This window comes from Pleurodeles waltl, chromosome 3_1 (assembly GCF_031143425.1).
Source record: "Pleurodeles waltl isolate 20211129_DDA chromosome 3_1, aPleWal1.hap1.20221129, whole genome shotgun sequence".
In the NCBI taxonomy this organism is placed as follows: Eukaryota; Metazoa; Chordata; class Amphibia; order Caudata; family Salamandridae; genus Pleurodeles; species Pleurodeles waltl.
Genome location: NC_090440.1, coordinates 1,706,503,506 through 1,706,791,863, shown reverse-complemented (window position 1 = coordinate 1,706,791,863; position 288,358 = coordinate 1,706,503,506). Strand labels below are relative to the sequence as shown.

Here is a 288,358-nt window from a genome sequence, read left to right as displayed (position 1 = left end):
CCAGCAACAACACCACTGTTGGCGTACGCAACACACACGTAACAGCCCTATACATTAGGCCATGCACTACCAGTTACAATGCTAGTCACCAGGCCATGGGGTACAATGCCTAATGCCAATAGCATCACACCTGAAACCCACAGGACCCTGCCCAGTAGTAGATGCCCACTAGCATGTTTGGGGTTGGAGTGCATCTGAGCCTGCCCATCATGGAACCTACTCTGCCATGTTTGTCCTGGCCTAGGGACACCCACAGACCCACATCCCCCACCCAGATAACACCTTAATACGCGCAATTTCATGATTCTGAAACTGTACTCACCCCCTTGTGTCTGCCGTGATGCCTTCAAGGGCCCATCCAACTCCGGATAGGCCACTGCCAGAATGCGGAACATCAGGGGGGTCAGGGTACGACGGGCACCCCTTCCTCGTTGGGAGGTCATCCCCAGCTGGGCCTCCGCCATCTTCCTTGCCCAACGGCACAGGTCCTCCCACTGTTTGCAACAGTGGGTGCTCCGCCTGTCAAAGACCCCCAGGGTCTGCACCTCCTTGGTGATGGCACGCCAAACTTTTTCTGATGGGTGCTGACCTGCAGAAAAGGATACATAAGAAAAGGTATTAGTCATACCGTCTGGCCTGTTACACACATGGCCCACCATATCCCTCCCATCCCTTTACGCACAGACATTGCCCACCATACATGCAGCATTCTGCCCAGGATCCCTCAGCCACCCGCCTACACAAGGCTTACACACACAGCACTCTATACATTTATGCCCCATGCATCGTGCTCACAGTGTACTCACCTGTTGGTCTGGAGGACTATAAAGTAAATGGTACTGGGGTAGGACCCCATCCACTAGTTTCTCCAAGTCCTCGGAAGTGAAGGCAGGGGCCCTTTCCCCAGACACTCGAGCCATGGTCACTTCCAGACACAGGCCACAGCAGCACTTGCAGTGTAGGTCCGCTCCTGTTGAAGGTCAAGTTGCAAGTGAGTGAACAGATAGAAAATGGTGGTCACGTCATACCCCCGTGTCCAGACCCCTGGTGCACCTGGCGACAATGGAGGACAGGCACATTATCCTAACCTACAGACTTGATAGGGCCACAATCCAAGAGCTGTGTGCCCAATTGGAGCCAGACCTGATCTCAGCTATCTGCCACCCCACTGGTATCCCCCCTCTTGTGCAGGTCCTGTCAGTGCTCCATTTCTTGGTAAGTGGCTCCTTCCATGCGACAGAGACCATGGCAGCAGGGATGTCACAGCCTATGTTCTCAAATGTGCTGACCAGAGTGTTGCCAGCCCTGATGAAACACATGCGCAGCTACATCGTATTCCCCCAGGTTGGGTTGATGATGGAGGAAAGTCCAGGATAGAGTCCAGTCCATTGGTATCACAGGTGCATTGTCCAAGGGGGCATAGGAAGTGGAGCAATGGCAGGTGGAGGATTTGGCAACAGTGAAGGCTGACTTCTATGCACTGGGTCATATCCTCAACATCACTGGTGCTATTGATGGTACACATATTATCTTTGTCCCCCCCCAGAGAAATGAACAGGTGTTCAGAAACCGAAAGAGCTTTCACTCTCTGAATGTGCAGATAGTGTGCCTGGCACACCAGTACATCTCCCATGTCAATGCAAAGTATCCTGGGTCTATGAATGACACCTTTATCTTGAGGAATAGCGGCCTTCCATATGTGATGTCTCAACTCCAGAGGCACAGGGTGTGGCTAAAAGGTGAGCTCATGGTGTCCCCACCCAGTGTTTTGTGTTGGACATTGTACATGGCAGGCTGATTTTCCAAATTCTATGGCCACTTACTGTACCCTTTGGCATCTCTATTTTCAGATATCTGTGCCCCACTCGGACTCCAGGTGTGTTTACTGCTGCCCACTACAGGTCATACCTATGTATACATAACTGTACAGTTGAATTGCAATGTTTACAGCTTGTTAAACAAATACATATTTCAATCAATTGACAGACTCCATACTTCTATTTGTTCCAAGGGTGTTTATTTTTGTGATAATAAGTGGAGGGGATGGGTTGATGATGGAGGAAAGTCCAGGATAGAGTCCAGTCCATTGGTATCACAGGTGCATTGTCCAAGGGGGCATAGGCGGTGGAGCAATGGCAGTTCAAGGTGGACAGGGTAATCGAGTGGGACACAAGGGTAACATTCAGGGGACTCTTATTTCCTGGAGGGGGTCTTGGCAATGTTCTCTGGCTTCTGCCTGGATCGCAGGGACCTTTTGCGTGGTGGTTCTCCTTCTGCAGGGGGAGGGGTGCTAGTGGCCTGTTGTTCCCGTGGCGGGGCCTCCTGTCCACTAGCATCAGCGGAGGTGGAAGGCTGTTCATTGGTGTTAGCTAGTGTCAGGGGCCCGTTGGTGTGCCACTGCCTCCCTCATGGTGTTGGCCATGTCTGACAGCACCTCTGCAATGGTGACCAGGGTGGTGTGGATGTCCCTCAGGTCCTCCCTGATCCCCAGGTACTGTCCCTCCTGCAGCTGCTGGGTCTCCTGCAACTTGGCCAGTATCTGGTCCATGGTCGCCAAGGAATGGTGGTATGCTCCCAGGATGTTGGTGAGTGCCTCCTGGAGAGTTGGTTCCCTGGGCCTGTCCTCTCCCTGTCGCACAGCAGTCCTCCAAGCTTCCCTGTTGTCCTGTGCCTCTGTCCCCTGAACCATGTGCCCACTGCCACTGACCCCCAGATTCCTGATCGTCCTGTGTTTGTGGGGTGTCCTGGGGTCCCTGTAGTGGTGGACACACTGCTGATTGATGTTTCCTGGGGACAGAGGTATGGGGTGGCTGCTGTGGTGGTGTTTCCTGAGGGGAGAGGGTCTGTGGTGGTATGGGACTGTGCCTGGGTAACCGACTGTCGGGAGGTCCCTGATGGGCCAGGTTGGTCATCCTGATCCAGGTGTGCAGAGCTGCTGTCATCACTGTGGGCCTCTTTGGGGGAGGGTGGGACTGGATGTTGCTGGCACCTCTTCTCCGGTGACGTTGTGTGGGGGGTCCTGTGGGTATGTGAAAGCAGTGTTATTGTTACTGCGTGTGACATCTTGTGTATGGGTATGTTTCCCCCTATGGTTGTTATTACCAAGGCAGCTTAGGCTTGTGTGAGTTGTGATTTGGTTGGCTAAGTGATTGTCACTAGTGTGCATGCTGTGGTGATGGATGTCCATGCAGGGCTGTGAGTGGTGTCCATGCATTGGTGGTGCATGCAGTGCTGGTTACTGGGATGAGTGGGTTGTGATGGTGGGGTATATGTGAGGTGGTGGGGGGATGGGGGTGAGGGTAGGGGTGAGGGCATGTGATGGCATACAGGTAGGGGGGGTGAAAGTAGTAAAGATTTGACTTACCAGAGTCCAGTCCTCCTGCTACTCCTGCCAGGCCCTCAGGATGCATGATTGGAAATACTTGCTCCTTCCACGTTGTTAGTTGTGGGGGAGAAGGCGCGTCCACCACCAGTCCTCTGTACAGCTATCTGGTGTTGTGCAACCACAGAACGCACCTTCCCCGGTAGGTCGTTCCACCTCTTCCTGATGTCATCCCTTGTTCTGGGGTGGTGTCCCATGGCGTTGACCCTGTTCACGACTCTCCGCCATATCTCCATCTTCCTAGCAATGGACGTCTGCTGCACCTGTGCTCCAAATAGCTGTGGCTCTACCCAGATGATTTCCACCAGCATGACCCTTAGCACCTCCTCTGAGAACCTGGGGTGTCTTTGTGGTGCCATGGGTGTAGTGTGTGTGGTGTGTGTGGTGTGTGTGAAGATGTGTGGGGTGATGTGTTGGGGTGTGTGCTGTGTGGTGCGTGGATGGTGTATGCGTGATGGTGTTCTGTGGCTCTGGTTCTGTGGGTGCTCCTGGTGTGTCTCTCTCTCTCTCTCTCTGTTGTAAATTGTTTGTAGTGGTAAACGGTTGTGGGGAAGGTGGGTGTGTGTTTTATAGTGGTTTATGAGTGTGGGTGTGGTGTGTGTATGTGTGTCAGGTGTGTGTAGCTTGAATTGTCCAATGTGGTGTTTTTTTGTTAGTGTTTGTGCATTTCGAGCGCGGCAGTATGTACCGCCATTGGTTTACTGCGGTTGAATGTCCGCTGCAGTGATTCATGTGTCATAATGCTGTGGGTGTATTTCTGTTGGCGTAACGGTGTGGGTTTTGGTACTGTCAGTTTATCACTGACCTATGGTCTGGCGGACTTGTGTGTGTGTCTGTATAGTGGCGGATTTCTATGTGTGGGTCATAATACGCATAGCGGTATACTGCCGCGGTCGCGGTATGTTGGCGGCAGTCAGCATGGCGTTAAGCGACACTTACGGCCAATGTCATAATGAGGGCCTATGTCTTTTATTGTTCACTCCTAGAGGCTCAAGCTAGTGCAGAACACCGAAGCTTAGATGCTGACATGGGCTTTTCTCTGAAAACATAACTTAACAGGTGATACATGACCTTCTGCAATAAGTTAGAAGAGATCATTCTGATGTGCAGTCTTTCAGCTGTCACGTGACTACCTTATACCTATCTCTGGGAGGACAGATGGTCTTGGGTACATTTTAGAAGTCGGGTAGAACTCTCTCTTCAGAACTTCGTTCTGAGTCTCCTAATGCTCGAATCCTGTTGTTACCTGTTATCTATTCTTCCCCTGTTCATCGCTCTCTGGGGCCTTCTTCTTCACTGCTGGCATTTTAAGGTACTCTGATGTAACTCGAGTACTCTTTTACTCTACACATGAAGTAGAAATTATTTCCTGTGGCGTTTTAAGCTCTGTAATACATGTTCCTAAGCATTTTTAAACCGATTACCTGACCCAAGGGTATTGAATCGCTTTACAACAGAAACAGATTACGTTTCAAATTTGTTATGTCTTTCTAGGCAAAGGGAGGTTACCTGATTTGCCAAGAATCACAGGATGTTGAGTCGAAGCCAGGATCCGAACTTGGTTTCCCATATTCCAAAGTCAGAGGCTTTTGGCACAAGCCACCTTTCCTGCTCTAGCCCCACACCTTTTTACAAATTCTACCTTAAGAATTAGAAGTTTTCACGTTATTGTTTCTCTAAACGCACACGTGTGCTCAATTCCATAAATGGAAATTATCAAGCTAGATTTTTAAGTCTATCACATTGCAGACGCCCGATATGTGGAAACAAAAACACATTACATGTTCATGCATGCACAGTTAATGCACACAATAAATTCCATTATTGTAACAGATGAACCACCCCCTGTGTGCTGAGAAACTTACATAGTCATAAAAAAGAGAGGAGCGAGCCAGATGAACATATGCCAGCAAATTCCTGAAAAAGAAAAAAGATGTCAAAGCTTATAATGCTACAAAGAAATCAAAAACAGAACAACCACGGGCCCTGTGTATCTACTATCTTTTAATTTATAGCTGTAGGAACAATATTTTAAAGGCACTGGAGCCCAGCTAAGCCTTTTAATTTATTTAACAAAAGTTATAAAGTGATAACTATAACCAGCAAGACTGTCGGAGCATCCCACGTGAAGATTTATACTATCAAATATTAAAATGAATATATGAAAGAATGATATTACTTGTAAGTCAAGACGACACTTAAAGTGAAAAAATTACAATCAAAGTAGCCACAGTAGAATTAACATGTTGAAAACTATGAAGAAACACATAAAAAATAAAGGTCATTGTCTCTTTTCTAAGGGTAGCAGTGGGCGAGAGGTCGGGCACCGCGCTGGCAGAGGGCTCCTGATGTCTGGAGCTGCTCCAAAAAAAACATAAGGTGGAGTGTTTTTGATCTGGAAAGGGGAGTTTGAAGCATCAAGGAGGATTTGTTTTGGTGTGCAGGGACTCACCTAAGAATGCCCACTTTGTTTTGATAATTACCTTGACTGGGAGAGCCAAGATAAATGGCTATTGGCAGGGAGTATCGTTCTTTCATTATCTCTGAAATGAAATAGATCTTATGTGCAGGGCACCCTAAGAAAGACGGTTGTAGTAGACTCAATATCTTGCAGTGGGATCACGGATCCCCGCGGGGAGGCCACTGTATGACACTACCATAATCTGCCCTTGTCTCAAGAAGAGAGTGCCACACTGCAGAGGTCCTATTTCTATGTTTCTTCTCTATTTATTCTTCCTTAAGAGCTGAATTACTGATGACTCTGACCATGTGTCGGCATTCACTCATCAACGTTCTCCAATTCACTCTACCCACTCAGCACAAATCTCACTAATGCTTGTTGACAATCACTTGACCACTCCTCAGCACTCAACATTCTCCTCTATTCTGATCATACATGACACCCTCAATCACTCGGTACTCCAAAGCACACTATTCTCACTCTGAATCTCAAGGACTGCCCAGGAGTGAGTATACTGCTGGCATGCTAAATTATGAGTATGATGGTTCATTTCTTCGGTTTCTTTTACCATCCTACGCATATTCAGAGACCTCTGTTCTGAGTGGCCATTCCTCTATGCATGGACCACTTCCATTTCTTTCATCGTCTCTCTCGTTGGTTTCCAGACATACGTCTAAGCTTACAATTTACAAGCCTTGCACTTCCTCCCTTCCTTTACATGGTGACTGCATGATTGCCTGTCTACCTGCTCCGAAGGACCTATCATTCCCTTCACCCCAACCCTTCTAAAATTCCGCATTTCGACTTTCCTTAGCTTCTCTTCAGCCTCTTGCCACCTAAATCTATTTTTATTTTCATTTTTTCTTTCTCCACTCCTACACCTCAACTTTTTATTGCAACCGTGCAGAATGTGTTTTTCTGAACTCAGATTTCTGTGAAGGTCACAACATCGCAAATTCTTGAAGTTGCAAGGTTTATGGATTTTGCTTAGCTTTGCTAATTGACAAAGTTTCCTTAAAATAACATTTTCGTTTTGCTAATCCTATTTCTGCTGGAGAAATTGTCCACTAAAAGCAGTTCTTCCAAGGGTTTTATGCTGCAAACATTTTTTTTCTGGATTTTTTGCCTGGCTTTTTTCAAAAGCATTTACTGAAATATAAATCAACTTTTGGATCTTCATGAAGCTGAAGATTAAAAAAAAAAAAAAATTAACAAATGAGTAAAAGAGAAATTGCCCATCTTCACACTCCACTAAATGTTATTCTTCATAAAATGACTCCCTTTAACTTGTTTCTGACCACCAAAGATTTACACTGATCTTTTATTTTCTGTATTGACCAGCCATGGTTCCTCCATTTGCTAATTGACAATGTTTCCTTAAAATAACATTTTCGTCTTGCTAATCCTGTTTCTGCTGGAGAAATTGTCCACTAAAAGCAGTTCTTCCAAGGGTTTTATGCTGCAAACATTTTTTCAAAAGCATTTACTGAAATATAAATCAACTTTTGGATCTTCATGAAGTTGAAGATTTTCTATAAAAACAAAACTTTAACAAATGAGTAAAAGAGAAATTGCTCATCATCACACTCCACTAAATGTTATTCTTCATAAAATGACTCCCTTTAACTTGTTTCTGACCACCAAAGATTTACACTGATCTTTTATTTTCTGTATTGACCAGCCATGGTTCATCCATTAGGGTAGAGGAGTGTTGCCCCACTGCTGAAATCACAGTGAAGGTGAAAAATAAAATGGTTATAAAAATGAATTTATTACCATTTAATTTTTCATTGTTCCCAGCCTGAGCCGAGCGTCAGGCCAGGGTAGGGCAACTACTGCTGATTGACCGCAAGGGATGAGTGTTGCCCACTCCTGTTTAAAGTGTGGATGTCACTTGACCAGTTGTCTTGCAATGCCCAGCCTTACATGTGCACTTTAAACCTCTCCAATTGTCTTAGACAGCTGGGTAGAGAGCAGGCACAAGCCCACAGTTCCTGAGGGAGCACCGAGCCAGCCCGCTCTACCCAATCTTGCCACTTCTCATATGCTGCTTAACATTATCAGCAGCATGAGACCAGTGTCCAGATTGATACTGGGGAGTTAGCTCTGAAAGCACAAGCTCCCACTGACTGGAAGCACACCAAAGCTAGGTGGAGGTGAGCCAGTAGGCCAATCAATCAGTCGATTTCTAGAGTGCTGCTTGTCACTCGGGGATGTATACAGCGGCTGATGAGTCCAGTGGTTGAGTCGAAGAGCGAGAGCTTCAGTGATTTTTGGAACTCAAGTCCAGAGGTGTATGGGGAGACCATTCCACTGCATTGCTGCAATGTAGGAAAAGGACCGTCGTTGCCTCTACAGTGGCGAATATGGGGGGCGATAACGAGTGCAAAGGGGGCATAGCAGCATTGTCTAATGGGCTGGTGGAAGTTCAGGTGGTAGTTGATGAAGGTGGGAAGGGGTTTGTATGTGTATGTTAGTAGTTTGAACTGGCATCTCTTCTACATTTGGAGCCTGTGGAGTCTCTTGAGGCTAGGGGTGATGTGTGTTCATTGGGGGAGGTCAAAGATGAGTCTGTCAGGTGTGTTCTGTATGACCTGAAGTCTATGGAGGAGATGGACTGTGCTTCTGGAGTAGCCGGCGTTGCCGTAGTCCAGTCAGCTGTTAATAAGCGCTTGAGTGACAGTGTGCTTTGAGCTCTCTGGAAGCCATTTGAAGAGTGTGTGCAGCATGTATAGGATGAAGAACTAGGAGGATGACATGGCATTAACCTGGGACGTCATAGTTAGCTTGCAGTCCAGTATGATGCTGAGGTTTCTGGTGTGGTCGGACAGGCAGGGTGCTGGGCCCAGTTCCGCAGGCCAGCATGAGACGTCCCTAGGGTAGCAGTTGTTCCTGAAGATCAGTACCTCAGTTTTGTCCGAGTTGAGCTTTAGGCAGTTGTTCCTCATCCAGTTGGTGAAGCTAGTCATGGATTTGTGGAAGTTGGTCCTGGTGGCGTTGGAGTCCTCAAGGAGGGAGAGGATGAGCTCTGTGTCATCAGCTCAAGAGATGATGTTGAGCCCATCGGATCTGACAATGTCGGTCAGTGGGGACATGTAGGTGTTGAAGAGGGTGGGGCTAAGTGAGGAGCCTTGAAGGCATTGAAGAGAGAGGTGAGTTTGTGGCTGATCTTGGTGCATCATAGTTTGAAGATGTGGTGTGGGTACGTAAGTAATCATTTAATTTTTAATGTTATGATCATCACCCACAGACAGACACTGAAAAAAATCACACTGCCTTCAGTCTCAAATTCAGAGTTGTCAGTAGTGGTTAATTATAGACCCTGTTTATTATGAGCCATGATTGAGAACTTTGGCATTGACTCTAAAGGCATTGCTGATTTCCCACAGTACCTGTCAGTTGGTCATAATTATTACTTTTCTGCCCCTACATTTATGGATGTCACCAGCCGCCACTGGTATTGACATCTCTTCCTCTTGACGTGTCTACTTACTTTTACCCTCTGCTTCTGATTCCTTAAAGAATACAGCTTTTATTCAGTTTTTTTTTAACTACTGTTTGCTTCTGTACCACAGCCACTACCGCCTCCCTCTGATTTTTCCTGTCTTTTTCTGGTTTCTCTTTGATTCATTGTTTATAATTCTTCTCATGCTACACATTCCCTGTATCTATGATTGCATGGCTCTCTCCAATCCTTCTCTGCCATATCTACTCAGCTGTATAATTTATTTGTATCTAACCACACCCCATATACTCCATTCTTGTTCTCTATATCTGGAATATTCTTCCATCTGGCATTTGCTTTGCTTTAAGTATGCACTTTGTAAGTCTTGTCTAAAACCATTTCTCTTTGCTCATACCAGGCCTAAATATGATCCACCGTTAGTCACAAGGGAACAGAAAGTCCACACTTGAAAACAGGTAGACTTCACTGCCTGGGCGGTCGGCTGGTAAGCCAGCTGCGTGGTTAAATGCATTTCTTGGTGGGATTTTAGGTCAAAATGAGGTTCTATTCATCTTTTTTGTAGTTGCTATAATGATCATAAAGTCTGCAGAGCTGTTTTGTTTCGAAACAGGAAGAGCCTTGAAGCGCCAGATGACTTACTTTGTTAATGTGTTCTATATATTCTCAGTAGTTATTGTTATTATTATTATATGTAGTAGTAGCAGCAGTAGTAGTAGTATTGGTATTAGAAGTAGTATTGTTACTCTCATGTAAGTATTGTTGTTATTATCATTAGTAATATTATTATTAGTAGTAGTGGTATTAGTAGTAGTAGCATTGGTTTTATTGTTATCACATTAGTATTGGATAATAATAATAATAATGTTTTTGTATGTATTCACCTTAGTGTATTGTTTGTTGTCGTGTTGTTATTATCTTTGCTATCAAGCAGGCTAAAGAGCATCTCACCTGACGAGGTTATTATAATAGGTACAAAGACAAATTTGGAAGAACCCCTGACTGGTGCCTCACAAAGAACTGGAGCAACTCATTTTCTCCTCCCATGTAGCTGAGACTAATTGTTCTGAAGAGATATAAAGCAGTGCAGCAACCTCACCCAGAAGTCCTTTTAGTGATTTGATATCTCCAGGACTAGCACATGGTCATTGTTTTGGACAGCATAACCGGTGTAGAGCTGGTATTCCAGGCCAGTAAACTATCAGGGTCACAGATGCTATACTGGGCTGCATACTCTGTGCTGCATCTAGGACAGACTTCAGAATGCTAGGTATATAACAGTTATTTAGTATTTATTTTCATATGTGCTGAAATCGAATTCCCTCACATTTTCTAGGGTTATCCTCAAAGATGTCTAGGACAAAGTCATTCAAAGTGGGTTTCTATAAAACCAGCAGGATTTGGCCAATGTGTAAAATGTTAGGCACTGTAAAGGCGCTATCTTGAGCTATATTGAGCTATCTTGATAAGGTCCTAGTTTGGAATACCGAACCACAATATGGCATGGGCCAAATGCTCGGCAGGATGGATTTTGAAACATGCATCAGGCTTCATTCCTGTAACTTTTGCTGACGTTTTTATTTTTTCCAAAGTGCACACTGCACACCTTGCTTGCTTCTTGCAGCTCACCTGACACTGGAGGTGTTTTAAGCTCTCGGGGGCATTTTTTTCTGAGGCCTGAAAAATCTTTCAAACCTTGCCGGTATGGTGAAGCTTGTTGTGATCTCAGATTTCAGCAAAAACATTTCAATAGTTGCTATCATGTATCCACTACCCCTGTGGATAGTGGCAAGAAGGGGGGTGAGATGAAATTGCTTGGCTCAGGTGCTTGGGGCTCTTAGTTTACCATGAAAAGGTACTTACACACTTTTATGTGTACTTCATATGGAGTACGGCTAGACGTTCTCTTACATTCTGAATGATACTTAACTCATCCTAGTGGGGGTATATGTTTAGGCCCAAATTTAACAAGGTTTTGCGTCGTCCTTGCACCATGCAAGGGGATACAGGGTGATGTAAGACCAAGAATGAGATTTATCAAGCCACACAAGGCCCCTTTGCGTGGCCCTACTTGGCTTGGTAATTCTGTAGTAATGCAAGGCACTGCAAATCACTGCCTTGCGTTACTCTGTCCTGGGAAGGTGTTTGATGGGTGGAAAGTAGGTGTTCCCATGTATTCACCCATGGATTTTGGTGCATTCCCAGATTCACCAAGATCATTAAACATGGGAATGCGTCAAAATGCTACGCCTTCCCAGGAGAGGTACAACAAGTAGAAATATCTTTATTTCTGCTCATTGTTTTCTATTTCTTAGTGTGTTGCATTCTGAAGCACACTTAGCAAAAAAAGCCTCTAAGGATTGTTTTTGTGCAGGAATGTGTCCCTTCCTGCCCAAAAACAATCTTTCCTGCAACACAGGCACCCTTGCACCATGGTGCTCCGCCTACATGAGGAAAGGACAGGAATGTGCCATATCTTGATAGATATGGCTCATTCCTGCCCTCTCCCTTTTACGCAGCACAGCAAGTTTTCTTGCTGTATTGCTGTGCATGACAAAAATGATAAATCAAACCCTCAATTCTTTCGGACTCAGTGGTCTCGGCCCTTACACTTCCCTGGTGATCTGCCTGTAACCATTTCATCAGGTGCAGTGTGCTTCATTTCTCTTCGGCGGCAGGCCTAGTATGCTAAAATATTGTGCGTGGAGCTATAACTAAAATGGTTACACAAAATTATCATCTGAACGTGATAAAGCCATACCCCAGGTATAATGGGGTGTCCATGTTTGTAGCAATGGCTCATCCGAGGGCAAACTTGACACCATTACTGATTTTCTGGAGTAGTGTTGACTTCACTGTGGCAACTATGAAGCTGTGCAGCTTTCTAGCAGCTTTCTAGCACAGTTCACAGTCTTTATCAGGAGTTACTAAGGTGCTAATATATTTCAGGACACATTTTTTTATCAACTTATTAGCCCATTGAATTACACTGATATATTCAAAGAATGACTTGGTTAAGCATTTTCATGCTTCTGTGGCCTCTGCAGAAGAACTACCAGTGATCTCCAAATGGCGCTCTCTCCCGAGATATCAGTGTGCAATAGGAGTAACGTATTTACTATTCTTTTTCTATATCTACCACGAAACACCATGCTTCAGAATAATAGCACTGTTACGTCTGAAGTCCCTGGAGAGCAACCTGTATTCTGCTTTACCACATTCCTCCTTACTACTCTCACCAAAATTACCACACCTTACTCTTTTCTCTTACAAGGTAGTTGTAAGTATAGGTTCTCATGAGGTTTCAGGAGCAAAACCATACCCCAAAATTTAGACACCCCAAATATTTGAACACCCCAAAATGTATCTCATCCGGTTCTCTCACAGATTGAATTGCACACCAAGGCTCTCTCTAAACATCAATTATCAGAGTAAAAAGGTTCAAATAAGGGTGGCCAAGATGGCGGCCATATTGGACTGCTGAGCCAGTCAATATTCCTTGAAATATCCTGCCCATTCAGCAATTATAGCTCTTGAACGGTTACCAGAACCTGAGATGAAGGTCCAGGCTGCTGCCGGATTCTGCTTTTGGTACACAGACCACCTGTACTGAGAGGCTCACAGTTGGACGGTGACAGGACGGGCCTGGTGAGAGACCTTGATCACAGGGGACCGACACTCGTCTTTGGAAGCTGCGTGCTTGCCGCTGATGACAGGGCGCCTAGGCACATTGAAGGTGTCTGACTTCCAGAACCGCTGTTTGGATTCCTGTGCGTGAGCTTTGCTGTGCCTGAAGTAGGGCCCTCCCATGCCTCCCGGGCAGGAGCGAGGACTGAACTATGGGGTTGCTTCTCACCTGCTGCTGTGAGCACAGGCTGTCCTCCTTGGATTTCAGTGAGTCCTGAACTGCTGCGGCCTGCCTCCCACACCCCAGTATCTCCACCACAGCAATTGCTTTGCACATGCTCACAGTTGCTTGCTCCACAGCTGCACTGATTCACTGTTAATTGGATTGCACTTCTACTGGCCTAGCACACAGAAGGCCATCCCAGAAGGCACGCAGCACCATAGACTCAGCACCAATGACTTCTCTCACACCAATAGCGCTGGAGGCCCTCGCCAGCCTTGGGGAGATGGCACCCATCCAAAATACTCCTGGGGAGCTGTGCATCTTCTACGCACTGTGCATGGTACACAAACTTGATTATATGAGTTTTGCCCCTCGTGAGCCCTTCAATCAGGCCAACAAGGACCAACAGTAGCTTCAACTATGCAGAACAACATTCGATTGAGGCCTGCATGTTGCTGGATCCCCCGGCCTCTGCTCCAAGATATCACCAACCCAGGGGCTACTTAATGTCGCACAGGAGGTAAATAAACAGATAGTGATTTTGACAGTGTATCCCTCTTCATCTTGCGGTGGCGCACTTCCCTAACAATCAACACAGCATTGCTCTAGCCCTGGGCATCACTGTTGCAACACTGTGTTGCTCATTGCCATCTCTTGAGCCCCCACTCAACCATTCACATGGCGCATCCCCATGGCGGCCTATGCCTCTGTCCTGGAGGTGAGTGCACGGTGCAGGAGGAGAGGGCCTTGCTTGTTACAAGCACAGTTGCTTCATAGAGAATACCAGCACAGCGCGACTCGCTCATGTCCCCATTTCCTCACTGCCTATCATTATGCTCATTATACTCCTGTAGTCTTCGATGATCTCTAGAACCTCGACTGCCTACTAGTCACATTAGCGGTCCTTGATTAATCCTGCTGCCATGGTGAAACCAAAATCCACAGGAACAACAGACATGACTGCCTTATTGTCGTCACCCTCCCCCTCTTCCAGGGAGGGCTCAACCGGGCCCTGCAGCAACTAGAAACCACCCTCAAAGAGCACTTCACACAATTTGAAAAGATACTGCAGGCTATACTTGAGACTAAGACCTCGCTGGAATCTAGAATTGACACAATTTCCTTGGAAATCAATCTATTACATACTGATCACCGCAAACTAGTGGATCATGTGGATGATGCAGAATCGTCGCTAACCTCCCTTCGACCTACCTTATAGGAACTGAAAAGCCCGGGAGAAATCGCTTGGTGTCAAGGTGGCTACTTTACATTGCCACGAAGAAGACTCCAAAGGCAGATTACGATCCAACAACAACGTTCGTTTATTGGGATTTCCTGAGAAAGCTGAAGTCCCTTATACAGAACTCTTGGTGGAGGACTGGCTGATCCAGACAGTACTAGCTGGGAAGGTCTCAAAATATTTCCCCATAGAGAGGGCACATCGGATACTGAGCAGACAGCCACCACCTAGGGCTCAAGCGCGGCAGATCATTACCAGCTTCTCAATTTCTGAGATTGTGACTTGGTGATTCAAAATTTCCGAGTGCATGGTCCCATGAAATATGAGAATGCTCTGAACACTGCTTACACAGACTTCACAGCTGAAGTACAGCAACTCTGCAACTCCTACTATAAGGTGAAGCAGAAACTTCAGGAAGTTAATATCAAATATGTCCTCCTGTTTCCAGCAAAGTTGAGAGTTGTATCAGGGAGACACTGAAGGATGTCTGGACCTGGCTCCATGACAAGGGATTGGTGCTATAGATGACAGAATATACACCTGCAGAGGATTGGCTGATTCCTTACAAGAACTGATGCAAATGCAGACATGCTGGCAAAAACTACCCTACACGTGCTCAAGCAGCTGATAAGCGGGCTAGGGTGGTGCAGGAGGCTTCACAGATCAGTGTCAACTCTTTTGCTCCCTTTTCGAATGACCACCCATGAGACTTAAATTCGAAGGCAGTAGAATCCAATCTCTTGGCCGTAGGCCTATGGTGACTCCAAGATATGCCGACAACCTGTGATGGAGATGACCCTTTGCCACCCTGTCGGGCAAAAATGGTCATCATGTGAGGTACATTTGCCAAAGACCATGTAACTTAATATCGCCTTCATTCTTTGGAAGGGATGAGACCTTCAACAGGCCGAGGACATGAACTTACTGGTTCTCTATTCTCCATGCCCCACAAGACTTTCAAAGTAAACTCGTGTTATTGCTTGTTATGGCTCATATTTTATTGTTTTATTCCTGGGGTATTATGGCCGGGGACGGGTTTCTCAACCGACCGGAGAGGGTTTGCATGTTTTTTTCTTTTTGATTTTAAGAGTTACTGTTCTGTTTATGTACTGTTGCTGCACGCACTTTCACATGCTACGGGCACACATACATTAAGGTTTTCTCCTAGTCATGGACATAAGGGACAGACTTTACATTGTTCCTGTTCACCATTAAGCTATGGGACCATACCCTTCACTTCTCTGAGACCACCTTAGTTTATGACTGATTCATGAGATAGCAAGATACCAAAATATAATATTATCACATGGAATGTATATGGTATAGCTACACCTGTTAAACGTTTTCAGGTGCATGCATACCTCAAGCGTCAACATGTCCGCAATGCTATGATACAAGAATCCCATCTCATGAAGACAGAATTACTCAAACTACGCACAAAAAGGAGGGGCCAGGTTTACAGCACCACTTCCTCAGCATATTCCCAGAGGGTACTCATATGGATCGCCCCAAGGGTGTCCAATGAAGTGATTAGACACCTTACAGGTCTGGGGGGGGGTGGCTACGTAATCATGGAAAGCAAATTAGATAGATCCTCACTTACACTGGTGGGCCTTTGTGTCGTAATCATGGAAAGCAAATTAGATAGATCCTCACTTACACTGGTGGGCCTTTGTGTCCCGAACTCCAACCAGTCTGCTTTCTTTGTTACCCTCTCTCTAGCACTATTCACTGACCATCATACCCCCAGGCTTTGGGGAGGAAACTTCAATTGCGTGGTGGACACAGATTCGGACCGTTCCATACCCATGTTACACTCTGCTCCTTGTCTCAAAGCATTCCAACATCTTCAAGCATGGCTGGAGCGCCAACACCATCATGATATAATGCGCACGAACCACCCAACTGACCTGGAGTTCTCATTTTACTCACCAGTCCATAACTTTCATACACGGTTAAACTTAATACTTGGCACAGCGACATTGATCACATTCATCACCCGGACAAAATATCTAATCCACACCTTATCAGACCACTGCCCCTTACAGGTAGTGTTGCAGTGCGGTAGACACATTCTGACTGTTCCGATGTGGCGGCTATAGCCCGAAGCTTTACATGACCCTATTCAAAGCAGACTTGTCTAAATGTATAATTCATTATTTTACATAATAAAGGCTCTATCCTCATTGTCTTCTTTTGTATTCGCCATCGCTATGGAGCACCTGGCCTCTCAACTATGCCTTTGAGTGGAAGATTGGAGGAGCCGTGACCTTACAACCCATCACAAAGTATCACTATACGCTGACGATGTGTTGGTGTTCCTGCGAGAGGCAGAGTCATCCCTAACGGAATTGATGACTGACTTTGGCATCGAGTCAATCGAGTAAATCCTGTTTGTTCCCATTAGCGCACATATCTGAATATAACAGATATGTGGCACCCAGATTCTGACATCAGTTGTGCCACTACACATTTAAATGGGGTACATATTTACCACACTGAGAATGCCCTTCGGGAAGGGAATTTCAGAAACCCACTAACTACATTGAAGACTGTCAAAGTGCTCTGCAACATGATATATGAGGATTGGTCCCTGAGATGACTACGGCTTCTGACCACCACAAAATGGCTTCTGTCCGGCTTAGCAGATGTTTGACCCTCCCTGAGGATACTATCCTTCTCAAATATCCAACCGGGTTCCCGCACTACTTTCATTACTCCCTCATGAATGTTTTACGTGATTTGACAAATGTCCAGAGATTAACTGTGACTATCATTACGTACACCTGAAATGTGATTGTTTACCGCCCCTTAATATGCATTGTAATCCAGTACTGTTTAAGTGCAGACGTGTTGGTTTGATGTTATTTTACATGATTAATCTGTTGTATTATGTATTAACCTTAATAAAAAGAAATGGAAAAAAGTTCAAAGAAGTGATGGAGAGCACTCAGTAACTGAGTTCTAGACCAAAATAAAGTTAAATGGTTTTATTACAAAATTCAAAAACAAACAATACAGGGTCAATGCCATGAAGGCTTTCAAATGAAGTATTAAATAGAGTATGTAAAAGTCAAAAAATATTCTAAATCCCAAATGAGCAGCAAATTTAGAAGGAAGATGAACAGCTCCATAGCAGCACATAAACATCTAAACAATTCTCTGGCTCATCCCCAACATCAAGGGGTTCAATTCTTGCATAGAAGATTAGAAAAACTGCAAGATCGTGATGGGAGCAAAAGTATAATTTCTTTAGCAAATCAGAACATGAGAACAAAACATGTAATTACCCTAACACATAAACATCATCTCATTTATGAAAACATATTCAACACCCTCTAAACTAATCTCATGTGGAGATGTTCTAACTAATATGAAACATTTAAACAATATGAATAGGACTTCCAGTGAATGAATAGATTAGTGGTCGCAGCAGAAGAGAGCAGGAGAGACTTTGACAACATTACAGTTCATAGAGAACAGGGAAAAGTTAATTGAAAGCATGTAATCGCAATAGTGGAAATTAAGTACTGCATATCAGCTTGACTGCGCCTGTGGAACCGGCTTGAGAGACAGTGATGGCATCCATCTTGTTTAAAATGGTGTTTTACATGAAAATGTGTCATAATTAAAACTCATTAATAAAAATAGTTCTCTCATCATACGAAATTAGTTTCAACTGCAATTATGTGATTGTAGTCTTTTTATTTATTCATGTATAAAAGAAAATATTGATCATCATTATTAGCGTAGAGCACAAAATACAAATCCCACAAAACAACTTAATAAGCTCATGTTGCTTATTTAACCTATAACAACTATTATAGTACTTCATACTCAACGTCTGCCTTTTCTAAGTGCTTCAAATAACACACATTATCAGTACTCAATTTACCGACCTCAGAAGTATAAATGACTGAGTCTGCCTTGCCAAGATTCTAATTTGTGATCACCAAATTGTTAGCTATACAATTTCAACACATTGAGCTGCCCGCTGGCAATTATAACTCTTTATGCATCAATAAGGTGGCTTTGTGGAGTAGAGAGGGACTGAAAAGTGAGTCTAAGGAGAAAGAAAATGTAGAGATAAGGCACAGAGAATGAGACTTGTGTTTCAAGTGCTATACATGGTTGCACTTACAGTATAAGGTTGATACTGAAACGCCAGATGTACAAACACTGCTATGTATAAAAGGTGTGAAACATCATTGTGTGCGCTATTTACCCTACCTTTTTGCCACCTGATTTATTATATATGTTTGCAAGGGCCAACTAAGCTGTAACTCAGAGGTGGGAAAATCACTTAATACTCAAGGAAGACGCTCAGCTCTTGCTCAGCCTGAGGTGTTCTTGAACCCTTGAGCCAAAAACAAACAGAACCTTCCTGCATTCCTCTCAATAGACCCAATTCAGGCGGGAAACTCCAGATTTTTTAAGCAAAAAATGGCTTTATTTTGGCTGTCTTCCGCCTGAAGCTGCCTCTGCTTCCATCTTTAAAACCTCTCAGTTTCCTCTTCAAAAATGATGGCATGCATGTTCCTGTGGATTTTTCTGCCAATGTCCATCCTTCTGCCTCATTCCATTCCTCTTCCTCTTTCTCTTCAACTGTCCTGAGCAGAAGAAGAGTTGTCCACAGCTGTGCTGCAGTCATTTTGCAGATAGGCTGAAGGTGAAGACCCTTCAAGCACTGGGAACGTTCTGGGAGAGAGATATTACGCCAATGATTGTTCAATGTGTTATGAAAGCAAAAAAAACATTAACGTTAGGTGCCCTTTCGCAACATTACACTAGGAGCATTTTCATAGCACTCTACAGGTTCTTTATAGGCAGCCCGTTTAAACAATGTCTATAGCCCCAGAGGGTAATAACAAATGTTTTTAAAAACCCACAATTGGAGACCTCAGTGTGAAAGTCTGCCTGCAGCCAGCTCTGCACTTCACTTGCATCATGTGAAGACTGGCGCTCTCTCAACTCTAGCTCCTCAAAGATTTAAACAAAATGGGGCATATTTACAGTATTTTGGTGCAGGGCAGCACTGCAAGGCTTCTTGCTGCGCTGCCATGCATCATGGAAAAGGGCAGGAATGTGCCATATCTATAATATATGGTGCATTCCTGTATTCTTCCACTGTGCTGGCGCACAATTGGCTGACATGCGTCAATGCAGGTATACCTGCACCATGGTGCAAGGGTGTCTGCGTTATAGCAATGATTGTGTGCAGAAAGGTACACCTTCCTGAACAATAAAACAATCAATGGATGCATTTTCCTCCTTTTATGAGTGCTGCAGAATGCAGCAAACATAGAAAGAATGAAAAACGAGGAGGAATAAAGTTATTTTTCCCTGTTACGCCTCCCGCTGGGAGGCGTAGACTTTTGATGCATTCCCAGATATGCAAATCCTTCCAAATCTGGGAATACGTCATTAACATGTAAAATGTATTATTTTGTGGATTTAAATCACATACTAGACCCAAGAGGTGGTGGAGAGGTTTATATTATATTAGCAAAAAAATTAGGACAGCTATGTTTACTCCAGTTGAGGTGGATTGTATTGTTTGATTTGTACTACTGAAAATTGAAATGAAGTCGACATACAAGAATAATGACAACAGACTATCAAGGGACCAAATATCGAAAGGTAAGTGCATATAGAGAAGTATATATTTACTCTTCCTAACTCCACATAACATACCTTGAAGATATATGTACTGTGTAGATACATACATGTGTGGTTCGTTTTTAGAAAATCTAGACTTATTTGCCTGTCGATATATATTATTTCAATATTTTGTCCTCAATATTTAGTACCGTTGATATTCTGACTTCAATTTTTACTATGCACACCATATTCTCTCAAAGCTTACACAGGATTTTAGAGGATGAGCTTCAATCTCTATTGGCCAACATAAAGTCTGGGTCTTCTCTGGATCCTTGTCCTCCGCTTGTATTTAAGCCCCTTTATTCAGGAATTTCAGTACTGTTTAGAACCCCTCTCAATGAATCTTTATATCAAGGAGAAGTTTCTTTTTTCTAAGGCTAAAATAATTACTCCTCTCTTAAAGAAGACGGCTGCTGACACTGCTATTTGCTTCTGGGAAGTTGGAAAAGCATGTAACTCAGATTTTGGAAAATCGTCTGCAAAACCACAACTGCCTAGCTATTGCAGGCAGGTTTCAGACCCACCAAACATCACTGAGTCAGTTCTACTGTTCATATTATTTGACTTGTGAGCGGATTTAGACAGGGACTCTATCTGTGCGCTGATCCTATCAGTCTTTTCAGCAGCATGCAATACTGTCGATCAGAATTCTTTGATTGACTACCTGGAGGTCATAGAAATAAAGGACTTAGGACTAAATTGGTTTAGCTCGTTCCTGACTAACCAGACCTAGGCTGTTAAGCTGGATCTGTACTTGGGAAACACATTTGCTGTCAGTGGGGAGCCTCACAGATCCTCCCTCTCTCCTCATTTATTTAATGTGGAAGTGATCCTTCTTGCCAGGTTACTTGAAAAGAGAGGGATCAAAGCATACATGTGCACAGATGGTACACAGTTCATATTGGGTCCAGATAAACAACCATCAGTACACTTTGAATTCCAATAGGCTGTGCATTTAGTCTTGAACTAGAAGGAATGTCACAAACTGCAGATTAATGCAGAAAAGAAAACACTGGTGATCAATCACCGCAGTGATCTGTGGCTAGATGCCTAATGGCTGCCGGAAGTAGTGGCAACCACAATCCATGTATCTTTTTTGTTCTGATGACGATCTGATGATCCGTAGGAATTGAGACACAACCGGGGAAACAATGGAAGTGGAGATCTTTGGTGATTTATACCAGGTCATGTCTCATATATGCACTATTAAATCATAGGAAAAATGGTGCTACGATGACACAAGTCTTCAGATAGCCAGTGTGTTAAAGGAAGAAGGGAAAACATTGGTTCCCTGCCATGAGATTTCATGAAGCATCTCTTTTACTTACTTCCATTTGTTAAATACAGACATTACTAACGACTATGGTGAAATCTATTTTGCTTTCAGTAATTGCTTATATACTGACACTCTCAACAATTAAGGTGAAATCCGGGGTGCTATTTTAACTTGCATTGGCAGAGATGCATCCACACAAATCAAACATTTGTAAAAATGTTACAAAATCGTAAATCAGAAAATGGATTTCTTTCACACCGAGTTCAAGAGGCTCAGACTTATCTTTGACTCATTACCTAATACGAATGAAAAGTCAAATTATGTCATCACTATCCTTCCATTCTTTACCTAAACATCTCATAAATTGTCAAAATACTTAGCACATCGTTTAGACTGGATTCAGCGTTATTCGCATGCACCAAAAGGAGCACAATGCTGCGAAAAAAGTAATGGCAGCCACGATGCACAGCCAGCCAATTTTTAATGTGCACAAGGCTCCTGTTGTCTCCTACTGCAAACACAGACATGAAAGCTGCAGAGGGCAGTGGAGAACATGGCAACACCATGCCCTAAAGGAAACGCACAACTTGGCACCCACGATTGACCACAGAGGTTCCATCTTTCATCACTATTCACCCACTTTTCCATGTATGTATGTCCGCCCCACCTCTCCTGCCTTCCGCCTATCCTTTGGTGGTGGAAGCTCCCAGGGACCTGTCAAACAACAAGAACAAGCATTGGCAGAGCCAATAGATCTTGCCTTTACAAGATATATTGGCTTTGGAAATGTATTTTTCCATTTTGTACACCAGTGTGGCTGCTGTTCAGCATGGCTAAAAGTTAGTTGTGTGTAGTGTCAGAGTGGCGTGGGGAAGTAGTGTGTCATGGAGTGGATTTGTTAGAGTGTTGTAGAGTCATAGAGTGGAGGAGAAGAGTTCAGTGGTTCAGTGGCAGAGGGTGTCATAGAGTGGAGTGGATTGAGGTAGTAGGGTGGATTAGATTGGAGTAGAGTGGGTGGATTGGATTGGGGTAAAGTAGGGTAGATTAAGTGGAGTGGATTGGATTAGTGGGGGTGGAATGGATTGGAATGGTGTGGATTGAAACGGAATAAGGTTGATTGGATTTGGGTAGATTTGAGTGGGATGGATTAGATTGGAGTGGAATGGGTGGTTTGGAGTGGAGTGAAAGGGCTGGGGTAGGGTGGGATGGATTTGGATTGAGGTGGAGTGGGTGGGTTGGAGTGGGGTGGATTATACTGGACTGGAGTGGTGTGGATTGGAGTCAGGGGATTGGATTCACAGGATTGGAGTGAGGTGGATTAGACTGGAGTGTGGTTGACTGGATTGGAATAAGGTGAATTAGACTAGAGTGGGGTGGATTGGATTGCATTACAGTGGGGTGGATTGGATTGGTGTGGAGTGGGGTGGATGGATTTGATTGGAGTGGTGTGTTTTGAACTGGGTTGGGGTGGGGTGGATTGGATTGGGATAGAGTGGGGTGGATTGTAGTAGAGTGTGGTGAATTGGAATGGGTTTGGTGGATGGAAGTGAGTGGGGTGGCTTGGTGTGAGTAGAATGAATTTGAGTGGGGTGATATGGGGTGGAGTGGGATAGATTAGATTGGAGTGGGGTGGATTGAATGAGGTCAGGTGGATTGGAATGGGGTGTGGTAGTTGCAGTGGGATGGACTGGATTGGATTGGATTGGAACTGGATTGGATTGGAGTAGGGTGAGGTGGATTGGATTGGAGTGGAGTTTGTTGGATTGAATTGGGGTGGATTGTAGTCAGGTGAATTGTAGTGGGCTGGATTGTAGTGGGATGGGGTGGATGGATTCGATTAGAGTGGGGTGGACTGAACTGGGATCGGGTGGGGTGGATTGGGTTGGAGTGGATTGTAGCAGGGTGGATTGGAATACAATGCACTGGTGTGGGGTGTATTGGGGTAGATTGGATTGGATTGGAGTGAGGTGGGCTAGATGGATAGGATTGGAGTGCAGTGGACTGAACTGGGATGTGGTGGGGTGGATTAAATTGGGGTAGAGTGGGGTGGATTGGAGTAGAGTGGGGTGGACTGGAATGGGGTAGATTTGAATGGGGTGGATTGGAATTTTGTGAAGTGGATTGAAATGGGGAGGTGGATTGGGGTGAGGTGCACTGGATTTGATTGGAGTCGGGTGGGATGGGTGGATTGGAGTGGGGTGGATCAGATTGGGGTAGATCAGATTAGAGTGGAGTGGATTGGAGTTAGGTGGATTGGATTGAGTGGGGTGGGTTGGATTGAGTGGGGTGGATTAGGGTAGATGGGGTGGATTAGATTGAGAGTGGTGATTTGGAGTGGATTGGATTGGGGTGGGGTGGATTTGAGTGGGGTGGGGTAGAGTAGAGTGGAGTGGATAGTGCTGGATTGGACTGGAGTGGGATGGATTGAGTTGGGTTGGATTGGAATGGTTTGAAGTAGGTTGGGTTGGATTGGATTGGAGTGGGGGATTGGATTGGATTGCTGTGGGGTGGATTCATTGGAGAGGGGTGGACTGGAATTGGATAGATTAAGGTGGTTTAGCGTGGGGTGAATTAGACTGGAGTAGGGCGCATTAATGTGGACTGGAGTGGAATGGATTCAAGTGGATATTATTAGAGTGGGATGGATTGGGGTGGTGTGGTTGGATTGGATTGGAGTGATGTAAATTATGTAGTGGATGACTTGATTGGAGAGGGGTGGATTGTACTGGAGTGGGTTAGATTGGACTGGTGGTTTGGGGTGGGGTGAATTTGGATTGAGGTGAGGTGTACTGGATTGGAGTGTAGTAGATTGGACTGGGCTGGATTGAGGTGGATTGTATTGGTGTGGGATGGCCTGGATTGTAGTGGGATGGATTGTGGCAGTATGGAGTGGGGTGGATTGTACTGTGGTGAAACGGATTGGATTGGAGTGCGACAAATTGGAGTGGGGCAGATTGTTTTGGACTGGGGTGGGTTGTTTGAGATTGGAGTAGGGTCAGGTGGAGTGGGGCAGGGTGGTGTGGTTTTGGGCAATTAAGAATGGGGCAGATTGTTTTGGATTAAAGTTGAACAGTTTGGAGTGGGGCAGATTAGAGTGGATTGGAGGGGGGCGGTTGTGTTGGACTGAAGTGGGGCAGATTAGAGTGGGGCAAATTCTTTTCAATTGGAGTGGGGCAGATGTGAGTGGAGAAGATTGTTTTGGATTGGAGTGGGGTGGATTGGAGTGCGACATATTGTTTTGGATTGGAGTGTGGCAGACTGAGTGGGGAAGATTGGAGTGGGGTGGGTTGAGAGGATTGAAATGGGGTGGATTGGTGTATGGTGAGGTTGGGTGGATGAGGTGGATTGTAGTGGGGTGGACTGGTGTTGGGTGGATTGGGGTGTACTGCATCATTAACTGTTAAAGTATAATTTTAGATATTAAACAAAATAAAGAAACAATGTCGCTTTGCAATATTTAAAACAAGATAATCGCCATCTTTGGAAAACAGCGCCCAAAAGCAAAAACAAAGGAAAATATGACTGCAAAGTGAGAAAAGATGACTTGGCAAATAAAAAAAACGTTAGGTATAAAAAATAAAATTTAGCAATTTAGTTTGCCCTGCTGGGTACGTTTTTGCAGGGCACTAGAAGTTCATGACGGGAGTAGTGGATGGGTACTGGATAGGTTGAATCAATCAGTGCTTGCTCTCTGCTCCACACAGAGATACAGAAATAATGCTTGGCCCGCAGTAACAAATTACAAGGCTGTAAAGAAGAGTGCCATGCAAGCCTACAAATGGTAAGCCACAGGCAGGCTCCAAGTCCTTTACTGTACACAACAGTCTCCCAAAAGGCATACAGAATACCTGATTCTATGGAAAAAACAGAGGCTGAAAAGTATATTTTGCAAAATAGCAAATCGTTTCAAATTTCAGTCTTACGTTAGCATTTTCCAATATAAATGCAGACATATTTAATTTAAAAAATCTTCCAAATTCAGATTTGGTTAATAGACTGTTCTAATTACAGCCATGGCATATTTAGGAACAAAGAACTAATAACGGAGATAGGTAAGATTAGGTAGAGGTTGAAATGTTTGTAATGTGATATACATAACATTGAGAGTTTTGCAGTTAGTGTTTTGAAGACTATACTTTTGCTAAATATGGAGTTGCACACTCTCTTCAGTGACACCTTGACATAACCTAGGACCTCCTTGTCTATCACTAGATCTCATATTTCCAATCTCACAGAGAATAACAGTTATGCAGACCAACAAGGTAGCTCCCTGACCTGGTTCTCTCCTTTTTCCCTATGCCACCAAGACTTAAAAAAACCTATGGAATGGTCGACCTAACTGCCATGATCAGCATAGGTGGGGTATAGAAAATGTAAAGAAAATTATAATTATAATATAGGACCTGCAAACTAAATTATATCTACCAGCCAATTACAACCATAGTCTGTGTGTCTATCTCTCACATTTCTCTCCCCCATCACACTGGTAAAGTTTTCCTACCAAGACAGGAGCACCTCTCTGGTCACTCACGCACTACACCAAAACACTTCCTCATTAAGCTAAAAGTGTTTTAGTCCTAAATAAGAATGAAACAAATGTTATAATACAAAATAAAGGTGGGGGGGTAAGAGAAGCTGCTGCAAGATAGTGGTCGCATCTTTGGACTACTCCATGCCAGCGACCCACAATCCTTCAACATCCACCGCTCCCCAGACAGCAGCTACCCTACCGGAGGAGGCCCATGGAGAGGGTGTCGGTCGGCAGCCCTTGGGTTGGAAAACATCCTGGGGAGTGCATCAAACCCCTGCATCTGCCTGCGGGTGTGCGGCCTACATACTGGCCATCTAGAGACATGGAACAGGATAAAGTGACACAAAGGGGCAGGGAGCCTTGCAGTGCGTGCCTGAATAGGATTACGCTCACTCCCAGGGAGGCAAAGAAGGCACGGAAGATCACTCTTCTGGGGGTAACCCAGGAACCAGCAGCCAGCTACTGTGAGCAACCCTATCGGGACCCAGGAGGCATAATATGATGGCCTATGGCGCACACATATGGCGGGGACCGGTTGCTGACTTTACTCCCCAGGGGGGAGGCCCTTCCTACTTACTCTTTGAGCACTATGCATAGCGACATCTCAGCCAGTGAGGCATTCTTGCTCGTGTCGTGGGGCTGGGAGCTGCCAATAGGAATAGCACTCCTCCACAGGTTCCAAGGCCTGTCCCTGCAGGTAGAGACCGAGAAGTGACTCGGAGGAGCGTGGAAGACCCAAGCAGCACCAGAAGTGGCATGCAGATAGTGCCCATTATTTATGGGCCCAGCCTCCCCTCCCTTCTCCATGAACACTCCTGGAACAGAGGTGCAGGTTAAATTGGAATGTGCCACCTACCGCCCCATCGGCAAGCTTCCTGTGGCTTGATGCTCATATGAGGGAGAGTGCACCTTACTGGTGCCATAACAGAGCTGCTGAGTGACCCTAATGTGGTTGGTGAACTATGTAGTGCCTGGTTGTGCTGGGTAGAAGCTTAAACTGTGGGTCTGCCGTGGGGGTTGTTTGCTTGCCACTGTGTCCTCGCCACAGACTCCCTGGCGCCTTCATTATCTAAACATTTTTCTTCCCCTGGAGAGCTGTACCATTTCTTGCTCGAATTGACTCAGGGGAAAGCTGCAGCACCGTCACATCAGGAGCCCCTGTACCGATTGGGTACTGGCATTTGGGGCATTAGGGAGCCTTCTGTTGCTTCTTCTCCCCTTTTTGGCTAATCGTCCCCTGTGGAGGCCCACACAGAACCTGGACTTCTTGTGCCCCCCCCTCTTGCTGTATCTTAATTGGACTAGAGGGGCGAGGCGGGTCCTGATCATAGAAGCATGCTACATCTGACGGAAGGCCCCAGCCAAGTCTTTGATTAGCGTCTGCTGTGGCTGGCACTGCCCTCCACCATGTGGTGCATACCACCTCTGAACACCATGGGTCATACAGGATACTCCTTGGCTTAAGCTGGCTGATTGAACTTCCACCTGCCTGAGCTGCTTACACCGCCCGATACAAGGTTGTACCATGAAGTATGGGGGGCAGGAAGGTCCATAAGCAGCAACAGCCCATCAAAGCATGCTACCCTCCCTCTGAGGGACGAGTATCTTGACAGCACTGCTACTCCCACTCAGGCATTAACTGGACTGTTTGATGAGTTTGGCAGGTGGGGACGGGGTGAGGTGGAAGGTGGGCCCCACAGCTGGGAGGGAGATCAGATGCGGGGACCACTGACATGATTGACCAAGCGGCGGCGCTGGCTAACCCACTCCCAGCCCTAATGGATTAGAAACTCAATAATATTCTAGTAGACATCACTGAGACCAGGCAAGTCTATGCAATAGCATCAACGCAGTGGCCTTGGAGGTGGGACCGCTGTGTGATGACCAGAGAAAATTCACTGCCCATGTTTCAGATGCACAAAGTACATTAGACAAACTTTGGCCCTCAGTGTCTGACCTAGAAGGACAGCTGCACTCCCTCACGGCCAAGGTCCAAGAGCTGGAGAACAGGACAGAAGATGCTGAAGAACTGTCCATACTAATAATCATCAAATTGTGGGCTTCCCTGAGGGAGCAGAGAGCTCAGACCTGGTGCACTTCCTTAAAATGTGATTGGTGTAAACAGTAGCAACCAGGCAGCTATCAGACAACTACCTAGTGGAACATGCCCATTGAGTGCTGGTGAGGTGACTACCACCGGGGCACATCCCAGGATGGTGGTGGCCAGACTGGTGAACTTTAGGGACAAAGATACCATTTTATGTGCAGCTCGGACAGCGGAACCAATTCTCTATGAAAACATGTGAATAATTTAATTCCCAGACTACACAATTGCTGCGCCACAGGTCCTTCTTGGGAATGAAGAAGCAATTGAGACAAATTGACTTGACTTATTCATTACTGTTTCCAGTCAAGTTGACGGTTATTGCAAGTAAATTCAGCTATTTCTTCACTGAGATCAGAGGAAGCCTAGGATTGGGTGGAGCAGTGTCAATAAGAGTCTTCCACTCCATCTACACCAACGCCTCTATCCCAAGCGAGCAAGGTCAGAACCATAACACTGGGGAACCCGGAGTACGTCATGCCCCTGCTCCGGCACTGGCCTGAGTGGAACAGATCTAGGCACTGCCGACTGCAACCATCTTGTGGGCTGAGTAGCATTCCCCACCATCTTAGACCCTCGAGGACAAGCTCTCTGAGATGGATTCTAGTGCCTCAATGGGCAGCGTCACTTCAGTCATTCTCCCAGATATAACCCTTCAAACTGCGGATATCATTCTGTGAAGTGTTAACAGGTGAGACATATGGAGTCGTGGATGTAGGTTTTTGGATGCTGCCCCACGAATAGTGGAGAGCGGGTGACTGCCTACCTCCTGACTGAGATACTACTCTGTGGACCACCATTCTCCCAGCCATGAGTCTGTTTGCTGCTTGTTTGGGCAGTTAGAGCTTGATCGGCCACCCGGGGTTTGGAGTTGAGGGTTCTGTTTTTCTTATTTGAAAGACCGTACAGTGCACTGTGGACCAGCCTCAAGTGCTGCCTTTTCCACTCACTTACATGCCGGAGCATTGCTACAGAGGACTCCCCGCCCTCCTGCCCATCCCCTCTCTCCCACACAGACTACAATGACTAAACCACGTATACTGACATGGAATTGTCACCACATGGGACAGTGTGCAAGCATTAAGCAGTAAAACAATATATCAGAAGGCGAGATGCCGGATAGCTTTTCTCCAGGAAACCTACAATGCTGAGGGAGAGGATACGCATCTGCAGAAGCGCTGGTGAGCACCACATATTCTGGTTTCACTCTGGGGGCCCTTATATGAATCAGACCTGCAGCCCCTTTTCCATAACTGTAGAAATAGACCCTAATGGGTGATATGTCTTGGTGGAGGGACCTAGAATGGGGTGAACTACACCCTCTGATTCCCACGTGAGGATTGCATCCAGCCATACTGGAAGATTTGATATTTTGGGACACGACATGAGAGGCGCTCTCTCACTACCTGACAGAGAAGTGGGGCACAGCTACCTCTAGACTGGTGGAATGGGAGGTACTGAATGTCGTGCTTCGGGGCAGATGCATCTTTGCGGTTGTGGGCGCAAAGGTAGACTTACATAGGGACTTAGTCCAGACAGAAGCATCACTGGGGGCCTTAGAAGCAGCAGCGCATGTGGGCCATACTGTGCGGTTGGCTCTGAAAACAGCCTTGAAGCGTCACATCTAACTGATCAAACAACTGCACTGCCTAGACGAACAAGTTTCTTACCTTCGGTAACGCCTTTTCTGGTGGATACACTACCTAAAGAATTTTCCCCACACGCCAGCTTTCAACGGGATTTTTCTTCTAGCTCTGCATGTCGACGATGACGTCACAATTGCCCGACTCCCACGCAACGCCGTATGACGTCATCCAGGCAATAAGAGGTCCTCATCGACATGCAGACGTCAATTATCACCATTTTTTTTACATGCCTTTCAGGCAAACAGGAGAACATTGACATTATAGATGTGATATGAACGCATCAATCAAACTTATATACCAACATTTATTTCACTAATATGAAACATAACCAATAGAAATAAACAATACGAAATATGTGCATACATATATACATATATACACATGTTTTCCCTCTCATTTTTTCAAAAATATATATGCAGAAACAACTATATACAAATATACAAATCATTGCATCAGTATATACAGATGTACAATATACGGACATTCACCCAAGGAATTCGAGGTAAGACCAGTCAGGCAACGGGGAGGCGGGTGGCACCGTGAGGAATCCACAGGTAGCTAGTGTATCCACCAGAAAAGGCATTACCGAAGGTAAGTAACTTGTTCTTCTGATGGATACAACTACCTGTGGATTCCTCACCTAAAGAATAGAGTCCCAAAGCAGTACCGCCCCCGGAGGTGGGTGCCTGAATGGTCAAACCAAGAAATCCTGCAGCACTGAGCATGCAAAATGGCCATCCCTCCTAACTTCAGAGTCCAAACAATAATGCTTGGCAAACGTGTGGAGGGATGCCCAAGTTGCTGCCTTGCAGATGTCAACCACAGGAACACCTCTAGCTAAGGCCGAGGAAGCCGCCTTAGCCCTGGTGGAATGGGCACGTAGCCCCACAGGAGGTTCCTTCTTTGCCAAAGAATAACAGAACTTGATGCAAAGACTGACCCACCTGGAAAGCGTTCTCTTGTGGACAGCTTTGCCTCTCCTCTTCCCCACGTAACTGACAAAGAGCTGGTCGTCCTGTCTGAACTCCCTCGTCCTGTCTACGAAGAAGCTCAACGCTCTTCTTGGATCAAGTCGGTGGAGCCTCTCTTCCTCCTTGGATGGATGAGGTGGAGGATAGAAGGAAGAGAGAGTGATGGACTGCCCTAAATGAAAGGGTGTAACAACATTCGGAAGGAAAGCCGCCTTGGTCCTTAACACCACTTTGTCCCAGTAAAAGGAAGTATATGGGGGTTCTACACTAAGAGCCTGGAGCTCACTCACCCTTCTAGCGGATGTTATGGCAACCAGAAAAACAGTCTTCAAAACCAAAAGTCTCAATGGACAAGAATGCATTGGTTCAAACGGTGAACCCATAAAAAAGGCCAATACTAAGTTAAGATCCCACTGTGGCATAACAAATGGAGTGGGCGGAAACTTATTAGTGAGACCCTTAATGAACCTTAAAACAATAGGTGACTTAAACAAGGAGGGTTGGTCTGGAAGGCACAGAAAAGCCGACAGCACGGATAAATAACCCTTAACAGTGCCAACTGCACAACCCCTCTGTGCCAAGGATAAAGCAAACAACAGAATATCAGATAAGTGGGCACTCAATGCATCAATTTGATTCTCTCCACACCACCTCACAAATCTAGCCCACCTGCTTGCATAGATAGATTTGGTGGAGTGTCGCCTGGCCGATAAAATAACTTCCACCACCTCAGGCGGGAGAGAAAAGGAACTCAGATTGCCCCGTTCAATCTCCAGGCATGAATGTGCAGGCTCTAGAGGTGGGGGTGCAGAACCTGCCCCTGCGACTGCGAGAAGAGGTCTGCCCTGTGAGGGAGACGGAGCGGAGGGCACAGAGAGAGTTGAAGAAGGTCTGAATACCACACCCTTCTTGGCCAATCCGGAGCTATTAAGATGACTTCGGCCCGGTCTTGGCGGATCTTCCTCAGAACCCGAGGAATTGAGGGTTTGGGGGGAAACGCATAATGCAACTGACCCTTCCAGGACATCTGAAACGCGTCCCCTAAAGCTCCTTGCATTGGATACTGGAGGCTGCAGAATAACCGGCAGTGCACGTTCTCCCGAGTGGCAAACAGATCTATCTGTGGATATCCCCACCTCTGGAAGATGTAAAGGACCAGATCTGGATGAAGACGCCACTCGTGATCGGTCGAAATGCGTCGACTGAGATCGTCCACACGCATGTTCAAAACTCCGGCCAAATGATTTGCTACCAAGCAAATCCGATGGTCCTGAACCCAGGACCAGAGCCTAAGAGCTTCTCTGCAGAGAAGGTACGACCCCACTCCTCCCTGCTTGTTTATATACCACATTGCGGTAGTGTTGTCCGTCAGGACTTGAACCGACTGACCGCGAAGGGAGGAAGGCCTTGAGAGCCAGACGTATCGCCCGCAATTCCAACAATTCCAACAGATTGATGTGAAACCTCTGTTCCACTGGAGACCAACGACCTTTGACCTCCAGGTCCCCCAGATGAGCTCCCCACCCCAGGGTGGAAGCATCCGTTATAACTGTGGCCACTGGAGGAGGCAGCAAGAACTGCCTTCCTTGAGAAAGGTTGCCGACCGCAGCCCACCATCGAAGATCCACTGCAGCATCTCTGGAGATCCTTATTGATTCCTTGAGATCTCCTTTGTGTTGAAACCACTGCCTGCGGACGCACCACTGAAGAGCCCTCATGTGCCAGCATGCATAACTAACCAGCAGAATGCAAGAAGCAAACAAACCGAGCAGACGAAGGACCTTGAGGACTGGAACGACCGCTCCATTCTGAAACTTTGGGATCAATGCATGAATGTCCTGAATCCGCTGTGGCGGAGGAAAGGCCTGATTCAATGTTGTGTCCAGTACTGCCCCTATGAACAGGAGGCACTGAGAGGGCTCTAGGTGAGATTTGGGCACGTTCACCGAAAAGCCCAGATTGAACAACAATTGAGTTGTAGACTGCAGGTGATGCCGCAAGAGCTCCAGAGACTTGGCTTTGATCAACCAACTGTCCAGATAAGGAAATACCACTATCCCCCTTCTTCTGAACTCTGCTGCAACCACCGCCATCACCTTTGTGAAGACTCGAGGTGCCGAAGTAAGACCAAACGAAAGGACCGCAAACTGATAGTGTTGCGACCCCACCACAAACTTCCTGTGCGACTTGAGGATCCGGATATGGAAGTAAGCATCCTGCAAGTCGACAGACACCAACCAACCTCCTTTGTTCAATGCCAAAAGAACCTGTGACAGGGTCAGCATCTTGAACTTTTCTTGCTTGAGGAACTAATTCAAAATCCTCAGGTCCAGGATTGGCCTCAACGACCATCCTTTTTGGGGATCAGGAAGTATCTTGAATAGCAGCCCTGACCCCTCTCCTGCTCTGGAACCAACTCCACTGCACCTTTCGACAAAAGGATTAGCACTTCCTGTTGTAGTAACAGAAGATGGTCTTCCGAATAGAAGGATGGGCGGGGAGGGGTGGGAGGGGGAAACTCCCAAAAGAGAAGAGCATAACCTTTCCCCACAATGTCGGTGACCCAGGAGTCCGATGTTATTGACTCCCACATGTGAAGAAAGTGAGACAGTCTCCCCCCTACAGGAGATGCATGTAAAGGGAGTGATGGAGAACTAAGGCTGCTTTCCTTGCTGGAGGAAGAGGAAGAGGTAGAGTGCTGCTGGGCGGCCCCTATAGTGCGAACTCTACCCCTGCCCCTGAAAGATCTATAAGGGTGAGCTCCTGAGGATTGCTGTCCTGCTGCCTGGAGCCTGCCTCGAAAGGAAGAGCCACGCCCAAACCAACTAAACCTCCTAAATGATCTTAAGGAAGAGGAGGTGGCTGCTTGCAGACCCAAAGATCTTGCCGTGGCCCTACTCTCCTTGAACCGCTCCAAGGCAGAATCAGCCTTTGCTCCATATAGTTTGTACCCGTCAAAGGGCAGGTCAAGCAGTGTTGTTTGTACATCAGGAGAGAATCCTGAAGACCGTAGCCAGGCATGTCGTCTTGTCGCTATGGATGTGCCCATAGCCCTGGCTACAGAGTCCGAGGTGTCTAGCCCAGAAAGAATAACCTGGGCCGCCGCCGCCTGAGCGTCTGACAAAAGGTTCAGCACCTCTTGAGACAATCCAGAGTGCCCTTGGCCTCGTCCATAAGAGCATAAATATATCGTCCCAGAATACAAGGAGCATTTGTATATTTCAGGGCCATGCTACATGAAGAGAACGCCTTCTTAGCCGACTGGTCCATTCTCTTAGACTCCCTGTCTGCGGGAACACCTGGAAAAGATACCGGAGCAGAGCAAGAGGAACATGAAGCCTGCACAACCAAACTCTCCGGAGTCGGGTGTCTGGACAAGAACGCTGGATCACCTGGAGCCACTGGATACCTTCTTGCCACCAACCTGTTCACGGCAGTCGAAGTCACAGGCTACTTCCACACCTCCCTAATAGGGTCCATAAGCGCCTCATTAAATGGAAGAAGCAGCTTTGCCACAGCCGACGTTGGATGCAACACCTCAGTGAAGATGTTGGTCTTGACATCCGCAGCTGGAAGAGGAAGGTCCAAAAAGTCAGCTGCCTTCCGTACCAGAGCATGAAAAGAGGCATCCTCCTCAATATACTCCGTCGGAGAAGCCAAGTCCAACTCCGGGGAAGTGTCTAAACCACTTGCCGTGTCCAATCCTTGCAGGTCTCCTGTCGGCTCCACAATCTCTCCCTCCTCCAAGAGCTGCTTCTCATACTCCTGCTCCTCTAGCAGCCTCAGAGCCAACCTTCTGGAACAGAGCCTGGATTCAATCTCTGGCATCGATAAGGCGTCAGCTGACGCCAAAGACCTCGAACGGCGTCGACCATCGGAGTCATCCGACGCCGGATCCATCGGCGCCATAGGCTTCTTCAAGGTCGATTGGAGCTGTGGCGAACTCATCGGCGCCAGGGCGGTGGACATCGTCGGCGTCACGGGTCTTCTAGGCACCGCCTTTGGTATCAGCGCCGAGCCAGCACTTCCTGAAGGAAGAAAGGGCATAAAGGGCGTCGGTCTATAAGAAGCCGGAACACCCATGTCGAAGGCCAATGGACCTGACGGTCCCGCATGCCCACCTCCCGGCGCCATGGTGGCGAAGATGTTAAACAGTGCATTGAGGAATGCAGCCAGGTCTGTGCCCGACGCCGGGAACGCCAGACAACTTTGTGGAGCCAGTACATGAGGCAAAGCCGGCATCGGCTCAGGCATCTCCATCTGCTCCGGAGAAGCCCTCGGCTCCTGATGCGGATCAACTTCAAAGACCGACAGTGGCGACGTCGGTGAAGCAGGAGTCGTCGGAGGCGTAACAGTTGGACTGACCTCCCAAGTCGGTCGACGCCGAGCCAATGGCTACCTCGAACGGGAGCGGGCTTACATGACCGGCACCAAGATCCATGCCGGCGCCAGGAGTCTCGATGACACCGGTGAGATCTCGAGGACTTAGAAGGAGATTCATGAGGATGATGCTTCTCCTTCTTCTTGGACCTTGACAGGAACAGCTTGGCCTCCCACTCCTTTAGGGCCTTCGGATTCATGCGCTGACATGAACCACACGCCTCGACTTCATGGTCAGAACTGAGACACCACAAGCAATTTTCGTGTGGGTCCATGACCAACATCCAACCTCCGCACTCTCTACAGGGTTTAAAACCCGACTTCCTTGGCTGCGACATTGTTACACCTAAGTGAAACAGTAGCTCTCTGGTAGCCTCGAAGAAAAAAACGTTACTCGAAGGCACGGAAAAAAGGGAACTGAAGTCCGCACGTCGACGAGGTCCTCTTATTGCCTGGATGACGTCATACGTGTCGCGTGGGAGTCGGGCAATTGTGATGTCATCGTCGACATGCAGAGCTAGAAGAAAATGTCTGACAAAAGCTGGCGCGTGGGGAAAATTGTTTAGGTGAGGAATCCACAGGTAGTTGTATCCATCAGAATTCAGGGCCTATCAGGTTAAAAATTAATTCAAAGGTTGACAAATCTGGCCGCCTGTTAGCATGGCTCCTCAGGAGTGCGATGCCAGTCACTCCTATCATGATGTTTGAAACAGCTTGTTACCAGTCAAGCAGACACATGCAAGATCTACCACTCAGTTACAAACTCTTTATGATCCCCTTCTGTAGACCACCAGGCCCACACCCAAGATTTTCTTGGCAGGGTCACACTACCCATCATTGAACCCCTCAATAGGGAGTAGCTTACTGCAGCCATCACAATACAAGATATCTGAAAAGCCATTAGGGGTACAGCTACAAAAAAGACCCGCAAACAAACGGTCTGCCAGTTGAATTATATAAAGCCTGTGAGGACCTCCAAACTCCTAAACTGCTAGAGCTATATCATATCGCGCTGGAGGAAGGTAGGTTCCTGCTTTTACTCCATGAATCACTATTGGTCTCCCTCCCTAAGCCTGACAAAGACCCACTAGAGGTAATATCATTCCGCTCATTATCTATGTTTCAGATGGATTATAAGATCCTAAGCAAAACCGTTGTGGAGAGGCTCCTCAAACATCTTCCACAACTGGTACACCCAGTCCAGAATGGCTGCAACCCCAGTAGGTCAACCACACTTAACATCTGTAGGCGTCTCAAGGTGATGGAGTTGGCCCCTACTTCCTGGCCCTATGCAGCCTGCATAGTATTGGACCTCGAGAAGGCCTCTGATATGGTGGAGTGGGAATACATGTTTGCGACCCTGACACCCATAGTCATAACTGGCAGCCTCCAAAGACTCATCAGACTCTTTTATATGGAGCCCAGTGTCTGTGTGAAAAAACTAGCCAATGAATTTCTGGTGAGTAGAGTGACAAGACATCTTGCCCCCTTTCTCCACTTCTCTTCACCTTAGCGATGGAACCACTGGCACAGCGGCTTCGCCAAGAGAGTCCAACGTGGGGTATACCATTACGAGTAGAGACACATATTGTCTCCATGTATGGCGACTGTAGAAAGTAGCCACTTTTTGGCATGGTAACCCCGACTTTTTGCCTGCTGCCAGTGTGTTTTGAATGTGTTCACTGGGGTCCTGCTAACCAGGACCCCAGTGACTGTGCTCTCTCCTTCTAAATTTGGTTGCTTAGGAATTAGCACACCCCACAATTGGCAACCTGGTGCCCCCATATAAGTCCCTAGTATATGGTACTTAAGAACCCAGGGCATTGGGGGACCAGGGGTTCCCCAAGGGCTGCAGCAGGTATTTTGATACCCATGAGTGCCAATGCAAAATGTGTTTGGAGGCCTGCCAATGCAGCCTGTGTGAAAAGGTGCATGCACCCTTTCACTACAGGTCACTGCACCAGGTCACTGTAAGTCACCCCTATGGTAGGCCTACAGTAGGCCCTTCTAGTCCAGAGGGTAGGGTGCATGTACCTGTGTGTGTGGGCATCCCTGCATGAGCAGAGGTGACCCTACGAACTCCAGCTCCATTTCCCTGGACTTTGTAAGTGCAGTGAAGCCATTTTACCCATGTACTGGACACAGGTCATTTACCTGTCTCCAGCTACTTAATGGCAATCCAGAACCTGGGCATGTTTGGAATCAAACATGTCGGAATCATACCCCAATACCATTGCCAGTGTAAGTTGTATGATTCCATGCACTCTTGGGGCTCCTTTGAGGATCCCCAGCATTGCTCTTACCAGATGGTTTTCCGGGCAGCTCAAGCTGCTGCCACCCCTTAGACAGGTTTATCCTCTCCTGCTGCTTGACCAGCTCAAGCAGAGGAAGGCAGAACAAAAGATTTCCTTTGGGAGAGGGAGACAACACCCTCTCGCTTTGGATACAGGTGTTACATGGAGTGAGATGGGTAGCCTCCCTCAAGCCACCAGCATGCTTTGAAGGGAACATTTGGTGGCCTCCTTGCATAAACCAGTTTGCATCAGTCCAGTGACCCTGGATCCCTGCTCTGGTGCGAAACTGAACAATAGAAAGGGCAGTAAGCACTCCCCTGTCCATCACCGCCCCAGGAGTGGTACCCAGAGCTCATCCAGGTGGCCACTTGATTCTGCCACCTTGAATCCAAGGTGGGCAGAGGCTCCTGGGAGCATCTGAGTGGCCAGGCCAGGCAGGTGATGTCACAGCCCCCTCCTGATAGGGGGTCGCCCTGCTAGGGGACCAATCCCCCTTTCTGGGCTATTTAGGGTCTCCTTCCAGGGTGGGTCTTCAGATTTGACATGCAAGATTCCAGCAGGATTCCTCTGCATTGTTTACTTCATCTTCTGGCCACCGGGACTGCAACTTAACCCTCCAGAAACAGACAGTCTGCAACTCCAGCACCAACTCCGCTCTTCAATATTTTTTCTCCGGCTCCTTCCAGCAACTCCAATATTTCCCTAGCTATGCATCCTCTGAGGGTGACGAGTCTTCAGCCTGCACAAGAAGCAAGAAGGAATCTCCCTTAGAGTGAAGGAGTCACTCCCCTGCATCTGCAGGCACCGGCTGTGTGGATCCTCTCTCCTCCAGAACTGTGTGGATCTTGCATCACAGGTAGTAGTCTGAAGTGGTTCCCTTGGTCCTCTCTACCAGCTGTCTAACTTGGGAGATGATAAGCCCTTGCTTCCACTTGCAGAACAGTACCCCTGTGCACCATGACTCTTGCACCTACCAAGGCTTGTTTCTTCCTCCTCCAAGGGATCTTCAGGATCCATGTAGCCCCGGCCTCCAGGACTCCTCCCTGCAAAGCACAGTCTTCTGCCTGCTGCTCCAGCGAAGTGGGACTCCTCTCCATGTGTGCTGAGTGGGCCTTATTGCTACTCCTGTGCCTGCTGCTTGTGAGTTGCCTGTGGGGGCTGCATCCTCGTCTTCTGACTCTCCTTGTTGCTGAGGGTCAGCTGGGACTTCCCTTCTTGGGTTGAGTCCCCCTGGACCTTGCTGGTCCCCGGCAGCTCTGCAACTCTTCATCTGCAACTTTTGCATTTTGCCAAGGCTTGTTGGTGGTTTTCCAACACCACTGACTAACTGCAACTTTTCTTCCATCATGGGACATCACCTGCATCACTTCTGGAACTCTACTCCTGCTCCGGTGCTGCACAGCTGACTCCTTGTCTCCATTGTCGACCTATGATGATCTGGCAAGGTACGGAAGAAACTCTAGGTGCGTTTCTCATCTGGCTTAACCACCATACAGCTGACTTTAAATTCACTATGAACAAAGATAATACCAAAATCAATTTCCTTGACTTGTGGATCTGGAACAAAAACGGTAAACTAGCAGTCAGTTTATACAAAAAACCCACAGATCGCAATACTTTGCTACATTTTGCTAGCGGACATCCACGTACACTTAAACAAAATTTGCCGTATGGGCAGTTTCTAAGAATTAGAAGGAATTGTACGGAAAAAATAGACTATTTAAATAATGCAGAAGAACTGTCCAAGAAATTGATTGACAGAGGGTACCCCAAAAAATTGGTAAAAAATTCAGCCAAAAGGGCGTGGTTTACCCCAAGAGAAACACTACTGGTCCCAAAAGAAAAAACAAGAGATGTCCCTTTGACATGTGTCATTACATTTAGCCCTAAGGCCAATAAAATACGCTCCATTATTGAACGTAATTGGAAAATTATCAGTGAGTTGAATATAAACAAACCCCTTTTTTCATTCAAGAAGGCACGGAGTTTAAAGGATCAATGGGTACAGGCAGTACAGAAACAACCTGAAAGAAAAAAAGACCTGAGATCTATGTTACAGCTCCCAGTAATACAAGGACACTATAGGTGTGGCAAATGTATAGCATGCCAATTCACACAAGATACTAAAGAGGTGGAAATAAATGGCATAGTGCATGTACAAAATAAGTTCACTAATTGTAACACAAAAAATGTGATTTATTGCATTAAATGTCCCTGTGGGAAAGCTTACATTGGACAGACCTCACAACCCGTTAAGGCGCGGATCCTCCAACATCGGTCCAGGATCAAGTGCACAGTTAAAGGAGCACCACTAGTTGAGCATTTTCTGGAGCACAAGCATACAGCAGAAGATATCTGGTGGACAGTACTAGCGGCAGTGCAATCTAAATCGGATGGATCCACAATGACAAGGAAACTACTGAAATTGGAAGCAAGATTCATTGAGAGATTTCATACAGCTAAGACCGGACTAAATGATGATGATGAAATGTGGGCTCTAATTAAGCACTTCTCTTGACCTTACCTCAATGAGTTGACTGCAATTGACTCAAGCTTACTGGTAATACTAGATAGAGTGTCCTTACAGAAGATAATGTGCTCGATATACATGCGCACATTGATCGATCGATACCGCACCTCTTTATCAACATAGAACTCCCTTTTTAGGAAAAAAAAGTATGCTGTTGTTTCTCAGTATAATTATAATAGGAGTTGCTAACTGGGTGGATATACTAAGTATGTTATCATTGGCTAGATGGTGTTAGTTCTTGTGTATGAACAGAGAGCTTTAATATAATCAATGTATGGTTTAGTTTTATTTAAGATGATTGAAGTAGGTAAAAGACCACGGCACATTTACTAGAACAGAGATTCCAAGTTTAGACTTTGGAAACCGAAGGTACATTTAAGATGGCCGACGTCTGCGAGTAAGGAGGAGACATAATAGTTGTTTTTGATCTGTTAGCCAAGGTTGTTGTATAATTCCACTAATGGGTTTTAGGCCTAATGGTCTGTTATCTGTCAGTTGGATATAGAAACAAATATCATTTAGAGGGCAAATATGTAAAAACTAGCACCTTCAAAGATGGCCGCTTTACTTTTCCCTTTTACTGGTGTGCCGTAACTGACCCAAATAGGCATTTTTTTCAAGCTCGGTTTGCCTTATTTTAGTGAGACGTGAGTGCGCCACGGTAATTGACAAGTTGCTTAGCAACCGCACAATCAGGAAGAACACCACTTGCGGTTTAGCTGCATTAATGGAAGTAGACTCGTGTCTACTCAGCCCGCGGTAAGATCGTGTACATCTCCAGTGTGTATTATCGAACGCTAGCCTGAGTAAACAACGCGGTACAGCTTATGTTTCTTTTTCTTTTAGGCAATTGGGTTTATAACCGGTGCCATTTACATGTGCATAATAAGCCGATTTTCCGAAAAAAACACTAGAAGTCTGAAGTTAGTACTTTTCTCTTCTGCTTTACAATTCATGGATATCTCGCTGGTTGATAAAGAACCTGGAAAGCAATTAATAATAGATATATAAGGAAATACGGTTAGACACTTTGTGTCAGCTAGGTAAATAGTAACAATGATAGAAATTGTGCATTTCTTTGAGAGCTCTCACGGTATTGGTTAAGGAAAATAATGATATAATGGACTTTAAGCCACCTTTTTTATTCTGTGTAACACTGACATCACCCATTTTGACTGTTTGTTTTATGTGATTGGTATGGAATATTTAGTTAAAATAGTTTTTGGATTGTTCTTTTAGAGTTGACATTGCCCTTTCCAGTCCTGATGAGGCCTTAAACCAGAAGGCCGAAACGCGTTGACTTTCTTTCTAGCAAGTGTGTGGGCTTGTTAAACAATGGACTGTAATTCAAAGACTTGAAGTGCACTATATAACGTCTGTGAGAAAAGAAACACACAGCGTTCTGGACATTTAAGTGGACTCAAAGCCCATTACCTTAGCTAGTTCAAGTGGATCATAAGTGTATTGACACAACAGTGACCACTGATTAAAATTTGTAGGGCAGTATTCACTGTGTTGGTTTTTTGATTGTTAAACCCTAACTATTTGTCAGTAATGTGAAGTAATGTAACGTCTAATGTCTTTGTTGTAATTATGTGGGTACACATTTGGTGGGGTGTTTATTTACTTATGTATTGAACAATCATGACTTCCTTTTTTTCAAAGTACTAGAAGTAAATAAAAGAAAGAAATGAATCTAAGAGTAACAGAATCAAGTACTGTTCTTTAAACTTAGAATTATATTTGTCCCTTCCTGTCGTTTATATATATAATTTTTGACATTCCATTGTCGACCTGGTCCTGCATCTCAAGAGGGTGGGTAGTGGCTCCTGCCCCAACCAGACACTCAGCCTTGAACTAGAGTTGGTCCCTTCTTTTTCAGGTCCTCTTCTGTCAGGATCCACCTTTGGTTTCCTCCAGTCTTGCTTGGGTCTTGCACAGTCCTTTTCCAAAGTTTACCTTTGGGTTTGGGGGAAAACCATGTATTTACCTCTCATCTCCTGGTCGCTGGGGGGCACCCTAGTACTTACCTTTTGAGGTTCCTAGTTCCTCCAGCTCCCCTCTAAAGATTCCACTTCCTTGGGTGGGGGACTGCCATTTAACATTCCACTTACTTAGTATATAGTTTGGTCTCCCCCTAGGGCCTGCATTATTTTCTATTGTTTTGCTATTGCTTTCTATTTTAATCCCTGACTCTAATGTGTATGTAATAGTGTGTTTACTCACCTCCTAGTGGGGTATTGCCTATACAATATTTTAGTATTTGTGTTACCATAATGAAGGACCTTTATTTTTGTAAAAGAGTGTGGTTCTGTCATGTGTGTAAGTGATGTGTGTCTGTAGTGGTATTGCATAAGCCTTGCATGTCTCCTAGATAAGTCTTGGCTGCTCATCCACAGCTACCTCTAGAGAGCCCTGGCTTCCTAGACACTGTCTATACCTCACTAATAGGGGATGCCTGGCCCTGATAGAAGGTGATAACACCATAGGTGCTCACCACACACCAGACCAGTTTCCTAAACTGACGATGTTTTGATTTATGTTCGAGATATCTGAGAGGGCATATCGGACATCTAAGATATCCTAATGAGTTCCAGGGCCGCCTCAGGCATGGAAGTGAACTCGGCGACATCATGTCTGTTCTACCTGGATTGCCCGCCTCAGCACGTGTTGGTGGACTCGCATCTCCTCCGCCGAGAGCCCTGCTCCTTCCAGTATCTAGGTATCAACATTTACCACACCACAAAGGACCTCACAGATGCCAACCTTACTAGGGCCATCACCTCCTTTTGCTCCCAAAATGGCATTCTGGAGCATGGTTCACTCACAGTACAAGGGAGGGTATCCCTATCTAAAATGGTGATGCTCCCAAGCCTAATCTACTTCTTCCATAATCTTCCAGTGCACATACCTCAGAGTACTTTCGGCATCCTGCATGCTTTGCTAGGGAATTTTATCTGGAATAAAAGGAGGCACTGAGTTGCTTTACATAAACTACAGCAATTGGTTGACAGAGGGGGCGTTGAGGCCACCAATTTTGAACATTATTACTTAGTGGTGCAGCTACAATAGTCAACTTGCTGGCTAGTGTGGCAAATATGGAATGAGTTAGATCAACTCACCACAGACTGTGCATGACACGTGGTGTGTGAGGCCCTATTACCATTTGCTAGGATCTCTCAAGATGTCAACAATCTTGCTGCAGACAGCACACGCTAGCCTTCGCAGGAGCTTGAGACTACTGCCACCTATCCCACAATACCCACCCCCTGAAAGCAACATCAGCTCCACTGGGCCCTTCTGAGACTTCAATGGGAGAGAGGGTCTGATGGCATGGGAGGCTGCCACTGTCAGCACTCTTGGCGCTTTACTCCGACAAGGCACACACACCCTTTGAGCAGTTACAAGTCGATTGTGGCATACCGACAGGCCACTTCCTAACTCATGGACAACTGCTGGCCAAGATGGGCAACTATGGCCGATTGTCAACACGGAGCCGGAACGAAACTCACTGGTTCTCGCACTTCACACCATTGAGGGGAGTTGCTGATACATTCCCTGGCTCATGTGAGCCCTAGCCTGTACCTCACAGGACCGTCAACTGGCGACCCAGGGGAGTTGGGAGAGAGACAGAGAAGGAATGGGATAGGATCCTCTTATATCCGGGTAAGCAGATTTTCAGTACATCCAACACAACATACTACACAGAGCCTACCTCAGTCCAACAAAGTTACACAGGGTCTTTGGATCTGCTTCGAGTTGCTCTAGATGCTAGGCACAGAATGCACATATAGCCCATAGGTTCTGGAGGTGCCCGGCGGCAGGGACTCTGTGGCGGGAGTTCACAGATGCATTGTCGGAGATCATATACAGCGTAGTCCTAGGCCTGTTTAAATGCAAGAAAACAGGCGGCGCAACAAACCGCTTTATAGATTTGGCATTATTTATGACCAGTAGGTCCATATCCATGCACTGAAAAGCTATCATATTACCTGGATTAAATCACTAGTGCACAGCAACCCTTAAATGGGGTAAACCGATTCAGTGGCACTTAGGCGGGAGGAGGCTCGGGGACTGCACAGAGTTCCCATAGTAGCAGAATGGGACAATCTGCTGCACGAGTAACAAGAGTTTAGAGAGAATCTCCCCGACTAAACAAAACAAAGCGTTAAGGCCTCGATTACACTTTGGTCCCAAGGCCTATTGCTTCCTCCTCCTCACTTTGATCCCCAAACTTTGGATGCTGAACGGCAGTGAGCCCCCTATTTATGCTTAATGTTTTCTTTGTGTATAGCAGTGGTGTGTTCCAGAGAGGCCTTCCCAGGACACAACACGATTATTGCTTTCGTTTTCCGAATTATTGTCAACATAACTATTATGACCTAAAGTTTCACGTGTTCTTGTTAACACTTTGAACTAACTACTCCTGCCATGCCAGCAGTAACGTAATGCATTTCCTAGACTGGAATGGGATAAATGACTGTGTAGATAAACTCAGATGTGTATGCTTATCATGTGCCTATGTGCTGTCACTCAATACTAATTGGTTAAAAAAAAATAACACAAAATAAGGGCCTTCATTGCGAGTCGGACATCATTGAGTGCAATAATTATCATACCCAGGGCCAGTGGAATTATGCGGCAGTGGATGAGAAACTTATGAGGCATGGTGACTAAATTATGCAGCAAACAAAATGCAAATTATGTTGCATATTGTGGCACATCTTATGATAGTATTATTAAATTATTTTGTGATGTTTATTCATTAACGCTGTTTGGACAAACGTTTCACCTTCTTAATACCAATTTAACACCCAAACACAGCAATACGTATCAGAAAGCTGACTGGACAACCTTTGTGAAGGGACTTTCACTGCGCAGCAACATGTATTGCTGCGTTTATTTTAACTTTTGATCCGTCTGAGAAAATCAGTAGATTATTCAGAAGATGGTGGATTGTGTGGCAGGTGTGGCAAATCCATAATTATGCGAATAGGGCTGCAAACGCAAAATTGCATAATTCCACTGGCCCTACTCATACCTGAGAAATACTCACACCAAGGTATTTATCAGGTACAATAATTATCACCGACCCCAAGTTTTTTTAATTTTTTTATAGTGAATACTGCTTTTGGTGCACACTGCACAGAAATTTGAATGTTCCGGTATTTATTGGGCATTTTCTCTTGATAAATTTCGGCCAGGTTGACCTGCCGACCTCTAGCAGACAACTATCTCCTGATTAGTTTGTATAGAGTTGGCTAACAGGTGAGAATTTATCCTAAAGAGGGCCAGAGGCAGGACATTTTTTTACACAGTTGGAAAGGCCGCCCGTGTCATCTCAGACCAAGAGAGACTCGGACACATTTTTGTTGAACGAGTCCCGGAAGGGCTTCCAGGTTTGTAGTTGTTTTCTTTTTAATCCACACAAGCCCTCTGGCCTAAAAGGCTGGGAACACATGCTGTCATATTTCAGTTTCCAAGAATTCAGAAAGGAAATATTTCGTTATTTTTTGCAGTTTCTGCCTCCAATTGTTGTGAAATTGAGTTAACAGCGAACGCAGCCAGCCACGCGTCTGAGTCACGCTTGAGGTTTGGGGGGCGACGCCCTCTGACAGCCCTCCGATGAGATTTAGCATTCCTCCGTTTCCTCACGTGGCCATCGCTTCATCACATCGGGTTTAGTGTAATCTGGGAAGGGATATTTCTTCTGTCTTCTAAGCGGCAAATGAATGCCTGGCCCATACCACGTGGACTCAGTGAGGGAGGTTCGCCCTGTTGCTGATGTGGTGAACCTGTTCTGCTGGCAGTGTTGTTATTGTTGGAGCCTTGAGCTGTGGTTTGCTTTGCTGTAGCTGTGTGGAAGAGAAGCTTAAACTGCACAGCTTTTGCTGTATCTGCCCTATCTGTGAGAGAAACGCTTGCACGGCCGCTGTTTGTGCTGGGCCTGTTCTGTGCGGAAGACAAGCTCGAATTGCATTTCCTGCGCTGTACCTGTTTCTTGTGTGTGACAGAAGCTCGCGCTGCACCTGTCTGCGCTGGCTCGCTGGTGCACGTGAAAGGCAACCATTGCCTTTCCACAGCCCCTGTTGATGGTGTTCAGTATAAGTGAGGAAACCTTCCCAGAGCTGCTGCTCATGCTGTGCCCGTGCTGTCTATGAGCGAACCTTACCCTGAGGCTTGCCAGTGACGCCAGAATGATTCAACAGCAGAGACCATGCAGGTTTATTTTTAGTTTAAAGGCGTGTCAGAATGTTTCATACCTTTTAGGGGTCCCAGCGAAGTGGTCACGATAAACAATCGGAAGTCAGGCCAGTCCGTTCCGGAGACACTTATGGCTGAATTATGAGGCCAAAAGACAACCTTATGGAATGGCAGACCCACTGATGGAGCTATCATTGCCGTATTGTAGATAGGCGGTGCACACAAATAAGACATTTACAGTGTTTACCACTTAGCGTTCCCTGAGGAGAATTTGTTAAACCACTACCAAGACATGGAAGAAAGTCTAATGACACATTTGTCATTCCAGTCATCGTCAAGTCTCCCGAGAGCGGAGGGAGTCAGTGCTTTGCACACATAGATGGATTTCTAGCATGCGTTTAGGATGTGACTGGAGTGTGGAGCGAGGTACACCTTTCTAGCCGTTACTATGGGTAGAATATACTTTCACAGCAGGAGTGCTGACACCCTGTACCATATCACGAGCATTATAAGCATCGATCTCTTGGAGTGGAGGTGAGAAAGGAGGAATATTTGTCAGAGTCTACGGTATTGATGCTGGCCAGTGAGTTAGGTGCTTGCTGCTGACGTGGTATAACTGTGGATGATACATTTGAATACAGGCAATGCTAACTCAACCTTTCATTCTTATGATGTTGGTGTGCAATTAGTTCACATTAGAAAATTATACAATTAGTATAGCGACATAAGAAGCACAGGTGAACTATGAGGTGTTAAATAAATTGCTTCCTTTTTATTTTGTGCCTGTTTGTACAGACTGGGGTGGAAGACGTTCTCCACAATTGCCCTTCAGAGCGGTGTGGGCAATAAGAGTGAAATGCCCCTCAAAGTAAAGGAGCAGTTATGCATGCAGAGGGGTCCACTCCCCCCTTGACATCATCTCTGGTGGACAGCAGATGCATCCCTGGTTTGGGTCTGCCCTCCTGCGGTTATCTCTGAGCAGGGATGCACGTGGGAGAGGTATCACTGGAAAGTTGTACATTAGTCTGTCTTTTCAGTTTAATACCATCTCAGATGCTTACTATTGGCCAATTGTGTATCTTTTACATGCATTCAATACAATCAACTAATACAGATAAAAATGACTACATCTTATAAAGAAGACTTAATCCCAATTTAAACCTATGTTAGTGCTGGGATAAAATTTAAACTCAGTTAGAACCAAAGTGAAGGACAATAGATGTTTACTTCAGGGATGCTGAAGAAACATTTTAAATAGAGAAAATGCTCTGTTCCCTGTGTATCGATTAGACAATTGACTAAATCATTTACTGGTTTAAGTGTTCCCTGAAGGATAAGGTGCATTTGTCCAATTCTAAAAATAGTCAATCATTAACCTATTATTGAGATAATTAATTATTGAACTTTTTGTGCCCGAAGCAAGGCACAAGCTATTACCTGAAGGCTTTTCGAGTAAGATGAGAAATATGTGGTCAAAGTGTTTGAACAATATTGAATAATATGCACAAACAGATTACACATTTTGTGATATGTTATGTTTGATTTCTCAGAATATTAATATTAAGGTACTACTGAGGTTTGTAAGGTAAATTTCAGGCTGTTAGTGGTATGGCAGATTAACATAAAGCATATACAACAATAACTATTAATATGCATGATATTATAATGATCGGTGCACATAGACTTTAATATGAACACATTTTAGAAAAATAGTGAGTAATTAGCTAAACTATCCCCAATATTATTTATACAATTAGTCTCACTCATACTTTGATATCAAGGTAAGCAAATAATGGAATAATTATTCATGTATGAGGTACATCAGATCCACTTTACTAGAGACTATACTAGACGCTGTACAGAGACAAATGGGTCATCATTTTTACACAGTGGTTTCTTACACTACGATATTTCATAATGTTGTGTGATTTATTGTAAACTGTATAGTTAAGCATGTACATAGCACAATAATGATAAGTTATTTTAATCATTTCACGGCCCTGAAAAAGCGGGGTAGTCTGCAAACAACCTGTCAACTCAAAGAAGGTACTTCTATTAGAGCAGAGGGACGTTGCCCCCATGTATTTGTTGCACTCTTAGCCTTAGAGCTATTGTCTCAATATGTACAGATAAGGTGACTGAAGTACAGGATCACACAAAGTGCTCAAGTGAAAGACCCGGGATTCCATGCAAAAATAGTTAGAAATTATATTTTCCTACATGCTTTCTCAAATGTGCGCATAATGCAGCATTCGCAAACTCTTTATTAAAATATTTTCTCGGGTGGCGAACCCCCTAAAATCCCTCTGCGTTTCGGTCAGGTTTGCTCGCTTCGCTGTCTCGCAATGTAGCATCCCCAAATCTTATGCCCCACCACTTTTAAATGAAACTAGCCACCATTGCATCAGCTGCTAGCAGAATAATGTATTCTAGGTGTAAAATCTTTCCTGTTATGAAAGAATACAATTTCTGTTTTGGCTGTAAAATGTATCTTCGGTCACATTACTGAAACACCTGGGACACCAGCAGAGGAGCGAGGTGGCAGGAGGCGGTGGCAACGGGAAGAGGTAGGTTTTTTTTTTTTGCTTATTTTTTTGTCCCCCGCCCACCCCTCCTCTTGAGGTTGTAACGGCCACCACTGGAAATATTGTGAGTTTTGCCTGTATAATAAAAATTTGCCCTGGTTTAATATATGCCTCCCTCTCACTTCCTGTGGCCCAGCCCTGCCCCTCCCTGCACTGCTGGCTGAGCCAACAGCCGAAAGATAACACAATAAAGAAATATTGTTTTATTTTTCAGTTCCTCGCTTATCCAGGGGGAGCGCTCCTTCGCCATTGCAAAGAAGCCACCCCTGATTGTCTGCAGTGCTTGATTTTGTCCTGCACCTCTAGGATGAGACAACATGGTGAAATATTTCAGGTGTACCTTACAACAGGATGCAGATTTAACCAGAAGATGGGACAGGAGCCTGTAAGAGTCAAGGACCAGATGGGACAGTACTACACTGGCTGCAGCCACCAAATTGCAGATTGAGGCCTAGATTGTCCTCTGCCATCATATATGTGTGATTGTAATTGGAAAGGAGCTGTGAGAATGTGCATTCCACAGTTTGCAACTCTACACTTCTTAGGGGCAAGGGGCTGTTTAAATACAACAAAGAATGTAGGCTTGCCCAATTACTAGTAAACCATATAGGCCCTCATTACGACCCTGGCGGTCGGTGGTGCTTCAGCAGTAAGACCACAAACAGGCTGGAGGATTTTTTTTTTTAATTATCCGCCACTTCACCATTCCGACCGCCATGGCGGTGATGACCGCTGGGCTGGAGATTTCGGTCTCCAGCCCGGAGGCCGTCACTAGACCGCCAAAGGTATCAAGACCCTGCATACCGTCATGGATTTCGGGTGATTGGGAACCGCCATGAGATCCTTGGTGGTAGGCACTATCAGTGCCAGGGAATTCCTTCCCTGGCACGGATAGGGGTCTCCCCCACCCCCCCACCTCCCCCCACGAGTTCTCCCCACACCACCTGCCCCCCTGCCACCGCCCAAAGGTGGCACAACCCCCTCCCCACCCTCACCCCAACATGCACATACACACATATACACACCCCTACACGCACACCCCCCCAACATGCACATACATGCACCCCTACATGCACACATACATCACAACAACACATACCCGCACACATACAAACAGACATGCACACCGACCGACCCGCACACATTTCCCATACACACAGCACCCCCCGCATGCATACACGCACTCACAAACTCCCTCTACACACTCACACGAATACCCCCATGCACGCACACAACACACATCACTTCCCACCCCCTCCCCTAACAGACGATCAACTTACCTTGTCCGTTGGCCCTCCGGGAGGGGACGGGATCCATGGGGGCAGCTCCGCCACCAGCACACCGTCACCAGAACACCTCCACACCGAATCATGGGACGTGATTCTGTGGACGGTGTTCTGTTGACGTGGCGGTGGAGGTTGAGCAGCCTCCACTTTCCCGCCGACCGCCAGTATGGCTGCTGGCGGCTTTCCGTATGGAAAAGGACAGAGGGCTGCCAGCGGTCATAATACGCAGCGCGGAAGACCGCCACCACTTCAGCGTGGCGGTACCTCGGCGGTCTTGCGAAAAGACCGCTGAGGTCGTAATGAGGGCCATAGTGTCATGGTGGTTTAATCCCTCACTCCCATTCACCATTCCCTCCTCCATGATGTGCTTAGGTATAGGTGGGAAATCCTAAAGCAGAAAATCATTCCATTACTTAAAGCCATAACAACTCCTAACGCATATGCAAGACTCTATACAACATTTCATTAGGATATTCTTGGATTAAGGACTCAAACCTTGACATATGCACACATGAATAGCAGCATGCATGTTGCACTCCAGCAATTAAGCTCTCTCTTTTAATTCTAAAAGCTGATCCAAGCCTGGTGTCCTACTGGACATTTAGCTGCTCAACCTACTCACCTCGAACGCCTGTCAAGTGCTAAGCAAAACATAGACCATAACCTTGTAGAACTCTTATATTCTATAAAAATAAAAAACACCTCCTTCAATTAAGGGGTTAAATCCACTGGCAATGGATACAGCAGTGTGGGACCCACACCATCTCGATTATTACTCTCTCCACATCCAGTCTATTATTAATGGCCATTTCAGTGACACCATTGATCATCCTACATGCTCATTTCACAATCCTGTTAATTTAAGAATTATAGGCCACCGTTATTCTGTGATGTTTTACTCAACATTCCTTCATCAACTGAGTATCAATAGCAGTCACTAATTTCATAAGCACAGCTTCCCTCATAAACACTGCATAATACTTTCGTGGTACTTAATGGTGTTACTTGTCTTATAAATACTACATTGCGCCACCTAGTGTGTACACCAATCAATGACACCGCAAAGTGTTGTTATTCTTCAAGCACATCAGTGACCTTAAAAAATGTAAACATTTTGTCAACCTGGGAGCTCCGGTATCCTCACTGCCTTTAATCTAAGCTCCCTCCAATTCAAAGTTTTTCTTCTTCTTTTCACAAGGTGTCATCTGCCCATACATACCTGGCCACAGAAACCTTCCTTCACCTATTTCATTGTCATGAAACTGTTCGTATACCTCTAAAGGGCTATCCATAAAAACATCTTAAATTTATGCTGTGGGGGCACAAACTTGCTACCACGTATGGATACCCATTCTCCTCTTACTATCAATTCACCCATGACCTTAAAATACCACCTCACATGCACACAGTTTTATTTCCTAATTAGAGTTCAGATTAATCCAATGTATCAACTACAATCCATTCTTCCCTGGACACAGCACTACAACATCTCTGCTGTCCCAGATGGAAGCGAGGAAATGCAGCTGGCTTGCTTATTGTTCCAACCAGGAATGCATTCACTATATAGCAGTATCCTTGGAGTCTTGCAGCTCATCTAGCTTGACTTGCTCATCCGTACACAGTTCACAAAGCTTTCAAGACTTTGAGGAGAGGTTTGTGAACTGCCCTCAAGATGATGTTCAGGCCCATGCATTTGTTCTGAAGTACTCTAATACCTATACAGCTGTCAGAGCTTCTCTCTTGATAACTGAGTAATTCCTCTCAGAGATGAGAAAGGGTGAGAAGCAGAAGCGCCTGTCTTTTCCGCACCATCGTCTGCCTCCAGTGAAACAGCACCAATCACTTTAGCACTCACATCAACCTTCACAAAGGTCTTTTTCTTTCTATCAAACAATGTCAAAATAATAGCTTAATCGATCCCTCTCTCAATATCTATAAAAGCCTTTTTTCTGAGACTCTATCCATCCAAATGGATCTACACCCCTTACCTCCCTCCACCGCTCCCCAAGCAGCAAATCTCATAGAGGCTCTGTGTTAGGCATAGAACTCATTTAACACCAGTCAGAGGTGACAGTTTAATTGCATTCACTAAGTCTACCTTTGGTCTCAACTTGTCAGTGGAGATGGCTACCCCAAGGTCTATACCACCTTATCTAAATATTTACACTCCTCCTCTTAAAAAGTGTTTGCGCTCTACCCAATTTGTTACACAATTTAATTCAGCACATGATCATGCTCTACCAATGTTTTTCCAAACACCAAACTATAATCTTAATAAACAGTGCTTGGTATTGTGTTTTAAAAATATTTGCCATCATGCATTGGGACACACTTGCCACAGAGGCAAGACTGCAACGCAGATGCATGAACTAAACAGCAACGCTGCTGATTTTAAAGGCCATCTTTGTTTCTGGGTACTGTCTGATCTGATTTTACACATGCCTCGAATTCAGCATCAAGAAATACTTTCTTGCATTCAACAGTAGTATCATTCCATTACATTAAGAAGTGGGAAACTGCCAAAAACAATATTTTGATTTAGACAGCTCAAGGCAGCACAAAATCACAACTTCCCATTTGGTTTTTTTTTATTGCAAGAGATGATAAAAATGTCAACACCTCCACAGATTCTATGACTCCCTCCCTGACCATCGTCTTCAATATTCTTTATACTTCCTTCCTAGCCATCTCCGGTATCCTTCTCACTTTGAGCATAAATTGTTTTGCTACTATTTTCAGTGCTATTGTGTGCATGTGGCCCTTCAATGCCCCTACCTTTCCTTCAAATACTGGTTTGATGAATCTCAGAATTTCTTTAGTGTTTGTGGTTCACTATGATCTGGTTTTAGGGACTGAATATAATGTTCAGGTCAAACTGGTGTGTCCAACTTAAAAATGTTGAGCCCTCCATTTCCACAATTACTTTCCTCTCATTTTTCTCTTCCTCAACAAAAGGTCAGTCCACATATACCCTATCACCACCAATTGAGCACCCTTTGGTACCTACTGGGACTTATATCTAATTACATCCCGGCTCTCAATGTTTGTAACGTATCACGAGAAACCATGACATACATAGAACTGTTAAATCTACGTCTTGTTGCTGTTTATGAAAGTAGCTTTCAGTCTACACTTCTTCTGTTGCTTTTCATCAAATTCTTCCACACACAATGCGATCTGCACATTTTCCATCACTTTTGAAGTAAGACTGCTCCTTCCTTTCTCCCTGCTCATCTTGGCAAAATACCTACTTCTGCCACAGCTCCTGCAGTCTCTGTCAATGGTGTAGCAATACAGAGTGTGGACCGTGTAATTTCTTCCGCACATATTGCAGCTTTTCCCTTTACCCTTTTCTCCACTGTTTTATCATTTACTTGAGCTCTTCACACAGTGGAGGATTTCTTCCCCTCCACATTCACCTCACCAAACACCCTTCCTGTTACTGCTGCCCCACAATGAATTTTCCTATCCATTCTGTTCATTTTCTTTGTAAAGGTTTCAGGTTTTCACTGATTTTTGAAATGTCTACTACTTCTTTGGGAGTAGGATTTCTTGCAGGCCATAATTTCTCTTGAATCGTTTTGCTTGCACATTGCACTATCAACTGATCTTTTATCAATCCATCAGCCATTTTTACAAATTAACACTTGATGTCCAGTTCCTATAGGTGATGAATATATGCTTTGTTGGGTCTTTGCGCTTGAGTATACATTTTATGTTTCGTCATTACTATATTGACTGGCGTAGCAAATGTGGTCTCTAGTTTAGATGTTGCATCTTTATACAGATAAGCAATGTATTGTCCTTGTTTATCTACGTCTGCAGGGAGATATGTGAATGTGCACTGACCTTCTTTGTCCAATACATGTAATATTAATGCTTTCTTTCTGTTAGGGCTAAAGTCTAAACTATCATCTGGTATTACAATTAAATAATTCTCAAAGTTCACTAGTGATTACTCCCACTCTTTTTTATTAAATATTCATATTTTGTTTTATTTAAAGAAAATCTAAATCCAACAGTATCACTTTTCAAAAGACTACAACTATTTTGTTGTCAGGAGGGAGAAGATCACTTTAAGGTGAAAAAATGGTTTGAAATCTCAATTGTGATTAAACTGGATATTTAAAAATTCACCAATGGCCATAAACAAACAGAACAAAAAACTCAGAATTCATTTTCAAGCCGGGCTGCTCATCTGCGATTCTGAGAATGTCATAGCTAATGGAAGAATGAGATTTGTATATGCTCAACTACAGTTTCACTATTCTATACCTGAAAATAAATGGATTTGTGATAAATTAAAATCATTACAACAAACTTTTAAAATGCAAAATATGTTGTGAAAATAGTCATTTAGATGCAACTTTTAAAGTTACTGATTCAGTCTTAAAAACAAATTCACACGTCTATTTTAAAATAATTTGGTTCATTGAGGAGGGAGACATCAGGATTGAAACAGAATTTTTTAGTCATTACTAGAAAGAGCAATCAGTGCAGTCACACCCATATTGCACACAAACGCAATATCTCTGCCACTTGCACTAATCTGATATTCTCAAGAGATTTAGGAGATTTTATAGATACTTGATGTAAAGTGTTTTTCTGTTTGAGTGGCCAATCAGGGAATGAAATGTCAGCATATTGTAGTTAATCCAGTTCCGTTTCAATCAAATTAATGAATTTCAGAAATGTATTAATGAAAACCCTCTCCACACTATTGCAACCCTAAAAAACTGGTTTGTTACAGGTTCATATTCCCATTTCTTTAAATGTTGCGATAAACAGAGCTCTCAACTTCATATTAAGTGTTCAGAAGCAACAAACTTGTGAGTTATACTTTCTTGACAGTAGCTGCAAGCTAAGTTATTTCTCCTTTCTTTCCATTTTCATTCAATTTCCTTGGCATTAAAAAAAAAACGTAATAGGAGATAGATCATCCTTACTACCCATGAGATGGAAGCATGGTAGGTGGAAAATGGTTTGTTGCCTAATTTTCATTGACCAAGAAGGAATGGTCATGCCAACTAAATTTCTAAAGGTCTCTTGTATGTCAGTGTGTTAGAGATCACCTGCTTCTAAGGACAATACATTTTCAGATGTTTTAAGAACTTGGATATTGTTGTATGCCACAGTGTTTTGGCTTGGTATATTGGAATAGCAAACTCATGGCATAGGATGCCTATTAGAGTTTTTAGATCTGCTTGTTTCATGTTATACCACTACCTTACAGGTGCATCATTTGCTCTAAGTTCTCTACTAGTTAGGTCGAATTCTAGACAAATTTGTGCTTAGCATGTGGATAAAAAGAGGTTTGAAATGCTTTAAACAATTTTCTCCAAATTTAGCCATGAATTGGGCTTTTCTGGAAAAGCTTCCATGCCTTAATTTAAGATGATATGTATTTCATTTTTATTAGATGTAAAAGGGGCATGAGTGGTGGGCCATATTGTTTTTTAGATAATTTTAATAGACCCAACCTCAGCTTGCCGCCTTGCTCTTTAGTCCTGCCAAGTGGGCTCTATGATAGCTTCTTTAGTGTAGTTTATAAGTCAACAGACTGCAACAAGTGTCCTCCTAAGCTCCAGGTAGTAGATGTGTCTTCTTGGGAACCAAAGAACAATAGTTTGGTTTTTCCATAATTGATATCCAACTGATTGTTCTTGCAATAAATGAATAGCTTTCTTACAGTGTTTTATAACCCAAATCTGGCGTAGTCAAGAACAAACGTGTCATCTGAAAGTTGAATAATAAATGCTCAATGGTTCTTTAACTTAGGGTGGGAGCCCTTGCACTTTTCAAGGTCATCTCAATATCTGATACATATAATAAGCAAAGGAGCAAGAACACACCCTTGCTTTATCCCCTTGTTTATCAGTGTCTTGCTAGTGATACTGAAGCTTTGCCCCTGTTTAACTTGTATCCAGTTGGCAAAAAAAGACTTCTAATATCTTTCAATACTTTTTCTGTGAGATTACACTTTGATGGTTTTACCCAAAGTAGTTCTCTGCTGAAGGTATTGAATGCTTTTTTGAAGTCTATGCAGAAAGCATGGATTTGGCTAGTTGTTAAATTTGCTTTAGAAATTAATAGACTCAGTGCCTTGATATTATCTTGTGTACTGACATTTGATTGGATACTGGTCTGAAATCACAGCATTAATTTGTTTTCTTCAGGCCATTTTAAAAATCTTCTACAATAAGGGTTGTATAATGTTTAGATTGAGGTTCAAGAGTGTTATTAATCTGCAATTTGCCAGGTCTTGCTTACTTGCCTTCTAGTATAATAGATAAGCTGGGATCCTTGCCATGATGTAGGGACAAATCACTGAAGCAATTCTCAAGGAGGACTTTTATTGGCGCTGCCCAGAATTTGGGGTTGGATTTAAATTTGCATTCCATTTGGACTTGTTGCAGAGTCGCCTTTGCTCCTTTTTTTATTTGTAATATCTGCTCAACAGTTGCTCAATTGGCTCTCAATTGGTTGAGCTTAACCTGGTCATGCATGTTTGGAGCATTTGTGTGTGCACTTGTCTCTTCACAGAGTGGATTAACTCTCTTATCTACTCTAGATTTTGTTTTAGTTTCATTTTCAGTTATCCTTGGGTATATGAGGTGATTACAAAATGAATCCAACGCTCTACAGTAACACTATTGTTGGTTACAACTGGATTGTGGGCCCAAATGTTACTGACTATGACCAAAAGCCCATAGTATTCCTGGAAATGCAGTCCCTCTGCAATTCAACCCTTTGCTGTTCTCTTTGGATCTCTGGGCCTTCCAGATGCATTTTCGTATTGCTGTCTGAGTGCTCCTAATTCAGTGTGCACTGGGGTGATGTTGTTCAATCTCTTTAACTTTTCAACTTTGTTTATGAGATCCTGCTTCATGTTACAAAGCTCCAGTGAGTTCCAGTTATTTGTTCGCTTAAACTTTGGTACATGTGATTAAGGTTACTGGCTTTCAATAATTCCGTTTTTTAAGTTGCGCCTTTGGGTTTCCCACATCCCTGGCCGAAAGGGATCTTGGCTCCTGTCTTTTAAAGTTGAAGTGTCTCTATGGTCCCAAACTGACCTTATTACCAGGTTTTTCATTTCTTTTTCTGTGGTTAAAGACCTCTTGATTCTCTGCAATATATGAGCTTCATTTATTATCCCTAGTAGTTTGGAGCTGGGAATTAGGTCGGTGATTATAGTTTAGGACATTGTTTGTAGTAGGTGGTCGCTCTCCAACTGCTGCTGGATTTTAAAACTGGTGAAATTATTTACTAATTAGCTGGAAGTGATTGTATAACCCAGCACAACATATCTTGATTTAGCTATATGTCTGAAAGCTATTGGTGTGTCTTCTAATGTCTGACCATTGATTACCCTCAGGTCAAGAGCTGTTAAAGATTTTCTTAATTTTTTTCTCAAGGTGGTGCTTTTTATGGGGTATTGTTGGTTGACTTGAATATTCTAGATAAAGGCCCCCATTATGAGTCTGGTGGTTGCCAGACTCGCAGTGGAAGTCTGACCGCCGCCAAAGCCACTTGAGGGACAGGAAATGTTGGCAGTCCTAATCTGCCAGGGCAGCCCTGCATGTAGTGCCGCCCTGGGGATTACAACCCCCCTCTCCGCCAGCTTTTTGCACCGCCATGTAAAAGCTGGCGGAGAAGGGGTGCTGGGCACTGCCCATGGATTTGGCATGGGCAGTGCAGGGGCCCCATGAACAGCCCGTCGCGCTTTTCACTGTCTGCTCGGCAGACAGTGAAAAGCACGACGGGTGCTGTTGCACCCTACGCACCGCAACATTGCTGCAGCGGGGCAGCGGGAAACTCATGAAAGGGGCCTTGGGGAGGTCACCGTACTGGTGATGACTTGACCGCGGCCTTTTCCATCTGCCAAACTCGTAATGAGGGCCATTATTTGGTACCCAGTACAGTTCTTCTATGGATCCTCTGGACATTCTTGGCTGGAGGAAGGGTTGAAACTGAAGGCTTAGTGTTTGGGAGGGGATTATTCTGTGGATTTGTAAAGGCTCTGTTGTTGGATCAGTCTTGATTAATTTACTGTCAGCGGAAGTCCCCCCATGAATTCCATGTTGATCTTGGAAAGCCTAGCATATATTTATATCCATTTAAGTATGTTGTTATCTAGGTACTTAAACAGTCCTTGTACTGTGAGGATTTTTACCATTTAAAATGTTTCCTTGTTTGGAGGGAAAAAGGATATGAAAGAGATTGACTTTGATCTTAGGAGAGAAAACATTTCCTCTTGAGGAAATGCTTATCGTTTGACTTATGGGTCAGTGGCGCTTAAACGAAATGTCCAGCACCTTTCCCGGTGCCCCCAGGTGCTTTGCGACGCCATCACATCTCGGATCCGTGGTCGAGGTCTGGGTTTGGTTAAACGGAGCAGGCCTTCAATCATAGGACGTTTTTGAAGTCTGGGGCATAGTCTCCAAGGTGCTCTCAGGTCTCCCTCCTCAGGAGCCACCATGCCTCCCGGGCTCATTTTTTTCGCTCTCCCAATTTTCCAGGCCTGTCAGTAGCAATTATCACAGGCTGGGTGCGAGACCAGGGCTACGGCTCCCAGAGGCCTTTGCATGCAGAAGTGAAAGGCAGCCGTGTCCGCAGTAGCCCAGTAGAGGTGCGGCACAGTCTACAGCATTCATCCGCAGCCTGCCTGGGGCAGTGGCAGAGTTTGGCGACGGGCAGGATTGGATCCGGGTCAGAGGGGCAAGTGGCTTAAGAGCAGTAGATATGAGTCAAATAGGCTTTAAACAAATTTATACGGAGTTATGCTTAACATTTCCCCTGCAAACCTATTGAATCGCCTAAGTGCAACTCTTTATTATTGTTATTTATTTATTATTATTTTTGTACTTTTATATAGCGCAAACTTGACCCAGAGGGTAATAGAGAGCTGTATGCGAGAGCCAGATTCAATGTAAAAAAAAATGAAGCACGGTTCAATTAAGGTTTTTTCGAGAATCATAGGCTATTGAGCCGAGGCAGAGAGTTGAGCTTGGTTCTTCAGTTCTAGATTCGACAATTGTTAATGCACATCTCGTGCACTGGGAAGAGAGGAGGCGAGAAAAGAGACCTTCACAACATGGTTTCTGCATCACACCATCCTGTACGGCCTGTGCAGAGATTTTTCTTCAGTGGTGCCAGCTGTCTTCCTCTGCAATTTACACCAATGATTCCATATTTCTGTGATAACATGGGTAGTGGTAAGGAAAGTCCTGCGTCTAAATAACATCGCGGCACCTTGAGAAAATCGCAAAAAAACACTTAAAAGAGGGTCATTAATGGCCATTAAAAATGGTTCCTTTTGAAGCAGGATAGTTGAGGTAATGAGGTACTCCTCTGAGATACCAATATGTGCTGCTTCTGTTGTGCCTTAGGCTGACTTTCGCGTCTTTAAAGCATGTATCTATCTGTACTCATTTCAGAGCAGTATTTAATTCTCTCAACTATTCCACTTCAGGGCAGTTCTTATCGATTTATGGCCTTATTACACCCGTTTCGATGTTTTCTCTTATCTACCCATTCATCCTTTCTGCTCAAGGGTTAAGAACCGAATATGTCACTTTTGAACCCTGTACTGGGTACCTTGCCACCACAATGTTCATCCTTGTCACAGTCAGTATCTGCATTCAGGTGAGCCACACCCTCTACGACAGGCAGCTTTCTGATTTATTCTTATCCGTGCACTTTATCCTTGAGTTACTACAAAGCTCACATTGCATTCTGTTTTTATTCAACGTTAAAGGCAGGGCTTTTGATGCTTTCTTCTCCAGCAATGATCATAGATCTAAATGGTGCATGCTACCTGTGTTTAATTGCTAAATTACAACAGCATTTATTTCCTCATGTCCACTGGTCCCCCGCCTCTGTGTAGGTGTGCTTAGCCGGGCTGAAGACCATGCTGCTCAGGAGGTTCAGCATGGCATAATGGGAGGGCCTGGCATCAGGGGGCTGCCATCTCTGATCCTGTTCCTTCCTTTTGCTTTTGTTGACACGCTGACTTGCAGAAAGCAATTGGGGCATCACGCCCCGCTGTCACAGGAACTACATGATTTTGTAGCCATGTACTGCAAAGTGACCCTGCTTATATAATGGTGGTCGACCCACAAGGTGAGACTAGATGGTTTTAGGTTATTCCTGTATCAACGTTCCACAGATAACTTATCAGGGCTCATAATTATGCATAGTGCACCTTAAAATGTGTAATAGCAGCTACAAGATGAAGTTGATACTGGAGGATAGAGGTGCACTAGCCATTTATAGACAAACCTCAACAAGCAGCCCCTTATTTTAAAAAAAGAGAAGAAAATAGGGGTTGAGGAGTGTTTCAGATGTTTCTTTCCCTTTTCTGTCCACTTACGCCTCCTATAAGGATTTCTGATTAAAATGCCATCTCTGCAGCCAGTCGTAGGAGGAGAACAAGCTTCAGCTTCTATTTTGCATGCCGCATCCATCTTTAAGAACGTTGGAAGTGATTGTTTAGAGAAAGGACTCCCCTTTAACTTGCCTCCAGTGAGATTTCTCTGCAGGCCTCTCGTGAAGATTAGGTATGACAGAGAAGCCCGATATTGGCCTTGCTGTCCTTGATTCCTTCCGTGGTAGCTGTCCCATCTCTAGTCACTTCTCACTTTGACAGGGCTGTGATATCTTTGCCTGGTGGTCTGGCGGCTGGCAGGGTTGTCCACCAGAGCAATAGTTGACCCCTGTAAATTGACAGTGAGGTTAAGCAGTGTCTGTAACCATGGCGTGGCCACATTCACGCTTTAGTAGTCTCATTTCTTGTCCTGGTGTTCTTCTAAAATACTGTATCTTAGAGGATAGGATCTAATGAGTTTTTCATGCTGCAGTTTTAAGAGGATGCATTCCAGGTGCAGATGGCAACCCATTAGCTCTGATCAGCAAGTTGAGATCAGAGCTTTAAGGAAATCACTGTTAACTGTGTCTAAAGTGGCATCCTTTGCTTCTGGGTTGCTGTATTTTTTGTGTGTTTGTTTCTATTGCTACATTCACTAATTTCCTCCAGCAGTTGTCTAGGACTGGTCTTTGTGACAGGGCAGGTCTAGGAACCTTTTCACATACAAAAAGCAAAGGCTGGAAGCAGTTGTATGCTAAAAGCTCATAGCTGGGACCCTTATGTGAAACATCTTACAAAGCAGTCTTTACTGCCACATGTTGTTTGTTGCCAGTTTCTTTCGGATGTTTAATACTCAATGGGATAACCCTATGCTCATCAGAACCTGAGCTTCTAACAGTACAACATATTAATGGTTCTGTTGGAATAAATTAACCATCAATGTACAAAGGCAAACATGACACTTTGGGGTACACCTTGCAGGCGAGGGATTGGGAAAGAGAAGACGTGTTCAGTCTTTGCTGGCACTGCTTAGTAGGCTAGACAGAATGAGTACCAACTCAGTACCTTATTTTCATTACCCATACAGTTATCTAAAGTCTCACGCAGGGCATCATGATCAACATTTTCAGTCACTGCAGAGAAGACTAGGAGGAGCAGCAACCTGGAGATGCCTGAGTTAAGGAGCCAATGTGCATGATCATTTTTCGGGAGTAACACAGCCTCTAAGCTGTAGCCAGGGACGTAATCAGCTCCCTGCAGCCACTGAGGCACATGTCAACCCTAAACATTCCGGCCTATCTCCCTGCTCCCCTTCCCAGCAAAAGTAATTGAGAAGGCCATCAAAAGACAATTTACCCGCTTCCTAGAGGAGAACCGCACCCTGGACCCTTTCCAATCCAAATTCCGCAGAAACCACAGCACCGAAACCGCCCTCATCGCCGCCACTGACAACATCAGAACCATACTGGATGGCGGCCAAACCGCGGCCCTCATCCTTTTGGACCTCTCGGCCGCGTTCAACACCGTCTGCCACCACACCCTACGCTCACGCCTCAGCAATGCTGGAATCCGCGACAGAGCCCTGGGCTGGGTCACCTCCTTTCTCACCGGCAGAACCCAGAGAGTCTGCTTCCCTCCATTCCGCTCACCCAGCTGATCCTCTCCCTCCTCAAGGACTCCACAGAGACCTACCTCCACGAAGGAATGAAGGCCATCACATTCTGCAGTGCAGAATGGATGAAGAGCAACTGCCTCAAACTCAATTCTGACAAGACGGAAGTCCTCATCTTCGGCTCCACCACCTTCGCATGGGATGACTCCTGGTGGCCTGCCACTCTCAGAACCGCTCTGACTCCCACCGACCACGCACGCAACCTAGGATTCATCTTGGACCCCTCACTATCCATGACCCAGCAAGTCAACGCTATCTCCTCCCCCTGCTTTAACACCCTCCGCATGCTCCAAAAGATCTACAAATGGATACCCACCAAAACCAGAAGAACCGTCACCCAAGCCCTCGTACGCAGCAAGCTGGACTACGGCAATACCCTCTGTGCAGGAACCACGGGCAAACTCCAGAAGAGGCTGCAACGCATCTAGAACGCCTCCGCACGCCTCATCCTGGACATCCCCACCACTGCCACATCACAGACAACCTGAAAGCCTGGCTCTCAGTCAACAAGAGAATCACCTTCAAACTCCTCACCCACGTTCACAAAGCACTGCACAACACAGGACCAGAATACCTCAACAGACGACTCTCCTTCTACACCCCGACCTGGCATCTCCGCTCCGCCAACCTCGCCCTTGCAACTGCCCCACATGTCTGCAGAACTACAACCGGCGGTAGATCATTCTCACACCTCGCCGCCTAAACGTGGAACGTTGAAGCTGGGGTTTGAGAGTTCCTTCACAAGATTGAAGAGCTCCTTGTGGCTGTGTGCGTTGTTGTTGATTCGGTCTTTGAAGGCGGTTCTCTTGGTGGCTTGGATGAGTTGGTGGTGTCTGCGGATGGCGTTTTTGAAGGCTGTGTGGTTGTACAGAGTCTGATCTTGGCGCCGCTTTCTTTTGAGTCTTTCTCAGGTTTGCTTAGATTCGTGAAGGTCAGCGGTAAACCAGGAGGCCTTTCTGTTGGTGCGTCTGTTGGAGGGATTCTTGTTTGGGGCAAGGGTATTGACACAGGTGTCGGCTGGTGAAGATGCAGTTCCGGCAGGAGAAGGGTCCACGGGGGTCTGCAGTGAGGCTTGAAGGCAGGCGGGAGAGAGGCTGGTGTTGAGGGCACGGACAGTGGCGGAGTCGTAGTGAGGACATGCGTGGCAGTGGTGGGGGGGACGGGAGCAAGAGGTTCTGGCGCTGGGCACGGTCCAGGCGTGGATGGGTGCAGACGGGTTAGCTCTTGGTGCGCCAGCGGCGGGCCGCACAGCGGCCGTCATTAAGTAGGGAAGTGGGGGGAGGAGAGGACAGCTGGGAGGCAGGAGCGGGGGCGAAAAACGGTGTGAAAAAGGGGGCGGACTGCAAAAAAGGGGGCGGGGCCGCAGGGGCAGCAGCGGCAGCAGCGGCGGGAGTGCAGCGCGCGAGAGAGAGGAGGGGGCAGGCCGCAGGGGCAGCGGCTGCAGGGGAGAGATAGAGGGGGGAGAGTGAAAGTGAGAGAGAGACAGCGGAGTGAGAGAAAAACGAGGAAGAGTGTAGCACGAAGCAAAAGGAGCACAAAGGGACAGAAGTGAAGCAGAGCAGAGAGCAAAGCAGAGAAAGGAGGAGGAAAGGAGGAGAGAGGCATAAAGTAGCCTGGTAGGAAAGCAGACCACTCTCACTAGACACCAGGGATGAGGCGCAAGCAGAAGCCTGAGGGTGGAGGAGGGCCTTGAACACCTGACAGGGGTCAGGAGTTCAGAGGAGCCAGGGAAAGGGCTTTACTTGCAAGGTGGTGCGACAGGAGGCAGAGCAATGCACTGAACAGGTCAGTGATATTGGATGAGTTGTCAGTGAGTGAGATACTTATGAGAGTTTATATATTTATACCCAGAGTAGTTTGAGTTTGAAATTGTTTAGATTAACCCATGAGGGACACTTGGGGCAAAAATTTATGAAAAGAAGATTTAGAGAGAACTTTTGGTGGCCAGGAATGGATGGAGATGTGGAAGAATGTGCAGAAAAATGTAAAGAATGTAAGGAGAGTAAGAAAAGACTGAAAGTAGGAAACCAAAGAAAAGGGGTACCACACAGAACTATAACTGATGATGGGACGCAATTGGTATCTGAACAAATGAAGTGTTATTTGGAAAAATTTGGTGTCAAACGCTCACGCACTAGTCTTTACAACCCACAAGCCAATGGTATTGTTGAAAAGGCTAACCGTAAAGAGTGCTATTCAGATGGCAGTGACAAATGATATGAATGTTGAATCCACACTGTTGGACCTAGTATGGGCATACCATACAACCAAGGATGGGGTAACTGGGAAAGTACCTTTCGAGTTAACGACTGGAAGTTCAGTGGGGACTAAAATTTTCCCAGCATGGATGAGAACTTTATTGGGAGCTGGATTGGAAGCTAATACAGATGTCCAGGACAAGAGAAGTGGTACCAAAAACAAAATACAGGTTGGAGATTTGGTCAAAATAAAATCAGGCAGAATGTCAGGGAATTGGATGAAATTTCGGGGACCGTTCAAAGTAAAAGAGGGTCATCGTTATTTTCTAGTGTTAGAAAATGGGGAAAGGTGGAACTTGAGAAAGGTGGCATGGTATGGTAATGCAAACTCTGCAAACTCTGTAAGTGTGAAAGTGAAAAATGGGTTCAGTAGTTCAATGTTAATGGATGACAAAGCACTTTTACATAGTGATATCAGACGAGGAGGTTTAGTTGGGGAAGAAGTAGTGAGTGCAAACAGATGGATAGAAGAAATTGGCACTGGGAATAAAACTATGACACTGAGGAAAACACAGAGAAATCGCAAAGTCCCTGGGTACTTTAGGGATTTTGTGACGTAGTTGAAATTTGTAACTACTTAAAATTTGAGATTCTTTAGGTGATGTTATGACTTTGTGATATTATACAAGTTGGTGTATTTACTGAAATATATACAAAATTAATTCATTATCTAATTTCTGTTAATTGTAAGTAATATTGTATACTGTTTTTCTTTTCCTAATGTCTTTATTGGTTTTTTGTTTTGTTTTATTTATAAGAAAAGGAGATGTTTTATACCTTGAACAGTGATTTTTCCTTTAAGGTTGTCATGACAGAGAATGTCATGTAAAGTTCCAAGTGAAAATTCCACACAGAGTCGGTTTAGTTCAGCTGACTGGTGTGGAAGGACTACGAGGAGCTGTCCTCTTACAATAAAACTACTTTATGCCAAGACATGTCTAGAAAAGTATTTTCATCGATGCAACACCCACATACAAAAAAACAAAAACAAAGGGAATTTTTTAATTAAGCTCAGTCGAAGGGGATCACTCAGGGACACTTTCCAGTCCATTGTTTTTGCCCACTATGCCACTCTAGACAGAGACCAGCCAAACACAAATCAGCCCTGGTTCTGCTGCAGTAGGAAGAGTGCAGCCCAAAGTGTCAGACCAGATCCCCTACAGATAGGAATAAAAGCAAATCCAGCCTCTGCATACTTAGACCTTGTCAGTGAAGTATAACTTGGTTCTTATGGTATACTGAATATTGGACACTAGTCTAGGCATTTATGTTGCACTTAGGGTATCTATGTCAGCAAAAAACTAATTGATGGAAGGAATGCTTGAAATGATTTCAGATACTAGTCATTGCTCGGGCCGCATTTCAGTCCAGCATTCATCGCCCACTATGCCACTTTTATTCATAGTGCCTTGCCTTATGCAAATCAGCTTTGGTCCTGCTGTAATTAGAACAGTCCAACGACATCTGTCAACCTCTAAATTACCCCCTTTGTCTTTCCTATCTTATCAGAGAGACCTTACACTTATTTACCTGTTCTATTCAAACAGGTGACAAGTGTGTTGGAGATTAGACTGACCACTTATTTGTCTTTGTTAAGTCTGTGTACATTTATCAACGATATGGGCAATATGAAATATTGCTATGCAAAGCGGCAGCATGTCCCCTTTATTAGCAGCAAGTATCTAACGCTAACCCTGCCCCAGTTTGCAAGACTGTTTGTATTTTTTCTACATACATTACTTCAAATGACAATACAAGTGACAGAAAACAAAAACTCACTTTACAGGTGCACTTTGCTCTCATAAGAAAAGTTGCAAAGGACCTTGAAAAGAGATACAAAATATGTAAACTTCCAAAGGTTGATCTAGTCATTTGTAAATACTTGCTTGGTAGCGCCAAGCATAAAGGTGAGGCTAAGTACGTCAGAAGCGAGAGCGGAACAGTTCCTCAGATGCATCAGTTGTTTTTCACAGTCATGATGTCATACCATCATGAAAACATCAGAGAGGTCTCTGTGGACAATCCATGGATGTCCCCCTGCTCCCTCTGTCGGATAGGCAGCTACTCACTGTGTCATTTGGAGGACCACATGTGCTGCTGGTGCAGGCAGTCAGGTGGCTCCAGGTACCACATGTGCTACTGATGAACTTGGTAACGATTTTTGTTTGACCACTGAAAGCATTGAAGGGAGTGCGGTAATGTGAAAAGTGCTGGGGCTGGTGTTATTCCGCGCTCTAGGCCCTTTATGGTAGGTCATGCCGTGGTTGAATGTCCTACACCTTTGGTTAATAACAAAAGTTTGTGCAGTCCTATGTTTGTTTTTAAGTAATTAAATTATTGTTTGATTAATTAAAACCTTCACAATGACATCACAACACAGAAAATATTTCCAGTAAGAGGCATTAAAAGGAAGCACACAATAAGATAGACCTTCCATAATGCAATATCCAAACCGTTTCAGATGTTAGTGCAAATCCATTTCACAAAAAGTGCAATGTGTAATTCAAAAGTCCCAGTGGGATGCTGTGTTGTACTTCATGTACCGGTCTTTCAAAGCAGTTCATGCACTCATTGCATCTTCATTTTATACTTGAAAATGACATGACATATGGGCAGTACTTAATTTGTAAATAAAAACGTGCCAGTGCTCAAAGCCCTCCTCTTAAACACGAAGCTGCTGCAATTAAATGTGCGAACACGGAATACTGAGGCAGCGTAATCCCGAAGCCATCTCAGACCTCTTCAATCCATTTACAGCCACTCCTTGCCCCTTCAGATCACTCTTGCAGCTTTTTTCTTTCTCCCTTTGTGACGCTTTTTAGTTTTTCTCTTCCTCCGTCTTTTCCCATATGTGTCTTTTGCTCGCAGTAAAAGCTTGAGGCAGAAGCATAAGTGCCGGCCCTCAAAAATAAGTGCCGGTGCTCCCCACCGGAAACAACAAGCACAAATTACACACTGCATATGGGGCAAACAATATTTTCAAGTAAATACATTTCATTATAGGGGCAGATTCATAAAAATGATCAAAATACATTTCGGATTACAAGGGATTGTCATAATTGCAATGCAAATCATTGATGTAAATAGGAATGTCGAACCATTAAAACAGCGACAAGCTTTCACCAGAGGTTGAAACCAATATACACGTCACCAAACAGAATGCTTTTGTGTCAAATATTAATACTAGTGCAAATTTGCAATTAGTGCAGCTTGCCATACAAAGCATCACATTCCAGGATCCTAAGCTATTGTGATTTCATGGCCAGTCCTGTAGTTGTACCATGGTCCTTGTAATCATTAACGGACTATTGGGGCACCACAAAAGGATTCCAAAAAGTGCTGTTTTGTGGTTGGCACTCAACAGTGAGAAGGTAGAGCTCCTTGAGAAAGCCACATTGAAATATTTGCTCCACCGGATGATAAAATGTGTCTCTCTGACTCTCTCACCTCTCATAATAGGAAATGCCATCTTGAATCAGTGCCATTCTCTAAGGGCTTCTGACAGTGATCTTCATGATACGAGCCCAACAGCTGTGTGCATGATTAATAAAAGGGCCGGCCTTAGCGCTGGTGGCACCCGGTGTGACAATGTTTGTTGGCGTCCCCCTCAATTACCACCTCCACCACGGATTGTCTCACTGCCATCCTCTAACAGTGCCCCTCAAAACTCCGGTCTCTCTCCAGGCAGAACATTATTCATTAGAGTTGTCTTGACATTTTAATTGTTGCCTAAAAATTGCTATAGGCAAGGAACGCTGTAGCAGGTGCTTTTAAAAATCATAATATACTTGCAAACACAGCACCCCCACTCGTAGTCAGCACCCGGTGCGGTGGCACTGGTCGCACAGCCCTAGAGCCAGCCCAGATTAAAAATACCCTTAGTCTGCAGGGGACATAGTTGCATTAACTTCAGTGTGGATGTTGTCTCCAGTCAATATGAACACACACAATTTCAAGTGCCCTTAGAAGCTAACAGATGTGCCACCCATTGTTAGGTCTCATCTCACACAGCAAATGCGCTGCTTGTTATGAGACATTTTGTTACCTTACAGTGGGCTTTGAAGCTGCTCATTAATTACCATTGGTTGGCTTCATTGTCTCTCTCATTTACATACATATTATTCATCAGCTTCCATAGACTTTCCTTCCAAATTCTTTTCTTACTATTCTTATATTTCTCTCCTCTAGAACATGGATGCATTACTGTGTCCTTCCACTGTTCGCTTTTTCAGCTGCTACTTTTTTTCTTTTTGTTAATGGACTCTATGAGGGTGTGTGTGTTTTCCAGCTGTCTCCCTTGTGCACTTCACCCCGTCTTATTCGTAACCATTGCTCTCCTGCCCACTCTCCTTTGTCTTTGTGCTTCCCCAAACTGATCACTACCAGCCTCCATTGCCTGTCTGTTTCCCTCAGTCCATCCTGGCAACCCTTCACTGTCAGTTTCTCCCTTTGCTTCCCTAGCCCATCCCGCTCACCCCTCACTGTCCGTGTTCTTGCCCTCCCCCTTCTGCCTACCCTCAGTTAGGCATGTACTTGTCCCAATCCCTCCCACCCACAAACCGTTGTGCATGTGCTCCACCAAGCCCCTCCCACCCGCCCTCCATTGTCTTTGTGCTCCCTTTAGCCCCTACTGCTCACCCTCTGCTGTCCGTGTTCCTGCCCTAGCCCCTCTCACCTGTCCTCTGCCGCTACCCATGACCACCCCCCGCGTTCCCTCGTCCCCCAACTCGTTCCGTTTGTTTGGGGGAGTGGCTTGGGTGATGAGGCAACACAGAGAGTGGGCTAGACTGAAGGGTACAGGTAAATATCAAAGAAAAAAGAGCTACGATGCTTCCAGCGCTAAAGAGCTTCTTTAAAAAAATCATTAGCGCTGACTGCATCATAGCCCTTTTTCTCCTTAATTATTTTGAGCAATTCTACACAACAACCACACTACTGCAACACCCTCGGTCTGGAAGGAACAAAGATAACTCATTCTTTCTGGAGATGATGCCAACTAATATGCAGTAAAGTATGCCATCTGTAGAGTGCTCCTTACATCTAACGAAACATGAAAGTGCATTTGCAAGAGGGTGACAGTGCTCTAAGGGTCTGGTGTAGGGAAGAGTGTGGCATACTGGCGAGCTTTGTGTAGTTTTTTAGTTTTGTGAGTGATGAGGAGAAGTATGTTCCTAATGTGTGTATGCCCTGTGCTAGTGGCATGTACTGTAGCAAAAGGAATGAGAGAAAGAATGAGTTACCTTTCAAGACGCTATTGTATGGATGGGGAGAAGAGTAAATGCAGGGTGGTTTATGTGGGAAATGTTTTGTGTGTTTTCTGTGTATGACAGAAGATACTTTGTGTAGGCCAGGGAAAATGTAAATTATGTTGGCATAATTTTGGAAAGTTCTCCTTAGGCCTGCTCAATGAAAATCCCCAAATTACCCCATATTATATGATTATACTCCCGCTTAATGCAAAATTATAGCATGAGAACAATGTTAACACCAAGAACAACTGTTGTTCGCAAAAATTGTGTTTGTGTGCTTTTTTATCACATCGTGTTACCTTGCATCAATAAATGACACGTAGTTCTGTTTACTTGTCTATAACTTCACGAAATTGTGCATAATTACACGAACCCAAATTACGCACTTTCACCCCCTAATGTTGTGTCACTGCGAACATGTAGCTGTGCTTATGAGTGGATCAATCGAAGGAGAGGGGGAGATTGCTGCTCATGTGGTCTTCCATGTCTTCCTTGGGGAGTGAACTGGACCACATTAGGAAGGGTGTAAACTTGTTTAAGCTGCAGAGCTGTTCTTCAGCAGTGGTGCACGAATCAAATTCAGCCCTCTGCCAATGGATATTACAGTGGCGGGAGCATGCAACGGGTACATGCTGTTGTCGGGGTTCACCAAGTTCAGTCCTGAGATGCTAAGACTGCTGATGAGTCCGAGGACTTCGGAAGATGTATCTCTCCAGGTCCCAAACATTCGTCATAACCTAAACGAATTCAAGGAAGGGACTCAAAACGCATCTAATATTGCTAAAATCTATTTTTAACATGCTCTCTATACGCAAAATAAGCAGGACTTAACATATCAAATATTCCCAATGGCTGAGAAATGCACTGATAAAGGAGAGTCGGATTGCTACACTGTGCGCTCGCCAGATTCAGCACGCAGGCAGGAGAACTCGCATATACTCTCCCTATCCTCAGTCTAGAAGGTTCACTGATGCACTGCCCTCAGTCTGGAGAGCTAACATAAACACTCCCTGCCCTCAGTCCGGAGAACTGACAGATACACTCTCTGCCCTCAGTCTGGAGAACTGACAGATACACTCTCTGCCCTCAGTCTGGAGAACTGACAGATACACTCCCTTCCCTCAGTTTGGAAGGGTCACTGAAGCACTGCCCTCAGTCTGGAGAACTAACAGATACACTCCCTGCCCTCATTCTGGAGAATTGACAGATACACTCCCTGTCCTCAGTCTGGAATGCTCAAGGATACACCACCCTCAGTCTAGAGAACTGACAAATACACTCCCTTCCCTCAGTCTGGAAGGGTCACTGATACACTGCCCTCAGTCTGGAGAACTAACACATATACTTCCTGCCCTCAGTCTGGAGAACCGACAGATACATTCCCTGCCCTCAGTCTGGAAGGGTCTCTGATGCACTGCCCTCAGCCTGGAGACCTCAGATATGAGCTCCCTGCCCTCACACTGGAAGGGTCACTGATGCACTGCCCTCAGCCCGGAGAACTAACAGATACACTCCCTCCCCTCAGTCTGGAGAACTGACAGATACACTCCCTTCCCTCAGTCTGGAAGGGTCACTGATGCACTGCCCTCAGTCTGGAGAACTAGCAGATATGCTCCCTACCCTCAGTCTGGAGAACTAACAGATACACTCCTTGCCCTCAGTCTGGAGAACTGACAGGTACACCCCCTGCCCTCAGTCTGGAAGGGTCACTGATGCACTGCCCTCAGTATGGAGACCTCAGAGATGAGCTCCCTGCCCTCACTCTGGAAGGGTCACTGATGCACTGTTCTGAGTCTGGAAAACGAACAGGTACACTCCCTGCCCTCAGTCTGGAAGGGTCACTGATGCACTGCACTCAGCCTGGAGAACTAACAGATACACTCCCTGTCCTCAGTCTGGAAAACTAACAGATACAGTCCCTGCCCTCAGTCTGGAAGGGTTACTGATGCACTGCCCTCAGTCTGGAGACCTCAGAGATGAGCTCCCTGCCCTCACTCTTGAAGGGTCAATGATGCACTGCCCTCAATATGGAGAACTAACAGATACACTCCCTGCCCTCCGTCTGGAGAACAGACAGATACACTCCCTGCCCTCAGTCTAGAATGCTAAAGGATTCACAGCCCTCAGGCTAGAGAACTGACAGATACATTCCCTGCCCTCAGTCTGGAGAACTGACAGATACGCTCCCTAACATCAGTCTGGAAGAGTCACTGATACACAGCCCAAAGTCTGGAGAACTCCCAGATATGCTCCCCGTCCTTAGTCTGGAAGGGTCACTGATACACAGCCCTCAGTCTGGAGAACTCACAGATACACTCCCTTCCCTCAGTTTGGAAGGGTCACTGATGCACTGCCCTCAGTCGGTGGAACTCACAGATACACTCCCTGCCCTCAATATGAAAGGATCACTGATGCGCTGCCCTCAGTCTGGAGAAGTTAGAGATACACCCTTTCCCGCAGTCTGGAAGGGTCACTGGTGCACTGACCTTAGTCTGGAGAACTCACAGATACACTCCCTTCCCTCAGTCTAGAAGGGTCACTGATACACAGCCCTCAGTCTGGAGATCTCACAGATACGCTCCCCGACCTCAGTCTGGAAGGATCACTGATACACAGCCCTTAGTCCGGAGAACTCACAGATACAGTCCCCTCTTCCCTCAGTCTGGAAGGGTCACTGATGCACTGCCCTCAGTCTGGAGAGCTCACAGATACGCTACTTGCCCTCAGTCTGGAAGGGTCACTGATGCACTGCACTCAGTCTGAAGAAGTTACAGATACGCTCCCTTCCCTCAGTCTGGAAAGGTCACTGGTGCACTGACCTCAGTCTGGAGAATTCACAGATTTGCTCCCCATCCTCAGTCTGGAAGGGTCACTGATACACAGCCCTCAGTCCGGAGAACTCACAGATACACTCCCTTCCCTCAGCCTGGAATGGTCACTGGTTCACTGACCTCAGTCTCGGGAACTCACAGGTACGATCCCTACCCTCAGTCCTAAGAGGATCACTAATACCTTGTCCTCAGTCTGAAGAACTCACAGACATGCTCCCTACCCTCAGTCTTAAAAGGGTCACTGATGTACTGCCGTCAATCCAGAGAACTGACAGATACACTCCCTGCCATCAGTCTGGAAGGGTCAATGACAGGCGCGGCTTGCGGAGGGAAAAGAGGTGGGGCGGCGCGTGACGAGGAGGGTGGGAGGGACCCAAAGAAAATCAAATAAATTAAATAAAAGTAAAACTTATATTTTTTCCATGCCACTCCGCTCCATTCGCTCTCCTCTGTCATTGTAGGCACAGGCTCTGAACCTGGCAAGCGGCCAATCCTGATGCTGCTCAAAGCAGCAACGGGATTGGCTAGGAGCACCCAGCCAGGGTGCCCCCAGGCAGACTGGAAGCCTCTGCCTGGTCTCTCCAACCTGGCAACGCAGTGCCGGGTTGGAGCGACCATACTGCGCATGTATGTTTTGCCAGCCCAAGTCGGCCAGCCAAGCATACATGCACATTGAGGAGGAGTGCTCTGCAACCCCCTCCGTCCTTGTCATACCGTGGCCCCGCCCACTTTTATAGTAAAGACATAATGAACATAGTTTATTATATTTTTACTATGAAAGTTTTGAAGCTCCTGCTGCTGGCTGGGGTCGAAGCCGCCGTTGGTCAACGATGCACTGACCTCAGCCTAGAGAACTCATAGATACACTCCCTACTCTCAATCTGGAATACTCATGGGTACACTGCCCTCTGCCCAGAGAACTGACAGATACACTCTCTGTCCTCAGTCTGGAAGGGTCACTGATGCACTGCCCTCATTCTGGAGAACTAAGAATTCCTCTGCCTGCCCTCGGTCTGGAATGTTCACAGATATTACACCCCCGGTCTTCTCTGAAGCACTTTGGTACTGCCCTAGACATGTTTAATAAAATAAAATATACAATTAATACCCGTGTCTTTGTATGAGTCAGGCGGCCTGGCTAGACCGCGCAGAAATTCTGCACATTTTTGTAGGCCACAGACACCAATCCAAAGCGACCAAAAATCTCTAGAAAGAGCCACAGCATCAGTTTGATAATCAGACAATGCACTGAGGAGAGCAGTGCACGTGTCATTGATTATATATTTAAATCAGGACTAATCAAAAACGAGCTTCCCATTGTGTTAGTGTTCCGCTTATCTGAGTGCAAGTGGAAAAAGCCCCGCAGGACATGTTGCGAGGTCATGGAAATGCAGCACATGTGGACTCTTGTGGTTCTAATTTCCTCTCTTCAACAAGTATTGGTAAAGCCAATAGGTCTCACCTATGCAAGAGCTATCAGCTTTGTCAATGTGTTTTAGCCATGTTGTACACCAGTGTGGCTTCTGTTCAGCATGGCTAAAAGGTAGTGGCATAGTGAAGAGTGGCATGGAGTGTCATAGAGTGGAATGGTGAAGACTGTTGTAGAGTAGAGTGGCAGAGAGTTTCGTGTATCTGGAGTGGAATATTGTGGAGTCGAGTAGAGTGGCATACAATGGAATGGCATAGGGTAGAGTGGACTGGTGTAGAGTGAACAGGTGTAGAGTGCATTGGCGTAGAGTATTGCAAACTATAAAGGCATAGAGTGCAGCACCATTGAGTGCAGTGGCATTGAATTCTGTGGCGTACGATGCAGCATTGTAGAATGCAGTGACGTAGAGTGGTGCTTGGTAGAGTGCAGTGGTGCAGAGTGAAGTGGCACAAAGTGGAGTGGAGTGGAGTGAAGTGGCGCAGAGTAGAGTGGCACAGAATAGAATGATGTGGAGTAGAGTGGTACAGAGTGATATAGAGTGCAGGGGCATAGATTGCAGTGGCATAGAGTAGAGTGGCGTAGAGTGGTGCAGAGTGGTATGGCTTAGAGTTGATTGATAAAAGGGCAGTGGCGCAGAATAGAGTTGAGTGGCATAGAATGCAGTGGTGTAGAGTGCAGACTAGAGTATAGTGCCACAGAGTGCAGTAGTGTAGAGTGGAGTAGTGCCGAGAAGAGCGGCATGGAGTTCAGTGGTGGAAAGAGCAGTGTTGCAGAGAAGATTGTCAGAGTTCAGTGGTGTAGAGTGAAGTAGAGTGGTGTAGAGAGCAGTGGCATGGAGTACAGTGACAGAGTTGTGTGGAGTGCATTGGCATAGAGTGTATTGGTTAAGAGTAGAGTGGCATTGAGTGAAGTGGTGTAGATTGTTTCAGACTTGAGCGAAGTAGCGTAGAGTAGAATGGTGGATGGTAGAGTGCAGTTGCATAGTGTGACAGAGTGTAATGCCACAGAGTAAAGTGGCATAGAGTGCAGTGGTACAGAGTAGATCAGAGAGGCATACAATAGATTGGCGTACAGTGCAGGGGCATAGAGTTGAGTGTTACAGCGTACAGAGTACAGTGCATTGACATAGACTGTATTGGCAGAGAGTGCAGTAGCATAGAGTGCAGTGTTGCAGAGTGGTGACCGTAGCATAGAGTGGAGTTGAGCAGAATAGATTGGTGTGGACTAGACTGGAGTGCTGTAGAGTGTAATGGTGTAGAGTAGAGTGGTGAAGAGTGCTTTGGCGTAGAGTACAATGGTATAGGGTATAATAAAGAGGTGTAGTATGAAGTGACATAGAATATAGTGGCGTAGAGTGGAGTGGTGCAGAGTGCACGTTCATGGAGTAGTGTACAGTGGAATGGTGCAGAGTAGAGTGCAGTGACGTGGAGTGGTGCAAAGTACAGTGGAGTGGCGTGGAGTTGAATAGTCATGGTGTGGTAGTACAGTGCCATTAGAGACAATACATTTTCAGTTGAAATGACCCTTACATTTGCACAGACATACAGATTTATTAGCAAAACTATATAGTGGACAGGCAAAAGTGTGTGGAAATGGCATCACCTAATGTAATGATTTGTTTACATCTTATTAAAGTATTTGTTTCGCCCACACTTCAGAAATAACAATTACAATGTACTTCACTTGTGCTCCTAATTCTGAGATATTCTGAAATACTAACACACATTTAAATGTTGTCATGTGCTAGAAAAAAACTCTTTCCTGCCCCCAGTATCCAGAAAGATGGTCACATAAATCATCTCACATTGAAGTCAGAGGAAGAAAAGTGAATAAGCGCTCTAGGAAGACAGTGCCTGACATTTGATCTTGGTCTTTGAATGCACAGCACATGTGCCGCCAAACTCATAATGAGGCTTTAAGTCTACTCTGCCAACTAAGGAGGCTTGTTGTGGTGCCTACTGACCTCCAAAAGATGTCCAGAAGCCCTCTCACATGCTCAAGTACCAACGTTTTTTGGAGGGAAACCCACGAGGCATGAGCCCCTCTAAGGTAACACTTACAGTCTAATCGGAACCATAAGCCCACCTGATTCTCCATTTCTCCAGTTAACGATTCACACGCGTTTGTCCTGGAAATGTTTCTTTCAAATTAAGGTACTCCATTATTGCCAGTTTTGAATGTGTATGGTGGTTTGGAGGATCAGTGAGTGAGTGAAGGCGGGAAGGAGTCCAAAGGTAGATGCATGGGTGCATGAATAAATGCTTAACAGGTGAGTAAATAAATGAACAAACAAATAAATGGATAGGTAAATAAACGCATAGACCAATTTTGGGCTAAATGAGTAAGTGATTGCATTGACAAATGCATGATTGAATGTATTAGAGGATGAATGGATGAATAAAATGATAAGCTAGTCCATGGATGGCAAAGGGTGGGGTGCAGGAGGTGACTGCAACCTATTACGGGCAGGAAGATGTGCCCCTTTTACCAATAGCTCACTCATCCATTCCCTTCCTCTATTTTTATCAACCTACTTACCCAGCCACTCACCCATTCATCTAATCACTCACCAAAAATGCACACTCGCTAATCGATGAAGAAGTAAATTGATTTGATAAAAAGAAAAGCCAGACTGGTTGTAAGTGTCAGTGCTTGCTACACTGGTCGTCAGTCATAGCTCCTTTGGAAATTGGTCTCAGTTATTAATGTGAGTGTCACTTCCTCTGAGTTTCACTGGCAGCCATGTACTGATAGGTCTGCATGCTGCCACTTTCAGATTGTGGGGCACAGTTGGTCTTCCTTCCTTGGGTTGAGGAAGCCTCCTCCCGATATATACGCTCCACACATTGGCACACTTGCAAAGGACTTGGGGCTAGTGTACTGTATTGGATTCTCAAAGATCGTATCCTTCCGTCAGCTTCCAGAAGGTCCCAGATACATCCTACCGCAAATCGAAGCTTGGACATCACAGTGTCACAAACACCTCTGTGGCACTTGCTAGCACTCTGGATATGAGATTGATAGGACGTTCTTTAAAGGAAAGGTGTATAGCAGGCGCTCCCAGATCAAATGGGGTTGGGTGGGAAAGCTTGTGAAAAAGAGCTTGCTGTTGAGTTCCTGGTGTGCCGCACTGAGAACAGTGCACGGAGACCTTTAGAGCAGGGGTCTTCAGTCTGTGGGGCGCGACCCCTGGGGGGCTGTGGAGTCATGAGAAAGGGGTTGTACATTCCCCAGCCTTACTGTCAACACAAAAAGGATTTCTGAAAAATTGTTCTCGTACTTTTTGTAAAACACCCATATTGTAAATGCTTCAGCTGAAGTGTAATTCAGGGAGTGTCCTGCGCTGTGACACCAAAGCCGGACAGACAGATAAACAACTTCCTGACAGGGTCCCTGCTGCCTGAAAGAAATGCAAATGTGCACTGTTAGTCTGCAAATCTAAAAGGTAATCTTCAAATGAAAAGGATGCTTGGGAGCCAGTACTGGCTTTAATTAATTAATGCATTTTGTAGCAGTATATTTCATACTGTGTGTACAGCAAGTTTAAAATAATGACGTGCATATTCTCAGTGCTTTCTGTCACAGGGTGTGACCTCGTAGCACAAAAAATATACAAGTCACTATTTTCTACTGCACCACCCAAGATTTAAATGTGTGGCTCTCTGGTTACACACAGACCACTGAAGTGCATTAACTAATAGAGGTTTCATAATGTACTATCCTGCATTTCCCAATGAGTAACAACTGTTTTTTATTTTTTATTTTTAAGCTGTGTGTTATTTTATATTTAGCTACCCGACGGAGAAATACCTAAAAAACATACAGAATATTTTATTTTTGGCCACACCTTTAACCCCGCCCCCACGCTAACGGATGCCACCCCATTGCATGCAGCATCTCAAAACTTTTTTTAATGCACTTCAAGAGCTGGTTGGCCTAGCTGCCCACTCCTGTGCGGATGGTGGAAGGTTGACAAGAATTGGAGCACTGCACTGCACATAGCACTGATGCCTCATTGAATACAGTTCACTGATCACAAGATAGCTGGCACTGGTCACGCTGGCCTGGGGGCTCAGCTGCACTGGCTGCAGCAGTCTGACCACAGGTGAGACTCACTCAGCCCGGGTGGCAAGCGGCAGTTACGCTTTTTTTTCGCCCTGCTGCTTGTGCCTTCAGTTTGGTGCATGCCTCTTTGACAATGTGCAACCACTGACTTAATTTTGGGCTAAATTGAGCCCTGTATATGTGTTTTTTTTAATGTGAGGGCACCTCACCTTTAAGTCATGCAGACATGCACTGTCCTAATGTACTGTACTAGCTACTGCCACAGCTGCTCTCCCGCCCAGATAGTGCCTGCCTCATCATATGGCTGTACGCCTGCACCTAGGCTAGCTCTCACACTCAGGGAGCAGCAGAAAAAGAGAGCAGCGTGTCGCAGGTACACATATTATTAAGCCATATGGTGCATAGGGGCATAGCACAAGATGTTATACCACTGGGTCGGGAAGTGCAATCACATGGTTCTCCATGGTCAGACTCTCAAGGCGCTCCAGCCTCCCCCACCAGACATGATTGAAGCGAACAATAGCAGCAAACTAACATAACTAGGAGTCGCCCACAAAACGTTGGTTTACTAAATACTGGCTAACATTATTTCTCTAGTGTAAAAATAATTTGCTGTGGGAATTGGGGGCATTTACGGTTGTTGATGATGAGGAGTACCAGGTTCTAGAAAGTTTTGTCAGGAGGGGTCCTTACGCCTAACAAATGTTGATTGGGGGTTTCAGCATCAAAACGTTTGAAGACTTCTGCTCTAGAGCCATGAAGTACAACAGACACACTACCTAGGGGGGGTGCTATGTCTAATACCCAAACATAGTTCAGAATCCCTCTCCTCCATAGTAACCTCTGTAAGGAGCCTGAAAGAGATCTGCCAAGGAGGAGGGACACTAGACATGCAAAGCGCTATTAGAGAAACCCCTGCATGGCGTGAAATGCATCCTGGACGAGACAGCCTAGACATTTTCCCAAATATCCATCTACTGAAGAAGGCGTGGGCAGCTGTGGTCATGACTCTTTGGATCAATCCAAATTTACATTTATTGTTGGGTGAACCACTCCATTCAGTCTTAGTTTTTCTCACACTAGGTGGCTACCAAGAAGAGCTTTTTCTGTCACCAGTGTTAAAAGTAAAGGAGGGAACATAACCTTTCCCCATTACCTTGAGGTCAGAAGAGAGGATAGGCCCATACCCTCAGCCATCATCTTCCCAAATTTCTGCTGAACATGAATAAGGCCAGAGATGTGCCCCTAGGATCTTGCAGCCCTTCGTCTTAGTCCCCCAGTGCAAGTTCTCCATTGGTTCAGAAGTAATGGAATGCTCTGTTGCCTCCATCAGGAGATAACCAGCAAACCTGCTGAAGGCCTAATGCGAAGGGGGCACCCTTGAGCTAGTGTATCTCTCTCTACTGAAAGGTCGGTGCCCAGGATTCCACCAGTGAGTAGCTATTTTTGCTCGACAGCTGGGAGTTCTCTCTGGTGCCAAAGCAGGCAGCTCCTACCACTCTTTATTTTAATGGGTTTCCCATGCCCCTATGCTGTCAACTTGGTGAGCCTTCAGAGGCTCAGCAAATGCCAGGGAATCTCTTTTCTGTCACATGGCTCTATATGCCAATCATCAGCCTCTATGATGGGGTTTCTAATTTGGACTGTATTCTTGCCATTGCTACAGTCAACAGTTCTGCATTGTATCTAGAGGTGTTACAGGTCTATATAACTAGGAAAACAAAATTAGCCAATAACCTACAAATGACCAGTCACAGTAGACTTTTTCCCCTACCCTGGGGTGTGAAAGGCCTGTTGCTTTATGTTAAGTATGAAACACTGTGAATCAGTAATAGTGTTTATTGTAGCTGAGGTGCAATCTAGGCACAGCTTAACTTCCAGTGTCCAGTCTTCAACTGACACCAAACATCCTAACATAGTTGAATACAAACATTCCATGGATGCTTGCTAATCATACATTCCATGTAACTAAGCAACATTATACTTCATAACTACAATGGATTTGAAAACTGGTTCGAAACCGGGGATCATGGTATATTTTTTTTGTTGTTGGACGCTCCCAAATTGCCTTTGACACCAATTAAATGGCTTAGTGGATGAGCATACACTGGTGAGCAGAAACTTGGTACCGTAAGAAACTGACAGGCAAATTTGGACTGAAAGACAGTGAAGCACTCAATGAGGCAAGAGGACACAGTCACAAACTCTTAGACACATGCACCAAGACTTCAACACAAGACTCACAGAACCAAGCCAAAAGGAGTGCTGGCAATGGCTGCAAAATATAGCCTCCTTTGGGCACACACACAGGAAAATACCACAATACAGCAGACCACAGTCTCCATTCTGAACCATCTAACATTGCCAACAGGTAGTTGGAAAACCTTATGTTATCCAAAACCTACACGTCACTTATTTCAACACAACTCAATGCCATGTTACATAATGTAACATCATCAAACGTAACTTAATATAGCAGAACACAAAACACAATATCTGTCCTAACATGGTATACTTCCATATTATGGTGGGATGAACTAAGGGCCATGATTACAAGGCCCATGGCACAGGGCGGTGCAGCAAGTGCCTTGCTGCACCACCCTATACCACTGGGAAAGGGCCGAAATGCGCAGTATCTACAAGATACGATGCATTTCTGTCCTCTCCCCCGCGCTGGTGAACAAATTGCTGCCATGCGCCAACGCAAGCACCCTTGTCGCATGGTGCCTGCGTCCTGGGGATGATTGTTTTTGTGCAGGAATGGAAAGCTCCTGCACAAAGACAATCAATGGAGGTGATTTCCTCCTTCTCCTTCTATGTGTGCTTCAGAATGCAGCACACATAGAAAAAGGAAGAAAACTGGGAGAAATAAAGATATTTCTCCCCATTGCATCACTCTTAAACCACCCCTGGGGAGGCGTAGGTTTTTGATGCATTCCCAGGTTAACAAAACCTTGAAAATCTGGGAATGTGTCCACATCCATGGGTGTTGCATGGAAACACTCATGCAACACTCCTGGAAACGCCTCCCTGATGCAAAGTAAGGCAATGCAGCGACTTGCACTGCGTTGCCTCACTCCATATCTACAAGGCTATGTAAAGTCACGCAAAGTGGCTTTGCGTGGCCTTGTAGATCTGGGTGTGCAGCCTGCGCCGCCGAAGCATCACAAAAAGTGACGCAGTGGCGTCGCAGGCCACTTGTAAATATAAGCCTAAGAGTCCAGAAAAACTGTGGTCACTGGGCTATAGTAAGGGCACTGTTCCAAGCACTCTTTGCCAACATGTGTGCTGGTCTACTTGAGAGCAGGTTAAGAAGGAGCGAAGAGCGGGGATGGGAAAATGAGCATTTTAATAGAGGATCTCCTGGGATTTCATTTTAGCTGTCTGTGTACTGCTGGAACTGTGAGTGGTTCGGGAAAAGCTATGGGAAATTAAGTCACAGTGACCTCAATAAATTGGCCACATTTGTATAAGCTATGCAGATTAGCAAGGTGTTTTGTTTCTACATGGTTGTCAGCCGCAGAGCAAGTGGGTGTACAGCGAGTATTGGCCATACATTTGGGTTAGACTTCTAAGGTCTTTAAGGTCATGCTAGCAAAGGTGTAAAAGGAGGACCTTGCACTAAATTTAAATATATTAACTTTTCAGATATGCATGAACCTGAAGTAGGATGGAGATCAATACACCTCGGAGACGGATGCCTAGACAATGCACTATGTTTGCTGGAGATGCATCACCTTATCCTCTCTTGCAGTACTACTAAGTTTGACAAAAAACAATGCTTCTCCCCTCAGCTGGCCTGTGGACTTGGCAGTTAATCAAATAATTAATTAATTAATGCATTCTTATAAATTGCCCTTGGCCTGCGCATCCTAACTGTGTCTAAGATCAACCTCAATCAATCAATCAAACATTTGTAAAGCGTGCTACTCACCCGCTAGGGTCTCGAGGCGCTGAAAAGGGGGGGGGGGGAACTGCTACTGCTCGAATAACCAGGTCTTGAGGCGTTTTCTGAAGGTCAGGAGGTTCTGGTCTGTCGTAGGTGGGCGGGGAGGGTGTTCCAGGTCTTGGTGGCGAGATGGGAAAAGGATCTGCCGCCAGCTGTAGTTCGATGGATGCAAGAGACGGGGGCGAGGTCAAGGTTGGCAGAGCGGAGTTGGCAGGTGGGAGCGTGGAAGGTGAGTCACTCAATGAGGTAGGCAGGGCCCTGTTGTGAAGAGCTTTGTGGGCATGGATGAGGAGTTTGAAAGTGATCCTCTTGGTGACGGGAAGCCAGTGTAGGTCTCTGAGGTGGGCTGAGATGTGGTCGCGGTGTGGGATGTTGGGGATGAGGCGTGCGGAGGTGTTCTGTATACGTTGTAGTTTCTTCTGGAGCTTGGCTGTGGTTCCTGCAGACGGCGCGTTGCCGTAGTCCAGTCTGCTGCTGACGAGGGCGTGGGTGACAGTCCTTCTTGTTTCGATGGGGATCCATCTGAAGATCTTGAGAAGCATGCGGAGGGTGTTGAAGCAGGAAGATGAAACAGCGTTGACTTGATGGGTCATGGTGAGCGATGAGTCTAAGATGAAGCCTGGATTGCTTGCGTAGGGGCTGGGTGTAGTTGCAGTTACTTGGGTGCCTGGCCACCAGGAGTCATCCCATGCACAGCGGTTGGAGCCAAGGATAAGGATCTCTGTCTTGTCCGAGTTAAGTTTGAGGCAGCTCTTCTCCATCCAGTTGGTGATGGCATGTAGTCGTGGAGGTTGGTTTTGGCGTTGGTGGGGTCTTGATGAGTGAGAGGATCAGCTGGGTGTGGTCAGCGTAGGAGACGATGTTGAGGTTGTGGGATGGGACGATGTTGGCGAGCGGTGCCATGTAGATGTTAAAAAGAGTTGGCCCGAGAGAAGCCCTTGGGGAACGCCACAGATGGTCTTGGTGGCTTCTGACAGGAAGGGAGGGAGGCAGACTCTCTGAGTTCTGCAGGAGAGGAAGGATGTGATCCAGTCCAGGGCCCAGGGCTTTGTGGCAGATCCCGGCGGAGTAGAGGCGAGTGCACAGGGTGTGGTGGCAGACGGTGTCGAAAGCAGCCGAGAGGTCCAGGAGGATGAGGGCCACGGTTTCGCCTTTGTCGAGCATGGCCCTGATGTCGACGGTTACGGCGATGAGGGCGGTCTTGGTGCTGTGATTCCTACGGAATCCAGTGTGTTGTTGTCCTCCAGGAAGCAGGTCAGTTGGTCATTGACAATCTTCTCAATGGCCTTCGCCGGGAAGGGAAGGAGGGAGATGGGCCAGTAATTCTTGAGGTCTTCAGGGTCAGCTTTGGGTTTCTTTAGCAGGGCGTTGACTTCGGCGTGCTTCCAGCCCTCCGGGAAGGTGGTGGTCTTGAAGGAGCTGTTGATGATCATGCGGAGTCGGGGTGATGATGGGACTCGCTTTGTTGAATACATGGTGGGGGCAGGGGTCGGAGGGAGCAGCAATTCTGGGTCAAGGGGACTGAGGAAATCCTGGTTGTGTCAAGTCTTCCAGAGAAAGTGACAATCAGCAGAGGTGGCCTCGGCTACCAGGAACTGTAATTTTATGCTGAATGCACCACTGGTCCTTGCTGAGGCAGAGTCTGCACCGTCCTCAACTGCTGCTCAGAATCCTCTGTCATGAGGCTAGCTCTATCTCTGAGCCATCATCTTTGCCAAAATCCCCAAGTTGCTCTAGAAATAGATCCACTGATTTATTTGAGCCTGTGGCTGCCTGTGGCAGCCACCGCCATTCATTTTTGGGAACCAGCATTTATTTTTCCTCATTAGACATTTCCCGATAGCGAGAGAGGGAAAAACACACAAACGGGAAAGAAGGAAAAAGAGAAAGACGGCAAAACATCTCTAAGGGAGAATGCAGAAGAATACAAGAGTGGAATTAAGGGACAGGCAGTGGTTTAAAGATGCCTGTCATGGATTTAGGACTACGCAACCTTGGTATTGGCAATGGGATATCTAACCGCACCGGCTGGGCTTATGAGCAGTGCTTTGAACTCTAGCACCCATTATTTGAGAAGCACTGAGTAGATCTGCCTGTTTCTTACTTGTGGTAATTTCAACCTCATAGTCTAAGCATTCTTGTTTAATCCTTTGAGATGATTTGCTCTGTTTTTCTGTTACCCTAAATAGGGAAACGACTTAAACTACGCAGGCATAGCCACGTGTACTGGAAGGCCGCAAGCTGAACAACGCTTGCCTGAACCACGCATATGTCTTAACTACGCATATGCATGGTTAAGGCAGGCCTTATATGCATGGTTCAGGCAGCAGTCTAGCTGTGCGGATAGGGGGGCAAGCTGGAAGGAGCAGGAAGCAGATCGGTTGAGTGAAGTGGAGCTGTGTTTTTTTTTTAGGGATGGGGGAGTTTTGTTTGATTTTAAGGGTGCTTGGGGGGGAGTTAGGGCTCATGGTGGGGGGGGGTTGAGGTAGGATAAAGGGAAGGGGGGGTCAGAGTAGTATGGTGGATATAGGGCCGGGGAGGGTCGAGTATATTAAAGGGCAGGGAGCCTGGGGGGAGGTTTTTAAGGGTGCATGGGGGGTTTAGGGCTCAGTGCAGGGGAGGATGGGAGGGCAAGCAGGAAGGAGCAGGAAGAAGGATCGGTCAAGGTAAGTGGGGCTGGGGTTGTTTTAGGGGTGGGGATTTTTGTATTTATTTTAGGGCTGCATGGTGAAGTTTAGGGCTCGGGGGGGTCGGGTTGATTTAAGGGTAGGCGGGCCAGAGGGTCGGTAGTTTAGTGGATTTAGGCCTCAGGGCGGGCGAGGGGAGTTGGGTATTTGAGGAGGGGAGGTTTTTAGGGGTGGACGGGGGAGTCTTAGGGCAGGGTGAGGGTTGGGGTAGTTTGGAGAGGGTGTTCATGGAGGGTTTTAGGGCTCATGGCGGGGGTTGGGATAGATTTGCGGGTGGGGAGTGGGGGGTAGTTTTGTGGGTTTGAGCCTCAGGCCGGGAGGTGGGTAGTTTTACGGGCAGGGTTGGGGTGGATGGCTGGTGTGTTTAAGGGCTCAGGGCATGGGGGCAATTTAGATTTAAGGGTAGGGAGTCAGGGTAGTTTTGTGTGATTAGGCCTAGTTTTAAGAGTACAGGAGGTGGGGGGTCGGGTAGTTTTTTCAGGTTTAGGGCTCAGTAGTGTGGTAGTTTTAAGTACAGGGGTGCATTAGGGTGCAGGGCAGGTGGGGAATTTACCACATATATTACTTTACCATAAATTATTTTACAGCAAAATTTGTTGTAAAGGCATGCGTGGTAAAGCCATGCGTGGTAAAGATGCGGTCGTGGTTCTGACCACCTTGTAGGCATGCATTGTTTTTGCATGCGTGGTTGTGTCATAGAACCCCCTAAATAACCTAAGGGAGTGGTATGACCACATGTCTTTTTAAACGAAGAGCCAGATTTACAAGGCCCTAGGGCCTCCTTGCTCCACACTAGCTTCATATTTTGATGCTAAAGGGGCTCAAGGAGGCAATTTTCACCATGCCATATTCACAAAGCGGCGCAATGCATGCATTGCACCACTTAGCAATCCCTGGTGCCACATTATTCCTGTGTCAGGCATATTGTATGGAAGGGGGGTGTTCCGGCATTAGGAGGCCCACAAAAATCTACAAGATTTCACTGCGCCATTTTTGGCATCAGTTTTAATGCCTGCTCAAATCAGGCACTAAAGTGACATACCCATTTTAATCAATCGGCCTCCTTACACTTTGCTGCCCTAGGGTCAACATTTTTTACGCTAATGCAACACAGCATCACAATAGCATTAAAAATGTTGACGCTATTGGCCTAATATGAGCCACGGTTTGCCGAATTGTAAATACAGTGCACCCAGGGTGTCGTTAGGTGGGGCCGGGGCAATGCAAAATAACTGGCGCATCAGCAGCGATGTGCAATTTTCTTGTAAATATGTGCCGGAGTTTTTTAATTGTGGCATAGTGGTATTTTAGTGGTACCATAGTGCCACAATGGTAAAACAATTGTTTAGTACCATAGAGCTGGTCCTAGGACATAAGGCGACATTCCGGTTTGTTTTCCCTACCACCATCAAAGTGTAAGTCCATGCCCCAGTGAGAGCATGCCACACTCATACTTTTTTATGCAGATTGAAGCTGCCCTCCTGCGATTGGCTGCAATGAGAGGTTACACCCTAGAGACAAGTGGGAGCACCAATGACATGGTAGCGCCATGCGGCTCCTGATTACTGCTTTTTGGTATAGTGGCCTGAACCCTTTACTTCGTCTTCCTCTCTTCGTCCCCATCATTTCCCACGGAAGGAAGCAGCTCTTAATGTCTCAGCCGGAAGTGGCAGGTGTCCCCTGCTGTTCTGCAATGGCCCACACCAAGCTGTGAAGAGGCCACCCGGAGGCCTGCAAACTATGTCAGCCATTGCCAGCCTGCTCAGTTCAAGGGATGTGTAATTCCAGCTCATCTGATTCAACGTGGCTCCTTCGAAAGGCTCCAGTATAGTGGATGGTCCACCTGGGTCCAGTTTCGAGACAATGAAACGCCCTTAGTCCTCGGTTCAGTGCGAACTTTCCCTACCTTCATTTCAGGAAACCCCCAAAATCGAACGTTTCAAGCTGTTGTTCAAATACATGCACAACGCAACCAGTAAGCACTGAGCGATGTCACATTCAGGCCCTTCGTGTGACCCCTGCTAGAGTCAATTCCCTCGAGTCAAACATCTCTCTTTTATCCTGTTTTTGTTTCATTTTTTCATGAAGTGCACTGAAGTGACCTGAGCGAAGATTGTTACTTTGTAAAAGGTCTACACAGTAGGCAGAGTTCCTTTTCAAAATGTATAAAGTGTGCAGACAACCAGAAGTAAGTGGGCCTGATTGTTATGCGTTTATAGCTATAACAATAAATACACTTTTTATTAAAAGAAGTCCCAGTACCAAAACGATATTCGACATTTCCACAATACCCATAAAAAGCAACCTTTTGGTGTGTAGGCCACAGAGGAAGGCTACCCTAGAGCACAAGCTACACTGCTGGATATGCCTTTGTAGATTTCCAGCTGCACCATGCGATTTCTGTTTTTTATAGACCTCCGTGATACTGTGGCTTTAATTAGGGTAGCAGGAAATGAAAAGAGCTTTGATAAAGCGATGTAAGGACATGCATTAATAGGGATAGGGAGAGCGAGAAGGCGGCATCACGGGAAGGACCCAGGCGCTTTGGGATAAAGGCCCAACGCTCGTTGCTCGGCCTGACCTGGTCAGACAAAGACCCTCCGCCAAGCCCTGATCCGCGAACCCAGGGTCTGTCCTCAAGAAGTCCGGAAGTCTGAACTACCATGTAAATTGGACGTTGGTGCTCAGTGAAGCGGGAGAGAAACCTGAAAAAAGTCATTAAAAAGACTGTGTTCAATTGTAGCGTCGTCCATTTTCTACTTCCCGGAGGTCGACAGTTGCAAGAGGGAACCCGGTGATGTGGTGTAGGCCGTTGGAGCCTGAAGGCGTTCTTTGCCGTGGCGAAGGAGCTTTGAAGGGCTTTGTTGCTTCTGTTAGAATGACAGGACATCCCCTCCCACAGCCACTGTGGAGAATTGAAGGGTTTCCAGAGGTATTCCAGCTGTAATTCCAAAGCATTTCAATAGCGCTGAAATACCCACTGAAGGGCTTCCAGGAGCGGCAGGAAGATCAAAAGGTCCCCGCCACTAAGAACAGAACTCCAGCAGTTAGGACAAGGTCGGTGGTATTTTACTAGCCACCTAGCATGAAATCTGAATGTAATAAATGTAGGCAGATGTTTTCTACACACCGAGTTGCCTGACAAGTGAGCTTCTACACTAAGCCAGGATTTTGAGGCACACCTGTATTCACGAGTGTTGGTTATATGTGGCATTTCCAAAGCGCAAACCTGCGAAAAAGGCAGTACAGGGTGAAATACAAGCATAATGGCAGCGAGTGTCAGGAGAAGTAGCTGGTTTATGGACAGTTAAAGCTTTGTTCTTGTTGCACAATTCTCAGTTAAGCGACCAGTAGCCATTGAGGGAGAATGAGAACGAGGTTGATATGTGGTTTCTCATTTTCTTAAAACTGATTAACTTACATTGCCTCAGAGTTGTACTTGAAAGAATAAAGACATAAGTTTCTAAAAGTAAATTGGCCCACTCTTGAAAACTGTAATGCAAGGCTTTTTATGCGCCACACTGTTTTGGAAGTACCTCTGTGGGATACTTCTAAGAAGAGTTGTGCCAAGTGGTATGTTTGATAGCACATTGCGCAGTAAGATTGTGCAAAACAAAATACGATTTTAAGGCGTGGGTTATCCACCAAAGGAATTCTGAGGTGAGCAAACAGTGAACTTGAAGGCATATCAGTTTGTTAAGCCCAAAGGGGAAAGCAGATGGCGGTGGAACTGGAATGAATCTGTGTGTATGACTATGAGTGAGTGAGTGTGCTTGAACACTTCCCCCATCCTGCGTGTCTACATTCCATCTTATCTCACGTGAAATCCTCTGCAGCTGCTCTGTTCATCTCTCAAATCTTACAGTACAGTAGTAATGCCTCAACCACAAAGAAACCAGCCCACTTTGGCTGCAAAAACAATGCGCATTGACACCAAACCAGCACACACTGTATTTCAAGGAAAGCCCTATCATATTGTCAGATAAATCTTTGACTTGTGAGCAACAATGCTTCAAACACAATTTAACTGGAGATGGAAGAAAAAAGGTGTGGATGTAGGAAAACTTAAACTTGTGAAGTTTTGATGTAATTTTAGCAAATAATAGTTATGGTTTTAGCCAGTGTGTAATATCCAGTGGCGCTCGCCACTGGGTATTTGTGGTTAGGATCGTATTTCCACAGGAAATGCCCTTTTTGTGCAGCTAATTAATTAATCGTTTATCGTCTGATGAATCTCCAAAACAGTCCCAAAAAGTGCCACTTTCGAACCAGTCTGTGCATAAAAAGTTTTGGGGTGATCCGTCAAGCAGCGGCTGAGAAAAAGGGGAGGTTCCAAAACAGGTTTTTCCTATTCATTTTCATTAGGACCTTTAGACACAGCTACAGCCCAAACCACTGAATGCATATACACAACATTTGGCAGAAAGCTAGATATTGGTCCAGAAAGAGTGCTTTCTGTGCTTTGGTGTAAATCAGTTCAATAGTTTTGAAGAAATTATGCTTTAAAAAATTGTATATAGCAGACGGGGTAGGTTCCGTGGGCCGGACAGATCTTCAGCTTAGATCGGATTGGCTGCCACCACATCAATCAGGAAGGGGGGCAGCCATCTTAGGACTCGAGACTCAGTCCCCAGTCGTTAAAAAATGCACAAAATGCACAGAGGACAGGGTAGGGATACCCTGATCCCCTCAGCCTAGTGGTGGAGTCCCAGAGGGACCGTGCCTGTGGCCAAAAAGGTACTTTTGAAAAAAAAATGCTGTGAATTCACAGGGATCTGCAAATCCACAGTAACATTTAAAAAGAAAAAAAGCACAGCACACTCTTTCTATAAAACTCCTTCCCAGGGTTGTTCAGGGCCCAATGGGCGGGGTGAGGAGTATATATTAGCGGGAGGTGCATATGGCTCCCCTCCCCAGACCTACATGAGGCCTCGTGCTCCCCATCCCTAGGGGCGACATCTTAATAAGCCAGGAGAGGCCCTGTGGGCACTATTCCCTGGGGCCATGTGTTAAACAAAGGGGAGAGGAGCCATGTGGCCTCTCACACTGAGCATTACAATGGCCCTGGGACCAGCTCCGTGACAGTGTCCTTGGGTCCCTGTCTGTGGGACACTGTCTATATTCCTGCCTGTGGGCAGGAAAAGTGTAACTCTTCTCCACCGGGAGGGAGCATGAAGCTGCTCCCACCTGGTGGGAGAACAAAACATTTCCCAGCCCAGGCTTTCAGGCAGAGAAATTTATTAAATTGGTCCTGTCCCACAGGAGAAAAAGATAACCGCCCCTGCAGGGTTGGAACAATGCTGGCTCCCATTGCACCCACAATGGGTGCAAGCAGGTGGCAGCCAGTGGAGCTGTGGGAGCCCTGTGCCCCAGCATGCAGCCCTCAATGTGAGACCAGCTGTGGCATGCCGCAGGTGGGACTGGGCATGCCACTTTAAAAATACATACTACTGTCAGATCCTGCATAAGTGGAGAGCTGGCGGGGCTGTGGGACCCTGGAGCTCCTCCCACATCCCCCTAAAAGAATAGTGGCCGGAAGTGCTCCTGGTGGGCACTGGGGCTCCCAGGAAATTAAAAAACAGCCAGGTTCTGCCTGGCCTCAAAGGACCTCTTGCAGGGAGCGAAATGGGGCCATGGGGGCCCTGTAGTTCCCTCCTAGAGCCCCCTCCACACAGAAAAGCAGTGGGTGTCCTGGGTGGACCCGGGACAGAAAAAAAGAAAGTAGAAAAGCAAACAGTGAATAATAAATGAGCCGCGGTCACTCATTTATTATTCACTGCTTCTTCAAGGAGCACCCCATAATGCCCTAGGAAGGCTATTTCCATATATTTAGTTTTTGGTGGTGTCCCTAGAGGGGGCAGGAAACTCACCAACCTATTTTTTATATGTGTGGCACGGCTGCAGGGAGTTTTTCAGTCTCCCAGAAACACTAGAAAAAACATGTCTCCTTGGTCATTGAAACCATGACTCCAGGAGAATTTATCATATTCTTTTAAATAATTTCCCAGGCAGGAGCTTTTCCTCTACAGATGGGACTGCAGTACAACTTAGGAGATGGTTGTATGGTTGCATTTTATGTGGCCTGAAGATGTATAACATAAAATACAAGGCCTTTAATTGGTTATTTTTATAATCACAATTTTTGGAGGTGCAAAATGTTAAAAGATAGACTCAGAGACATGTTTATTTTATTTTTTCTTAAAGAAAAACTATAAATCTATGAATATTTATTTTCACATTTTTACCTCCATAAAAACTATGTAAAAGAATGAGTCACAGACATGTAATTGAATAAAACATTATTAAATATTTTTTGAGCAATCAATAATAATAAACACACATTGTGTGCATTATTGAATATACATTTGAATACAATTATTGGCATTTTTTGGAGAAAGATGATAGATCTGCTTTATATATAGGGTATTGGGTGCGCAGGGGGAAGTGGAGGTGGGAAAAGAAGGGATAAGGGGGAGAAGGGGCTTTGGCCCCTTGGTGTGGCTGCAGGGCAAGCCCTGGAGCCAAACCCTTGGCCATGTGCAGTGGGGTTGGATATACATATAGTAATAAAATATTACTTTAAGTAAAGAAAAACCTTAGAAAGTCACTGAAAAAACAAAGGTTAAAGTACCTTTAAAAAAAAAAAAAAATCCAGATACCCATATTATTTTAACCTTAGCGTCTCAAATGCTACTGAACGGATTTACACCAAAATCACAAAAAGAACAATCTGCAGACAAAGATCTAGCATCCTGCCAAATTTGGTGAAATTCTGTTCAGCAGTTTTTGCTGTAACCTGCCTTAAAGAAGCTATGGACAATCTATGGGGATTTTGCGTTTTGGGACCATTCTTTATATATATATCTATATCTGTATCAATATATCTATATCTATATTTCTCTCTCTCTCTCTCTCTCTCTCTCTCTCTCTCTCTCTATATATATATATATATATATATATATATATATATATATATATATATATTACAACAATACATCTACTTAATTTGCATTCATGATTAACTGAAATCATCCAACAAAAAAATTAAAAATGTGTCCCATTAAAGCACTGGATGGGCAAAGGTTAATTATGGCTAATTTACGACCTCCAGGCTTTTTACAGATGGAGTCTTACTATGAATGTCCTAAATCAAATACATGGATCCGTAACAACATAATTACTAATTCACCTCTTTCTGTTATGGCGATAAGACATTGATACCGCAAACAAAATTAAAAATATCTAAATGCATTGCAAGATATACTCAGAGACCTTACATACACATCAAAGAACAAGTTAAATTCAAGAACTAGCACATTCCTACAAACCATTATCATCAGTTTAAGTGATAAATTACGTTGCTATATAACATCTCAAGCTAACCTATGTGGTAGTTCACATAATATTAAGTATGTGATGTACCTATCTTAAGTGTACTGCAAGCTCTTCTTCATTGTTCAGGCCAAAGGGTACTTTTGTCTGTAAATCAATAATGTAGCGTGATACCAGGGTCAATATTTATACTTTTTTGTGCCGCATTTGCTTCATTTTTTGACACAGAAGCAGCACAAACAGAAAATATAACTGTATTTTCTAAGTTTGCACCACTTTTGCGCAAAAAAATGACGCAAATGCGGTGCAAAAAAAAGTATAAATATGGGCCCATGGGGTATGTGATCAATACAAAAAAACTTTAATGCGTTTCTTTAAGAATCATGATGGAGTTCAAAATGTTTCGCTACTGGATAGGTAGGATCCCGATCAGTAATTGCCTTAATGTGCCCAAAAATGGGCCTTTTGATAGGTTGTATTTTGCTCTCAATATACATTAATCCACAGGGGCAGGAGAGGCAATAAGCCGTAAAAGCAATATTGAAGTTCATAAACCCTCTGCAGTCCCGGGGACCGCCATGTCCCCAGTACAGAATATGTGTAAAGAAATACGTGGGGTCCGCCCGCACCCCCTGCAGCCCCAGGGACTGTCACCTCCCTGGAGCAGAATGTGCTTAAAGAAATGTGGGGGTCCGCCCAGCCTCCTTTAAGCCAGGGGACCACCACCTCCCTGGGACAGAATATTTATAAAGAAATGCAGGAGGCTGTCCGCACCCCCTGCAACCCTTGGGTCTGCCACCTACCTAGGGCAGAATATGTTTAAAGAAATGTGGAGGGCCACCCGCCCACCTGCAGCCCTGGGGGACCACCACCTCCCCAGCGCAGAATATGTTAAAAGAAATGTGGGAGGCACGCCTCTCCCCCACCCACATCCCCAGAGACCGTCACCTTCCCGGGGCGGAATATGTTTAAAGCAATACAATTTTTTTTATGCGGGCAGCAGTATTGCAGCATGACAGCGACACTCAGTGCATCCCATGTGTAATCCTGCTGTAGTATCATGGTACCACAGGGAGGTTGACTGTCCACAGAATATTGGGCACAGGGCTTGTCCACAGGCCAGGCCCCATGCAGCACAGAGAAAAAGAAAAAAAAACTAGAAATTCACTGAAAAAAACAAAGTTTAAAGTGACTTTATAGTTGGTGAAAATGTCAGTTAAAAACAAAGCGTTTTAAACTAACATAAACACTGACATTCACTGGTTATTGTCAACTGAAGTAACTATAAACTGTGCCCTCGCCAGGCACTGCTTCTGACCTTGTTTGTATCACTCATGACATGTTCTATGACATCATTAATAACATCAGTGACACATGTGAAATGGCCTCATTGATAACACCACTGTACACAAGAGTGTTTATTCATCAAACAAGGTACTGCCCCAGGCAATGAAATCTTTGACACATGGCCACATTCTCTTTGTAAAATAATGATGTATTCTTCAAAGGACGCTAGCCGGTCATGCATTAAAACATTTTGATGCACTCTTCTTGGTACCTTACTACATACTTGGTGTGTGCAGAGGAATCCTTGAACAAATCCCCTGCTACATGACGTTGTTTCTCTGATACATGAGAGGGTTAAGTTTCATAAGAGTGTCAAAGTCCTGAAGAAAATTATATTTATTTAATTAAAAATTATATAGGCTTGTATTTAGGAATTGATGGGGGGGGGTACCCTGTCACAAATTGGTGGGGCTTCAACTCCACCAAACCCGAGGCTGCCCCTGAAGTAGGCCACAAAGATTCCCAACAGAAGAGCCTCAACTGGCTTTTCTATTGAAAACTGTTGACCAAGCAGTCCATCTACCACAGGCCTGCTGGTCACAGTAACAGTTAGCCCAGAATGTGGGTGCTACCTGGGTTTCTTCCACTGTTTTTTCTGCCAGAGGACCACCAATTGTAGTTGTAAAGTGGTCCCAGATAAGAAAATAGAACAAGCACTAGCAAAGTCAATAGGTCTTACTTTGTAGGCACATTTACTGCGCCAATGCTTTCTATCAATGTTCTCCAAAGAAAAAAAATGATGTGATTATTCAACCTCTGATGCCTGTGGTTTCATTCCGTAGGTGTGTGAATACTTTATGACATATGCTCGTACATGCGTCATCATGCTTGTGCATGCCTACAGAATGACGTGAGTGTCTTTTTATTTTTTCATTGATTGATCCAAGGCGGTGGACACAACTTAGCTCTGGAAATTAAAATGTAGGTTATGTGCACAAAAGCTATTTATTGTAGTGGAGCACTACACAGCAAATTCCAGCTGTTAGACCCTCCAAAAACAGAACAAAAAATGTAAATGCCCATGGGGTGGAGGAGTGATGGAAGAGATGGAGGTAAGAGCAACAAGGGGTGTGGGTGAGAAAATAAAAATAAAATAAAGCTGGGTAGGGGAGGAGGGGAAAAGTAGCACACAAGGGACAGTGTAATACAAAGCACAGGAGAGAGTAGTAAACAAGAGAAAGCGAGCTGCACACAAGGGAGCAAACAACAGGTATTCGGTGGGGAAAAGGACATGAGTGAAAGAGCAAGAAAATATATGCACTCTCATGGAGTGCTTAATGAAAACGAATAAACGAGTTCCCTAAAAATGAGCAGTGGAAGGATACAAGTTAGCCAATCATAAGGAGGGTAAAGATGATAAATTTAGAGGAGGGACTAATACAAGAAAAGGAAGAGGAAGGAAAGCCATCAATAAGAAGCAAGAAAAAGGGAGTGACAATAAAGTCAAACAATGGAAGCAGTTTGTGAGCTCTAATCCCACTGTAAATTCTTGGTGTAGCCCACGAAAGGTCTCTTTAATTCAGATAGCTGTTGATGTCGTGTAAGTGAGACCTACAAATGTCCTTGATAGATGGAGAGAAAAATTAATTTGCATCAGAAACATTCTAGTTTTTTTCATGCTCAAGTAAACCCTCCTCCAAATCAATGCTGGAAAAACTATTGTGGTCAGTTATACATGAATCTTTAATGCCGCAGGCAGTCCTCGCCTGGAGTGAGACCTTATCTAAGTTTATATTTATTATAATTTTATGATTTAATTGTATGGTGATCATATCCTTGTTTTACCAATGGTATTTCACAATTTGCAAAGATCACACGTCTGTTAGAGAAAGAGTGAGAGAGAAGGTAGTACAGGAAAAAGCACCGGTCCACAATCCCAAGAGGTTGCAAAAGTTTGAAAAATCAATCAGTTTCTCCACATATGCTGTCTCTAGTGCTGTGTGATAACACCACAGAAAGTCTTTGAGGCCATATTGCACATGATTGTGGCCTTATTCCAAAAGTAACCTAAGCACACAAAGGTTAGCAGCCTTGCAGCCTTCTGCCAATCACACCTCCCCTGCCAAGTCCTCAAAATAGTCAATGAATGAGGAAGCACACAATAGAAGGTCAGTCTTGTCTGGGAAATAGGGGCCAGGAATGTTCTGCCCCCATCGTCACCTCCCCCCATTCATAGCTCATTGTGCGCCAGCGCTGAGGAGTGAAGTCTAATATTCCAGTTGACTGATTCCCAAGAATACCGATCCTGGGCTGGTGCGCTAGTCAAGTTCAAGGCTTCCAGAGCCGCTGGACCACTGCTTCCCTCTACATCCATCTAGCAGAAACAGCCGATCTGTGACTACAAAGGTGTGACTGATGGGTCAGGGGATGGACGACAGGGGATTCGGTCGAGGGCCCACTCGGATTGTCTCTTCCCATTCTTTCGAGGATTTTAGATTTTGCTACCTAGGTCACTTCTAATCCTTTCATTTAAATCCGTGCGCCTTCCGGATGACGCACTATGTCATTTCATCACTGTTTCATCATCATGGATAACCAAGACTCTTGGTCCTGTCATCCGAGACCGCCCTGGATATTGAATATCCGTGCGTGAATAAATAGGCCTTGCCACACGAAGTTCGTGCCAACCTAACGATACCACCTCCCATCTCTACTCTAAATTCAGAAATAGTAATAGAATATAAAAGACTCGATTTCCATTTCTCCTCTTCCTCCATTGCACGGGTTCCCTATTTCACTCTTGATCGTCAGAGTCTGTTCCAGACATGTGCGACTTCAAATTCCGTGTTGCCCTTACCAGCCCTTCTCGATAACATCTAATAACACACCTTCACTCCTCTTGTAAAGACACATCGTCCACCCACACTCTATTTTCCAGTTTTGCTATTCCAAAGCACCGTAAATTAAAAAAAACAGCCAGTGACTTGTCACTTTTTCTTTTTTTAACGTTTTGAATTTGTGGCATGGGTGAAGTCTGTGAGGGGTTGCCACAGGGAAGGCGACTGCTCCTCAACACTGCCCTTTGCCTCAGCACTTTCTGCAAAATCTTATTCTGTTCATGTGAGTATTATTATTATATATTTTGTAACCTGTCAGGTAGGATAACGTAGTCGCATGTCAATCTGCAGCACATCTGAAGTTGTTACAGACAGTTAACTATTCTTGCAGCACGACTCAGTTATATATATTGCCTCCCTCCCTGCAGTGGGTAGCTGTGTGGTAAAGTTACCTTAACAGATGTCTTGTCCCACTGCATGACTGTTCTTTGTTCTTGTGTTTGAATCTATAGAGCATTGCTTATTAAAGGTGTGCACAGAACTACAAGATGCAGTTCTGCAGATGTCTTGTAAGGTTCTTATTTTACTCTGGTCCCTATACTTGTATGCTCACAGTTTAGCTTTAACATCACCATTGTAAGTTTCAATAGCACGTCATCAATCTCTAACCTACAAAGGTCATTGTAGTTATGCATGTGGTAATGTAATTCCTCGTGTGTTGCTTCAGTGCACCTCCTAATATGAATTTCGTTCTACTTGGGCCACACTCACCAGAGCCTTATTAACCATTTAAGGAACAATCTCTGCTGCATGAGCACATCCTCACCGGCACATTGCCTCCTGTCCATAGGATGTGAAACCCGGAATCCAGTCACCTGTGTTGTGGTCACAGTCTCCCCAAGAAGATTCACTGAACCAGTGTCAATGCCTTTCAGACGTGTACCTTGGATTTAATAAATATTCCTCTCTAGCTGGTTTACCATCGCGTTGCACCTCTCATCTGCTATGACAGGGGTTGCGATCAATTGTAAATCTTGAGAATACCCTTTGTTTTGGGTTTGAAGCCGAACATACACTGCACATCACTTCTTTGATTTAGCTCCCACAATATTTCCATTTTGAAAGGGTTATGTACAGATAGGTGTTTTTGTTTTCCGCAACCTTTGCAGACTTAGAAGGAAAGCTTTGCATCTTTATGTAGTTTGCAAAAACAAATCTTTAACAAGTTATGTTGCAGAGAGTTGTGTTTAACACCTCAACAAGCACTGGCAATGCCAATAGGTCTGGCTTTATTGTGCTGCATTCTCCACTCACGCAAGCACTCCTCTCACCCTTCACACACATACAGGTAAATCACTCACAATGTACTCACACAGACAGCCTGCCAATCCTTCACTCACACAGGTAGGCAACTCATATTAAAACACCACTCACGGGGCACTACACTCACCCTGCACTCACATAGGCACACATCTCACCCTTAACTCGCACGGGCATACATCCCAATCTACACTCATACAGGATGAACCAAACTCCACTCAGACAGGATGAACCTGCACTCACACAGCCACTCACTGAACTCACATAGAACCTCTCCTCACCCAGGTGCCTTGCAGTTGCACGCTCACAACAATGACCTTGTACTCAGCGGTACTCCTCTCACCCTGAACTTAGACAGACAACTCTCAGCCAGCCCTTACACACACACCACTCACCCTGCACTCAGACACAACACTCACCCTACACTCACAGGTGACCTCTCACTCTGCACTCACAGACTCACCCCTCACCCTGCACTCACAAGACACCCTTCTCACACTGCACTCATAATGGACTATCACTCACCCTGCACTCTCACACAAGCACACCTCACAGCCTGCAGACACACACACACACACACACACACACCTCTAACCTACTGGCATGTTGCTCACTTACATGCTGTAGCTCTTCCTCGGAGTGTCCCGCTTGTTGGTTGCATGGCCAGCTGTAACTGCTGGCTGAGGGACTGTGTCCATGCCGGGCCTGGGTGGTTGGGCGAGCGAGCAGCTCTGGAGTAAGGGGGCATGCAGAGGTTCCGTCAGGGCAGGTGCAGATAGTAGCAGGTCCTGTTCATGCATTGCATGTTGGAGAGTTGAGATACTACTCTGTAGGAAAGGTGCAGAAATTGCCCTGTTTCATAAAGAATCACTATACATTGGTCCTTTCCTACAGCAGACCATTCACACCATCACAGGGACATTGCATATCAGTATTGAATTGCAGGAGTTGGGCATTCAGTGGGTGACTGTGTGCAGCATGCCCTCTCCCATCTATCACCCGACTGCTCGGGATCAAGGGTCAAATGCACAAATAGATCTTGAAGTCGCAAATTCTGTGATTCGTGGAATCATAGGATTTGTAATTCCAAAATCCTCTTTTCATACGCATTACCCTTTTTTTTGTAATTTGGACACATTTTTCTGAATAGCAAAAAGGAGTTAGACAGCCATACTAAATTGCAAATTAGAAGGAGTGCTTCTCCTTCTAAATTGCAAGTCGCTATGGTTTATATCACTGGCCTGCGATCACTACTCTCCCAGACGGTGGTGATAACTGATTTGTAAAGGGGAAAGGTCCCATTTGTGAATTTGGGTGGCAACGCCTAGGTGAGGAGGTAGGGGTCCAAGTTAACACTGACTCATCAAGAGATGTTTTCCAAAATGGAAAACTTTTTAAAAGTAGCCGTGGTCCTTTTAAAAAAACTTTTCAATTTTGGTATGCAATCACAGGAATGATGGTCTGCTGCCCCTTGCAGGCCACCGTTCCCCGTGATTGAAGCCAGTTATAGAGGGCTACCAGTTGTGACTTGACTACTGAACTTTAATTAGAAAGTTTGTTCTGAACCCCCTGTGATTTCCTGTTTTTCAAACTAACCTAACACATTAATACATAGGTTGGTTCGCAAAATGTGATTCAATTTGCAAAACGTCAATTTACATATTTAATAACCGCTTTTTTCAAATAGAATCTTGGAGTCTGATATACCGAGCAATGTTACAATCGCAAAGCTCAAATGTCAGCCATGCGACTGCAAAATAGCTTTGTTAATGAATGTATAAAACGCACATTGTGATCTACTATGCCAGTGATTCTGATGAATCGTAGAGGGTCTCAATTTGAGACCTACTTGATGCAGATTAATGAGGTAGGTTGAATTTTTCGACCCTATAAGAATCTGGATTTTGTGAACCAACTTATTAATACATAGGTTGGTTCACAAAATACCAATGCAGTCAGTAGAAGCCAGTGTGCACATTGCATCCACTTCTACCAAATCAATGTCAGTAGACTTCTAATAAGAATCGCAAATTGCAAATCGTTATTTGATGCAAATTACGATTTCTTAATAGGATTCCAAGTACATCAGGCGCTTAAAACCGCTGGCCCCAAGCGCTTTATTGCGGTAAATCAGCAGCTTCTGCTGTTGTGGCGAGGAGCAGTAAGGGAGCAGTGAGCGGCGCCTACTCTCTCTCTGATATGTGGCTATAAAACGAATTTTATTTTACATAATTTATACAGTTAAAAGCACATACCATTAAGCCACTGAGGTTTCATTTTTCTGAGGAGTAATCGAAAATGTAAAAAAATGAAAAAATGCTTAACCTCTCTGCTACGGAGAGCTAGCCTGGCCTGAGACAGTCACTGCCACAGAGATAATCTGTGCTGAAAGGAGACACTGCATGGAGACGTAGACCCCAATAAGTGGGCAAAGAGTGTGAGTCTTACAGCAAGCCGCCTAGCTCGCCTCTGCTTTTGGGGACATTTAACCACGCTTTGCCCCCAAAAGAAGAGAGTGAGTATTCAAACATACTCAAAGCGTCATGGCCAAATCATAAGAAGTAATAAGCATTTGCAGTGCAATATGTCTCGCATTTTCTCAAGTTAGAGCTATTGGCATTGTAAATTCATAACTGGACCTTTCTTCCCACATAAATTGTCAATCCTGCCTCATAATTTCATCTTTTCCTGCCATATAATTCCAGTGGCCCTAAATTTAACTAAAGCTCTTCCATTTACCTTCTTTCTCTGTCTTAAAACATATACAATTATCATATAAACCTTTATCAGAAATAAACTTTTGGCTTTAGAGTGTAATGCTCAAAACACCATAACAAAAATGTCATTTGGGACAGACTGGAGGGTGAAAGGAAAGAGGGAGTCGGGAGTAAAGATGGGGAGGACATGAGGAGTAGTGACAGTGTTACCATGCGCCCTGGAGTAAGAAAGGAAAATGATTGACTTGAATTTCGGTAGGAAAATAGAGCATTTATTAGATTTGAGTGAATTCCGTAGGTCTCTGGGTCCCGACCGTAGGAAAATAGAGCATTTATTAGATTTGAGTGAATTCTGTAGGTCTCTGGGTCCCGATGCTACTGTACTTATTGCTCCATTGATAACTAGGCCTCAGGAGGGAAAGCGGATTGGGCAGAAAAAGAGAAGCGAAAGGAATACAACAGACAAAAAGAATAAAGAGAAGGGGTCACAAAGAAATAAAAGAAAGAAGGGAAAGAAAGAACAAGAAAATGAAAATACAAATATGGTAAGAAATAGAGCAAACGTGTGAGACAAAAGAAAAAAAGGAAGGAAACTTTTGAACGAAAGATAAAGAGGAAAAAAAAAGAAAAGTGTGAAAAAAAGAGAAAAATTAACAGAGAAAAAAAGAGAGATGGTGAGAGAAACAAGCAGGGAAAGAACCAGGGCATGTATGTACTGACACACTTCCCATGGACACAGAATGGGAAAAACACTTTGACACCTGACAAGTAACTTGTGGCTTCCACATACAGACAGAAAAAGAGGGATTTCTAGTAAAGTGTAAATTGACAGATAAAGATAAGAAAAACACCAGAGGAAGAAAGGAAGAAAGAGCTAAAAAAAGTGAAAGGACGCATACTGTGTCAAAGGAAAGAGCAAATAAAAAGACAAAGAAAGAATGAGGGGAAGAGAAAAAAATAGCGAAAGAATGAATGCCTGGTGAAGAAAAAAGAGAGGAATGAAACAAGGAAAGAAATAACCAAGTTTTTGCGAGTTTGAAAGAGGAGGTAGGAAGAGAGAAATAAGAAAAGGGAGAGGAGTAGAAATAAACAGTTGAAAGAAAGAGTGAAACCGTTAACATGTGGATTTTAAGAGCTGGAAAGAGAAGTGGGGGAAAAAGAAAACTGAGAATAAACAGAGTAAAGGAAAGAACTGAGTGCGATAGATGAAACAGACCCTCCCAAATAAAGATGGCAGCAAAGAATAGATTTAAATGGCTCCCCTATATCCTCAAACAGAATTCAGAGTGTGGAACAGCAGGGGGCACTGCAGAAAAGCACCAGGTGCATTAGCAGGATTGAATGTGAACCAAAATATTGGGGCAATTCAGATCAGGATTTGGGGTATAGACAGAGCTGTGTTCCGGCCAGGTGCTGGAATAACAGAAAGGTAGCGAGGTGAGGAATGAGAAACGGAGTGCCGTGTAATTCCTGGTATTGGAATAATAGGGTGCTGCAAGTTAGGGTTGAGGTGAACAGACAGATTTGCACCTGAGCTGCAGTACTGGAATAGTAATGGGCACACCAGGTGAAAAGTGAGGTATTTTAATGGAGCTATGTGTGGAACCTAGTATTGGCGTGCCAGTGCTGCTGAGTGTTAGCCTGGAGGTGCCTTGGTGAAGCTCCGAGTGGGGCCCAACATGGGAGTAGCTTTGCCTCTGAACCAAAGAAGCGAGAGGGGTGTGTGTGTGAGCCTTAGTACTGAGAAGAAACATGCTCTGAATGTTAGAATGGATAGATTCTGGCAGAGCTGTGGTGGTTCCCATCAACAGTGGCGTTGGATGTTAGACTTGAGGTGCACTGGCTGAGCTGTGTTTTGCTCTTTTTGGTCCAGCATTGGCTTGGCATTGGGACTGAATATTAGAATTGAGCTGCTGTAACGGAACTGTATGTGAGTGGGGTCCCCGTATGGGAAAGTAAGTGACCTCTCTGGGATAGAACTGAGGTGCACTGATGGAGCTGCGCTCGAGGTCCCAGTTCTGGAACAGCAGAGTGTACTGACTGTAAGAACTGAGGTGCTCTGACAGACAGTGTGTGTAGGGCTCCGGCACTGGCACGGCTGAAGGGCTTGGAGTGTGTGAACTGAGGTGCACTGATGGAGCTGCACCCGGGGTCCCAGTACTGGAACAAAAATGTGTACTGACTAAGAAATGAAGTGCTCTGGCTGACAGCATGTGTTGGGTTCTGGCATGGCTGAGGGGCTTGGAGTGTGTGAACTGAGGTGCACTGATGATGCTGCAAGTGGGATCCCAGTATAGAGCAGAAATGGGCACTGTCTCTATAGATTGCAGAGCCCTGGTAGAGCTGGGTGCCTAGGCTATAAGCAATTACAAGCGATCCTCCACCCTGGGGACCACAGGCAGGCACACTTCGTAAAGAAAATCCAAGACAGGAAGGGCGGGAGCCAGGCAGCTGAGAGAGGGTGTAGAGAGCCTACAAAGGCCAAATGTGACCAAGATAACAGCCTGATATATAGCCTTAGTTACAACTAAGCTCAGAGCAAGAATGCTCTGAAAATTAAAAGGGAAGCTTCCCTGGACAGGAGCATGAAACTAAGTAAAGAAAAAGTCCCCTACAGACCAGATAAACAGGACAACGGGTAATTATACATTAGTTGGACCCTGCTCCCATACAGAAGAAGGAGGGACAAAGAGGCATGACTGGACACTAGCAAGCAAAGATTTTTAAATGACACTGAAACTAACAAATTAAATAGCTGGAAGCCCACAGAAGAAATATACTTAAAAGTATATAAAAGGTCCCACGCTTACGCTGGCCTAAAAAACAACTGGACCACACAGTGCCAGGAACTGGATGAGAAAATAAACTATTGGGATAATCCAATGGGGAGAGTGTAATTTCGCTTCGGAGTCTTCTATGTAACAGGTCTCTAACATGAATAAGTCATCCTCTTTCAATGCACCAACCATGTTAGTTGAGGAGTAACCCTTTGTAGCGAATAACACCACTGAACAGCGTCACCCGGCCTCTATGATACTTTGCTTCAATATGCACATCCTTAGGGTGTAATATAAACAGAGGCGTCACCGCTCGGGGTTACTCCTCGAACATAGTCAATTCAGAACCGGTGCCCTCCCTGCCTGCGCCAATGCTCCCCTGTGCAGCCTACAATGACGATGAGGATGGTTGTACACCTGCAGCCAGAGTGTACATGGCCCTTCCCGCAGCACTCAGTCAAGCTGCAGAGGTGGCCGGAGGAGTTCCAGGCAACCCGTCTCGGCAAGCTGAAGAGGGGCTCCGTGCCCAGCCACAGCGCCACCACCCATACCACTCTGGTCCAAGGACCCCCACAAGGATCAGCCCACATGTGTGCACACTGACTAGGATGCTGGATGAGTCAGAGCTTGCAGCAGCCCAGTAGTGGAGAAGCAGCAACTGAAGTGCTACCCGCTGGTCAAAGGGGTGCACTGCACCACGTGCCCAGCACCAAATCGGAGGGCCCTGTAGGAAGGTAAGCGCCACATGGCAGCCCAGGCTTGAACGTATCCCTACCCATTCATCAAGGCCTGGGGAGGTTTTGTTTCCTTCTCGTAGTCTCTGAAAGAGATTGTGCATCGGGGCTTCTTGCTGGGGTACGGTGCCAAGGCCTGAGAAAAAGAAGGAGAACAAACAAAGTGAAAGGAGAAACAATTCACCATAGAAAAAAAGTTAAAAAAGAAAGGACACAGAGAGCACAGAAGCACTAACACGCTATCTAAAAGAACAGTTTGGCAGTAAGCAGCAGCGAATAAGCAAAGCCAAAGTCGCATACCTTCGCATTGACCCTGCCATGTCTGTGAAATAGCAGTGTCAAGCACCAACACTGCTGACTATTCACTCGTCTGTCACAGCACTGTTGCCCTTCAGCGGACTGGCGTACCCAGCAACCGCTGAGCCATGCTGGAGACAGTAGGTCGGACACCTGCAAAATTCCTTCCGCACCACACAAGAAAAAGACAACACACTCAAGAGGTCACTTTTGCTCCAATTTGGTGGGGCAGAACTGAACGACCTATTTGAGATCATACCAGGGGATGGTGCAGACTTTGATGCTGCAGTGGTGGCTATAAACAAACATTTTGAACCACAGCTCAACCATGACTATGAATGTTTCAAACTGCACCAGACCAGGCAGCAGGAATATGAGTCAGAAGACATATCATATCCATGGCTCCAGAAGCTCGTAAGCATGTGCATGAACCATAACGAACCAGATGAGATTAGGACCTAGCTCATACAGGACTGCAAATCGGCAGCCCTCCAATGTTTAATCCTGGGCCATCCTGGAATCACCTTGGACCTAATACTGCTGCTAGCGAGGTAGCACAAGTTGGCTGACAACAGGGCCAATGAGATGGAGGTTGCCTGGCAAGGAAGACAGCTCAAACAAGCATGACCGCAGAATCAAAATGAGGAAGCAGATGGCATACAAAGATGCTCTGGCCGACCCTGCATGCCCGGCACCATCAGACGGATGTCTTGGCAACTGTGGCTTAAAGCACTGAGTACCAAACACTTGTCCTACCCAAGGCCAATCTTGGTCCAATTGTGGCCAGATGAGCCCTACTACGCCAAGATATGCCGAAGCAGTAGATAAGAGCCACCACAGCAAAGTGAAGTCCACCCTGCGACAGCTGATGATTAAAGAGGGTGGAACCGAAGAGTCACCTGTGAGTAGCAGCCAGACTTTGTACGCAGTCGGTGATGAGGACAAAAATTAGATATTCACCATCTCGTTTGCTGGGAGAAAGGGCAACTGTAAGAGTCAGACACAGAGATCAGCTATGCACAGTTGGAGCACAAGGTGCTAGCTATCTGTTGGCCCTGCTGCGACTCACACCTATACCTCCGTGGCAACAGTTCTGGGTCGTCACTGTCCACAAGCCCCTGGTCACTCTGTTCGCAAGAACATCCCGGCACACCCCACCTTGCATTCAGCGATGGTCTGTGCAGCTGCAACCTTATCAATTTAGGGTCAGATGTAGCAAAGGGTTTTAAACATTCTGTGTCACTGGGAAAATGCTTTGGTACATATGGCCCTTAATGTACTGTACTGCCCTGGGATCAACAATCCGGCTGTTGAATGGTGGTGCAGGATGTGTGTCTAAGAGCACCGTCGATCACAGAAATCAAGGAAGTGACACTGGCTGACCAGAGCCTCGTAAGGGCCCAAGAATCACTATGGAGGAAGCAAAGGCCTGCTACTCAGAGAAAGGCTATTTGTAATAACCTAGAGCCTAAAAGCCAGGTTAGAGACTGAGAGACTATGCAGGTACCAAGTAGGAGATGAATGTTTCATTTAAATAAACATTGGGAGGGATGTAGAGTGCTACCTGGCCTCTAGAATACTTTGTTTCAATATGGACATGCTAATGGGTGGGCGCAGCCCAAGGGCGTAAAATAAATGGAGAAGCAACTGGTCAGGGTCACTCCTCAGAACATAATTACTGAACTTATCTCTGTCCTCCCTTCCTGCGCGATACCCTATGCGGACCTGTGCACCAGCTGACAAATGCACAGCCTACAACTAAAATACAGGTTATCTCGTCATTAAGTTTGAACACAGTGGCCATGTTCTCTTGTAAACTAGAAGGAAAGGAGTAAACAATACCAATCAAATATTGTAGCCTCCGTAGGTAGCTCCTCTTGGGGCTTTTTTTCTGGTGATTCAAATGAAGTCTGTTTACAGCTGCATTGTCATGCCAGACCCAGATATGGTTCTGAAGAACTTGTACTTGCCAGATAACAGTGAGGCCCTGATTAAAATTGCGTTATTTTATGATTGCATATTGCCTGCCCTCTAATTACTGTTTGCATTGTTATCAGTGTTCAATTTGCACCCAATTCTGAATGGTAGATCTCAGGATAAAGGAGGATACAATACTATATTTGTATTACTTTGATCTGAGCTGCGCAAAATAGAAATGTGAATTATTGGTGCTTTGCATCAGGTTTTACCTGCCACAAATCTTTGGAGCAAGCACTCACATTTGGTGAGGTTTGCACCTAACTACTAATTTTCTTGCAGCCAAAATTACAATTCGGATCCCAGTTGCAATCAGGTCCTTTGGGTTTTTCTGCTCCACGATTCTTTTGCATGTAGGAAACCTCTGAAAATGTAAACTTGCAGAGTACAATTCTGAAGGAATGTAGCCTGAATCTCACTGTCCAGTTGATGTTATTCTTGGCTAGCTTCTATTAGCAGGAACATTATCTTGTTATGAGGGGCAAAAACTTCTAATTGGTGAGGCAAAGCAAACCTAAGAAACTTTGCAAATAATGAAAATCAGGAGCAAGGCATGCATTTTCTTAAACAGTGTGGCATGTGTTGTTTACATACTTTTTTTATTGCTTTGTGCCAAGGTGTCAAGCTTTGTTGTTTTTAAGATAAAATAGTTATACATATTTGTACAAAGAAATACACATATATAGATATATACATATCATCAAATTAAAATAGTTTACATACACAGGGATATGCAGTCCATTGATGTTTGAGTATGGTGGTTATGTAGGAAAGAGCCAACTCTTAAGTAGCCTTCTGAAGATAAGATAGTTATCTGTAGATCCTATATTTGGGGGTAATTAATTCAATAGTTTGCCTGCTTGAACAGAGAAAGATGTACCACTTATTGTAGTTTTTCTTGTATGGTGGGATTTTGAGGCGGGGTGCCAATCTTGAGCGGAGGTTTCTTTGTGAAATGTATTTGGTGATTTTTATTCCTGATGAAAAGTTATCCTGTTCCATGTATGGCTGTGTGGGTGATACAAAGCAGCTTGAAGGTGGATCCTCTGGCAATCAACAACTAATGTAGGGCCCTCAAGGCAGGGGAGATGTGGGCAATAGTCTGGCAGCAGAGTTCTGCATGTGTTGTAGTTTTTCATAGTAGATAGAGATGATCCATGGTAGAGGCCATAGGTGTAATCCAGTTTAGACAGTACAAGAGAGATAGTAGCCCGGATGTAATGTGGACATCCGAGGTAGGGGAAGATGCGTAGCAGAGTTTTCATGGTGCTGAAGCTTGCTCTTGCTAATTTGTCCACTTAGGCAAGCATTGTTAACTTCAAGTCCATGTTAACTACAAGTTTTCTAACTTCCTTAGATACTTTAGGAGGTGGTCCAAGATCGTCAGGCCAGGCGCAGAGTGGGTCATAATTTTTCCAATCACCACAAGTGAGTATTTCCGTTTTGGGAGCATTCAGTTTGAGGTGGCTCCATTTCATCCACTGATCAATGGCTCTGAGGCAACTGAATATTTGTGAGTTTCTAATGTCTTTGGGGCATTCTAATTAAAGGAGCTTTTATGTGTCATCTGCATATTTGTAGCATGCAATTTGAAATTCATTGATCATTGCTGGTAATGACTGCACGTAGATGTTGAAAAGCATGGGTGAAATGAATGAGCCTTGAGGGACCCTTGCTTTTGTGGAGTAGGGTTTGGATGAGAAAGGAGGAGTATGGAAGACATTTGTTTTGTTTTGAAGGTAAGATGTGATTCAGTAGAGAGCAGTCCCCTCTATGCAGGCTTCATAGAGTCTTTATACTAGGGTGTCAAGGTCAACTGTGTCAAAAGCAGCTGAAGGGTCCAAGAGAAGTAGTGCAGTAACTCCATTGCAGTCTACTGTATTTTTAAGATCATCCCAGATGGGGATTAGGGCAGATCTCAATATGGCAGCAACAATTTCTTTATATCTTCACCCTGATCGCAAGATCTGTGATATTAACTAATTGGAATTCCAGGGAAGTCCAGAAGTTCAAGTCAGTGGATCGCAAAAATGCCAAAGGTTAAATCATTTGAAAACCTCTACACATTGAGAACTGGGTCTATAAGGAGACTCTTAAAAATATGGAAATGCTGGGATGACTGAAGTGCACGTTCTGCTTTCCTTCTTTTGTTTTCCTTATTATTTTTCCTTTTTGGGTTGGGCTTATTATCTAATATGAAATATCAATGTTCGGACCTTAATTTTGATTATATTACAAATTAAATGTGTACTTATTGCTACATCTCAAAAATAAAAAATAAAAAATATATATTATTACAGTGTACCTGATGGTTGCCTTGTGGGAAGGCGTATGACCAACACAGTAGATCTGAGTTGGTTGTAGTGACAAGCCAATGATAAAAGTTATAGGCCTTACTTTTTATTTTGAACTGTTACTATGAAATCAATAGGTCTGACATATTTTAAAGTCAATAGGTATTTAAGGTTAGATTGTTCTCGCTCTGCATTAAGGCTTCAGATGGAATCTCATAAATTACCGTAGTAGAAAAGGAATTTGGTGCTGGTTACCCCCTCTGAAAAACAGTGGGTATAGAAGATTTCCGCTGTCAGAGTATTTTTTTGATACTCCTAGGAGAGATTGTATTTTATTTTGCCAACTGTAATTTTGTACACAATGGAAATTTATGACTGTGTGCCTTATGGTTGCCTTGTGGGAAAGATTAAGCTCAGTACAGGATTCCTCAGTGACAAGCCAGTGATATCAGGTAGAAGTTAGTTAAGAAAACAAATTCTGATGCCATAGGTCTGACAGGTACTGCTGCGTAGGCTGGGCGGGGCAAGGCTTTGCCGCTATTGGCAGGGGGAAGTCCCAGCAGCATCAAAGTAAGGTGCCATGACTTCAGGCCGTGAATAATTCCTGGTCCAGAAACACTCGGGCCCTCATTGCAAGTTTGTCGTAATAGGTGGGATATTTACCACATGTGGTAAATACCATCACCCCGAGGAATCTATTAGGGGAAAACTGCGAGTGTCTGATAATTATCACACAACTCGTATTTGCAAACCCAGGGTAAACATGTGTTTGGAAAGGGATCGGAATTTAGCCTGTGCAGGGCTGGTTTCCATTTACGGCAGGGAGGCGGGGGAGGATACAATAATATATATATTTTTTTAAATAAGTCACTTACCTGCCTGTGACGGGTCTCCCTCTCCTCATGGGTCCTCCTCTCATCGTGGCTTCAACGCAGCATGGGGACCAGGAAACAGCACTACCAAATCCTGACACTGTTTTCATGCTGGTAGCCAGCATGAAAACAGTGTCAGGGTAGGTGGGAGCTGGCTCTCTCAGTGCTCACCAGAGCGCTGGAGGCCTGTGCTTTCTCTTACCCAGCTGTCTTAAGACAGTGGGTCAGAAATGTTTAAAGTGCGCATGTCTGGCTGGCCGTTGCAAGATGGCTGGCCAAAGGGACATGTACACTTTAAACAAGTGCACAGCTCCCTGCTGCTGTCACTTAGCAGCTATTGCCCCACCCCATCCTGACACTCAGTTCAGGACGGGGTACTGAAAAATAAAATGGTAATAAAGAAAGTTTATTACCATTTTATTTTTCAGCTCTGGGGCATTTTTGTAGCGAGGCAACACTCTTGTGGCGGGGACGCCCCTGAATTTGTAATAAAGGCCTTGTGATTGTGAGTCAAGGTATTCCACTCAGCATCATCGCTCTAGGTGAACAGGTGCTATAGTCAGACCTCTAATGAGGGGTTCAGAGTCCTACAAACGCAATTATACATTTTGTGTTTTTTCCTTTACCCACAGTTGCTTGATACTGCTGTCACGTTCTGAGTCCCAGATAAATAAAAACTAACTAGTTGTGCTTTATAGTTAGATTACTAGGTGACATCCACAGGGTTTACAAACATAATTACTTAAAACATCTGAGCTCTTATATCTACACTACACACAGTGCTGTGTTACAGATTTGTATTTAACATTCTTTTGGAATCGATTACTTGCAGTACATTATTTACATAAATGTTTGAGTTTGTGTGTGAATGTGGATGAGCCATTACCATTTTACCATCTATGTCATCCAAAACCTTTCTTACTACTATAAACTCCCAAACATCCTTGTCAAACATACACCCCTCCTTTTTCACTTGCCAACTAACAAGCATTTATGGGCACTACTTACAAAAAGCTTAGTTCTTCCTCATTCATTTCCATTCCTATTATTCTAACCCTACTCCAAACTCTCCCTTTTCAAAACCATTCCTATCAAACTCAACTAAACACACATGGAATCAAGAGCAAAAACTTAACAAAACTAATGCACAAGAAAAAAAAAGATTGTATTAGACTACTATCTACTAATCTTGAGTGTTGGAGCAGCGTGTACTCACCAAAAAAGCGCTTCAGTGTTTTGTCAGGGGTGGCAAGCACTACATAGATAAATTTACAATTACAATCAACATAAGAGGCTTGTAATTTCTGATCCAATTGGTAATTGAAGTTACAGTCCATAAAGGGAACAACAAAAGACAAGGGAATACCATGGCTCGTGAGTTACTAAAAGCAAGAGAAATGTCCAGGTGAAAAACTGCCCGTAAAGCAGCAGCAGCAGCTCCTCCACCATGGTGGGATTGTAATAATGAACTGTGTTTATTATCCTTTCGTTGTTAGAGGGGCGTGGCCAATAGGGTTGATGAGGACAAGGGAAGTGCATTGTACACTCCCCTCAGTGCGCATGTGTGCTTGGCTGGCCATCTTGGGCCGCCAAACACATATGCGCACTTGGCTCTCTCCAGACTGGCACTGTGTTGCCAGGCTGGAGAGAGCAGGCACAGGCTCCCAGTCTGCCTGGGAGCACCCCAGCTGGGCACTCAAGCCAATCCTTACGCTGCTATGAGCCTGTGCCTGCTGAGTGGACGGAGGAGCAGCGGTGTGGCGCCCAGGTAAGTTTTGTTTTTTATTTTATTTTTTAATTTAATATTTGTGTTCTCCCCTCCTACTCAACCTGTGTTTCCAGCATGAACTTCACTTGGGAGACTAGGATGGTTGGTTTGTTGAGACAAAAAATGGTGTCTAAAGTTTTTAAACTATTCAAGATTTTTGTTTCTTTTCTGTAATTCGTTCTTTGTTCTTTCATCAGGTACTTCTTTCTCTTATGGTCCTGAAGAGGCCCACAGTTAGAAGGGGCTGAAATGCATCAACCTTTTTCCTTTGGGAGAGGTTGCTAAAAATGTTAAATAATACCTATAAGGAATGTCTATGGTACACATCTTTTTTATAAAAAATTAACAATATTATTTGTTTTGATGTGACCACGATGCAACCATCTCTCATGTGGGTTAACGTATAAAGCATAGTTTATAACCACATTTTTTAGAGTAAAAGGATTATTGGAGTACATTCTTGATGAATTGAAATGGTTGAATAATTATTTGTGTTGATTTATGTATGACTATGTTTTGACCCATATGTTTAGTATAATATGTAATTTTTGTCTAGAAGTACTATGATTACATTTTTTCCTATTATTGCACCACATTTTGCAATGCAGGCTGGAGAGAGCAGGCACATGCTCCTAGTCTGCCTGAGAGTGCCCTGGCTGGGTGTTCCAGCCAATCCTAACGCTGCTCTGAGCAGCGTCAGGAGTGGCTGCAGGGCAGGCTGGGATCCTGTACCTGTTGAGAGGATGGAGGAGCGGCAGCATGGTGCGCAGGTACGCTTTTACTTTTTTTATTTTATTTTTTTATTTAATGTTTTCTTCCTCCTGTCTATCTGCCCCCACGTGCGCCGCCCCCCTTTAACGTCGCAGTGAGCAGCGACTCCCATAAAGAAAGTGTAACATGCAGAAATGGATGCAGAAACACAGATACCCTGTATGTTATTCTGCATTCATCTTATTTCATTTTATAAAATGACCCTTACCCACAGTATCTGTACTAACTGGTGAGGGAGCACCGGTAAGTCTCGGAATGGAGCACTTGGTGTGTGTGCACTTGTATACAGATCAAGTTAATTTCAGGAGTCCATAGTTTGCATTCTAGCAATTAGGCACTGTATATTTCTTTAGGCTTGGATCGTGTGTACGTGTGTTCGCAAGGAAGGTGATGCTCTGTACTCTACTGGGGGAGGGGTCATAGTTCACGATGTATTTACAGAATTGTGGTCTGCAACTGAAATGTACTGTAAGCAATACAGGTTTGGTCAGTGGATCTCCAGTGAGGGTGGATAGATGAAAGTGTCTGAATGTTATTCTTATTGAAATTCGAGATGTTATGTTTTACATTCTGTGAAAGGGTCATTTGTGCAAGGGTCTAAATGATGTGCTGCCGTGAATTAGTTCAATGGGGGCAATGGTATGTATTTCATTCGGTGAGAGCAAAGCAGCTTAATTTGTGCAGGTGGTTACGGATGGCAGGCACAAGCACTCGTTTTTTGGCAACGGGGCCTTATTGTTATCGTCAACCTTTGACCCAGAGCAATATAGATGGGAAGAAAGAAGGAGGAAAAAGATGAAAGCAAAACAGTGGCCAAGGGACAAAGGGTTGAAAAAGAACCTGTAAGACCGAGTGAGATAGGACTAATTTTTGATCATCAAACTTTGACCAAGAAAGAAAAAGGCAGAAAAAGGAGAAAGGGGAAGCAAAAGAAGAAAGGAAAACAGTGACAAAGGGACAAGGTTGGAATGAAAAATAAGCTGCAAGAGTGGAGTTACTTCAGGATACAGGCAGTGTATGGTGGCAAATGAAAGAGGCACAAGGTGAAGTCAAGACTAGGCCGCCTCTGTATTTGTTCACCCAGGCACCCTTATGCAAGCAGCGGACTCTTAAAAAAATTGGGCAGCTGCACTTTTTTTTAAACTAACGAGGCACTGGTGATGGGTGCGTAGGTGAATGTGTCTAAATGACGTATAGACATGCATTCTGTCAATCTAGTGACAGTTGTGCATGCACGGGTGTCCGTGGTGCAGATCTTTATTCAGTCTATCTTTTGAGCTGTGCATGCACAAGTGTTTCGCTGTTGAGTGGATGTATGTTCTGTCAATGGGGTAAAATCAGTGATTTAAATGGGAAGGTAATGTCCGGTAATGAGTATATGCACTTTTCAATTTGAAAGGGAGAGTACTTGCACTTCTCAGCACTGCTGCAATACATATAATGGGAGAGTACCTGCACTTCTCTGGACTGCTGCAATACATTTAATGGGAGAGTATTGGCACTTCTTGGCACAGCTGCAATACATCTAATGGGAGAGTACCTGCACTTCTCAGGACTGCTGCAATACATTTAATGGGAGAGTATTGACATTTCTCAGCGCAGCTGCAATACATATAATGCTTGGGTTCTCACAAACATCTTCCCAGGGTCCGCACTGTTTGGTCTATGATTTGACTGACGGTGGCATTGATGTCAGCGGGGTGGCAGTCAGACGGCTTGGGGTGGGGAGGAGTAGTGGTAAAATGGTTGCAGGGAAGTGAAGTGTATACTGTACATCTAGTGTCTGAATTGCACAGTGTGAAACCAAAAACTTAGGCATAAATTCCAGCTTCTCCACTTAACCAAATTGTGCGATTCTAGGCAAATGTTTTATTTCACTTTACCTACTTTTTCCCTCTTTCTTCATCATCACATATAAGGACCTTGAAATTCCTCTTCAGGATGTATGCTGTATTAAACTTCTGTGACTGATTTAATAAACTACAATGATGTTCACGTATAATAGAAACCCAGGCCTCCCAAATAGTTCACATAACAACTGACTTGCCTCTTAGCTCCCAATTCACATTGTTGTCAGGGTGGGGGAATGAAAGTTTCTAAATTCATGTTTGAAAACTATCACTTTAAAAAAAAATACTTATCACTGCAATGATATAATCTTGTGTACTAAGGTGAAGCGGTTCTGTATGTTAATAAAATGCAATTTTTGAATTTCGAACAGAGCATACTTTTATACTTTTGCTGCAAAATGTCTTTAATAATAAAGGTGTTTCTAAAGTTAAGAGCTCCAGGACACCCTATTTTCTCCCTTTCTTTAATTTCAATTAGTCTCTGAATAAATACTTGCCCATTTATTTAACATTTTTTAGTGCTAGTGCGGAGTCGAATAAACAGGAGTCGACCTGGGGGCCACATGTAAATGTCAGGAGGGCTGCATGCGGCCCCTGGACTGTATCACTGAATGGGAGAGTACGAGCACTTCTCATGACTGCTGCAATACATTTCAGCCCATATTTATACTTCTGTTGCGCTGAATTTGCATCATATTTCTTTACGCAAATTCGGCGCAAACCTAACTCCATATTTATATGTTGACGTTAGACACGTCTAACATCAAAATATAGGAGGTTGCACCATTTTTTGGATGCATGCCTCTACCTTGCATCAATGAGATGCAAGGTAAGCGTTCCCATCTAAGAAATGGTGCTATCCCCATAGCCCCATATTTATTCTCTTGTGCTAAAATGATGCACAGGCGGGAGGTGGGGCTAAATAATGGTGCTAAGCTTGCTTTGCACCATTATTTAACTCCAGGGTCAGACCAGGCTTTAGGGGACCTGTGGACCCATATCCATGGTCACACACCATGGAATGGGTCCACAGGTGCCCTCCCCAAGCCCTAGGAACACCCCCACTCCCACCAGAGGGATCCCATCCCAGGTAAGTCCAGGTAAGTATGCTTTTTAAAAAGAAAATTGCCATTAGGGGCCTTAATTGGGCCCCCCTGCATGGCACAGGATGCAATGGCCATGCCCAGGGGACACTTGTCCCCTGTGCTGGCCATTGGGGTGGTGGGCATGACCCTTGTGTTTACTAAGACAGGAGTCATGTTCTTCAGGAGCAAACAGGTGCTCTAGATACTCAGTACATTCACGTCCTCATTTAGTTGTAACGCACTGATGTGTGTTAGGTCAGCCTGGAGCAGAGGGGCATGTGTTGGATTCACTGCAGGGACCTAATGCAAAGGAGGCTAACTGTTGGAAAAGCCCGTGTTCAGTACATGCATGAGTGCAAATATCTGAACAGCATTTGATTCAGTGATGAGTAGACCGGAGGTTCAGCCAATTCAGATGTACATCAATAGTTTTTGATGTAACGTTGCTGTTTCGTCAGAAATATGTAAATCTTTTTTCACGAATATTATCTGAATGTATTTTTGTTTTGACTTAAGAAATCGTTGTACATGTCATGTTTAAGCAATCACCAACACTGTTCTGATTACAGCCATCTCAGGTATTGGTAAATGGTGTTGACTGTGTTTTATCTCTAAAATAATTGTGCTTATGTTCACCATTTGTGTTTCTGATCACCGTGCGGCACTCTCACCTTTGCAGCTGTGGTTTCATGACTTCTTCATACAGTGATGTAGCTCCTTGCAATATCTACTGTATGTTTAACAGTGAGATTTTCAATAGTCTTTCATGTTTGGTTTCCCCATCTGCTCTTCCTGCGGCCAACTCCTGCTGCACACAGCCGTAGACAACACAGGCATGAGGCCTTACTTCACACACATTCCACAACTGATGGTCATAAGTCTTAAGCAGAGGAGCCTGGAGGGTAATGTCTTCTGAATGTGGGTTGAAATCTTCCTTCATTGAAGGATTTTGGTTTTGGGGCTGCCTGCCATAGTTTCTTCTCATGATCCAGGGATGCCCGGGCAGAGGGTGTTGTACAAATTCTGTTGTCAGAGCCCCGCTCCTCAATGATCCCTGCTCCTCCGGTGGGCCTGCTGATAGACAGCGCAGGAGACTGGATTTACGCCAGCCTTCAGCTCCTCACTGACTTCATTTGTTGTGGGATTTGTTTTTTGTTCTCAGTCATGTTTATTGATGAGACCCAGATTTGTTACGCCATCTCATCATTGGCCATCCAAGCTCTACTAGCCCCTGAGAAAGGCAGCTTCTGTTAAACCCCACCAAAACCGTTTTTCCATTTCTATGGGGATTTTACCCCGCTTATAAAAAAAAAAAAAGAAAAAAAAAAAAAGATCTTCTTCGAGGTCTGACAAAAATGTAAATGTGAGTCTAGATGCCATGCTCGTCCGGGCGGCCATGTTTTGTTAATCTAGTGTAGTGATTGGTCATTCATTGAAGTCGTAGACTCCTCTTCTTCATCTGTTCTAAGGGGTATTGGACCATCCAAAGAGGGCTCAGATGTTGTCATACTCTTGTTCTTGGGCATGGGAACAGTTCTTGATATCTTAACTTATTCTTACCAGGTACGCATTAGCCAGTTGTGGGCACATGCACTGCTCCTCGGTACATGTGACTTCAGTCCTGCAGAAGTCCTATGCAGTTCAGTATTCAGACATATATGTATGTTATGGGCATTTGTGTATCACTTTCAGCCATTAACCTGGTTCTTCGTGTACAGGAAGTTCATTGCTGATTTTAAAATTAGATTATGTGAGTTAGTGTGAAAATATAGTGAATTTACCTTAGGAACGATCGTTGTGATGTTTGGGAATGGGTGTGCTGAAGTGCTCTTAATTATAATTTTACAAGTTCACCTTAAATAGCCCCTGGATCCCCCGCAGCTTTTGCAGTACAGGGTCCTATACATAGCTCTGCAGTTCACTTCAGTCCTGACCCATAAGGCCTTTCATAGCCGCAATTAAATCTTAACACATCTCTGCCACTGCTATTCCAGGTCGGAGATCTATATATAGAGGCTAATGTATCTCAAAGCTGACCTACAGCATTCCCTGCTAATATAGGCAGAGACATTCTAGGCTGTAGTAAAAGGACTAGCCCTAATGTGGTGGTTGGCATTTGTGATTACTTAGTACCATACATGCAGGGCCATTAAAATTATGTGATTCTAAGGTTGCAGCGTTTTTCGCCTAATTATGAATTTGGCTCATTTGCCATGTAATCCATCATCTGCTAAATAATTTGAAGATTTTAAGAACAAAAAAGATTGCTCCTATCTCAAACAGATCAAACATCATTAAAAACGCAGCAACATGTTGCCACTCAAAGAAAGACGCTCCCCAAAGGTTGAGTGGTCACCTTTCAGTAGTTTATTGCTATATTTGTGTGTTAAGTTAGTAATATTGAGGTGAAAACCTTGCTCAAACAGCGTTAACATGGCTGAAAATTACAAACTAAAGAAAGTAATACTGGCACAAGATATGCTGCATTACGCCGCACAATTTGCCTTTCATGCAGTATACTTTTACCCACCCCGCCACAAAATGTGGTTGTCTCCTGCAGCATCATTGCAGTGGCCATGCATACATGACAGGCACCGGACTGAAGTAAACTAGCAACTATCTTTTTGCGGGTTAAAACTCACAGTACCAAGGGTTGCCATCTGTTTACACCAGCTAGTAAACCATGTTGGGTACAATACTCACAAGAATCTGGTGAAATTTATGCGCATTCAAATTGAATTAGTCTGGCACAACTTTTCAGGTCCTGGAAGGGAGCAAACAATACTGCTTTTTAATTGGGCGGTCACCAGAAGCAGGTGAAGGAACTGATAGAGCGAACCGTAGTAACAATTTACCTGTGTTCGGACGCTCTTTAGGCCGATGAATCTTTTGACTAAGTGGGAACTCTCTGTACTCTTAATCGATCAGTCGCATCAGATCAATAATCAATAACGTACATAAGCAATACCTTGATCAACATAACACTTAATGATTAATCCAGAATACATTTCGGCGAACCCTGACCTTCCAGTCAGGAATAACCACACCAGTTTATTGCAAAGTTAGTGAATTTATTTCCCTATATTAACAAAGCTAGCACGATATAGATGTGTCTCAACACCAAATGATAAACATAAATGAACATTAATAGCTGTCCATAACGTCGAAACAAGTGTAATCTATGTAGCATTTGAATCACAAGGCATTCGATAATAGCAATGCAAAGCACTAATACGATAATCTGTAATGAACTAATTGCGTACATTTAGTCAGCATAACAAGATCTCAGATTGCATCGTGCAACATGTGGAATCCTCATCTAACTTCAAATTAGCATCGGCATGTGGGACTTCATGCAAAAACGATTTAGCAACATAAATTTAGAAAAACTCCTAGCTAGGGCTCTTATCAAAATCAGCAGTTGGTTACCTAAAAGAAACACAATGCAATTTTACAATTTCCTTTCATAATTACCAATTACGATCAGCAATCAATGAAGTCTTCGTCTCACAGGTATCGTTTCTCGATCAGCATGGGACGGGACAAAGGGGCAGGGGTGAACGGGGCAATTGCCTCACGGTGGCAAGGTAAAACTACTACTTCATGCAAAGGGTATTTCAAAGTTAAAGTCTCTAGGGCCAGAATCATTTAAAGTCTCTTTCTCTCGATTAGAGAAAGCATCAAAGTCTCTCAAAATGGCGTCGCAGCAAAGTGGGCCATAATAGCTACGAAGTCTGCAAAATGGCGTAGTCCGGTTAATGGCCGCTAAATAGCGCAATGGCTGGAAATGGCTACCTTCTTCTCGTGCACCTGGGTTTTATAGACGACAGTTCGAATCCAGTAGGGTCTCCATTGGAGGGTTCATAGGTTAGCTTCAAATTGTCCAATCAAAAACGACAGTTCTCAAGCTTTTACTTAAGCATACATTATCCTTGGAGATGGGTACGCAAATCGCAACATTGTCTACCAATTAGCTCACTTTCAGAGCCTCCATTGTCCGCACCTGCAAGTCGACCTTGAATTAAAGAGAAAATATGCCAGGCTGACACGAAACTTTAAGATAAGCATGTGAACAGTTTCTGTGGAAAAGTACAGCTTCAAGCAGAAATACACGTTTAATAGCACATTGGAAAAAATACGAGCATCTAAACCGTGAGACCAGGCCACTAGGCCAAAGCCTCCGCTAAAGTAATGCTAAGCTAAAGCATTTCAAACAAGCAAATCGTAGCACACGTTTATGATTATGTCGGATTAGTGCAATTCTAATACACCACGTTATATGAAGCACGCTTATAAATGTTGGCAAACTACTCTAAGGGCACATTTTGTCCCCGTACAATCTTTATTAGTTCGGTTAATGTCACACATGATTATTTCACACTACGTTTATGCGTTAATAAATCAAAACCTTCATTTTCTGCTTCATCAGAACTGTTTGCTGCTGTAATGCTAACAGTAGTGCCATTCTGAGTCTGAAAAAAACTTGATTTTACTAGAGTCAGTACTTCATACTAGCGGTATGCAAAAACACATTTTTTAACCAGGACTTTTTTTGGGCAAGACATGTTTCCCTAAAGCCGGTCTCACGCAAGAAAATAAATGACTAGAAATTCTACAATGTGTATTTGTTTATTTTATTTCGTGCATGTAATTAATTTTTATATGGGCCTAGTTTACACTCTAGGATTGTGGCCTTTTATTTTCTCCTCTTAGTTTCTTTTTTTTCTTGTTCAGATATTTTTCACTTCATACAAAATAAAAATAAAGTCAAGAAGCTAACAATACAGAGAAAGCAGTACACTCCAACTGTCCGAGGGCATAGAGGTGGCAGTATGCCCGGAATAACGAGTGGATGTAAAACCTCTCTTATTACAAAACAGCTAAGCAGGTAGTTATATCTAGTGATTGGTGGGTCTATTTAATCCCAATTCAAACTGTCGGAACAGAGTGTACCGCAAACCAAATCTACTTGCTCGTGAGAGGAGAGGGGGAGAAAGAGAGAAGTGGGGGAGGGAGTAGTGAAAGAGAAAGGAGGGTACGGCCACACTGGGCAGGAGTAAGCTGGGTATATGATAGATTATGGATATTGTCCAAACTAAAAGGAAGAAGCAAAGGACTTTATGGTAGTTTATTCTTCTGTAGGTATTTGTCAAAAGCGTCCCAAAGCCATCAAGAGCTGAAGGGCCATGGAGTTTAAATTATTATGTGTTATAAGTGCCTTTTACTGAGAATAGTAAGTTCCACCATTTCTCAAAAGAGCTGGGGGATGTAGATTTCCATTCCGAGAGAACTGTTTTGGTGCCTTATGAGTGAAGGAGGTCTGCTAGTGAGGAGGTGTGAGGATCAAGTTCCGCCAGGCTGGGGTTGGCATGTAGTCCTAAGGCCATTGTTAGGAAGTCAATCTCTATTGGAACTTTTGTGATTTGATGCAGCAGGTCTTGCATTTTTGTCCACAGTGAAAGTGTCATCGTCATCTTGCATTTAAAAAACATGTGTTGAAGATCCCTTGGGCCCTCCTCACATCGCCATCATGTGATTGAGTCCCTTAGTCCGAGTTTGTGTGAATCTGGTTTGTGCAAGAGAGGGGGTGATTTTGGCCTAGAATGGTGATTTCCAGATCATTTGCAATGTTGTTTTGCTAAGGTGTGAAGGGTTTATTAATTGGGTATGGAGTTCCCATTTTCTGTTGAATAATCTCGGAGCCTGTCCATTGTGTGTTAACAGAAGCTTATACAGGTGGGAAGCGGTATGACCCCTTCTATTATACGTTGCCTAACAGGGCAGGGAGGTCTGCTTTGTGGGGGGATTTCAGTATCCCTGATACACTTTTGAGTCATAGAAATTTATAGAAGTCAATATTAGAATAGATCAAAGTTCATTTGTAGGTTGGAAAAGGAAACAGGATTAGCCCGCGAACCTAGACTATAAATGGCACTTATACTTTTTGAGCCTGTGTATCTCAAAATAATGTTTTCCCATCCAGTTTAATCGCGAGGATAAACCACAGGGAGGCTAGGGTTGAGCCGTATAGTCAATGTAATAGGTGCTTGTTGGAAATGGCCTTTCTGCAGGGTCACTCCCAAACCTTTTGCCTTCCTCCTTCTCTTTTACTGACTTCATTTTTGCTGGCTTTGGGACTCTGCGCACTTTACCACTGCTAATCAGTGCTAAAATACATATGCTTCCTCCTTAAAACATGGTGGCATTGGCTCATACCCAATTGGCTTATTTAATTAACTTGTAAGTCCCTAGTCAAGTGAACTACATGTGCCCAGGACATGTAAATTAAATGCTACTAGTGGGCTGCAGCACTGGTTTTGCCACCCACATAAGTAGCCCCCTAATCATGTTTCAGGCATGCCTCTGCAGTGCCTGTGTGTGCAGTTTCACTGCCGCTTCGACTTGGCAGTTATAAGTACTTGAACAGCCTTAAACTCCCCTTTTTCTACATATAAGTAACTCATAAGGAAGGCCCTAGGTAGCCCATAGGGTAGGGTGCTATGTAGGTAAAAGGCAGGACAAGAACATGTGTGTTCTATATGTCCTGGTAGTGTAAACCTCCTAAATTAGTTTTAATCCTTCTGTGCCTTACAATCCACCTCTGGCTAGCTTTAGTTGACAGCTCCCTTGTGCATTCACTCAGACAACCCCAAACACAGGATGCTCAGTCGCACTTACATACATCTGCATATTGAATGGGTCTTCCTGGGCTGGGAGGGTGGAGGGCCTGACACTTACATGTCAAAGGACAGTAGCCTGCCCTCTCATAATGGACTCCCACACCCTCTACTAGGACCCTGGCAGACAGGATGGAACTGAAAGGGGACCTTGTGCACTTCTAAGCCACTCTTTGAAGTCTCCCCCACTTCAAAGGCATATTTGGGTATTTAAGCAGGGTCTCTAACCCTACCAACTCAGACACTTCTGAGGTAGACACTCTACTTCACAGGCACTTCCTGGAGAAGAAACCCTGAACCAGAACCTGCAACTTGTAAAGAAGAACTGCCTCGCTGCCCAAAGGACTCACCTGGACTGCTTTTCTGAGAAGGACTGCTGCCTGGCTGTTGCCCGGCTGCCCTGCTGCTCTTTGGCTGTGCTGAGAAGTTCTCTCCAAGGGCTTGGATAGAGTTTGCCTCCTGTTCCCTGAAGTCTCAGGACCAAAAATACTTCATTCCTGAAAAAGAAGTCCTTGTGCAGCGAAAATCGATGCACAGCCTGCAAGAAACGATGGACAGCCTGCATCACAGTGAGAAACTCACCGAACGCCGAACCAGAATGCCGCAGCCCGACTTCTCAAGGAGAAGATCAATGCAGCGCTGCGTTGCGACTGGAAATTAGACGAAAGGCCCACTGGATCAATGCAAAGCCGAGCGAGAACGACGCAGCCCGACTTCATGAGAGGAATCAACACAGCGCCTGCCATGTGGTAGAAATTTCCATGCATCGCCCACCAGATCGCCGCAGCCCCTGTGACTTTGCCCTGTATGCCCAGGATTTCGACGCATCGTCCCCGGTGCATCTGAAAACTCCGCAACCCAAAGAGGATCTCAGTTTACCACCGTAAATCGACGCAAAGCCTGCCCTGCCTAAAAACTCAACAATGAATCGTCTGTGTGCGCCGGAAAAATCAGCGCACACCTCCCCGTTTTCCACGCATCTCCTCCTCTGCGGTCCCCTGCAAAGAATTTGAACGCAAACCAGGTACTTTGTGCTTGCAAGAAACATTTGTTGCTTTTAAAAGACTAAAGACACTTTATATCATTTTTACAGTGATATTTCAACGTATTTGTATGGCATCTTGATCGTTTTGACCTGCATCTTATCAGATAAATATATATTTTTCGGAACACTGTGAAGTGTATTTTTGTGGTGTCCTACTGTGTTATTGCATGATTTATTGCACAAATACTTTACACATTGCCTTCTACGTTAAGCCTGATTGCTCAGTTCCAAGCTACCAGAGGGTGGGCACAGGATAATTTGGATTGTGTGTGACTTACCCTGACTATAGTGAGGGTCCTTGCTTATAAAGGGGGTAACCTGACTGCCAACCAAAGACCCCATTTCTAACAGTGCTTGTCAAGTACGAGAAGTGACATTTCAGTGTCCACTAACATTTGCCTAGAGTGTTCCAGTGGGAGCTTCAAAATATTGTGAGATGTCAGAGTGGAATAAAGAGGAAGTGGCGTGATGAGGCTGGCTTCAATGCTAAGTCATAGGGGGTGCATTAGGTTCCTGTGGTCTCAGCCACCATGTTTCTTGGGAGATCATGAAAGCTCTTTGGTAAGTGGAGTAGTCTGGAATATTTATTCCACCAGAGGATTTGCTCCTCTTTAGGATTTTCATGGAGATTCTTGGCTTTTTCACTTTCCATATCAATTCAGAGATGTCGGGTTATCTACCAATTTTAAGAAGGTGGGGGATAAGATCACAGAAAGCATGCTAGATGTGAAGTTAATCGGAGGGGTATCATCATCTTCATTGTTCCCACTCGTACCCAGCAGGTGATATTTTTTGGCGACCATGTGGTAAGTAGTTCTTTGTGCATGAAGTGCAACTGAGTGTTTAAGGTCTGAGGAGAACCACACACCCAAGTATTTGATGGTTACCACGTTAGGCAAAGCTCATCAATTACAGCAGCTGTACAGTGCACATTTAAGGGGAATACCTCAGTTTTATCTTTATTCAAGGAGTAGCCCACAAATTGTCTTTTTCTTCCATGATGAATGATATGGCTTGTGAGGCATCTTCAATGAATAGTAATGCATTGTCTGCAGAGGCAGCTACTACTTGTCTGTCAGAAGCACAGTTGAAACCAGCGATCCCCGGGTTATCCCTGAAAGCGGAGATTAGGCACTCAATGACCAGTAGGGAGATCAGAGGGGACAGGAAGCACCCTTAGAGAGTACCTTGTGAAAAAGTGAAAGTTTGGGATGGGTGACTGTTAATTATTACCCTTGCTGTTGGATCTTAAAAAAGGTCCATAGTCATGCATATAAATTCCTCACCAAGCTGGTATCACTGCGATGGTAGCTTCAACAGCCGGGCCGGTAATGTGGCCCGTGGAGGAATATTCGCAGAAAACTGCATGTAAGGACCTGACACTTGTTGGCAGATGTTTTATAGAATTATGCCGCGGGTTTTGAGGGAACGTATAGCTGAGATGATTTCCTCATCTGAGATAGGTTTATTAATCAGTAGTTGATCTTGCTGTGATATTTTGGGGAGGCGGCAGGAGTTGAGATATTCAGTAATCTTGGTGACGGAAGTGTTGGCATGGGAGTTGTAGAATTACGCATAAAACCGCCTAAAATAATCAAGTATGCCTGATGTGGACGCGGTGACCGCCCCATATGAGATTTTTATGGCCAATATAAGGGATTTGTTTTTTTATGTATTTTAGATAATTTGCAAGTGATTTTCCAGCTTTGTTGTTAGTACATAGCCTACCCGCTTTCACCACATTCATTCATTTTTGGGCTCCTTGACTCAGGATTCAGTTGTATTCATACTGTTATGCACGCAGTTTGGGTAGAAGGAATGAACTTTAAGATTGTCTGAGATGGGTACTTAGGGTTTGTATAGACAGGTCTAGTTCCTTGAAGTGATTTGAGATGGTCTTATTTTTAATGGATGCGATATGAACCAGTGCCCCCCTTCATGTGGCTCTGAGGGCATCTAGATGGGCTGTGGGGGGTGTCATCTGGGCGGTTTTCTGTGAGGAAATTTTGAATGGCGTCCTAATCTCTTCTTTATTAATAGGGTCATTTAGGAGATCATCATTCAAGCGCCATTGGTGAGGTGGTGGGGTCATTAAGTGTTAGTTGAATTGATACACATGTGTGATCGGAGGTCCCTATGGGCTCAATTTTCAGGGATTGGGAGAGCTGGATCAGAGAGTTGCATACCATGACGAGAATGGGTGGTGGGGTGAGGCGTAAAAGGTGTAGTCGCTCCCAGTGAGGTTAAGAAGATGTCAGATATTTGTGAGTTGATATTCTGTCTAGATTGCCGTCCATAGGCGGATTAAAGTTACCATCCAAAATAACACTCAGGTTGTCCAGAAGGTCCGAGAGTTGTTTGTCTAGGTCCCACCAAAAATCTGAAGCATTGTCATTTGATGCATAAATGTTTACCCGCTTGATCGTGAGTAGGTGATATCACTGATAAATCTGATTTTTTTAGATTAGTGTTACTACCCCGTTCTTTTTTTGTGGGGCTGGGGAGATACTAATATCCACAGGCTGTAGAACTTTGCAGCATGAATTGGTTTTAAATGGGTCTCTTGTAAGAGGATAATACCCCACTTCAGTTTGTTACAGTAATCCACCACTACTCTTTATTAAACTGGCAGGTTAAACTCCTTTATGTTTAGTGAGTGTATGTTCAATGTCTGTGCCATGGGGAGATTTTGAGGTCACTTAGAAGCACAAGATGAAAGTATGGGATGGTCAAAGCCTGCAGATGAGAGTGACTATGAGGCATTATGGGTTAGCATTCATCCATCGGAAATGGGCTCAAGTCACATGTATCATTGGTATCCTGGACCCTGCTGGCAAATGTTTGGAAGTAGTGTGTGTTGGAGTATTGCCCAGGTAGTCTAAAGGAATGGGCACGGATGCTAGGAGGAGAGGAGAAGTTTAAGATGGATGAAGGAAAAGAGGGGAAAAGAAGAGCCAGAGTTACAATATGTACAATTGAACCTGTAGCACAATCAACAAAACCAAATCTCACCTAGCCACCACCCAACCCATGGAAAGCATTTAGGATGCATTCTGACACCCATGTTCTATGTGGGGCACTTTGAGCCATGAGCTGGCCTGTCCCAAACCAGCTGGGTGGCTACCCAGCCCTGCAGGAAGGCTGGCAGATAAAAGTCTAGGAAAGAGGGTCTATTAGAAAGGGGGTACAGGGGTAAGAATAAGTTCAATGTGTCCTGGTATTGTGTCGGAAGATTCTATTCAAATGTCTGCAGTTAGAGATGGGTGGGTATCTGAGTGTTATGATCAATAGGAGACAGTACTTATTGGGTTTAATAGGAGGGGGCTAGGTATCGCAAATTCTAGGTAAGTGAATTACAGATGGAGCCCTAAGGCAGGTTTAAGTGCTGGTGATGCTGAGAGCCCACATGCTATATGAGGCCATTATGAGTTTGGAGAAATCTGTGAGGTGTTAGTGGGGAACTATTCATTAGGTTGGGCTAAGTATGTTGGGGGGTCCATCAGAGGTTCGGTAGAGGCTCACATGGGACACCAAGGTAGTGGGGGCTATATGGTCCAACTATGGTTCTGGCCATCGTCCAAGTTGGTGTGGTGGGGCTGCTAGTTATTAGTTTATGTAAACACGGTATAGCCATCTCATCAGCAGTAATCGTACGCCATAATCCTAAACAGATTGTGCAAGGAGCATCAAATATTGTTCTTATTTCAAGAGATACTGTCTTAGCAATAAGTATAGTGTGAGAGTAACATAGAATAAATGCAACATGCATCTAACCAAGCATAATCTTAAACAGGTTGGTCAAGGAGCACAGTATCATCGCAATACAGAATCTCAGTGTTATAGAAATAGTATCATAGTATTGCATGATATCATACAGACTTATTCATATATTGTGTGACATTATATATTATACACTACATTATAATTATACTGAGTAGTACATACTGCCTATAATAATAGTACAGTGTCAGCAACTATTTCTTTGAGCTGGAAAAGTAGAGTGCAAGTGTCGCACAGAAATGTAGCCAAATGACATTTAACCTTTACTGATCACATCAAAACAGTCCATTGACTGAATGAATAACATACATGCAGTTAGTCATATATGTTGGTCTTACGTATCTGACAAGTCAGCACAGGATGCATGGTCATAACCGTAGGACCAACCCAGAGGTAATGGGATGGGCCACAGTTGTTAGTACTTGATGACGAAAACTCAAAGTAGGGTAGTGACAACAGGCACTACCTGTGCGATCGTTCAGAGTTCAGTGTAGCTTGATGGTAGACCAAGGTGTCAGTAGTCATCTCGACATTGTAGGAGCTGTTGGATAGGCACTATGGCCACCTTGGTTGGTTCCTATTAGTTTTGCAAGAGAGTAGACATAGAGGTGATGAAGCAAAAGGACAAAGCAACATGGATGGGCATTCAGTTGACGTTAACTGCTTATAGCAGATGGTATGGAGGAGGTCAGGAATTTCTGTAGATCAGTTAGGTCCATGAAGAGAAGGCTTTTTCCGTGGATAACAACCTGATACTTCGAGGGGCCCACAAATCTGTAGGGGATATTTTGATCCTTCAGAGACTGACGAAGGGCCAGGAAGCATTCATAGTTGTAACTGTGTCGTTTGAGTGGTCTTGCACAATGTTAATTTTGGAGTCGTTTCAGAGCCCCTGTTGAATTTTTTCCATGTGGGCAAGAATGAATTCTGTGTGGCGATAGCTTAGTGGTTTGAATTTCATAGCATTAGGGAGTATATTAGGTGTATTGGAGCGTGGTACTCAATAAGTCCATTCTATCTCAAAGTCTCTGTCAAATTTAATTACCAGGGTGAGTGGCAACTAGGCCTCTAGAAACTCAGCACATGAGTTTGTGTCATCCTCCACTTTTTCTGGCAGTCCAAAGAATGTCAGGTTACCTCTGCAGCTCCGGTCTTCCATCTCGAAGATACCTTTCATACGGGTTTTGATCTTATTGGCATTTGTGTCCACTATAGAACTTTCGTTTGAAGCAACATCCTCCAATGGTACCAACCCTTGTTTCTGCTTCTGTGAGTCCACCTGACATGTTTTGAAAGTTGTTCCTTAAGGCTTGGAGGTCGTGATGCATTGCATCTGTGTTTGTCTTTGTCTCTTGGGCCAGGTAGTTTAATGCACTCAGACGCTCAAGGGTAATCTCTAGGAAGGAATCTGAGTCTTGTTTGGCTTTGATGGGGCGGTATGGGAGAGGTGGGTTTGCCTTGGTTAGTTTTAGAGATTATGGGGGTTATTCTAACTTTGGAGGAGGTGTTAATGCGTCCCAAAAGTGACGGAAAAGTGACGGATTTACCACCAGCCGTATTACGAGTCCATTATATCCTATGGAACACGTAATACGGCTGGTGGTATATCCGTCACTTTACCGTCACTTTTGGGACGGATTAACACTCCTCCAAAGTTAGAATAACCCCCTATGTATTTTCCTTCCTGTCTTTGGAGTCTTTAATCCTATGGCCCACCATTTTGGAACTCATAGAAGGCACCATGTGCTTGTGTGAGTGACCTATAATGGCTTCTTTGCATCTTTGAGCCCGTTGACCACCTAGTGTCTACAGAAACAGATTCATTCACTTAGTTTAGGATGAGTGTCTTTCCAGTAGCAACAAGAGTCAAGTAGTAATTTCTTGTGTTACTATAATTACCTAATTGATATGCTATTGGGTAACAAGTAGGGCCGAGTGTGGTGAGCAGACTGGCCCTGTTCTCAGTAACGTACTGCACTTTGGTCGTAGAGTTGAAGGTAGGTACAGAAGGTGAGATCACACAAAGGCATTTGACCATGCATTTGAGCTTGGTGGGTATAAGTCTAGGAGGTCTCCCAAGAGCCAAGATGGGCACAACCGCCATTTTGTTATACCTCAAATAGGGGTTGAAAACCATGCTTGCCAAGAGTAAGGATTGTGCTAAGAGGTGCCTAGCAGTAGAAGGTGAAATCAGGTTCCAGGTCAATGTAGGAGGGTATTTTGTGAGTATTCTTTGTGTCCCTTTTAGCGATCCTTCAGTGCTCCTTGTGTGTACCTAGTGCATAGAGAATTCACATGGATTTCAATTCGCTGGTAAGGGTACATCCCCCATTTTGTTTTCCTTTGACTGGGTGCAAGTGACTTTGTCTACAGACCACTGGTTCAGGCAGCGCAGTGTTTGGTGGTGAGACCCAGGTCTGAGACAACAGCGAAGGGGTTCTTTGTGGCTATCCAGCACTCCTTTTGTGTGATGTGTTCACTGGCAGTGGACGAGCGCAACAGTAGGATCAGACACGTATATGTACAGGGTTAATGATAATATCTGGACATTGGCCCTCCCACACAATAGTCGATGACTCGCACATTGCTGTATATATCGCTGACATTATTAGCAGCACAATCTGCCAAGGCATCCGTGGAGATTCGTGTGGTATGGTGATTCATTTGGCATGCTCCTTTCTGATTCTTATGGCAGCGTGTGGCACTCGACCTTTTGCAGGCAGAGGGGGCCAATGGTGCTGCCACTTTGTTAAATTGCCTCAGAGCTGTTGAGACTATCTGCAGCCCGGTTACCCCCTTTCATGTGGGCTGGCTGGAGCAGGGTAAATCAGTTGTTGTGTTAGCAGGGAGTCCCTGCCACTGTTATGGGCACATCGGCGGGTGGGTACAGATGTAACACAGGTGTAAAGCGATCACGTAGTCATAGGCCGGGCGGTGGTCTCTTAGGCGCAGGACTTGTGGGTTGTAGTCACGGAGCGTGTAATGAGATACAGACATATTGAGGTTTGTACAGAATGCCTGCTACCTACACCTGTACGCCATTCGTCTTTGTAGAGTTGTCAGGTGTCCTATAGTGTACGGACCTGCTGGGGGCCACCATGTTGTTTCCTTTGGGTATGTGTGGAGGGGTAGTCAATCCGGATCAATCTCTTGAGCTAGTGTCGCCTTTTCACATTTCTGGTGCCCGAGGTCAGAGAAATCCTGTATGGGTAATCTCGGGTGTTCTGTAGCGATGGTTATGCACCAGGACTCTGAAACTGTAGAGCAGGTTGTGAGTGGTCGGATTAAGCCACCATCTTGCTCAGGCCAAAGCCACACCCCCTCCTCCTCCACCGCGTTTTTGAAAACATCCCTGATCAGTGGTTCTCTAAGTACAGCACAGGGCTTTATCACTAACAGCTGTGAGCAGTGTTCTTTCTGCAGGAAGTGCTCTCTGAAACGATAAAGTGCAGATGGTATCCCATCGAGATCTAATGACAGGTGCAGTGCCAGTGTTTGCAGAGTCCTTCGTGATTGTACACTCTTCAGATGTGATGTCATGCACACATGGCCTCGGAGATCATTCCTGAGATGCCCTTGTAGAATGAAAGAAAAGTGGCTTACCATTACTTCCAGGGCTGGCTCCTCCATTAAGGTGGAGGAGTGTCGCCCCTCCGCCAGCAGCGGCAGCTGCAAAACCTTTTCAAGAAAACAATATTTGATTATTATTGTTTTCTTTGAAAGGGGTGGGGCCACGGGGGTGACGTGCACTGAGGGGGAGTGTACAGCACCCCCTCACTGCGCATGTATGTTTGGCCAGCCGTCTCGGGCTGGCCAAACACACATGCGCACAGGGTTCTCTCCAGCCCAGCAACTGTTGCTAGGCTGGAGAGACCCTGCACATGCTCCCAGTCTGCCTGGGAGCGCGCTCCCAGCCAATATTGACACTGCTCAGGATCAGCAGCGGCAGGGTTGGCCGCAGGGCAGGCTGGGAGCCTGTGCCTGCAGCAAGAAGATGGAGGAGCAGAGTGGCGCGACGGCAAAGAGGTAAGTGTTTTTTTTCTTATTTAATTAAATTTTTATCCCCCCACCCCTGCACGCCACCCCATCCCCCATACCCTCTGCGCCCCGCAAACCATCACTGATTACTTCAGAAATCTGCCGAGGCCCTGCTCTGCTGGGTGGATGTGATCATCATCAAACATGGTGGAAGTCAGCAAACTGGAGAAAGATGATTCACTCGTAAAGCTGGTTTGCCAGCCGGGTGCATATATGCAAAGAGATAATGAGCAGAGATGTTTTAAGGAATGGGAAAAGTGGGAAACTGGGTCCTTCTGAAAAGTGAACATTCCCACTATCTCACATCTGTTTATTTTCCCATCTCAACCTTTAACACATAAATGGGTAATAAATTGCAAGGCTGTTCCGAATAGGGGCCCCTGAAGTATGTCTTGCCTTTGGCCCCCAAAATCCTTAAGATGACACTATTAATACCTCCGATGCTCATATGTCTGTCTGTTACAACTTAAACTCCACGGACACGGGTAATAGCTATGCAGACCCAGATTTACCAGGCAAAATTGCATACAGAATTCCCAATTCCATGCTGTTTAACATAAGGTTTTACTAACTGCTCTGAGTGGATGTAAAATGTGTGCAGGAGGATGGTGCAAGGTGAGGATGGTGCAAGGTGGGGATGGGGGAAGGAGGGTCTGGAGTGTGGCCAATGGAAGGGGAGAATGGGGCTTAGCAGGCCTCCTTAATGCTTTAGAAAGGGGGCAGGGAGAGGGCCGAGATGCACAATAGCCGATTCCCAAAACAGTTTTACTAGTTGGATTTTCCATCTGGTAAAATCGAGTCCAGTATTCCCACATTCAGGTAAACCTCTTACGGTAACACTAGGCCACTCATAATTGAAAGGAGCGGTATCCCACCTACAGAGACCTCTCCAGGGAACTCACAGTCACACTAGGGATTAGGGATTACTCAAATAAAATGCCAGCTTTAGAAGATTCTGCCTGAAATAGATACAATCCAAATGGATCAGAGTATATAGGAGTGAATTATATTAAGACACCTCATACTTCTCTTTGTTAATTTTGTGTACTCGACATGTTCAGTAGACATTTCCTATTCTTAAAGTCAAGTGCACCCTCGTCCGGCTACTCAGGCAGTGGCCCAGCACTACCAATTAGGTTAAAATTATATTTTGTTCCCATTCTCTTTTATAATAGCGCAGCTGACCGTCTACTGGCTTCCTGGAAAATGTAGTGTGTCCAGAAAGGCCACAAGGTGTCTCTGCTCCAACAGGCTCTTCTCCCTACTCCTTGGACATTAGCCAGTGTTGTGCTTTGACTGAAGAGCAGATTACTCTGCTGCATTTGTCTCCATGTCCCTCACTTGTATTGCAGTCTCGGTCCTATTGACTGAGCTCTAGCATTCCAGTCTGCTTGTTGTGGTTCCACTTCGCAAAAACACAGAGCCAGTGCCATACTATGACTGGCCAGTAGATGTCCCTGATGCACCTGTGTACACAATCTCTTTCAAGTACACCTGTAGATGCCATGCACTAACTGATCACTTGAGGCACTCATTCAGATGTGACATCTTAAGGATTTGTGGGGCCACGGGCAGGATATATTCTGGGGCCTCTTGTTTGGAACATCTTTGAATTTATTATCCCTTTTCAGCTCATTCAAACCCTCATGATGGCAAACAGCATTGAATTATATGTTAAACCTTCAGAAACAGTAGTACGCAAAAACAGTGACAAGCTGCCGCTGCCTGGTGTCTGTCAGCACAACTGTACCAAAAAAAGGCTTGAACAAGCTCTGAGAAAGACATTTATTTTTTAGCTTGGATCGAGATTTTTTTTTTCTTGCGACAACACCGCTTAATGTGGAAATCAGTGTCCAACAAGCTTGTTACTCACACTGTAGGAAAAACATGCTAAAGGGTAATTTCTTGGATGTTTAATATTATGCACTAGAATGTTAACGTAAAAAATGTTAACATAGTGCTTGAAATTGTAGCTTTAGTTGCTCAGTGTATCTAATCACAAATAAATCCCCTTTCACGTCGGGCATTCTTGCTGCAACAGTTCTTATCTAAGGATTTTCACTAAATGTAATATCGTTCCCATAACTTCTCTTCCCCTCCCTTGTACCTCTTCTCCTCTTTATAGGGGTGAACGTCTATGTCTAGACATTTACTGGTAGTAGTGGGGAAGAGACAAAGGTAGAGAGAGGGTGAAGGGTAAATAGCTAAATGTGGTGTAGAGCAAAAATAGGAAGTTGAAAGACAAGTGAAATAGAGAATGAAAGGTGAGTTTTAAACAGAGGTAGAAACTTTTGAAATAGAAAAATACGAGGAAGGAGAGGTAGAGAGCCCCATAAAGAAAGAGGTTGTGAGGGATACCTAAAGTGGAGGGGGCAGATGAAATGGAAAATGAGGTCCAGAGAATGAGGAACAGAGAAAGAAATGTATTCGTGTTAGAGAGAGAAGTAGAGGAGTTGATCAGAGAGAGAAAATGATTAGACAAAAAGAGGTAACCACAAAGGAGTAAAATATTTTGAGAGGAAAATGAAAGAGAATGGGGGTAGAAGGAGAGAAAGAGAAGATGGAGAAGTGAAGTATTGAGCTAATGGTGAGGCTAATTGAGGGGTTGAGCAGTGAGCTGAAACAGAGTGGTGGCGTACAGAGAGGTGAGGCAGTGAAGTAGAGAGAAATCAGACAGAGTAATGAGGGGTAGTGGTGACAGAGAGAAAGAGCTGTGCAAGAGGTAGAGAGGTAAGTTAGTAGAAAGAGAGAGAGAGAGGATGTGAGGTAACACCCTGAGAACCAAACTCGTAATTTAGTGATTTTCCCTGATCCTAGACCTTGAGGAGTTAGGAAATAACAACACAGTTCCAAGGTCACTGGTAAGTGTCAATGCTGTTCTGTTGTGGGGATTTGGACTTATGTCTAGGTTGCTAACCTGGAATCTAAAGGCATATTTTTTAGCCCCTGGCGCCACCTTGCACCACAATAGCATAATTTTTTTAAGCTAATGTGCCGTTGGGTTGGCAGTAACGCCGTGCCATATTTACAAAGTGGCACAATGCACGCATTGCGCCACTTTGTAAACCCTTGCACCCAGACATAATGTATGCATGGGGTCGTTGCGGCATTAGGAGGCCCACAAAAATGTCGCAATGGAATCTATGAGATTCCACTGCACCATTTTTAGCATCATCTTTAATGCCTGCCCAAGGTAGGCATTAAAATGACGCTCCCGTTGTTTTCAATGGGCCTCCTTTCCCTTTGCAGTATTAGCATCAACATGTTTGGCGCTAATCCTGAAAAGTGCCAAACTAGCGTCAAAGGTTTTGATGCTAGTTTCCCTAATGTGCACCATGGTGCTCCGTATCATAAATATGGCACACACATGGTGGCTTTAGGGGGGCGCAATGGGGTGAAAGAAAAGTGGTGCATTATGACATAATGCGCCACTTTTCATAAATATGCCCCAAAGAGACGAATATTCTACTCCCAGTTCTCTTGCGTAATTAATTACAGTGTGTGACCTTTGGACTATCACATTTTCCTTTAAGCATCAACTGCCATATCAACAAGCAATGTAAGTGCTTTTCAATAGGCTAAATGCTAGTGTTATCTACTACATAATGAACATGATATTTGCTTTTTCCACTACTATGTCTGTCCCAGAACCACTGATCCTGCAAAAGGAGAGTCACTATAGAATCGCACACCTAAGTTTCAGGATTACAAAAAATACTTAAACAGCATTCACAAATAAACACACAGTAACTCTGTTTTAAAATATATACATATGTATTTATATAGATATAGATATTTACGAACAATAATAATGGTCCTGGCAATTCACACATAAGAATTGCCAGTCAGTTTGCACGGTTCGGCTCCAGCCCTTTGGAGATCCTTCAACCAGAAAATATTCAAAAATGTACATCTAAAGTAAATAAAGTATTGCTTTTAAATACATTTTGGTATATAAAATAGACAGTAGAATCAAAAAATATATTCTAATTTACAAAAGCGGATACCTTCCTCCGGCGACTCAACGCCTGGTTGAGCCAGTTCATACTTTTGTGTGGAAGGAAGGGTGTGGAGAAAGGGGAAAGTTTATAGAGGTAACCCCTCAAACTGCTCTGTTGACACAAATAAACACGGGAATTGTCCCCTACTTGTAACTTGCTTTGATTTGATCATTGTTTTTTCTTTGCAGCTTAAGTGACCATTTAGAATGGCTGACATCAATGCCAGCTGGAAGATGCAACCGGTGGTATTAATAACACAAACAAAAAGTGCTCTGAACTAGCTATATTTCATGAGAAGTACAGGTGAGCTCCCTTGGCCAGTGATTCCCCACTGTGTAACCAAAGCTTCCTAGAATGAAGTAGTGCCCTCTTCGTGGTGCCCGCTATAGCAATGTCGGTGGTATAAACACAGCTTTACTCATGGTGGCGCCAATGGATTTTGTACTGCTCGCAGCAAGACTATTTTGATACCATCAAGAGGCCCATCAATGATGGGTTTCTGGTTATCTTCTGAATAGAAAAACGAAAAGGGAGCCTCTGAAAGTCTGACTCCACTTCCTCTCTTGCTGCTATGATCCTTAGAAGGCTCCAGAGAGAAGTCTTGCTCAAGCTAGAATGAGGCATCATTTGGCATTTTGATCCACAGCAATGTACTCTGCCTCTGAGACTCTGGTTGCGTCAATGAGTTTGGTGAGGCCAGTTTTGGTCGAGTACTTGAAGATGAAGGCTTTCATGAGCTCGTACCTGTAGTTCCTGTTGATGAAACTGTAGAGGATGGGGTTCAGGCAGCAATGAAGAAGGGAAAAGCACTGGGTGATGTGGAGGGCAGCGTAGAGGAAGTTCTCCATCTGGCAGCTGAAAGGAATGTACATAAGAACGGAGAAAACATCGAGGAGGACGACTCCATGGTAGGGGAGCCAGCAGATCAGGAAGACGATGACATAGGAGATAATTATTTTGCCACTGCTGCTCCTTTCCTGGTCACTAGATGCAGCAATTCTTTTGGCTAGAAGAAAGTAGAAGACTGCTATGATGGGGAATGGAATAATGAACCCCAGTGTGACGGAGGTAAGTTCCATGCCAACTAGCCACTCCTTGAAGTTTTCTTCTGGGTACAAAGGGCGGCAGAAGGTTTCATTGCTCAAAGTTGAAGTCACCGTTTTCAGAAAGTAGGTGTCTGGGAGAGACACAGTGAAGGCGAGAAGCCAGACAAAGATGCAGACCAGCCGGCGGATAATCTTCCTCTTGCGATTGCTGGCGGCACTGAAGAAGATGATGGAGAAATAGCGGTCCACGCTCATGCATGTGAGGAAGAAAATGCTGCCAAATAGATTAATAGAGAAGAGAAGGTGAGCGATCTTGCAGGTAAGCTCACCCATCGGCCACTGGTTGTGCTGGACCAGCGACACCACCCAGACAGGGATGGTGAGCACAACACACAAGTCAGCGATGGCTAGGTTGAACACATACAGGTGGGTTTCATAACCAGTGTGCTTGGCTTGGATGTTCAGCCAGACCACTACTGAGTTGGCCACAAGTCCAATGACAAAAATGAAGATGTAAACAATGGCAAGTGCATACAGCAAGGCACTCTTGTTAAGGGTGCTGGGGCATGAGACCGACTCCAAAGTTACACATTCCCCATTGGAACATGTTAAGTTGATCTCAGTCAAGTTTGCACTTTCCAGGTAATCCAGGATGGACGTGAAATCGATGGCACTCATGGTTGGTCACCTCGTTCTCACACAAACCTAGAACGAAGGGAGATAATAATCATAATTAGATAGATAGACTTAGCATCACCTTCCAAACCGAAAAAAGTAGAGAACTGTGCAACACATCCCTATAATACATTAAAACATAAACTAAAATTCGACTGTATACCCTTGGCTAATGAAGTTGGCAGCAAACTCGATTCTGAGAATTGCAATCTTCTCTGTTAATACTATGCCACGAATCTACTTTTTGAAATAATATTTTTATCTGTGACCAATTTAATTTAAGCGTAATACAGTTTCAGTGCGGGGGTGAAAAGCGTGCGCAGATATATTCAGTTGTATTCAGTAAAGTTTTAATAGAGGGCGATAATTAAGTTGTCACTTTGGAAGAGACTCACTTTTACGTTAATACGAAAACACAAGAGGGCTTATTTTCGATTCCATCTTTATTATTCTGACAACTGTTGTGATTAACCATGCAGAAACTAAAGTCATTAATCACGTTAAATTTCGGAACTCATGTGTTGATTTAATTCACCCGGTGACGTTTCGAGGTCGAACATGAGGTCAATGTCCTTATAGTCAAAACTTGGCAGAGAAACGCTTACTGTACTTTGAATTCAATATGCATTAATTCCCCTAGCATTAATACTAAAGGAAAACCGGCTCTCCAATCCTCAAAAAGGCCCAAGATTCAGCATAACGATGGCCGGAAGCAAGTGAATTAATTGTCCCCAGAGCGGTTTCATCAAACGCTGGGCCTCCTCTTCTAGCTCGAGGTAGGCTGGCTGCCAACCTGCCCGCGTGCTGGAAGAGCAGTGGTTGTTCGAGGCTGGAGTGCGCGCCCGGGAGCACGGGCAGTGGACGAGTCCCCGCGAGCAGCAGACGCTTGTCAGGAAGCTTTGTACCGTCAAGCGCTGTTGGGGAAGGCACAACACAACTGGCGCTGCACGTGCCTCGGTTTGATGTGTTGACTTATCAGGGGACGTTTGTTTTGCGACAAAAATGCGCTACTTAAATTAGGTTCCAGCGTGAACATTTCAGGTGTTATTTCTGCGGTCTCAAAGTGAAGAGGTGAGTGGTGCACATTTGAAATGTGTGGGGGGGGGGGGGCTGTCGGAGGTCTCCCAGGATTTGATTCCATTAAGTTTGATAGATTTCTGTTGATACCCACATAACTAGTGGCACACCTCTGGGAGTGGGGAGTTAAAGCGAGTCTGTGAGTATGGGTATCAGAGTGGTGATGTGTGGTCTAGTGCAGTGGTTCCCAACCTGTGGCTGCTTAAAAAAATATATATATATATTAATAGATTAGGTCCCCAACATTCAGTAATGGCTCAGTGGGGGGGTCCCCGGATTCCAATAATGATAAAGTGGGGGTCCACAGAAGTCAAAAGGTTGGGAACCACTGGTCTAGTGAGCATGCGGATGCATCAGTCACCGCTCCTCAGACCGCATCCCCCACCCTGCCCGACGCCCTGCCTCCTCAGTAACACAGGAGTTCTTTATAAACCCAGCCGTGCCCAGTATCACACATCAGGCGTAATTCTAATGTATTTCAGTGTGGTGGTCCACATCACTCCACTGAAATGGAAAATCACGCATTAAAGCACCTCCAGCTGTTAAAGTAGTGCCATATAATGCATAGATCAACTGAGCAATGCTGAGTTGAGTGCACTGTGTGCTGCTGTGCTTAATTTGTAAATACAAAGTGCCGGTGCTCAAAGCCCTTCTCTTACACACGCGGCTGCTGCAATGAAATGTGCGAACACGCAATACTGAGACAGCTTAATCCCGAAGCCATCTCGGTCCTCTTTAATCCATTTAAAACCACTCCCTACCCCTGCAGCTCTCTGCTTTCTCTCATTATGACGCTTTTTCGATTTTCTCTTCTTCCGTCTATCCCAAACGTGTCTTTTGCTTGCTGCAAATGCTTGAGGCAGAAGACTAAGCACCGGCCCTCAAAAATAAGTGCCGGTGCTCAGCACCGGAAACAACAAGCACAAATTAAGCACTGGTGCGGTGCCCGTTCCCAGCACACTAAGGACAAGGGGCTGACTATAGGTGCGCTTGCAGCAGCAGTGGAATACTCTGTTACAATGTTTCTAAAACTTAGTTACTAGTGAAAAGAGACACAACCATCCCCCGGAGCCGGAGCCAGAGTCAGTGAGCGTCCAATCATGGCCAGAGAGTGTCTGCGCTTGAGGCATAACTATTGGCTGTGGTTCGTGTGGCAGCACCGCATTCATTGCAAGAAGTTAGAGCTACTGATGTAGAGACTGAATGATCCTCCTCCTTCGACTGGACCCCTTGCTTGCCGTGGCAGCCCATGGTGGCGGTGGCGGTCCAGATATTCAATTATCCCGCAACCCTGTGCCGGCCCGTGGCTGACACTGTTTGTGCTGGGCGGCCACAGCTGATGTAGTGGCCCCAGCCACCCGCGGCCTGAGTTGACAGCTGCTTTAACACCGCCAGGGCCAGCCGGGGGCCCCAAGACAATGGAATCTCACTCAATCTGTGCCGATTCCAGCCATTGCCCCTTCACGGGACACAACGTCTCCACTCCCAACTCTGCAGCGGCTCAGACTAGTCACTAACTGGCAGGCCGCATCAATCATCATGATGCACATGATCAACGCAATGGACCCAGCCCACCAGGCCTCTGCGCCGCAGCCCAGGCACTCACAGACTGGTGCCTGCCAAGATCATCCAAGGCAGTCACTAAAGAGTCTTCTAGTCTTTGATTTGATTGATATCATGATGAGTAAGTGACTCAGAGCTGCTACACAGTGTTTCCATTCCTGTTAAACATTTTGTATGAACATGTAAAGAACACTTGTGACTGGCCGTGTGCACTGATGGTAGGTGACAAACTAAGAGCCTCACATGCTGTGCTCAGTGCCTGTCAAAGTACATTGTTTATTTTGTAATACAAATGGCAAATCTCTTCCATCCATTAAGATATCTTTTGTATTTTGCGTGTGTGCCTGCATATGTGCACAAAACTTCAATAAAGTACTGCTTGTGAAAGACTTCTTTAATATCATGGTTACAGGTTTGTTTAACAGTATGATCAGGTTACAAGGGCACTCGGCTAGTTAGTACCCTTCTATTTCTGGTGTTTTGCAGCAGTTTTAAGATGATCTTCGAGTTTCTCGTTAGTCAAATGGGTGAAATACCTGATATTTGTATGCGTTTTCATTGCTTGATACGTGCTCGCGAGAAAGTGTCACTCTTGGTTATTAAAATGTCACTCATAATTACATTGAGATTATGAAAATGTCACACACAGCAATCCGAGGCCTTGGCAGCTATGTAAACACCGGACATAAAAAATGGCCCTAATAATATTCAGCAGCCTCTGATTAGCAGGAGGTGAACCAGACAAACATTCGTTTTATTAAGAATTGTAGGTTTCCAAGGCTGGGGGAACATTACATTTACATGTTTGTTCCAAAGCATTATCTGCCCTCCCTCCCTGCCCACCCCATACAGACACACACACTCCTCCCGCCTACACTACCCTCTCTCCAAACATAATTCCTGCGAAAATTAAGATTCCATCCTCTGGGCTACTTCTGACCCCGGTTTACATAGATAGCTAGTGATTTGGCAGGGGAACCTCGGATGAAAGAAGCCCCTAGCCTGTTGGCACAGCAGAGAGAAACTCCATCCATTTCTCCTTTGCCAACCCGAGCTCTGTTGTTCGAAGCAGCTATTTTCAGAACCAAAAAGTAACCCCGGTTGTCAAGAGAGACACCCAAACAAAGCTGTGGAATGCCTGCTCACTGGGAGATGAAGTCGAACGATGGGTGGGTGTTAATGTGTGAGATATGAAGACATGAATGTAACATGACAGGAGAGAAGAGAGGGAGTTGGAGTTCTCATACATGGGGCCCAAATTCTCGGAACAAGATCTGTGCCAAACCACCTATTAGCGTACTCTGAGCATTTAAATACCTAAAAAATAGATTAATTTTGTTACATCTAGGACCATATTTACAAGCGTCTTGCACTGCTGGTGCGTCACTTTTTTTGACGCACTGACGGCGCAGGCCCATATCTAAAAAGCCCGCAAAGCCAATTTGTGTGGCTTTTCATGACCTTGTAAATATAGAGTAAGGGCTAGTCACTGTGGTGATTTAATCTGCATGAGGGAGACTTTCACGCAACACCCATGGATTTAGATGCAGTCCCAGATTTACAAGGTTTTGTAAACCTGGGAATGTGTCAACAGCCTACCCCTCCCCAGGGAAGGTGTAAAGGAGGCTCAACGTGAAGAAATACCTTTATTTCTCCTCGTTTTTTACTTTTTCTATATATGCTGCATTCTGTATGTGCATTTTGTATGTGTGCAATCATCCCCAAATGCAGACACCCTTGCACCATGGTGCAAGGGTGTCTGCATTGGTGCATGGCAGCCCATTGTCCACCAGCGCAGGAGACAAGGACAGGAATGTGCCGTATCTTGTAGATGCGGCGTATTACTGCCCTTTTCTTTTGACGCAGAGCAGCGCAGCAAGAAGGCTTGCGCAGCTGCCCTGTGTCAAAACTTTGTAAATATGGCCCTTAGTGACAGAGTACCATTGGACACCACATTGGGGGGATTTACAAACATTTTGCGCTGGATTAGCATTGCAAAAGTGATGCTAACCAGCACAAAATGTTTTATTCCTAATTTACTTTCCAGTGCAAAATTTGTTTTGCACTGGGAAGTACCCTAGAAGTAAACAGCAGCGCAAAGCACTGCTTTGTGTTACTTAGTGCCAACGGGTGTTACATGGGTGGTAAATGGGCGTTCCCATGCAACTATCCATGTCCTTTGACACAAAACCTTATCTACAAACAACAGTAGACACAGGGTGTTGCACCAAATGTGAGGGCCATTTCAAAGCAGGCGTTAAAACAAGAACTGTTTTAATTTCTTCTTTCTTGTCCAACTTTGCATGTGTGCTGCACTGTGCAGCAAGCATACAAAGTAGGAAGAGTTAAGTGTGTCTAAGAACAGTATTTTGTACTGGAAGAGAACCCTTCCACTACAAAACCTATGCTAGAATCATGCAGACACCCTTGCACTATGGCGCTAAGGAGTGTGCATGGTGCGCTGCAGTTAAAATCAGTGCCGGCGCTAGGGAGAGGGGAGGAGAGTGCCATATGTATGCGCTCTCCTGCTCCCTTCCTGTCATGCAATGCATCGCAGCACTTTTGACAGCTGCCCTGCGCTCCGTGCCTTTTCTGTAAATCTGAGCCCACATCTCTAATGGAAGACAGAAGCAAAGGCATGGCAAAGGATGCCAGCTATCTAGGAGAGTATGGTACTTCTGATTTTTTTCCCTTTCCACATTTTAAAATACCCTTCTTCTTCCTCCCTCCTTATGTAAACAAACAGGTTACTATAACATTTTGAGCCGCAATACCACCCCTTCCACTATGGAATGGTAGCAAAAATATTTTTTCGTAGCAGGCAGTGGTCCGACAGACTACTGCCTGCTCTAAAAAATTAAAAGAAAACTTCTCATTTTTGTTTTTTAAATGCATCCTGTTTTCGTTAAAGGAAAACGGGCTGCAATCCTGTTTTCCTTTAAGGAAACGGGCTGCATTTAAAAAAAGAAAACTGCTTTATTTAAAAGCAGTCACAGACATGGTGGTCTGCTGGCCCCAGCAGGCCATCGTCCCTGTGAGTGCAGCTATTCCCAATGGGATCGCAAATTGCGACCTACCTTGTGAATATTTTTGAGGTAGGTCATTTGCGACCCCATTGGGAATCACAAACAGTGTGAAGTACACTGTTGTACATATGCTTAAGTCACAAATTGTGAGTCGCAAACCTCTGGGTCGTACATCTGGCCCTTAGTGGTTTCTTTTTGCACAAAAAATGCAAAGGCGCATTTTGTGCAAAAAATAAAGTGCAAAAAAACACAAACACAGACAATAAGAACTGGCTGTTCATGCTGTTTTCGAGCACCTGTGGTAACATTTTGGCATGAACGGCGTGTAATTAAGCGACGGAGAGTAATAGTGTAATTTCGGCAATTTTAAATTACCAGCGTAATGCTAAATCACTAAAATTACTCAGGATTATGTGTTTTAACATTAATTTCACCAGGATTACTAGTGACCAGAGAGCCAGTTCCCACTACGTGTTGCTGAGTGAAAAAGCCATCATGGTGTGCACTCCACTAAACAGGATGTTTTTATCACACAATTATAATTACTTAAATACTAGTAAACAATATGAAAATTAATTAGCTGCATGAAGCAACATTATATACAATCAAGAAGGCGAGGAGAGGGATCAAACCGTACAGTGAAAAGTTCATATGCCATGCTATCATTAGACATTGTGTAGCAGAGGCATTGGTCTCATTTTAGAATCTCATATCATATACTGATTTAGCATCATCTTTTACTGTTGGGTGTGAGGGATGTTATGTAGAGCTTTTTGTTTTCTAAATAGATATCTGAAGTGTGTGCCGACCATTACGGGGAATTCACAGCAGGCTTCCACGGTAAACATATCTGGGGGAGCTCTATGGGCCTTGTGGGGCATGCCATTTGGCCAGACAGGACAGGTCTATATGGAGTAGCTGAAGACATGCCTTTTAATAGTAGCTGGGGGGCACACTTTTATGGAGTAGCACTGGCAGACCTTTATGGGGTAATCAGGGACAAGCCTTTATGGAACAACCAAACTCAGGTTTTTTATGAGCTAACTGGGACCAGGGGGTTATGAACAAACCAGGCATTTTTTCAAATTGCTGAGGAGATGTATTTCCACCTCCTAGCTCATGGTAGATCTTCAGCCTTTAGAACACAGTACATTTTATTAAAAAAAATTAAGTTATAAGTAAAAAGAAAAAAGGGAATTTCAACAAAACTCAAGAAAGCACCAAAGAAGAGTGTTCAAGTGTTCTAGAGCACTTTTCCCTGACTTCAGACCTCCAGAGAAATGGGAGGTTATGAGGGAAAGGGAGGGGATAATATTAGTCAGTGACTGACTGACTACCTTTGCATAGCTGAATTCTCACAGAGCTACCCATTTACCTGTTTTAACGAACACAGAAAACAGCATGACTGCACAGGAGTAGCTAAGAAGGACGATTTCAGAAGACAAAATGCTATTCTTGGTGTCCCTAGTAGAGAGGTCCAGCATAGTACTGCTGGAACCCTGAAAGTGTTGTGCATTGCTTGAAGAGGGGCTTGCAAAATGCATGACAGATAAAGTATGTGTACCTGCTGTCACAACCATGTGAAAATAAACTTGAAAATACATTGTTCCCTGAGGTTAAACACGGACGCTGGCTGCTTTCCAAACAGCTTCAAGGGGTCTGTCATTGAAGTGATGGAGTTAGAGCCATCCAGCATCTGGAATGGTGGGAAAGGGTGATGGGAACTTTAGGGGGTTGTCAGAAGTAGCATGGGCAGGAAGAATGGTTAATTTAAGGCCGGGAAGTGTTGCACATTGTGCACAATCTCAACACGCAGTCAACGTCAGTAAGGAACAGGAAGGATTAAGGAGATTTAACTGGGCATGGTGGAAGACTGTTATTCAAAGACTACAGTGCTGGGTCATTAAAGGGCTTTAATTTTTCCAGGTTCATACATAAGTAGCTCATCTAGACCAGGTTTTCCCCCTATTATTCTGGGAGTTGTAGTACTGATTTTATACTCAAATTAACTATGCTACAAATTCCAGAATGCAAAGAAAAAATCTTGAACTATTCACCTATAAAGCTAGGAAACTTGAGAGCTGTACATCATTCTTCAGCACCATGACAAAAAAGACTCACACTCACTGAACCAAAACCCGTAACAGTACAGAGTCCACTTAGGAAGTACTGCATCACCATAAGCCAACCTAGTATTCAAACCATGCCTCTTTCTGGGGTTCTTTTGACCGCCTCCATTTCATGGCTAACAAGAGCGCAAACCTATGTGTTGTCGGTACAAACCCTGTAAAAACAAACCTGTTTTTCTATGTGCATCCCTGTAGCATCTGAGCAAAGAGCGGTTGAGAGGCGCACGAAAAAGGAGCACTGTGAACCAGGGGGGAAAACAAGCATTGGCAAAGGTAACAGGTCACGCTTTTAGGACCTATTGGCTTTGGCAATGGTTTTTAGCCATGCTGTTTAGCATCCCTGATGCTGTGCAGTATGACTAAAGAAAACAAACCCCCAAAAAAGGGAGCTATGATGCGGTGACTGCAGCATTTTGTAGGTGCATGCACATGTTCACATACAAAATGACATAAACACTTTTTTTTTAACTTCCCACACTGGATTGATAAATGAAAGAAAATGTAAGTGTTTTGCTTTTTTTTAAGGGTGTGTCAGGTGGGGCACCATTGAGGAACTGAGTGGGAGAAGTATCACGAAGAATGCGAGTGGTGGAAACAGCATAGAGGGTGCAGGAAACAAAAAGGAAGGGGGGGGAGAAAGAAACACCGAGGGTGAAGGCAGGGGGTAAGGAAATGAATGAGAGAGAGAGAGCAACATATAGCAGGTGGGGGAGAAGCACGTGGCGAGAAACCAGTCTGGGGGGGGTAGAATCAAACAAGGACAAGCGCTACATGGAGGGAAAAGCTCATGGGTGACAGCAACATAGAGTGCAGTGGAGAAGTGTATTAGGAAAATGCTGGAAAACACGTACTCTCATGGAGTGCTTAACTCAAAAGAGAAAAGCAGAGCTAGAAAGGAAGCAGTGGAAGGTCAAAAGTAATGAGTCCATGCTTGAACAGAGACAAACACAAAAAAAGGAAGGAAAGCCTACACAAGCTAAATGGAGCAAGCAAATGAAGGTGACAGTAAAACCAACCAATGGTAAGCAATGGGAGGGCCCTATACCCACTTTATGCTGATCACAGGTCTTTTCCTCAACAGCCAGCTTGTGCTGCCTGGTAGGTGAGACTAATGAGCCTTGTGCAAAAAAATGTCAATAAAATCCCTGTCCAATAGGAAAGAACTGTCCCTGACTGATATTTACTGACTTGCTCTCAACCCATAAGTCTTCTGTAGAGGTCCATTCTGACATTCTGTGCGCCAAATAGATCTTTAAGGTGCGATATAACTACAATTATGTAATTTAAACACGTCCAATGTTACTTCCGCTCCGTGAGGTTAACGCAGGTGCTTGGAAAGTTTTCATTTTCCTGCGCTATTCATCACAGTGTGGGAGTATTTACAACCTTTTAAACAAAAAAACAAAAAAATGGCATTCCCAAAAAATGGCTTACCTTGCTTTCCAGGTCATTCCTTTTGTACATACTTGCTACCAACATTCCCAGAATAATAAAACAAAGGTACTCCAGGACCCAAGAAGTGAAGGCCGAGCTAGTTTGATTCAGAAAATAACATTTGTGCAGTAAAACAAAAAAAACAACATAAAAACTGATTTGAAGGCTCATCATGTGCCAGCAGGGCTATCCCTCCCACTGAGAACAATCGACATTCGCTGCTAAAGCGAAAACCCTCAGCAGAGGGGGATGGGGTTATTCTGGGATTGCTCCCTGCAGTCTCTGTTGGTTCATGTTCGTGGCATTAGGCCCTGGCCGAGGAAGAGGAGACAGATTTAACTTGGATCGATGCAGTGTTTTAAAAAAAAAAGAAGAAGATTCCCCTAGACGGAGAAAGGAGAAATGGCGTTTCCCCATCTTTTTGGGAGCTTCAACATTGGAAAAGCTCAATTCAGTGTTTGAGCCAAGTCTTAAAAAAAAACAAAAGCTGGAAACCAATTAAAGATTATCGGAAACTTCCAGCGGGGCCCTTGTGCAAATGAAGCATGCCCGGCCGGTAGTCTACAGCTGCAGATACATTCTAGGTAACTTTAGACAGTGATGCCGGTGGGTTGCTGCTCGTGGTGACCCACAAACTGCCTGACCAGACTGCACAGCGGCGCCCCAGATAAGGCTGCCCTCGTTAGAATATCAAGCAGTTTTATGTGCCCTGCGTTACCGTGCACGGTGGGTATACTTCGTCATGACTTGCAGTGTTTAAAAAAAAAAAAAAAAGAAGAAGATTCCCCTAGAGGCCTAGACGGAGAAAGGAGAAATGGCGTTTCCCCATCTTTTTGGGAGCTTCAACATTGGAAAAGCTCAATTCAGTGTTTGAGCCAAGTCTTAAAAAAAAACAAAAGCTGGAAACCAATTAAAGATTATCGGAAACTTCCAGCGGGGCCCTTGTGCAAATGAAGCATGCCCGGCCGGTAGTCTACAGCTGCAGATACATTCTAGGTAACTTTAGACAGTGATGCCGGTGGGTTGCTGCTCGTGGTGACCCACAAACTGGCCTGACCAGACTGCACAGCGGCGCCCCAGATAAGGCTGCCCTCGTTAGAATATCAAGCAGTTTTATGTGCCCTGCGTTACCGTGCACGGTGGGTATACTTCGTCATGACTTGCAGAAATATTTCCTTACATCCAAAATTTTGCAAAACGGGCACACGTAGGGTTTCCACTGTTTTTAAGTCTGGCCTGCAGCTCTCTTAAGGCCAGACCTTAAAAACGCGACCTCATGATTTAAAAATAAAAAACACATATAGTTTACAAAAAGGGGCTCTCCCTCTGTGAGTGATGGCGTTCCGCCTGATCATATGTACAGAGCCACCTACAAAGGAATGCACTTTTTATTTATCGTTTTAGCATATATATGCCCGCCTCCTTTGTGTAGTGAAATTCTATTTTTGTTTTCACCTTTAAACTTTTGATTTCTTTTACATACGCCTGCAATAGAAATAAATAAAAAAATGATCATACTTTCTAAGGCAATAACAGCGGGAGTTGTCAATGCTTGTTATTTATATGTTGGAAGGCAACATAACTGTCACATGTGCCCTCCAAATAGCCTTTGGCAGGTAATCGCCAGTGATCTAATAGAGCAGTGGTCTCCAAACTTTTTAATGCCGCGCCCCCCAGTTGAAAAATAGAAATCATTGCCCCCCCCTCAGAATTTTTCATAATTATTTTAGAAAGATGTCAATGTTTAAAAATGTCTAGACCTATTTAAACATTGCAGTTAAGTGCTGTTATATATATTTTAAATGCAAAAACATGCTTCTGCTTAAAACAAAGGCCTATTATCTGTATAATGCTTCTTTTGGCCATAGTCTGGGGCCCCCCCTGAGATCACTTGAGGCCCCCCTAGGGGAACCCGCCCCCCAGTTTGAAGACCTCTGTAATACAGGGACCCAGAAAGCTTTCCCCAAAACAAGTGTACCTGACCTCCCTCCTGAAAGGAAGGAAGTTGAGGATTGCCACTCCCAGCTCTGAAGCAGCCCGCGGGGCTCTAGACACAAACAACAACCCGACAGAGTACTTAATCTCGTCCCCTACACAGCGCCTCCAAATCAACAGAACATAAAAGATTAAACAACTACACAATATCGTGCCACCGACAGAGCACTGCAATCAATACACCCTCAAAAAATTCACGGGTAGGCAAAAGCTCTCAAGACTGACTCCATCTCCTTCATATGGGGACAACCCATGCTCTGTAGGCGGCTCTCACATGCGTAAGGTGAAAGGTCACCAGCTCCAACCCTCTCCCTGGATTACGTCCTTGAAAAATCCACAACCTGCAGATAACAGTGTGCACTCCGAGTCCTCCCAACAATTGGTGAATAATATGTAACTAACAATCACATCCCATAACAAACCACGTGGGCATGAATTCCTCACTTCAGGGACCAAAGCAGAAGATAACCTCTGTCTTCCTCTCTTAAGAATGGGGATTGGTTGTCAGTACTGGAGAGTAGCAGTGTTTGATAGCTGTGCCTCCTTTCTGTTGCAGGGTCATTATTAAAAGTGCCACTAGAATTAAGCAGCTGGGTAGGACACAATTATGTGGCAGGATCTACTACATTATGTGGCAAGAAAAAGTGAATTATGTGGCGTAATACAGAACATTTTGTTACAGTATTCCTTTATTGTTTTCTCGTTTTTACATGTTAACACTACGTGGGCAAGGTTTTCACTTCTTTACTATAATTCTGAAACCCAAATATATCCAAGGGAAACCGAAAAATAAACTTTGCGAAGGGCTTTCTGCAGAGCATCAATATTTGCTGCTGCATTTTTAGTAGTTTTTGATTTGTTTGAGCTAAAATCTTTCTTGTTAAAATCTGCAGATTATACAGATGTGGCAACTGCAAATCATATCCATATTCACGTGGAAAACTTCACAGCCGCAAAATAGCATCCTACATATCCAAGACTCCCATAGATTCCTTTACTCTCTGGTGGTTAGCTTTGGGTGAAGAGTCAAGGTTTACTCTAGAAGCTGGTTAGTTGTTTGGGCTCAGACACAGTTGAGCTAAGAGGTTATCAAACAAAAAAAAGATTAATTAACAGCAGAAAGGCTAAAAGTGGTCTCTAGGGTTGCTTGTGTTCACTTATACAGGGGACCTTGCCTGGCAATTCAAGCTGAACTGTTCGTGTTGGATCGGAACCATTTCTAAATTGTATATGGTTGTGGTCTCTAGCGTGGCATAACTGGTAATAAAGAGACTTTCTTCTGGAAGGTGGCCCCGAATAAATTACCAGTGGCTAATTCAAGCATTTCATCTTCCACTATTTTTGTTCGTGTTTTTTTCAGTATAGCAGCCTTTACAAAACTCAATGATTGCAAGCTTGTAAAAAGAAAAAAATCATAATGACATTTGGAAAAATACTGTGCAATGGCGCATATCCTCTATGGCTGACCCTGAAGAAGGATGGACTGCTAGGCATGGACAAGGGTGAATACTGCGCAGAGGAGGTACGTTTTCAGAGTTTTTAAGTCTTTTTTGGAGTCAGTCTTGAGCTGCAAGACAAGAGAGCGGGCTCCCCAGAGGTGAGCCTTGAGAATGGACACTAAAATGGATTGCTTTGAGAGGCTCAGCTTAGGAAGTTGATCGGGAGCTATGGTATCATCAGTCTAGCTAGTTAGGCTCGGACATGTGATAGCACATTCGATACAAACCAGGAAACAATATTCTCACTTTCTCAATGCCAGGCATAAAATATTGCAGTTATACTAATCCCACATTCAGAATGCTTTACTATGGAATAACTCGATTCGGGCTTTAATCAATGTAACCAGATGTGAGATCTGTGGTACTTGTGTGGAAACTGAAGTGCAAGCTCACACGCAGAGTCAGAGGAGTAGGAGAACCTGCCACATTGCCAAGTGTAGGAGGCCGCGGGTCATTGTCATCACTGGTGAAGAACTGAACACTACTGAAACAACTGGCGAACACTGAAGTGCCCAGATTAGAGCGGTGCTAAAAGTGGACCCCCAGAGGGAGGGTTTGGACCCACATTCAGGCCTAGATCTCCTCCAAGCACAGCTGGGTGCAGGCCTGGCCAAGGAAACACAATCCTGTCTCGGTTTCAGGGGCGCCAGCACCAGGTGTTGTCTATTGTATGCGTATCGGAACCACTGCCAGTGGCACTGGAATGTCTCCTGCCCCACCACCCACGCCACTCTTCATAGGACCTGCTGCCCACACTTTCCAGGGCAGCTTTACCCTACTGAGCAGCGGGTGGCAGAGACACTGCATCAGCATACACAGAGTGAGAAGATACGATGCTATATAGGGGATGAACGAGACAGAACCTAAACTTCCTCTCAGAAACCTCCACCAAGGGCACCCCCTAGAGGGTGGTTGAGCCCCGCAGAAACATGACCCCTCCTTTGTTTCCTAATCCTCTCAGGGAGGAGCAGATCGAGTTAAACCTGAGCAAATCCTTTGTGTATCCCAAGATCAGAGGATCTCTGCAGTTATGGGATCAGCAGATCCGAAGGTTCCTATTACATCACTGGAAAATGCAGGATCACAGACCCCAGAGAAGGCTGCACTAGCACCAGCAGTGACTCTGTCGCCCCAGCCCTACCTTCCTTTAAGAGGTACAAGCCAAGCTTGTCTCGCTCACTATACACAAACCCTAAAAGTCTTCTGGAACCCTGACATGTGACTGACTCTCTTTAAGTGCCACCATCCTTGCAGAGGAACCAGCCTGACATTTGACTGTCTCTTCCCGGTGATACCAGTCTTTCAGGAGCACCAACCTAGCCTCAGACTGGCCCCTCCCAGGGATGCTGCTCTTTCATGGGTACCATCTTGATATGTACCTGACACTTCTCCTCAGTGCCACTAGCCTTTCAAAGGTACCATTCTGACGTGATTGACTCTTCACCAGTAATGCCAGTTTATCAAGGGGCATCAAAGTGACATGTGACCTCTCTTCAGCAGTTCTACCCATCTCTCGGGGCAACAGCCTAGGCTGTTATTGGCCCTGGCTCTTACCCAGTGCTACCAGGCGTAGGCCTGACATGCTGCTAAGCTGCATCTTCCTATCAGCCTTTCCCTTACATGAGAATTCAATGTGACTGCCCCCCACCCCAGAGCTGCCATTCTTTGGGGCCTAAAGGTGTGGACTATAGCCTATAGAACACCAACACCAATAATGACTTACTCTTACTAAGTGCTAAGTATTAACATTTACTCAGGGGCACCAGCCTTACACATGACTGATTCTTTCAAGACATAAACCCTACATTTGACTGCCTCTTCCTAATTGTTGCCAGTATTTCCGGTGCCTGGCATGTTGCTAACACACACTGCACTACGAGCCTTAGAAAGAAAGGTGCTCGCTTATTTATGACTGACTATAGTCTTCCCCGTCTTACAAGGGCTAGGTTATGACGTCACTTCCCCTTTCCAGGCCTACCCTCCTTCTACACCCACTGCAGGTGGGACTGACCCCCAGTGCAGACATACCCGGCTTTCAGAGGCCTCTAGGCCTCGGAGACCAAACCTAATCCCTTTCGTGTTAACATGTGTTTAGGAAGTGTTTCCAATCCCAGGGCCGCCAGGGGTCATAAGCCAGCCAGGCCTTAAACAAAGCGTCAAACCGAAGGTCAAGCACCCTACAGGACACGGGCTCTTAAGCTTTTCTTCGAATTAAGTCACCCAAAGTAACAAATGTAGCAACCTTGTCTTGGGACCACAAAATACAGGACAAATTTGCAAGTACCGTGCTACATTTTAGATTTTTACATTGTCTTTGCTCTTTTTTCTCCGTTTGCGTTTGTTTATGTCAATCTGTTCTTGTCCCCATGTGCGTCCTCTTCTGTTTCCTTGCTCTTCTGGGGCGCAGCAAAAGATGGTGAACACTCTCTCTGTGTTGGTAAGAAGGGCTCCCCTGTTTGTGTGTCTAGCTGTAGTGGTTAAGAACCCCTGGGGGGGCCTGTTTGATCTCCCTGGTCGGAGGAGGGGCGAGTTTGGGGTGCACAAAAGTAACATCTGTGTCTCCGAGACCAGAAAATCAGCACTGGCCAAAGGGGAGGGGGCTGTTGATGTCACAAATGGCCTTCAGCAAGTCGTAAACCTTTTAAATGAGACACTCTTTCAATCTTAGGGTCTAATTATTCTGACCCTCGCAGTGTCACTGAAAGACAACTTTACACCTCCTCATTAACACACGGGGATACGGGACAGCCTGTCTCCTGCTCGCAGCCGGGCGTCTCCATGGCAAGGAGGTTTGAGAAAAAGGCTAATTTGTCTGAAAAGGCAGTGAAACAAAATTGTTTAGGTTTCCCCCCTTTAAATTGAATGTGGCTCTATGGTTTTTAACTAGACGCAGAAAGACCATACTAATGGTAACAGAAAACCTTGGTTAGGGTCTTAAATTTGAGCGAGGGGATGAGTTCAAAGGAAGCACACTTCCCGGCATGTCCGAGGACACCAAATATTTTAAGAGCACAAGGCTAGGGCTTTTTAAAAAAAAAAACGATTTCACGCTCCAGGCTTCAAGCAAGATGGCGTCCTGTTGTACAGAAGCACGCCTTAGGTTAACTAATACGCCATGTGTTTGGCAATCATCGTAGGGCCCCATCCAGGTGCCTAACTACCACTGGTACACCAGGTGCAGTGGCACCGGGGTCCAAAGCCCTAAAGAACCCTTTAAATCCCTGACAATTGCTGTAGTTTACTATATCAAAAACAGTCAAAGGGACCATTTTCCTTGCCTGTACCCGGGCCCCTTTGGCCTCACCCTTTTATGATAATTGGTATTTGAAGGTGGGTGCCGCTGGAATGCAGGTTTAGCTCCGTATTACCACACAACAGTGGTAAATCAGTGGCATCAACCGCTGATGAACACTGCTGCCCCCCAACCCCAACTTTCCCTGAAACGACAGTAAACAGCAGCGTGTTCCATGTCACAAAAATGGCGACTCACTGACACAGAAACCACCGAACCTTATGGGGTGTTTAGCAAGTGCAATCTCTATTCGGCGGCAGTGAAGGGCGGGGCAGGTACGGGAGGGAGAATGGGTAAAAAGAGGTGTGTGCGGTTCAACTCTGGATTAGCACACCTGCTGTTAAAGCTACATTCTATTCTAGCCAGTTTCTCCCAGCCCTGTTTTGTTTACTCTGAAACGCCCCCTTGCCGAGCACATGTGCACTAGAAGCGAAATAGAAACTTCCTGACCTCATAGATAAATACACACTAATCACATAATATTCACCGGCTGCAAGTGAACTCCATGTACCTGAAAATGTCAAAAAATGCATACAGACATTAAGAAGAGTACCTGTTACTCGTCACATTAATACAAGTGTGCTAACAGTAAAACAAACATTTACCCCATCCGATGGTATATCAACGTGTTGATAACACAGGGCCTCCCACTGATCACCGAAGCAAATACACAATGAGAGCACGATATTGCCTCGTATGTTCGGCCATGACACAAACTGCGGCCAGATGTCTGCAATTTTCTCTGTTGCTTTAGGTTGGCCCACCTCACGAGCCACCTATTATCATGACCGAGTCACAGGTATCCCGGATGTCATAAGGAGTATCACTGTGGGAGCCGGGATTCACGGCGCAGATGTCAGACATTTAACATACCCAACCTCACTGCCCTCTTTGACTCATTTTTGAGTGTCATTCCTAACTGGGTTCTGAAGCATGGTCTTGCATGAAGGGGAGAGAGGCACGTAGGGTGGTCTGTGAACTTCAGGAACGTAATCCAGGCCACGAGGCGCAGAAAGGTCGCATCCACACTTGAGGATCACAGCCATCCGGATGCCCCATTCAGTCCAATGCCAATGAATATCTGCGAGACACGGTAGACTTAGGGTCCCCTCATCAAAGTCTGCTGGGTGGGCTCATCATTTCCCGTGCGTCCTAGTGTGCACATTAAAAAACGAGGTACAGGCTCAGGCTAAGGTGTTTGCATTTAATCAAAGCAAGATTTACCGCCTTCAAAGGGGTGCAGATAAACTCGGGTGGATTAATGTGCAGTGATTCCATCAGGAGGCCCTTTATTTAACGTTCAGATTCTCGGCTTCCTGAGCCCAAGGAGCTTAAACCCAGCCCGCCAAACACTGCATTCAAAGAGTTCAAAGCCACAGAGCAGCCTGGGCTGGGTTTCATTATCAGGGCTCGCGGACACGGCATCCTGTGAGGCACAATCCTGGCCCAGCCATGCTTCTGTTTAAACTCGCACTCCTGCGCTAATACAGTGGGATTAGAGGAGCAGAATGGCCGGATGTGCTTTATTCCATGTAGTGCTCCAGTGGGAGGAATGCTTGGACCTGCTATTTTCTTTATGCGCTGAGAAACTGAGATAGAATTGTTTGCACTGTTCTTTGTTTCGTGGGCTGATGCAGAAAGAGTAGTGTCTGGATGGTTTCATCCCATGCAGTGATACATGAAATAGACAAGCCTGGGGATGCCCTTCCTTCCATGCAGTGATACCATGATATAACCATGCCCGGGGCTGCTGTTTATCCCATGCAGTGATACATGAGATAGACAAGCCTAGGGATGCCCTTCCTTCCATGCAGTGATACCATGATATAACCATGCCTGGGGCTGCTGTTTATCCCATGCAGTGATACATGAGATAGACATGTCTAGGGATGCCCTTCCTTCCATGCAGTGATACCATGATATAACCATGCCTGGGGCTGCTGTTTATCCCATGCAGTGATACATGAGATAGACAAGCCTAGGGATGCTCTTCCTTCCATGCACTGATACATGGGATAGACAAGCCTAGGGATGCCCTTCCTTCCATGCAGTGATACCATGATATAACCATGCCTGGGGCTGTTGTTTATCCCACGCAGAGATACATGAGATAGACAAGCTTAGGCATGCCCTTCCTTCTATGCAGAGATTACCATGATATAACCATGCCTGGGGCTGCTGTTTATCCCATGCAGTGATACATGAGATAGACAAGCCTAGGGATGCTCTTCCTTCCATGCACTGATACATGAAATAGACAAGCCTGGGGATGCCCTTCCTTCCATGCAGTGATACCATGATATAACCATGCCCGGGGCTGCTGTTTATCCCATGCAGTGATACATGAGATAGACAAGCCTAGGGATGCCCTTCCTTCCATGCAGTGATACCATGATATAACCATGCCTGGGGCTGCTGTTTATCCCATGCAGTGATACATGAGATAGACATGTCTAGGGATGCCCTTCCTTCCATGCAGTGATACCATGATATAACCATGCCTGGGGCTGCTGTTTATCCCATGCAGTGATACATGAGATAGACAAGCCTAGGGATGCTCTTCCTTCCATGCAGTGATACATGGGATAGACAAGCCTAGGGATGCCCTTCCTTCCATGCAGTGATACCATGATATAACCATGCCTGGGGCTGCTGTTTATCCCATGCAGTGATACATGAGATAGACAAGCCTAGGGATGCTCTTCCTTCCATGCAGTGATACATGGGATAGACAAGCCTAGGGATGCCCTTCCTTCCATGCAGTGATACCATGATATAACCATGCCTGGGGCTGCTGTTTATCTCATGCAGTGATACATGAGCTAGACAAGCCTAGGGATGCTCTTCCTTCCATGCAGTCATACATGAGATAAGACAAGCCTAGGGATGCTCTTTATCCCATGCAGTGATACATGAGATAGACAAGCCTAGGGATGCCCTTCCTTCCATGCAGTGATATACCATGATATAACCATGCCTGGGGCTGTTGTTTATCCCACGCAGAGATACATGAGATAGACAAGCCTGGGCATGCCCTTCCTTCCATGCAGTGATACCATGATATAACTATGCCTGGGGCTGTAGTTTAACCCACGCAGAGATACATGAGATAGACAAGCCTAGGGATGCCCTTCCTTTCATGCAGTGATACCATGATATAAACATGCCTGGGGCTGTTGTTTATCCCACGCAGAGATACATGAGATAGACAAGCCTAGGCATGCCCTTCCTTCCATGCAGTGATACCATGATATAAACATGCCTGGGGATGTTGTTTATCCCACGCAGAGATACATGAGATAGACAAGCCTAGGGATGTCCTTCCTTCCATGCAGTGATACCATGATATAAACATGCATGGAGCTATTGTTTATCCCATGTAGTGATACGTGAGATAGACAAGCCTAGGGATGCTCTTCCTTCCATGCAGTGATACATGAGATAAGACAAGCCTAGGGATGCTCTTTATCCCATGCAGTGATACATGAGATAGACAAGCCTGGGGATGCTCTTCCTTCCATGCAGTGATACCATGATATAACCATGCCAAGGGCTGCTCTTTATCCCATGCAGTGATACATGAGATAGACAAGCCTGGGGATTCTCTTCCTTCCATGCAGTGATACCATGATATAACCATGCCAGGGGCTGCTCTTTATCCCATGCAGTGATACGTGAGATAGACAAGCCTAGGGGTGCTCTTCCTTCCATGCAGTGATACACGAGATAAGACAAGCCTAGGGATGCTCTTTATCCCATGCAGTGATACATGAAATAGACAAGCCTGGGGATGCTATTACTTCCATGCAGTGATACCATGATATAACCATGCCCGGGGCTGCTGTTTATCCCATGCAGTGATACATGAGATAGACATGTCTAGGGATGCCCTTCATTCCATGCAGTGATACCATGATATAACCATGCCTGGGGCTGCTGTTTATCCCATGCAGTGATACATGAGATAGACAAGCCTAGGGATGCTCTTTATCCCATGCAGTGATACATGAGATAGACAAGCCTAGGGATGTCCTTCCTTCCATGCAGTGATACCATGATATAAACATGCCTGGGGCTATTGTTTATCCCATGTAGTGATACGTGAGATAGACAAGGCTAGGGATGCTCTTCCTTCCAAGCAGTGATATCATTATACAAACATGCTTGGGGCTGTTGTTTATCCCATGCAGTGATACGTGAGATAAACAAGCCTAGGGATGCTCTTCCTTCCATGCAGTGATACATGAGATAGACAAGCCTAGGGCTGCTCTTCCTTCCATGCAGTGATACCATGATATAACCATGCCTGGGGCTGTTGTTTATCCCACGCAGAGATACATGAGATAGACAAGCCTAGGGATGCCCTTTCTTCCATGCAGTGATACCATGATATAACTATGCCTGGGGCTGTAGTTTAACCCACGCAGAGATACATGAGATAGACAAGCCTAGGGATGCCCTTCCTTTCATGCAGTGATACCATGATATAACCATGCCTGGGGCTGTTGTTTATCCCACGCAGAGATACATGAGATAGACAAGCCTAGGGATGTCCTTCCTTCCATGCAGTGATACATGGGATAGACAAGCCTAGGGATGCCCTTCCTTCCATGCAGTGATACCATGATATAAACATGCATGGAGCTATTGTTTATCCCATGTAGTGATACGTGAGATAGACAAGCCTAGGGATGCTCTTCCTTCCAAGCAGTGATATCATTATACAAACATGCTTGGGGCTGTTGTTTATCCCATGCAGTGATACGTGAGATAAACAAGCCTAGGGATGCTCTTCCTTCCATGCAGTGATACATGAGATAGACAAGCCTAGGGCTGCTCTTCCTTCCATGCAGTGATACCATGATATAACCATGCCTGGGGCTGTTGTTTATCCCATGCAGTGATACATGAGATAGACATGTCTAGGAATGCTCTTTCTTCCATGCAGTGATTCCATCATATAAACATGCCTTGGGCTTTTATTTATCCCATGCAGTGACACATAGTATAGACATGCATCTGTATCCTCTTTTGTCTATGCACTGGATCACTGAGATAAACATGCTTGGTGATGTTATTTATTTCATGCAGTGATACACAACATAGACAAGCCTAGGGATGTTCTTCATTCCATGCAGGTTTACAGTGAGATAAGCATGGCCTGGGATGATTTGAACCCATGTAGTGATACATGGGATAGTGAAGGCTATAGTGCTCTTTATTTCATTCAGTGATACAGTGAGGTAAACATGTCTGAGGATGGTATTTATTTCATGCCATGGCAATCTCAATGTATCGCTGCTTAGAATAAATAACAGCCCAGACAAGTCTCCCTCACTCTATCACTGCTTAGAACACATAATATATACAAACATGTCTAACTAGCTGTACCACTGTATGAAATAAAAATGATCCCCAGGAATGTGTTCCTCACAGTAATAACACTTAGAATATGTAACACCCCCAGGCAGATCTATCTCACTGTGTCACTGGATGAATTGAAAAGCAATATGCCTCACATAAATGTCTGCCTCGTACTAATACTGCTGACAATAAATAGCATCTACGATAATGTATTTTGCACTGTATGACTGTATTGAATGAAGAGCATTCACACTCCTTTCTATCTCACCATATCACTGCATGGAACAAGAAACACCCCTAGCATCTCAATCTCACTTCATTAGTGCATAAATTAAAGAACGCCTCCCAACATTTATTCCACCGTCCCTTCGGAGGACTTTGAGACAGCTGTACACCTCTATACTACTTGGTTAGATTCTGCTGCCAGTGCTCTGGTACCTCTAAATGTAATCAAATCCAAGAGGGGCAATACAACAGCCCCTGGTTTCCAGATAAGCGCTGGGCTCTTAAACAAACCTGGAGAAGTCGGGAGAGGAGATGGAGACTAGATTACGATGAGGCTGAGAAGACCAAGTACAAGACTTGGCTGGCTGAGTACAAAGCTACGATCGTCATGGCGAAAGCGGCTTACTGTTCTAATAAAATGGAAGCTGCCAAAAACTCCACCAAATAACTGTTTCAAATAGTCAGCAACTTGACCTTGGCTCTTACCAGCCTTACTTCGGTCTCTAATCCATTCTTTTGAACTCCCTGGCAAACTTTTTTCAAGCAAAAATTGGAAGTGGTTAATAGATACTTCGTTTCCTTAACCCTCCCTCATCCCTCTGCCCTGGCCCTTTCTAAACCCTCAGGTTATGGTCCTTGCCTCTCAGAGTTTGTCTAAACCCTCAGGTTATGGTCCTTGCCTCTCAGAGTTTGTCTAAACCCTCAGGTTATGGTCCTTGCCTCTCAGAGTTTGATTCTCCCTCTGCAGAGGAAGTGAAGAGATTTGATTCCTACGCCAAATCGGGGTGCCCACTTGACCCTTGTCCTCCGAGAGTGGCCAAGCGTGCTTGTTCCATGCTTTCAAACATTTTTCATGTCATGTTTAAACACAGCTCCTTTCCAGCTTCCTTGAAGAAAGCGTCTGTGATCCCCCTCTTAAAGAAAGCCAGTTTGGACCCTATGGGTCCAAATAGTTCCCACCCCATATCCTGCCTACCTTTTCCAACCAAAGTTGTGGGGAAAAAAATAATCACTAAGCAACTTGCAGAGTTTATTCACATGTATAACATTCTTCATTCTACTCAGTATGGGTTCCGTATCGGTCACAGCACAAAGACAGCAATGATTAAGGCTACTGAGGAGATCTGACATTCTCTCGATGGGGGAGGCAGGGCTACTCTACCCTGCTCAATCTATCAGCAGCCTTTTATATGGTCCACCACGGGCTGCTGCTGCAGCATCCCGCTGATACTGGGATCACTGGAGCAGTGTTGGACTTGTTGAAGTCCTTCCTCTCGGGCCGAGAGCAGGAGGTTCGCCTTGGCGAATTCGCCTCACCGTCCTTCTCTCTTCCTTCTGGGGCCCCGCAGGGATCCTCGCTCAGTCCAATCCTTTTTAATGTGTACATCACCTCCTTGGCTAGCTTAATTAGATCTTACGGTTTCTCGCTTACTACCCATGCAGACGACACACAAATCGTCATCTCTTTTGCTAGCGATGATACAGAAGTTGGAGCTAGTTTCTGAGAATGCATGTGTGCAGTCAGCACTTGGATGAACAATTGCCTGAGGCTAAATTCAAGTAAGACTAAAGTATTATTGTTCGGATCACAGACCTCTTTCTGGGCTGACTCCTGTTGACCACAGGACTTAGGCCAACTTCCGGCATCTGTGGTCAAAACTAGTAATCTTGGAATCCTTATTGACAACAGATTGTCCTACTCTGATCATGTTAAAGCAATAACCTCCTCGGTCTTCTTCATGCGATACTTCCTTTTATTACTGTCTATTTACTGAAGCTGGTAGTCACTTCATTGGTTATGTCCAAGTTGGATTACTGGAATGGCCTTCTTCTCTATGCACATTAGTCTGTGTTAAACAAACTCCAAACTCTGCAAAATGCGATAGTTCCCTTACTTTTGAAAATCCCTAAACACCATTCGATTTCTAAACACATCAAGAATTTGCTCTGGCTTCCGATAAGGCAGAGAATTGTCTTTAAGGCACTTTGCAATACCTACAAAGCCCTGAACAATTAAGGTCCGGCATTAATTACTGACAGCTTAAAATGGTATACACCAGGAAGGACTCTTAAGGACTCTAAGGTCATGATCTAGTATGAAGGCTATTGTCCCAAAGTGTAAATGGCTGGCTTGGGGTGGCAGAAGCTTTTTTCCTGAACCTACCAAGGCGTGGAATGCACTGCCTATCTCCCATCAAATTAGCTCCTAATCTTTTGGCCTTTACGAAACCAGTGAAAACCTGGCTGTATAGTGTTGCCTAGATTGTTCCCACCCTCAGGCTCCTTAACCACCAGTAAGGGACATTGCCTACACTGTCATTCAGCTAGTGCCAAGACACCTTTGGGTATTTGTCACTCTCCATAAATTGCCTTCACATAACATCCAGTGAGACAGCCAACCCCTTAGATGCTCTACATTTCAAGGAGTCACACAGTGAGATAGACACGTCTAGGTTGTTATTTATACTAACCAGAATTACAGTAAGATAGACAGCCCTGGGGATGCTCCTCATATCATACAGTGACACGGTGAGATAGAAATGTCTGGGATGCTATTTATTATAATCCGAGGTACAGTGAGGCAGACAGCCCTGGGGATGCTCCTAATTTCATACAGTGACACAGTGAGATAGACACCTCTAGGTTGTTATTTACTCTAACCAGAGTTACAGCAAGACCGACAGCCCTGGGGATGCTCCTCATATCATACAGTGACACAGTGAGAGAGAAATGTCTGGCATGCTATTTATTATAGCCTGAGGTACAGTGAGACAGACAGGCCTGGGGATGCTCCTTATTTCATACAAAGGTACACTGAGCTAGAAATGTCTGGGGTGTTATTTATTCTAACCTGAGGTACAGTGAGACAGTCCAGCCTGGGGTGCTCCTCATTTCATACAGTGACACAGTGAGACAGATCGAGCTATAACAAGCGCCTCGGGGTGCCATTTATAGAAAGCTGCCGTTTCGGACTCCCTTTGCTGTCCTTGGTATCTGACACTATCAGCAGAACAATGTCTATGTGCCCCATAAAGAGATCCCAGACCTCAATGCCAATGTACCTCAATAGCAGGAAAGGGCTCTCTGGTTCTTTTAGTATAGGGCCGTTCCCCCTAACATGAGCTCCTAACCTAATGGGACCGCCCTTTACCAGGGGTGCGCTGGCTCTCACCACAATTTAATGTAATCTAAAAGTTTTTTCCTGCACACAGGGGGTTTCTATCCTTTTCAAAGTTCAGGAGCCTTACAAACGCAGAAATCCTCTAGGAATGCAATCTGTTTCTACTCGTGGTCTTTTGCCATGAAGCACCATAGCGCCAGGAATACACATATAACACCAACCAGAACTAGGCAACATCAGCGGGGTGGGGGAAGGCCGCGGGGAGCTCTACTGACAGGTCAGTGGGACAGAGACAAGGTCAGTGACATGGCACGGGCAGTCTGAAACGTAACTGACCCTTCGCGTGTGCCTCTCACTCAGGAGGCACCGGTTTCTTGAAAACCTCAATCTTTACATGAAGGTAAAGTGATCTCTGCCCCACGCCCTGCTAACCATAGCTCTCTGTTGAACTCAGAGCGCCCAGATCTGCTGTTCAGTGACCCCGGAGCCATGGATTCCGGGGTGACTATACGGCACAGGGTGTACGAAAACACAAATCATCTCTGTAGCTGTTGAAAGGCCCCCTGCCTTCAGCTCAACCGCCTGGGACTGACTTGATTGCTAAAATGTCCAGTGGGTCTGTGGAAAACTTTTCGAAGTTTGAAAAGTTTTAAACGTTACCATGACCACGTGAAAACTGCAAGTCATCTGACATTTTATTTCACATATATCATGCATGAGATATACTTTCCAGAAAAAAAAATTATTTTCCAGTGGGATGGCACTGTGCATAGACAAACTCTATCAACGGTAAACCGGCCGAGAAATTATCTTCGTACATTTTCCACCTTGGCTGGATTTCATAAGAGCGAAAACGACCTCTATGCACTGAGAATGATAATCACAGTGTGGAAAACATGCTCATTTGGGTGAAAGTACACGGTGAAATATGGCGATCTTCGCCAAAGCTGGGGAGAGGTGTTTAGGGACAGAGCTACAGACTTTGGAATTGGGAAAAGGTTCAAGTTCAAGTCTCGGCGTCGATTTAACATCCTGTGATTCTGGGCAAAAGACTTAATTTCCCCATGCCTAAGAAAACAAATGAATGTATCCCTGTGTAATGTAACAGATGCTCATGTAAAGCCTCGGTTATATCTAAAGCTGCAAAAAAGTTGGAAATTTGAATCTAGAAGACTGAAATCTTACTATGTATGGGCTGTGTCTAGCCAGTGTCCCTAGGTGCCCTCCTTCTCCTCTGGGCACCGGACTGATAAGGTCATCTCTTTGATGAAAAGCTACCTTCAGCTACCTCTACCGCTCTAAACCATGGGGAGAAATATTTTAGCCGTTTTTTGTGTGACCTTGTTAAAATGTAACATGGAATGTAGTATTGATTGGCGTCATGTGAGCTTGAATTATCAGGCAATGGGTAATAAAATTGAAATGTGTTCTCTCCGTGCCCCGAAGTATGCTTTGCACAGGGACACGCAAACTCTTACGATGGCATTGCTCTACAGAAGTTAGGTGTTTTAGAGCAACTCAAAGCTGCAGCAGCCGCACGAGCCACTGCTAGCACCAGTAGTTGTCTTCAAAAAGGTGTGCTTCCGCCCGGTCCAACCAGGCCTGACCAATCCAAACCCGCCCCAACATCCGGGAACCAGCTCCTTCTGAGGGCCCCATTCAAACCCGTCTCTGCACTGCAGTGAGCCTGCAGGAATGAGGAGGGGGCATGGGAGGAGAATGCCTGGATGGATTGGATGCAAAATATCAGGGCAAGCCAAGCGATGACAGGCGGCTGTGTACACAGAGTAAGTATAAGGGTAGCTCCATACCTAAATGACCCCTCGGGGTTCGGGTGTCATGATAGCAACAGACTTGGCACCGGAACCCCGTAATGTCAACGTAGGACCTTAGGACATATATTAACCAGTGTATGTTGTTCGAGATAAAAAACAAAATTAAAAAAAAAAAAAAAAACGAGTACACATTGTCTACAATATTATTGTGAGTGATGTGAATCGTATGGATGACTTGCGAAAATGTATTCACGTGGATGAAATCACTACAGTGCATTACGGTTTTAGAAACCATTGCTGATTCCATACACAGATAGTGCCACGCGTACTTTAAACACAAAAAGATAAAGCACCACCAGAAGGCTCTCTGGTCAAAGCCTCCGACTCTGCGGTGCTCCGCAGCCATCCAGTCCAGCAGGGTCAAACTACCTCCAGGTTAGGGCACCGCTGAAAACAACTCTCTTTCATTGCAGCTGCAACCGCGACCCGGAAGTGACCAGAGCCACTACGTCTGGCCTGATCGCATGGCGCAGCATGCCTGGAGCAAACTTTAATCACTTGACCTGGCTTAAGAGCCGAAGAGTCACCAGTCAGACGCTGGGTCCGGACTGCGCAGCGTGCGCTCATGTTCCATTGACTGCACATTGCCTCTCCGTCCGGAAGTGTAATATCAGGCGTATAGAATATCAAATAACTCTCACGTTACCTTAATAGACGTAATACTGCGCTACACAGCCCCAAAGAATAGACTGAGTATAGGATGGAATAAACTACACCAATCAGTAGGAAAGAGTCATTTGTCAATCATCCACCCCCCACTACCCGCTACTTTTACAAAATAAATGAAAGCTTGGGTTACAGCGAGGCTCTCCTTTAAGTTTACTTTGCACCCCTTATCCCTCTACGCACCAGAGGGCGGTACAAAGTTCAATGTTCTCATTTTCCACCTGATCCTCGAGAGAACAGTTCATACCTAACTTCAGGGAAACCCCATAAAAATGTCGAGCTGAGCAAAAAATCTCACTGTGGAGCGGGCGGCGTAAATAGTGGTCCAGTGGGATGGAATACGTCTTTGTACTTTATCATACAGTGAAATAAACCTGCCACGCCGTGTTCTTTGTTCCAAGCAGTGATACAGTGAGGTAAAAATGACTGGAGCTCTTTCTCGCGGTTTGCAGTGATACAGTGAGATGTATACAATGACGTGCGTGAGATGTGCATTATGGCATGCGGTGATACAGAAAGAAACCGTGCACGGGGTGTGCTTCAGGAAGGTAAAAGAGCCAACTATGGTATTTATTTTTTGCAGTTACAGTGTGATAAGCCAAAGTAGTGGGGTGCGGTAAGGAACAGTGATGCAGTGTGCTAAGGCACAGTGATGCAGTGTAATAAGCCATAGTAGCATAGTACTGGAGTGCGATAAGGTACAGTGATGCAGTGTGCTAAGACACAGTGATGCAGTGTGCTAAGGCACAGTGATGCAATGTGATAAGGCACAGTGATGCTTTGTGATAAGGCACAGTGATGTAGTGTGGTAAGGCACAATGATGCAGTGTGGTAAGGCATAGTGATGCTTTGTAATAGGGCACAGTAATGCAGTGTGATAAGGCACAGTGATGCAGAGTGATAAGGCTCAGTGATGCAGTGTGGTAAGGCATAGTGATGCTTTGTGATAAGGCACAGTAATGCAGTGTGATAGGACATAGTGCTGGTGTGTTATAAGACAGAGATGCAGAGTTATGAGGCATAGTGATGCAGTGTGATAGACATGCCCAGGAATACCCTTATTTCTAGCAGTTACACAGTGTAATAAACATATTTTGACATGATAAGTGTGACAGACATATCTACGCGGCTCTTTACATTTTAGACAGACCAGAGGGCGCTTTACTTCTATTGCAGTGATGCAGTGTGATAGGCATGCCTGGGAAGCTGTTTGTTTATCACAGTGCTGCAGAATGGTAGACACATTTAGGGATTCTCTATATCGACTGCAGTGCAATAGATATATGTGCGCGTGCTGTAAATGTATTGCAGTGATGAAATGTGAGAGACATAGCGGCAGATGCTGAATATTTATTGCAGTGATGCAGTGTGACAGACATGTCTGCGGTGCTTTTTATATTTCAGCAGTTACTCAGTGCGATAGACATATCTGGGAGTGGTCTATTTTTATTGTAGAGATGCAGTGTGATGAGGCATTGTGGTGGTGTGTTATTATACATAGTGAAGCAGTGTGACGAGGCACAATGATGGAGTGTTATAAGGTAAGTGATACAGTATGATAAGGCTTAGTGATGCAGTGTGAAAGGACATAGTGATGCAGTGTGATAAGGCATAGTGATGGTGTGTGATAAAGCAAAGTGATGCAGTGTGATAAGGCACGGTGATGCAGTGTGATAAAGTACAGTGATGCAGTGTGATAAAGTACAGTGATGCAGTATGATAAAGCATAGTGATGCAGTGTGATAAAGCATAGTGATGCATTGTGATAAGGCACAGTGATGCAATGTGATAGGGCATAGTGATGGTGTGCGATAAGGCACGGTGATGCAGTGTTATAAGGCATAGTGATGCAGTGCGATAGACATGCCCATGAATACCCTTATTTCTCGCAATTAGAGTGTAATAAACATATTTTGACATGATGAAGTGTGACATATCTACGCCGCTCTTTACATTTTAGACAGACCCGGGGGCGCTCTACTTTTATTGCAGTAATGCAATAGGCATGCCTGGGGATGCCTTTTATTTTTCGCACTTCAGCCGAGTGGTAGACATATTTAGGGATTCTCTATATCGATTGCACTGATGCAGTGTGATAGATTTATCTGCGCATGCTGTAAATTTATTGCAGTGCGAGAGACATCTGCGGGTGCTAAATCTTTATTGCAGTGATGCAGTGTGACAGACATGTCTGCTGTGCTCTTTGTATTTCTCGCAGTTACTCAGTGCGATAGACATACCTGGGGATGGTCTCTTATTATTGCAGTGATGCAGCGCGATAGACATATCAGGGGGTGCCCTCTTTTATTGCAGTGACAGCGTGATAGGTATATCTGCGGATGCTAAATATTATTGCAGTGATGCAGTGCGATAGGCATGGCTGTGGCCGATCTTCATATTTCTCGCAGTTACGCAGTGTGAAAGTCATGTCGGGTGGGGGGGGGATAATTTGTTGGCAGTGGTGCAATGTGATAGGCATTCCCGGGGGGTGAGCTTTATATTTCTCGCAGTGTGAAAGACGTGTCTGGGGGTGCCTTCTTTCTTGTTGCAGTGACTCGGTGTGATGAACATGTCTGAGGTGCTCCTTATTTCGTGGAAGTGCCAGGGGTGCTCTCGTGCCCACGCTGTGACATACTGACAGACACGCGCCTGGGGCCTTCATTATTAATGGAGTGAAACAGCCAGAACATGATGCTTAGGGCTGTGTTTTTATTGCATTTTGTGATATGGAGATATTTTAGGCGTACACTACTTAGTCACATGATGTGATACTGTGGGATAGAGTCACCGTGCCCACAGAGCTCAGACTTGCATTCAGCGACAGAGACGCGGATTAACGTCTGCAGCGTTTTGTGGATCTGGCTTTAAAACGTTAACAGTGGATTCAGCTGGACCTCTGTGTCCTACAGAATAGACCATTATGCATCAGCGGCAACGTCAGATGCCCGCAGTGATGGGCGATAATGGCAGGTTTAAATATGTAAATATCCCAGGAATCCCATTGTTCAGTCCGGGAACATTTAACCCCCTCACCCCACCCCCCACCGCCACGCCACAGAATTGCGAATGGTGAGAGATACACTGAAAAATAGTCAATGTACGCACAGTGCCTCGAGGCGGTGTGAACACGGAATATTTTGTACAAACAGCGTGTAGTATACACACAAAACATGTTCACGCAATATACAGTTCAATCAGTACGAACAAATTAGTAAAAAAGCAAACAGGGTGCGTTGTAAAAACACGCTATGTTGCTGCAGACACAGAGCATGCACACACAATATACTTACTGTACAGTCACCACAATGCATACAACGCAGAGAGAAAGCACGCACAAGCACTACACCCCAGAACAGATCACCCACACTCTATACATATAGCATGCACATCTCATTCAAGCAGGCCATACTGTTTAAAGGCAGCGTGCAGGCCTGTGCTGAACATACAAGCCATATACACGCAATATACTCTTAACACACATCAGGCACACATAATGTAATCATCAGACGCGAAATGCATACAATCTATGGCGTACATAGCGACCTCCGCCCACATCATTTTGTAAATTAACAGAATGCACAGACAATAAATTAAATAAACTACAGAAAACAGCCTACCTTCCACCAATTGCAAGCATTCACAATATACACTGTACAGTAGAAGCTATGCACACTAAACGCAAACAATGCACGGTACACATCCAGCATGCATATATGACATGATCTGTATACCGTGTGTTAAAATATATGTTGTACATGTTCAGATGGCGCAGACCTGATGGAACGCTCACACATGTCGTAAACACTATGTATTGTACACAAAATGCAATCACGTCATTCTGTACATTTACCATGCACACAAGAGACTGCAGAAACAGCATGCCGAGTTTTAAGGTGTAAATCCGCCTAATGCAGATCACAGGATACATGCTTGGTTTTGACACAAAGTATATCGTGAAAGGAGCGCGCTTACGGTATTTGCTATCCATATTTACAATATCACTTAATAAACTGAAGAAAACTGACATGTAATCAAACTATACTGCACAGACAATACACACAAAATAAACTGGTCAAACACAACGTCATCACACAATATATCACACACAGTCTACGCACGCCCTTACAATATACAGGCACTGCATCAAAATAACTGCACATGAATAGTATGCACACATTCTGTTTTACTCATGCTCCGCTCACACACAAAATATACTGTACACAAAGAGTGTGCGCGCGCGCGCATACTGTAAAACATATGCGTATACTAGTCGGGACACAAACAAAACTGTCACAATATATACTCTGGAAAACATGCACTTAAAGCTAGTAGTGCACAGAATGTGCTGAACGAGCGGGGCATGCACACACATGGCATGTCCACACAACAAGCAGGATACACACTGGGTGCGCTTGGACAACAGTGTACAAAGAAGTCATGGCTGTCGACTGTACAGCGCTTAGACTCGGCATAAACGCAGCAAGCAGAGTTACATAAAAACTTCCGTTTTATTTTAAAGAGCACCCACCGCTGATAGGCAGGTCCGCCTACGCAGCAAGCGCACACAGCACCCAAGAGGGCGGTGGCAAGGGAATGATTATGCGTCTTGCTGTAAAGCGGCTGGAGTTATCCGCAGGATAAACGCAGCGCTAGAAAAGTATAGGAAAAGAACAGAGTACAGACAGAGAGAGGTTCTTGCGCACTGTTCAAGGGTCAACAGTGAATACTAAATATGAGGAACACAAAATGAATATATTGATCCCTTTCTAGTTTGGAAGACCATTGAAATTCCTCGTCTGTGAGGACATAGGCAGATATGTCTCCAGAAAACCGCCCTAGTTACAATCCTAACAGCATTGGGTCGTCTTCATTCCCAGTAAAGAGGCCTTGTATTGAATGGGCATGGAAGCTTGACCACAACCTTCTGGTGGGTAGTATGAGAATCTGGCATCCGTGGCCAATGTAATATGTTGGCACAGGTGGGCAGTGAGAGGCTGAAACTGGAGGCTATTGTAAGGAACGCGCGCTGCTCCAAGGACTTCAGACCCCAATACTCTCAATTCCGCATTTTTCAACAAGCCACTGTAGAGCCGCGCAGGGACCGCGGTGTGTACGTTCGCAGGGCACAGGAAGAGTACACACTAAATCACACCACAGCCCTCTCTGTCTGCACATATTTCCAATAGGTACACGCCGCACCCAGCCTCCTTTTTAACTTCTCGCTGATGTGAGAGCGCGGGACACATAGACACTGCCTAAAGCGGCTTCATTTAAGTCTACCTTGTACGCATTCCCAGACCAGCGCGCCTCCCGGCTCCTGTGAGTAGCCCTCCACACACTCCCGGTGACCTCCATGGCTTCCACCCACCCCTCCACACACTGCCAGTGACCCCTCGCTGCCCCAGTGGCGGCTCCCGTCCCTTCCCCCTCGCAGGGTCCTCACCTCTCTGGCCGGGGCTGGCAGCTCGTGTCTACTAGCGAAGCTGTCCTCTCCGGGCGCACAAGTCACCGATCTGACTCCCCTGGATCCGCCCTCTTCATATATATCTATATTGCTCCTCTAGGGGGCAGCGCTGCGCACCGGCTGCCAAAACACTCAAGTGAGGAGAGAAAAGGAAAGAACGGGGATTTGCTGCCGTCCTGGGCCGCGCCTCTGCCCCTCCCCCGGGGCTCCGGCAAAGGACTTCCAAGTGCGCACGAACACAAGGGTCCTCGCTGACTGACTGTCACCTCCCCGGAGCCTTCCTGACTGAGTGACACGTACCCGAACCCCAGGTGTCTAACTGCCCGGATACCTCTCTCTTAGGACCGGACATTCCCAGATAAGAAATGACTCTCCGAGCCCAGGGGCGTCTTCCTGACTGAATGTCACTGTCCCTGAACCGAGGGATCTTACTGACTGGACTCAACCTGGTTGCGGGGCCTTCTGTTTGTTCCACAGTAGCGTAACACAAAATGTTGCCCCCATTCACCGCCAAACCACTGAAAATGGGGTAAGGGGCTCTTGAGACTCCAATATGTCTCGGGATGAATATGATTGACTCAGTCCTCCCTTCTGGCCTTTCAAAGCTTTGGCCTTACACATCATTAACTGTCCCAGCGTACAGGTGAGGCAGGCCCCTTCACCTGCTGTATGCGTGACTTTAGTTTACTGGCTTTTCCAAAGCGGCTCGTGCCCAACTTCTTGCCGCCCCTCTCGCCCTTTTATACGCCCAGCTTAAATACAGTTGACAATTTCCTATCTCTACTGGCCTTACAGTTGCATTCGCCCTGCCTGTCACTTATTGGTCTTTCGGAGGGGCTTCAGTGGGACAAGTGACTGACTTCATCCCGGACCTACACCCCTTTTCAAAGATAATAGACTAGACTTGCATGTGACTGATTGTCACAGCCTTACACCCCTTTTGAAGAAACTAGACTTCAGTGACTTCTGACTGACCATCACAGACCTATAACTCTTTGAAAGACACTAGACTAGAGTAGCGTCAACTGTTTGTCACAAAGCTACATTCCTTAGTAACCCACTAGACTAGACTTGCATGAGACGAACTGTCAAAGACCTACATGTCTTTTATAGATACTAGACTTGCATGTGACTATCACACATTTACATCTCGTTCAATGACACTAGGGCCCAGAGGTCTTCAAACTGGGGGGCGGACCCCCTAGGGGGGCCTCAAGTGATCCGAGGGGGGGCGCCAGGCTCTGGCTAAAAGAAGCATTACACAGATAAGTGTCTTTTTTGAAGCAGAAATATGTTATTGCACTTTTAAAAAGGTAACAGTACTTGACTGCAATGTTTAAATATGTCTGGACATATTTAAACACTAACATCTTTATAAAATAATTGTGAAAAATTCTGAGGTGGGGCCCAATGGTTTTTATTTTTCAACTGGGGGGGGCGCAGCATTAAAAAGTTTGGATACCACTGCGGGCTAGGCTGACAGGTGACTGACTCTGCCCCATCTCCTTTAGCTTCTTGAAAACACTCTAGATTTATCACGAGCCAGCTCTCCGTTGTGCAGGGGCGCGCACGGTGGGTAGTTTTCTCAAACTTTGGGTGAGATATGGGGACTCAATTGCACCTGATCCGATCAGACACAGACATTATCACAATATACAGGTTTAGAGAGACAAAGATAAACCGCGTGCATCCTTGGTATGTGTATTAGAGATGAAACAGTCGTCAGAGCCCATCCAGCCCCCGGCCTCCTCTCACCGAGAGAACACTGCTGGGGCGTCCCTCTCCAGGGGCGCTCTGCCAAGCATTTGTGTCCCATTGAGAGACGGGGCGGCGGGGAGGGCAGTGGAAGGCCCCCTACTCCGCCCCCTCACCTCCCACGTCCAGATGTTTTCATCATCATTCAATGTCTCACATCAGGGACCATTAAGACCACCAGGGGGCAGGGAATCTGCGCACGGCGGGGGCTACCTTCTCCTCATGCCAATGCATGGGGTCGGGTTTGTGAAGGGTGGGGGCGGGTGGGCTGTGTACGAAGGAGTCACTGGTGGGGGAGCAGGTGGATCAAGGACACGTAGGCTTTAAAAAAACAGACGTGTTAAAAGGAAGTAGTCTTTGTTGATATTGAAACGTGCTGCGGGCCCGCAGATAAACGAACGCCATTTGAAATCGTTCAAGTCTTATAAAAACTGCCAAACTGTTTGATTCTACGGAAGTCTCGCGGGACGAAGGGAACTGTCATTTTTCAAAAGGTATATAGCAAGCGACCTCTATAATTCCGTAATCGATTTTTTAAAATTGTTTTCACCTGTAGATATAGGGGTAAAGGCCTGACATGGTAGTATGTTTTCTGACAGCGGTCGATTTATTTATTTATTATTTTGTTTATTTTGATAAGGTGTAAGTTTTTCTTTTCAGTTTTACATAGCCCGAACTCGACCCGAAGTTATTGGAGTGTTTTACATGAGCGTCAGTTACAGTACAGAACGTCCCATTCAAAAAGGTGAATGGTTGCTTCGTTGTGGGTGAAAATAGCTCCAGGAACTGGTCAAGCAGGGGCCTGTTAAGGTGTCTTTCATGTTTTTTTGTGTCAAGGCACGCAGGCTTTACCCTGTACAAACGTCTCTTTTACTCTTCAGGTTGGATTATGTAAACGTCCCTTGGGGAAGTCTAATAATTGTTTAGGGGCCTGTCGAAAATGACACAGAATCAAACAGAATAATATGAAAAGAACAGAGGAAGGTGGGGTATAGGCAGGGCCACTGGAATTATGTGGCCGCAGCGATTTTCGCATAATTTGCATTTGCCACATAATCCATCATCTGCTGCATAATCTGCAGATTTTAACAACAAAATTGTTTCTAGCGCAAATGGTTCAGAAGATAAAAAAATAAAGCAGCACCTGTTGTCACGTAGTGAAAGGCCCGTTGCACAGCTGGACTGGTCACCTTTCTGTTGCTTTTTGCTACACTTGAGTGTTGAACCAGTACTATTGAGGTGCAACTAATGCCCAGACAGTGTTAGCAAGTTTAAAAATGATAACATAATGAAGAAATACTATTACAAAATGTGTTGCATAATGCAGCAAAAGTTGCCTTTTCTTGCCGCATAATTTACTCAACCCTGCTGCATAATTTGGTCGTCCCCTTCTGCATAACTCCAGTGGCCCTGGTTATTGGGAGGGCCACTGGAATTATAAATCAGCTGAGGACCAAATTATAGGGCAGAGAAGGACCTAATTATATGTCACGGTTCACAAAATGATGTGGCATGAGAAGGCAAATTATACAGCATAATCAAGCACATTTTGTGACAGTGTCACTTCATTATTTTGTCTTTTTTACACATGTTAATACTATCTGGACAAAGGTTTCATGTCATACCAGTTTAGCACCCAAATGCATGAATAAGCAACAGGAAGGTGACCAGTCAACATTTGTGAAGGGCATTCCATTGAGTGGAAATACACATTGCAGAGCTTTTAGTATCTGTCACATTTAGGCTAGGAAAAATTGCTAAAATCAGCAGAATATGCAGCAGATGATTGATTATATCAATCAGTCAATTAATCAGATGTTATTTGTATAGCGCAGTTTGTCACCTGAGTGGGTATCCAGGCTCTTTCTGCAGGTGTTTATTCAAAAAGCCAGGATTTCAGTCCCTTTCTGAAGTGGGTCAGTGAGGGTGTGGTGTGGAGGGTGTTCTAGGCTTTGGCAGTGAGGTGAGAGAAGGAGCGTCCTCGGGCATGCATGGTATCTTTGCTAGGGCAATGTATGCTGAGCAGAGGTTCCTAGTCGGTTGGTGGAGGCAAAGGTGGTGGTTCAGGTAGGTGGGCCCTTGGTTATGGAGGGCTTTGTAGGCATGGGTCAGGAGCTTGAATTGGCATCTCTTCTGGATCAGGAACTACTGGAGGTCCTTTAGGTGCTGGGTGATGTGGGATCCCTTGGACAGGTTGAGGATCAGTCTGGCAGCTGTGTTCTGGATTGTATGGAGTCTTTGCATGACTTCAGTGGTGGTGTCTGCATACAGTGCATTACTGTAGGAGGCTGGACTGGCTTGTAGTGAGCACCAAGGGGTACTTGCACCTTGCACCAGGCCCAGTTATCCCTTATTAGTGTATAGGGTGTCTAGCAGCTTAGGCTGATAGAGAATGGTAGCTTAGCAGAGCAGCTTAGGCTGAACTAGGAGACGTGTGAAGCTACTACAGTACCACTTAGTGTCATATGCACAATATCATAAGAAAACACAATACACAGTTATACTAAAAATAAAGGTACTTTATTTTTATGACAATATGCCAAAGTATCTCAGCGTGTACCCTCAGTGAGAGGATAGGAAATATACACAAGATATATATACACAATACCAGAAATATGCAGTATAGTCTTAGAAAACAGTGCAAACAATGTATAGTTACCATAGGATGCACTGGGGACACATAGGGATAGGGGCAACACAAACCATATACTCCAAAAGTGGAATGCGAACCACGAATGGACCCCAAACCTATGTGACCTTGTAGAGGGTCGCTGGGACTATTAGAAAATAGTGAGAGTTAGAAAAATAACCCTCCCCAAGACCCTGAAAAGTGAGTGCAAAGTGCACTAAAGTTCCCCTAAGGACAAAGAAGTCGTGTTAGAGGAATAATGCAGGGAAGACACAAACCAACAATGCAACAACGCTGGATTTCCAATCTGGGGTACCTGTGGAACAAGGGGACCAAGTCCAAAAGTCACAAGCAAGTCGGAGATGGGCAGATGCCCAGGAAATGCCAGCTGCGGGTGCAAAGAAGCTTCGACTGGACTGAAGAAGCTGCGGTTTCTGCAGGAACGCAAAGGGCTAGAGACTTCCCCTTTGGAGGACGGATCCTTCTCGCCTTGTAGAGTCGTGCAGAAGTGTTTTCCCGCTGAAAGAACGCCAACAAGCCTTGCTAGCTGCAAATCGTGCAGTTAGCGTTTTTGGACGCTGCTGCGGCCCAGGAGGGACCAGGAGGTCGCAAATTGGACCAGGAGGTAGAGGGGATGTCGAGCAAGACAAGGAGCCCTCTTAGCAGCAGGTAGCACCCGGAGAAGTGCCAGAAACAGGCACTACGAGGATGCGTGAAACGGTGCTCACCGAAGTCGCACAAAGGAGTCCCACGTCGCCGGAGACCAACTTAGAAAGTCGTGCAATGCAGGTTAGAGTGCCTTGGACCCAGGCTTGGCTGTGCACGAAGGATTTCCGCCGGAAGTGCACAGGGGCCGGAGTAGCTGCAAAAGTCGCGGTTCCCAGCAATGCAGTCTAGCGAGGTGAGGCAAGGACTTACCTCCACCAAACTTGGACTGAAGAGTCACTGGACTGTGGGAGTCACTTGGACAGAGTTGCTGGATTCGAGGGACCTCGCTCGTCGTGCTGAGAGGAGACCCAAGGGACCGGTAATGCAGCTTTTTGGTGCCTGCGGTTGCAGGGGGAAGATTCCGTCGACCCACGGGAGATTTCTTCGGAGCTTCTAGTGCAGAGAGGAAGCAGACTACCCCCACAGCATGCACCACCAGGAAAACAGTCGAGAAGGCGGCAGGATCAGCGTTACAGAGTTGCAGTAGTCGTCTTTGCTACTATGTTGCAGGTTTGCAGGCTTCCAGCGCGGTCAGCAGTCGATTCCTTGGCAGAAGGTGAAGAGAGAGATGCAGAGGAACTCGGATGAGCTCTTGCATTCGTTATCTAAAGTTTCCCCAGAGACAGAGACCCTAAATAGCCAGAAAAGAGGGTTTGGCTACCTAGGAGAGAGGATAGGCTAGCAACACCTGAAGGAGCCTATCACAAGGAGTCTCTGACGTCACCTGGTGGCACTGGCCACTCAGAGCAGTCCAGTGTGCCAGCAGCACCTCTGTTTCCAAGATGGCAGAGGTCTGGAGCACACTGGAGGAGCTCTGGACACCTCCCAGGGGAGGTGCAGGTCAGGGGAGTGGTCACTCCCCTTTCCTTTGTCCAGTTTCGCGCCAGAGCAGGGCTAAGGGGTCCCCTGAACCGGTGTAGACTGGCTTATGCAGAATTGGGCACATCTGTGCCCAAGAAAGCATTTCCAGAGGCTGAGGGAGGCTACTCCTCCCCTGCCTTCACACCATTTTCCAAATGGAGAGGGTGTCACACCCTCTCTCAGAGGAAGTCCTTTGTTCTGCCATCCTGGGCCAGGCCTGGCTGGACCCCAGGAGGGCAGCTGCCTGTCTGAGGGGCTGGCAGCAGCAGCAGCTGCAGTGAAACCCCAGGAAGGGCAGTTTGGCAGTACCAGGGTCTGTGCTACAGACCACTGGGATCATGGGATTGTGCCAACTATGCCAGGATGGTATAGAGGGGGCAATTCCATGATCATAGACATGTTACATGGCCATATTCGGATTTACCATTGTGAAGCTACATATAGGTAGTGACCTATATGTAGTGCACGCGTGTAATGGTGTCCCCGCACTCACAAAGTCCGGGGAATTGGCCCTGAACAATGTGGGGGCACCTTGGCTAGTGCCAGGGTGCCCTCACACTAAGTAACTTTGCACCTAACCTTTACCAGGTAAAGGTTAGACATATAGGTGACTTATAAGTTACTTAAGTGCAGTGTAAAATGGCTGTGAAATAACGTGGACGTTATTTCACTCAGGCTGCAGTGGCAGGCCTGTGTAAGAATTGTCAGAGCTCCCTATGGGTGGCAAAAGAAATGCTGCAGCCCATAGGGATCTCCTGGAACCCCAATACCCTGGGTACCTCAGTACCATATATTAGGGAATTATAAGGGTGTTCCAGTAAGCCAATGTAAATTGGTAAAATTGGTCACTAGCCTGTCAGTGACAATTTGAAAGAAATGAGAGAGCATAACCACTGAGGTTCTGATTAGCAGAGCCTCAGTGAAACAGTTAGTCACTACACAGGTAACACATTCAGGCACACTTATGAGCACTGGGGCCCTGGTGAACAGGGTCCCAGTGACACATACAACTAAAACAACATATATACAGTGAAAAATGGGGGTAACATGCCAGGCAAGATGGTACTTTCCTACACAACCCCCCCCCAAACGAAGGACAATAAGACTAGCCATGACCTGATGAGTCTTCATTGTCTAAGTGGAAATATCTGGAGAGTCCATCTGCATTGGAGTGGCTACTCCCAGGTCTATGTTCCACTGTATAGTCCATTCCCTGTAGGGATATGGACCACCTCAACAATTTAGGATTTTCACCTTTCATTTGTTTTAGCCAAAGTAGAGGTTTGTGGTCTGTCTGAACAATGAAGTGAGTGCCAAACAGGTATGGCCTCAACTTCTTCAGAGCCTAGACCACAGCAAAGGCCTCCCTCTATATGGCAGACCAACGCTTTTCTCTAGGGGTCAACCTCCTACTAATAAAAGCAACAGGTTGATCCTGGCGCTCAGAATTAAGTTGTGATAGGACTGCCCCTACTCCTAATTCAGATGCATCAGTTTGGACATAGAATTTTTTAGAGTAACAAGGGCTTTTCAGGACAGGTGCAGAGCACATGGCCTGCTTCAGCTCCTCAAAAGCTTTCTGACAGTTTGCTGTCCATAATACCTTTTTAGGCATTTTCTTGGATGTGAGGTCATTAAGAGGGGCTGCAATGGAGCCATAGTTCTTAATGAACCTCCTGTAATACCCAGTGAGGACTAGGAAGGCTCTCACCTGAGTCTGAGTGGTAGGGGGAATCCAATCAATAATTGTTTGGATTTTCCCCTGAAGTGGTGCAATCTGTTCCCCACCAACAAGGTGTACCAGATAAACCACCTTCCCCTGCCCTATCTGGCACTTTGAAGCCTTGATAGTGAGGCCTGCCTTTTGCAGGGCCTACAAAACTTTCCATAGGTGGACCAGGTGATCATCCCAGCTGGAGCTAAAGACAGCTATATCGTCCAAATATACTGCACTGAAAGCTTCCAGCCCTTGTAGGACTGTGTTCACCAACCTTTGAAAAGTGGCAGGTGCATTTTTCAAACCAAAAGGCATTACTGTAAATTGGTAATGGCCTCCAATGGTTGAAAATGCAGTTTTAGGTTTAGCATCTTCTGATAATTTGATCTGCCAATACCCTGCAGTCAAATCAAAAGTGCTTAGATACTTGGCAGATGCCAGTGTATCTATGAGCTCATCTGCCCTGGGTATAGGGTGAGCATCAGTTTTGGTTACAAGGTTGAGACCTCTATAGTCTACACAAAACCGCATTTCCTTCTTTCCATCTTTGGAATGGGGTTTTGGTACAAGTACCACAGGAGAAGCCCATGGACTTTCAGAGTGCTCAACCACTCCCAGCTCTAACATTTTCTGCACCTCTTGCTTTATGCAGTCCCTGACATGGTCAGGCTGCCTATAGATCTTACTTTTGACAGGTAAACTGTCTCCAGTATCTATAGTGTGCTCACACCAAGAAGTGGTGCCTGGCACAGTAGAGAAGAGTTCAGAGAATTGATCTAGGAGATTTATGCAATGGTCTTTCTGCTCAGCAGTAAGACAATCAGCCAAAACTACACCTTCCACAAGAGCATCTTGTTCTGTGAAAGAGAAGAGATCAGGTAGAGGATCACTGTCTTCTTCCTGTCCCTCATCAGTTGCCATGAGCAGGGTGAGATCAGCCCTGTCATAGTAGGGGTTCAGGCGATTGACATGGAGCACCCTAAGGGGACTCCTGGCAGTGCCTAAGTCAACTAAGTAGGTGACTTCACCCTTCTTTTCAACAATTATGTGGGGTCCACTCCATTTATCTTGGAGTGCTCTTGGGGCCACAGGCTCCAAGACCCACACTTTCTGCCCTGGTTGGTACTGAACCAAAACAGCCTTCTGATCATGGCATTGCTTCTGGAGCTCTTGGCTGGCCTGAAGGTTTTTACTGGCCTTTTTCATATACTCAGCCATCCTTGATCTGAGGCCAAGTACATAATCCACAATATCCTGCTTAGGAGCTTTTAAAGGTTGTTCCCAACCCTCCTTTACAAGTGTGAGTGGACCCCTAACAGGGTGTCCAAAAAGAAGTTCAAAGGGGCTGAAGCCCACTCCTTTCTGGGGTACCTCCCTGTAGGCAAAAAGGAGGCATGGTAACAGGATATCCCATCTCCTGCGGAGTTTTTCAGGGAGACCCATAATCATGCCTTTGAGAGTTTTATTAAATCTCTCCACCAGTCCATTTGTTTGTGGATGATAGGGTGTAGTGAACTTGTAAGTTACACCACACTCCTTCCACATGGCCTTTAAGTATGCAGACATGAAATTGCTTCCCCTGTCTGATACTACTTCCTTTGGGAAGCCCACCCTAGAAAATATTCCTAGGAGGGCCTTTGCCACTGCAGGTGCTGTAGTGGTCCTTAAAGGAATTGCTTCAGGATATCTTGTGGCATGGTCCACTACCACCAAGATAAACCTATTGCCTGAAGCAGTAGGAGGGTCAAGGGGGCCAACTATGTCAACCCCTACCCTTTCAAAGGGTACCCCAACCACAGGCAGTGGAATAAGGGGTGCCTTTGGAGTGCCACCTGTCTTGCCACTGGCTTGACAGGTTTCACAGGACTTACAAAACTCTTTTGTGTCCTCAGACATCCTAGGCCAATGAAACAAGGGAACCAGTCTGTCCCAAGTTTTCATTTGTCCCAGGTGCCCAGCTAGGGGAATGTCGTGTGCAAGAGTTAGGAGGAACTTTCTGTACTCCTGAGGGATCACTAATCTCCTGGCAGTTCCAGGTTTAGGATCCCTTGCCTCAGTGTACAAGAGGTTGTCCTCCCAGTAAACTCTGTGAGAGTCACTGACATCCCCATTAGCCTGTTTGACAGCTTGCTGTCTTAGACCCTCTAATGTGGGACAGGTTTGCTGTGCCACACTCAGCTCCTCCCTGGCAGGCCCCCCTTCACCCAAAAGCTCAGCAGTGTCTGCTTGAAGCTCCTCTGGTGTAGGTTCTGCACAGGGAGGGAATTCTTCTTCCTCAGAAGTAGAATCCACTGTAGAGGGAGGGATAGTAGGAAGTGGTTTGCTTCTACTAGCCCTAGCTTTAGGGAGCACTTGGTCCATTGTTCCAGGATCCAAGCTTCCCTGTCCTTTTTGCTTTTTGGCCTGAGCCCTTGTCAAAGCAAAAATATGCCCTGGGATGCCCAGCATTGCTGCATGGGCCTCCAACTCCACATCTGACCAAGCTGATGTCTCCAAATCATTCCCTAATAGACAGTCTACAGGTAAATCTGAAGCTACCACAACTTTCTTTGGACCAGTAACCCCCCTCCAGTTGAGATTTACAACAGCCATGGGGTGGCTAAGTGTGTTGTTGTGAGCATTGGTTACTTGGTACTGGTGACCAAGTAGGTGTTGTTCAGGGTGGACCAGTTTCTCTATGACCATAGTCACACTGGCTCCAGTGTCCCTGTAGGCCTGAACCTCAACACCATTTATTAGGGGTAGCTGCTTGTACTTATCCATATTAAGGAGACAAGCAAATAAGGTGGCTAAATCAATAGCCCCCTCAGAGACTAATATAGCCTCTGTGGTCTCCCTAACAAGACCAACCCCAACTAAGTTACCAATAGTGAGCCCAGCTACTCCCTTGGATTGGCTATTAGTAGGTTTGCTCCCACCACCACTGCTATTAGTAGGGACACTAGGTGTAGCAGTAGGGGTTGTAGTGGTAGGAGGCTTGGTGCTTTTCTTTGGACAACTGGGATCTGTTGTCCAATGGCCTTTTATTTTACATAAATAGCACCATGGTTTCTTTTCCTTGTTTTGATTAGAAGAGGATTTGGGCCCACCACCCCCACCAGAGTGTTTTTGTGGGCCTGATGAAGACTCATTTTTAGATTTGTCCCCACCCTTGTCAGAAGACTTACCATCCTTCTTCTTGTTGCCATCTTTGTCACCCTCTGTATGAACTTTTCTGTTCACCCTTGTTCTGACCCATTTGTCTGCCTTCTTTCCCAATTCTTGGGGAGAGGTCAGATCAGAGTCCACCAAGTACTGGTGCAACAAATCAGACACACAATTATTAAGAATATGCTCTCTCCGGATCAAGTTATACAGGCTGTCATAATCAGTAACTTTACTGCCATGTAACCACCCCTCCAAGTCCTTCACTGAATGGTCAATGAAATCAACCCAGTCTTGTGAAGACTCCTTTTTGGTCTCTCTGAACTTTATCCTGTATTGTTCAGTGGTTAAGCCATAACCATCCAGGAGTGCATTCTTAAGAACTTTGTAATCATTAGCTTCATTTTCTTTTACAGTAAGGAGCCTATCCCTACCTTTTCCACTAAATGATAGCCATAGGATAGCAGCCCACTGCCTTTGAGGGACATCCTGTACAGCACAGGCCCTCTCAAGTGCAGCAAACCACTTGTTAATGTCATCCCCCTCCTTATAAGGGGGAACTATCTTGTGCAGATTCCTGGAATCATGCTCTTTTGCAGGATGACTATGGGGAATACTGCTGCTGCCACCATGGGTTTCTAAACCCAGTTTCTGTCTCTCCTTCTCTACTTCTAAAGTCTGTCTATCCAAATCCAGCTGTTGCTTTTTGAGCTTCAGTCTGGTTTGTTCCACTCTCAATCTATTGAGTTCCCTTTCTAACAATCTGTCATCAGGGTGGGTGGGAGGGACATGCCTTGAAACAGAAGTATGGTGAGAATGGACAGAAGGAGACCTGTCCCTTACAGAGGGCACCCTAACAGCTTTGCTAACAGAAACATCAGTACCACTGTGGTGAGAATAAATGCTTTTGCTATGATGTGAGACAACACTATTTGTATGGTGTGGCTCTTCATCATTACCAACTATGCTAGACTGTCTAGTAATGGGAAGGCTAGGAAGTTTCTTTCCTGAATCTTTTCCTGGGGGAGTCCCTGGATCAGATTGGGAACCATTAGCTACTTTTTCAACAGATGGGGCACTTCTTGCCTTATCTTGTTCTCTAAGCATGTTAAGTAACAGTTCCAAGGAAGGATTCTTCCCTACACTCAAACCTCTCTCTATGCAGAGACTCCTTGCTCCTTTCCAGCTAAGGTGATCATATGCAAGTTTGGACAGATCAACATTTTGGCCTGTGCCAGACATTTTTAGAGAGAGTTAAAGTGATAGAAAAAGAGAAAAAGTTTGTCAGAGCTTTTAGAAAGACTGAGAAAAAAAACTTTAAAAACTTTTTAGAACTTTTTAGAAAGTTAGAAGTACTTTTCAGCACTTCGAAAAGAGTGAAAAGAGGAAATGCAAAACTTTTTGGCAATGTGTATATACACTGAACTTGTTTTGTATATTTTTCTCTTATGAAAAGTACAATGACAAGAGTGGTAAGTAGTCGCAAAGCACTTATCCCACCGCTGCACAACCAATGTAGGAGGCTGGACTGGCTTGTAGTGAGTACCAAGGGGTACTTGCACCTTGCACCAGGCCCAGTTATCCCTTATTAGTGTATAGGGTGTCTAGCAGCTTAGGCTGATAGATAATGGTAGCTTAGCAGAGCAGCTTAGGCTGAACTAGGAGACGTGTGAAGCTACTACAGTACCACTTAGTGTCATATGCACAATATCATAAGAAAACACAATACACAGTTATACTAAAAATAAAGGTACTTTGGGGGTCATTCTGACCCTGGAGGACGGTGACCGCCAGGGTCACCGACCACGGGAGCACCGCCAACAGGCTGGCGGTGCTCCCAAGGGCATTCTGACCGCGGCGGTTCAGCCGCGGTCAGAAAGGGTAAACCGGCGGTCTCCCGCCGGTTTACCGCTGCCCCATTGAATCCTCCATGGCGGCGGAGCGCGCTCCGCCGCCATGGGGATTCAGACACCCCCTACCGCCATCCTGTTCATGGCGGGAAACCCGCCATGAACAGGATGGCGGTAGGGGGTGCCGCGGGGCCCCCGTAAGAGGGCCCCACAAAGTATTTCAGTGTCTGCGCTGCAGACACTGAAATACGCGACGGGTGCAACTGCACCCGTCGCACCCCTGCAACTACGCCGGCTCAATTCTGAGCCGGCGTCCACGTTGCAGGGGCATTTCCGCTGGGCCGGCGGGCGCTCTTTTGGAGAGCGCCCGCCGGCCCAGCGGAAATGTTTGAATGGCCGCCACGGTCTTTTGACCGCGGTGCGGTCATTTGTCGGCGGTACCTTGGCGGACGGCCTCCGCCGTCCGCCAAGGTCTGAATGACCCCCTTTATTTTTATGACAATATGCCAAAGTATCTCAGAGTGTACCCTCAGTGAGAGGATAGGAAATATACACAAGATATATATACACAATACCAGAAATATGCAGTATAGTCTTAGAAAACAGTGCAAACAATGTATAGTTACCATAGGATGCAATGGGGACACATAGGGATAGGGGCAACACAAACCATATACTCCAAAAGTGGAATGCGAACCACGAATGGACCCCAAACCTATGTGACCTTGTAGAGGGTCGCTGGGACTATTAGAAAATAGTGAGAGTTAGAAAAATAACCCTCCCCAAGACCCTGAAAAGTGAGTGCAAAGTGCACTAAAGTTCCCCTAAGGGCAAAGAAGTCGTGTTAGAGGAATAATGCAGGGAAGACACAAACCAACAATGCAACAACGCTGGATTTCCAATCTGGGGTACCTGTGGAACAAGGGGACCAAGTCCAAAAGTCACAAGCAAGTCGGAGATGGGCAGATGCCCAGGAAATGCCAGCTGCGGGTGCAAAGAAGCTTCGACTGGACTGAAGAAGCTGCGGTTTCTGCAGGAACGCAAAGGGCTAGACACTTCCCCTTTGAAGGACGGATCCCGCTCGCCTTGTAGAGTTGTGCAGAAGTGTTTTCCTGCCGAAAGAACGCCAACAAGCCTTGCTAGCTGCAAATCGTGCAGTTAGCGTTTTTGGACACTGCTGCGGCCCAGGAGGGACCAGGAGGTCGCAAATTGGACCAGGAGGTAGAGGGGATGTCGAGCAAGACAAGGAGCCCTCTTAGCAGCAGGTAGCACCCGGAGAAGTGCCAGAAACAGGCACTACGAGGATGCATGAAACGGTGCTCACCCGAAGTCGCACAAAGGAGTCCCACGTCGCTGGAGACCAACTTAGAAAGTCGTGCAATGCAGGTTAGAGTGCCGTGGACCCATGCTTGGCTGTGCATGAAGGATTTCCGCCGGAAGTGCACAGGGGCCGGAGTAGCTGCAAAAGTCGCGGTTCCCAGCAATGCAGTCTAGCGAGGTGAGGCAAGGACTTACCTCCACCAAACTTGGACTGAAGAGTCACTGGACTGTGGGAGTCACTTGGACAGAGTTGCTGGATTCGAGGGACCTCGCTCGTCGTGCTGAGAGGAGACCCAAGGGACCGGTAATGCAGCTTTTTGGTGCCTGCGGTTGCAGGGGGAAGATTCCGTCGACCCACGGGAGATTTCTTCGGAGCTTCTAGTGCAGTGAGGAGGCAGACTACCCCCACAGCATGCACCACCAGGAAAACAGTCGAGAAGGCGGCAGGATCAGCGTTACAGAGTTGCAGTAGTCGTCTTTGCTACTATGTTGCAGGTTTGCAGGCTTCCAGCGCGGTCAGCAGTCGATTCCTTGGCAGAAGGTGAAGAGAGAGATGCAGAGGAACTCGGATGAGCTCTTGCATTCGTTATCTAAAGTTTCCCCAGAGACAGAGACCCTAAATAGCCAGAAAAGAGGGTTTGGCTACCTAGGAGAGAGGATAGGCTAGCAACACCTGAAGGAGCCTATCACAAGGAGTCTCTGACGTCACCTGGTGGCACTGGCCACTCAGAGCAGTCCAGTGTGCCAGCAGCACCTCTGTTTCCAAGATGGCAGAGGTCTGGAGCACACTGGAGGAGCTCTGGACACCTCCCAGGGGAGGTGCAGGTCAGGGGAGTGGTCACTCCCCTTTCCTTTGTCCAGTTTCGCGCCAGAGCAGGGCTAAGGGGTCCCCTGAACCGGTGTAGACTGGCTTATGCAGAATTGGGCACATCTGTGCCCAAGAAAGCATTTCCAGAGGCTGGGGGAGGCTACTCCTCCCCTGCCTTCACACCATTTTCCAAAGGGAGAGGGTGTCACACCCTCTCTCAGAGGAAGTCCTTTGTTCTGCCATCCTGGGCCAGGCCTGGCTGGACCCCAGGAGGGCAGCTGCCTGTCTGAGGGGCTGGCAGCAGCAGCAGCTGCAGTGAAACCCCAGGAAGGGCAGTTTGGCAGTACCAGGGTCTGTGCTACATACCACTGGGATCATGGGATTGTGCCAACTATGCCAGGATGGTATAGAGGGGGCAATTCCATGATCATAGACATGTTACATGGCCATATTCGGATTTACCATTGTGAAGCTACATATAGGTAGTGACCTATATGTAGTGCACGCGTGTAATGGTGTCCCCGCACTCACAAAGTCCGGGGAATTGGCCCTGAACAATGTGGGGGCACCTTGGCTAGTGCCAGGGTGCCCTCACACTAAGTAACTTTGCACCTAACCTTTACCAGGTAAAGGTTAGACATATAGGTGACTTATAAGTTACTTAAGTGCAGTGTAAAATGGCTGTGAAATAACGTGGACGTTATTTCACTCAGGCTGCAGTGGCAGGCCTGTGTAAGAATTGTCAGAGCTCCCTATGGGTGGCAAAAGAAATGCTGCAGCCCATAGGGATCTCCTGGAACCCCAATACCCTGGGTACCTCAGTACCATATACTAGGGAATTATAAGGGTGTTCCAGTAAGCCAATGTAAATTGGTAAAATTGGTCACTAGCCTGTCAGTGACAATTTGAAAGAAATGAGAGAGCATAACCACTGAGGTTCTGATTAGCAGAGCCTCAGTGAGACAGTTAGTCATTACACAGGTAACACATTCAGGCACACTTATGAGCACTGGGGCCCTGGTGAACAGGGTCCCAGTGACACATACAACTAAAACAACATATATACAGTGAAAAATGGGGGTAACATGCCAGGCAAGATGGTACTTTCCTACAATTACCGTAGTCCAGTCGGCTGATGATGAGGGCCTGCGTTACTGTCTTCCTCGTGCTGATGAGGAGCCTCTTAAAGATCTTGCAGAGCATGCAGAGCATGTGGAAGTAGGCTGCGGAAATGGCGCTGACCTGGCGTTTCATGGAGAGTTAGTTTTCGAGAATGATGCCGAGGTTGCCGGCGTGATCTTTCGGTGTGGGAGTGCATCAGAACTCTGCTGGCACCAGGAGTCATTCCAGAGGGTTGAGTGTATGCAGAAGATCAGAACTTCCATTTTGCATGTTGAGCTTCAGGCAGCTGCCCTTCATCCAAGTGGAAATGTTCTTCATACAGTTGTGAAAACTGGTATTCATGTTGTTAGGGTCTGTTGAGAGCGAGAGGATGAGCTGCGTGTCATCAGCATAGGAAATAATGTTGATGTTCTGCGATCTCTGCGAGTGGTGTCATGTAGATGTTGAAGAGTGTTGGGCTTAGGGAGGAGCCTTGGAGGATGCCACCGATGGTGTGCTTGACCTGTGAGGTGAAGGATGGGAGGCAAACTCTATGGGTGCATCCAGGAAGGAAGGATGCCATCCATCTGAGCGCATCATCTGTGATCCCAATCTGGTGTAGTTAGTTGATCAGTGTCTAGTGAGAAACAATGTGGAAGGCGGTGGAGAGGTCAAGGAGGATCAGGTCTACTGCTTCTCCTTTGTCGAGCAGGGCACGGATGTCATTTGTTGCAATGACCAGAGCTGTCTCGGAGCTGTGATTGACTCTGAAGTCTGATTGGGAGAGGTCTAGCAGTTTTTTTCTCTCAGGTGTTCGGTGAGTTGGACATTGATGGCCTTCTCTAGGAGATTAGCATGGAGATTGGGTGGTAATTCTGGAGCTTACTGGGGTCTGAGAGGTCTTCTGGAGGAGGGGTCTGATCTCTGCGTGTTTCCAGGCTTCTGGAAACGTGGCCTTGGTTAATGAGGCTTTGAGAATGGTGGTGAGCTGGTGGCTGATCTAGTTTCTTCCGAGGTTGAAGATCCTGCGGGGGCGGGGGTAGGTGGGTGCTCCCAAGTGGCTAGAGCTCATGAATCTGATAGTGTTTGGTGTGCTGAGTTGTCACCAATGCAGGAAGCAGGTGGTCGGCAGTGGAGGTTGCTGGGATGCTGGGGAGGTCAGAGGGTTGGGGATCAAAGTTACTGTAGATGTTTTTTATCTTGTTGTGGGAGTGGTTGGCGAGGGCATCACAGAGGTCTTGTGAGGGGGGATGGAGTTTTCAATGGCTGATGGGCAGGCAAACTCTCTGATGATGGTGAAGAGTTCCTTGGATTGGTTACCACTGTTTTCGATCCGGCAGGCCAGGGCCTCTTTTTTGCAGTTTTGATCTGGGGGTGGTAGTTGTTGTGGGCTGTTTTGAAGGTGGCTCAGTTGGTGTGGTTCTTGCTGGTGCACCATTTCCCTCCAGTTGTTTGCACCTGTGTTTTGATTTGCTGAGTTCCGGGGTGTACCAGCAGCCTTTTTTGGTGGTTCTGCGGGTCTTGGCTGGTGTGGTCAGGGTGACCAGGTCGGCGGCGCTGATGATCTAGTCATTAAAGTTCTGTACTGCCTGATCCAAGTTGGTGGTGATGTTGGGCTATGATGTGCTGAGGGTGTCGGTCTATTGCTGCTGAGTGACCTAGGTCCAGCGTCGGGAGACGGCGCTGTAGCAGGTTGGGGCGGTGCTGGGGGATCCGGGAAGGGTGAAGTGTACGATGTAGTGGTCTGAGCAGGTGAGTTCCGTGGTGTGGCTATAGCTGATTCTGTTGGACTTGACAATGGGGTCCGAAATGTGTCCTGCTTTGTGTGTACGGCCTGTGACCAACTGCTTTAGGCTGATGTTGTCTAGTCTTTCCAGAAGGTTGGTGGGGGTCGTCCAGGTGGTAGTTGAGGTCTCCCAGAAAGAAGTAGTGTTCGCATTCAATGGCAAGCGGGGTGATGAGTTCAGTGATGGCATCGCTGAGGCTAATTTTTGATCCTGGTGGTCAGTATGTGAGGGGGCCTTTGAGGGTGCCATCGACATGGAGCTGGAAATTCATGTGTTCCATGATGGGTGTGGTTTCGTCATTGATGAATGTGCAGGTGATTAATTCCTTGCGTATGATGGCGATGCCGCCTCCACGCCTGTTATTGTGGTTGCAGTGTTTAATTTTGTATCCTGGGATGTTGCTGTGCAGATGTCTGGGGCTAAGACGGGGGTGAGCGAGGTATCTAGGGTGAAGGTTACGTCAGGGGCAAGGGTGAAGATGGTATCCCAAACTTCAGTTGCGTGTTTCCAGAGCGATCTGGCGTTGAACAGGATGCACCTGAGTTGTTCCGAGGCCGTCTCGGTCGACGGGGATGGTGAGCCGTTGGTTGCAGTTATGGCGGTCAGTCCTGGAATGAAGGAGTATCGGCAGTGGGTGCTGGTGAATGGTTCTGCTGTATGGTGGGGTGATGTGAGGAAGCAGTTGTTGTTGTGTCCGGGGTCAAGAGCACCGAGATCCGTAGAAGAGTATCTGTGGGGATGAGCCAGGGGATACTGGGGTTAGGAAGGATATATAAAATCTCAATACTATACCCAGTCATATACCTTTGTATTACTAGTTCAGTTGTAAAATGCAAATAAACTAACAGTCAAATAAAATGAGGGCGGGGGCCATTGGTCAGTCTATGCATATAAATGTCGCAGTCTGCTCATCTGGAAAACGAGGAGATTTGCTAGAATGCCAATAGAGGTCTTCTTCCTCTAAAAGACTCTTTGGGCTGGAGAAGGGTTAGTCTAATATCATGTTGCTGATTTTAGAATGCACGTAAAGTTGCGTTTCAATCACATGCCACACTCGTACAAGTTAAGTAGGGATGCGGAAGGGTCACTCATATGTAGTGCACCTCCTTTTAAAAGCCAGGAGGAGCTGTGGCAGAGCCCAGAAAAGGGGTTGAATGTATAATATTAGTCTAGGTATGCATAGAGGGCCAGATGTATGACCATTTCATTTTGTGAGTCTCTAATTGCAACTTTTTGCGAGTTGCAATTAGAGACTCGCGAAATGAAATGTGCAAATGTGTCTCAGACACATTTAGTGATTCCCAATGGGGTCGCAAAGACCTACCTCATCAATATTCATGAGGTAGGTCACAATTTGCGACCCCATTGGGAATGGCCACACTCACAGGGATGGTGGCCTTCTGGAGACAGCAGACCACCATGTCTATGACTGCCTATTGAATAATGCAGTTTTTTTTTAAACGCAGCCCGTTTTCCTTAAAGAAAAAAAACGGGATGCATTTCAAACAAAAAAATGAAAAGTATTTTTTTCATTTTTTCAGAGGTATGTTTTCACCTGCTCTGAAAAAATATTTTCACTTGCATTCACAAAGGGGAAAGAGTCCCGTGGGGACCCCTTCCCATTTACGAAAGGGTTACCACCAACTTGAAGTTGGTGGTAACTGCGATTGTTTTGTGACTGCATTCATTGTCGCAAAACAATCTTACGTGGCCCAGCGACTCACTATTAGGAAGGGACGCCAGTGGCACGCCCCTTCCTAAGAGTGTCTTCCAAAAACATTTTGCAATTCGGTAATAGATTACCGAATCACAAAATGGGATCTGTACATCTAGAAATGCTTTTTTCTGGTCATAAATGGCCTGATTCTGCAAATCAGGACTTTTGTGTCCAGGAAAAAGCATTGTACATCTGGCCCATAGTCTGCAACTAGCTGGGGACAATGGGCAAATGTGGAAAGAGGTATTTTGGGGTAATGATTCTAAATTGTGTACGTCAAGAGCAAATTATACCCATTTGATTTGCAATTCTCATATTTACTTTTTTGGCTCTGGGGCTAGCTAAATGATTTGCCTATAAGCACACACTTTTCCGAAGGACCATGTTTGGGATTCAATTCTCCAGACTCTAAAATGAGTAGTTTAGACACCAGAGCCTATCAGAGTGTTCCACGGTTAATCCCCAGCAGCACCGGGCATTGTAGCTGCTCGCCCTTGTTCCCATCCACACATATGTCGATCTTGTGTCCAAAGATAATGCTCACAACAAAGAACACAGGTTGTAAGTCAAATAAGGATGGCCACACCCATGAGCCTGCGCATGTATTGCCTACACTTCACAGGATGTTTCTACATGGTTTTCAGCTGTACCCCACATTTCTCACACTACTGCTCATCTGTATCTGCTATTGAGCATTTAAAAAAATCATTTAGCATTTTTGTTTTATTCACGCTCTTGGATGCTGAGCTGATACCAGTACTTACTCACCTTTTCTATATCGTGTACCCACGATGTAGAAAAAAAGCAGACATAATTCATATTGGTAACAAGCATTGGCGAAGTCAATAGCTCTGACCGTGGCAAGCTGGCGTGATGGTTATTTTTTACTGCACATATATGCCACAAAAAATGAAAACACATAGACCCATTTAAGAAAAAGTATTGCATCAGATCTGATGCGCCATTTTTTCTGCACCCCTACCAGCACCTAACGACACCATGGTTGCACCGTATTCATAATATGGTGCACTATGTCGGTTGTTAGCACAATTGAGTCAACATTTGGACGCTATTGTTGTGCTTAGCTACACTAGCACAAAAAAAGGTTGACGCTAGTGTAGCAAAGTGTGAGGAGGCCTATAGGTTTCTATGGAAGCATCATTTTAATGCCTGCTCTGAATAGGTGTTAAAAATGACGCCAAACATGGCGCAGTGAAATCTGTTACATTTTACTGGGCCATATTTGCGGGCCTCCTAGCGCCGGAACGCTCCCTTGCATACATTATGCCTGGTACAGGCATAATGTGGTGCAAGGGTTTACAAAGTGGCACAATACATGCATTGCGACATCTTTGTAAATATGGCATGTGGAAAAAGCAACTTTAGTGCCGCCTTAGCGTCAAAAACATGACATTATGGTGGTGCTAAGTTGTAGCTAGGGGCTCTTAAATATGCCCCATAGTCACCTAAATGTGGCAGCTATGTGCTTGCAATAACAAATTTGAGTTAAAACAATGCATATACTTGTGTAGAACAGTAAAGGTGCTTGCGAGCAGGCAGATGAAGTTTAAAAAAGTTATAAAAACAAGTTTGTTTACATTTTTTATGCACATCACAGTAAAATTTGATTCTTACTGGCACAAGGAAATGGCACGTTTGGCTTCGAATTTATGAGGAAAAAATGCCATCATCCATAGTGCAAGAGAACCAATGACTGAAGTTGGTTGATCCATTGTCCCAGGCTTTATGCTGTGGTGGGAACAAGCATCATTTGGATAACTGTTAACAAATCAACAGCCCCTGCATATCTGTATATAAACTAGGGATGATAGAAATTTGTGTCATTTGTTTCAACATAATTAAGCAAAATTTCACCAAAATTACACACAATTAAGTGTAATTATGAAAAATGGCAATCCGTCATTTAGTACTATATTTTTTGCATGAAATGAGCATACATTTTTGACGCAAAGATGCATTTCTCACTAGAAAAATAGTGTGAACAGCACAAGTGCTGTGAGCAACAGACACCTGTACTCAATATTTATGTTGATCCCTAGTGCTCACAGTAATGTTTTTGCCGTGCATGGCATGTAATTGTGGCAAAATGGTGCAATTTCAGCAATTTCACGTAACAACCGTAAATAGATATCTCTGAAATTACATGACTTACGCTGGTATAAGTTAAATTTAGCCTTGCCCTATTATAAACGTGTATTCTTTATTTAGGATTTTTTCAAATAAATGAGTCTGGTAAAACAGCTAAAGCTCACTCTGGGATTGACCTAAAAAGGGAAATAGAAACAGCCCATTGTGTTATTGACCAATTTCCATTTTGAGATACCCACACAATCATTTGTGAACGAGTTCTCTCTAAAACCAGCCTATGGTTGTTAGAGAATGAGGAGATCCTAGCACATCATCAAGAAGGTTTAAAAGCTGAAGACTAATCATGGATTCATGAATTCATGTATACTTGTTACTGTCAACGGCAGTAGAAGCCAATGATGAAATAATCATTGGCAAAGCCAATAGGCTTTGCTGTGAGTGTCAGCCTTTTGGCTCTGTCAATATTTATTTTGTCATGTTTTTTGTAAAACTTTCTTGTTGGGGAAGCTGTTGTGCTGCCATTACATTAAAAACATTGGCTAATAGCAACAATATTTTTTGGTCCTTGGCACATAAAGGCTAAAAGAACAGACTTTGGCCCTCATTTCAACTCAACGGTCTTTTCCACAGGCCGCCATGGTTCCGCCAGGCCAAAGACCGCCAGTGTTGGCGGTCTTCTGCCAACCATAATATGACTGCTGGCGACCCTCTGCCCTTTTTTGGACAGAGAGCCGCCAGCAGCCATACTGGCGGTCGGCAGTGTAGTGGAGGCTGCTCCACCGTCACTGCCACGTCATCAGAACACAGCCCACCGAATTACGTCTCAGTATTCAGCGTGGCGGTGTTCTGGTGACGGGGTGCTGGCGGCGGAGCAGCCCACATGGATCCCGTTCCCTCCCGGACGACCACCAAAACAGGTAAGATGATCGCCCGTTAGGGGAGGGGGGTGGGAGGGTGTTGTGTGGTGTGTGCGTGCATGGAGGTGTGCGTGTGAGTGTGTAGAGGGGGTGTGTGAGTGTGTGTATGTATGTGGGAGGTGTAATGTGTGTAGGGGAAATGTTACGTGTATGTATGTGTGCATGTATGTGCAAGTGTATGTGTGTGAGTGGCGTGAGCGTGCGTGAAGGGAGTGTGGGGGGTATGTTTGGGGGTTTATGGGGGTCGGAGGGGGTCCTACTACCTTTGGGGGGTAAAAGGGGGGGTCGTGGGTGTGGGGGGTGGACTCAGAGGAGGGGGAAGGGGAAGGGGGAGACCCTAATCGGTGCCAGGGAACGAATTCCCTGGCACTGATAGTGCCTACCGCCATGGATTTTGTGGCGGTTTAAAACCCCACGAAATCTATGGCGGTATGCGGGGTCATGATACCGCCGGCGGACTAGTGACAGCCACCGGGTTGGAGACCATTGTCTCCAGCCTGGCGGTCGTTACCGCCGTGGCGGACGGTGCAGTATATTGGCGGTTTGGCATATGCCAAACCGCCAATGTCATAATGGGGCAGTAATGACTGCCGGCCTGTTTGCGGTCTTACCGCCATTATTGCACCGTCCACCAGGGCTGTAATGAGGGCCTTTGTGTGTTGAAGTGATGTTTGGAAAGAGCAGACTGCCCAGGGACATAACTTAGGCAGTGAGACGGGATGTGAGCCTGAGATTTCAAGATGTTGCATATGCAACAGTGTAAATGGAAGCATATTTTGCAATGATAACTTGATGCAAGCACAGTACAAAAAGGCTTTTCAGGACAGAGCTCAATCCTCCCCGTATTCACACAGAGGGGGAACAACCGGGCAAAAATAGCACAATCACTCACAATTACACACAAAGGCTGATCTAGTAAAGTAGCATAATATGGTCTTGCCTAAAGTCCTAGGGACAAATAAAAGCAGGTGCAAACAAGAAGCAATTAGGATATCACGTCACTCCCAGTTCTAACGGTTTAGTTCCATAAAATGACACATTTTTCACACATTTTGAACCATTTACCTAACAAAGGATTTGTACTGGAAGATGTACACTTTTCACATAAATAAGGCTCGGCTTTGCACTAAAGCTCAATACTTAACATTGCCCAAACATTTTTAGTGCATCTGACAACTCTTTGTAAATATGTCTCTGCACTATTTTTCCTGCTCGCAGAATGTAATGCTGTAGATTTCATTTCAGTTCTGTGACGCATTTAGTACATCTGAGGATTCAGTGAGGGGAGATGGGGGTACTTATGAAGTTGGGAAGGTAAAAAGTTGGGGAGGAAAGTGATATTTTGGGTAGCAAACAATCTTGCAGCCTTTCAAATCTATCCAAGCATTTGAGTATCTTTAGGTTGTATCAAAATAGTCAACTCACCACTAATTACAACGCCGAGGTATGATGGGGGTATTGATACAGTAGCATTCTTGCCTCCACTACCATCTGCCTACAAAATCCCCAGTATGTCACAATTCACTCGTGATGTTCTCCACAAAAGTTTTGCTCCACTGGCAGGAAGATGGTGCTTTGGGCACAGGGAATCCATATATTTTACACCCCAAACATATTACTTCAGTGACTTGCCCACAGGTTGATGAATCGGAGGTAGTGTTAAACCTTAATTTCATGAGGCAGTGTGTCCCCGAGATAAGGCACCCCACAACATCTCAACAATACCTTCAATTAAGAACCCACTCAATGATTGAGATCTAAAACAGGAATAAAATCTCAAAGGTTTATAACAAAAAAATGTAAAGGTGCAATACTGAGATCATAAAAGCAAAAATATCAAACAATTGCCCTGAAGGCTCTCATTGAATAAGGCGTACAGAATAAAGTGCAGAATCAGAAAAATAGATTTTAAGCCCCAAATGAGCAGAAAAATCAATGGAGAAACAGCATCCATAGTAGCATTCGGAAAAGCTCAGGAAAGTTCTGTCTCACGCCCCAAATCAGGGATTTATATATACTCTTTCAGCATAGATCATTACATTTAGCAAACTCAAAATGAACTCCATTCTTAGCAAGTACCTAAGCACTATATCACTATATAAATATTAACTCTGCCCACTCTATGCTAATGTCATCCAGAGATGGCAGGTCAACCTAGTTACATAACAACAGAAAACTATAATGAAGGAATAGGGTGCAGTGAGCTAGTGGAAGGTCCTTGGTAAAACAAACATTATTGTGATTATGCTGGACATTTTTCACAGAGAACAACAAAAACAATGTCAAAGAAAATAAATAAACATGCCTCTGCTTGACTCCATGGACAGTGAAATGTGCAGAGAAAGACATCCATTTTGAACAAGATGGTGCCTGGTTCTAAACTGAGGCCTAGTTAACATAAGAGAGAAAAGTGGCCAGGACGGCGAATAAGTAAGTCGCATGAACCGAAGCTCCACAACCCCTGGTCCCCACTGAGTCATCCTGAGGCGAATAGAGAGATCACCAATGACTGGGATACTGTTTACTGAGCCCAATAACTAACAGTGCAGTGTGTGGGCCCTCGACATCCCCACCCAGACCTCGGAAGCCGCGCCCGGCTGTGCTATAAATGACAGCGGCCCATGACTTTAGAGCTGTGGCAGTGTGCTGCGGGGCCCCGCTTGACCTATGCTGCATAGCAGAAAATTGCATTACTCGACCTCTGGAAGGCTGGTGATCTGCCTGCAATTTACCCTGATTGACCCCTCCCCCCAGAAGGGAACGAAGAGCCTCAGTGGCACCCATCAGTGCCTAACTTTTACCGCGAATGTGTTGCAGATCAACACTGTTAAACGAAAACACACATCACATCCTGGGCTTTTTGGCGGTCCTGAAAGCGGCCTGGATGACAGTGCAGCCGCCGAATAAGCCCACTCGGTGAGTGATCCCCCAGGGGGCCTCAGAGTTGCATCAATTGGTCTCTTGAGTCCTTCACTATGTGACTGCAACTCCTATTGCCAGGAACTCTAACACCAACCCCCCACCTCTATGAATTGACTCTCTCTATGGACAGTGGTCTGGTGAGGAGGGGGACGCGCCCATGCTGTGCTGCACCCAAGTGGGGATACCTGATCCCAATGGGGCTATGAGATACTGATGAAGTACCGCATGCCTTGCTCCCTACCACCCTTCCTCCGCAGCTGCTCATAGCAAAATTAAACAATAGATACTTTTGTCCTCATCTGATATATGAGGACCAGTCTGGATTTATCCCTGGCCTTAACAATTTCCTGAATATGAGGAGACTACTTCGTCTTCTTCACAGCACCACTAAGATGTACCATTGTGGTGTGGTCATATCTCTGGAGATTGAGAAAGCGTTCAATACCCTAACCTTGGACTTCCTTATTAAAACATTAGGTACAATGGGCTTCGGAGCTGGATACGTAACCTGGATCATTACATTATACTCTAACCCGACGGCTCGAGTCAAGACAGGGCAAATCATTTCAAACGCATTCTCTATACGTCGGTGCACCAGACAGGGCTGCCCGCCCTCCCCACAGTTGTTCACTATAGCTATGGAGCACCTGGCTGCCAAATTGCGTACGAATGCATGTCGATGGGGCATACCGGAACGCCACACGCATCATATCATCTCCCTATATGCAGATGACGCCTTAATTCATCCCCGAGACCACGTCATCTCTATGCCGGGGGTAATGGCCATACTCGACTCCTTTGCCGAAATATCGGGCTGCGAGTTAACTGGTCTAAGTCTTGCGTGTTCCCCTTATCGCCTGCTCCCGTAGAAATACAGCTTGACCTCCTGAGCTATTATGTACCATGGTGCCATACCACCTTCAAATACTTGGGAATATAGGTGTATCACTTCGTTAATGATCTGAAGGAGGGCAACATCGATTGGGCTATTCGCTCCATACGGGGATCGCTCCCCTTCTGGGGCTCTCTCCCATTATCGCCCCTGGGCAGAGTGGCTATAGCTAAAATGCTCATTCTTCCTAGACTATTATACTATTTCGCAGCACTACCAGTCATTCTTCCTCGCTCATTTTTAAAATCTTTACAGAGCTTGGTAACCGACCTGCTATGGGGAAAGGACAGACGCCGCGTGGCACTGGCCACAACACAACGCCCGCAGGAGAGTGGTGGCCTAGGTATGCCCAATTTCGAACTCTATTATGCTCTATTATTAACTGCAGTGGCTGCTCAGCAGGATGGGGAAACACCGCACCACAGAGCAAAAGATAATATCCGACACACTGGCTCAGACACCACCATACACCTGGTTGTCAGACGGAGTACATCCCTCCCACTGTGGTATCATCATACTGGAAAGTGCCAAAACTTGTTGGCTGAGATATATCCACTGCAAACAGCCCAAAATACCATACTTGCCACTGATACCGCTCCTACATTTGCCCAAAGCTCGCAACATGCATGACTCCATGGCCGGAGGCAGATCTTGTGAGGGTGGGTGATTTTTACTCTGAGGCCACGTTACTAACGTTCGACGAACTAAGGGACAGCGCAAGTATACACGCTGGCGCTTTCCTGACCTACTGTACAATACAACAATTGCTACGAAACCCTTGGGACACGGGAGATGAAGAACCTCCGACATCACAGATACTCACACTGATGCTATCCACAAATGACACCAAAAAAGTGATCTCAAGGCTCTATAACACATTGTTCGTGATGGCCTGTCCGAGCCTAGAGGCAGCCCGTGCTCGCTGGGATGAAGTACTCACCACCCCCTTGTCGCAGAAGGCCTGGACAGAAGCGATTTCCACTGTTAAATGCGTCTTGCGCAACCCCAGGCTTCGCTACACCCAATTTAATTACCTACATCACTTCTATCTGTCCCAATCCCGCATTAAGCGCATGTTCCCCTCGTCGGACCCTGTGTGGCCCCGCTGTGTGGCACCAGAGGCTAACCTCTATCATATGGTATGGGACTGCCCACCACTAACGGCAGCCTGGCGACACATTACTGAGACAACAGTGGAAATAACCAACCACGCCTTGATATTAAGCCCAGAGTCCTGCTTACTAGGTCTGCACCTGCGGGCTAAAGGTGATAAACAGCTCCATAGATTTATTGATTTAGCCTCCATAACTTTCAAACGCCTTATTGCCACACATTGGAAGGCCCCACATGCTCCAAGTCATGTTAAGTGACTACAGGGCCTGCTCCAGTGGCCTCACACGGAGGCCCAAACTCTGCATCTCCTGCAATCTAAGGGACTGGCGGAGGTGGCTGTGAAGTGTGGGGCTCTTTTATTGTAAATATAGAAGCCACAAATGACATACGTCCCCCTTGATCACTTATGGGTGCCCAAACTGCCTTTTGTCGAAGTTATGTCACTTCGACGATTGGGGGAGTGGTTCCGCTCATCTGGTATCCTCTCTCGCTCCCTAGTGAGGAGGTCCACCATTGCAAAGTACCCACACTGGCATGATGCTGAATGACCCCCTCATTTGAAATTGTTACATATGTAACGCTCTCCCCTGCCCCCCTCTTTCCATCACATGGTGTCCTCATGACTACTGGGGCGAGGTTGATGCACATCCCAACCCTCTGCTGGGCCTTGGATCCTGTACCCCCGTGGCAGCTCCCCGTTCTTGACAACCCTTTTTGGGTAATATCGCTTGATAAGTGGCATAGTTACATGTTGTGTTCTTTATTTTGAATATTCCTTTTCTTTCTTTTCCTCCTTTCCACCACTGTATATTGCTGCATTACAATATTTGGTTGCATTAAACCCAATAAAGAGATTTAAAAATAAAAACAATAGATACTTTGGGGTATTGTGCCAAGTATCTGCATTGAGAAGATAGGCGGGGACCGACTTGAGGAGTTGAAAACTCAAGGGGCGCTTTGGGGCCCTCCCCAGCCTCAGGCAGCCCTCACAATTCATTTCACCTGTGCAAAATGTTCCAGAGCACCGCCTACAGACTAAGAGAGGGGCAGCCCCCATAACTCCTTGAACGCCACCAAATCAGAAGCCGAACCTTGCCGTCATGAGGCGTACAAATCATGACAGAGTGGCGTTGGGGGCACCAGCAGGCCGGGCCATCAGGATGGAGGGGGAGTTGCAGCACCCCATAGAGGGGACACTCAAGGACACATTGGCAACCCATTCTCGCAGGTTCAACTAAATATTGTCCACAGTGCTTGATCTTAAAACCTCCCTTGAACCAAAGATCGACGCCCTGAGGATTGATGTGGGTCTCTTGAGAGATTACAAAAAATTAAAGAAGCAAGTAGACACCACAGAATCTGCGCTGTCACCCTCAGACCAATGGTCAAAGACACTAATGCATGTCTCAGGGCTTTGCAGAATGATGTCGACCTCCTCAGAAAGCGAGCTGATGACCAGGAAGGAAGAGCCCGATGTAACAGTGTAAGAATCGTGAGCCTCCCAGAGCATGTTGAAGGCCCTAGCATGGAACTTTATTTTGAGGAATGGTTCATGACCATGATTCTGCAGGGCAAACACTTGACCTTGATTGAAATGCATTCTCAGGTTCCTGGGCAGACTGCCCCCCCTGGAAGCCTCCCTCGGCTGGTGGTCACCCACCTCTTCAATTATGGAGACAGGGATCACATCCTCCAAGTCACTTGAGTGAGAGGCCCGTGGACGGTTGAGAACTCTCAAGTCCACATATTTCCAGACTACACCATGAAGGTACAACATCACAAGTCATCCTTTTTGGCTGTTGTAAGGAAATGGCTCCCTGTTGCAATTACCCCCCACTTTTTGCCTGATACTGATGCTGACTTAACTGAGAAGTGTGCTGGGACCCTGCTAACCAGGCCCCAGCACCAGTGTTCTTTCACCTAAAATGTACCATTGTCTCCACAACTGGCACAACCCTGGCACCCATGTAAGTCCCTTGTAACTGGTACCCCTGGTACCAAGGGCCCTGATGCCAGGGAAGGTCTCTAAGGGCTGCAGCATGTCTTATGCCACCCTAGGGACCCCTCACTCAGCACAGAAACACTGCTTGCCAGCTTGTGTGTGCTGGTGGGGAGAAAATGACTAAGTCGACATGGCACTCCCTTCAGGGTGCCATGCCAACCTCACACTGCCTGTGGCATAGGTAAGTCACCCCTCTAACAGGCCTTACAGCCCTAAGGCAGGGTGCACTATACCACATGTGAGGGCATAGGTGCATGAGCACTATGCCCCTACAGTGTCTAAGCAGAACCTTAGACATTGTAAGTGCAGGGTAGCCATAAGAGTATATGGTCTGGGAGTCTGTCAAAAACGAACACCATAGCTCCATAATGGCTACACTGAATACTGGGAAGTTTGGTATCAAACTTCTCAGAATAATAAACCCACACTGATGCCAGTGTTGGATTTATTAAAAAATGCACACAGAGGGCATCTTAGAGTGCCCCCTGTATTTTACCCAATTGTTCAGTGCAGGACTGACTGGTCTGTGCCAGCCTGCTGCTGAGAGACGAGTTTCTGACCCCAGGTGGTGAGGGCCTTTGTGCTCTCTGAGGACAGAAACAAAAGACTGCTCTGGGTGGAGGTGCTTCACACCTCCCCCTGCAGGAACTGTAACACCTAGCAGTGAGCCTCAAAGGCTCAGGCTTCGTGTTACAATGCCCCAGGGCACTCCAGCTAGTGGAGATGCCCGCCCCCTGGACACAGCCCCCCACTTTTGGCAGCAAATCCAGGAGAGATAATGAGAAAAACAAGGAGGAGTCACTGGCCAGTCAGGACAGCCCCTAAGGTGTCCTGAGCTGAGGTGACTCTGACTTTTAGAAATCCGCCATCTTGCAGATGGAGGATTCCCCCAATAGGATTAGGGATGTGCCCCCCTCCCCTCAGGGAGGAGGCACAAAGAGGGTGTAGCCACCCTCAAGGATAGTAGCCATTGGCTACTGCCCTCCCAGACCTAAACACACCCCTACATTCAGCATTTAGGGGCTCCCCAGAACCTAGGAAACTAGATTCCTGCAACCTAAGAAGAAGAGGACTGCTAAGCTGAAAAACCCTGCAGAGAAGACGGAGACACCAACTGCTTTGGCCCCAGCTCTACCGGCCTGTCTCCCCACTTCTAAAGACACTGCTCCAGCGATGCTCTCCCCAGGGACCAGCGACCTCTGAAGCCTCAGAGGACTGCCCTGCATCTAGAAGGACCAAGAACTCCCGAGGACAGCGGCTCTGTTCACCCAAGACTGCAACTTTGTAACAAAGGAGCAACTTTAAAACAACTTGCGTTTCCCGCCGGAAGCTTGAGACTTGACACTCTGCACCCGACGCCCCCGGCTCGACTTGTGGATAACAACCACTTCAGGGAGGACTCCCTGGCGACTGCGAGACCGTGAGTAGCCAGAGTTAACCCCCCTGAGCCCCCACAGCGACGCCTGCAGAGGGAATCCCAAGGCTCCCCCTGACCACGACTGCCTGCTTCTAAGAACCCGACGCCTGGTAGGGACACTGCACCCGCAGCCCCCAGGACCTGAAGGATCCGAACTCCAGTGCAGGAGTGACCCCCAGGAGGCCCTCTCCCTTGCCCAGGTGGTGGCTACCCCGAGGAGCCCCCCCCTTGCCTGCCTGCATCGCTGAAGAGACCCCTTGGTCTCCCATTGATTTCAATTACAAACCCGACGATTGTTTGCACACTGCACCCGGCCGCCCCCGTGCCGCTGAGGGTGTACTTTCTGTGTGGACTTGTGTCCCCCCCGGTGCCCTACAAAAACCCCCTGGTCTGCCCTCCGAAGACGCGGGTACTTACCTGCTGGCAGACTGGAACCAGGGCACCCCCTTCTCCATCGAAGCCTATGCGTTTTGGGCACCACTTTGACCTCTACACCTGACCGGCCCTGAGCTGCTTGTGTGGTAACTTTGGGGTTGCTCTGAACCCCCAACGGTGGGCTACCTTGGACCCAAACTTGAACCCCGTAGGTGGTTTACTTACCTGCAAAAACTAACAAACTCTTACTCCCCCTAGGAACTGTTGAAAATTGCACTGTGTCTAGTTTTAAAATAGCTATATGTGATTTATGTGAAAACTGTATATGCTATTTTGCTAATTCAAAGTTCCTAAAGTACCTACCTGCAATACCTTTCATTTGAACTGCTAACGCGTCCGTCTATGTTAATTTATACACATCGGGACTCGTTTTAGGCCGATGAATCTTTGGACCCAGTGGTGAGACACCGTAAGACAAGATAACTGATCAATATATCAATCAATATGTCAATAACATTGTCAACATATATCACCACAATATATTTCACTTTAGACATCAATAAACCTTCGACGTAACCATGACCTTTCAGTCATGAATAACCACACCTTATTGAAGTTTTGTGAATTTTATTCCCTATTGATTACAATCTAATAGCAAATGTATTAATCTCAAAACCAGAAAGCAAAAAGAACATAATCACAAGGCGGCAATTATAATAATACAAAGATCACGAACATGGGATAATCATACGAAGATACACAAATCAAAAGGTATGGAGCTCATAGAGGTATTAGTTCAGCACAGCATCATGTCAGTCACTTCAGTTACGTCAGTCATAAGAACGCCTCATCTAACCACTGATTAGCATTAGCATGTTGGGCTTCATGCAAAACAATTTAGAACATCAATTTGGAAAACATCTAACTAAGGTCTCTAATCAAAACACACAGCAGTTGGTACCTAGAAAGAAAAGGCAAAATAAACGAATTTTCCATTAGCAATTACATAATTACCCTCCTCAGAATAGGCCAGCATACAGGATCAGTCTTCGTCTTCAGGACATCAGTTTGATCGCCGTCAGTCTACCTAAACTATGGACAAGGGACACTTCCCTCTTAAGGAGGAAAGTGTAATGGGGCAGTCTAATGGGTGAGGATATTTTGTCTAAGTCTCAAATCACCAAATAGAGTGACAGAGTTTCTGGATGCAATCGATATCATTCCCTACCTAATGCCCTTTGTCTCTTGTGTCATGGGTTTTTATCCCTTTTCCAAAATACATTCCCCCAAAATTCTATTGGACAGTCACTACACCCCACTATCTGTAACCTATCAAATTATACATTAAGTAATGCATTTGTAATTTCACAATATTTCTCTTATTTCTAATTGGTCTTCATCATTGACGTTTTTCGTAGGTGGCATATCCGGGGTTACTTCATTTCCTTGGCACAAACACCGGGTCAGGAGTTCTTTTCTCCTCGCTTTAATGTCCTTGGAAGTGTCCATGTTTGTTTCGAAGTTCATAATTTTTATACTAAAGCTGCTAGCATGCGGATGAGAAAATCTAGCATTGTTGCAAATAAGTGAAGAAAATAACAATTGCTGGGTCATGGCCTTTTGCAAGTCAGCACACTGGAGAAACAGAAAAATACGCTTTAATATGAGAGTTACACAGCTAGTGTTCGACTCACGCTAACTTAAGATGTATGAATTCTATTGAATGTAGTTTTATACGTATTAATGTTTTCAGTTAGGCATAATATAAACGATTATTTCTTATAGTCGACATTAGTTTACGTATATAAAAAATTCTCCACGTTTAGAATATGTTTCAATGAATTATATTATTAATGCAGCATTGTTAAACATAAGCATTTCACATCTATAATAGGTAACGTTTAAACTACGCTCTCTCAGTCCCTCCTCTGATGACGCTCGTCATCACACAATCTTTTGATCTTAATTTTTCACCTTGCGCATAATACGCATTTCAACATCTTGCCCTTTATGTGAGCTTTCCCATATTTCATTGAACATTTTCTCTCTTTCACTTTCTTCATTTCTTTTGGTTCTTTTAGTCCAATTTCTTTTTACTTTGTCATTGATTTTGCATACCCCCCATAATCCTCATAGACAAATGAAAACAATTAACAGACCCATCATAATTTTTGCAAGTACCCCATTCCAAATGTTGGTAAACCAGCTTCCCACTCTGGCAATTCCTTTCCCAAATTTCTCCCAAACACCAAGTTCTTTGAGATCCTTCAAATCTGTACTATCTCTGGTAAGATTAGTAAGCATGCTCCTAATTTTCTTACTGTTATCTGGAATAAATGAACAACAATGACGCTCATTAAGCATTTTGCAAACACCTCCACTCTTTGCTAAAAGAATGTCTAAAGCAAGCCGATTTTGAAGAGTCATAGCTCTCTCTGCAGCAAGTTCAGTATCCATCAGGAGTATAGCTCCTGTGAAATTTGTCAACATGTTATCCACAATAGTAGACAACTTTTGAATTTTCATAGAGTTCAAGAAAACCCCTACTGATGGGATTATAGCTCCAAATATGTGACCAATGACAGCCGCCACTGATTCTCGTTTTTGTCTAGGATGTTGTAATTCAGACGTTTTAGGTATTTGTTTTAAGTCATCAATCTGGTATATCTTTGGAAATACTATTCCCAAATAACATGTTCCATACCATCCCTTAGGAAGACGCTAATATGCATTCAGTCCACAAATATAATAGATTCCAGGGATTGCTGGATCTTGTCCATTTAACATAAAGGTCCATTTACTCTGAAACAAAAACACATGCCTACATTCACTCGTGCCCACAAACAAATTGTCTTGATCGGATTTTGGTCTATATATACAGAGTCTACCTACGTGTAATGCATCTATAGCTAATTTGCCTTGTGTTGTAATTGCAGTGTAAGCATAATCATTTGCATAAGTACGTTTTTCTAAGCCTTTTTCTAACCTTTCTTTCAATGCTTTGCGTCTATCATCTGTGTGATCTAAAAAGCTCTTCTCTACAGGAGACAGTAAGCAAGTCAAATTATTGCGATGTGCATAAGCAGTTCCAAATGTAAGTGTTGGCTCAAAGAATCCTCTAACTATTTTAATATCATGCTCTTTAGCTAACTTATTTAAGAATTCAATCACAGGTACAAAAGAAAATACAACATCCAAATTTGAATAAAAGTATTGCACATGCTCTTGATCATAGAATCTTGTTAATAGCAAGCTGCAACTAATTCCATAAGTAAGAGGGAGGCTATGATAAGTAACTCCCTCCTGCACAGATGAAGAAATTTTAGTACACACATAACAGTCTTTCGCATCCATAGTTTCCACATACTCTTTTAGTAAGCGATAGAAGACATTAGTAGAAAGTTCCCCTTTTGCATTAGTTCCCTCATGCATATGTCTTGCGTCTTGCTCAAATCTCTCCCACAGTGATAGTTTATTAGTAGTAGTAGTCTCAGGTTTCGAAGTTGCATTAATAGTTTCTCTCTCTCTCCATGGCATTCCCACAATCTCTCCCACAATCATTATTGCACATACAACACCTATCATAAGACCTATCCAACCACACACCTTACTTCCTTTGCTACTATAAGCCATGTTTGTATAGAATCAGAATAGCAGATCAACAATCAACTTAAGAAGGCAAAACTCTTGCTGCGTATTTTACAGCGTCTTCACTCACTCCAGGACCCTTTTCGTCAATTCAGGTTAGCAGCTTATCGTAATCAGGTTTCTTTAAAGTCAAATCCAGGTTTAGTGTCACTGTCCGGTAGTTTCTAAAGACTCTTTCTCTTTTCAGCTTTCATGAATTCGATTTTATCTGAGTATTCTTGTTGAATATCTTCAGGTGCCGTAGTATTGGCCTGGTATTTCTCGATCAAAGCAGAATGCTAAGAATTCTTGTTGCCATTCAGAGGTTGTAGCATATGCCCATTCAGGACCTGTATATCTTCTGTTTGCTATTCTCTTTCTTTTTAATCTTCGTTCACCTTGTTGTTCTCCTTCACTCAGATCATCTGCTTGTGAAGTATCACTTTCTTCTATAATTGTCTCATTTGGTACCTCTCTTATTCTAGTATGTGTCTTGTCTGGCCAATTATCGCCTCTATGCGTCTTGTTTCGGTGTTTCCCTTCAGGACGTTGGACAGCACCCTCCTCTTGTGATATGGGGCCAGATGTAGCAAACGTTTTGCGACTCGCAAACGGCAAAATTTGCCGTTTGCGAGTCGCAAAACGCATATCCCAATGCAGAAATGCATTTTGCGAGTCGTTACCGACTCGCAAAATGCATTTCAGACTCGCAAATAGGAAGGGGTGTTCCCTTCCTATTTGCGAGTCGCATTGGGATGCAATACCATTTGCGACCGCATATGCGGTCGCAAATGGCATCACAGTTACCATCCACTTCAAGTGGATGGTAACCCAATCGCAAATTGGAAGGGGTCCCCATGGGACCCCTTCCAGTTTGTGACTGGAGCCCAAAATATTTTTTCAGGGCAGGGAGTGGTCCAAGGGACCACTCCCTGCCCTGAAAAAAAACGAAACTAAAGGTTTCGATTTTTTTTAAAGTGCAGCTCGTTTTCTCTTAGGGAAAACGGGCTACACTTAAAAAAAAAAACTGCTTTATTTAAAAGCAGGTCGCTAACATGGAGGTCTGCTGACGTCAGCAGGCCTCCATGTTAGCGAGTGCCTATACTCGCAATGGGGCCGCAATTTGCGACCCACCTCATGAATATTCATGAGGTGGGTCATTGCGACCCCATTGCGAGTTGCAGTCGGTGTCTGAGACACCGTAATGCATAGCAATTTGCGACTTGCAAATTGCGAGTTGCAGGGACTCGCAATTTGCAAGTCGCAAATTGCTTTTTTCCTACATCTGGCCCATGGTGTTTTCTCTTGACGGACCTGCAACTGGTTCAGGAGACTCTGACTCGTTTCGATTTGTGTTTACAATTTCTCCTTCTCTTTCGTCTTCCTGTTCTAAGCTGAGTTCAGGCTCTAAATCGTATTCGTCTGCTTCTGGGAGAACTTCTCCTTGACTTAGTTCTCCTGCTGCCTCAACTGAGATAGGCACTCCGTCACCTCTCTCGAACTCATTGACTGCTTGAGGGACAAGGCTGTTCTTAGTGGGCTCTCTGGTAGTCTCAGTTCCTTCTTGACTGATCTCTGACTCTGAGAGTTCTCTTCCTGAAGTTGCTGTACCGGAATCTTCAAGTTCCTCTTCAACAGGACACGTTACCCTTTTTGTATGACTGGCATGTATCCAGTTGGGAACCCCGGCACACTTCACAGCAGTGGTGGTTGTCAATATTACTTGATATGGCCCCTTCCAGCGTGGCTCAAGACACGATTTTCTCACGTGCTTCTTGACAACCACCCAATCTCCAGCTTGTAGAGAGTGTCCTGGTTCGCCGATTGGTGGCAACGCGTTAGCTTCCACCTGGTGAGAGAAAGAGCGAATCACGTCAGATAAACTTTTGCAGTAATCCAACACCATATCATCTGTAATATTCACTAGTGCATTTGCAGGTACCGCTGGTAACCTCATTGCTCTGCCCATGAGGATTTCATGGGGGGACAGTCCCATTTTCTTATCTGGGGTGTTTCTCATAGACATCAGTACTAGAGGTAAAGCATCTGGCCACTTCATGTTTGTTGGCGCACACATTTTTGCTATTCTTGATTTTAAGGTACCATTCATTTGTTCAACTAGTCCTGATGCTTCAGGGCGATAACTACAATGCAGCTTTTGTTCAATGTTGAGTGCAGCACACAGAAGTTTAATCACCTCATTGTCGAAGTGTCTCCCCCTATCTGATTCTATAGAAACCGGAAACCCGAACCTTGGTATTAATTCTCTGAGTAGTAGTTTTGCAACTGTAAGACTGTCATTCCTACGTGTGGGATATGCCTCAATCCAATGACTGAAAACACACACGATCACCAACACGTACTTCAATCCTCCACAAACAGGCATTTCAATAAAATCCATTTGCATTTTGTTGAATGGACCTCCAGCTCTCCCAATGTGACTCAAAGTTACCACAGTTCCTTTTTAGGCATTCATCTGTTGACAGATGACGCACCTGTGGCAAGTAATTTCTGCGGCATGTCTGAATTTTGGATTGAACCAATCAATCTTAAAGGATCTGATCATGGCATCTCTTCCTACATGTGCCTGCCCATGATATAACCGGGCAAACTGTGACAAAAGACTGTTTGGCAGAACCAATTTTCCCTCTTCTGAAATCCACATATCATCTGCTCTTTGTACACACTGCATTTTCTGCCAGGAACGTTTTTCTTCTTTGCTAGCACGACTTTGTAATGTTTTTAGCTCATCTAAGGTATCAACCACTCGTAATGCTAGACTTAAACTTGTGTCATTTTCAGGTTGTGGTAACAATTCCCACTGTTCCTTGAATGATATACAGTTTAATGCACAAAATCTTGCAACTTGATCTGCATAACCGTTCCCCATTGACACAAAGGGGGTCATTCTGACCTCGGCGGTAAAAGGCCCTTACCGCCGGTCAGAAGTCCGCCATACTACCGCCGCGGCCGCGGTAAACCGCCACGGTCATTCTGACCACCAACTGTAAAACCGCCAACAATCCGACATCCAAGGAAGGCCGCCGCATCAGCGGGCCGCGGAAAACTGGAGATGACCAAACCTCCACCGTCACGCCAACACAAACACGCCCATGCCATTCTGACCCACGAATCCACGCGGCGGTCTTTCAACCGCGGTATTCCATTGGCGGTACACACCGCCGCGCTCAAAATACACACACAGCACCAAAACACAGCCACATTGGACAATTTGAAATACGCACACCTGAGACACATACAAACAACACTCCCACACATCCAATCAACTATAAAACACACACCCACATCACCCACAAACCCCCACTAGTTGGAAATCGGAGCGAAGGCGAGAGAGAGAGAGAGATAGAGAGAGCGAGCGCAGCACTAGAAAACTCCAACACACACAGGAACCCAACTTCATCACCCACACCCCATCTACGCACACATCACCACATATCACCACGCACATCACCACAAACACCACCCCACACCTCATCCACACCACCCCATGGCACCCCAAAGACACCCAAGGTTTACTGACCAAGAACTCCGGGTCATGGTGGAGGAAATTATGAGGGTTGAGCCCCAGCTCTTCGGCACACAGGTGCAGCACACCACCATAGCAAGGAAGGCTGAGCTATGGCAAAGGATCGTAGACAGGGTAAACGCTGAGGGACAGCATCCCAGAAATCGGGAAGATATCAGAAAGCGATGGAACGACCTACGGGGGAAGGTGCGCTCGATGATCTCCAGGCACAACATCGCTGTGCAGAAGACTGGCGGCGGACCCCCACCCACTCCACCCCAATTCACAGCATGGGAGCAAGAGGTGGTAAACATCCTGCATCCTGATGGCCTCGCTGGAGTAGGCGGAGGAATGGACTCTGGTAAGTCGAATCTCAACTACTTCACCCCCCCCCCACCACCAGCATGCCAACCCCCCTCCCCCACCCCCAATCCCAACCCCCCAGCACACAACCTCCCTGCCAATGTCTCACCAGCACAACCCACCCTAAACAACACCAACCCCTGAATGTCAACACAAACCATAGACAGCCACCATCAAAGCATGACCATTGCACATACCCATACACCCCCCCCCCACCACCCTCACAACACCTCCCACAAGGGAATGCCAGCACTGGGGGACAAGGGCACTCAAAATGCACACCATGGCACGCACAGAAACAATAACCATACTCCTTTACCCCTGCAGGGCCCGAACGCCAACACACCGCCACGGAGGGTCCAGATTTGTCCATCCCACCCCCAGAACAGGCCCCCAGCGAGGACAGCAGCTCTGTCGACCTAGAACCTGATGACCAGCCCGGACCATCGGGGACCTCTGGACAGTCGGTTCCCCACACACAGACACAGGCCACAGCAGACCCAAACCCCTCTGGGAACACCAGCACAGCTCCCACCCAGCGGGCCCATGCCTCTGTCTCGCGGACGCGTCAATCAGCGGTGTGTCCGCCACTACAGGGCACCCAGGCTGACCCAACACCCCAACAACAACAGGGACCTGGGTGCAGTGGTAGTGGGCACACCGTCCAGGGGACAGAGGCCCGGGGAAACAGGGCAACTGGGAGGGCTGCTGTGCGACAGGGGGGGGAGGACAGGCCCAGGGAACCGACTCTCCAAGAGGCCCTCACCACCATCTTGGGAGCATACCATCACTCCCAGGAGACGATGGCGACGGTACTGGCCAGGTTCACCGAGATCCAGGCACAGCAGGAGGAACGGTACATGGGGTTCAGCAATGAACTCCGGAACATCGCTACCGCTATGGGGACCATAGTCCAGGCCCTCAACCGGATAGAAACCACATTGCGGGACCATGTGGCACCGCAAAGGGCCCCTATCACTAGCCAGGAACAGCCTACCACCTCCGCCGGCGCTAGTGGTCAGGAGGCCCCCACAGAACGACGGGCCACCAGAACCCCACCTCCTGCTGAAGAACAACCACCCCGCAAGAGGAACCTGAGATCTCAAAGGAAGACAGAGTAGGATGCCAAGTCCCCCGCCAGCCTAATATCCCCCCGGATGTCATTCCACCGTCCCACAGTGTCACCCTGTCCAACCTTGAACTGCCCCTGCTCCATCCTTCCACAGGCATATGGACAATGCACCTGTGCGACCGAGAACTGGACTCTGCCATGGACATAACTCCACCCTCACCCATCACCGTTTTAATATCATGTACCAATATCTAGCACTAAAAATAAATCACTCATTGCACTGAAATCATTCAGGAGTCAGCCTGTATTATTTACAAATGTATAACACATTACTGATCAATAATGTTCTGTTATTCTTGTGATGACAACATACCAGTGTCAATAAGCATTAGTCCATGGGCCAACCAAGCAGAAGTCACGCAGTGGGTCATACAGCACTGAAAAGGGAAGGGAAAATCAAACATCAGTTTAAAGGAACTGGGGGGAAATACACAAAGTAAAGATGCAGGGGGCTTTCAGTAAATGTTAAATGGCGTGGGTGATTCTTACCTGTGTGCTACTGAAAATACTGTTGGATAACTCTGTCCCTGTTGTCTGGGTCGTCCTCTTCGTCTTCCTCCTCTTCACTCTCCGCAGGCTCCACAGCTCCTTCAACAACACCATCTGGACCATCCTCCTGCAGGAAAGGCACCTGACGTCGCAATGCCAGATTGTGAAGCATACAGCAGGCCACGATGATCTGGCACACCTTCTTTGGTGAGTACATCAGGGATCCCCCTGTCATATGCAGGCACCTAAACCTGGCCTTCAGGAGGCCAAAGGTTCTTTCTATGATCCTCCTAGTTTGCCCATGGGCCTCATTGTACCGTTCCTCTGCCCTGGTCCGGGGATTCCTCACTGGGGTCAATAGCCAAGGCAGGTTGGGGTAACCAGAGTCACCAATTAGCCACACACGGTGTCTCTGTAGCTGTTCCATCACATAAGGGATGCTGCTATTCCGCATCACATACGCGTCATGCACTGACCCAGGGAACTTGGCATTCACATGGGAGATGTACTGGTCAGCCAAACAGACCACCTGGACGTTCATCGAATGGTAACTTTTCCTGTTTCTGTACACCTGCTCATCGTCTTTTGGGGGTACTAAAGCCACATGGGTCCCATCAATGGCACCAATTATGTTGGGGATATGTCCAAGGGCATAAAAATCACCCTTCACAGTGGCCAAATCAACCTCCTCAGGGAATACAATGTAGCTCCGCATGTGTTTCGTCAGGGCAGATAACACTCTAGACAAGATTTTTGAAAACATAGGCTGAGACATTCCAGATGACATGGCCACTGTTGTCTGGAATGAGCCACTTGCCAAAAAATGGAGGACTGACTGAACCTGCACTAGAGGGGGAATTCCTGTGGGTTGGCGGATGGGGGACATCAGGGCTGGCTCCAGCTGGGCACACAGTTCATGTATAGTGGCTCGGTCAAGTCGGTATCGTAGTATGATATGGCGTTCTTCCATTGTCGACAGGTCCACCAGCGGTCGGTACACGCGAGGATTCATCCGTCTCCTCGCAAGTCCCAGCGGACGGTGCCTAGGAAGGACAACATGGAGCACAGAGTCAAGCAAATCACAGGTACGTTCACCACAGCATGCATAGCACACGATTATCTATGCATTGAAAGGCGTGTATGTGTGGCAATGCTAGGCCTAGGCCTGTGTGACGCAGTACAAATTATGCCATGTGGGCCCTTGAAATGGCGGCTGCCTGACCTGTGAAGTGGGACAATGGGATGTGAGGTCAATGTGCTGGCGTGTCACACCGTGGCGGTAGGCGGGCGAAGACCGCTATACGAAGCCGCATTGGCTAACATTGAAGCCTATGGGTTTCAGGAGCCAATGACGATGTGCGCCGGCGGTCGCGGTACGCACCGCCGCGGTACGCACCGCCGCGGGCGTGACCGCCATTTTCTATCTGCTTAATCACTCGAGACCTGATCATCCACAGGAGAGGACCTATACTGCAAGTGCTGCTGTGACCTCGGTCTGGAAGTGACAATGGCTGCTGCGACTGGGGAAAGGGCCCCTGCCTTCACGTCTGAGGAGTTGGAGAAACTTGTGGATGGGGTCCTCCCCCAGTATGCGTTACTCTACGGTCCTCCAGACCAACAGGTAAGTACACTGGGTGCACATTGAATGGGCTATGCCTCTGTGGAGTGGGGTGGATGTAAGTTGGTGGGGTGGGGGGCGAATGAGGAGTGCAACGCACGACAGATGAGAGCATGTGCCATATGGCAAGGTTGGGGAGGGGGGGCCAATCGCATCTAGCATGCAGAAAATTGATGAATTTTTCCTTCCCACCCTGTACATGTCAAATAGGTCAGCGCCCATCAGAAAGTGGACATTTGGCGTGCCATCGCCAAGGAAGTCCGGGCCCTGGGGGTCCACACAAGACGGGGCACCCACTGCCGCAAGAGGTGGGAGGACATCCGCCGCGGGACCAGGAAGACCGCCGAGTCACTGCTGGGGATGGCCTCCCAACCTAGGAGGGGTGCCAGTCGTACCCTGACCCCCCTGATGTCCCGGATCCTGGCGGTGGCCTACCCTGATTTGGATGGGCGCTTGAGGACATCACAGCAGACACAAGGGGGTGAGTATCAGCACATTCTGCTATCTCTCTGCGCAGTGGAGGCGTCTGGGTGGGGGAGGAGGGTTGTGGGTGACATTAGGCCAGGGCGCTGTCAGTAGTGTAGTCCTCTCCTTTAGGCATGGCCCTGTGCTCCCGGCCCCCACCTCTGTAGGGTGACAAGTACAGCTATCGATGGTCCAGCATCACACATGTGCGCGTTTGTCGTCTCTAGACCTGTTGTCCTAGTCAGAAGTACTGAGTAGTGTATCCCGAATGCGCGGCTTAGTGCATGAGGCTCCTGTGTCTGTCCTCTCCGCCAACGGTGTTGACATTGCATGCACTCAACCTGGTCTTCGTTTTTCTCCCCCCACCCTTCTTCTTCATCTTCTTGTGCATGTGTGCATTAGCATCATCAGGCAGAGGAGAATTGGCATCGGAGCACGAGGGAGCTGCAAGTCACAAGGCCCCGGTGGGACCAGGAACAGACACCGAGGGCACCAGTGATCCGGAGGGCGAGGGGAGCACCACTACGGGGACCGGTGGTGACACCAGCGACAGCGACACGTCCTCGGATGGGAGCTCCCTAGCGGTGGCGGCAACATCCGGGCCCCCCGCCTCTCCAGGTACAGCTGCCACCCAGCGCACCAGCCCCGCCCTCCCAGCAGCCCCTCAGCCTACGCTCCGTGCCCGCTCGCCCAGGAAGGCGGGCGTCTCCTTCGCTCCAGGCACCTCAGCCCCTGCCCCTGTTACCCCTGCTGCCCTCAGTGAGGAGGTCATTGACCTCCTTCAGACCATCATTGTTGGGCAGACTACCCTTTTGAATGCCATCCAGGGGGTAGAAAGGGAGGTGCATCGGAGCAATGCCTACCTGGAGGGCATTCATTCGGGTCAGGCTGCCCATCAACGATCGTTCAATGCTCTGGCCTCAGCACTGACGGCAGCCATTGTCCCTGTTTCCAGCCTCCCTCTTCTGACTGCCTCCACCCTGTCTCTGTCTCCTGTTCCTCAGCCTATCCCATCCACACCATCAGACCAGCCTGCACACACCTCAACACCCAAGGGCAGCTCATCCAGACACAAGCACCACAGAACAGCAAGCAACACCCAGATGCAGACATTCCAACAGTCACTACCACCTCTGTGTCCCCCTCCTCCTCGTCTCCCTCCTCCCTCCCTGTGACGTCGACACTCACACCTGCATGCACATCACCATCAGCCAGTGCTTCCATCACCAGCACACCCTCCAGTCCAGTCCGCACACGTGCAGTCACCACCCCCACTACCATTTACACGTCCCCTGTGTCCTCTCCCACTGTGTCTGTCACCCCCTCTTCCAAGACACACAAACGCAGGCAGACACCCACCCAACAGCCATCCACCTCACGACAGCCTCCAGCACAAGCACCTGCACCCAAAGACAGCACACCTGACTCTCCTACAACCACATCCTCTTCCTCCACTCCCATCACCACTTCTCCTACCTTTTACCTTGGTCCCAAGAAAGTTTTCCTGGCTAATCTTGACCTCTTTCCCTCCACTGACCCACCCCCTCCATCTGCAAAGAGTCCCAAGAGCACCTCAGCCACCACCAGCCCAGCTTCGAGTGTCACTGTGGTGCATGGGTTCTGGAGTCCACCCTTTGCCAGCAGTGACACTTCCATCAGCAGCAAGGGGACAGCCAGCCCCCCACCAGGCAAGAGGACCAGGAAGCTAAAGGGCCGCCGTGAGAGGACTGACACGGCTGCCCCCAAGGAGCAAAGTTCGCCCACTTCACCAGCCACAACATCTAGGGGAGGCAAGGGCCCGAGAGCCCCATCTAAGGAGCGAAAGGGCAGCAGGGCGGAGAAGTCAGCCAGCAGGAGCGCGGAGCAGGAGGGGCCCACAAGCCCCATCCCGGGTGTTAGGAAGGACATCAAAGGGCCCAGGACTCCGTCACCGAAGGGTCCAGCAACAGCACGGTCGGAGGGCGACTGAGCAGGGAGTCCAGGCCAGGTCTGGCTCCCTTGACCGACTGGACGAGCACCGCTGAAGAGGGCCCCGCCGGCCAGAAGAGCACCGCTGAACAGGGCCCCGCCGGCCAGAAGAGCACCGCTGAACAGGGCCTCGCCGGCCAGAAGAGCACCGCTGAACAGGGCCCCGTCGTGCAGAAGAGCACCGCTGAAGAGGGCCCCGCCGGGCAGAAGAGCACCGCTGAACAGGGCCCCGCCGTGCAGAAGAGCACTGCTGAACAGGGCCCCGCCGTGCAGAAGAGCACCGCTGAACAGGGCCCCGCCGGGCAGAAGAGCACCGCTGAACAGGGCCCCGCCGTGCAGAAGAGCACCGCTGAAGAGGGCCCCGCCAGCCAGAAGAGCACCGCTGAAGAGGGCCCCGCCGTGCAGAAGAGCACTGCTGAACAGGGCCCCGCCGGCCAGAAGAGCACCGCTGAAGAGGGCCCCGCCGGCCAGAAGAGCACCGCTGAAGAGGGCCCCGCCGGCCAGTAGAGCACCGCTGAAGAGGGCCCCGCCGGCCAGAAGAGCACCGCTGAAGAGGGCCCCGCCGGGCAGAAGAGCACCGCTGAAGAGGGCCCCGCCGGGCAGAAGAGCACCGCTGAAGAGGGCCCCGCCGTGCAGAAGAGCACCGCTGAACAGGGCCCCGCCGGCCAGAAGAGCACCGCTGAACAGGGCCCTGCCGGGCAGAAGAGCACCGCTGAAGAGGGCCCCGCCGGGCAGAAGAGCACCGCTGAAGAGGGCCCCGCCGTGCAGAAGAGCACCGCTGAAGAGGGCCCCGCCGGGCAGAAGAGCACCGCTGAACAGGGCCCCGCCGGGCAGAAGAGCACCGCTGAACAGGGCCCCGCCGTGTCAAGCACCGCTCCGCTGGGCCCTGCCTGTCAAGCACCGCTCCGCTGGGCCCCGCCGTCTCAAGCTCCGCTCCGCTGGGCCCCGCCGTCTCAAGCACCGCTCCGCTGGGCCCCGCCGTCTCAAGCACCGCTCTGCTGGGCCCTTCCTGTCAAGCACCGCTCCGCTGGGCCCCGCCGTCTCAAGCACCGCTCCGCTGGGCCCTTCCTGTCAAGCACCGCTCCGCTGGGCCCCGCCGTCTCAAGCACCGCTCCGCTGGGCCCCGCCGTCTCAAGCACCGCTCTGCTGGGCCCCGCCGTCTCAAGCACCGCTCCGCTGGGCCCCGCCGTCTCAAGCACCGCTCCGCTGGGCCCTTCCTGTCAAGCACCGCTCCGCTGGGCCCCGCCGTCTCAAGCACCGCTCTGCTGGGCCCTTCCTGTCAAGCACCGCTACGCTGGGCCCCGCCGTCTCAAGCACCGCTCCACTGGGCCCCGCCGTCTCAAGCACCGCTCCGCTGGGCCCCGCCGTCTCAAGCACCGCTCTGCTGGGCCCCGCCGTCTCAAGCACCGCTCCGCTGGGCCCTTCCTGTCAAGCACCGCTCCGCTGGGCCCCGCCGTCTCAAGCACCACTCCGCTGGGCCCTTCCTGTCAAGCACCGCTCCGCTGGGCCCTTCCTGTCAAGCACCGCTCCGCTGGGCCCCGCCGTGTCAAGCACCTCTCCGCTGGGCCCCGCCGTGTCAAGCACCGCTCCGCTGGGCCCCGCCGTGTCAAGCACCGCTCCGCTGGGCCCCGCCGTCTCAAGCACCGCTCCGCTGGGCCCTTCCTGTCAAGCACCGCTCCGCTGGGCCCCGCCGTGTCAAGCACCGCTCCGCTGGGCCCTGCCATCTCAAGCACCGCTCCGCTGGGCCCCGCCGTCTCAAGCACCACTCCGCTGGGCGCTTCCTGTCAAGCACCGCTCCGCTGGGCCCCGCCGTCTCAAGCACCGCTCCGCTGGGCCCCGCCGTCTCAAGCACCGCTCCGCTGGGCCCCGCCGTCTCAAGCACCGCTCCGCTGGGCCCCGCCGTCTCAAGCACTGCTCCGCTGGGCCCTTCCTGTCAAGCACCGCTCTGCTGGGCCCCGCCGTCTCAAGCACCGCTCCGCTGGGCCCCGCCGTCTCAAGCACCGCTCCGCTGGGCCCCGCCGTCTCAAGCACCGCTCCGTATGGCCCTTCCTGTCAAGCACCGCTCCGCTGGGCCCCGCCGTCTCAAGCACCGCGCCGCTGGGCCCCGCCGTCTCAAGCACCGCTCTGCTGGGCCCCGCCGTCTCAAGCACCGCTCCACTGGGCCCCGCCGTCTCAAGCACCGCTCCGCTGGGCCCCGCCGTCTCAAGCACCGCTCCACTGGGCCCTTCCTGTCAAGCACCGCTCCGCTGGGCCCCGCCGTCTCAAGCACCGCTCCGCTGGGCCCTTCCTGTCAAGCACCGCTCCGCTGGGCCCCGCCGTCTCAAGAACCACTGGCACAATGACAGTGCCGGATCTGTCTCGAGCTACTGTTCACGGTTCACTGTGCCCACCATTCCTCCTCCTTGACCGGTGGAGACTGTTATCCACCTGATGGACTGTGGCTTTGCACTCCCCAGGATGGCAGAGTGGGCAAGCCACCCACTGTAGAGACTTGAGAGACTGTGGCTTTGCACTCCCCAGGATGGCAGAGTGGGCAAGCCACCCACTGTAGAGACTTGAGAGACTGTGGCTTTGCACTCCCCAGGATGGCAGAGTGGGCAAGCCACCCACTGTAGAGACTTGAGAGACTGTGGCTTTGCACTCCCCAGGATGGCACAGTGGGCATGGTGGCCCCTTCGTGGATCTGGCGTCGTGGACTCATGTGGCTGTGGTGCCCTCCCCCCTTCCCTTCCCCCTGAGGTGCCTGTAGTTTTGTCATCAGATGCCCCTGCAGTGTTCTCTCCAAAGGACTCAGGTCTCCTGTGTGGGCTTTGCCCTTGTGTGGATACACTTTGGCCCACGGACACTTGGAATATCGTTAGATGTGCAGGACTTATTGCCTCGGTTTATCGTATGCACTGGATATTGAATTGATTTTTTGGAATTGTTATTGCTATTTGACCGTGACTTATCAGTGGTTTTTATTTCCCATAAATTTCGAGTCACAATTTAATTATGTCCTTGCTTTTTTTACGGGGGTTTGGGTGGTGTCACTGTGACTTGTTGCTCTGCATTGGTGTGTACATGGTTTGGGGGGGTGGGTGTATCGCGTATGTGTGTGCACGTAACCTTTCGTCCTCCCCCCTCCCCTGTGTCGTAGGTGCAGTACTCACCGTTGTCGTCTGCGCCGGCGTTCGTGCTCGTGGTAGATGAGCAGGTAGACGAGAGCAGGTAGGATGTTTAATTCGGGTTCCATGCTGTCCTCCTTCCTCTTGGAGTGCGTAGAGGTGCGCGTTTTCCCGTTCGTAGTCTGTTTCTGCCGTGTTTTTATCGGCGGTGCTCCCGCCCCGGAAAAGGTGGCGGATTGGCCGGTCAGAATAGTGTGGGCGGTACATTGTCTGCCGCCTGTCTGTTGGCGGTGACCGCCGCGCTGTTTGTCGGTCCCGCCGTGGCGGTCGGAGTGTTAATGTGGCGGGCTGTGTTGGCGGTTCCCGCCAGGGTCAGAATTCCATTTTTTGGACCGCCGGCCTGTTGGCGGGTTGGCCGCCGCTTTATCACCGTCCGCCAGGGTTAGAATCACCCCCAAACTCTTGTGATCTGGTGTGGGCACTGCACTTTACCACGGCAATTTCAAGAGGTAACTGAATCGCATGTAACAAATCTCTTATTTGTTCACCATTTTTCACAGGAGAACCAGAGGAGGTCATGAAACCCCTCTGTGACCAGAGTTGGCCAAAATCATGCACAATTCCAAATCCATATCTGCTGTCAGTATAGATAGTGACTTTCAAATTTACAGCTGCGTGGCAGGCTTTTGTAAGAGCTATTAATTCTGCCACCTGTGCAGAAAACACTTTATCGAGCCAGGAGGCTTCGACAATGCCAGTTATGGTACATGCTGCGTAACCGGCTCTCAATGTTCCTGCTGAATCTCTTAGACATGACCCATCAACAAACATAATGCAATCATTTTCTTTTAACTGGGTATCCTGTATGTCTGGGCGAGGTTTGGTACAGAGTTCGGTCACCTCAAGACAATCATGCTCAAATTCTTCCCCATCTTTGATTTCTGTATTCTCATTGGGAAGTAAGGTTGCCGGGTTCAGTACAGTGCATCTCTTTAATGTGACATTTGGTGACCCCAGTATAATCGTCTCATATTTAGTGAGTCGTGCATTTGTCATGTGTTGTGTCTTAGTTCGTGTCAACAGAATTTCAACTGAGTGTGGAACCATTACTGTCAGAGGGTATCGAATTACTATGCCTTCACATTGTGAAAGGCTTTGACCAACTGCTGCGACTGCTCGCAAACAACCCAGTAAGGCTGCTGCGACAGGGTCCAAAGTAGCTGAAAAATATGCTACAGGGCGATTTGCATCTCTGTGGACCTGTGTTAAAACAGACAAAGAACAAGCATCACGTTCATGACAGAACAACAGGAAATGTTTTTCATAATCAGGCATTCCTAATGCTGGAGCCCTGCACATGCATTCCTTCAATTCTAGAAATGATTCAAGCTCCTCTTTTGTCAAAGTGATTGTGTATGGTTCGTCTTTGACTTCTTTTCCTGTCAATTTTATTAAAGGCTTTGAGATGATCGAGAAGTTGGGTATCCACTGGCGACAGTAGCCCACCATTCCCAAGAACATTCTGACATCTCTTTTTATTGTTGGGGGATTCATTTGCAAAACAGCTGTTATTCTTTCTTTTGATATTCTTCGGGACCCTTTCTCAATCAGATGTCCTAAGTATTTCACTTCTTTTTGACAGTATTGCAACTTTCTGGGTGACACTTTGTGTCCATTCTTTCCCAGATGATTCAACAATGCAATGGTATCATATTTACAACTGTCTCTGGTTTTAGATGCAATCAACAAATCATCAATGTACTGCACGAGAATCGAATTAAAAGGCAGCACCAGAGGTTCCAAATCCTTTTTCAGTATCTGATTGAAGATGGACGGTGACTCAGAAAACCCCTGAGGAATTCTGCACCAACTGTACACCTTATCCAGGAATTTGAAACTGAACAAAAATTGGCTGTCTTCATGAAGAGGTATCGAGAAAAATGCTTGTGATAGGTCTACTACAGTAAACCATTCAGCATCACATGGAACCTGGAACATTATTACTGCTGGGTTAGGTACCACAGGGCAGCATTTTATCACAATTTCGTTTATTTTTCTCAGATCCTGCACAATTCGAACCTTTCCACATGGCTTCTTCAAACCCATAATAGGAGAGTTGCACGGACTGCTCAAAACTTCTTTCAGAACTCCCTGTCTGAGAAAATCTGCAATTATCTGCGTTACTTCAATGAGGACATCCTGAGTCATGTGGTATTGTGGCACTTGTGGGAACACTGCATTTGGCTTTATCTGTACCTTGACTGGTTCTACTCCCTTGATTAATCCTACTTCTTTCCCAGTCAGATCCCACACTCTCTCTGTCACGGTCCCTTGTAGATCAGCAGGTAGATCGATCAAGGTAAGTACTGGGAATAAAGTAATCAAAGGGTAATCTTCATTAGTCTCTCCTCCTTCCTCTATGAATTGACCCTCATCTCCCTCATCGTCACTGTTTGTCTGTACTTCTATTCCATCGTTGGAACAGGTAATTGAACATTTTGTCTTACATAGTAAGTCTCTCCCTAGTAAGGATACTGGACTTGAATCGCATACAACAAATCTATGCAGGCCTTGGAAATTACCAATTTCAACCTGCACTGGGTCAGTAATTGGATTAGTCAGGTACTGGTTTGCCACACCGACCACTCGTATGGTACGTCCTGAAAGAGGTAATCTCGAGACTTCTGCACTTCGAACTGTAGAGCATGTAGCTCCTGTGTCGACCAAAAATGAAACCTTATAGCCCATTACTTTTCCCTCTACATATGGGCCTCTCTGATCCACCTCTAAAGATGCTGCAAGTCTGCACTCTTCACTGTCTGAGCTATCGTCTGACCAATCCCCATTCATGTCACTTTCACCTCGTAATGGGAATTGTTGCACAGTGTTGTTTTGGTTTGTTACCTGGCCTGTGACCTGCTGAGGAAGCATCACCTGTTGCTGTCCCATCGGAGCCATGGGTAATTGCATTTGCTGTCTAGGCACCATAGGAATCTGCTGCTGCATTGGTTGCACTGACACTGACTGGAAACGCGGCATATGCATCTGCTGCATGGGTTGTACCCCTGGCGTTTGCACCAAATTATTCAGAAAATTCGGGTTCTGATGTCTCATTTTTGGACCTCGTGAATTTTGTAATGTACCGACATTAATGCTCTGCTGAACTGCACCATCCTGCACCATATTCGGACAATCCCGTTTCCAATGCCCCATGCCCCCGCACGCGTGACATGGTGACATCTTTTTCATTCCCTGACCGTCGTTTTGAATAACAACATTATTTATGTCCGAACTATGGTTCACAAAACCTCGACCTCTGCCTCTCGGCTGTGCCTGAAACACACCATTCATTTGCGGTTGTTGCTGTATCATTTGCTGAACACCATTTCCCTGTATTCCAGCTTGTGCAGCCCTTATCTGCATCACCATCAATTTCTCCTTCAATTTTTTCTGCTTCAACTCAATCTCATCACTACAGTATTTCGCATACTGTAATACTTCATCAATCGGTTTAGCTTGCCAACAAATCAAATGATTCTTAATCATCTGGCTGACCTCCGGTCTCAGCCCTTCGACAAACCTAAACACAAGATGATTCATGTCCTTCGGTTCGATAGTCTCAGTACCACTGTAATGTTTGAACGCTTTTAATAATCTCTCGTAATACACATGTATTGACTCCTTAACCTCTTGAGAGGTCCGGTCGATTTTCTGCCAATCTGTCACCTTCGGCGACACCTTTTGTTTCAAAAACTCAATTACTTTATGATAATACTTCATCACCTCTTCTGAAGGTGCTCCAGTCACCTTATCTCTTGCCGGCTCCTTCGTGGGCCAATCTACCCCTCTCTTGCACTCGAGCCACAAATCTGGCGGAACAATGATCTCAAACAAAGTATTCAAGTCTTCCCAGAGACACTTTGCAAGCTTCACAAACCTATCTGTCTGTTGATACCACTCGATCGGCTTTTCTCTTAGCCTAGGATAATCATTCGTAAAGGATAATATGTCTCCCCTAGACCAAAGCACATGCACTAAAACACCACCAGCTGTTTCTCTCATAGGCAAGATTTTCACTGTCTAGATTGGGAGTGGTCGCAACTTTATTAGACCCTGGGCTATCTCCCTTTCTCTTATCTCTTTTCTTTGCCCATCGGCCTTCCCATTTCTCTAATGCACCCCAAATTTGTGCGCTTTGCAACAGTTCTTTCAGGTGTGCCTTCATGCCTGCAGATCTCATGTGCTCAAAATCTTTAGAGTCAAAATCTAATCTGTAGCTCCTTTTCAAATGTTTAGTGTTTCCGATATCAACTTTGTATTTGTCTGCCAAATTCGTTAATCTCTGATGTACTTTACCTACCTCTTTGGTAATCTTGGGGCACAAATACCTCAATTCTGCCTCAGTGTATGATTCCAACCTATTCACCCCCATTGTTCCTTCTACTAGCTCGGCAGGTTCTGCTCCTAGTCGTACAAAATTCAAGTATTCATCTCGTTTTCCTTTCTCAGGTTCAACTGTAGTCACTGTAGTCTTTTGCGAAGTACAGGTTTTCTCTAACCACTCATTTAGCTGTTGTACTGTAAAACCCTGCAGTGAAATGTTCCCTGCATGTATCATTGGAGAGTGTGAGGTATTCGTACTCATGGTTTGGGGAGTCAAAACTCCCAACCCTGCTTGACGCATCGCTTCAAGAGGTGCCCCTACTGGACTAAGGTCCATCAAGGGTCTCGGTTGTTCACATATCTGTTCTCCCGGGGCCATTATCTGTGGAGTTCTAATAGGCCCTCCTCTTATTGCTTCCTGAGTCATAACTCCCTGATCACATGTCCCTGTTTTATCTTGTGCATACAACGGTACCGGGGGACCAACAGTAACAGGTAGCGAAATAGCGGCAGGTGTCTGACCTGGTCCCAAGCTTCTTGGAGCTGCAACACCATAAGTCTGCTCTAGTGTACCCGGTACAGGTACTATCGGTGGACCTGCTACAGGGTTATACCCAGGTATCAGCTGTGGCAGTTGAGACACTAGCTTCGGAGTTGACTCAATCTGTATTAACCTTGGCTTTGTATATATCGGGTCTGGCGGCACTACCAAGTTCGTAGTAGTCTCAAGCACTGGGACATCAGGGTAAATTCTTTTTATCTGCGGTGGAGGCTCCAACTGTATCGGCAAGTCTGGCGCAGTGGGTACACTGACACCATTCTGTATCGAGTCTGTATCGCTAGTCTGTACCGTATCAGTAACTCCCTTCTCCTGCGTCTGGTTCCCAGGATTCAAGCTAGTACTTGGAACACTGTCACTCACCGCATACGGTGGTGGACGATCATGTAACTGTAGTGTGGTTAGTTTTACGTATTCATTGCGCTTTAGCTTCAGGCTTTAGGCCTTTGTGCATTTTGCCCTGAATATATTTTATTCATTTGCTGACAGCTTAGAGCCTCTGTGCACTCTGCTCTACATGCTTTTTATTAGGCTTCGTACTGTTATTTTTCAAATAGCCAGTTCTACGGTGTTGTTTTTTATTCATATCACACTGTTTTGCCTACTTCAGCACTGGAGTTCTCCATAACATATTTACACTGTGCTTCAGTCAAGGATACAGTCTGGTACATTGCTGATAGACGTGGTAAGAGTTTAGACTTGGCATTCCTGCGTAGGGACATTTTGTGATCACGATGACATGTTAGTTATAAAATCACTTCCTTGTCCCAATACACGCAAGAGGGAGATTCCGACCAGGGAACCATAACTTGACTCGGACTGCCTCGTTGCAGATGCTGAACCAAGATCACAGGTCTTTGCTCAGGTATGAAGGCTGATATCTCCACAGTGATTCTAATAGGCAAGCTAGAAGCTTAACATGCTGTGCTCTAGATAGAACAAGCAGAGGGAGAGTAGAAACTGTTCGACAATATGATAGCATTGTTTTTATGTTTTACTCTCCTGGTAACTATTACAATCCTACTGTGTTGTATCGTTCTGGTTATTGCGGCTCACGCCTTAATATCTAAAATACAGTCGTTTTATTAAAACATTATATAAAACTTATACTGTCTTTGTCATTTGTATGTGAGATCATATTGGAAATAAGAGAGTTGGTTTGGATCTAAGTAACCACGACTTCCCTGAGAAGTTCCAAAGATGTCATGCGCTCGGCTGCCAAATCATTCCTTCCACATGGGAGAAATGAGGCACTGCTAGTTAGCCGGAGCAAAAACCGGATTTAGGGTGACAGAGTTCTTTACACGTGGGTCAGACTCAGTCCCCCACACCGTTATCGATCCTGCTACCTAGAAATCCAGTAGTCTCATTTAGAATAATGAGAGCCCACGCGACATGGCGCCGCCAACGTTTGGTCTGGCTCTAATGATTAGGTCCGACTGACTCTCTTGGTCTCATATATATTTTGACTCCTCGGTTCCGTATACGGAGACGTCCGTGGGGCTGAGGGTTTCCGCCGCCACGGCATAGGTGCTTCCTGTTGCTTAGTGGTTGGTTGTTCAAGCTTGAACTTTGAAAGGAAAAAACCCCGATATTGGTGTGCCTTCTCTGACCTGCAGCCGTTTTTTATAAAATGGCGAATCCTAATGTAGTGAACATAGCAATTAATATGCGACATCCGCTCACGGGACATCTATTGACACATGGACTGACAGTCCAGGGGGGTCCAGTCACTTTTGTGGTGGATGCCCATGCAGCCTATAGGACGGAACTTTTTTATTCTTGGGTCGCTTTTCCAGCAGTGGATGGGGGAACGAATACTTTTCACAAATACACAGTTGCGAATGTCCCTGGACAATACAGGGCTTACGCTTATTTAGAAATACCTCTATCTTATCAAGAACACCATAATTGGCTTGATGGCGCCCTCCCACACTCAATAGCACAAGTTAGGTTAGGTCCACTGAGTAATGATGGTCCTACCTGGCCTTTATTGGCTACATATACACTACATCCTGCGGTTGCTCAATTGGCAGTGGTTGAAGTTCGTCGTTTATATACAGAATTAACGGCTACATATAGACGCTTAGTTCAGTTTGTGATGCAGACATTAAATACGAATGCAGCGCGTGCTGCTCCAGCGCATCCACAGGCTGTGGTTCCGGGTCTTAATCTGGCCACTGTACACTCAGTTATGGGTAAAGTACCGGCTAAACGAGAGGAGACTCCGTTTTGGCTGGCGCAAAAAATTAATACGCTGGAAGCAGTATTTCCCCATACGGGACCTCAGGATAAACATAGAATTTTGACGATGTGTTTGCCGTACGGGATGGTTCCTCCGGTGGTCCTTTGTAATACCTGGGGCACGGTGTTTGCTGCGCTCTACACTACGGCACACGGTACACCGACATTAGCTAATTTACCGGACGTACTTAAACAGATTCAGGATGAATATGGGGCTGCCCCTGCCTTGGATTTGGGCATGCAGTTGCTGGGCAATTTTGCCACAGTTTCTTCTATTATTTTGAGTAATCTCAAAGGAAAGGCAGTAGCACTAGCAGTGCGTATGCGTCTTCGGGATGTACCGCTGCTTAATCAGGAGCGGGAGCTTCCGAGAATAATAGCGGAAACGTATTCTAGTATTGGTCGTGATAGCCTAGGGGCTAGACCACAAAAACCCCAGTTGCAGGGTAAAAATAATAAAGAAAATGCTAAACAGCAACAACCTGAGGGTTCGAAGAAGCGCTGGGAAAAGAAACAGCAAACACCGAAAAAAGATGGTGGGCAGTCTCCGCAACCGGAGACCCCACAGAATAAGTATAATCTCAGGAATAGGGATACTTTGAAGATGCCTGATAGATATCAATATACTGATACACGCCAATCTCGTTCCTTTCAGGACTCCTCGGAAAAGAGAAGTGAGAGAGGTGGGCGGTCAGAGCGGAGGACGGAGTACGTGAAACCGAGACAGGATTCACAACGCTCAGCGGAGGTTTCGATTAAACAAGAAGAGAAACCGCTGCAACAGAAACAGCAATTTAAAAAGAAGAAAGTGGCAGCTGTCTCAGTTAGACATGCCGCTCAAGAAGAGAGTTCTCTTGACGAACAAGACATGGGCGTTAGCACTATTAGACAGCGCGGCAGAGGTCACAATAGTTCGCCGGAGTCTTCTAGAGCATCTGGAGGTGAAAGCAACTGATGACTTCATACAAGTCGAGACGGCGGATATGCGTGTCTCTGATCCTGATAGAGTATATGAAGTGACTCTGCGATTGGAAGGGGACATTGACCGTGTTATAAACGCCATTTTTTGGGACCATGTGGTAAAATCATATGATGTTCTGTTGGCCGAACAAGATTGGTCACCTGACTTTGTTCGTGACTGTCCAGTTGGGGAGGAGGTTATTACACCTTCCTTCTCACCACTTGTTCCGAGAGAACTCGCGGAGTCCTATAGTAATTCATGGGCTCTAGCACAGGCTCCCGCCTTGTATAGAAATAACGTGGGGTGGGACAGACAATCACCTTATCATGTAATACCGATAAAGGGCGAACCTCAGCCACAACCGCAATATCCTATCAAATTTAAAGCTAGGGCATCGGTTAGAAAAATTCTTACACAATTGGAGTATCAGGGTGTAATTGAGCCCTGTGTCTCGCCGATGAATAATCCCTTGTTTCCGGTTGCTAAACCGGACCATTCATATAGGATAGTGGTGGATTACCGACATTTGAATAGTCATACACGCACATATGCAATACAGAATTCCCATAGCGCAGCGCTTATGAATAATATAGTGCGTAAAAAATACAAAACAACATTGGATATCTCTAATGGATTTTTCTGCCAGAATATAGCGCCCGAGAGTCGGGACTATACCTGTTTCAGTGCGTTTGGCTCTCAGAAATTTTTTTGTCGTTTGCCTCAGGGGTATAAGAATAGCCCAGGACTGTTTTCGGCTCGTGTGACTGAAATGCTGCATGAGTTCGACCCTGAAGCATTATCATATGTTGATGACATATCTGACAGATGATGAGATTCTGCAACATCTAAGGCGTGTATCGCGCATTGTTGTGGGGTTTGCTGATATTGGCTATAAGTTTAATTTTAAGAAATCAAAGATTGCTTTCCTCAGCGTCATTTTCCTGGGATATGAGTTGTCGAGTGAGGGCAAGAGCCTAGCGCCACATTTTTTGGAGAAATGTGCTTTATTGCAGCCTCCTAATACGGTTCGGAAGCTCCAGTCATTGTTGGGGTTTCTGAATTTTGGCAGAACTTACATTCCTGATTATGCAACGCGTATAAAACCCTTATACGAGTTGATTCGCCCGAATTTTTCGAGTAAATTTTGGACGATTGATCATACACAAATACTGCGAGAATTACAGAGTGATCTTTTAGCAGTTAAACACTTACACACACGGGACAATAAGACACATTTAGTGATCAGGGTGATACCTGGGGCTGTTGGGTTTACTTATGTCACCTTTAATGAAGGGGAGACTGTCCCGATTGCATACAAGTCTCACTTGTATTCAGCTGCAGAGCAACGTTTTGCACAAACTGAGAAAATTCTCACTGCAGTACAGATGGCTGTTATTAAAGAAAGACCGCTGGCCCAGGGTCAACGCATAGTTGTCGTTTCCCCAGTTCCGGCCTTAGAGGCTGTTACAAAAGCGAGTATTCCTAATTCGAAAGCTTTACACCCACGATGGATACAATGGGCTACGTCTTTGACAGCCACTGATGTAGATTATGTATTTGACCCTAAACTGCAGACTCAAGAATTTCTTCAATACGAAATAGAATACCCTGTTCCTGCTGGTACATTGCCTATTGACCAATATGAAGTGGTCATGTATACTGATGGCTCTGCGCAACCAGCGGTTGGGACTAAACAACAGTATTCTGCTGCATGTGCGGTGGTGAGCGGCACTATGGAGTGGGAAGTGTTCTGCCCTCGACATACTTATACTAAAACCTTGGGAGATTGCACGGCACAGCTGGCTGAGCTCAAAGCTCTATTGTTAGCATTGAAGCACGCGGATCCAGCACTTTTAACCTTGCTGGTCTGTGACTTCTACTACTGTGTGCAGTCTTTCAACGAATATTTACACTATTGGAAGATGAATGGGTTCAGAGATTCTAAAGGCAACACCATTAAGCATAAAATGTTGTGGGGTAAGGTTGCGGATCTGAAGGAGACGCTTCCTAAAGTCCATGTTGTGCATACACTTGGACACCAGCACGTTGGAATACACGTTGCTGGGAATACTTTGGCTGATGAAGCCGCGAAATCGGCAGTGGCTGTCGCCACTGTGGCCGCAGTGACTCGTTCGAGTTCCAAACCAGACACAGAAATTTCGGCTGCCATAAAGGCTACGGCTGATGGCACGCCCTTTCCTAAAGGATTTCCTTCAAAATATAGTTACTGCTTGAATGGTGCGCTAAATGCTACTGTTACAATTCCAGGCATTGGTGTACGTGATATTCCCAATAAAATTGGGAGACCTCGATTGATTTCTGCAGCACATGAGGGGGTGGCTTCTGCACATGCTGGGGTGGCTGCCACAGTTTCACTTTTACAGGCTCGTTACTGGTGGCCTGGTCTCTATAAAGAGACGAAGCAATATGTCCTTTGTTGTGACGTTTGTCAACAAATTAAAGCATCGTCGGCTAGACGCCCGCAGCAGACGCCCCTTCTGATTTCAAATAAGCCATTACAGTGTGTGTACTTGGATCATTGTGGTCCGCTGACACCAGATAGTGCATACAAATATATATTGGTTGCTGTAGATTCGTGCTCCAGATTTGTATGGGTATGGCCACAACGCTCGGCTGACGCTCGAACTGTTATTAAAGATTTGCGCATCTTTGTCGATATATTTGCAGTTGCGGCTTTTCATTCGGACCAGGGCCCTGCTTTTGCCTCTAAGGCATTCATTGACACCATGGCTTCGTTGGGGGTCCAGCTCCAATTCTCGTCTCCATTTCATCCCGAGGGAAATTCTGTCGTGGAGCTTTTAAATCGTGATTTAAAGTAGTCCTTAACGGCCAGAGTTATAGGTACGGGTCGTGGTTGGCTAGCCCACCTATATGGAGTACAGAGAGCACTTAATAACTTGCCTAGAAGGTCACTGGGGGGTCGTACTTCATATGAGTGCCTGTTTGGAACACGAATGTATGTTCCTGATCTAGATGGTCCTGGTGTGGAGGCGGCAGATACGCCCTTTGACATAAATGATCGTGTCACTGTTTTGCAGGATTTACAACAATTCCGTGAAGATAACTCTTCTGCCAGTGCTGCCTCCTCAGGAATTAAGGATGAGCCAGTAACACCTACTGGTTGGATACCCAGGATTGGGGATCTGGTGCGTGAAAAGGTCGCAGTTAAAAAAGAATTTGGTCCTTCTTATCGAGAACCTGTCCCTGTGTTGGGGGTGAGCGGTACGAGAACTGTGATTTTACCGCCGCTGCGAGGGGCCAAAGGAAATCGCTTTGTTTCCATTGATAATGTCAAGTTACAACATGCGGCCGATTCTGCACAGCAGACCAAGAGGGACACCCAGTAGTTCCGGAATCCCTCTCACTACTGGGGAAGAAGTCCCGCTGCAGGTGATTTTCACCGACACTGTTTCCTCTCCAAGCTTGGGGAGGGTGGATGATGATCTTGCGATTGTTCCACCGACGGCGATTAATATGGAATCTTGTGATCAAATTGCTGTACGTTCTACTGACGTTTCTGAACATGTGGTTTATAGCGTGCCACGGCGAGAGCCTCCGTCTGCTTCTTCGTTCACAGTTGCACCTTTTGCTAGAACTGCTTCTGGCTGCTTCAACGACGCTGATAATGATGGGTCCGGCTCCTCGTCTTCGATGTCTTCTGTCCACGGTCCACGGCGGCTGCTGGGATGGCTTAAACGAACATATTTTGTTTTTCCTTGGTACTATTTTTGGCTGTTTTTGGCCGTGATGACTATTTTATTATGGTTGGGATTTGTGGTTACTTTTTTTCTGATAATACATGCTCATTTTCTTCCTGATCGATCTGACATTGAGCACGTGGAGACTGTGTTGAAACCACATTTTTCGTCTCATATGGTTCGAAGAGACTTGTCCACAGTGAACATTTCTGCTATACCAGTTCCGGATGGAATTGTGTGGGATAAAGGAATGTTTGATATATATGGTCCCACTGAATTGATTCAAATACCGTATGTCCTCAAATTATCAATGAATGATATTGTTATACCTGGCATTGTTTCTGATGATTGGGATGTGAAGACAGTAGATTCTATGCTAACGGATTTGCAATATTATACTGTCTATGACGATGAAGATGCTTACCAGTTTAGAGATAATCATGGTGACATGTTTTGTTACAACTATTATGGACACCACTTTATTCATAAAGCTAGTAGCCCTAAGCCCATGTTTAATTATGTGCAGTGGGAACATTGCTCGACTCCTCCACAAGGGAGTTCAAAAACGTATTATGAAAAATTTGCATATTTTGCTGGGCATGATCCACGTAATGCTAGGTCCTACTATTTTAAAGTTACACCGTATTCTAATAAGCAAATGTTATTGACCGATACTAAATTACTGTATTCCAATTTGTTTGTATCTAAACTGTCGGTCGAGGGATATGAATACTGGTTCAAAACTGTTGACTTGAAAAGTGTTTGGGGTACGAAAAATTGGCAAATGCAAGGCAGGGACACGTTATTTAGAGCATGTATTATCCCTGTGCAGATGATTTTCCTCAATGACACAGTACAACAGACTAGCTGTTTGGGCTTAGCGACGATTAGGGAGTTAACTTTGCCTAGTATACCTGTCCCTTCTAAATAAAAAAATTGGCAGCACTATGTGAATGCTACTTTCAGTGACTTTACACATTGGGTCCAGAATGGTACGCTTAACACTTCATCGTTACATCCAGGCGGGTGGTTATTATGGCCTGTGGACACTAATATGTGTCATCAACGTTTTGTCACCTCTTCAGGGGGGTTCAGGACTAGTAGGGCAGACCCTCGTTACGTTTCACCAGAACATGCTGATATTATAACTACATACAGTGTGGGGAAGCTTTGTCAGCAATGGTTGAAGTCATCCACCCTGGATGCAGTTAAGTCACATCTCATGTTACTGTCTAATAATACTGATTTACAAGATTTTTTGTCAGGTCCCAAATTACCACAGAAGAAAAGGTTCTTATACGAGGTTTATAATGAGATTTGGAAGCTTTCACAACAAGAGGCTGCAGCCCGGTTGAGGCAGATTGATCAAGAAAATCTGATGCAGACTTTGTCTGTTGTTGATAATGGCATGCATACCCTTTCTGAACGTGTTTACACGATTGACAGCATTGTTTCCTCTGCCATTGACATTATTAAATCGGACATGTCTTCTTTATATCATGGGCAGAGTCAGACGCGGTCCATCATGCAGCTGGGTTGGACTCTTCAGACCTTGAAGGCGGGTCGCGTTCCATGGCAGCACGTTCGTGCCAGAGAGATCTTTATCTCTTTTAATATGACTCGTCAACAACAACTGATGGCTAAAAAGGAAGCGACATATGTTATGTTAAATATTGAGAAATTAGAGAAACTGCCTTTCACGGTAGCTGAGATTCCGTCAGCTGAATGGTTGATCCATGGGGTTATTAATTTGCCTATCTCTACTTTACAATTTACTTCGTGTTTGAAGCACATTCCGGTGGGTAGATATGAACTATTGGGAGACAGTTACATACACGAGGTGTGGGACCTTCCCTTTCAGTACAGATGTGTTAATGGTTTGAAGGAGGTTTTTCTTAGCGGCAGCGAATGCGAAGCTTCTGTCAGCCATTCAATGGTTTGTAAACAGCTGTCCTTGCACGGGGCGTGTAACGCTTCGATTGCTAACTTAGCTTGTTATCTGAAGGGAGTTCCAGTCCCGGTTATTAAAAACACTTTCCAGGTGCTTTCTAACGGCAGTTACATTGTTCTTAACAGCGAACGCTGCTGTGGCATGCGTGCCGGAATAGTTTACATCGTCGTTGTCAACAAGGCCGTTACGTGCTGCGGGAATGTGTTGTTTCCCCCCACTCAAATTAGGGAGGTAGCAGACATCTGGCCTCATATTGCTACTTCCAAGGTTGATTTCGACAAGTTGAGTCGGCTAAAAGCTTTATTGTTTCAAAAGCATGTGGCCCTTACATCTGCTAGCGAGACCTACGCACTTCAGGTGGCAAGGTCATCGGCGGAGATACAGTCCCTTTTGAATACTAACTTTCTGAATCACTTCGGTGAACTTGTGGGACGTATATTTAATGCATCCAGCACCGCTGGTATTGCACATTTTTTCAAAGTCGTTGGTGTTGGTTTTGCTCATACCTTCTCTTCCATATTCGGTTTGATACCTTCGGCTATACATTCTATTTTCGGAAGCATTTTTGGGGGTTTCCCGATTACTTTGGCTTTATTGGCTGGAGTCTTGCTGTTGTTGCTATTTTTTCACAATGGCTGTCCCGTCACGACGAGATCCTGTACTGCTGCTCCCATCAGCGCAGCTGTGTCGTGAACGCATGATGCCGCATTTTGGAGCAACACTCCTGGGACATTTGGAGTGCGACTGGTCTCTGTCATTCAGACCGGTTTTGGATTGTGTGCAACCCGTGTTTCGATGCCTTTGGTGCTCGTTTGAACATGCACTGTCTCTCTGTCTCTCATTGCAGCGCCCTCCGATGGTCGATACTGATCTGTTGATGTTCCCGATTAGGGCTCATTCCCAGACTTGTGCACTACGGATGCGCTTGCTTCGTGAGGCAGTTTCCTGGAGGAAGATGGTATTGTCTCTTTCATAGGCCCTGCACGGGGTGCCGCCCTGAATGGTTTTGGGGCTTTGGATCACACCTGCTCCATGGTACTTTGTGGCGTGGATCTTCCGATATTGACATATATCGAAGTGGAGGAACTCCTGCGTTCTATTGCTTCTATCTGACGATTGGATTTTTACGAAATTGACACTATATTGAATTTGGTTTTATGATCACATGTTACCTAAATTTATGACTTTGTTGTCTTCTCACCTTGTCGAAATACTTGTTTTAGGTATTGTTTATATTTAGGGCATCCTTTTATATTATTGGAACCACTTGCTACCGACAAGGGGAGGGTGTAGTGTGGTTAGTTTTACGTATTCATTGCGCTTTAGCTTCAGGCTTTAGGCCTTTGTGCATTTTGCCCTGAATATATTTTATTCATTTGCTGACAGCTTAGAGCCTCTGTGCACTCTGCTCTACATGCTTTTTATTAGGCTTTGTACTGTTATTTTTCAAATAGCCAGTTCTACGGTGTTGTTTTTTATTCATATCACACTGTTTTGCCTACTTCAGCACTGGAGTTCTCCATAACATATTTACTCTGTGCTTCAGTCAAGGATACAGTCTGGTACATTGCCGATAGACGTGGTAAGAGTTTAGACTTGGCATTCCTGCGTAGGGACATTTTGTGATCACGATGACATGTTAGTTATAAAATCACTTCCTTGTCCCAATACACGCAAGAGGGAGATTCCGACCAGGGAACCATAACTTGACTCTGACTGCCTCGTTGCAGATGCTGAACGAAGATCACAGGTCTTTTCTCAGGTATGAAGGCTGATATCTCCACAGTGATTCTAATAGGCAAGCTAGAAGCTTAACATGCTGTGCTCTAGATAGAACAAGCAGAGGGAGAGTAGAAACTGTTTGACAATATGATAGCATTGTTTTTATGTTTTACTCTCCTGGTAACTATTACAATCCTACTGTGTTGTATCGTTCTGGTTATTGCGGCTCACGCCTTAATATCTAAAATACAGTCGTTTTATTAAAACATTATATAAAACTTATACTGTCTTTGTCATTTGTATGTAAGATCATATTGGAAATAAGAGAGTTGGTTTGGATCTGAGTAACCACGACTTCCCTGAGAAGTTCCAAAGATGTCATGCGCTCGGCTGCCAAATCATTCCTTCCACATGGGAGAAATGAGACACTGCTAGTTAGCCGGAGCAAAAACCGGATTTATGGTGACAGAGTTCTTTACACGTGGGTCAGACTCAGTCCCCCACACCGTTATCGATCCTGCTACCTAGAAATCCAGTAGTCTCATTTAGAATAATGAGAGCCCACGTGACATAACAATCTATCCATAAATGCCTCATCATCTGAATCATCTTCCTCTTCCCAGGACCTTTTATTTTCTTTGGTTTTGCCTGAATCCTTGTCTGTTTTGCAGGAAGCTTTCTTTCCCTGTGTCTCTTCTCCCTGTGTTATTGCCGGGAACAACTTTAACCCATCTACGATTCCCCGTCTCCACATTTTGTTCTCACTGTCCCATCTAGCCTCTGCATAGGATTTTTCTGCCCTTTTCAGTCTTCTGTGAAACCTTTCTTGCCTATGTTTAATAGACATCAAATCCCAGATCGCCAAAGCCTCGTATTGTGCTGGTCTCGGAGGTGGTTTCTGTATACTTAACATCTACCTCAGATTTTCTAACACCTTTGGATTAAATGTCCCATGTTCTGGAAACACTAGACACCCCTCTTTTTCAGTTAATTTGCGCCATTGTTTCATCCATAAACAAGGTGCAACACCCTTTTCTTCCATAACTGTATAGGCTGGAGTACCCTCAGGTGGTGTAGGTTCCCCATCAGTTGCAACAATATATACGTCTCCCTTCAAAGCGCTTTTGAATGCCTTGACAAAATTCATTTTTGCAATTCTTTATTTCGTATTTAATCAAAAAAATGGCTTGGTTCCCAGGACACTCTTCACCTGCTCTTTCTCAACCTATCGCTTCTCACGGACTGCAGCCAATCCGTGCGCGACCCCTCTCAGCATCTGACCTATCTCAGCGCGGCACCACTGACGTCACACTCACACACACTGCAGCTGACAAAGTCTTGCGGCTCGTTCACTCTTTACTGACCCCTTACAACTCATACAAACTAATGCGAATTATTGCAAGCACCTTAAAATGACAACACAAATCTGTTGGTTTACTACAGGAAGGGTAACATTCGCTTCAGAACTTTACAGAGATTTCACTTGAAGCCTCGGCCGCTACTCTCTCCTTCTCAATTCCCACATACGCAAGCAGAATTTGACCTGCAAATCCTACTCTCGACTTGTCAATGACTCCTTCTAGTGCACTTTAGAATTTGTCAAATCTCCATCGAAGGTTTCACACATGCATCAAAACTCGAAACTTGACTTGACAACCACGCCCGATTGACCTATTAAACCGCACAGATTACAACATAAACCACATTTATCATCATACTCCGGAGTCTTAGACCTCAATAGGTCCGTATACAACAACCAACCACGTGGATAATTTTGAGCAATAAGCGCTGCATTCACATGAAGTACGCCGACTTCCCTACTCTCATACTGTGGAGTACGCCCACTCCTTCTAAACAACACTTAATTTGGCATAGACACACGCAAATTTTCGCAATCACCTGCAAGATGCATAAGCTTTAGGCAAGCGCAAAGACCCTAACCACACATACTATGGCGCCGAGAACATTCCCAACTCATTTAGGCAGGCTCCGAGATCCCGGGAAAGCCATGGCGAACCTAGCAACCCATCATCTTTCCAAATGGCATTATCACAGAAAAACAAATTAAACAATGAAACTCCGTCCTAGGGCCCCCAAGGGCCAAACCGTCGCTCTGCTACCAGAACTGCTAACGCGTCCGTCTATGTTAATTTATACACATCAGGACTCATTTTAGGCCGATGAATCTTTGGACCCAGTGGTGAGACACCGTAAGACGAGATAACTGATCAATATATCAATCAATATGTCAATAACATTGTCAACATATATCACCACAATATATTTCACTTTAGACATCAATAAACCTTCGACGTAACCATGACCTTTCAGTCATGAATAACCACACCTTATTGAAGTTTTGTGAATTTTATTCCCTATTGATTACAATCTAATAGCAAATGTATTAATCTCAAAACCAGAAAGCAAAAAGAACATAATCACAAGGCGGCAATTATAATAATACAAAGATCACGAACATAGGATAATCATACGAAGATACACAAATCAAAAGGTATGGAGCTCATAGAGGTATTAGTTCAGCACAGCATCATGTCAGTCACGTCAGTTACGTCAGTCATAAGAACGCCTCATCTAACCACTGATTAGCATTAGCATGTTGGGCTTCATGCAAAACAATTTAGAACATCAATTTGGAAAACATCTAACTAAGGTCTCTAATCAAAATACACAGCAGTTGGTACCTAGAAAGAAAAGGCAAAATAAACAAATTTTCCATTAGCAATTACATAATTACCCTCCTCAGAATAGGTCAGCATACAGGATCAGTCTTCGTCTTCAGGACATCAGTTTGATCGCCGTCAGTCTACCTAAACTATGGACAAGGGACACTTCCCTCTTAAGGAGGAAAGTGTAATGGGGCAGTCTAATGGGTGAGGATATTTTGTCTAAGTCTCAAATCACCAAATAGAGTGACAGAGTTTCTGGATGCAATCGATATCATTCCCTACCTAATGCCCTTTGTCTCTTGTGTCATGGGTTTTTATCCCTTTTCCAAAATACATTCCCCCAAAATTCTATTGGACAGTCACTACACCCCACTATCTGTAACCTATCAAATTACACATTAAGTAATGCATTTGTCATTTCACGATATTTCTCTTATTTCTAATTGGTCTTCATCATTGACGTTTTTCGTAGGTGGCATATCCGGGGTTACTTCATTTCCTTGGCACACACACGGGTCAGGAGTTCTTTTCTCCTCGCTTTAATGTCCTTGGAAGTGTCCATGTTTGTTTCGAAGTTCATCATTTTTATACTAAAGCTGCTAGCATGCGGATGAGAAAATCTAGCATTGTTGCAAATAAGTGAAGAAAAGAACAATTGCTGGGTCATGGCCTTTTGCAAGTCAGCACACTGGAGAAACAGAAAAATACGCTTTAATATGAGAGTTACACAGCTAGTTTTCGACTCACGCTAACTTAAGATGTATGAATTCTAATGAATGTAGTTTTATACGTATTAATGTTTTCAGTTAGGCATAATATAAACGATTATTTCTTATAGTCGACATTAGTTTACGTATATGAAAAATTCTCCACGTTTAGAATATGTTTCAATGAATTATATTATTAATGCAGCATTGTTAAACATAAGCATTTCACATCTATAATAGGTAACGTTTAAACTACGCTCTCTCAGAAGTATTACATGTAAATCTTGAACCTGTGGTTCTTAAAATAAACTAAGAAAATATATTTTTCTATACAAAAACCAATTGGCCTGGAATTGTCTTTGATTGTGTGTTCCTAATTTATTGCTTGTGTATGTACAACAAATGCTTAACACTACTCCTTTGATAAGCCTACTGCTCGACCACACTACCACAAAATAGAGCATTAGCATTATCTCTTTTTGCCACTATCTTACCTCTAAGGGGAACCCTTGGACTCTGTGCATACTATTCCTTACTTTGAAATAGTGCATACAGAGCCAGCTTCCTACAGCTGTCAAGAGATGTCTCAGAGACCACAACATCAAATATGTTCTTCAGTTTCCTGCCACTCTCAGGATAGCCCATGAGGATAACACCACATTCTGTGTAACTCCCGGGGAGGCTTGGACATGGATAGAATGCAAGGGTCTTGCTATTCACCCAATGGAACAGACAGACCCCCAGCTGAGTGGAGGATGCAATGAAGAAGCAAACCCTGTAACAGAAATTGTGCGATGGGTCCCTCGAAGGGACAAGCCATCATGGAATGGGCCCAGATAGCTACAGATGTGGAGCAGCATGTGATGTCCCCTTCTCAGAGCTCAGTGGTGGAAAAACTTGACGTTGAACCACAGGATTTGGACCTGGCATTGGTGGACACTCTGCTGGGTGGGGGGGCTCTGGTTAACACTCAGCCAAAGACATGATTTGACTACCTGCAACAATCCCTGCTGTACCTGTCTCCATTTATGCTCCTGTGTAAGATGGGCTGGGTCATTACCTATTGTTATGTTGGCTGAGTGTTGCCAGCTATTTTTCTACAAGACAGTTGCTGATGATGGACAGCCACTTCCCTTAGCGATACAGTAGTTGACTGTTCTTTCATATTGTTTTTTAAACTGCATCACAGTTTGCAGGACACCCGTTGGTGCACTAGCCCCAGATTGGGCATTTGAGGATGACTGTTTATTTATTTTACTCTTCCAGTTCTCTATTACTCACTGTTTTTAGGGGCATGCTGTCAGTTGGGGTGGGGGGGGATCTGTGGGTCATGGGTGGGGGTGGTTGCGGGATTGTCGATAGGACTCACCCCACAATTAATGCCTATTTGCACTTCCAGTAACCGTGGGTGGAAATCAGTACCTGATACTGACCTGGGATTGTTGTGCCGCAGGACGATTTCCACCCCGTGGCGTTCCATTCTCGTCCAGCAATGAGGCCTGCGGTCAGTTTTTCAGCCCATCGTGCCTGCCGCATGTCTGCCTGCAGCGTCTTTTCCTTTCTCAACGGCGTGATCGGGCGGCACAGGGTCACGCTGTGGATCCCGCCGCGGTCGCTTCATGCTCTGCTCTTGGGTCGCGGGTGGTCCCTGCGATGCATATATAGTACTTACCTGTTTCTTGTTTCCTGGGCTGTTTGTCCTCTGGACATAGGGGCCATACTTTCTTTGCCCCAAAATGCTATTTCCTTCCCAGCATGCACGGTTTTTCCTTTTTATTAGTCCCTTTCCAAGATGGCGTTCTGCCTAGTTTTTCCTTTGGCACATTCCCAATCTAATATGTCTTCCAAAAGCCCGTAAGTTCTGTCTTACCACCACATCAAGAATATGACTGTGCCATTCCGTTGGAACCTGAAGCGGTGGTTCCCTTTCGGATTATGTATTCTCTTTCTGAACCCAAAAAGAAACACTTAGAGAATATCTGGAAGAAAATCTACAGAGTGGTTTGATCACACAGTCTTTCTCAACTGTAGGGGCTCCTCTTTTATTTTGTACCAAAGAAGAGAAAGGATTTACGCCCTGCATTGACTTTTGCGGTCTAAATAAGGTAATTATAAAAAACTGGTATCCCTTACCCCTTATAAAGGATACTGGAATCTGTTAGAGGAGCACAGAATTTCACCAAGTTGGATTTGAGGGGTGCTTATCACATCTTCCGAATAAAGAAGGGGGGTGAGTGGAAGACTGCCTTTCGGACTCCCTTAGGCCATTTTGAATACTGAGTGATGCCCTTTGGCCTCACAAACTCTCCTTCTATTTTTCAGAGTTTTATTCATTATTTATTTTTGGATCTCCTAAATCAAATAGTCGTCATATATTTAGATGACATCTTAGTGTATTCTATTCAATCTGAACAACACACATCACATGTTATTTAAATCCTTGAAAGACTCCGGCAACATCAATTATTTTGTAACCCGAAAAATGCGACTTTGATAAAGCTGAAGTGGAGTATCTGGGCAACCGTATTAACAGGACCGGTATAGCTATGGATCCTGAAAAAGTTCATGCCATTCTGGTCTGGCCATCCCCTTCCACTATAAAAAGAGACGCAATGTTTCATAAGTTTAGCCAACTTTTATTGGCAGTTCATTGAAAATTTCGCTCAGCAAACAAGTTTTCTCACACAAACCCTAAAGAAAGAAAGTCTTCGGAATGGATTCTGCCTGACTGAAACTGCTGAGGCAGCCTTCCAAGATCTGAAAAGAACCTTTAATCAGGCTCCAATCTTATGTCACCCGATACTATGAAAAAGTTCATAGTAGAAACTGATGCATCTGACTGAGCGATAGGGGATGTACTTCTACAAAGACAAGATGATGATGGATTAGAACACCCAGTTTTCTATTTATCTCATATTCTGCCGGATTCCGAACGTAACTACTCTGTATTAGAGCAAGAATTGCTTGCTTTAAAAGTGGCCTGTACTTAATGGAGGCAGTTCCTAATGGGGACCAAAGAACCCTTTGAGGTCACGAATGATCATCGGAATCTACAATGTCTTCAGAACTTTCAATGTCGAAACAGCCGACAGGCACGATGGGCCTTCTTCTTGATTCAATATGATTTTCTTTTTACTTATATACTTGAACCACAGAATATTGTAGCAGATGCCTTATCCTGTCGTTATCTAGAAGGTGTGACCGTTCCTACACAGCACATTATAGAGCCCCATCGGATCACTGGAGTGGTACAATCCTTCCTGGACAGAGTGCTATCCGAATATGCTGTACTTACTAAAGAAGAATGGAAGACTTTGAATCCCCAGCTGAGGAAAACCAAGAGATATTATCACCATGTAAAAGCGTTATTCCTCCCTTCTAGAAGATTGTAAATAGAAGCATTACAGATGTGTCACGATTCACCTATTGCGGGTCATCGTGGAATCAAGGCAACTCAAGAACGAATCCTTCAATCTTTTTGGTGGCTTACAGTTACAAAAGACATTAAGACATATGTCTCTTCTTGCCCCGTGTGTGCACAAGCCAATGTACCTCGTACCAAACCAGCTGGATTACTACAACCTTTACATGTTCCATCAGTCCCATGGCATACTATATCTACCAATTTGTTATGTTCCTTACCATCCTCTGCAGGGAATAGTGTGATCATGATAGCTGTATATTATTCTTAGAAAATGGCTCATTTTACAGCGCTAAAGAAACTACCTACTGCTCAGGAGTTGGGACACATCTTTTTACAAGACATTTTTCACCTTCATGGTCTCCCTCAAGTTAACATTTCTGATCATTTTTGGAAACAATTTTGAAAATTTTTGAGTGTTGAGGTAGCATTATCCTCTGGTTTCCATCCTCAAACAAATGGACAGACAAAACGCCCCAATCAGGGACTTGAACAGCATCTTGACTGCTTTTGTAACGCAACTCAAAGTGACTGATCCCAATATCTAGCTTTAGCAGAGTTTTCATACACCAATACGGTGCACAGTGCATCAAAAGCATCTCCCTTTTTCTGTACATTTGGTTGTCATCCTAGGGTCTTTCCTATAGTGAATATTGTGTCTTGCTCTGTTCCAGCAGTAACCTCTTTGTCCCGTCATCTTCGTAGTATCCGAAAGATGATACATTCTAATTTACTGGCTGCAAAACAACTCATGAAGAAAGCCACTAACATAAGACGACATCCTTTTCCCTTGTATCAGGTACAAGATGAGGTCTGGCTTTCTTCAAAATTGTTTCCTCTTTGTTTGTCCACAAACAAATTTAAGCCTGGATATTATGGTCCTTTTAAGACCGCACATGTTGTTAATCCAGTATCCTTCCATCGGCAGTTGCCTCGGATGTGGAAGATACAGCCAATTTTTCACATTTCACAGTTGAAACCATATGTTTCCGATCCTTTTCATAGACATCATGATTGTCCTCCTCCTCTGTTAGTAGAAAATGAGCCTGAGTACGAGGTACAAGAGATATGTGATTCTCGGTTCCTTTGGAACCGCCTCCAATTCCTTATACATTGGAAAGGTTATCCCCTTAGTGAATGTTCTTGGGAAGATGCTTCCTCTGACCATGCTCCCCTTCTTGTTTGCACATTTTTCCGACTTTTCCCTACTAAATCTAGGGCTTTGGGGGGGACCTAGTGTTACGCCACAGGCAGATTTTCACCCACGGCATTCCATTCTGGTCCTGTGGTGAGGCCCATGGTCTGTTTTTCAGCCCATCAGGCCTGCCACGGTCTGCGTGTCTGCCCACAGCATCTTTTCCTTTCTCGAAGGCGAGATCAGGCGGCCAAGGGTCGGGCCACGGATCTCGCCATGGCCGCTTCATGCTCAGGTCTTGCGTCGCTGGTGGCCACCGCAATGTATATATAGTACTTACCTGTTTCTTGTTCCCTGGGCTCTTCATCCGCTGGACATGGGGGGCATACTTTCATTGTCCCACAATGCTATTTCCTTCCCAGCATGCACTGTTTTTCCTTTTAATTAGTCCCTTTCCAAGATGGCGTTCTGCCTAGGTTTTCCTGTGGCATATTCCCAATTTTGCATGGCATTTTTCCTTTTTCCTGTTTTTTCAGTTCCTGTCTATCGGAATATAAGAGGCTTGAGTTCCTTTGTTCTTTGCATTGCAGCACTCCATGTTGGTGGTGGTCCTCGCTCCTGTTTGTTGCTCCTGTGGATTTGTTCCTGCTTGTTTTTCCCTGCAGCGTCTTCTTGTTCCTGTCCTTGGAGTTCTGGTTTCTGCTGTGCCTTCTCTGATTCTTTAGAGCTCCTGTGTGGAGGTTTTTTTCCCTTGTGGTTTTTCCTCTGGGGCTCCTTCTGGAGGGCACAGACTGCCATGGCATCTACCTTGTCAGCAGCACCGTTGCTACTGGAAGGGGTTGCCCCTATCTTGGCCAGAACGTGCAAGATCCGAAGTCATACCCCTTTCATCTGACAGAAGCAGTAAGAGAAGAGCGAACCATGACAGGAATGTTAGAGGGCTGACTAATTATGTCAAAATGTACCGAGTTCATCAATATTTACGCAGATGCAGGGTTTATGTAGTGCTCCTCCAGAAGATCCATATTATTGCCCCAATCTTGGAGGGCATACGAAAGCGCTGGCGGGGCACTTTGGTGGGGCCGTGTATTTCCGATATGCTAGAGGCGCCCTTTTCTGGGTGGCCCCAGGGGTACCACTAGAGGTGTTACACACCAAAACCGATCATGAAGGACGAAATGCAGTCCTGGAGGGGACGCTGGATGGACTTCCTGTAGCCCTAACTTTGCTGTATGCCTCCAACACCAATTAGGCCTTATTCCTATGGCCCTATACCCCTGCACTACTATGAGATGCACTGGACCCTTGCTAAAGGGGTGGAGACTTTAACTGTTTCCCGGAACTGACCCTTGACCGCTCCTGCCGGCCATTATTGGGGGCACAGCCCACAGGTCTTACCCATCATTTACAATGCTGGGCCTCTCAAACTTAGGTCACAGACACTTGGTGTAGTCTGTACCCCACAGCCAGAGAATATTCCTTCTATTCTGGTTTACATGACCTCCACGCAAGAATTGTAATTTTTTACTGTAGCTCCGAGGTGCATTCGAAGGTTTCAAGAGCTTAGTTTCTGGGGCAGATATTATCCGATCATTGTCTCTTACAGTTACAATTGACATGGGGACGCGGTTGTCCACGTATACCTACTGGGCGTTTTACAATGGACGCCCTGCAAGGCACGACATTCCATGGCACTTTATCAGACCATATTACCTTATATTTCAAAGACAACAAAGGAACTGCTTCGAACACTAGCATAGAGTGGTATGGGTTTAAAAGTGTACTTTGCAGACACGGAATTAAGATGGTGTACCTCACCAAACTTGCGCGGAGACCCCCACACTCTAGCAAAACGGATATTCAAAGGTACAATAGGTGGTTGCCCACTGATCATGCAGCATCGGCGCCCCTTGCAGTTGTGAGGCTTCGGCATCAGACAACACTTGAGGTATTAGGCAAAGTAGATTACGGAGAATATTTGATGAGAAAGCATATCTCTTAGGGTCCCAATTACAGCGTTGACAATGAGGAGGGTGTTTTACTTAATACTTAAGACGCTATAAACAATGCTTTCCGATCTTACTATGCAAAGCTGTATACAGCCCAGGGTCTGTCAGACTCAGCTTTGATCAGATAGTTCCTGGATGAAAAATAACCTATCACAGTTACAGGCATCACAGCGGGCTGATCTAGAAGCACCTATATCAGCAGACAAAACCTCTGAAGCAGGTTAACAGATGGCATGGGGCAAGATGCCAGGCGCAGATCACTGGCCATCAAGTTCTATTCCGCTTTCAATTCCAAACTCACTCCACGCTAAAGGTCTACAATTCAGCCTACTGGATGGGAACTCTTCCTAACACCCTTCAAGAAGCGATGCTGGTGGTCCTACCCAAACCATACAGGGACGCCACGCAGCAAGAGTCATATTGTCCTCTCCCCCCGTATTCATTAAATTCAGACTATAAGATCCTGGGAAAGGTGTTTGCCAACCGCCTGTTACCTATAGCACAGCAAGTAGTGCATCCCGATCAGAATGGGTTCATACCCGGCAGGAACACGTTTCTGAACTCGTGCCAATTATTTTTGTTAATGGACTGGGTGTGATCATCAGGAGTGGACCCCCGGGTAGCCTCGCTGGACATAGAGAAGGTTTTTGACACCCTGGTATTGGATTATTTTAGGGAGGCACTTGTGAGATTTGGGGCGTATCCCAGGTTTCTCCAATGGATAGCCATACTATACAATACCCCATTCGCCTGGGTGAAAACTGGACATGTTATAGCCCACCCCTTCAGTGTTGAACTTGGCACCTGGCGGGGTTGCCCACTGTCTCCAATAATTTTCAAGCTAGCTATGGAGCCCCTTGCATGCATGCTCCGGATATGAGCATCAGTCTGGGGGATTCACACAGATAATAACTGGCACATAATCTCATTGTATGCAGATGATGCATTGGTGTACCTTAGGGGTAATGGAACAGTGCTCCCTAGACTTATGGGGCTTCTGCGTCCCTTTAGCGAACTCTCCGGGTTGAAAGTGAACTGGGACAAATCCCATTTATTCACGCTGACGTCCCTTGCTGAGGCCCAGTGGAGAGAACTGCCAAGTACCTCACTCCCTTGGTCTTACGATTCCTTTAAATACCTGAGGATATGCATTTATCACTCAGACAAAGACCTGGTGGACGCCAACGTGGGAAAGGCCCTGACCATGGTGAGGTCCTCCCTCCCTTTCTGGACATCCTTATTGCTATCACAAATGGGCCGAATTGCCATCTTCTAAATGCTAATATTACCTAGGCTGTTGTATTTTGTTCTCTGCTATTCCCATTTTGTTGCCTCGTAGGCTGTCCTCAGATCTATGTTAGCTCCTGAATGAACTGATATGGGGCAAAGGCAGGAGACTAGAGGCACTCACTAAGCTATATGCCCTCACAAACAAAGGAGGCCTCGGTGCCCCAAAGTACAAACACTATTGCACCACAGCCTAACTGCAATGGCCCACTCGGTGGCTTGCAGGGCAGAATATGTCTGAACTAGGACATTGGTGTGGCGGGACTATGCCGTCCCTGGTGCTACGATGGCTACTGGCTCGGTGGTGACAGTGCTAAGGGGTGGAGGGAATATCCTTATGTGCATGGCTAAGGTGTGTTGGAAAACATATAAACGACCAAACATTGCTCCTGCCCCCCACACGCACAGGAGTTACCCATATGGGTGCTACCGGGCAGCTCTGAACTAAGGATGAGACCAGATGCGGCTTCTGGACTAATGCTGGCCTTACTACCTGGGGTGAACTTTTCATGGAAAAAATCCTTAATACATTCAGGAGCTTGGTGGATGACTATGGTATACAGCAGGGCTCCTTCCTAATCAATGCAGCACTCACACAACAACTGCCCAGGCTTTTGCGTGAAACACATGATGAACCAGGGACCTTGTTACTCCTCCCGACATTACCGACACATGGGGAGGGTCGTCAAGCTATCATGTTACTTTATAGTTCTGTGTGTACTGATAGAGAAGTGCCCCTCAACTCTCTCAGGTTCTATTGGAATGCCGTTCTTATCATTTACCCTTAGAGACAAGTAATGGTCACAGTGCCTTGAGGAAGCAAAACTTATTTCCATGAACGCAAGATCAAAATATGTACAATGTAACTATCACCCCCATACTTACCTTACCCCAGAGCTGCTGGCATGAATGTACCCAAAGGCGACCAATGACTGCCCACATCTCCATCAGAGTTCATACATATGGTCTGGACATGCCCACAGTTGGACCCCTACTGGAGCAAGGTGCTGGGGTTCCTCTCAGAGGTTTTGGGCTCCCTGCCATATAAGGACAGAGGGAATTATAACCTCTGGAACTTGTAATACGGCAGACAAATAGGCGTCACATTTGTGACAGAGTAATACCTCTGCCAAATTCAAAATCAGGCCCTTAATCTTTGACATCCTCAATCTGTGTCACCGCTTTTCTTCTTACACCCAAAATTTTGAAAAAACATTTCAAAGAATTTGACCAAGAGAAAGAGAACAATTTCACAAATCAACACCATAACTGTAAGGGTTAATAGCATCCTAACTATACCACCACCTAAATAACTATCCATCCAGCCACCAAGCTTGCTAAACGTCTTTTGCTATTTCACTAACCAAGGAACCTAATGGTTCCAACAAGCTATGCTTTTCTAAAACTTGCACTTCATGAGAACTTTTAGTAATATTGTTGGCATAACTGTTAACCCTACTGTTATCAGGAATTAAGGTATAACACAAGCTATAGCACACTCTCACCTGCACAATCCTACAAACTCCACCTTTTCTAGACTCATCTAGTGCTAAACAGTTTTGCAACATTATTGCACACATTGCAAGTAGCCGAGTTTGGCGTTATGGGCCCAGCAGTGTTAGACTCAAGCTGGTGCACAAGCATAATCTTCTAATTGTCACATCATTCACAGCCACAACAAAAAGGGATCATAGCTCCTAAAATACCTGTTATTATCTGCCTGTAACCACGCTTCACTTTCTTCAAACCAACAGCATCATTCACTTCATTCACATGATAAACTCTAGGAAACATTAAAGGCAAATAACAAGAACCCTCCCAATTACGAGACAGGTTGAAATAAGCAGTCTCCCTACACACATAATAAATTCCTCTCAGAATTGTTTATTCACCAACCATAAATTTACCATTGCTTTTGACGCTGCCCCAGATTTACAGCAAGTCTGAAATCCGTGGCAGCGCCAAAAACTACTGCCACCCCAGGGGTGGCGTTAGCATGGCACAACAAGGAGGAATACCTTTATTCCTCCTCTTTTGTGCTTTTACTATGTGTGCTGCACACTGCAGCACACATAGAAAGAGCGAAAGACCACGAATGACAGTTTATGTGTAGGAAGGGACACCTTCTTGCACATAAACAATTATTCAAAAATGACGATTTGGTACTTCTATGTGTGCTGCAATCTGCAGCACACATAAAAGTGCCACATTGCCATTGTAGATTATTTATGTGCAGAAAGGATCACCTTCTCGCACATAAACAATCAAGCCCCTCAACGGAGACACCCTTGCCCTATGGTGCAAGGATGCCTGTGTTGGAGCCGGCAGCTAAATTTAATGCCGGCTAACACGGGGGAAACACAGGGTGCGCCATATTTTAGTAAATACGGTGCTTCCCTGAGTTTCTAAAGTGATGCAGCACAGCAGTGCCAATTGTGGTGCACCAGCTCTGTGCCACTTTTTAGTACATCTGGCCCATAGTCCGTACCCAGTACTGCACCCTCTGGAAACTTCTCCAGAAAAAGTTGGGACAAACATAATAATGACAACATCTTGTAGATGCATACTGAGAAAATATTGACACAACAATCATACACTAGAACAATCCAGCAAAACAACCATTGACAGCAGACCACATCAGCTGGTTAAGAAGTACTCACCTAAAACTCACTGGTGCTACATCAAACACTATTAAAACACAACACTGATCAGCTCCTTCATATGCAAACTGAATAAAATACATCTCAAAACAATCACAAACATACTCTGCTTCATGTGCCATGCACATGTCAAATCTTCCCATCTGTACAGAATGATGACATGGGTGAAACTTGTGACTAACACCCACAACACCAATGGGCACTACACTTCTCCACATGTTCACTCCACAGGGTACTCCCTTTTTCAACCTCACTCAGTATGATACATCTCTTTGCCAACATTGCACCAATGGGGGTACACCTCCATGCAACTTCTTAGGGTAGGGTATTACTCTTCCCTAATATAGCACACACCAGGTGTAGGAAGTTGGCTCTGTATGTACTATTTCAAAGTAAGAAATAACATGCACAGAGTCCAAGGGTTCCCCATAGAGGTAAGATAGTGGCAAAAAGAGATTATTCTAATGCTCTATTTTGTGGTAGTGTGGTCGAGCAGTAGGCGTATCAGAGGGTAGTGTTAAGCATTTGTTGTACACACACAGGCAATAAATGGGGAACACCCACTCAAAGACAATTCCAGGCCAATAGGTTTTTATATAGAAAAATATATTTTCTTAGTTTATTTTAAGAACCACAGGTTCAAGATTTACAAAAAATACTTTAAATGAAAGGTACTTCACTTAGGAACTTTAGGAACTTTGAATTAGCAAAATAGCATATACAGTTTTCACACAAATGGCAATAAGCTATTTTAAAACTGGACACACTGCAATTTTCAACAGTTCCTGGGGGAGGTAAGTTAGTTTTGCAGGTAAGTAAACCACCTACAGGGTTCAAAGTTGGGTCCAAGGTAGCCCACCGTTCAGGGTTCAGAGCAACCCCAAAGTTACCACACCAGCCGCTCAGGGCCGGTCAGGTGCAGAGGTCAAAGTGGTGCCCAAAACGCATAGGCTTCAATGGAGTAGGGGGTGCCCCGGTTCCAGTCTGCCAGCAGGTAAGTACCCGTGTCTTCGGAGGGCAGACCAGGGGGGTTTTGTAGGGCACTGGGGGGGACACAAGTCAGCACAAAAAGTACACCCTCAGCGGCACGGGGCGGCCGGGTGCAGTGTGCAAACAGGCGTCAGGTTTGCAATTGGTTTCAATGGGAGACCAAGGGGTCTCTTCAGCGATGCAGGCAGGCAAGGGGGGGGCTTCTCGGGGTAGCCAACACCTGGGCAAGGGAGAGGGCCACCTGGGGGTTGCTCCTGCACTGGAGGTCAGATCCTTCAGGTCCTGGGGGCTACGGGTGCAGTGTCCTTACCAGGCGTCGGGTCTTTGAAGCAGGCAGTCGCGGTCAAGGGGAGCCTCTGGATTCCCTCTGCAGGTGTCGCTGTGGGGGCTCAGGGGGGTCAACTCTGGATACTCACGGGCTCGCAGTCGCCGGGGAGTCCTCCCTGTAGTGTTTGACTCCACAAGTTGAGCCGGGGGCGTCGGGTGCAGAGTGCAAAGTCTCACGCTTCCGGCGGGAAACGTGTATCCTTTCAAAGTTGCTTCTTTGTTGCAAAGTTGCAGTCTTTGTGGAGCAGAGCCGCTGTCCTCGGGAGTTCTTGGTCCTTTTAGATGCAGGGAAGTCCTCTGAGGCTTCAGAGGGCTCTGGATCCTGTGGAATGCGTCGCTGGAGCAGTTCTTTAGAAGTGGGGAGACAGGCTGGTAGAGCTGGGGCCAAAGCAGTTGGTATCTCTGTCTTCTATGCAGGTTTTTCAGCTCAGCAGTCCTTCTTCATCTTAGGTTGCAGGAATCTATCTTGCTGTGTTCTGGGAGCCCCTAAATACTCGATTTAGGGGTGTGTTTAGGTCTGGGGGGTTAGTAGCCAATGGCTACTAGCCCTGAGGGTGCCTACACCCTCTTTGTGCCTCCTCCCTGAGGGGAGGGGGGCACATCCCTATCCCTATTGGGGGAATCCTCCATCTGCAAGATGTAGGATTTCTAAAAGTCAGAGTCACCTCAGCTCAGGACACCTTAGGGGCTGTCCTGACTGGCCAGTGACTCCTCCTTGCTTTTCTCATTATCTCCTCCGGCCTTGCCGCCAAAAGTGGGGCTGTGGCCGGAGGGGGTGGGCAACTCCACTAGCTGAAGTGTCCTGAGGTGCTGTAACAAAGGGGGTGAGCCTTTGAGGCTCACCGCCAGGTGTTACAGTTCCTGCAGGGGGAGGTGAGAAGCACCTCCACCCAGTACAGGCTTTGTTACTAGCCACAGAGTGACAAAGGCACTCTCCCCATGTGGCCAGCAACATGTCTGGTGTGTGGCAGGCTGCTAAAACTAGTCAGCCTTCACTGGTAGTCGGTTAAGGTTTCAGGGGGCATCTCTAAGATGCCCTCTGGGGTGTATTTCACAATAAAATGTACACTGGCATCAGTGTGCATTTATTGTGCTGAGAAGTTTGATACCAAACTTCACAGTTTTCAGTGTAGCCATTATAGTGCTGTGGAGTTCGTGCATGACAGACTCCCAGACCATATACTCTTATGGCTACCGTGCATTTACAATGTCTAAGGTTTTGCTTAGACACTGTAGGGGCATAGTGCTCATGCACTTATGCCCTCACCTATGGTATAGTGCACCCAGCCTTAGGGCTGTAAGGCCTGCTAGAGGGGTGACTTATCTATACCTATAGGCAGTGTGAGGTTGGCATGGCACCCTGAGGGGAGTGCCATGTCGACTTAGTCATTTTATCCCCACCAGCACACACAATCTGGCAAGCAGTGTGTCTGTGCTGAGTGAGGGGTCCCCAGGGTGGCATAAGACATGCTGCAGCCCTTAGAGACCTTCCCTGGCATCAGGGGTACCAGTTACAAGGGACTTACCTGGATGCCAGGGTGTGCCAATTGTGGAAACAAAAGTACAGGTTAGGGAAAGAACACTGGTGCTGGGGCCTGATTAGCAGGCCTCAGCACACTTTCAAATCATAACTTGGCATCAGCAAAGGCAAAAAGTCAGGGGGTAACCATGCCAAGGAGGCATTTCCTTACACCAGGAGATACTCCAACACCCAGAACTGGAATCAAAGTCGTTGGTGAGGTTCTCTCATAAGAAGGTCGCACTGCCATGTCTCCAGACCCCACACCTTCTTGCTCCAGCACAGACCGACTTGTGCCAGAGAAGAAAGTCCCCATTTACTTGGTGCTGTACATTCTCATAAGACCATTGCTCATCATCTTAACCACAGCGCTTCATTTCCTCTGGTCACTCTGTGGCTGGCACCATAAAATATGCAAAATACATAAAGGAATCTCAAAAGGCTCACACTAACCTGTATCAAAGGTTTAGAAATCATACTGCTGATTATCTTACAGTTGAGTGTATTACTGCCAGATGTTCCATGTGCCATTTCAGAGTTATGTTTATTGTAAAGGAGATCCCATTCCTCTTTACACTGTCCTCATAACACTGTCTCCATAGCATTGCCCTTAAGCCTATTAATTGGAATAATCCTCCTCATTTTATAACTCCCTGAGCTGGCCCATTGCGCTTGCTGGACCTTGCACAACTTCCTCACTCGGCTCCTCCTGCCAAGCAGCCTGAGCTGGCACCACTCGTCAGTAAATTGGAAGGTGGGCAGCCCCAGACTAATCTCCCTGGCGATTTTCTTTCTTATGACAGGCCAGTACCCATGCCAGAAATGATTCCCAATTGCCACCAGATTCTTGCTGCAATTTCACGTCAGCCCTTATCAACTCGTTGCTAAAATGATGCAGCTGGAGGATGAGGTCTTCATAGGCCTGGAGCCACTTCGGTAGGGGGGAGTTTTTTTATTTCCTGTTAGGCCCTTAGATTACAGCAACAGCAGTTACGTCCTGCAAGGGCTCATTCCTCCCTCTAACTGTCTCTATCTACAGGGTCGGACTGGGGAAGAAAATAGACCAAGGCACCAAATTAAATGTTGCCCCCTTAGTGAATTAGATAACTGAAAAAGTGACCCATGTTTGTAAATCTGGACAGTTTAGAACAGGGCCAGCTTTGGGCGGGGCGAGCGTTGCGACCGCACCGGGCGCAGACCTCAGGTGGGCGCTGTGTTTAGCAATAACTTCCGAAACTTGTGATTTAAAAGCAGCTGCTGAAAGGTTTCTTGTGCGTTTAGCCTTCAAGAAACAATTAAGATGTATAGATACCTCTTGGTATTAATGTTCCTGCTAGAGAGAGAGCTGGGAGTTTTGCCTAGTGGCAGCTTTGACTCAACATAAAGTAGCATAGAGGGTTAATATGCCTGCTGCAAAAAACAGAACTATGAGGCATATTTACGAAAAGTGGCGATGCACATAGTGCAGCGCCACTTTTCTTGCACCCCTTAGCGCCCCCCTAACGCCACCATGTGTGCGTCATTTTTAAAATTCGGTGTACTAAGGCGGTAGTTAGGGGACTAGAGCCAGAGGGGGTCATTATGACCCCGGCGATCGGCAGTAATATAGAGGAAAGTACTGCCAACAGGCTGGCAGTACTTTCCTCCATATTATGTCATTGGCGGTTTGGCTAAAGCCAAACCGCCGATGTACCACACCGACCGCCACAGCGGTAACGTCTGCTGGGCTGGAGACTTCAATCTCCAGCCCGGCGGCCGTCACTTGCACGCCTGCGGGATTTCGTGGTATCCTTACCGCCACGAAAACAATGGCGATAGGCAATATCAGTGACAGGGAATGCCTTCCCTGTCACTGATAGGGGTTGTACCTGCCCCCCTCCCCTCCACAGGTTTCCCCCCACCTTCCCTTCCTCTCCAGACCCCCCCTTCATACACACCCCTCCCTTCCACACACATAAACACACCCATTCCAACATTCATACATGCATGCATACATCCATTCACACACACATCAACACACTTACATGCAGACACGCATTCACACAACTCAACATACACGCACTCACACCCCCAAACATGCACACACATACAACATGCAACACACATCCGCATACACGCATGCACAATCATACACACACACAACACTCCCCAACCCCCTTTCCTGTCGGAGCACCCACTTACCTGGATCCAGGGGGTCCTCCGGCAGGGGATGGGATGAGGTGCTGCTGCCAGCAGCAGCGTCCACCAGCAGAACACTGCCAGGCCATATTCATTCTCATAATACATCCGGCTGCGGTCAACTGGGGTGGCGCTGCTGTGGCAGCAGCGCTACCTTACCACCATCCGCTGGTATGGCCACAACCGGACTTCCACCATCCTTCTGGCGGAAATCCAGCTGTGGTCATGATACGGCAGATGACTGTTAGCTGTAGCGACGGTCTTTTGGCGGGCATCGGCACGACGGTAGGTGGTATATACCGCCAACGTCCAAATGAGGGCCAGAATTTTTTACGGAAGTCCAGCGCTTTGCAGCGTAAACATTTTTTACACTAATCTTCAAAGCAACCAGAGGCCCATTGTAACCAATGTAAGCCTCCTTTTAATGCCTGCTCTGAGTAGGCATTAAAAGTGGCAGAAAACAATGACGCAAAGAAAATCTAACAGGTTTCTTTGCGTCATGTTTTTTGGCCCCCCTAATGGGGGGATGCCCCCTTTACATACATTATACCTGACGCAGGCACAATGTAGCGCAAATGCATGCATTGCGCATCTTTGTAAATATGGTGCAGCGTTTTTGGCCTTCTAACGCCGCATTAGTGTAAAAAAATGACACTAATGTGGCATTAGAATTGCACTAGGGGCTCTTAAATATGCCCCTATGGCAGTGCTTAGTTTGTGCTTGTTATGTTATGTTAGGTTATGTTATGTTATATAATGTTAAGAGGATTTATAAAGCGCATGGCTACCCAAAGGCCTCCCAGTGCTAAGTACCAATTTTCTGAACATTAAGCTCGAAAAAGCTAGGTTTTAAGCAGTCGACGGAAGGAAGAAGAACTCATGGCTGGTCGGCTGGAGGCAGAAAGGTAATAAATTCCATAATTTGCCTCCTAGAAATGCCATTGAGCTTCCCCCCCCACCTGGACTTTTTTGCAATTGGGGGTCTAACTAGTGCCGCCGCCGAAGATCTATGCTGCCTAGAGGGGGTATAAAAAGAGGCTAAGGGCCTTAACAAAGAAGGACCTCTGTAATGTAGGGATCTGTGAATATAACACAGAGCTTTGAATTTTATGCGCTGTGCCACAGGACGCCAATGAAGAGAAGAGATAGCCTCTTTAGCAGACATATGTCTAGGTATGTCTAGAAGGAGCCGGGCAGGGGCATTCTGAAACACCTGCAATTTCCTACTTACATGCTTACAATACATTCCATTCGGAGAAATGGTGCGTGTTAGACGCACTTGGAGCACTAATGATAAATTTCTCACACAGATTCAACTCACTAAACACAGATTTATTAAGAGAGGCTTTAATGATAAGATTTTGTCACATGCAGCGCAACGTATCATGGATACTCCTAGAAAAGATACTTTGATTGTAAAATTACAAGGAGACAACGAGAATCAAAAGGAATTTTTATCATTTGTGATCCGTTACACTGTCCACAGTCAGGAGATTTTTAAAATACTTAAACGCCATTGGCCCTTACTGGCTGAAATCCCAGGTCTCAAAGGACTTGTACCAAACAAACCTAAGATTACCTACCGCAGATGGTTGACCTTAAGGGATCACTTATGTCCAAGTTACATTTTTGTTCCCACTCCCACCACATGGCTTTCTACAAAACCGAGGGGATTTTACACCTGTCATGATTGTAATATTTGTACTCTTGGTCTTGACAAAACTAAAGAATTATGTTATAATAATACGAGGACATTTACTATCAAACATTTTATCAATTGCAACACAAAATTTGTTGTTTATGTCCTGGGATGCATATGTAATATAATTTATGTGGGGAGTATGAAACGTTCTTTGAAACTTAGAATACAGGAACACCTACGTGCCATTAAAAACAATGACACCAACTACCCATCAACAGTTCATATAGCATCGGTCCACCCTAATCATTCGTCGATTTGGTTTCAGGGAATTGACCATGTTCCCATCCACCCCAGAGGGATCAATAGGGAATTGACATTATGCCAAAGGGAGGCAGCCTGGATCTGCCACATACGAGCAGTGGACTTGGGCCATAATACTGACCATGAACTTCACTATTTTCTTTAGCATAATATTTGTGTTTTTGAGACAAGGTTAGATTGTGACTGTAATGTGTCATTAGGGCAGGTTTATTGTTTACTATCTGAATGTGTTATCATTACTTTCAATTATGTTATTGTACGTTGTACCAACATGTAATTAATACGGATTAAGGAATATCCATTTATAGTATGGGAACATCAATATGTTTAAACCATATGTTATTATGGTTTCGGCATGGTTAGAGTGAATAACATTAGGATCAATACTAACATTTTGACTGATTATTAGCTTATTGTTTGCATTTTCGTACTTGCCCCTTCTGCCAAACGTCTTGAAACTCTATCGCATATTATTTTCTTCGAACGTTTTTGATCGCTCTCTGTTTACTTTATTTCTTCTTACAGTTATCTTATCTATGGTTTATTCACACTTTATTTTCCCATAATAGATGATGATATCCAGTCAGTCTTGTTTTTACTATTCTTTTTTGAATGTGTGTAATTTTTCGGCCCGTTCTTTTATTGTTACTTTCTATTTTTTCCGCATTGGAATACCGATTCTCGGTGCTCCTATCTACTTATTCTACGTTTTTTCATTAATACAGTTCACAGATGGCCGCCGTGCTGTCCGTTTTCTATTTTTGTTTCTCCTTCGCAGCTCCCGGATTTCCGGGTCCTGTGAAGTATATTCACAATACTTCGAATGCTTGGCTTTCCAGGCATCGGGACCGGCGCTACACTCCCGCCGGTTCCACACTTACAATAACGGTCGCTCTGACCGAGTTACTTGCCTCAAACTTGGCTCAAATCTGACACTGGCCATCCTTTTGGTAAGATACTTTCTTTTCCCTTTTCATAGCTTATGACGTGGATATGGCGCCTTCAATTTGGAGCATTTTAACTTCCGAAGGACTCTGTCGCCCGCTCTGTGCCTTTGACCTGATGATTTACCATCGACATGTGCCCTGCATATTTACCTCCTTTTATTCACTATTGACACTGGGCATTGGGCACCTTATGAGCTTATCTTTGGCCATCTTTTTGTCCTGAAAAAAAATATTTTCCTCTTTTGATTGTTTGGTTTTTATAACCATAGGTTGAATCGACGTATTTTTTCGTCTTCGTCAGGTATGCTCCAATATTTGCTACATTTGGACTATTGCGACTGACTGGATACCATTGTGGTATGTTTAACTGTACATGTACTAGTCTTCACACGATCCTTACTGATATTTTTTCACTCTAATTTGTACAAAGGCGTAACTTTGCCTTCACAGTTTTTCCTTTTGGATGTCCCAACCTAACACACTAGCTCTTTACTTTGTTCTTTCGGCCTTACACAGGGCTATGCACTGGGTAAAATTTGTATCCTTTTGTCCTTCACAGCAATGACACATTTTTCTCTTTTTTTTCTATTTTTCTTGCTCTTCGCTAGGTGTTTTTTCCCACACCATTCTTAAGTTCTGTATGATATATGTTGTTTGGCCACTACATCCTTTCTTTAGACGCATGCATTTTACACACTTGTATTCTGTCTCAAATGGCATTGCATATTGTGTTGGTACATAGCACTTTACACTTATTTTCATTTTTTATTTTTATTCTTAATTTTATCTTTATTTTTATTTTTATTTCATCTTTATGTACCTTTCTTGCCTTCATGTAGTTAGATCTTTTCTATTTATTACATTTCGCATACATTTGTTCTACATTATATTACAGCCCTGAAGAAGCCCCTTTGGTGGGCGAAACGCGTTGGCTGTCCATTTACTGTACCAATTGCTGTATTTACGAAACTGTGAGAATACCAAGTATTGGACTTGCAAAGAATTAAAAGGAAGATTCTTTCATCTTCACTATCGGTGCATTGGACTTTCCTTTCACTATACTCAACGTGCTTGCCTGTGTGGCGGTGCACCGCCTATTTGGATTTCTCTTATTGGGGCTTTCTTAGCCTTTGAGGCTCTCTATGAAGCCGGGGCCTTGGTGGAGTTGCATGCCTGTGGATGCTACAAATCAGTATCTTTATACTTAGCACTGTGATTCATAAGGCACTCATTGGGATTAGTGCGGTATCTATGAGCTTGCTGCATTTTGTTCTCTTGCTTGTTTCTACAATACATTACCATAGTCAAGCCGAGAAATAATGTGGGCCTGAACAATAAGTCTTTTAGCTACAAATGGAAGAATTCTGAAAACGTTCCTCAACAGTCTAAACAGACTGAAACAGGTTGCAGAGATCTTTTTTACATGGTAATCCATCATGAGCTCGCGGTCCAACCATACACCTAGGTTCTTGATAGTTTCCTTGGGGGAAGGCAAGTTCCTTAATAGATCCAAGATGTGAGGATGAAGCCCCAAATAGGGACGATGCCCTAGTACAGTGGTTCCCAACCTTTCGACTTTTGTGGACCCCTACTTTATCATTACTGGAACCCGGGGACCCCCACTGAATCATTACTGGAATATGGGCACCCCCACTGAGCCATTAGTGAAAGCTGGAGACCAAATTTGTTAATATTATTAAGTTTCTAAGCAGTTGCGGACGCCCTGAGGAGGCTTCGCGGACCCCCAGGGGTCCCCGGACCACAGGTTGGGAACCACTGCCATAGTACCATTATTTCAGTTTTATCTTTGTTAAGTTTCAGCTTACATTCCGACATCCATCTGGTCACTGCCAGGAGGCAAGGTAAGAGTGCAGAGTGGTTGGTGCTGGGGTAAGTGGAAAATGAAACTACCAGCTGGGTATCATCTGCATATGACACTACTGACAGACCGTAAGGCTTCACAATCTCTCTGCAAGTGGAAACATGTAAATATTGAACAAGGTGGGGCTAAGGGAAGAACCCTGGGGTAGTTGATCAACAGTAGGTTAGACAGAAAGGACCGGTCCAATACCTGGAAGGTCCTCTTTTCCAAAAAGGAGGAACGCCAGCTCAGAGCACTGCCTGTACTTCCAATGTCCGCCAATCTTAAAAGAAGTATACCGTGCTCCACAGTGTCAAACGCCGCGCTGAGGTCACAAAGAATAATGGCCGTTGCACCACCTTGGTCAAGGCGCCATCTAGCCTCCTCAGTAACTGCTAACAATGCCAACTCTGTGCTATGAAGTGGGCTAAAACCCATCTGGGTGGGATGAAGAATGTCATTATCTTCAAGGAAGCAGGACAGCTGGATGTTCACATGCTTTTCTATTAGTTTAGACACTGCTGGTAACATTGAGATAGGTCTGCAGTTATTCAGAATGGCTGCATCAAGGTGAGGCTTTTTCAATAAAGGCTTGACTATGGCATGTTTCCATTGGTCAGGGATGATACTCCCGTTAAGGGAGGAATTCAGAAGATTGCTAACTACCGGAGCTATAACAGAAGCATCCAGTGCAAGAACATGTGGAGGGGCAGGATCAAGAGGAGAGCCTGATTTTAGTGCAAGTAGTGAGTTGGAAACCCAATCCTCGGTAAGAGGAGCTAAGTGTGAAAGTGAAATACCATGTGGGGTGTCCTGACTTATAGTGATAGAAGCGTAATATGAGTTTCCAGAAAAAGCCGAATAGATATCTGCTATCTTTTGTTGAAAGTAGAGTGCTAAGTTATTATTATGTGCTTGGAAGGCATCCAAAAGATCACTATGCGTACTTGGCTGCGCTACCGCTTTGAGTATTTGAAAGATCTCCATAGGTGAGTTGGAGGACTGTTCAATTCTTGATGCATAGTAAGTGGACTGGGCTGATTTAATTTCCAAATTGAAGTGTCTGATAGCCTTTCTATAATCCCTCTTTAAAGAGGGATCGTAGGATTTTCTCCATTTCCTTTCCAGGCGCTTACAGTCTTTTTCTAATAGGTGAAGGTGAGAGGAAAACCAAGGAGCATTTTTCTTTCGTTGGGTCCCTGCTTTGGTTGAATATGGAGTATTATATCAAAGGTTTAAGTAATCCACTCAGTGAATGCCTCTGAGAAAGCAGCAGTATTCTCAGTAAAGGTTGGTTTCGAATTTTCAAGAGTGTTAGTCCAGTCACTAGCTTTAAATTTGTGCCAACAACGATGAGGTTGCGTTGGGGGGGGGGGGTCTGCAGATAACAGAAGTAACAAGATAAAGTGTTATCAGGCCCAATCAAGGGCAGAGGAGGCGTTGACGCTAGCCCGGTAGTGTTGCTGAAGACCAAATCAATAATATGGCCTTTAACCTGTGTGGGACCGTTGACTAGTTGGGCCAGTTCCATAGTCTCCAGATCACTTAGAAGTGATCTGGAAGCTGGATTATCCATGTCGTCTGCATGGATACTAAAATCACCAAGTAGAGTAAAATTTGTTTTTTCACAGATTAGGTCTGAGATATAATCGGGGAGGGAATTTATTAAAGTATCAGGAGGGCCCGGGGGTCGATAAATCATTTTCGGTGTGGAGCACCAGCACTTATTTTGTACTCATTTTTTAGGGCCGGCGCTTATTTTTCTGCCTCAAGCATGAGTGAGCTGAAGGGGCAGGGAGTGCCTGTAAATGGATTGAAGAGACCCAAGATGGCTTCGGGATTACGCTGCCTCTGTATTCAGTGTCCACACATTTAATTGTAGCAGCCGCATGTTTAAGAGGAAGGCTTTGGGCACCGGCACCTTTTTATTCACAAATTAAGCACTGCCCTATGGGGCATATTTGAAAAACGTGGCACTGGACACAGTGCTGCGCCATTTTTCTTGTGGCGTTTAGCACTCCCCCCTAACGCCACCATGTGTGCATCATAATTAAAATAGGGCACACCATGGCGATAGTTAGGGGATTTAGCGTCAGAATTTTTGACTAGTCCGATGCTTTGCAGGTTTAGCCTAAAAAATGTTAATGCTAATCTTGCAAAGCACCCAGAGGCTCATTGTAACCAACAGACGCCTCCTTTTAATGCCTGCTCTGAGCAGGCGTTAAAAGTGCAAAGAAATCTGTCAAATGCCACCTTTGCATACATTATGCCTGGCACAGGCATAATGTAGAGCAAAGGGATACAAAGTGGTGCAATGCATGCATTGCGCCACTTTGTAAATATGGCACGGCGTTTTTGGCCTTCTAACGCCACATTAGGGTAAAAAAATTGATGTTAATGTGGCATTAGAATGGCGCTAGGGGCTCTTACGTATGCCCCTATATTTTATGTGGCTAGCTGAGTGGATTAGTGAAGCCAGCCTTTACAAGTGCTTCAAACACATGAATGTATGTGAAAGGGGTGCGATGGAGAGATGAGGCGCACATTTGCCGGTTGTTAGTGAGTGAAACTGAGGAGGAAGTCATGGGGTGGGGGGTGCCAAAATAAACTGTTGCACAGGGCGCCACCAGTCCTAAAGCCGGCCCTGGGTTAGAACTGTCCAGACACTCTGAATAGGTGATTGCAAGATAAAGAAAACTGCATGAATTTATGCTTACTGCAGGCAATGTTTGTGGTCATTTCAGGGAAATCAACAGCAAACACTAGACCAGCAGACCACAAAACGGGCCCACAAACAGCCAAAGAAACAGCCCACACATTAACCTGTCAGACCACCCTGTCAGGCACTGCGTGATTTCCCAACAGGTCGGACCGATATCGCCCATCTCCCAGGTTCCATTGTAGACCAGACACCAACACTCTTTTACATCACTCACTCTCAGCATTCCACTCTCAGCATTTCAGACACCAGCTCAGATATACAGGGAACGGGAACACACAGGATACTACACCCAGCATATTCATCTTTAAAAATGAAGCGCTGGAGTTCCCCCAATTCAGTCAACACTGCATGTGCACAAGGAGAGGAGTCAGCCTTGCGTTTTCACTATCTTTTTACTCCTAAAGTGCTACTTCGTGAATCAGATATCTCCCTTTCCTATTTCTTAATAAATGCCTTCTAGCATCAAAGCCTCAGGATCTCCGATCAATGAATGCACCTGGGATTGCCTTTCAGGGCATGATTGTGGCTGAAACCTGGTCTTTACCGTGCTTGTGGTCCTGCTCGGTCCTTTAAGGGTTTTTAGACATTCCTGCAAAAATAAATCAATGACGAGAAAAGGTCATCAAGAAATAATTAAATATTGACAGGGATTGCCATGAAGACTGATGTGTAGATCACATTTGAGTGGCATTATTCTTATGTTCTTTCCTTACCATGATGCTGCAGCAGTATTGATTGAGCATGTGATCAATGACACTGGCTCAGTAGACCGACACATTACCTTGCGTCCCATGCCACTGGATGCAGGATCACTAATGATACTGGCTGTACGAGCGCTGTCAGTATTCATATATATTTTTTTTTTCTCTCTCTCTCGTTTTTTTTTTTTGGGTGGGATTTAGGGCCGGATGTACAAAATCGCAAACTGTGATGTACAGCACTGTGAGCGATTCACAGTATGTCGCTAATGGAACTGCCTCATCAATATTCATGGGGCAGATCGCAATTTTCGAGCCCATTGTGAATTTTGCAATTCGGTATTAGGAAGGGGCGTGTTTAGGGCATCTCTTCCTAATATCGAATTGTATTGGCATGTATGAATGTTTTGCGAATGGAATGTGGTCACAAAACATCCATACTTTACGGACTCCGTGAATGAGGCGGTAAGCCATTTGCAAATGGGAAGGTGTCCCCAAGGGACACCTTCCCCTTTGTGAAAGGGGGAGCAAACAGTTTTTAAGAGCATACAACTTCCTCCTCTCAAGAAATGAAAAGGAGACTTTTCATTTTTTTGTTTGAAATGCATCTCGTTTTCCTTTACGGAATAAAAAAAAAACTGCTTTATTTAAAAAGCAGTCACAGACATGGTCGTCAGCTGATCCCAGCAGACCACCATCCCTGTGAGTGCCAGCCATGCCCAATGGGCCACAAATTGTGACCTGCCTCATGAATATTAATGAGGCAGGCCCCTTGCTACCAATTTGGGAATCGCAAACAGTGTCTCAGAAACTGTTGTATATGAGTGTTTGCGAACCGCAATTTGGAAGTCAATAAAAATTCAAATAGCGAGTCGCAAACACTGAGGGTCATATACCTGGCCCACAGTTACCATGATCTCCAAGCATACCTTTTATGCAAATTCTAGTACATGCACTCCCTAAGATCCTCCCATTGTATTATATGCTTTATTGATTCATTTTTCTGAAGTATTAGCATTTGTGCACTTAGTTTATTCTGCTATAATTTGAATAGAGCAGGCTCAGATGTACTCAAATGCATGCAGCATTGCTTGAATGTTTACACAGTGGGGTAAAATTGCACAGTGGCATATTACAGAGAGTCTTGCACTGATGATGGCATTAGAGGCGTTTGCCAAAAAAATGCTATTTTAAAATGATGCTAAGCGTTAGTGCATGGTTAAAAGGTGAGACTGCAGGGTCTTGCATGATATTTGTACTCAATGTCGACCCTGCAGTACAAATTTCTATGCAAAAACAACCACCCAAGTGTACGTTGAATATAATGTGCAATTTATTGAAATTACATATTACACATGGATCTATCATGGTATATCTCGCCTGGCCATAGTTTCTCATAGGTTTTATTTGGCGCTAGGACTTCAAGAAAAGCCAGGTATGTTAATTTAGAAGCTCTGGCTTTTCATAAAATCGTAGAGCTCGTTGGCTCTTTCAGTCTCATTATGTGGAAGGAGAGAGAAACAGAAGAGCGTTTTGAAGGCATGGACAAAGTAGGCAATTGCCTGGGGTTCCACCTTCCAAGGGGCCCCTTGGAAAGTGAAATTTCTCTTTATCTAACATCGATATAATTCTCCATCCCGGCTTTTAGTATATTGTACAATATTATGAGACATCACGGGCATTGAATTATAAGAAAATTGATAATAAAATACAAAGTTGTTCTGAACAGGGGCTCCTAAGATATGTCTTGTCCGGGGTCCACAAAATCCTTTACTTGACACTGGAAACAAGTCAGTTTTGATCGCTCCATAGAGAAAGCGCATGAGGAGAAGATACGTTCTGGGTGTCTGAAATATTCGGTGAGTTGGAGAGACTTTGGAGAAATTAGAATTTATGTGTACAGCTAATTGAAAAGATGCCTTCCACCAGATGCTTCTGCCTTTTGTGTTTTCATTATTAGTCTCGGATCAGTTAATTTATCTGTGTTTACAATGCCTTATATACCACAGACCTACTTGGTGCAATAGGTTGGCACTATCCAAAACACTTAACGTAATCAGACACATCAACATGGCTCCTCACATTGCTCTTCTGTTGGTGACTTGAGTTCACTGGATAAGATGACTCAAAGGTTCTATTCAGGTGTCATGACTCCTTATACCCTCACGACAACCTCTATGCCTTCCGAGAATTTCTCCATCTCAGATAGTCAGCTGCATTGATCCTTATTGTCATCTTTTAATTAGGCATGGGCTAAGTGAAAATCTTTTTCATCAAAGTTTTGCATGCGTTGAAAACTTTAGAGTGGCAAGTCTGACGCGTTTTTCAAATTTAGCTCAAATTTAGATAATTCTGCTTCACCTGTGATAAATGATCATCAGGAAAACTGTTAATGTATAGGAACCCATGTTGAAATGAGGTGTGTGGCCGGGTGAACCAAACGTTTGGGTGAAGAGGTGGTGGGTGCATCTTAGGTCTCCTCTTCTTCATAGTGGTGATGGAGCATTGCATCTATGGCCTGCATGTGTCTGGGTGCAGCAAAGCTGGTGCTGCTCATAAATGACAGTTCAGATCTTCGCTCATCTCCCTGATTCTCCCCCTGTGTTTCTCTTTCCTCGTGGTTCTGTATTGCACCTTCCAGTCATGTATTATGCTTTTTTCTTTGCTGGGAAGTAAATGGGTCTCCAATTTGTTTGCAGGTCACACCTACATGGACCTAGCAGATGTAGGCACTTTCTAGGAACTGTATCACTCTACGCTACTTGTTGAATCACTTCTAGATGGACCACACTTGTATCTTAGTGGAGAATTGGTTAATTCAATATATTTCCTCGTAATAACTCACTATTACGGGGGAAGACATCCCAAAGTATTTTCCTAGAAACTGAAGGACTCTCTATATTCTAGTAATTGTGCATCTGATTTGACCCTACGAATGGTTCTCCTGTTAGTTGAGTAATGCTCAGCAGTCCCAATAAATTGATTTTAGGGATACCTCACAAATATTTTGCTGTGAGAGCTGACCAGCCTCCACACTCCATTTCATCTACACAAAACAGAATGTCTCTAACAGCACTTTGATCTAATCTGTGAACCTGGATATATCAGGAGACTTCTAGATCCTCTTCATACTCTGCATTTGAATTGACCCTGGGAGGACAATATCTAATTTAAACCTGCTGAAGTGCTGTGACTTCATGTCACTCCCATCTAACTTACGAGCCACATAAACCTCTAAGTTCCCATTCACCATCACTTCTATCCTCCTGCACACTACCATTCACACGTAGATTGGGATTACGTCCCTCTGGTCTGCAGAAGGAGCACAAGAAGAAGCTATTAATAATGAGACAACTAAGTTTTGCATTTGCACCCAAATATGAACTGTGATGTGTTATAGTTTGGAAAAAAATTGTAAAGGTTATCATAGAACACATCTTTGTGTACCTCGTGTGGTGGTAATGTCAAAATAGCTATTGTTTGAGACGTTCAACATACAATGATGACTACTGTCTCTGCGAAGCTACAGAATTTGTTCTGAGGTCCACAATGTCAACATTAACTTTAGTATTCGGATTCCACCGTGAAGGGGTGGCGTATCTGTGTGATATGTGTGTGTCAATACTTTAGTTAGAGTGACAGTGATGTAATCTGAGAGAGCCCCTCTCTTGCACCACCAACACTTCTGGATGATTGCTACTTCATCATCTGCTTAACAGATGTGCACAAACTACAGCAAGGTGAGCCTTGCACTTTAAATTGGCTCCACCATGTGCTGTCTGATACGGGGATTTGCCCTGCTACTTCCTATATTGTGAATACTCTGCAACAGCACTTAATGTTGCATCTGGTCTTCGAATTATGAATGCTCTTCTGCAGCACCCCTCACTGCAACTGCATCCCAACAAAAAGTTTAAACTTAACATCTCACATGCATCCAACACTGCATAGATAAGCAGCAAAAAAATCATATAATCCTCCAACCGAGCACACGAGACAGCACATCTCACATGAGTATAACACTGTTCTATTAAACCAAATAATCTGCTCCCTGGAAGTGTCCTACTGCGCTCACTACCCAAAATTGCTTCTTACGCAGTCCCATTCAGATTGAGTTTTATTTTAACATACAGATGCCCGCTGTGTCCGTCATGGACATAACATCCCCCCAAAGAGACATATGTGTTTGATAACTACTTCTAAACAGCATATCCACATCCTCTCACAAGCCTACATATCAAAACCAGGTATATGTATACCTTGCCCTACACCAATAGAACACATTGGAGACACACCCTGGCATCAATGGGTAAACAATATGCACCAAGTAATACCAGACGTGTTCATGAAACTAACCTTCACACCACCTCTCAAGGCTTTCATTGCTCAGCCACAGCTACCACTGGAGCGTTAAAGAAGCCTAAGATTCCTGTCTAACCACTGTAGTCTTCCTACTATCGAGAGTTCTGGGGCAGTGTGGAGAACATGCTATTTCACCTTAAAAAAGCATATAATGCACAGAGGGGTGCCATTTTTAGGGTCGAGCCTGCGTTGCATGCGCTCGCGCACGCGTATCGCAGCGAGACGCTTTTGTATTTAAAAAAGGGCTCGGAGCCCTGTCAACTTCACATCAGTGTTTTTTATTGGTTCGTGGGCTTGCCTAATAAAATCTGCTTGCTTTCATTAGTCGAAGGCAAGCATACCTCATGCCTTTTCCGGTGGCTAGCCCTCCTCGAGCGCATCGACCAAGTACAGAAAACATGCGAGGCTCGCTGTTTTCCATCGGGCTCGTGGACTTCTTTTTCTCTAATTTACAAGTGCAATCTCGCTTGGCAGAAGTCGAGCGCTTTACATAGTTAATTTCACTTTTTCGGGTTGTGTACAAAAATGCACTTTTGCCCGATAGGTGAAAAGTCGGGTTAGGAGTTTACAACCCGATCAGCTCTAGCATGAGCAAACGCGAGACCCGTTGCATTGTAAATGCTTGTTTTTAACTGCCAGCAAAGTCAGTGGGTTACCCTATCCTAACTTGGCAAAGGTGATGTTAAAGTTTATTTTGCAGCTGCCTGGTATCTTATCCGAGATGGGCAGGTTGTCAGTTTAATTAAATTGGCTCTCCAGTTTACCCTATGGCTATCCGGAGGTTCCCTTAGCTTCTAGTGCTATTGGGGAAATGATACAGTCATGGACGTCAATTCACTGAAATGCCAGGGGTACCGGAAGTGACGTCAAACGCCTGTTGACCTCCAGTTTCACTCACACCCATACTTATACATTCGCACACAATCACACTTACACACACTCTCTCACATAAACACACTCACCCTCAAGCACGCACACAACATACACTTAAAAGCATTTTTTTACTTACCTCAGCTGTCATGTAGGAGCATATTCCAGCTAAGTGTACGCCATTTGTATTACACAAATAGTGAATAATATATTCACTATGAGTGTAATAAAAACTTGACAAAACAAAAAGAGTTCAGCCCCCAACTGATGTCCATTAGGACGAGCTGCCCCTGTGTACCTGGCACTGATTTTGCCAACTCTGAGGCTAGGGGTCGCAAAGGTAGTGCAGCGGTCGCAACGGGCGAGCCAGGGGTCGCAGCGACCACTAAATGACGGCCATGGTTACAGTGACTTTTTTTTTTTTACAATCCACTTCCCGGTGCCAGAAACCCTACCCCGAAGCGCGTGAAAATCCCGGGAGTAGGTTTTCCGGTTGAGCACTGGAAGATTCGAGGGGCCAGGGCCTGGGATACGGTGCGGCAGCAGAAAGAAGGTGTTTCCACTCTCACAGCGCCCTACATATTATCGCTGATAAAAGAAAATGAAAATAAACAGAAAAATTATTCTCCAAAATGTCAGTGCATCAGCACGAGGAACAGAATTAACAATGTGTAGCCAGTACTCACTTTCATGATTCTTCTACAAAATTAAGTGCTCGTGATGCGATGCGATGCGATGCCCTCACACTCACGCACACACTTTCTACTATTTGCCTAGTCATCAGCCTGCGGCACCACGATCATTCCCTGTCTGATTTTTTTCCCACCTGGGTTAGATTTCCGTGATGAACCTTGTCCTTCTGAGCAGCACATTACCCTAAGAGAGGAGTCTCTGGGAGCGCACCTGCGTTGGGGAAACTCGCACCTTTGACCCGGATCTGGTTACAGCACTCTCAGTCAGACACTGATGGACCTGTGAATTTATTCAACGTTACTAGCAAAAAAAAACTAACTGGTTGTGTTTTGTTTTCCACATGTCCACTGCGTAGGTACCAGTGCAGATTTCGCTTGGATCTCACACATAGTTATCTCTGCGGAAATGAGTGCTCCCTCAACTGTATGAGGCTGCTTTTGACTGCCAATGCCATGTGTGGCATGAGGTGACAAGCAGGCGAAGAAAGGAAACAAGACCCCCCAAAAAATGGACCGGTTGATGCCACCTTTCCTCAACAGCCTGTTTAACTCGGTGCTAACCTTTGGGCCACTATGTCCCTCCGCTGCAGGAGTGAGACAAAAAAGTGAAGTGTGCAGGGGAAATGCACTTGAATTTTCCCATCCTATACTCCTGCATCCACATCAAATTCTTGGCTATTAATAGCCTGCGGCTGGTGTCGGCAGGAACCAGGAGCAGGTTCTGGGTTGTACCTCTGTTTACTTCGCTGAATTCCTAAGGTTTAACGAGGTCTTAGCTCCTAATCCTGTAGATCAAGTGAGAAATGTGGTGTTGTATTTGACAAAGTGCGGTCTTTTGTTGTTCAAATAAAAGCTGTGGCAGTTACACCCCTCTGTGGGTCTTGTACACGGCTCCTCCTTCATTTGGAACATAACCAACACGTTGATGATCACATAATTGCTGATTTATAAACTTATGCGTAACTTGCCATGGAAGGCAAACATTTTAACAATGTACAACTTGTTCAAATAAAAATGTTTTTTTTTTTTTGCACTGAAGGTTTCGAATAATGTCGCCAAAGAGGCAAGATTAGATTAAACATACAAGCACTTTGTTGGAAATTACAGATTTATACACTGAGGTCTAATTCAGCCTGGCACCCAAATGGTTACTAATGTTGCGTGATATTTAAGCCTAATGACTCTTTGAAAAACCCATAGGGATTCTTTACCAGGCAGTATTGGAAATGAAAACATTTACTCTGAAAACTCACTTTTCTTGGGTGGTATGTATAGGCCAGAGCAAGAGCGGGGCTACAATGTCATGGTAAGTCAACTAATAGTTGTCTTGTTCTAGTATACTTCTGAAACCCACCATATTACCCCTACATTGGTACTGTTGTAAATCAAAGTACTGTTAATAGTACATTTCTAACATTTCTCACTAGGTTTGTTACCCTGGTCATATGCACTACTTACATTTCTCAGTGGACATACCATACATTTAACCCATCACTAGGCATGCTTCCATTTTCTTACGATAATGGCATTACTCCTAGTCCTACTCCCTCGCCTTCCTTTTAAACCAATGAGGCCTCCCGCCTCCCCCTAGACCCTCCCTTCCCCTTTTAAACCCCCCCCCACCCTTATCTCCTCCTGTACAAAAACCAAGCCCAAGCAGCAACTCGGACAGTCCGTACCAGGAGGGCGGGAGGGAACGGAAAAGGAAGGCGAGGGAGTAGGACTAGGAGTAATGCCATTATCGTAAGAAAATGGAAGCATTACCTCCCGTCCCTCCCTCGCCTTCCTTTTAAACCAATGAGACATAGCAAGAAAAACACAGGAGACGGACACAGAGTTGCAAGAACTTTTATTCATATCCTGCACCAAGGACACCAAAACACCCTACCCCTATTATCTCATAGAGGATAAGACTCGGTGCCCTAAAACCGACTCCAAATTACCCAAGTCTGAAAGCCTATAATGACGCACAAACATCAAAGGTGAAGCCCAAGTGGCGGCCCTGCAAATATCCACCACGGAAGTCCCCTGAAGTTCGGCCACCGTAGCCGCCATACCTCTGGTAGATCGACCCTGAATCCCTTGAGGAGGAACCACCCCTTTCAAGGAATAGGCCAACAAAATCAAAGATCTCACCCACCGACTCAAGGAAGCCGTGGAAGGTTTCTCACCTTTACGTGCCGGACGAAATTAACAAAAAGTGAATCCCCCTTACGAAAAGGAGCCACCACCCGCAGGTACTCCAATAAAGCCCTGGGTACATCCAACGAATGCAAACGGACCTCCTCCCTAGAGGAGGGCTCTGGACAAAATGAAGGAAGAATAACCTCCTGACGGGAATGGAACGAAGAATTGATCTTTGGAATAAAGGAAGGCACTGGTACCAGAACTACCCTATCGGGAAAAACCTTACAAAAAGGAAATGAACAGGCCAAGGCCCCCAATTCCCCCAACTGACGAGCCGAAGTAATGGCTACCAAAAAGAACGTCTTCAAGGACAGATGGCGCAAATCACAGTCCCCCAATGGTTCAAATGGGGCCTCCGTCAAAACATCCAAAACCAAAGAAAGATCCCATGAAGGAAAAGAACGACCGGGCGAGGAAATAAATTAACCAGACCTTGAAAAAATCTAGGCATCAGGTGCCCTTCATCCTTAAGATTACGCCATGGACCTCTGAATGCCTGAATCGCCGCCCACTGTACCCTCAGAGATGCTACCGACAAACCCAATTGTGCACCGTCCTGCAGGAACTGCATCACTTCAAAGATAGACGCGCAGGTAGGATCCAACTCATGACTCAAACACCAAGAAGAAAAAACCTGCCACTGTCTACCATAGGAAAGTAAAGTGGAACGTCGCCTGGAAGCCAGAAATGTAGAACTCAAAGCAACCGGTACCCCCAGACCCGTCAAGCCTCGTCGTTCAACTTCCAGGCCGTCAAGTGCAACCTCCTCAACGACACCACTGGGAGGCAGGGAAACTCCAGGGGAGATGTACAAAGAGGAAGAGGCCACATCCTCCCGTCTGCCATCAGCCTTAACAACGGGAACCAATTCGCCCGCGGCCAAAGTGGCGCAATCAGGATAACCCTGGATCCCAGATCCCTCACCCTCAACAGAAACGCCCTGAGAAGTTGAAACGGAGGGAATGCATACAAAAGACCCCTCGGCCAAGGACATGACATCCCGTCCACCTCCCAGGCCTGGGGACACCGAAACCGGGAGCAGAAGCGATCCAACTTCGCATTCTCTGCGGACGCAAACACATCCAGCACTGGAAGCCCCCAAAGCCGAACGAGATGCAGAAACAGAGACTTCCGGAGGGAGAAAAGTTGAGAGGAAGGAATCACCCTGCTCAGTAGATCCGCCCGAACATTGACCACCCCCCGAATGTACGTAGCCCTGAGAGAAGGAACCCACTCCTGAGCCCACACAAAAATCTCCCTGGCTAGACTGAACAGAGCCCTTGACCTGGTCCCTCCTTGATGGTTGACATAAGCTTTGGCCACCAAGTTGTCCGTCCGAATAAGAACCGCCTCCCCCCTCAGGGACCCCTGGAAATGGACCAGAGCCAGAAAGACCGCTCTCAATTCGCGCCAATTCGACGACCGACTCGCCTCCCGAGGTGACCAAAACCCCTGAACCTGAGCCGATCCCATCCACACCCCCAACCGGAGAGGCTGGCATCCGTAGTCACCACCACAGGTCTCAGAGGTGACAAAGAAACCCCTACCCGAAGATGATCTGCATCCAACCACCATTGCAATTCCCTGTGAATCACCAAGGACCCCTGAACCCTGTCCTTCAGAGAACCGGACCCCGGTGCCCACCTTCTCAAGGACCACGTCATCAAGCACAGGAGATGGAAACGCGCCCAAGGAAACAGAAATATCACTGACGCCAAATGACCCTGCAGACGTAACCATAGAAGAGCTTGTGGTGCGGTCATTAATACCACCTTCTTTACCAAGGACTGGAGTACACCCAACCTCTTCTCTGACACCGTCACTAAGCCTAGAAGAGTCTGAAATCGAGCCCCCAGAAAAACCAGATCCTGGGACGGAACTAAATCTGATTTCTCCCAGTTGATTAAAAACCCGTGGTTTTGCAGGACCCCCTGAACTCGGGCCACCTCTTTCTGCAACAGGACCCGTAACTGAGCATGAATCAAGATGTCGTCCAGATATGGATGAATAAACACCCCCTCTGAATGTAGCAAAGCCACCAGGGGGGCCAGCACCTTCGTAAAAATTCGAGGAGAAGATTTTAGACCGAAAGGAAGAACACAAAACTGGTAGTGTTCCTGATCCACAGCAAACCTCAGGAACCTCTGAGAAGACCTCGCCACAGGCACGTGCAGGTAAGCATCCTGCAGATCCAGCGACACTAGAAAGTCCCCTTGCCTGACCAATGGAAATATAGTCTGAATAGACAGCATGCGGAAATGCACCGTCCTGATCCAAGCATTCACATCCTTCAGATTGAGCACTGGGCGAAACCCCCCTGAAACTTTCTGCACAAGAAACAAGACTGAATAAGTGCCCTGACCTCGTTCCTCCAGCGGAACGCGGGAAATGGCCCCTTTGACTAGCAAGTCCCGAACTCCGTCCAATAACGCTCTTCTCCGTGACCCCCCTGAAGGCAGAGGGGAGGGACGTACCCCTCAATCTGGAGGTACTACCCCAAAATCGATGACATAACCATTGGCCACAATGTCTAGTACCCAACGATCGTTGACACTCTCCTCCCAAGCTGAAAGAAAGTGACTCAGCCTTCCCCCAACCGGCCCTATGCCAGGCCCACAGTGATTGTCAGGACCCCTTCTTGAACCCACCCCGGTTCGTAGGAGCTGACTTCTTAGGAGAAAAACGTGGCTGAAAACGCCGTTTTCTAAAAGAAAAGGATTTGGAATCCCTATTCGGAGAAGATCGGGAATGCTTCTTCCACCCCTTACTGGAAGTAGAAACCCCTTTATAAGGCAAGGCATGCTTCCTTTCTTTAAATGCCTTGGAAAGCATGGATGGCAACTGCTCCCCAAACAGGCTACGACCTTCAAACGGCAGTCTCAGCAAGACCGCCTTTTCCCCTGGGTCAGCTTTCCATGAACGCAACCAGAGGGACCTACGAGCCCCAATCAAAGCACCCGAGGCCAGAGCCGAAGTACGGACCACATCTGATGACACATCCGCCAACAATCTGGCCTGCTGTTCCATACCAGCCAGGAGCTCTGAACATTCTGCCCCTTCCTGAACAGCCACCGCCAGCTTATCAAAGTCTTGCACCAACGACTGGGCCGCATAAGCCGAATATATACCAGCCCTTAGTGCCAGATTCTCAGCGGCAAACGCCCTTTTAAGACCTGAATCCACTTTACGGTCCGTGGTATCCGTCGGCACACAATCCTCCGGATTCACTGCCGTTTTGCCAATCAGGGTAGCCAGAATTGAATCCAGGCGGACCGAAGGAGGTAACACCTCCTCCCCCTCAAGAAAATATAGTTTCTGCAGGAAGCGTGGAACCTGAGCTTTATCCACATCCTTCCATTCTCGAAATACCAAATCCTTCACAGGTCCCTGAAAAGGCATGGCAAACTTGGCAGGCGTCTGATATTGTGGAAATAAGTGAGAATCTGAGTTTGAAGGTTGAAACACTGGGAAACCCAAATTGTCCCGAACATGTGCCATCACCTCCCACATTTCTTCTCTGAATACATATTTACCCCCAGAGGACGTAGAAGGGGCCTCATCACCCTCACTATCTGATGAGGACTTCCGTGCAGCAGCCGACGTATGAGAATTTTTAGACTGCCCAGTCCTGGCCACCCCTGCTTGAAGAGCCCTGGTAACAGCCACCTCAATCATCTCCTGCACTTCATCTCTAGACATGAGGGGAGAGCCCCTATCCGGTAATTGTGAGCCCCCAGGAGTGGAAACTCCAGCAGCACCCTCCTCCGAGGAGGAGGAAGAGGAGACAATCCTCCGTCTCTTTGCGGAACCTTAGGCATGTCACTATCCAAAAATACACTGATCAACCCCTAAAATGCATTCTCCCTATATAGAGATCGTCCTAGGAATCCACCAATCCTTTAAAAGGTCAAACATAACTGCCCCCATCATAAAACAGCGGGCAGAACGCCCGTCCTACCTGAACCTTCCAAAAATCGCCGTTCCGCAGCTCCCCGCCGCTCTGCAGCGCGGAAACCCGGAAATCGACGCCCCAGCCACAGAGGGCCGGCTGACCCCGTCAGCCGGCCCTCAGTCCGCGTTTTCCCGAGCAGCCCGGCTGCTCGTCACAGGACGCGACCAGCTGCAGCACTCCTCGCGGAGCTCCGCATCCCGAGGAGTGCCTCCATCGTAGACCTCCAGGCCCCGCCGTGCAGGTAAGGGAAAAAGAAAACATCTAGCGTGGGCTAGACATAAGAAACAGGAGGAGATAAGGGTGGGTTTTTTTTTTAAAAGGGGAAGGGAGGGTCTAGGGGGAGGCGGGAGGCCTCATTGGTTTAAAAGGAAGGCGAGGGAGGGACGGGAGGTAATGGTCTGGTAACCCTCCAGCCACCCCAGTCACCCACCTCACCCAGAGTTACCAGTCCTTGGCCTTTCTGAAACTCTAGGGAAGGGGAGTTGGTAGAGTTAATGAGGGGTTACAAGTAGGACACAGAGGGTCCCCTTAGAAAAGAGGAATTAGGCAGAATTGATATTTATATGCCTAATTCCCTCTGAAATTCCTGATTTTGTCCCAGATTTTCACACAGTGGTAGTATGTCTTCTCCCAGTAGCAAACTCTCCGGCTGAAACAAAACAGCTCTGCGGTGTTGCCACAAATCACATAATTTGGTGGAGTCATCACCCCCATTGAAATTAAAAGGAACCTCGCAACAAGGACCTTATTGGGACAGTAGCAGTACCAGTACTTCTTAGCAGGACTCCCTATGTGTAAAAGACTATACCACAACGTTTAATAGCTTTTACATTTTGGGTCGACAATGTTAGTGGTTATCAAAAGAACATATTACATTTTAATGGGAAAACACAATAATTCTGCGGAAAACTGCCAAGCATTAAGTGGGACAGTACAGGCACTTCTCAGCTAAAAGTATATTTAGAGACAAAGGTGACAAGAATAGTAAGGTATTTCTATTCAACAACAAAAGTAACAGTGGCGTCTCTTCATTAGAGCGTTAGGGCCCCGCCCCTCTGGTTTTCAGGCACTTCAATTCTGCACTTAAAGTTGTCTGGCTGTGGTCTCTTACCTCCGAGCATCATCAGGCAGCAATGCAATAAAGGGAGGAGAGTTGGGCATGGTTGGGAATCTCTATCGTAGGGCTTGCCTTCTCACAGCCCTGGATTGTATTGAGGAAGATGCTACAGGAGTGACGCCATCACGCTGATGAAATCCAATCTCACAGGGCGTAGTACGGTGAAGCCCTGCGTGAAACCCACGTCAGAGTTCAGTAAAAAACGTGAATTCTTTCAATGTCCCTCTCAGTGTTTTACTATTACACACTACTTGCTTGAATTATGTTGTGGTGCTCAGGCAATCCGAACCTCCAGTAAATGAGCCGTATCATGTACTTAATTTATGGACAACGATTTCTAACTTGCTCTTCGTGCTTTTCAGGGAAATTCATCCATGAGCCTTATTTTCCACGTAAATTATATAAATAGCGCTTCTAATTACTAGACGGGGCAGCTAGTGCAAGCTTGAAATCTTTGTTCGTTGCTTTATATTACTTATTTATATCACCGTGTTTGTCAATTCCGCTTGAAATTCTCTTAAGGCATGAGCCTTGTTTACTGGATTTAGTGCTGCTTGTTTCCAGTCCTCTGGATGGGAATATACTCATTTCTGGATTCATGGTCTCCCAAGAGTACTTTTCCCGGTGAGAAACCCTCTCCTGCCTCCTCGCTGTACTCTTCTTCTAAGAGTTGGGGCCTCTTGTTCTGCTTCCTCTTCAGAGCATTTCACCTTATTTTTTTCTGCTTTCTGCCCCACCATTTTCATATTTCACCAGCCACCACTGAGTAACATAATTACACGAATAAGTGTAATTTACACTGAAGAAATTAACACAGTTATAGTATTTCTTTGTAATACAGTCACAAGTTAAATGTGTACCAACAGAGGGCATTATGTTACCACCGCTCAAGCCTCTATGTAATTGCCCCTGTCACTGAAAGCACGAGGGAGGGTCAAACATACACCAGTTATTACAAATCTTTAACTACTACGTTTCAAAATTGAAAGTATGAGAGCAGAAGACACACAGTCCAATAAAACACTATTTTCTCGTACTTGATGTTTTTTCTATGAAGCATAAGAATATTTAAACTGGCAGCCTGCACTCCTAGTGAAGCTCTTCTGTTCCCTGAACTCTGTCCTCTGTCAGTAGTTCGAGGCCCTCCTCCACCTGCAGGCTTCCTCCTGGGCCTCATCCCTGGTGTCTAGTGGGAGAGCTCTGCTCTTCTGCTAGGTGCCTTCTGCCTCTGTTCTCTTCGATTTTATTGTTTTGTAAACTGTTTCTTTCATGCCTTTTGCTTTCTGCGCTTTCTCTCTCTTTTCCTCATTTCTTTCCCCTCACTCTGCTCTTTCTCTCAACTCTCTCGCTCTTCCCCCTCTCTCTCTCTCTCCGCCGCTGCTGCCCCTAAGGCCCCGCCCCCTCCTCTTGCTCGTTTCGCTCTTCCCGCTGCTGCTGCCCCTGCCACTGCGGCCTCTCCCCCATTTTTTCGCACCGTTTCCTGCTCCCGCCTCCCAGATGTCCTCTCCTCCCCCCTCCCTACTTAATGGCGGCTGCTGCAGGTGGAAGAGCGACCTCACTGACCTGGTCAGTGAACTGCTCTGGCACCACGTAGCTTCACCGGCAAGTGAAGCCCTTCTGTTCCCTGAGCTCTGACCTCTGTCAGTAGTTCGAGGCCCTCCTCCACCCACAGGCTTCTGCCTGCGCCTCATCCCTGGTGTCTAGTGTGCATCCCTACTTAATGGCAGCCGCGCGCAGCGGGCGTGTCTAAGGTAAGACCGTCTGCGCCTGTCTGCGACTTGAGCATGACCTGTGCCAGGACCCCTGGTCCTGCCACCCGCCGCCTCTACACATCAGCAACACACATCACACTCAATCCAGGACGCAACAACAACTGCAAGCAAGCATCACCAGCTAACACCCACGGTCTTTTCAACTGCCTCCGCTGCCACCAAACTTACACCACCACCAAGACCTTGGACCAAGCACAAACCACTCGCAACCTCACTCCGACCCCAAAAACGCTGAAGTGCATTTTCTTCAACGTCCTCTTCCTCCATAAACAGACTACCGAAATCTGGGACCTCCTTGACAGCACCTCTCTGGACGTCACATTCCTAACCAAGACCTGGACCAACACCACCTGAGGCCCGGACATCACCATCGCCATCCCCAAGGATGCAAGATCACCTGGAAAGACTACCCCAGTCGCCCTGGAGGAGGAATCACCATCATCCACAGGTCCAACACCTGCCTGAACACACACTTCGAAGACTCTGAAGAATCCGCAAACCTGATGGAACACCTCCACTTCAAGCTACACACCAGCCCAACATCCACCATCAGGGGAATCCTCATCTATCGCCCTACCGGACCACGTACACCCTTCTCCGGGTCCATCACGGACTGAATCACTCACAAGCCATCAGAGCCACCAACTACATCCTACTGGGAGACCTCAACTTCCACCTCGAAAATCAACAAGACCCCAACACCGCATCCCTCCTAGACAACTTCCACAACACAGGACTCTGACAGATTGTGACGGAGCCAACACAGTCAGCAGGACACACCCTCGACCCTGATGCATCCATTTGACCATCAACACACCCACAGTCATCAGACCTCAACACCAGACATCACATAGAAACTGGACAAGAATAACCAACGATCAGCTCACCGCCGCCCTCGCCATCACCGTCCCCACCATCGCCCACAATGATGACCCAAACACCGCAGCACGTACCTTCCACAAATGGATCTCCGACTGCGCCAACACCATAGCCCCCCTCAAAAAGAACCTCAGCACCCATGCAAAGAAAGCCAGCTGCTTCACTCCTGAGTTTCGAGAATCTAGACGCACTTGCCGTCGCCTCCAAAAAATCTGGAGAATCATCAAATCCACAGAAGCCCGTAGCAACTTCAGAGCCGCCACCACAGCACACCACCAACTCGTCAGAACCACCAGAAAGAAAGCTATACAAGGCAGAATCTCCTCACACGCACACAACAGCAAGGAACTCTTCAGCATCATCGAGGAGTTTGCTCAACCCAACAGTGAAACAATGGACATCCCACCCTCACAGGACCTCTGTGACAGACTCAACACCTACTTCCAAAACAAAATCAAGACCATCTATGACAGTTTCAGCAAGGACAACCTACGCACAAAACCCCCTCTATCTAAACCTGACACCAACAAACCAACAGTCACCACCTGGACCCCTTTACCACCGAAGAGACGCTGAGAACAATAAGATCCATACACTCCAGGGCCCCCACGGACCCATGCCCCCACCACATTTTCAACAGAGCCACAGACACCATCGCCCCCAAGCTACGCCTCACCATCAACTGCTCACTAGCTGCCGCCACCTTCCCTGATGACTGGAAACACTCTGAGATCAACCCCCTCCTCAAGAAACCCTCGGCAGACCCCACCGACCCCAAAAACTTCAGGCGCATCTCCCTACTCCCATTTCCTGCTAAAGTAATTGAAAAAGTAGTTAACAGTCAACTCGACACATTTATAAAAGACCACAACATCCTTGACATCTCCCAATCCGGATTAAGGAAAAAACATAGCATCGAAACAGTCCTCCTGACTGCGACAGATGACATCCGCTCCCTGCTTGACAAGGGACAGACAGCAGCACTCATCCTACTAGACTACTAGACCTCTTGGAGGCCTTTGACACAGTCTCCCATCACATTCTTATAAGAAGACTCCACGAAGCGGGCATCGGAGACAAGGCCCTCGACTGGAACAATCCTTAATCACCAGCAGAACTGAATGAGTAAGACTCGCCCTTCCTCACACACCCCACACCACCCACCTGCGGAGTACCCCAGGGATCCTCCCTCAGCCCCACGTTGTTTAAAGTCTACATGGCCCCACTAGCCACCCTTGTCAGAAGCTACGGAATCAACATAATCTCCTATGCCGACGACACCCAACTCATCCTCTCCCTCTCCAACGAACCCAACAAAGCCAGACACAACTTCCACGAAGGCATGAAAGCAGTCGCCAACTGAATGAGAAACAGCTGCTTCAACTCAATGCAAACAAGACAGAAGTACTCATCATGGGCCCTCAACCCAAAGCGTGGAATGACTCCTGGTGGCCACTCACCCTTGGAAACCTGCCCACCCCCACTGGCCAAGCTCGCAACCTCGGAATCATCCTGGACTCCAACCTCCCCACGAACCAGCAAACCCTCCTCCTTCAAGTGGATCCCCCTTGAACATAGAAAGACCATCCCACATGCCCTGATCACTAGCAGACTGGACTACGGCAATGCACTCTACGCCGGAATCAACAAGAAACTCACCCGCAAGCTACAAAACATCCAGAGCGCCGCCGCCAGACTGATCCTCGACCTACCTCGATACTGCCACATCTTGCAACACCTACATACTGGCTTCCCATAGAAAAAAGAATCACCTAAGAGATTCTCACCCACTCACACAAAGCCCTCCCCAACACCGGATAAGCATACCTGAACCAGTGACTCAACCTCCACGTACCCCACAGGGCCCTACACTCAGCCCAGCTCTCTCTCGCAGAAGTACCCTGCATCAGGAAAACCAGAACAGAAGGACATACCTTTCCCTACCTCGCAGCCACCGCCTGGAACGCCCTTCACCTCCACATCAGACAAACCGCCTCCCTCCTCAGCTTCACGGAGGAACTGAAAACAAGGCTTTTCTAATAACCACCTCACCTGTATACACTACTCCTCCCCCCCAGCACCTTGCGACCCTAATGGGAGAGTAGTTGCGCTTTACAAGCACTGATTGATTGATTGATAGTTCCACACTCACTCCAAATGCATATCTAACAAGTATTGGCAAAGTCTATAGGTGTCACCTATACAAGAGCAATTGGTTTTGGCAACTTGTTTTAGCAATCTTGTACACCAGTGTGGCTGATGTTCAGCATGACTAAAAGTTAGTGGCATAGACTGGAATGTCATAGAGTGGAGTAGAGTGTCATAGAGTGGAGTTGTTTGAGTAGAGTGTTGTAGAGTGGAGTGGGGAGAGTAGAGTATCATAGAGTTGGGGGAGTAGAGTCCAGTGGTGTAGGGTGTCCTACAGCTAAGTGGCATTGAGTGTCGTAGAGTGTGGTGGATTGGAATGGGGTAGAGTGGGGTGGATCGACATGCAGTAGGGTGGGATAGATTGGATTGGAGTGGGCTGGATTGGGGCAGATTGGACTGGAGTGGGGTGGGTTGGATTGAGGTGGATTAGACTGGACTGGGGCAGATTGGATTGGAGTGCTGTGGATTGGATTGGAGTGGGGTTGATTGAATTGGTGTGAGGGTATTGGATTGGAGTAGGATGGATTGTGGTGGATGGGACTGATGGGGGTGGATTGGATTGGGGTGAAGAGTGGTGGATTGGATTGGGGTGGAGAGCAGTGGACTGGATTGGAGTGGGATGGATTGGATTAGAGAGTGGTGGTTTGTATTGAAGTGGGGTGGATTGGATTGAAGTGAGGTCGGTGGATTGGGTTGGGTGGATTGGATTAGAGTAAAATGGGTTTTGGTGGATTGGAGTGGATTGGTTTGGAGTATGGTGGATTAGATTGGAACTGGGAGTATTGGGTTGGAGTGGATTGGATTCAAGTGGGGTGGAGTGAGGTGGATTGTAGTGTGTGATTTGGATTGTAGTGGATTGGTGTAGGTTGGGTTAGATTTGGTGGGGTGGATTGGAGTGGGGAGGAATGGAGTGTGGTGGATGGGATTGGGGTAGATTGGAATGGAGTATGGGGTGAATTGGGTTGGTGTTTAGTGGATTGGAGTCCGGTGGATTGTGGTGGAATGGAACAGGTTAGATGGTGGGATGGTGGAAGTGGGATGGATTGGGGTTGAGTGGGGTGGACTGAATTGGATTGGGGCAGATTAGATTGGAGTGGGGAGGATAGGACTGAAGTGGGGTGGATTGGGGTGGGTTGGACTGGAGTGTGGTGGATTGGAGTGGACTGGATTGGAATTACATGGATTGGATTGGAGTAGGGTGGATTGGTTTGGATTGGTGTGGGGTGGATTGGATTGCATTGGGTGGTGTGGATTAGATTGGGTTGGATTGGAGTGAGGTGGATTGAATTGGAGTGGGTGGAGTGGGAGGGAAAGGCAGAAATATGGCAATATGGCTTCGGAGGCTTTGTTGCATGGTGAATTTTGCCTTTTATTTAAAAAGTTTTCGATATTGTTATGAATATACAAGACAACAATATAGATACAGGCCAAGTATTTCAAGAACAGTTTATAAGGTACAGAATGAGGACCAGGGCTTCTTGGTCTTGACAGGCGAAGTAATGCCTTCCTTTTTCTCTCTGCAGATTGCTTGAAGGGTGGTGCCACCACTAGTCTCCACAAAAAACAAATATAGGGACAATGCAGTGGGTAAGGGATTCTATTCCATTGCTATTGTCTCCTGTCACCAGATCACCTAATGTGAAAAAAATGAAACTCTCTGGGTCTCTGTTCCCCCGGTAGGAACTTTGTAGTGAACCGGAGGGAGTGCCACTGCTATCAGGAAGCGCACAGATAAGTGAGGGAAAAGAAAGGGAAACATTCTAGTTACGGGTCTATTAGTTTCAATGTCTATATTAAGGGAGGCTTTTATACCATACTCCTGATATCCCCATGCTGTCACTTTCTATGGGACGTGCGTGAGCCTCCCCTTTTTCTGTCTCCTTCATGCAGGTGCTTCTCCCCTTCCCCAAATGTCTCTTTCCATCCTGCTCCGAGCACTCACCACACTATCCCCAGCTATCCTGAGCTATGACAGGCAGCAACGGCATCTTTGGCCGCATCCACTACTCTGTGTCGAACCACACCTCGAACTCCTCCTCCATCTTGCTGCTGTCCTGCGTACTTGTCTACTCCCCCTTGGTGCTGACCTCTGGCTTCTCCTCTGTTGTTTCCTTGCACTGCTGGATTTCCTCCTCCTCGTTCCCAATGTCCACGTCTCTCTTCCTCCCTTTACTTTCCCTCCATGGCTGTGTCTCCTTTCCTCTCTAGCTCCTCGTCTCTCCCCTCGTCACCTCCTACTTTGTGCTCTTAGGGCCAATCAGTCGTCTTTTCAATTCCACTGGTCCCACTCCGCCTCCTCCTATTGAGAGAAGTCCTTCGTTACTGCCATGTTTTTTTTGTTGCCAATGCCCACCTCTTTTTCTCTGATTGTCCTTTCTCTCTTTCCTGGCCCTGTCATTTATCCGGATGCCGGCGTAGCGGAGACCGACATCGGACTCATTGACCAGGTAAGGAGGTGGGTTGGGTGGGGTGTTTCCTTACATATCTCCTCCTCTACTTTCTTCCTTGGAAGAAATGAGTCCATTGGGTAATGTGAGAGATAATTGGCATTGCCCAGTTCTCGAACCTTACGGTGTTGAGTCTTAAACAGAAAGGGCTAAAGGGCTAGGAACCATCTTAGTATGCAAGGGTTTCTACCTTTGTACGAGCCGTCCACTCAAGAGGAATGTGGTCTGTATAAAGGATAAATTCACGTCCTTTCAAGTAGTATTGAAGGGCTTCAACAGCCCATTTATTAGCTAGGGCTTCTTTCTCCACAGTACCATAGTTATTTTCCTGGGGAAATAGCTCACGGCTCATATATAGGATAGGTTTTTCTTGTCCATGTTTGTCTTTTTGGGGCAGAACCGCACCTAAGCCAACTCCCGAAGTGTCTGTCTGGAGAATAAAAGTTTTTGTAAAATCAGGGCTGCGAAGGAGGGGTTCCAAGGTAAGAATGTTCTGCAATGTATAGAACGCCTTTAGGACCATTTGAGAGGGATGACATAGTCCTAATTCTGCTTTCTTACTTTTTTTTATTAAAGAAGGAAATAGCGGAGCACACAAATTGTTCTTAATATAGAAATACAAAACGCCAATTAAGACTTATGAAAGATAATATGTCTGTTGATAAAGGTGTCAGTTCTCTTATAAAACACATACCTATAAATACCTTTACATATCAAAAGTAAAATTTATTAAAGAAAACACTTATTTTGAAATACACATAATAATAAGATTCATACAATAAGACCACACTGACATAAAGCTGACAGAAAGACATTAAGGGGGTGATTCCGACCCCGGCGGTCCTTGACCGCCAGGGCCGGGGTCGGCGGGAGCACCGCCAACAGGCTGGCGGTGCTCCTAAGGGCATTCTGACCGCGGCGGTATGGCCGCGGTCAGAACCGGAAAACCGGCAGTGTCCCGCCGGTTTTCCGCTGCCCTGAGGAATCCCCCATGGCGGCGCAGCTTGCTGCACCGCCATGGGGGATTCCGACCCCCTCACCGCCATCCTGTTCCTGGCGGTTTCGACCGCCAGGAACAGGATGGCGGTGAGGGGTGTCGTGGGGCCCCTGGGTGTGCCCTGGGTGGGCCCGTAAGTGGGCCCCACTTTGAATTTCAGTGTCTGCTTAGCAGACACTGAAATTCGCGACGGGTGCTACTGCACCCGTCGCACACCTTCCACTCCGCCGGCTCCATTCGGAGCCGGCTTCCTCGTAGAAGGGTGTTTCCCACTGGGCTGGCGGGCGGCCTTTTGGCGGTCGCCCGCCAGCCCAGTGGGAAACCCAGAATGACCGCCGCGGTCTTTTGACCGCGGTACGGTCTTCTGGCGGTTCGCGCTTGGCGGGCGGCTCCTGCCGCCCGCCAAGCTTGGAATGACCCCCTAAGTATTCTAGTTGAAAAAACAAATTGTGAAAAATGTGGGCCTAGAAGATGTACGTTGAACCCGCATGTAGCATCAGCCGACACGTGTTTCGTCCAAAATTGGACTTCTTCAAGGCTGATAGATTGTAATACAAAAACATAATATTATTGATCAAGAATTTGTACTACAAAAATTCCAATAATAACTACACCTTAAAAATGGATAGAAGAATTTTTCACCAGAGTCTCCAAAGGTGTATACTCATACTGAGAATTGTGAAAAGAGAACCAAACACCAAATGTCAAAAAACCTAGTAGTTGTACAGATGGTTAGAGAATGTTGTTTAGCCATAAATATGGCCATGCGCTCAAGCGGTAGAAGTGCATATGTCATATAAAAAAAGTGGCCATGCAGAAAAATTTAGATAATAAGAGGAGTCCCAAGATTTTTAGAGTGAGACAAGCCCTATATGACAAGTCATCCCCAAAGCGATCATAGTCACCGACCCCCAAGGGTAAATACCTTAATTATTCTTAAGTCCTTAGGTCCCAAGTCGTTGTCCAAAATTCTAAATAGAAATGGGGACCAAAGTCATGAGCTTAAGCTCCAAGCTACATAAGAATATCCATTGTAACAATACTCAAGTCTACTACTAACCTTGATACAAATAACGACCATGCCCATTAGTTATGATGGGTCCCGAGAGTTAATTTTCTTGTTGAAAACTCTACTTCGACTGTCAAATTCTCAGCTAGTCCCAGAGGAAGAAAATGTTTACATATATCACATAAGTGGAAGAGAACGTCACATCGGACTACTCTTCTGTCTACAAACATGAAAATTTAATATTAGAGAACATTTTACAATTTTAACGTCATTGTTTTATAATCTAAAAGAATCCCACACACCATAATTGTGTGTCGGTTATAAATAGACAATATATATCGGCTAAAATCTAATTCAAACTGTTTAAACAGCATCAGAAAATGAATCAGTATTCTCTAAATTAATCTCTACAGTAACTAAAAAAGTTATTGTTTAATCATGTATCTTAATTATCTGAAACCGAGGATCATAGTCAAAGCAAGAATGAAATCAAAACTGTGACACCACATCTTATAAATGAAGTATATATGGGAAGCCAAAAAATCATGTGCAATCCCATGAAAATGCACACTAGAATGAATACGCTCTAAATTGACTTTCCCTATGTACGTGAATAAGGGTACAGATATGAGAATACGATAATAGAACTAATGGCAAGGTGAAACATGTGTATATGTGACCCAGTAAGCATCATAAAATACTTAGATATACGACGTTGCAAGAGCATCAGAATGCTACTACCACTCATATATGCGAGCAAAAAGACATTAAAAAAGAAAAAATATCAGCTTCAGAACAATACCTATATGTTGTCATCTCCAGCGTCGTAAATCCGCGTCATGTTGATTCAATCCGAGACCGTCTGTTAAACAACCGCCTTATATACTTATTAACAAAGTCAGCATGCCAACATCGGATATACAGCCTTCTGTTGAAGGCAGAAATTGGGCTACCGTCACAATAGAAACAGTCCTTGAAAGATCGCATAAAGCGTGGCGGCCATCTTGAAATGTAGCACATATGGATTCTCCATATGATACTACAACTATTATGTGGAAGTATAATGTGAGAAATTGCGCCTTTGTAAAATCATTGCGTAACTCATCATACCTACAATATTAACGTGTATCGTCCATATAAGGGCGAAATCAAATTGTCAAGCAAGAAGAGAATATCCTTGAAAAGTCACACAACACATGGCAGCCATCCTGGAGCTAAAGCACCCAAAAAAAAAATATATATATTGATGATTCATCCATAAAGGGACCAAATCGAACTGTCGTAGAGACCCAACGAGATTTTTACAAGGTCATAATAAATTATAGTGGCCATCTTGAAGTATAGTCACTGTGGCTCCTCTATAATATATTGCATCAAACATGTGAACATACGATGCAAAAACAGTTTTTATACAAAGGAAAAATCTCCATAAACTATATCCAATGTGATTGACCTGTGGATATAGATAACCAGATTATCTCTTCAACTATATGACCAATAAAATGATCTCATGACAATAGATCTGAAATAGGTGGAAAGAGCAGAGCAGAGAGAAAAAAACAGAGAAGACCATCACCATAGTGAAACATTATGAGACATTTGGCAATAACATCAAATACACATTAATCCTAATATGCTCACATATATCCGGTCATAAGCAACAGGAATTTACAACAATGCTAAATTGCTTTCATGGACTGCACATCTATACATACACAGTTATAAAAAATTATACAGTTCATTATCAAGATTCATCCCCATTTCTATGGTCCTTAACTTAATGTTCCATTTTGCTTTGTTCCTTCTTAGATCAAGTGTCCTGTTTCTGCCCCTAGGATTCACTGGTGTGTAACTAATGCCCATATATTTTATTGCTGGAACTTCTGTACCTGGATGTTTTTTATTCATATGTCGTACTACTGGTGATGTCATATCGTTGTTTCTAAGTGTACGAATATGTTCCTGAATGCGTTCTTTTAAGGGCCTAATTGTACTGCCCACGTATATTTGGCCACATTCACATTCTAGACATATACAGTAAATTTAGTATTACAATTAATGAAAGTGGTGATTTTATATGTGTCACTTCCATTATAACTAAATTCCAAAGTTTTGTGTAACAATGGATTGCACATGTTGCAATGACCACATCAATAAAAGCCTTTGATTTTTTTCAGGCAGCCATGTTAGTTTACTTTCCTTAGGGGGAGGCAAAACGTTTTTACATACAAAGTTCTTAATAGTTTTGCCCCTTTTATGGATCATTTTCGGCCTTTTAGATAGTATATTTGCAAGAGTGCAGTCAGTTTGCAATATGTTCCAGTGTTTGTGCAAGGGCTGCGAAGGAGGGGTTCCAAGGTAAGAATGTTCTGCAATGTATAGAACGTCTTTAGGACCAATTGAGAGGGATGACATAGTCCTAATTCTGCTTTCTTACTTTTGTTTATTAGGGGGGTGGCCACTTGGGAGAAGTTAGATATGAATCTTCTATAGGAGTATATCAATCCCAAGAAAGCCCTAAGGTCTCTTTTTGTTTTGGGGAAGGGTATCTTGAGAATGGCTGCAACTTTTTCCCTCAGGGTGAAACTATGCCCTCCCCTAATAAATACCCTAGGTATTTTATATTCTAGTGGCTGAGTGGCTTTTACAGGCTTGAACATGAGACCCACACAAATCAATGAGACCAAGAAATGACATAAGTGTTGTGGGTGGGTTTCCCATGAGGGACTGTATAAAACAATGTAATCAATATAAGCTGCAGCATAGAGGTTGTGGAGTTTTAATACCATATTCATCAGGTGTTGGAAAGTGGCTGGTGCCCCGTGCAATCCAAAAGGAAAAACAGTGAACTGATACAACCCCCCTAGTGTAGAGAAGGCAGTTTTTATTTTATCCTGGGGGTTGAGAGGGACCTCTCAATATCTCTTACAAAGATCAAGGGTGCTAATATATGGTGCTCCTCCTAGTTTTTCTATCAACTCATCAACTCTTGGAATAGGATATGCATCAAATTTGGAAATCTTGTTTACTTCCCTGGAGTCCATACAGAAACAAATCAACCCATTGGATTTCGGGACTAAGACAATAGGAGAGTTTCACTCACTCATAGAAGACTTAATGACACCCATTCATAACATGGACTAACCTTCCTCTTCAATAGCCTTCCTTCAGGCCCTAGGCACTCGATATGGTCTCAACCACACCTTTTTTCCTGGTTGGGTGTTTATGGTGTGTGATATTATATGTGTTCTCCCAGAGAGCTCAATTATTGCCCTGGCAATGCAGGCTGTGGTTGGATGTCTCAGAGTGACTGCTTCCGGGTACGTGTAGCCTAGTTAACGATAGCCAACACACACCGATACCCACTTCGTCAAGGTACTAATGGGCCGATAATGCCCATCCCAACTCAGGAAAATGGCTCATTGATTATAGGTAGGGGACACAAGAGGGCCCTCGGGGGTAAGGAAGCACTATGTACCTGACATGCTGGGCATTCTTGACAGTACTTTTTTCTGTGACTGTAAATACTGGGCACATAGAACATCACTAATATTGCTTTCACTTTCTTTTCTGGCCCAAAGTGACCCCCCAACAGATGACTATGGGCTAAAAACAGGACCTTGTCCCTATGGGTAGTGGGTATAAGCAACTGTTTGGGCTGTGTTGTTCCCCCTTTCCGGTACAGCAATCCTTGTTGTATAAAAAAGTAAGAGCCTACTCCTTGCTGGTCCTTTTCCTCTTTAGCCACATTTTATGCTTCTTGGAACTGGGGCACTTATATCTGGGCAGCTCGAATACTTCTATCTGACTCCCAGATGACTTCCTCTCAGTATACTGGTAGCCCTCATGATATCTTTTGCTTGTCTGCCTTCCTGTGTTTTCTACTCTTTTCCTGTCTGGGGATTGGCCACTCGGTATCTTCTACTTGGGATAAGGGAGAGTTTTTCCACCCTCCCTCCATGTTTCCTGAACTGAGGACTCTAAGCTGGGGAAATCAGTGCCTACAATAAGTGGTTCAGGAAGCTGTGGAATCACTCCTACTTGCAAAGGTAACACAGGGTGTTTTTCTTGTTGTATGTTGACAGTGGTGGGAGGTGACGTCTTCTTATCTCCATGCACACATTGGATATTGATGGTTCCTTCCAGTTCAGGAGCCCCTCCAGGGATGACTTGAGGCCTAATAACACTTTGATGACATTCCATGTCTAAGAGAGCCTCAGCGGGTTCCCTGTTGACCTTCATTGTACAACAATAGGTTGGTTGTCTCTGTTGGTGATATGATATGACGATCACACCAGGCCGATCTCCATGGGAACTTCCTTATGGGGGAGTACTCTGGCAATATGCCCCATCCCACTGCATTAAAAACACTGGGGTCCTGACTGGGGGATCCGTGGACTGGGTCCAATCACTAACAGAGTGGCTTCTGACTTTCAGGGGCCCTGAGGTTTACTAGGCCTTACAGGTCCAGGTGTCTTGATCCTCCAGCCACCCTCCTACCTTCCTTTGGTGAGGTCCTGACCTCAACTATAGGCACTCGCAATTTCCACTGCGGTCTCCAGGGTAATGTTACTATGTTGCCTTACCCACTTCTCTATAGGTGGTTGTAAAGAAGATAAGTACTGCTTTAAATATATTTTCTCCTTGATTTCTCATTTGGAGGACGTCTCCAGATGGAGCCATTGGTCGGTCACATCTTTAAGCCGATAGTGGAGGGCTCGAGGACGTTCGTGGAGCCCTTCTTTAATTTGTCGAAGCTGAGCCCTATACATTTCACTGTCAACCCATTAACCTCTCAGGAGACTCTTTTTGCCATCCTCTTTAGGAGTCATTCCTCTGGGGTTAGCGGCTTGCTAGGAGGTTTGTAGGACTCCAGTAAGAAGGGGGTCTAAATATTGGCCCCACCTATCTGTGGGCCAAGCAGTGGCTTGAGCTAAGCTTCTGAAGTTATTGAAAAAAAAATGGGTCCTCCTCCTCCACATACTTTTACAAGACAACCAAGGGAAGAGCATTATGTCCTCTTTGTTAACCCAATACATCAGCTAGCCTCCCGATTGCTTCATCCTGCAACCGAGCCACCTTTTCCATTTTTTCTGCTTGTCCCCTTATAGCTATTTAGAAGGTCTTCCTATCTTCTTCAGATGCAGGCATAAAGCGCCCCACGACCTTTTCTAATCATTGGCACTCTTCTTTCATTTTGGATATCCAAGCCTCCATTTCCTCCAGTCCCACTTCTGACACCACTTTTGGGAGGGAAGGGCAGAAATGAGGCTTCAGAAGCTTTGTTTCAAGGTGAATTCTGCCTTTTATTTATGTTTTTGGATATTGTTATGAATATATAAGCCAACAATTTAGATACAGGCCAAGTATTTCAAGCACAATTTAGAAGGTATGGATTGTGGGCCAAGGCTTCTTGGTCTTGACAGGTGAAGTAATGCTTTCTTTTTTCTCTCTACAGGTTGCTTGAAGGGTGGTGCCACTGCCCGTCTCCTCAAAGCAAAATATAGGGACAATGCAGTGAGAAAGGGATTCTATTCCACTGCTATTGTCTCCCATCACCTCATCACCTAATGTGAAACAATATAACTCTCTTTTCCCCCATATAGGAACATTGTGATGAACTGGAGGGAGTGCCACAGCTATCAGGAAGCGCACAGGTAAGTGAGGGAAAAGAAAGAGAAAAATGCTAGTTACAGGTCCACTAGTTCTGATGTCTATATTAAGGGAGGCCTTTATACCACACTCCTGATATTCCCATGGTGTCACTCTCTGGGGCAATCGGCTGCCTTTTCAATCCCATTGGCCACCTTCTCCTCCTCCTGTTGAGAGAAGTCCATTCGTAACTGTCAGTTTTTTGTTGTTGACCCTGCCCACCTCTTTTCCTCTGATTGATCTTTCTCTCTTTCTAGGCCCTGTCATTTTTCCAGATGCTGGCATAGAGGAGACAGATATCGGACTCATTGAGCAGGTAGGAGACGGGCTGGGGGAGTGGTTTCTTACAGGTGGATTAGATTGGTGTGGGGTGGGGTGGATTGGATTGGATTGGAGTGGGTTGGATTGTGGTGGATTGGGTTGGAGAGGGGTGGCTTTGATTAGAGTGAGGTAGATTGGGATGGAGTGGGGTGGATTGGATTAGGGTGGGTGGATTGGAGTAGGGTGGATTGGACTTGATCAGATTGGATTGGATTGGATTGAACTGGATTGATTGGAATGGATTGGGTGGAGTGGTTTGGATTTGAGTGGGATGGATTTGACTTGATTAGATTGGATTGGATAGTGGCAGATTGGGTTGGAATCAAGTGGACTTGATTTGAGTGGGGTGTATTGGACTGGAGTGGGTGTATTGGAGTGGGGTGGAGTGCTGTGGATTGGAGTGCGGTTGGATTGGAGTGGGTTGTATTGAATTGGAGTGGGTGGATTGGACTGGGGTGGGTGGATTGGATCGGGGTGAGTTGGATTGGAGTGGGGTGGACTGGATTGGGGTGGAGTGGGGTGGATTGGATTGGATTGGATTGGATTGGAGTGGAGTGGATTGGGGTAGGTGGATGGGATTAGAGTGGGGTGGGTTGTACTGGATAGGATTCATGTGGATTGGTGTGGAGTGAATTGGGCGGGATTGGAGTGGGGTGGGCTGGACTTTAGCGGGGTGGATTGAGGTGAACTGCATGATCATGTGCTATGGCATCACTTCTGAAATTACATTTGAGAAATAAATGATTTTGCTTTGCAATATTTAGAACAAGATCATCTTTGTCATCTTTAGAGAACTGCGCCCATGAGCAAAAACAAAACATAAATATGCAAAGTGAGAAATGAAGACAACAGCGCCCACGAGCAAAAACAAAACATAAATATGCAAAGTGAGAAATGAAGACATGGGAAAATGAAAGAAAGTTAACCATAGAAAATAAAACTTTTTAATTTGGTTTGTCTTGCTTGGCACGTTTTTGTCAGTCACAGTGATCTTCAAAAATAAAAATTAGTGGACTGACCTTGAAAATGCTGATTCAACTCTGTGGTTTGCCAATAATGCTGGCATGCAGCTAAAAACGAGTTTTCTTTTCCTAAACCCTGGGTTAAGTACAGGTCTGTTCCCATTATCTGAATTATACATGGGTTCACACTCTCAAGTCTGCTCCCTTTGTTTGCAAGGCACTAGAGGTTAAAAAAGAAAACAATAGTACCTCACGTCAGGAGCAGTGGATGGGCACTGATTAAGTGGAATCAATCAGGGTTTGGTTCCTGCTCTACAGGAAGAATCAGAAATGACGCTTGGCCTGCAGTGACCAATTACGAGGCTGCAAAGAAGAGTGTCACACGCACCAACAAGTGGTAAGCAATAGAAGGTCTCCAAGCCTATTTTGTACACAATAGTGCCTCGCATGCAATGGTGCATGGCTCACACAGGCTCAACCCTAAACATATCCCATCTCAGGAATTGCTAAAGTGTCCCTAGCCTCCATTAAACTTTCTCACCAGAGTTCCCTTTCATGCAGACTCAGCCAGGGTCAGTGGAATTATGCTGCAGGGAAGGACTATGTAACAGGGCTGACTAAATTATGTGGCATAATGAATCATATTTTGTGATTATATTATT

The 288,358-nt window shown here is 45.8% G+C and overlaps 1 protein-coding gene and 1 long non-coding RNA gene across 3 annotated transcripts; one reads left to right on the top strand and one right to left on the bottom strand.

The window, feature by feature from the left end:
- Window positions 1–133,583: 133,583 nt before the first annotated feature.
- On the bottom strand, window positions 133,584–168,374 carry ACKR3 (atypical chemokine receptor 3). The gene is made up of 2 exons (XM_069225561.1): window positions 168,220–168,374; window positions 133,584–135,580 (listed from the first exon to the last, which is right to left on the bottom strand). The coding sequence occupies exon 2, from the start codon at window positions 135,551–135,553 to the stop codon at window positions 134,453–134,455; it is 1,101 nt and encodes a 366-aa protein (XP_069081662.1). The 5' UTR covers window positions 135,554–135,580; window positions 168,220–168,374; the 3' UTR covers window positions 133,584–134,452.
- Window positions 163,192–287,677, top strand: LOC138285531 (uncharacterized). Of its 2 annotated transcripts, none has more exons than XR_011201609.1 (7): window positions 163,192–163,324; window positions 277,832–277,895; window positions 278,727–278,755; window positions 282,571–282,605; window positions 286,368–286,418; window positions 286,671–286,729; window positions 287,525–287,677. It is a non-coding gene; the product is annotated as an uncharacterized lncRNA (long non-coding RNA). The 2 variants fall into 2 exon arrangements; XR_011201608.1 differs by lacking the exon at window positions 163,192–163,324 and adding an exon at window positions 164,273–164,317.
- Window positions 287,678–288,358: the final 681 nt, after the last annotated feature.

Bases quoted from the DNA above. Each gene is read 5' to 3' on its own strand.
- ACKR3 (XM_069225561.1), bottom strand. From the start codon at position 135,553: ATGAGTGCCATCGATTTCACGTCCATCCTGGATTACCTGGAAAGTGCA.